The sequence below is a fragment of the Dasypus novemcinctus genome, chromosome 17 (genome assembly GCF_030445035.2).
Source record: "Dasypus novemcinctus isolate mDasNov1 chromosome 17, mDasNov1.1.hap2, whole genome shotgun sequence".
In the NCBI taxonomy this organism is placed as follows: Eukaryota; Metazoa; Chordata; class Mammalia; order Cingulata; family Dasypodidae; genus Dasypus; species Dasypus novemcinctus.
In genome coordinates this window covers 19,014,803-19,303,160 of record NC_080689.1, presented here as the reverse complement: position 1 = coordinate 19,303,160, position 288,358 = coordinate 19,014,803, and the positions used below count along the sequence as shown (strand labels likewise).

The 288,358-nt window shown below is 36.8% G+C and overlaps 3 protein-coding genes and 1 long non-coding RNA gene across 7 annotated transcripts; 2 read left to right on the top strand and 2 right to left on the bottom strand.

Annotated features, from left to right (window-relative positions):
* Nucleotides 1–6,173: 6,173 nt before the first annotated feature.
* On the bottom strand, nucleotides 6,174–89,023 carry SPAST (spastin). 4 transcript variants are annotated; one of them, XM_004480839.5, is made up of 17 exons: nucleotides 88,296–89,023; nucleotides 74,789–74,875; nucleotides 72,330–72,413; nucleotides 64,786–64,881; nucleotides 57,308–57,495; nucleotides 56,551–56,684; nucleotides 55,886–55,979; nucleotides 43,704–43,778; nucleotides 42,888–42,959; nucleotides 36,326–36,401; nucleotides 35,997–36,088; nucleotides 35,781–35,860; nucleotides 33,402–33,444; nucleotides 31,963–32,042; nucleotides 29,696–29,766; nucleotides 27,664–27,704; nucleotides 6,174–9,078 (listed from the first exon to the last, which is right to left on the bottom strand). In XM_004480839.5, exons 1-17 carry the CDS (start codon nucleotides 88,702–88,704, stop codon nucleotides 8,956–8,958), a joined length of 1,845 nt encoding a protein of 614 aa, XP_004480896.2. In that variant the 5' UTR covers nucleotides 88,705–89,023; the 3' UTR covers nucleotides 6,174–8,955. The 4 variants fall into 4 exon arrangements, with proteins under 4 accessions (XP_004480896.2, XP_004480897.2, XP_058134334.1 ...); XM_004480840.5 differs by having other exon boundaries at nucleotides 74,789–74,872; nucleotides 88,296–88,985; XM_058278351.2 differs by lacking the exon at nucleotides 64,786–64,881 and having other exon boundaries at nucleotides 88,296–89,015.
* A 16,104-nt stretch (nucleotides 89,024–105,127) lies between these two features.
* DPY30 (dpy-30 histone methyltransferase complex regulatory subunit) lies at nucleotides 105,128–115,815 on the top strand. Its single transcript, XM_004480843.5, has 5 exons — nucleotides 105,128–105,490; nucleotides 105,729–105,800; nucleotides 105,896–105,943; nucleotides 112,554–112,696; nucleotides 115,468–115,815. The coding sequence occupies exons 2-5, from the start codon at nucleotides 105,765–105,767 to the stop codon at nucleotides 115,538–115,540; spliced, it is 300 nt and encodes a 99-aa protein (XP_004480900.1). The 5' UTR covers nucleotides 105,128–105,490; nucleotides 105,729–105,764; the 3' UTR covers nucleotides 115,541–115,815.
* A 2,734-nt stretch (nucleotides 115,816–118,549) lies between these two features.
* On the bottom strand, nucleotides 118,550–125,938 carry LOC139436743 (uncharacterized). The gene is made up of 3 exons (XR_011646083.1): nucleotides 125,831–125,938; nucleotides 122,356–122,392; nucleotides 118,550–118,674 (listed from the first exon to the last, which is right to left on the bottom strand). It is a non-coding gene; the product is annotated as an uncharacterized lncRNA (long non-coding RNA).
* Nucleotides 125,939–126,532: 594 nt separating this feature from the next.
* On the top strand, nucleotides 126,533–265,135 carry MEMO1 (mediator of cell motility 1). The gene is made up of 9 exons (XM_058278350.2): nucleotides 126,533–126,989; nucleotides 187,673–187,754; nucleotides 202,807–202,875; nucleotides 211,730–211,842; nucleotides 214,331–214,442; nucleotides 235,998–236,140; nucleotides 246,236–246,312; nucleotides 261,311–261,415; nucleotides 262,731–265,135. The coding sequence occupies exons 1-9, from the start codon at nucleotides 126,929–126,931 to the stop codon at nucleotides 262,860–262,862; spliced, it is 894 nt and encodes a 297-aa protein (XP_058134333.1). The 5' UTR covers nucleotides 126,533–126,928; the 3' UTR covers nucleotides 262,863–265,135.
* Nucleotides 265,136–288,358: the final 23,223 nt, after the last annotated feature.

Here is a 288,358-nt window from a genome sequence, read left to right as displayed (position 1 = left end):
GATGATCTGAACAAAAAAGGAGGTAGTAATGGAGGAGAGATGGGACAATAAAGGGGTTGAGGTTTACAAAAAAAACCAATGATCCAAATGGCAGAATAAGACTTGCCTTACCAGTAATTAGCTTAACTATAAATGGATTAAATTACTCTCCAATAAAAAGGCAGCAATTGGCAGTATGGATATAGAAACATGTCCCAAGAATATGCTGTTTTCAAGAGATGCATCATAGATCCAAAGGTACAAAGAGATTGAAAGTAAGAGGATGGAAAAAAATATTTCATGCAAACAATAACCAAAGGATATCTGATATACTAATATCAAACAAAGAAAAAACTGTTAAAAAAAGTGAAAGGATACTGAATATCAATAAAAGGGTCAATTAAAAAAGAATGTTTGGGAAATGGACATGGCTCAACTGATAGAGTGTCCATCTACCATATGGATCCAGGGTTTGATCCCTGGGGCCTCGACCCATGTGGTAAGCTGGCCCACGTGCAGTGCTGCCGCACACAAGGAGAGCCGCCCCACGTGAAAAGAAGCACAGCCCGCCCAGGAGTGGTGCCGCACACATGGAGAGCTGACACAGTAAGATGACTCAATAAAAAAGAGATGCAGTTTCCCAGTGCTGCTGGATAATGCAAGCAGACGAAGAAGAACACACAGCGAATGGACACAGAGAGCAGACAATGGGGGGTGGGGAGAGAAATAAATAAAATAAATCATTAAATAAAAAGGTTTAACAATTATAAACATATGTGCACCAAACAACAGGGGCCCCAAAATATATGAAGTAAATACTAACAGAAATGAAGGGAGAAATAGTTCTATAATAAAAATTATAGATTTCAATATACCACTTTCAATACTGGTTAGAACATCTAGACAGATCAACAAGGAACCTGAACAACAGTGTAATCTAACTAATTCTAACAGACATACATAGAACACTTCATCCAACAACAGACTACACATTCCTTTGAGTGTACATGGATCATTCTCTAGGATAGCCATATGTTAGAACACAAGAGAAGTCTCAATAAATTTCAAAATATTGAAATCATATAAAGTTCTCTGACCACAATGGAATGAAACTAGAAATGAAGAAATCTAGTAGGAAAACCAGAAAGTTTATGAATATGTGGAAATTAAACAGCACACTCTTAAACAACCAGTGTATTAAAGAAGTACTTACAAGGGAAATTAGAAAATACTTAAGAGATTGATGAAAATGAAGATAAAACACACAAAAATTTAATGGGATGCAGAGAAGGCAATGATTAGACAGTAATTTATAGCTATAAACTTCTATATTTAAAAAGAAAGATATTAAATTAATAGCCTAAATTCACATCTTCAGGAATTAGAAAAATAAAGGCAAACAAAATTGAAAGTCAGCAGAAAGAACAAAATAAGTTTACAGCAGAGATAAATGAAACAGAGAACATAAAAATAAATCAGGGAATAAACAAAAATAAAGAAGTTGGTTCTTTAAAAAAATGAATGAAATTGATGAACATTTAAATATACTGACAAATGGAGCAGATGTGGCTCAGGCAGTTGGGTGCCCACCTCCCTCACAGGGGGTTCCCAGGTTTGGTTCCTTTTGTCTCCTAAAGAAGATGAGCAAGACTGCAAGCTGACAGGATGAGATGATGTAACAAGATGATGCAAAGAGGAGATACAACAAGAGACACAACAAGCAGGAAGCTGATGTGGTTCAAGCATTTGGGCACCTCTCTCCCACATGGGAGGTCCCAGGTTTGGTTCTCGGTGCTTCCTATAAGAAGACAGGCAGACACAGAAAGCACACAAAGAACAGACACAGAGAGAACAGACAGTAAGTACAAACAACAGGGGGATGGGAGGAGAAATAATCTTAAAAAAAAAAAGACAAAAATTGCAAATAACTAAAGTCAGAAAGGAAATTTTGTGTGATATATGTATCTTTTTAAAAAATAAATAAAATGGTGAGAAAAAAAGGGAAAGTGGTGATATTACCACTGACTCCACAAAAAATAAAAGGATTATAAGATAATATTTTGAAGAATTGTTCACAAATAAGATAACCCTTTTTCTTGGACTTTTATAGTCTTAACTCTCATATTTAGGTGTTAGGTCCATTTTGTTGATTTTTGTATATGATGATATATTTTCTCAGATAATAGCATAATATCCAATATATATAAAGAACTTTTACAATGTAACAACAGAAAGACAAAAAATCCAATTTAAAAATGGGCAAAAGACTTGGATAGACATTTATCCAAAGAAGATATACAAATGGCAATAAGCACATGAAAAGATGCTCATCATTAGCCATTATGGAAATGTAAATCAAAACCACAATGAGATACCAATTCACATCCACAAAGATGGCGATTATTAAAAACTGGAAAAATAACAAGTTTTGGAGAGGATGCAGAGATATTGGAACTCTGGTGCATTTTTGGTGGAAAGGTAAAATGGTATAACCACTGGAAAACAATATGAAATTTCCTTAGAAAGTTAAATATAGGATTATCATACAATCTGGCAATTCTACTTCTAGGCATATATCCAAAGAAAAGTAAAACAGATTTTCAAACAGATAATGTACACAGGGGAAAAGGAGGAATACTGTTTTAGAAAAATTATATTTAAATTTAAAAAATCCTTAGACGTTTAATTTCTATTGAGCTTCCCAACATTTCCCGCCTATCACATTCACTGCAGGAATTAAGCACATCCTGTTTGTCTCAATGGGAGAGGAACTTTGGAAGCTGGCACTTGGTGTCCTTCAGACTTTGTCCCATGCACCTTTTTCTTTTGATGAGTTTACTTTGTGTCTTTTCATTGTAATAAATCATAACCATATGTACAACTATTTACTGAGTTCTGTGAGTACTTCTAGTGAATGAATCAACAATCCTGGAGGTAGTTGGGGATCCTGGCACAACCAGTTAATGGGTTTAAATTGGATTTTTCAGGAAGGAGAAAGGTGAGAGCAAATAATTTGAATTTACCTTAATGACATTATTTCAGCTCTGCCTTCCATTTGATTTATTAATATATTTGTCTCTTCTGTCCTTTGTTCTTTTGTTTGAACAAATCACATAATATTTAGTCATCCTTTTAATCTCTTCTACTGATTTTCTGGTATATCTCTGTAGTGTCTGTGATTGTGCTAGAGATTATAAAATGCACCATTAAACTTATCAATCTACCTTATGTTAATACCAAACCACTTCACTTACAATGTAATAACCTTATTTCAATAAAATTCTATATACTGCCCTCTCCAACCGTTTTCCTATTTTTGTTTTTCCTTCTACATATATTTTGTTTTTTCAAAATTAATAGTTAAAAAAATATTACATTAAAAAAATGAGGTTCCCACATATCCCCCACCCCTCCTCACCCCACTCCTCCCACATCAACAACCTCTTTCATCATTGTGGCATATTCACTGCATCTGGTGAATACATTTTGGAGCACTGCTGCACCACATGGATAATAGTTTACATTGTATACATATATTTTAAATAGCACAATACTATAAATTACTTTTTGTTTTTAAAGTCAATAGATATTTAAATACATTTCTAATTTTTTTTTAGTCATCAATATACCTATCATTTACAAAGTACTTAATTCCTTCTTAGAGATATACCCATTGAGGACCATTTTCCTTTAGTCTAAATGATTTTTTACAACATTTCCTACAATGCCAGCAATAAATTCTCTTCATTTATTTATCTGAAAATACCTTTACTTTACTTGCTTTTAAAGGATGTTTTCATTGGATATAGAATTTTAAGCTACCTTTTGTTATTGCTTAATTTTACCATTTTAAAGATGTTATTCCATTATCTTCTGAATTCTAATTTCTGGTGAGAGTTTGTCACTCTTATTGGGTATTTGAGTGCAATGTCATTTTTCCTATGGCTGTTCTTAAATTTTTTGCCTTTTTTATTTTTGGCAATATAGTTTACCCAGATTTTGTTCTTGTTGTATTTATCTTGTTTGGGGTACACTAAGCTTCTTGGATCTGTAAGTTGATGTCTTTTCACAATTTTGGGAAATTTTCACGTATTATTGGTTCACATAATTATCCCATTCTCTCTTCTTCTGGATCTGTTATAGGTATATTAGACTAATGTTGCCCCATCCTTCTCAAATCCTCTGCTGCTTTTCTTCTCTCTGTGCTTCAGGTGGTAATTGTATTCTCCTGTCTTCTACTGCAGTTTTCCTCCATTGTGCCCACTTTAAAGTCCATGCAACAATTTTTAAAAAAAATTTAGATACGTATTTTCTTTTCAGATTTTTTTATTACTAGACTTTCCATCTGTTTGTTTTTAAAATTTCTTTCTCCCCGACCCCTTGTTGTTTTTCACTTGCTGTGTCTGTTTATCTTCCTTGTTTCTTTAGGAGGCTGAAGCCAAATCTGGGACTTCTGATGTGGGAGGGAGGTACCTAATCACTTGAGCCACCTCCACTCCCTGCTTTGTTGTCTCTCTCATTGTTTTTCCTCACCACGTCTCTTGTTGCATTGTCTTGTTGTGTCAGCTTGCCATGCCGTCACATTAGCTTGCTGTCTTCTTTAGGACACTGGGAACCTCTGCTTCCTGCTTTGTTGTGTCTCATTGTTTTTTCTTCTTGTGTCTTGCATCAGCTTGTCGTGCCTGCCCCTCATGCCAGCTGTCTTCTTTTAGGAGGCACCAGGATCCAAACCAGAGAACTCCCATGCGGTAGGCAGGAGCCCAGTTGCCTGAGCCACATCCACTTCCCCCATTTGGTTTTTAGTTTCTACTTCTCTGCTCACCTATTCATCTGTCTCTTTTCCTGTAACTTAACATATTTTATTTTATTTTTTATTTATTTCTCTCCCCTCCCCCCCATTGTCTGCTCTCTGTGTCCATTCGCTGTGTGTTCTTCTGCGTCTGCTTGTATTGTCAGGCAGCACCGGGAAACTGCATCTCTTTTTTTGTGTGTGTGTCATCTTGCTGCATCAGCTCTCCATGCGTGTGGTGCCACTCCTGGGTGGGCTGCACTTTTTTCACGCTTTCCTTCTGGGGTACACGCCATGCATGTGGGGCGCCCCTACGTGGGGGCACCCCTGCATGGCATGGCACTCCTTGTGCATGGCAGCATTGCGTGTGGGCCAGCTCACCACATAGGTCAGGAGGCCCTGAGTATCGAACCCTGGGCCCTCCATATGTTAGGCGGACTATCTATCAGTTGAGCTATGTCCTCTTCCCTCACATATTTTAAAACTTTAAAAAATCCTTTTCTGCTAATTCCAATATCCGAGTCATCTTTGCATTCACTTCTGTATATTTTTCTATTTGTTATAGACCACAGTTTTTCTTCACATGCTTAGTAATTTTTTTTATTGTGTACTGGATTTTGTGGATATGTTGTTAAGAGTCTGGATTATTCTAAATAATGTGCTTTGTTCTGGCTAGCTGTTAAATTATTAATAACTTTGATACTATGAAGGTTTCATTTTAAGTTTTTAACACTGAGTATATTTTCATTCTGTTCTTGGTCCTAAAACACAGCCCCTTAGTCCTAGTATGTTGTCCTTTCTCTTAAGGCATGGTCCTTTTTGGTTTCAATGGAAAAACCAAAAATGTTTACTAGACCCCTCTAACTTAGTGGAACTTGAATGCAGACTCTTTCTTCCCCCAGTAGCTGTATCTCTGCTCAGTTCTTTAGGCTTCAACTACTGCTTTCTGCTGGATTCCTCTGAATATCATATCGCCCACGTTTTGGATTCCAGCAAGGATTTGAAAGGAATTTGTAGGTAGCTTTTGGGGCTTATTTCTCTCAAAAGGTCCCTTCTAATTTATAACTATTCTGGAAGCTCCAAATGTCTTTTCAGTCTAGTAAGACTGACTGTCACATTCTGTTTGAATTCTATGCCCAAGTGCTCTATACAAGCTGGACATTCCCTTGGTAAAAACTGGTTAATATGGAACTCTTCTAGTATATTTCCTTTCTTTCAAGGATTGAATTTCATCCAGTTTTTGCCTGCTTTTGGTTGCTCCTCAGTGTCCTCTAATCATTGCTTTTTATATTTTGCTTAGAGTTTATAACTGTCATTGGCAAGAGAGTTAGTTCAAGTTATTCTGTCATTATCAGAACTGAAACCTTAAAATCTCAAGTTTTTAATAAAACAATTAAAGGCAAAATAAACTGTATCATTTATTTCCAGTCCATTAGGAAAAAAGAACCACTTTATACAGTTGCACCCTTTAATTAATTTCTTTGCACAAAAAGTACAAAAGACCTGATTAAAATTGAGACAAGCACTTAAAGGAAAATTCTTTGATTAAGAGTCCAAAAACAGACTGCAAATGGTTCATTCTACTAAAAGAATTAGTTTTTGTATAAAATATAAAGAAGTTTACACTATAAACAAAGACTGTGGTACATTGATTTAAACTAGAATTCTAGCATCTGCTTTTCCTCCGATTTCCTCCAAAACACAAAGCATATTTGCAAGTTAGAAATCTAATAACCTCAATGGGCAGATTACCATAGAATATTCTTTTACCATTAAGATATCTAGATAGTATTGATTCCTTCCCTTGGTCCAAAGTTCAGTACATCAGTGCTTCCACTTAGTTCATAAAACTCTGCCGTATTAATATGAAGGGAACAATGTTTAATGTTTAAATATCTTTTAGGAGGTACTGTGACAGAGAACTCGATGGAAAATCTAAAAGGTCACAGTCTAAGTCTCATATTCAGATAATCTCAGCAACTTCTGACTTTATTGAAAAAGACCTAACCAATCCCTCACCACCTCCTACTTTATCATTATTCTATTTTCATGGCCCATCTATGAAAAAACACAGCTTAAATCAAACTTAGTTGCAAAGAGTCATAGAAAATAGCTCTCTAACATTCACCTTCAGACTCGATCAGGAAAGGAAAGTAAATTGTATACATGGATGGGTATTCCCACAATCTAATTTTCTGACCTAACATTTATGACAACATTAACCTGATGATTACATCTTTTTAATATTTGAAATCTTTGTCACTTGAACTTTTTCCAAATAAAAATAGTAAGCTACATTAAATTACTGCGGAGGAATTATATAAAATTTTTAGGAGATTTTATTTTTTAAAGTTGATCAGGAAACACATAGTCCTTCCATATGACTGGACAGTTATCCAAGTATCTGCAGTATTACTCCTTTTTTAAATGAAAAGACAAAATGAAAAATTTTGAGCATTACTGAAAAATTTTTTATTTGGGATTTTCCCAATAATTGTCATCATGTATGTTATTACCACATTTAGTTATCAATATTTTATAATTGATCTTTTAATATTTGAGACTAAAATATGTAGAACTCTGGTTTTAAAATTTTTTTATATTTATCTTAATTCATTTTTATGATCTAGGGAATTCTAAAGTCATACTTGGAAGAGACATGATTTAAGTTATGACTACAAAGAGCATATGATCCTAAGAATTTATACATCTACACTGAGCTAAATCTTTAAAAAGAACAAAAGTACAATTTATTAGGATGTATGTCTTCATTATAAAATTCTTATCTGCGGGGCAAGGTTCTATTTTAACACATTCTTCTTGCAAAACCAAATATATTTCTCCTAAATTAAAAACTCTTTACTTCTACAAAATTATCCTTTCCATCATGACACCTTTTTTTTAACATCACTTAAGCACCGAAGAAAAATTCTGTAAACAAACTTTTAACCAGTAAACTAAGGGCAAATATCTATTTGCCTTTATTCAATATTTAAAAGGCCATGATATAAGAGTCTCTACTTCCTACAATGACATTTTTATAATAAAAATGCAGGCATACTTATACAAACAAGAAAAAGAATTATTGTACACTTTTGAGAACAAAAGCAGGTTAACAGACTGGAATTTCTTAGTTAATAAAAGTGAGCACAAGAAAACTATAAAATGTATACAATGTATAAAAATTCAGTAACTTTTTAAAGTTCCATTGAAGAGATTAATAATTATTAAGAATAAAAAGATGGTACTTCTACTGGCTTATAATTACTCCTGTAAACAGTAAGAAAATAATAAGCAATAATTTAGAAATCTTAGCTCCCAATATTTCCCTTCTCTTATACTGGAACCATTTTCACAGCAGTTAAAATTGATAATTTAAAACATTAGAGTAATTGTAGGAGAAAATAAATTCCACCAGCAATAAGTTAACAGTCTATGATAGAATTTTGACAAATAAAACAGAAGAAAAAAATACTGCAGGTCACATGAGGATTGGTCTACATATTATATGACAGAAAAACCCTCAAATCTCCTTCTCTATTTAATCAGATTTACTTTGTGGCTATCACAGTGCTTTCCATATTGTTTGGTAGCCAGGTAATAGACAAAAAATTTAAAAGAATACAACTGTTTAATATTTGTAGATTTATGAAGAAGGAAAAAACCTCTCAAAATACTTTTTGGCACTCTGGATTTGTAAAAAGAAAAGAAAAATAAAAAATACAGTGTTTGGCATTCTAATTATCTATAGTGAAGATCACAGCAGGAAAGTAAAATAGAATAAAGGACTATTTAAGAAGACAAATGACCAAAGGCTCTTGTATCTCCTACCATTCACTTGTCTCTAGAATACTTTCACCTGTGACACAATAGACAAATTATTATTTACATTATGATTATATATTGGTAGAGAAGACCATATTAGTTTTTGTTATGCTCTAACTTACAGTGCCCATTGGGATAACCATGACCATTAAGGAAAGCAGGCCTTCAACAACAGAATATTCCATTTGCTTTGTATACTTTATTTTTACTTGTTTTCTGGTTCACTTTCAAGTTTAGCACATAGACAATTTTAAGACTCTGAAAAGTCCCGTAAGCTCAGGCTGGGCTAATAACTTCACTGAAGATCAAGTGTTTCTCTCTTGGTAAGTAAAATGTTTTTGCAGTTTTACATAGATAATTTCTTAAACAGTGGTATCTCCAAAATCCTTGTTCCAACGTATGTATGCTTCTAAGGTTTGAGGGCTCACACTGCGTTTAATCTTTTTCAAGGATTCAGTGAAGTCAGATAATTGAATATTTCTCATCTAGATTTAAAAAAATATATATAATACAAATTATGAACACATACTCAGGAATTAACCCAACAATTAAAGTAACAGTACTACCTACTGTTATAAATATACAAAGATGTATTTTTAGAAAATTATTCCAGTTTAATATATCCTATACATTATTTTATATTAGGCAAGTTAGCTATATAAAGAGCTTTCAAAAGAACTATACTAATATCCTTTTATTACTTAAACTTACACTATTAGTATTACATTTTAAAGCAGAATTTTTTCCCACTATAAAAACAAAATACATTCATTATAGAAAATTTGACAAAATAAAGACAAGTAGAAAAAAAAATTACTTTTTTACCATTCAAATATATAACCACTCTTGGTTTATTTTCTCCTAATCTTTTTTCTATGAATTGTTTGGTAGAATTCTGCATTCTTAAGTCTCAATTGCCATAAGCAGACTCTAGCTAAATTCATAATAGATTAGAAAGGAAAAGGGATATTAGCAAGAAACACATGGGACTATTTAGAAACTATCACTCTTTGACCACAATATGGAGGATGAATGTATCTGAAATTTTCTAAAATTATAATGCATCTTTATTTTCATTTGGTTTTATTTTCTGACATTTTAAATTGGCTTTTGGGAATGTAGATTAAAACAATAAAATATTGAGTTAAATATCCTTATCTACCTAAGGATTTTTAAAACACAAAATGGAGCATGGTAAAAATGACGTATATTAAAAACTGTCACTAGTAAATACTCATGTATGCTTGTCACCAAAATAAGCAAAGGAGAATTTTAGACAAAACTGATATTTATCTATATTCTTCACTTTATTATTCTTATAAAACCCAATCTATGTGTCCTCTCTGATATTTCATGAGCATAGATTAAGGAAATTAACTACACTTTATAATTTGTAACCTAATCTAAGTATACATTATTAGTAGGATGGTCACAAAAGATACCACTATAATATTTTCTTGTAATTCTTTAATTTTATTGGGTTTTAATTTTATTATTTATATATATGTTATTTATACACACACACACACACACACATATATATATGGTACCAACATCTATCTCTGTGATTACTGAATCACCTTCTAATGGTCTCCCTATAATCTACCCTTGCTCCCTAATAGTTGCTCTTAGTACAGCAAACTGATCGTGTAAAAAATGAGTAAGGTAATGCCACTGCTCTCCTTAAAACCCCTTACTTGGACCCATTTCCTAGGAGTAAAAAGAAGGAGTGTCTTACATGGTCTCATGATCTGACTACAGCCCTGCTATTTTCTTACTTCTGTTCATCAGGCACCTGCCTTCTATTAATTTTTTCCCTTCTCTCTGTTCCAGACAAGCTGGTTTCCTGGCTGTCCTTTAACACATCAAGCAGTCTTCTGACTTGGGGACTTTGTACTGTTTCCACTGAGGTGCACTCTTCCACCAGATATCAATTTGGCTAACTCCTAGATCTCCTAGAAATTTTTATTCAAATAACAATTTCTCAATGCAGTTGAGATTACTCTATTTAAAACTGCAACTCATTCCCAGCATTTTCAATCTCCCCTCTGCTCGCTATTTTTCATTCTTTAGCACTACCAACATTCCGACATACTGTATAACTTATCTACTGTTTATTTTTAAAAATTAGAGCAGTTGTAGGTTTCATGCAGAAACTAGAGTTCCCTCAAACCCCCCACTCACACACAGTTTTTCTATAATTAATATTTTGCATTTGTGTGGAACATTTGCTAAAGTTGCTAAAACATTATTATAATTATCCATGAACTATAGCCCATAGTTTACAATAGGGTTAACTCTTTGTATAATATGGGTTTTTCCTTTTCTGGTCTTTACATAAAACCTAAAGTTTCCCATTGTATCCACTTCCAAATACACAATTCAGTGTTGACAATTACATGCACAGAGCTGTGCCTCCATAACAATGTTTAGACATTGCTAAAACATTTCCATAACCCTAAAAAGAAACACCATACCAATTAAACATTTATTCCTCTTCCCCATGCCCACCTGGCCACTGATAACTTGTATTCTAGTATTCTGACTTTATGGATTTGCACATTCTGTTTATTTCATATAAGTGACATGATACATTTGGCTTGTTTCACTCAACATGATGTATTCAAGGTTCATCCATGTTGTAGCAAGTATCAGGACATAATTCCTTTTTACAGCCAAATAATATTCCATTGTAAGTGCACACCACATTTTGTTTATCCATTCATCTGTTGATGGTGACTTAGGTTGCTTTAAACTTTGGCAAGTGTGAATAATGCCACCATGAACATCAGTGTGCCAAATTCTGCTCAAAACCCTTCTTTCAACACTTCTGGATGTATACAAAGAGTGGGATTGCCAGGTCTTAGGACAATTCTATGTTTAACTTTCTGAGGAATTGCCAAACTATTTTCTACAGTGGCTGCACCATTTTACATTCCTACCAACAATGAATGTTTATTTCTCCATTCACTTGCCATTTTCTGTGTTTTCAATAGTAGCCATTCTAGTGGGTGTGAAATGGTATCTCGTTGTGGTTTTCTTGTACATTTCCCTGATGACTAATGATGTTGAGCATCTTTTCATGTGCTTATTGACCATGGATATATTTTCCTTGCAGAAATGCCTTTTCAACTCTTTCGCCCATTTTAAAAATGGGATTGTTTGCCTTTTTGTTGTTGACTTGTAGGATTTCTTTATAAATGTTTTTAATTTTAATGAAGTTCCATTTATCTATGTTTTCTTTTCTTGCCCATGCTTTTGGATTTCTAAGAAATCATTATCTCACATTAAATCCTGAAGATGATTCCCTAGGTACTCTTCCAGAAGTTTTATAGTCCTGGTCTTATATTTAGGTCTTTGGTACATTTTGAGTTAATTTTGTGTAATATGGTGTAAGATAGCAGTCTTCATTCTCATGCATATGGATATCCAGTTCTCCCAGCACCATTTGTTGAAGAGACTATTCTTTCCCATCTGAGTGGTCTTGTCATCCTTATCAAAAATCAACTGGCCAGGGAAGTGGCTGTGGCTCAATCAGTTGGGCTCCCATCTACCATATGGGAGGCCCTGGGTTTGCGGCCTGGGGCCTCCTTGTGAAAGCAGGCTCACCTGCAGATGCCGTGGAATGCCGCCCGGTGCCCACAAAGAGTTGACTCAGCAAGGTGACATAACAAAAAATGGAGACAAGCAAAACACAGAAGAGTGCAGTGAATGGACAGAGAGAGCAGACAGCAAGCAAGCTGCAAGGGGGGAGGGGAAATAAAATAAATAAATACAGACACAGAAGAACACACAGCAAATGGACACAGAGAGCAGACAGTATGCAAACAGTCAAGGGGGGGGAGGTAAAAAAAAATCAATTGGCCATACATGTGAGGGTGTATTTCAGACTTCTCAGTTAACTTCATTGGTCTACAAATCTACCCTTGTGCAAGGACCATAATGTTTTGACCAGAGTAGCTTTGTGATAAGTTTAAAAGTCAAGAAGTTTAAGTCTGCCAAGTTCGTTCTTCTTTTTTCAAGATGGTTTTGGCTATTCAAGGCCCCTTACCTTTCCAAAAAATATGATGGTTGGTTTTTTCATTTCTGCAAAGTAGGCTGTTGGAATTTTGATTGGGATTGCCCTGAATCTATAAATCATTTTGGGTAGAATTGACATCTTGACAATGTATAGTCTAATCATGAGCACAGACTGACGTTCCATTTATTTAGATTATCTTTGATTTCTTTAAGTTTTGTGGTTTTCAGTGTTTAAATTCCTTATATCCTTGGTTAAATTTATTATAGGATATTTGATTCTCTTACTGGCTATTGTATATGGAATAGTTTCTTGATTTCCTCCTCAGATTGCTCATTTCTAGTGTATAGAAACACCACGGATTTTTGCATATTGATCTTGTACCCCAACCTTCGCAGAATTTATTAGTTCTAGTAATTTTGTTGTAGATTTTTGAGACTTTCTATATATAGGAGCATGTCATCTGCAAATAGTGTAAGCTTTAGTTTTCCTTTCCAACTTGGAAGCCTTTCATTTCTTTTTCTTGCCTAATTGCTCTGGCCAGAACCTCCAGTACAATGTTGAATAACAATGGTGACAGTGGGTATCCATGTCTTTTTACAGATCTCAGATGGAAGATTTCAGTCTTTCAGAATTGAGTATGCTGTTAGCAATGAGTTTTTCATATATGCCCTTTATCATGTTGAGGAAGTTTCTCTCTATTCCTATTTTTCAAAGTGCCTTTTTTAAAAAAAGATTTACTTATTTATTTATTTCTCTCCCCGCCCACCCACCTGCCTGCCTGCCCCGGTTGTCTGTTCTCTGTGTCTATTTGCTGCATTTTCTTCTTTGTCTGCTTCTGTTGTTGTCAGCGGCATGGGAATCTGTGTTTCTTTTTGTTGCGTTATCTTGTTGTGTCAGCTCTCTGTGTGTGTGGCACCATTCCTGGACTTAGCCCAGTGGTTAGGGCATCTGTCTACCACATGCGAGGCCCGCAGTACAAAGTGCTTTTTATCAAGAAAGAATGCGGGATTTTGTCAATCGCCTTTTCTGTGTCTATTGAGACAATCAAGTGTTTTTTCCCTTCGTTTTGTAAAAGTGATGTACTATGCATTACATTAATTGATTTCTTATGTTGACCCACCCTTGCAATCCTGGATAAATCCCACTTGATCATGCAGCATAATTCTTTTAATGTGCTGTTGGATTTGATTTTGTAGAGGATTTTACATCCATATTCATAAGAGAAATTGGTTTGCAATGTTCTTTTTTTTAAAAGATTTATTTATTTTATTTATTTCTACCCCCTCCCCAGTTGTCTGTTCTCTGTGTCCATTTTGCTGCGTGTTCTTCTTTGTCCGCTTCTGTTGTTGTCAGTGGCATGGGAATCTGTGTTTCTTTTTGTTGCGTCATCTTGTTGTTCTGTCAGCTCTCTGTGTGTGCGCTGCCATTCTTGGGCAAGGTGAACTTTCTTTCGCGCTGGGTGACTCTCCTTACGGGGTGCACGCCTTGCACATGGGGCTCCCCTACACAGGGGACACCCCTGCGTGGCACGGCCTTCCTTGGGCGCGTCAGCACTGCACGTGGGCCAGCTCCACACAGGTCAAGGAGGCCTAGGGTTTGAACCACGGACCTCCCATGTGGGAGGCCCATGTGGGAGATGGATGCCCTAACCACTGGGCCAAGTCTGCTTCCCTGTAATGTTCTTTTATTTGGCTTTGGTATTAGGGTGATATTGGCCTCATTGAATGATTTTGGGAATGTTTTCTTTTGCTTTTGGGCTGTAAAATATAGAAGACAGAAGAGAAAGGCTGAAGGCGAGTGTATAAGGCAAGAATAACAGAAAAGAATTAAAAAAAAGAGTAAAAAGACAGACAAAAATATATGACATATGAAAACCAGAGAAAAAATGGTGGAAGTAAATAAGGCATTTACAACAATATAATTGAATATAAATGGATTAAACTCCCCAGTCAAAAGATATAGGCTGACAGAATGGATCAAAAAACACTAGCGGGAAACGGACTTGGCTCAGTGGTTAGGGCGTCCGTCTACCACATGGGAGGTCCGCGGTTCAAACCCCGGGCCTCCTTGACCTGTGTAGAGCTGGCCCATGGGCAGTGCTGATACGCGCAAGGAGTGCCCTGCCACGCAGGGGTGTCCCCCGTGTAGGGGAGCCCCACACGCAAGGAGTGCGCCCTGCTAAGGAGAGCCGCCCTGTGCGAAAGAAAGTGCAGCCTGCCCAGGAATGGCGCTGCCCACACTTCCCGTGCTGCTGACGACAACAGAAGCGGACAAAGAAACAAGACACAGCAAACAGACACAGAGAACAGACAACCGGGGGAGGGGGGGAATTAAATAAAATAAATAAATCTTTGAAAACAAACAAACAAACAAAAAAAAAACCATTAGCCATCCACATGCTATCTACGAGAGACTCACTCTAGACCCAGGTGAGTCTAGGGTGACTCAGGTGACCTGCTGAAAGTGAAAGGTTGGAAAAATATACTCCACGCAAACAGTAACCCAAAAAGAGCAGGGGTAGCTATACTTATATTGGACAAAACAGATTTTTTAAGTGCAAAAAATTTATAAGAGATACAAAAGTCCATTATATATTAATAAAAAGGACACTCCACCAACAAGAAATAACAATCATAAATATCTGTGCACCTAATCAGAGTGCCCAAAATACATGAAGCAAACTCTGGCAAAACTGAAGTGAGAAAAAGAAACATCTACAGTAACAGTTGGAGACTTCAACACAGCACTCACATCATTACATAGAATGAATAAACAGAAAACCAACAAGGTAAGAGAGAACTTGAACAATATGATAAATGAGCTAGACTGAACAGACATATACAGAATGATGCATCCCAAATCAGTGGGTTCTACATTCTTCTCAAATGCCCATGGATCTTTCTCAAGGATAGACCATGTGTTAGGTCACAAAGTAGGTCTCAATAAAAATAAAGATTGAAATTATATAAAGCACCTGTTCGGATCATAATTGAATGAAACTGGAAATCAATAATGGACTAGAAAGGGGAAATTTTGCAAATGTGTGGAGGCTAAACAATACATTCCTAAACAATCAGTAGGTCAAAGAAGGAAGTATAAGTGATATGGGAGGAGTGGGGTTAGGGAGTGTGGGGGGTATATAGAAACCTCTCATTTTTTTTTAACGTAACATGTTTTGTGATCTATGTATCTTCAAAAAATTTCAATTAAAAAAATTGGTGGGGGTGGAAGGGTGGGGAGTGGGGTATATGGGAACCTTAAGTTTTTTAATGTAATGTTTTGTGTGATATATTACCTTTAAAAAAGATAATTAAAAAAAAAACAAAGTATAAGTGAAATTAGTAAATATATTGATCTTTTTTTTTTTTGAGGTACCAGGAATTGAACCCAGGACCTCAAGCATGGGAAGCAGGTGCTCAACCACTGAGCTCCCCAGTAAATATATTGAAAAGACAGAAAACAAGAACACAACTTATCAAAACTTATGTGGTACTGCAAAAGCAGTGGTGAGAGAGAAATTTATAGCCCTAAACTCACTTGTACATTAGAAAAAAGAGCTAAAATCAAAGATCTAACTGAACAACCGGAGAAACTAGAAAAAGAACAAACATTCCCACAGCAAGCAGAAAGAAAGAAATAATAAAGATTAAAGCAGAAATAAATGAAATTGAGAAAAAAATAGAGCAAATCAACAAAACCAAAAGTTGGTTCTTTGAGAAGATCAATAAAATTGACAAACCCTTGGCTAGACTAAAAGGAAATAAAGAGAGACAATGCAAATAAATAAAATCAGAAATGAAAGGTGAGGTAGCTACAACTGACCCCACAGAAATAAAAAATGATCCATCCCAGGGTCCACAGAATGGAGGAATAAAATATGGACTAGAGTAGATTTACTGATATTCTACTATAAAACTATTGTGACAAATAATAGAAGAAATTTTAGCATTGAGGGGGAGAAAGTGGCCATAGTACTTGCTGAGGGCAGGGAGAGGGTAGGAGAGATGTGATATGGGGGCATTTTTGGAATTCTGAGTTGTCCTAAATGACAGGGTCAGATACTGGACTTTATATATCCTGCCATAACCCACTGAATGTACTGGGGGAGAGTGCGAACTATAGGGTAAACTATTATCTGTGTATTGCAGTAGTGCCCCAAAATGTGTTCACTGAGTGTGATGAGTGTGCCACAATTATGGAGGAAGTTGTTAGTATGGGGGGGGTATACGGGAACCTCTTATACTTTTTTAAGTTAACTCTTTTTGTGATGTATATATTTTCAAAAAAATATAATTTACAAAAATGATGTGGTGGGGGGTGGGGAGTGGGTTATATGGGAAAGAAAAGAAAGGGAGAGAGGGAGGAAGGAAGGAAGAAAGGGGATCATAAGAGGATACTATAGGGTAGCAGATATAACTTAAGTGGTTAATTGCCTGCTTCCTATGTACAAGTACAAGGTCCTAGGTTCAATCCCTGGTACTTCCTAAACCAAATAAAAAAGAAGATATTATTAGAAACTTATGTATGCCAAAAAACTAGACAACCTAGATGAAATGGACAAATTCCTAGAAATGCAAAAACATATATTGATTCTACAAGAAATACAAGAACTGAACAAACCAATTAAATTTTATAAAGAGATTGAATCAGTTATCAAACATCTCCCAAAACGAAAATTTCAGGACCAGACAGCTTCATATGTGAATTCTACCAAGCATTTTGAGAAGAATTAACACCAATCCTGTTTAAACTCTTTCAAAAAATTGAAGAGGAGGGAAATTACCCAACACATTTTATGAAGCCAACAACACCCTAATACCAATGCCAGATAAAGACAGTACAAGAAAATTACAGACCTATCTCCCTAATAAACATAGATGCAAAAATATTTATTAATGTTATTTCTTCTTAAGTGCCCCTATTATTTATATAATGACCTTTTTCATCTCTTATAACAGTTCATTTAAAATCTACTACTTCTGATATTAGTGTAGCTACCCCAGCTCCTTTTTGGTTACTGTTTGTGTGGAATATCTTTTTTCCAACCTTTCACTATCATCCCATGTCCTTGCATCTAAGAAAGTAAGTCTCTTGTAAACAGCATACAGATGGCTCATATTTTTTTAATCCATTTTGTCAATTTGTGTCTTTTGATTGCAGAGTTCAATTCAGTAACATTCAATGTTATTAATGTAGAGGCTTTATTCATTGCGCCCATTTTATCCTTTGGCTTTCCATTGTCTTATCTTACTATTGTCTATCTTTTCACCCTTTTACATTCCCTTACTCTTAATCCTCATTGCTATACTCTTGTCCAAACCTCTCTCTCCTGTCTTTTCCTTTCAGGCTGCAGCACTTCCTTTAGTATTCCTTGTATGTCTAGTGTCTTGGTGACAAACTCTGTTTCTGTTTATCTGTGAAGATTTTAAACGCACCCTCATTTTTTTTTTCGAGGTACCAGGACTGGGGATTGAAGCTGGGACCTCATATGTGGGACACTGGCACTCAACCACTGAGGCACATTGACTCCCAAGTTGGGTCCCTCATCTCTTTGCTCATTGTTTTGCTTGTTTCCTTCCTTTAGGAGGCACCAGGAACCAAACCCAAGACCTCCCATGTGGGAGGCAGGTGCTCAACTGCTTAAGCCACATCTGCTCCCTCACCCTCCTTTTGGAAAGACAGTTTTACCACATAAGGAATTCTTGGAAGACAGCTTTTTTCTTTCAGTCTCTTTAATATATCATAGCGTGTCTTCTTAGCTCCATGATTTCTGATGGAAATTTCTGAGTTCTGGCACTTAGTTTTATTGAGTGTTCCTTGTATGTGATGACTTGCTTTTCTCTTGCTGCTTTCAGAATTCTCTTTTTCTCTATCATTTGACATTGTGAATCATTTGTCTTAGAGTAGAGCTATTCACATATATCGCTTGGAGTAAGCTGTCCTTCTTGAATATTGATATTTATGTCTTTTATAAGGTTTGGGAAATTTTCAGCCATTATTTCTTCAGATATTCTTTCTGCCCCTTTTCCATTATCTTTTCCCTTCTGGAATATGAATAACACATTTGTGCGTTTTGGTCTGTCATTCAATTCCGAGTTCAATTTTTTCCATTCTTATCACTTTCTGTTCTTCAATCTTTTCAAGTCCAGATGCTCTTTCTAATTCACTTATTCACTCCTCTGCCATTTCAAATCTGCTTTTAAGTGTCTCTCTAACATATTGTTTTAAGGATGAAGAGCACAAGGGCAGCGCCATGCCCACCCCCTGCACATAGCAGAGTAGCTCCTTCATTGCCATTTATTAAAATTTACTCCTCGGGAAGCGGACTTGGCCCAGTGGTTAGGGCATCCGTCTACCATATGGGAGGTCTGTGGTTCAAACCCCGGGCCTCCTTGACCTGTGTGGAGCTGGCCCATGCGCAGTGCTGATGCATACAAGGAGTGTCGTGCCATGTAGGGGTGCCCCCCGCGTAGGGGAGCCCCATGCACAAGGAGCGCGCCCCGGAAGGAGAGGCGCCCAGCGCGAAAGAAAGTTCAGCCTGCCCAGAAATGGCACCGCACACACGGAGAACTGACACAACAAGATGAGGCAACAAGAAGAAACACAGATTCCCATGCTGCTGACAACAACAGAATGGACAAAGAAGAACACACAGCAGATAGACCCAGAGAAGGGGAAAGGGGAGAGAAATAAAATAATCTTTAAAAAATAAATAAAATTTACTCCTCGACACAGGGTTTGTCTGGTCCACCACTGGCATAGCACAATGTCCAGCACGACAGCCCACCAGTGAGGGACGAGCTATCTGAGGCCAACCGAGGTTCTGAGGCACTGCCTTATTCTGCTTGTGCAGGATTCTGACTTAGCCGTGCTCAGATATAATACCACAGATGGTAGTTTTGCCCCACTGACTCCTCAGCCAAGCACATACACCAAATGTCCAAACATGCAGTTTCTCTTGTACTGAGCAGGATTCTAATGTATTTTTAATTTTGTCCATTGTGTCTTTCATTCCCTTAAGTTCTATTACTTTTCTTTGCAGCTTTCAAATTCCCCTTTATGCTCAACCAGGGTCTTCTTAACATCATTTATCTCTTTAGCCATATTTTCCTTCAACTCTTGAAGTGACAGGAAGTTTGTGTGAACATCATTGATTAGTTGTTTTAAATCCTGTGTATCATCAGAATTTTTAATTTGTTCCTTTGGGAAGGCCATATCTTCCTGTTTCTTAGTATGGTTAAGTATTTTTTTGTGATGTCTAAGCATCTGATAATGTTGGTGAATTTACTCTGATTATCAATTTCTCTCTCTTGCCTAGTGGTTTTGTTTCATGGCTCTTCTGATTTTTGGTTCGACTTATTCTAAATCTTTAAAATTGCCCTGTTTAAGTTATCATAACAGGGTCAGGGACCACCAATGGAGTGCAGACCAGATCCAAGTGGGTCTGGGAATAGGGACATGAGAGAATCCAAAAAGTCTTTTTCTTCATTCACCTTCCCAGCCTGCCAGCAGATAGTGCTCTTTGGCAAATCTTTCCACAGAGGTGGCTGTTTCAATATCCACTAGCTGGTGTTTTTAGGTCGGTTAAAGCCATGATTCAAAAAGGGACCCTGCTGTTTAAACTTGCTGAAGAGAAACCACACTCAGTCTTCCACTGCTCTCTCCCTTTTCCCTGAGAAGATGATGTTTGTTCCCCCTCTCAGTTGGCTGCTATCAGCCACATGTTTTAGTGAGGCCGTTCATCTCAAGGATGGGGGATGGGTGCCATTCCCAGCCACAGGGATAAGTAACTCATGGTTTTCATTTCTACTTTTTAATCTATTTCTCTCTACTCTCTCCTAGATGATGCTCACAGCACTCCTCTGGTCTGCAGATCCCCAAGTAGCTTCTTTTGACAGCTCCTGCCATTTCTCCACTGTTTTTGTAATAGAGTTGAGCCCTGTTGACCTACTCCCACACCATCTTTCTGGAACTCCATACTTTTAAAATCTTTTTTCCTTTATTGTAGCCTCATTTTTTGTATAGTTGATCTTTTGTGATGTATCTGTGTGATCCATTTCTCTTGCTGCATATTCCCTCCCCCTTAGATGGCTCCTTCATCTGTTTCCTTGTTGTTTTTGCTCTTGTTTGTCCTTGTTTTATTGCTCATTGTCTACTTCTTGTCTGCTCACTGTCTTTTCTTTAGGAGGCACTGGGAACTGAACATGGGAACTCCTACATGGGAGGCGGGCACTCAACTGCTTGAGCCACATCCACTTCCTGCTCGTTTGTTTTTGTCTGTCTGCTCATTGTTTTCTTTCTTGTTTTCTTAAGGAGCACTGGAAACCAAACCCGGCACCTCCCCTGTGGGAGGTGGGCGCTCAACTGCTTGAGCCACATCTGCTCCCCTCTTGCTATATATTTTTTAAATACTTTGTGGTTACCCTGGAGTTTGTACTACCCACAACCTAGATCTATAACCTACTAATTTGAAAAGATAACTTAGCTTCAATAGCGTACAAGTATGCTGTTTCTCCTCTGTATATTGGTTTTTGTCCCACATTACCTCTTTATATATTGCGTGACCATTAGTAGGAAATATGTCTTTTTCCTGTTAAACTGTATTCTGACTCTCACAGGAATTAAAGATTAGAGTTATATATTGAAGTTCTGCATTTACCCTTTTAGTTGCCATTATTGATGATCTTCATTTCTTCACAGTATTCCAAGCATGCTCTCTTCTGTCTTTTCCTTTAAACTGGAAGAACTTCTTTTAGTAGATCATATAAGGAAGGTCTTTTTTTTTGTGAACTCTCTGAGTTTTTATCTGTAAATATTATAATTCTAATTTTGAAAGGGGAGTTTTGTATGGTCAATTCGTTTTTACAAAGGTGCCATGTTCATTCACTTGGGAAAGAATAGTCTCTAAAAGAAAGGGTGCTGGGAAAACTGGATCACCATTTGCAAAAAAAAAAAAAAAAAGAATATGGACCCCTGCTTCATACCATATAAAAAACTCAACTCAAAATAGATCAAAGACTGAAATTTAAGATCCAGGACTATAAAACACCTAGAATAAAGTGTAGGGAAGCATCTTTTAGACCATGTGTTAGGCAATGGTTTTTGAGACTTTACATCCAAAGCACAGGCTCCAAAAGAAAAAACAGAAAAATAAAAGTTCATCAAAATAAAAAACTTTTGTGCATCAAAAGATTTCATCATGAATGTAAAAAGGTAAACTACAGAATGGGAGAAAAACTTGAAAACTACAAATTCAATAATGTTTGATATCTAGAATTTATAAAGAAATCCTATAATTCAACAAAAAGACAAATAACCCAATTTTTAAAATTGGCAAAAGACTTGAATAGGCATTTCTCCAAAGAAGATATAGAAATAAATGGTCAATAAGCACATGAAAAGATACTCGACATCATTAGCTCAATATCATTAGCCATCAATGATTTGCATTGGTTTTGAAATGCAAATCAAAACCATGAGACACCACTTCACACCCAGTAAAATGGATATTCTTTTAAAAAGGGAGAGGGAGAGTGTGCAGCTCAGTCGTTGAGCACCTGCTTCACACACACAAGGTCCTGGGTTTAATCCCCAGTACGTCTTTTTTTAAAAAGCCGAAAAATATGGAAAATCACAAGTATTTGAGAGGATGTGGATTAGGTCTATTAGGGTTTATCCTGTCTGGAGTCTGTTAAAACTTCTTGGACATGAATATTCATGTCTTTCGTCAGATTTGGGAAACTTTCGGCCATTATTTCCACAAATATTTTTATTGACCCTTTTTCCTTATTCTCATTTCTTGGACTCCTAAAATGTGTTATCTTGATATGCTTCATGTTGTCCCACAAGACCCTTAGGGTCTTGCAGCAATTTGATATTATTGATGAATTCCAAAAAAAATATTGGATTATGTTTGTAAACTGATCTTTTCCTTTGGGCATATTAGATTATATTGGATTCAGAGGTTTACTCGATTAAGTAACTATGTAAACTCCTTGTGCCTGTAGGGCATTGAGTCCCCAAATTTTTGTGGGTGGGGACTCACATATAAAAGGCATGGTAAAGGACAGAATAAAGGGTTTTTTAACGTTGGAGTTCTATGCTGAAGTCTTAAGCTGGCACCCCAGGGAGAGAGCCAGGGCCGTTTGCCTAATAGTCTACAGTTGACCTTGTGGAGAAAACAGAGCAGCTGAGCCCAGAGGAACCCAGGAAGCCTGAACCCTCACAGATGTTGGCAGCCATCTTGCTCCAACACGTGAAAATAGACTTTGGTGAGGGGAGTAACTTATACTTTACAGCCTGGTATCTGTAAACTCCTACCCCAAATAAATACCCTTTATAAAAACCAACCAATTTCTGGTATTTTGCATCAGCACCCCTTTGGCTGACTAATACAGACCTACTCATTTTTTTTTCATTCTTTTCTCTATCTGCTCTTCAGACTCTAGGATTCTTTGTCTTCTAATTTGCTGACTCTTTCTTTTGACTGTTCACATTTGTTGCTGAATGATTCCAGTGTGCCTTTTTTTTTATTTTTATTTTTTTAGGAGGTTCTGGATAGTGAACTTGGGACTTCATACATGGGAAGCAGGCACTCAAACACTGAGTTATACTCTCTCCTTCTAGTGTTATTTCTAATCTCCATTGTGTTTCTCATTCTCATAAGTTATTTTTCTTTTTAAGCCTTTCATCTTTTTTTTTGTTAATTTTTAAAAATTTCTCTCCCCTTCCCCCCGACCCCAGTTGTCTGTTCTCTGTGTCTACTTGCTGTGTGTTCTTCTTTTGTCCGCTTCTGTTGTCAGCATCACGGGAATCTGTGTTTCTTTTTGTTGCGTCATCGTGTTGTGTCAGCTCTCCGTGTATGTGGCACCATTCTTGGGCAGGCTGCACTTTCTTCCGTGCTGGGTGGCTCTCCTTATGGGGCGCACTCCTTGCATGTGGGGCTCCCCTACGCGGGGGCACCCCTGCGTGGCACGGCACTCTTTGTGCACATCAGCACTGCGCATGGGCCAGCTCCACATGGGTCAAGGAGGCCTGGGGTTTGAACTGCGGACCTCCCATGTGGTAGATAGACGCCCTAACCACTGGGCCAAGTCCACTTCCCTCATCTTCTTTTTTGTTCATTCCTCCTGATACCCTTATTTCTATATCCATACTTTAGCTTATTTAATTGATTTAGGAAATTTGACTCTATTGTTTGTTTGTTTTAATTATTTCTCCCTATCCTCTCATTCTTTTTGTTGTGTGCTTGTCTTCCTTTTTTAGTAGGCATCAGGAACCGAACATGGGAACTCCCATGTGGTAGGGAGGAGCTCAATCGCATGAGCCACATCCACTTCCCTGACTCTACTGTTTTAATGTGTACCCTTGAATAGGCCATGTCTCCCTTTTTCCAGATGACTTGTTATCTTCTGTTGCTGTCTGGGCATTTGATTATTTTGATGTAGTAACTCTGGAAGTCAGTTTCTTCCTCCTGCTTACTGTCCAGCCCACATTCAAGGGTATAAATATTAATACCAATAAATACACAAGGGCATAAATACCAAAAGGTTGAGATCATTAGGAAACAGGTCAGAAGCTATCTACCACATCTATAAATCAATCATGATTTATTTTTATGATTATAGTGTCACATTTAAATTAGGCTGAGTCCTTCAACACTACTTCAGAATTTTGAAAAGCACCCTTGCTTTTACAAGTTAATTATTCCAGGCACAACTTGAATTTTCCTATCCCAAAACATGGAATCAGCAACTGTAGTTAACCTGGTTCATTTTAATGGAGAATAATATTAAGACTTTTGGTGCAGAAATGCATATTACTTTGTTCATTATTAGTACTAGTGTTAAGTTAGCCCACTCCATGGACAAGAGCCTGGAAATAAGTATATATTTTTTAAAAATATTATTAGTTAATTGTGGTACATTTATTTCACTATTACTCTGTAAAATATCTACTTGAATTTATAAATCCCTCACCTAAAAATAAATGTATTCCATCATTTTCAAAGTATGTAAGTCAATCAACAGGAGTAACATCACTAAGATGGAGGTATAAGACATCCTTAGGAATGTTTCCCCTTAGGACAGAAACTGTTAGATAATAAATGCATGCTGTTTTAAGCTGCTAAATTTTGGAGTAATTTGTTATGCGGCAATAGATAATATAAAATAATTACTTTAAAAGTTATGAGTCCATAATAGTTTTTAAAGATGAAAATGTTCTTAAAATTTCTTGACTCTTCAAATAAAATGGAATTATATTTAGGTTCACTTTGTTCCGTGAAGAAAAAGGTTGTTCCAATTTGAGTGTATAGTCTCAGGATGGAAAAAACATACTTATACACAGAGTAAAAGAGCCATCATCGGTGGAAATTAGGTTTCTTTTCTCATGACCTAATGGGCAGATTCCAAAGAATTTTTACTATTTTCTAAGTGGCCACCACTTGCTTCCATAAAATCATGGTATTAATGAAAGTATATCAAAGCATTCCATTTATAGGTGCAAGTGATGTTCCCAATGGATTCTCACAGGAAATGTCACAGCCTTGGAGATTGAGATAGTGTAAATAATTCTTACTAACCTGGAATTAAATGGATTTTACCTTTTAAATAAACTGGGAATTTGCAGGCTGCTTCTTCCTAGAATTTATTTCCAACTGGTGGGTTTGGTTCTTGTAGCTGACTGTTGCCTTTACTATATCCTTTATCTTGTATGGTCTTTCTAAGGGACTTTTATCAACTTGAATTGAGGGGGCCAGAGTACATGACATATCAAGTTTATCTGGGTCCAAGGCAAGAGCAGTGATGTGTGAAAAAAGAAATAATTCATGTACAATGCTTACTTTTTGTGTATAAAAAATACTACTAGGTTCATGCTATGAGTACAAAAATATTTAAATAATGTATTTATGGGGCTTTGCTGGTTTATTGTACCTAAAGTATTAAAAAACCCACAAGATACTTTGAGAACACTTATTGTATAGTACTTGTATATAACATTTAAAAACTACAATCAGAAAAAGGAAATGTACTTCAAACACTAATTTTATCTGTATTTTATTGGTTATTTTTAATATTATATTTTCATTTTCCTTTAATTTCATTAGGTTATTTTGTTGGCTTCATTTTTGAGAGATTTTGGATCACAGAAGGGTCAAAACAGTGGCAGGGGAGGATCACTGGTCAGGGTGTGGATGGAGGGATGCATGGGAAGGGGTACACCTGGGGCATACCTCTGAGGCATATGAATACTTCAAGTGTTCATGGGGCATTGTCTCATTGGGTGGAGATCCACACAATAACTGAAAGAATACTGAATTCCCATTCTGGGGAGATCTGCTACATTCTCTAATAGGACAGCAAGAATTCCCCAAGTGCAAGGGCAGTGCCTAGTGAAGGAAGACAGATCATTATGCCAGGCCCTTGATATTGATGATTGTATCTATGAACCTTTTCTTGTGAAACTGAAACTTAGGATAGTATTATATACTGCCTAAGAGGTACCTCCTAAAAGCCTCCTTGTTGCTCAAATGTGGTCTCTCTCTAAGCAAAACTCAGGATATAAATGTACTACCTTCCCACCCTCCAGGCATGGGACATGACTGCTAGGGATGAGCCTGCCAAGCACCAAGGGATTATTACCAAGTGCCAACTAGCAACGTACCTGGAAAAAGACCTTGACCAAAGTGGGGAATGATAAATGCAAATGACTTTTTATGGCTAAGAGGTTTCAAAGTGAGTCAAGAAGTCATTCCAGAGGTCATGCTTATGCAGTCTCAGCAGGATCTCATTGACTGCCACAATAAATAGTGCCTCATATAGTGGGGCTCCTGAGGGCTCTAGAGACATCTGGAAACTATAAAACAGGGCAGAAAGCTCAGGAATTTGGTACTTTATCAGTGGGCCTTACTTTGGAATTTATGCTCCCCAGTGTAACAGAGTTAGACTCATTTATAGGTTCTCTACATATGGCTTTTCTGTGCCTTTCATTTGAACCTGAAATTAGCACTGTAATTGTGTATTTTGTCATAACCTATAATACTGTGTGGGACTATGTAAACTGTGATGTAAACTGTAATCCATGGTTAGTAGCAATGTTTCAATATGTGTTCATCAATTATAACAAATGTACCACACTAATGGGATGTTGTTGGTATGGGAAAGTGTGGAGGGGGAGGGAGTGGCACATATGGGACCCTTATTTTTTATGTAACATATAATAGTAGGTAAGCATCCAAGTAGAAATGTGGAATTCTCTATTCCTAAGTCTCATTCATGTCAAGCACACTCTAAGTAAACTAGAATTGTTAAAATAGGTTATAAGAAATATCAGGGCTCTCTAAGTAATGTAGCTGCTTAACTATAATGCACAAGATGCCTGAACTGGACAACCTAACGTTTACATGGATCCCTAAAGAAAAATGATTGCCAATTTGTATTTTAATATACTCATTTTATAGGTCTCCTCAAAATTTGATGACCCCTGGCCAATAAAAATAGATCTCTAGCATATAAGTTACAAATATAATTCAAGTCTGATTTCTTCAACTGTTTATTATCATAATTATAATCATACTGTATATCTAATCTTATGTTTTGTATGCAATTTTTTTTTCAAAAGAAATGATTCATCATTCTTGATGGTTAGGGTTTTCCATAGTAAGTAAATGTAGTAAATTACATTACAATGGTAATTGTATTACTTTTTATGGAGAAAAAATAAACAATATTGAAAAAGTAACAAAATAGAGTATAAAGGAGTTAACCTATAACCACAGGTTCTTTATATAATGTATAAAACTCACATGTTTCCTATAATTTTCTTCTACATAGTATTTACATAATGTATTAGATACAAAATAATTAAATGACCACAAGTATTTTTGTTCATTACAAAATAACTTATGATACTATAATCTTATGGAACTCTATATTTTGAAATGAAACTAATTTTTCTAGTTACCAATCAAATAATAAACTAGAAGAAATAGACAAAAGATATAATATAAAGGACCAAACAAAGAAAAGATAATCATAAAATATTATACCTCACTGGCAGACATATTCTTCACCTGCTCTGGTTTTAGTTCTGTAAAATATAAAAGTCAGACACTTATAAAAAAAGATTCTGTAGAGCAAAACCAAGTACAATAACCAAAAAGGACTGTTCAATAAAATCATTGTACTAAAAGAAAGGGATATATATTAAGAACACATACAATTTATAAATGCTTAGAAAAATTTCCTTCTTAAGATTAACTGGGAGACATTCATTTCTTTGTATACCAACCAAGCACAATAGATTTTACAAAATTTGAAAGTAAACTTAAAAGAATCTAACTTGTTCTTTACAGAAGGCATTTGTTTTTTTGTTTTGTTTTAACCCAACAACCACCATCTGCTTCAGAATAATAGCTAAAATGATCTTAAAAATACAAATGAGGCGGTGAACTTGGCCCAGTGGTTAGGGCGTCCGTCTACCACATGGGAGGTCCGCAGTTCAAACCCCAGGCCTCCTTAACCCATGTGCACCTGGCCCATGCGCAGTGCTGATGCGCGCAAGGAGTGCCATGCTATGCAGGGATGTCCCCCGTGTAGGGGAGCCCCATGCGCAGAGTGCGCCCCGTAAGGAGAGCCGCCCAGCAGCAAAAGAAAGTGCAGCCTGCCCAGGAATGGCACCACACACACGGAGAGCTGACACAAGATGATGCAACCAAAAGAAACACAGATTCCCGTGACGCTGACAACAACAGAAGCGGACAAAGAAGACACAGCAAATAGACACAGAGAACAGACAACCAGGGTGAGGGGGAGGGGAGAAAAATAAATAAATAAATAAATCTTTAAAAAAAAAATACAAATGATTTATATGTTAGCTACTATTTCTGAACCCACTATGTGACCAAGACTTCATGCCTTTGGCAGCAAGTAGTTTGACTAAAATGTTTACCCCAAATTTCAAAATATATCCTCAAGGCTACATTATTCTCCAAAGCAGTTCTTAATCATTACCTTATTTCACTGTGGGAGGAGTGCTGCAAGTAATTTTTAACAAATAGATAAAAAAATTTGTTATGGTGTAGGCTTTTAACCAAATTCCAGCAGAAAGCATGATAATACCTTTCTCATGCAATTGTACTTTTTTTTTTAAAGATTTATTTATTTATTTCTCTCCCCTCCCCCTCCACCCTGGTTGTCTTTTCTCTGTGTCTATTTGCTGCGTCTTCTTTGACCACTTCTGTTGTTGTCAGTGGCATGGAGGAGTGAAAGGGAAAGGGGAGAACTATAACCAGTTTTCTCGAAGTTGTGTATTTCCTGTTCTATTTTATTATTATATAGCCAGTAACCTGAGTGCATTTTTGAGATCACCACCTATCCCACTACTCATGCTGGCAGTGGAAAATTAGCTGAGAACATTTTTCTAAAGAGTTATCATAGTGAGTTTATCTATCCTAACCCAAAATAATCAAATGAGGTATTTCAGAATTGACAAACATAGCAATGAATGACATATTTTGCTGTAATTCCTCAAAAGATAACATACAATAATAAAGGTGAAAACTTCTCTTTATATAAGTTCCCTTGGACATATTTAATTAATTTCAAGCAGTGTTTGAATATTGAAATGGAAAGACTCAGAGAACAGGTAAGAACATTTTTCCTTTATTATTCTTTTCTGCTTGCTTAAAAAGAATTTTCTTCTCTTTTGAGCTTTCTGTTGCCTACCTATTATCAATATGTGGAACTTGTTGTCTAAAAGAGGGGTCATCATTGTGCCCTGGCCTATGGTCTCTTTGTGTATGGCCTACAAACTATGAATTAGTCTTACATTTTTAAATGGTTGTAAGAAAAGAAGAAAACAAAGAATATATAAAAGAGACCGTTTATGGCCCACAAAACCTAAAAACTTACAAAAATTTACTGACTTCTCTCTCGTCTAGATTACTTTGTACCAGTTTTCCAGTATAATAGCTTTACTACTTTTATAATAACAGTTTTTTACTCTATAATAGGGACTTCTTAAACTTCTAAAGCAGTATAATAAATAATTATGAATGTTTTAAGCTCTTGTAAACCAACCTCTGATAGGACCCAGTGCTGCATCTTTTGCCAAAGCTGTTAGATCACTTCCTGAGTATCCATCAGTCATTCTGGGATCAGGAAAGAAGAAACAACATATCATTTTCATCTTTGCAGATTTAAAATCTCTCAGCAATAAAAGGGTAAAAATTAGTTTGCCTTTGTCAGAAAGAAGATAGCTATGTGATTTGATTTTAAGGGTAGAGAATTACCCACTTGCCAAAAACAAAGCAGCTCACTGCTGGCACCTCATAATGACTCAAATTCTAATCATCAAAACCATTCCTTTAGATCAAGGCACACTGTCTGCAGAAAGCTCTGTTAAATTGTAAACATGTAACCCGAAAGGCAACAAATTAGTCTTCAATTTGGCAAAGTGCACTGCCTTATGGGAATGAGGACCAAACAAGGTAGATTTCTTTAAATGTAGGACAAGGTAAAAGAAGGGCCTAGGGTATTAGACATTGGTAAACAGAGGCAAACCTGAATAGAATGCCAGAGTGGAGAGTCCTGAGCAGCCAAAGGACTATCAAAGGGAACTAAGCACCAAGAAGGCAAATAAAACAAGAAAACAAAACCATCTACTCATGAAGTACCATGTTAAACAACTGCATAGATCAAACATCATTAGCAGAATTCTTCATTGGATAAAGGGAAGGACCACAATTTTTCCAAGTATTTCTTTTGTTCTCACAGGTATCTGGGAATTCAAAGGTTTTACTAAAATTATTAGCTAGTCATGTATTTGTAGAATATTTTAAATTGCATTATAAGATTTTTCAGTGACTAGAAGTCAAGAGTACATGTCGTATGTCTGATCAGTTTCTATTTAAGTACACCACTAAAAAAATATTAGAATGCAAAAGTTTAAAGAAATTAGATGTGCAACATCATTGGCCATTAGGAAAATAAAAATCAAAACCACAATTAAATACCACTTCACTCTCACAAGGATGGCTATTTAAATAATATGGAAAATAAGAAGTGTTGGAGAGGAGCTGAAAAATTGGAACTCTAGAGCATTGCCAGTGAGAATGTAAAATGGTGCAGCCACTGTGGAAAGCAATATGTCATTTTCTCAAAAAGTTAAGCATAGACTTACTATACAACCCAGCAATTCCACTTCTAGGTATATACGTAAAAAGAGTAGAAACAGGGTCCCAAACAAATATTTGTACATCAAAGGTTATAGCAGCATTATTCACAATAGCCACAAAGAAACAACCCAAGTGTCCATCAACAAATACGAAGATAAACAAAATGTGGTACATACACACAATGGAATATAAGTTGGCCACAAGAAAGAATGAAGTTCTGAGATATGTTGCAATATGGAAAAGCCTTATAAATATTTTGATCAGTGAAATAAGCATGACACTTAAGGACAAATATTGCTTGACTGCATGACATGATGTCACTTACAAAATGTTTAGAAATAGGAAATTTGCAGAGACAGAAAGTAGATTAGAGGTTACCAGAGAATGGGAGTAAGAGGAAAAAGGAGTATCATTTGGTGTATATGGAGTATTTAAAAATAAAATCAATTTAAAAAATGAATTAGTTATTTAAAACTGCAAAACTCCTTAAATTGTCCCTGAAGATATCAAACTCAATACCTGCTATTCTAGGTATTGATTATTCTAAGCCTGGGTAATAAAAATAAATAATGGAGTTGATGTGGCTCAAGCAGTTGAGCTCCCACATGGGAGGTCCCATATGGGAGGTCCTGGGTTCAGCTCCCAGTGCCTCCTTAAAACAAACAAACAAAAAAACCAACTTAGGGGAGTCAATGTGGCTCAGTGGTTGAGCACTGGCTTCCCACATATGAGGTCCCAGGTTCAATCCCTGGCCCTGGTTACCTTAAAAAAAAAAAAAAAAAAAAAAAAAATTAAAAACATTAAAAAAAATTATGCGTAATACAAAAAACTAGTCTATATGAAAAATCTGCATTGAGATAGGTAGATATAAGATGTTTTAAATTTTAAAAACTACTTTAATATTATTCATAAATTTTAATACATCTATAAAAAGAATACACTACCATCATTTAGGTATTAGGCCATGTTAGAGACTAAAACTTAGATGTCACATACATAGGAATAAGAGTAAAGAGACGATGAAGGAGGTAGAGGATGAGACAATAAGAAGTTCTCCAATAAAATGAACTGTTCATCTTATACTTGAACTTTAAATAAAGCAGGAAAAGAATTCTTCACACACACACACACACACAAACGTGTAAGATAAAACCAAATCAAATTACTCACCTAGCAAGTTGTGCTAGCTCTTTTTGTGTCAATGGGCTTCCTTGTTTACAAAGCAAATTTTTAAGTAAAAGTAGTCTTGTCTGAAAAGAAATTAAAGAATTAACAGTCTTAAAAATTAGCTTAACAAAATATCCATAAAAAGAATACCTTTTTCCTCAAAGGCCATCATTACCTCTTGTCAGCATTAAAGAAAACTCAAAGCAGAAGAGGCCTGGCATAAGGACTAATTTGTTGGGTGTTACGGGGAAATTCAAAGGTAAATTGGGCCTTGCTGGAGTTTTTAATTGACTGTGTCCACTGTCACCAAGAAGTAAGACTATTATGAAATGTTTCATGTGGCTTGTTTTTAATAAAAATATTGACCAATTGCACAAAGTAGCTTTAAAATCAAAAGAGGTTAAAAGAAAAATAAAGGACAACTAGCCATTAGTAAAGTAGCTCTTTTTTTTCTTCCTAGGCTATTAAGTGATATTTAAATCACTGATATTAGTTCATATGAAATGAACAAGTATAGGCATAAACAGTAATTTGAATCTTATATATGCATTCTGCACAATAATGAAATTTATTTGTTGGAGTTAGCACAACTTAATTGTTAGTATCATGGACTTTGGAATCAGGTTCAAATCCTGATTGTCACTAACTAGCTAAATGACAGCCTCAATTCCTCTGTTATATAAAGTTAAAACTACCTGTTTTTTTACAGCTCCTGAGAGACTTAAAGAAGACAATCTGAACAAAGCACTAAGGAAGTAGTTGCTATTACTATCAAGGAAGCTCAGGGTCTGAGCTAGATAACCAAAATTTTTTAAAAATCAGTTTTATAAAGGTATGAATTTACATACTATGAAATTTACCTGTTATAAGAGTCAATGATTTAATGTAATTTAAGATTTGTGCAATCATTACCATAATCCAGTGTTAGACTATTTCTATCACCCCAAAAAGTTCACACATGCCTGTTTGTAGTTAATCCCTGCTCCTATTCTTGATATTTCATATAAACGGAGTCATGAGATAAGTAATCTTTTGCATATGACTGTTTTCACTTAATGTTTTTGAGATTCATCCATGTAGCATACATAGCCTGTCCTAATTCACTGTTAAATAGTATTCCATTAAATGGATATACCAATTTGTTAACCCATTCACCAAATGATGAACATTTAGACTGTTCCCAGTTGTCTGCTATTACTAATAATCTGCTATGAAAATTCTTGTACATGCCTTTGTATGGAAATATGTTTTCATTTCTCTTGGGTAGATTCTTGGGGGAAAAATTGCTAGGTTTTATAGTAATTTTATGTTTAATTTTTTAGGAAGCTGCCAAACTGTTTTCCAAAGCAACTATACCATGGATTGCAAGATTCAATATTGTCAAGATGGTAGTTCTTATTTCTGCTTAAAAAATTTTTTTTAATTCAAACATAGATACATACCTCCTCATTTGGCAAAGACACATATACCCGTTTGATGAAACGCCTAAAAAAAACGATTCAAGCATTTTTAGAAATACAGTTTTGAATTTAAAGGTAACTAACTTAGCTCAAGTAGAAAAAGACAAGAAAAAGGCTTTAAGTAAAATATTCAAGTCCCTTGAATGCATTTTAGGAGCCATCAATGTAAGTACATATTTTAGAGTTAACTCTTTAATGAATAAAATATTGAATTCAATATTGTTAGAATTAATTATTTGTGTATGTGTGTTTTTTGTTTTTTGGAGATACCAGGGATTGAACCTGGGACCTCATACAAGGGAAGGAGGCACTCAACCACTGAGCTACATCCACTCCCTGTATGTGTGTTTTTAACAGCAATAACACTTTAAAGCAAACAAAATTTCTGATATAAGATCTGGAATAAAGGTATCACTGCTGTCTTCTTGTATCTGAAAACAACTAAGAAACAATAAGATCGGAAATCTTTATTATCAACGAATTAGGTAACATTACAGCCCAGAACTAAAATATCAAAAAAAGCAAAGCCTAGGGCAGTGACAATTACACTGATAAAGGAAGATCCACAAAGAATGTGCCACTATAGATTGTGAACAGGGCTGGTAGAGCAGAGTTTTCCACAGAAGACAGAAACAGAGCAACCTGAGGGATAAAAAGACCGAACACCCTCTACAATTAAACATATATGTGAGGCCTCTACAGCCATGTGAACCCTAGGTGATAGCATGAGAATGACAAGAAAGCTAGGTTGAACAAAGAAACTCAAAGATAATCATCATTATAAGAAGGCACAGCTCAGTCTGGTAGGACAACAAGCTGTTTGCAGTGACCAGTCTTTTTTAGGTAAAGAAGACTATATCAACCCTATCTCTTATTCACCAGACACATAGCCATGTTTACCAGGAAGGGCTACACTGTGAATTGGGGAGACTACCTATTAGTCCAAGGTAGATATGGAATACTAAAACTCAAGACACCTACTGAGATTCTTACTTTCCTAGCCCTTTCCCTATAATTTCCTTCCAAAAATAAAAATATTAGGTTTTCCAAGAAAACTGCCCTTATTCAAATATGAATAACAAGCAAAAAGGAAAAAGCAGAGGACTGATTTAAAAAAAGGAACTATGTCCCCTCCCCCAAAAAGGGAAAAAGAACATAGTAAGCATAAAGTAGATAAAATGGAGAACATGCAAAAGAAGATTTTTAAATCTTCTTTTTAGAGTAAATTAAAATTGTGACCCAATTATCTTTCCATGAAATGAAAGAATTTAATGAAAAAAATTGGCTTTCTATGAAACAAAAGCTCAATGAGATATGAAGGCTCAAAGAAATGACATAAAAAGGTTCAAGGAAATAAGACAACAGAAGAAAAAGCTTTTCACTAAGTCAGAAAAGCAACGAAAATGAAAACTAAAACCACTACAGAACCAAAGACTACAAAAGATGTAACGAAAAGAAGATTAGACATTAACCCAGTAAGAAATAAGAAGACAGGCTTAGAAAAAGAGGTAAAACAAAAAGCAAAATAAAACAGATAAACAGATCCTAGAGTTAAAAAGGATTAGAAGGGAATTCATAGATACAGAAGATAAAAAAGATGCAACATTCAACATAATGCATAATTTGAAGAGGAAAAAAAACTATAAAAATGAAGCAGGAAAAAAAAATTATAGCTAAAATTAAGCATAAATTTCCTAAAACAAAAGATTCTAAACTATCAATTTAAAGATATATCTATCCCATGAAAACAAATACAGATCAATCGTCTTCAATAACTAGACTTCAATGGTTGAAAATTCGATCTAGTATAGAGAAAAAAATTTTTTAATTAAAAAATTTAAAAAGAAACAAAAAATACTTCAAGTTATTCATAAATCTGAAAAAAAATCAGGCTGAGACATCTAATCCTAGCAACAATGGAGGAATACTATAAAAGGGAAGCTAAGAATTTTATGCTGAGTCAAACCATCCTTCCATTATAAAGGCAAAACATTTGTTCAAATATGCAAGAACAGAAAACATAGTTCCCCTGAGCTCTGATTTTATAAGCTTCTAATGAGTGCCGTAAAAAAGGGTTAACTATAAATTTTGGAATTTAAAGATGATTTAATGCAACCCAGAAGAATTGAGCAATTTGCCTAAATCACAAAGTGATGACTAATTTCTCCTGATAGCATTCTGACCCAGTCCTCGAAAAACATAGTTGGTAACAAGAGGCCAGAGGATAGTATAGGGAGGAAAACAATGATTTTAGTCTTAAAATTTAGAGTGAAAGAAATAAGAAATATATATATGAACACATGAGTAAATATATATATATATATGTAATAAATGCCTATGTGGTCACATAAATCTGCCTACCTGAGAACAGCCTCATCAAGCTCTTGTGGTCTATTAGTTGCACCCATTACAAGTACTCTGTCATCTCCAGCAGATTGTACCTAAAAGTCAAAAAGCCAAAAATTATTTTTCAGTAATTTTGGATCAAGTAATAAAGAAAATATAAAGATATTTGAATTTCTAATTTGGGTCACTTAACAGGAAACTATATATATTAAAATAATCATCAATACTTACACCATCAAATTCTATTAGAAATTCAGTTTTTAGACGTCTGCTAGCATCATGTTCTCCTTCCCTTCTTTCACATAAAAGACTATCAACTTCATCTAGAAGTACAAGGATAAGACTATTAAAAGTCAAGTTATGTGCACCATTTGAGATTAGTCTTGCTCACTACTTAAGGAGTTAATGTTGGGATCCTACTCAATTCATTAGACTGCCTTTAATCTTCCCCTTCTTTAAAACTCTTTCCTTCTGAGTAGCCTTTCCCATCATACATCTCACATTTGGAAAGGGGAATTTCATGAATATTCAAGTAATTTAGTTGGAAAAGATGTTCTTACCTATAAATATTATAGAAGGCTGCAGTTCTCGAGCCACAGCAAACAGAGCTCTCACCAATTTCTCTCCTTCTCCCACCTGAAAACAAGGCATTATACATTGTTATACACCTTACAGAGCTGGAAGTAACCTCAAGAGATCAACTCTTAAAACATCAAGATTATATAGATGAAGTTAAGGCCTAAAGTGACTGAGTTACTTTCTGAAGGCAGACTTTGTAAGTAAAAGGTTAGATTGGAATCCCTACCTCCTAACTTCTAGGGTAGTGCTTTTTGTTATACCATGTGCATAATTTGGGTAAGCCTGTTTTAGTAATAACTTTTTCAAAAATTTGAAACATGAAATGAAATGTGACCAGGATAACATACCATTTTTTTCCTTTTAAAACACACACACACACACATATATATATATTTTCCAATTATTTTTTTTTTAGGAGGTACTGGGGATCAAACCTGGGACCTTGTATGTGGGAAGCAGGCACTCAACCACTTGAGCTACATCCACTCCCCTAAAAAAATATATTTTTATTACAGAAGTTATGAGCTTACAAAACAATCTGAATAATGTGCAGAAATTCCCATACATCACCCGTCCAACAATACCTTGCATTGTTGTGGAACATTTGTTACAACGTCATACTACTACTACTAACTATGGTCTATAGTTTACATTTAGCGCCCATTAACACCATGTATTAGCATTGTACATGTTATAGTTCATGAGAGAACACCCTCATATTTGTATTGTTAACCACAGTCCATCATCTATATGGTTCGCTATGTTATACAGTTTCATGCCTTGTACATTCTATCCAAAGTGTACACTGAGTGGCTCACAGTGTTTCAAAGTGTACACTCAGTTTCATTACGGAATTGTACAGTCATCATGTCAGTGAATTTTTGAACGTTTTCCTTAGTCCAATAGAAAATATCTCAAATCCCCCTATTATTCACACTTAACTTCTATATAGTACCTTCTATGGACAGATGCAAAAATATTACAAAATTGCTTTTAACTATAGTCCGTAAGTTACATTAATTATATTTTTCCCATATATCACCATATTCTTACCATCTTGTAATAGTGATGTACATTTTTCCTACTTCATAGAATAACATTCTTGCATTGTATTATTAACCACAATCCTCATCCAACACTGGGTTTACTAGGGTATACAGTATAACATATTATACATTATTCTCTAGCTTTCTTTCAACTGACAATCACTTCCCTAGACTACCCCTTTTAGCCATAATCACATTTATAAATCAGTCATGTTATTTATACTCACTGTAATGTGTTATCATCAACTCTATTTCCACACTTTTACAGTCAAGGTAATAAAATTCTACATACGTTAAGCATCAGTACCCTTTCTCAGTCCTCCTATCTCCTAGTAACCTACACTGTAGATTTTATTTTATTTATTTATTTTTTTTAAAGATTTATTTTTTGTTTATTTAATTCCCCTCCCTTCCCCGGTTGTCTGTTTTCTGTGTCTTTTCGCTGCGTCTTGTTTCTTTGTCCGCTTCTGTTGTCGACAGCGGCACGGGAAGTGTGTGCGGCGCCATTCCTGGGCAGGCTGCTCCCTCCTTCGCGCTGGGCGGCTCTCCTTACGGGGCGCACTCCTTGCGCATGGGGCTCCCCTACGCGGGGGACACCCCTGTGTGGCACGGCACTCCTTGCGCGCATCAGCACTGCACATGGGCCAGCTGCACACGGGTCAAGGAGGCCCGGGGCTTGAACCGCGGGCCTCCCATGTGGTAGACGGACGCCCTAACCACTGGGCCAAAGTCCGTTTCCCTATACTGTAGATTTTAAATCCATGTGTTTATTCTTCATGTTTAGTTAGAACAGACAATATTTGTCCTTTGGTGTCTGGCTTGTTTCACGTAGCATAAGGTCATCAAGGTTCATTCATGTTGTCATGTGTCCCAATTTCATTTCTTCTCACAGCAGCATAGTATCCCATTGTATGTATATATCACATTTTGTTTATCCATTCAACAGCTGATGGATACTTGGGTTGTTTCCATCTTTTGGCAACTGTGAATACCGTTGCTATGAACATTGGTATGCTAATGTCTGTTCACGTCCCTGTTTTCTGTTCTGGATATATTCCTAACAGAGGGACTGCTGGATCATACGGTAGTTCTATTGTTAGCGTCCTGAGGATCTGCCAACTGTCTTCCTCAGAGGCTGCACCTCTACATTCACACCAATGGTGAAGGAATGTTCCTATTTCTTCACATCCTCTCCAACACTTGTAGTTTTCTGTTGCTGTTTTTTTTTCTTTTTTTCTTAATAATAGCTATTCTTTGAGGTGTGAGATGATATCTCATTGGAGTTCTGATTTGCATTTCCCTAATAGCTAGTGATATTGAACATTTTCTCATGTGCTTTTTGGCCATTTGTATTTCCTCTTTGGAAAAATGTCTAATGAAGTCTTTTGCCCATTTTAAAATTGGATTGCTTGTTCTTTTATTGTTGAGCTGTATGATCTCTTCAGATAGCAAAGAAATCAAATCCTTATATGGTTTCCAAAGATTTTCTCCCATTGAGTGGGCTAACTTTTCACCTTCTTGACAAAGTCTTTTAATGTATAAATGTGCTTAAGTTTGAGGAGGTCCCATTTATTCACTTTTTCTTTCATTGCTCATGCTTTGGGTATAAGGTTTTAGAAACCATCACCGACCACCAGGTCTTAGATATTTCTCCACATTTTCTTCTAGGAATTTTATGATTCTAGCTTTAATAGTTAGGTCTTTGATCCATTTGGAGTTAATTTTTGTGTAAGGGGAGAGACAGAAGTCCTCTTTCCTTTTTTTAGATATGGATATCTAGTTCTCCCAGCACCATTTATTGAATAGACTCTTCTGCCCCAGCTGGGTGGGCTTGATACTCTTGTCAGAAATCACTTGACCACATATGTGAGGGTCTGTTTCTGAATAAGCAATTTGGTTTCATTAGTCCATACCTCTATCTTTATGCCAGTACCATGCTGTTCTTACCACTATAGCTAGGTAATATGATTTAAAGTCAGGAAGTGAGAACTTTGTTCTACCTTTCTAAGATGTTTCTGGTTATTCCAGACCTCTTACTTTTCAAATAAATTTGATCATTGGCTTTCCATTTCTTTAAAAAAGGCTGTTGGAATTTTTATCAGGATTGCACTGAATCTGTAAAATCAATTAGTGTAGAACTGACATCTGATGATATTCAGTCTTCTAATCAATGAACACAGAAATAAATGTCCTTCCATTTATTTAGGTCTTCTTTGATTTCTTTAGCACTGCATTGCAGTTTTTGAAAACAGGTATCATTCTATAGTCATTTTAATTTCTTTACAAAATTGAGAACATTTTAAGCACTAAGGCTTATTAAAATATTTAAAGATACTTTTAAAAGATTCTATTCAGCAGAGATAATACAAAAAATATTATTTTATCAGCTTATCTATTGTTAGTTTTTAAATTTAGTAGAGTAATGCTGTACTTTAAACTTTATAAAATTTATGAGGATTGTGGATAACAATAATTTTTTAAAAATAATATATTATGCAGCATGGTTGTAGCTCAATGGTTGAGTGCCTGCTTCACATGTATGAGGTCCTGGGTTCAATCCCTGGTACCTCCTAAAATAATAATAATAATAATAATAATACATCATGAGGTTAATTAACAGCTTTAAAATATAATAGTTAAATATAGTTGTATAAAATACACAATTATAACTATATGCAACAATCCAAATGAATCTAACAAATATAAAACTGATAGAAGAAGCTAAATACACACAAAATATATCCTATACGATTATATTTATATAAAGTTCAAAAATGGAATAGTTATGCCTATGATATTAGTAGTCAAGTGGTTACTTTTTGGGAAAGGAGTGTTTGGTAAAGACTGGGAGAGCAATTAAAGGGATTTCAGGGGTGCAGTTTAGATTCCATTTCTTGACCTGGGTAGTGATTACAAGAATATGTTCACTCTGTGGCACTCCATTGAGCTGTATACTTATGATATATGCACTTTCTTATATGTAAATTTTTTTTTAAAAAGGAAAATGATAAAACCTATTAAGATACATATGTAACTAAAATTTATATATAAAACAAATCCATCCTTTTTTTTTAATTTATTTCTCTCCCCTTCCCCGCCCCTCCCCCAGCTGTCTGCTCTCCATGTCCATTCGCTGTGTTCTTCTGTGTCCGCTTGTATTCTTGTCAGCGGCACCGGGAATCTGTGTCTCTTTTTGTTGCATTATCTTGCTGCGTCAGCCCTCTGTGTGTGCAGTGCCACCCTGGGCAGGCTGCACTTTTTTCACGCTGGTCAGCTCTCTTTACGGGGTACACTCCTTGCACATGGAGCTCCCCTACATGGGGGACGCCCCTGAGTGGCACGGCACTTGAGAGCATCAGCGCTGTGCATGGGCCAGCTCATCACACGGGTCAGGAGGCCCTGGGTTTGAACCCTGGACCTCCCATGTGATAGGCAGATGCTCTATCCGTTGAGCCAAATCCACTTCCCCCATCTATTTTAATTTAACACAAATGTCCAAGATTATAACATTGTTCCTCTAAAAAGCTTTCTCAGGATATAGCTTATGAAACATAGTATCTAAATAATACTAATATTTTCTTTTTTTTTTTTTAAGGCAGTATCAGAGATTGAACCTGGGACCTCTTATACAGGAAGCAGGCACTCAACCACTGAGCTATACCTGCTCCACTAGTAATATTTTCTTTGATGTCTTCAAAAGTGAGATCTCATCTGAGGTAAAATATACAACTTTTTTAACACACTCTAAGAAGCACAATGACTAGAATGGGGCGATAGGAAGATGACTAGAAAAATAATCTGGAGGAAAGAAAAAGTGGTTGTATTATCAAATTCTTATATATCTAAAAGGCTGTTTCATTAAAGGAAAAAAAAAAGATTTTTGTTATATCCAGTAGGTAGAAATTAGCAAAATTCAGATGGTAAATAAGGAAAAAAAGTATATTAGAACTGTCCAAATGATTCACTAAATAGCCGAACCTTAATAAATAGTTAATTTGCTTCAAGATATTTAATGGGCAGAATTGGGTAGAGAGCTAATCTCATGAACTTTATATTGTTTCAGGAATCATTTGGATGAAAGGAAATAGTCTTAAATAGTGAAATAATCACATAAATGAATATAAATTACAATTCTAAAGAGTATTACAAAGGAGAGGTAATGAGAATAAGGTACATTAGTTTGGAGGGCAGGGTAAGTTTTAATATTTCAGTTGATAATCTGAAGAATGAGTAGAATTAACTAGGAGAAGAATGTTTCCAATAAAGGAAACTTCATGTGTAAAAGTCCTGTGAAAAGTTAAAGCATCACATATTTGAAGAACTGTCTAGAGGAGAGGGTATCTTAGCAAATGTACTTCAAAACTATGGACCCAATGTCAAGGTTATCTCCATCTTAGAGATGGAGGTAACTTTTAGCCCAATGTTAGAAAATACTCAAACTATAGTCAAAGCATCAAGTTTGTTTTTCTTTAATTCATTGCTCATTTTACAACCTCATTAAGTCAGCTTCCTATACATGTCTAACTATATGGAGAGAATATGCTGATCATACCAACTAAACAATTCTGATCTCAAGTCTGTTCCCAAGACAGAGACCCAATCTTGGTGTGTTCATAAAAGCAAACTTCTATCTCTGCAAAGCCAAGAACTGTGGTAAATTCGTATCAGTAAAGTTACTGTTTGAGCCCCTCAAGAAGAAAGACAGCCCAGCAATGTTCTCATACATTTTATTGGTAATATTAATACATTCTTTTATCAGATATTTACATTTCAGTTTATACACTTTTTGATCATAAAGATTTTAATAAGGGGCAAGAAGAAAGAAAAGGAAATGACTGCAGAACTAAGGGAAACAGAGAGAAGGGGAAAGAAAGACAAAGCAGTATCAGGTCTGACAGAAACGATATACTTCACAGTTTTGCAGTACACTAGTTCTGTTCATACCTTAGTTCTACACACCAGACATATTACTCTGTTTAAGCTCACTCCCAAAATTGGACTGTGCATTTCTGTGAACACCACTATAGGGTCAGTGTAGAGCAAAGGGAGAAAGAGTAATTCGCAATATTAAAAAAAACAAAAACAAAGAAACAGGGAAAATCTGTCATATTTTACTTCAGAAAATCAGAAAGCCTGAAACAGTCTCAGTTTGCAATAATTACTTTCTGGTAACTGTCATACCTGCAGCTCCTAGAGATAATATCCACTTTCCTTGATAATATTTAATTAAAGTGATTATATTTGACAACACAATCCTAAGTATAAAGGAGCCTAACAAAGGCACATAACCTTCTACTTTAAAGGCAGACATTTTGAATGTAATATTAAAAAAATGAATAAAGACAAAAAATTAAAAATAAAAATAAAAATACAGACATTAATCATATCTACAGAGCAGATAAAAGACTGACAGAAAATGTTTTGTATATTACCATTTATACTTAATAGTAACTTGTAGGCAGTAATTTAAAACATGATAATAAAAAAGAACACTTACATATTTTGAAGTTAAACTTGCAGCACTTATATTAAAGAAAGTTGCATTAGACTCTGCAGCTACTGCTTTAGCCTTTAAAATAATAAAAACAAAGATACTATATATTAGTTCAACATTTTGTTTCAAAAGAATAACCACATTTCCACTATTGATCTGTTTGTATAATTAGAAAGTATTCTCTAAGAATGTAAAGTATGACACAATTCTTACTAAATGGCAAACAATGTGCTTCCTTCTCGGCAATGAGGAAAGGTTCCTACAAAAGATATACTTCTTTCCTTTGAGTGGGAGAGGTTGAAAATTTTAAAAAAGAGGGTGCTATTCTATTCCCAGTTACAGAAAGATAAGTGGCCACAGAAAGATAAAGCCTTTCTACTTTCTCTGGAGAGCTATTCAGGGGAAAGAGGTGTCCAGATTCTGGAAAAATATCTTGGTAAAGAGATACCGAAAAAATATCTGTCATGCTGATTATTTAAATAAAACTGTTAAAATAGTGAGAAATCAAGTTAAAATAAATTCAAAATATAGTAGGGTAAGCTCTTAGATAAAATTTTATTATTTAGCTTAAGAAAACAATGAAAATTACACTTAAGTTTAATCAACTGAAACATACTAATGTAGATAACATAAAAGGTTTTCTACCAAGTTTATCATCTACTTGTTAATGAAAGACTAACTTTAAAATTTAAGAGAAGTAAATTATAGTACAAAGCAAGTCATAAATAATAGACTCAAAGATAACTTGAAGTTCTCTTTTTCATAGTATTACCTCTAAAATCTAAATGACTATTTTTCAAACTTAAAAAGAATTCTTACCAGCATTGTTTTCCCATTTCCAGGTGGACCAAAGAGTAACAATCCTCTGGCAGGAGCTCTAAGCCCTGTGAACAACTTAAAAATATAGATTTCAGTTAACAATTACAATTTGCCATCTAAAAATCACCATTTTCTACTGGCATCTTCCCAAACAGAGCTGCCTAGAGATTTAAAGAGAACACATACTTAGAAAATTAGAAGAAGAAAACAACATGAAATAAAGCCAAATCTCTGGGGATCAAAATGAAAGCATACTAGGTAAACAATATGTACTGAACTCAGGCATTTTTCTCTACTTCTTTAGAAGTCTCAGCAAAACAACAGTAAACGAATAAAAGATAAAAATTTTCCAAACAAAAAAAAATAGGAGAAGAGGCAAAATAGGACACATTTTTTTAAAGATTGAGAATTGATAACAGAGGTAAATAATTTAGCAGAGCTAAAGGAGCTAAAACGTAAGTGTCTGCTTGTGAAGTGATACCTATATATAAGAAGGAACCAAAACAAAACCCTAGAAAGGTTGAGGAACTGGAGGCAGCACGTAGCATAGAAAACAACAGTGACATAGTAGTAGGCAGTCAAAAACAGACCAACTGGGAAGTGGATTTGGCCCAACCGATAGGGCATCCGCCTACCACATGGGAGGTCCACGGTTCAAACCCAGGGCCTCCGGACCCGTGTGATGAGCTGGCCCACGCGCAGTGCTGATGTGTACAAGGAATGCCATGCCACGTGGGGGTGTCCCCCGTGTAGGGGAGCCCCACGCGCAAGGAGCGCGCCCCATAAGGAGAGCTGCCCAGCGCAAAAAAAGTGCAGCCTGCCCAGGAGTGGCGCCGAACACACGGAGCGCTGATGCAGCAAAATGACGCAACAAAAAAAGATACAGATTCCTGGTGCCACTGACAAAAATACAAGCAGACACAGAAGAATACACAGTGAATGAAGAGAGAGAGCAGACAAGGGGGGGGGGTGTTGGCAAGGCACGGGGAAGGGGTGAGAAATAAAAAAAAACAGAGGAACTGACTCAAACTTTGTTGAGGAGCAATTGAACTTAGGCTCCTCCTCCCCAACAGAAGCAACCAGCCTAGTAACCCTCTTCCACAACCAAGGGAGGCAAGAGTTTTGTACTCCAGAGAAATTAAACCACCTCCAGACTCAGGGATAGCAGGTACAACAGAAGTCAAGGTGAAGCACCAGATTGAAAACACTTTACTTAACACTGAAAAGTGTATATATCATAAATGACTGATATTCAACTACTTTTGACCTATAAAAACCTCAATTTCATATGGTTAAACAAATAGTAAACTACACCTCATTACCCATCCAGTTTCCAGAACAGTAGGGTGGGGGGGGGGTGAGGGATATACAGGAACCTCTTATATTTTTTAGTGTAACATTTTTTGTGAGATGTATATATCTTAAAAAAAAACAAACAAACAATTTACAAAAATGATGTGGTGGGGGTGGGGAGTGGGTTATATGGGAACTTCTTACGTTGTTGTTTTTTTTAATGTAACATTCCTTGTGATCTATTAACTTTAATGTAAAAAATTTTTTTAAGAAAGTCAATCTTCTATTCTCCAAATAAGAGACTACAAAATATTTTTCCAGAGACTCTGAATGACTGTAGAAAAGAAGACCTACACTCATTTGGGATACCCCAAATAAAAAGAGCAGAATCGCTGCCTGATCATCTTGTGGTCAACAAGCTCCCATTAGTCAACAACCTCTATATATCTCAATAGAGTTACTAGTCAACTTTTTAGTGTCTCACTCTAGTACAAATTGACAATCAAGATATATTTGAGAAAAGCTTCCAATATGAAGAGCTTGAAGCAAAGGGGGAAGAGGGAGGAAGAGAGGAATCTAGAAGAAACAGACAATGCAGTAAACAAAACAAACACAACTTCACAAAAACTATAATATTCTTACACAAAAAGATACCACATTTTTGAAACATGAATAGGAAGCTATAAAAAGGATCAATCTGATGACAAGGAACACTTGAGAGCTAAAATACATTTAACTGAAATTTTTGGAAAACAGTTGATTAAATCTACCAGCAATTATAACAAAGGCCAAAGAAATGAAGACTAAAGAGAAAAGACAAGAAAACGAGAAGACCAATTCAGAAGGGTTCAAGTTTGGGAAAGCTGGAACAAAGAAAATAAAGGTGAAGAAATTAAAGAAAGAATTGCAGAACTTTTCTTGAAACTGAAGGACTTGAGCATTCAAAAGATGCCAACAAGTTAAAAAAGAATTTTTTTTTTTGCATTAAACAAGTCACTGTAAAATATCTGAACAGCAGGGACAAAGATCCCAAAACTTTGACTAGGAAGTCCAATGGTTTTCTGAATTATCATTTGCATTTAATACAAAGAAACATGGGAATCTAAAAGACAATGAGCAATGCCTTGAAAACACTAAGAGAAAATGATTTCCAAACTAAATCTTGACAAGCTAGCCAAATTTTCAATATGGGAAGATGACAGACTTGAAATATTTTCAGATATCAAAAATCTCAAATTACCTACCAGGAACTTTTTCTCAGAAAGCTAATGGAGGATGTATTCCCCCATCAAAATGAAATAAACCATGAAAGAGGACTGTATGGAATCCAGAACTTAGATGAGGCAACATAGAAGAGAGGCAAAGGAAATTCCCAGGAAGGTGGTGAAGAGAAATTACATATAGCTTTGAAATAGGAATAGAGAACAATTATCTTGAATGGAACAGAAGGAAGTACTAGGAAATAGGGTTCTAACAGGAAAAAAATGAATAAAAGTCATTGATTGTACACTTTGGATAGGCTGTATGGTATGTGAATATAAATCAATGAAACTGCTTTAAAAAAACACATTGGACTGTACAACAGTGAATCCTAATGGAAACGATGGATTATGGCTAATTGTATAATTACAATAATATTGTTTCACCAATTGTAACTATTTCCTGCATGATTTTTCTGTAAACCTACAACAGGTTTAATAAAAAAATATTTAAAAAGAACCTAATTCCATTTTACACATAATAAAAAAAATGAAGCAAACAGATTTTTAAATTAATTGACCATGTGGAAAACTGGATTAAAATGTTTTAGGAAGAATTACCAATAGGGAAGATGAAAACTAAGTAAATTAAAAAGAAATAACATAATTATTTACTCCAGGAAAAAAACACAAAAATCTGTACAAGGAGAAAAGCAGAGTACAAAACTTCATTTGGAAGTGACTAATACTTAGAAACACTAAATACTGATTTAACTTACAGCTGTAATATAACTATACTGGAAGGGAAGGGATAGGAGATGTGTGGTGTAATGGAGGTAAGGGTTGCTCTACCATGATGATAAATTTTTAAATGAAAAAAAATCAAGAAATAGCTTTATAAAATTATTTAAAAATAAAGAGGTAAATTCTAAAATTTTCAAAAGAAAAGAAATACAAATGTTCAAGCTGATATAAGAAAGATAACAATATTTAAAATTCTTGGCAAGTCTAGTAAGCAGAGTACAAATTTTTTTAAATTGGTAAACAGTCACATTTTTTCATAAAGAAGAAAGAAAATGGACTAGAAACAAAACAAAAGCTTAAAATAACTGACAAATAAGCTGCCCAAAATATGGAAGAGGTCTATGAATTAAGAATAGAAGAATATATATTTTTCTTGTGAAACTTTTGAGAAAAACTTAGATCACTATGATGTACTTTGAAATGTAGTCTTGCTTTGAGTGAGAAGGCACATTATATTTTATTTTAATATTCTTCTGTGTAGTTTTAACTTTTTCAGGGATTAATATTTGTTATTTTTTTAAAAATCATTTTTCATATTAAATAAAATTTAAAGCATAGTCCTATTTGACAGCAGGAAGATGGACAAGAGTTTCAATATCCCTTTCAGCTCTAGGACTCCATGAAAGAAAAAGGGTTAAAGCACTTGCTTCAAGTAATTCGGAGAACAAATTTTCTCAAGAAAGGATATGTTTAGATTAATTGTATATTTTATTAATATGATTAACATATATCAATAAAATTGATTTGTTAAAAAAAAAAGGATCTATAGTAATATTTCCTTGAAACCAGTTTTAGTGTTAGATAACAGTTCTACATTTCTACAAATGAAGTAAAAGTTCTGGAATATTGGAAAATGAAGAAATTCATCATGATGCCTACAATATCCAAGTAAAAATGCACCCATTACTGTCCCTACAAGCTCCCTACTGTGGGGAATTAGGGATAAAGCTAATTTTTTGCACAATGGAGGCACTATATTTTACAAGAAAAGTCTGAATGGTTCATAGATCCATTCATTTTATGGGCAAATCGCAAAAAAAAATTGAGTAAAGACAATCAGGAATCTGAACTAGAAGGAAAAAAAAATATGCACCATGTGTCAGGTATGGAGAAAGAGACAAGTGTTTACCAGACCACCAGCCCTAAAGCTTGGCTTTACCACAGATCCTGTTCTTCCTTAGAACCCGATTTTTAAATTTACTATAGTTTCTTCCCATGCCAAGGGCAGATTATTTAACCTTATTTGAAATAGCTTTTTTAAAAATATTTATTCAATTTATCCACCCCCCCACCCCTCCCTTGCTTGCTTGCTGTCTACTCTCTGCATCCATTCGCTGCACTTCTGAGTCTGCTTGTCTCCCTTTGTTGCATCATCTTGCTACGTCAGCTCTCCGCAGGCCCAGGCTGTCAGCTCTCTGCAGGCGGGGGCTGGCTTGCCTTCACAAGGAGGCCCTGGGACACGAACCCAGGGCCTCCCATATGGTAGACGGGAGCCCAGTCGATTGAGCCACATCCGCTTCCCTATTCCAAGCTTCTTAATAAACTTTATGTCATACCACAGAAATCTGCCTAAATGCAAATTCATATATATAAATCTGCATTCAGCACTTTTCACTTTAACGTGCATAAAGCAAAAACTAAATTCCTTTTCTAGCATAGCCCAAGTATTTCCTTATTACTCTCACAATTTTAGACATATATTTTTTCCTATCCTAAAAAACAAGGCTCTTAAGTATTAAATCCAAATGTAAGATTTAGATGGCAACTACAGCATTGAGGAGGAAGTTCTAATCATAGAAATCTTTTTATTTCATTTCTTAGATTCTCCATTTATTATCTTGAACAAGTCATTTTAACTATTAGGACTAGTTTCTTAATAAATCGACTAGATGACTGCTAATATCCTTTTCAGGTCTACATCTATGAATCCTTTTTATAATAAAAATAATTATTTTTAAAGATGCTTTAGATTACATAAAAGTTACATAAAAAATATAGGGCTTAGATCCCACATGGCTGATGGATGGGATTCTCCTGCTTGCAGTTGTAGACTCTCTTGGTTCCTTGGTATGGTGGTTGACCATCCTCACCACCCTGTTAGCTGACCTGGGTAAGTCCAATGAATCGAAGAGTAGGTGTTGCAACTCTGCTGACTCTAGCAATGGAAAAAACTATATCATTGATATTGAGTCAGTGTCCATGGGAGTTGCTGAAGGCAGGGAGAGGGAAGAAGAGGTATGATATGGGGGTATTTTTGGGACTTGGAGTTGTCCTGAATGATACTGTAGGGATAAATGCAGGACATTATATATCCTGCCATAACCCACTGAATGGACTGGGAGAAGAGTGTAAACTACAATGTAAACTATAATCCATGCTGTGTAGCAGTGCTCCAAAACCAATATGTATTCATCAACTGCAATGAATGTGCCACACTGATGAAAGACGTTGTTGACATGGGAGGGGTGAGGGTTGAGGTGGGGAGTGGGGGTATATGAGAACCTCTTATATCTCTTAATGTAACATTTTGTGTCTTCTATGTATCTTTTAAAAAAAAGATATTAAAAATTAAAAAAAAATAAATATTTATATAGGGGAGAACCAGTAATATGGCTGCAGAGTAAGGAGCTCCTAGAGTCAGCTCCTGCTGACTCTATAGGGTAGTTAGTAAACACCCAGAGTTATCTGGAGTGGGCTGGAGCACCTGTTTGGGGGCTCCAGAAGACCAGAAAAGCATCCTGCAACATCTCTGAATGAATGGAAGGAGGAGACTGCTCATCTGCAGAGAAGATTCATAAGTAGAGTGCTCCACACCACGGAGGCCAGTGGCCCATCCTCCACCAGAGGTGCAAGCTGCCTCGGGAGCTGTTCTGTGGCTGGAATTGAAAGCTCTGCTTCCCAAAAACAGGGGAGGAAGAGACAGCTGGGCACCAACTTCAACAACTGATTAGTAAATTTGGCAGGCTAAAGTATAATCCTGAGAACACCTAAAGTTTTAGCCTGTCCAAGTCAGAAAGAGGCCAGAAGCCGCCATCTTTACTCCACACCTGGCACGAGAGGAAGCGGGGTGGACTGAAAATCACAGCACTGGTGGGAAGCAGCTTCTTTCCATCCACATCAGATTGCAGCTCTAGCCTAGGCCCCAACCCTGCCTCTGGTGGGGAGGAAGCTGGGGGGACCTGCACCAGCCTCTCTGGGAAACTATCAGCCAAGCTGCAGAGGCCAGTGATTATCCTACATTGGCAGCATGGGTTGCCCCAGGAGCTGCTCTGTGGCTGGAATCTGGGGCTCCATTTCCCAAGAACAGGAGGAGTAGACAGTTGGCCACTGATTTAGGTTACTTATTGGTGAGTTTGGCTGGCTAAAGTGTGGCCCTGGACACAACTAGAGTTTGAACATGTCCAAGTCAGAAAGAGCCAGTGGTCGCCATTTTGACTCCACACCCATCCTGTGGGGAAGCCTGGCTGACCGAAATCACAGTGACAGTAGGAACTGGTTTCTTTCACCCAGACTGGCTTGCAGCCCTAGCCTAGGCTTCAGCCCCCCTCTGGCAGGGAGGAGGCTGGTGAGCCCTGCACCAGGCTATCCAGGTAACCGCAGGTAACTTTGGCTGACACAGACTGAATTTCTGCAAGTCTACTGAGGTAAATATGGTCATCTTCAACCCGTACTGCATAGACTGCTGCCCACACCTGCAGCTGCATCCCCACCCGGGGCAGGGGAGAAAGGGGCATGAAGCTTCATCAGTCTCTCTGGGCAACGACAGTCTAGTTCTGCACGACTTGGCTTATCACACAAAGCTGTGACTCTGTCCCTACCACTGATAAAGAAGAAAGTTGGGAGAAAATTCATCGGTCCCTGGGGCAATGACGGCAGCTTGAGGCTCCACAGCTTACAGCACCAACTACATCCTTGGCTCCTACTGCACAATCAGCAAGGAAGAAAGGGCAGGAAGCCCTAAACTAAAGAGAAAAATTGCACCCAGAATAAATACTCTAGTAAGCCAAATGCCTAGACGCCAACAAAAATTACAATCCACACCAAGAAACAGGAAGGTATGGTTCAATTAAAGGAAGAAGCCTCCAGATGACGTAAAGGAGTTGAGACAACTAATCATAGACATTCAAACAAATCTCCTTAATAAATTCAAAGATATGGCTAAACAGATTAAGGAGATGAAGAAGACACTGGATGAGCACAAAGAAAAATTTGAAAGCATACATAGAAAAATAGCAGATCTTATGGGAATAAAAGGCGCAATAAATGAAATTTAAATTACACTGGAATAATATAATAAGAGATTTGAGGAAGCAGAAGAAAGGACTGGTGAGCTTAAGGAAATGGCCTCTGAAAGTGAACATACAAAAGAACAGATGAAGAAAAGAGTGGAAAAAATTGAACAAGGTCTCAGAGAACTAAATGACAGCAAAAGATGTGCAAACATATGTGTCATGGGTGTACCAGAAGGAGAAGAGCCAGGAAAAGGGGCAGAAGGAATATATGAAGAAATCATGGTAGAAAATTTCCCAACCCTAATGAAGGACATAGATATCCATGTCCATGAAGCACAATGTACTCCTAACCCAAAAAATTCTAATAGACCAACTCCAAAATACATACTAATCAAAATGTCAAATGCCAAAGACAAAGAGAGAATTCTGAGTACAGCAAGAGAAAAACAATGCATAACATATAAGGGATACTCAATAAGACTAAGTGCTCATTTCTCACCAGAAACCATGCAGGCAAGAAGACAGTGGTCTGATATATTTAAGATTCTATAAGAGAAAAACTTCCAGTCAAGAATCTTGTATTTTGGGAAAACGGACTTTGGCCCAGTGGTTAGGGCGTCCGTCTACCATATGGGAGGTCCGCGGTTCAAACCCCGGGCCTCCTTGACCCATGTGGAGCTGGCCCATGCGCAGTGCTGATGCGCGCAAGGAGTGCCGTGCCACGCAAGGGTGTCCCCCGCGTGGGGGAGCCCCACGCGCAAGGAGTGCGCCCATGAGGAGAGCCGCCCAGCGTGAAAAGAAAGAACAGCCTGCCCAGGAATGGCACCGCCCACACTTCCCGTGCCGCTGACGACAACAGAAGCGGACAAAGAAACAAGACACAGCAAATAGACACCAAGAACAGACAACCAGAGGGGGGGGGGGCGGGAATTAAATAAATAAATAAATCTTTAAAAAAAAAAAAAAAAAAAGAATCTTGTATTTGACAAGACTGTCCTTCAAAAATGAGGGTAGTTTAGAATATTCACAGATAAACAGAAACTGAGAGAATTTCTAACCAAGAGACCAGATGTTCAGGAAATACTAAAGGATGTGCGAGAGCCTGAAAAGAAAAGACAGGAGAGAGAGGCCTGGAAGAGAGTCTAGAAATGAATCAATAAAAGTAATTAAAAGTATCAAAAGAGTGGTGAAAATAAAATATGACCGATAACACTTAAAAGTCAGAAATAAACTAATGCAACAATGTAAAGCACTTGTATTAAAAAACTGCAACTCAGTGTTAAAAGAAATCAAAAAAGATCTAAATAACTGGAAGAACATTCCATGCTCACAGACTGGAAGACTAAATATCATTAAAATGTCAATTCTACTCAAATTGATAAACAGATTCAATGCAATCCCGAGAAAAATTCCACCAGCATTTTTAAGAATTGAAAACACAATTATCAAATTGGAAAAGTGAAGGGTCTTGAACAGCCAGAAACATCGTAAAAAAGGAAAAGTGAGTTCCCATCTCCAGACTTTAAATCATATTATCTAGCTAGAGTGGTAAAAACAGCACGGTACTGGCATAAAGACAGACACATAGACCGATGGAACCAAACTGATGGTTCAGAAACAGACCCTCACATGTATGGTCAAGTGATTTTTGACTAGCCTGTCAACCCACATAGCTCGGGCAGAACAGTCCATTCAATAAATGGTGCTGAAAGAACTGGATATCCATAGCCGAAAGAAGGAAAAAGGACCCCTATCTCACACCTTATCCAAAAATTAACTAAAAATGAGTCAATAACCTAAAAATAAAAAACAAGAACTATAAAGCTTCTAGAAGAAATTGTAGGAAAATATCTTCATGACCTAGTGGTAGGTTGTGGATTCTTAAAGGAGATAAGAGGAGGGCTGAGATGGACTACTGATGTTTAACCAGTACAAGTTTTAATTGCTTTACTGTAAAAGTGTGAAAATGTATAGAGTGGATGGTAACACATAATGAGTGGCAGCTGGTTTATGAATGGGGCTGTGGCTGAAAATGGTAGTTTAGTTATGCAGATGCCAACTGACAATGCTAGAGAATAATTTAGGAACTGAATAGCACGGTGGGCCAGGAGGTGGATGAGAGTTGTGATTGATGGTACAGATACAAGAGTGTCCTTTGTTAGCTAGAGTAAATGTGCATCACTGTTGCAGGGGGGTGGGAATGTGGAGAAGCATGGGAAAAATACAACTGGAGTGACATATGGACTGTGGTTAGCAGTAATAATATATTCTTGTATCTAAGCCAAAGATGTACTGTGTTGATAATGGGACAGTATGGAAAATATGTGCCAAATGGACAATATGGATGTGATAACAATCAGATGATATTATCTTGTCTGTAACCAATGTTCCACCACAGTGTGGTGTGTTGATAGAGGAGTATTGTTTGGGAATTCTGCACATGTGCATGACTGTTTTGTAAGGTTACAAATTCTGTCATAAAAATATATTTAAAAAATAATAATAGGGTAGGTTGGAGGAAAAATACACCAAATGTAAGATAAGGACTATAATTAGTAGTAAGATTTTGACAATATTCTTTCATAATTTGTAACGAATGTCTCATGAGAATGCAAGGTGTTGGTGGAAGGTGTATGTATGGGACCCATGTATGATGTTGTGTAAGTTTGTTTTGTAGGTTCACAACATTTACTATACACTTATTGTTTATGTATGTTCATATATAAATGATATAAAGATAATAATAATAATAGGGTGGGTCGGGGGAAAAATACTTTGGTTAGTAGTAATATTTTGACAATGCTCTTTAATCAGTAGTTAAAAACTTTTAGCAACAATGCAAGGTATTGGTCGTAGGGTAAGGTATGAGAGTCCTGTATGGTGTTATAAATGTTTGTTTTCTATTACTATACACTTGTTGGTTTTTTAATCTTTTATTATCTTTTTTTATAAAGAAACAGATCACACAAAATGTTAAATTAAAAAATATAAGAGGTTCACTTATTGTTTATGTATGAGGTTTTAAAAATGAAAAAAAAAAAATAGGGGAGCCCCATATAACCCACTCCTCCCCCTCTCCCACTTTCTCTCATTACCATTTTTCATTTGTGTAGTACATTTCTTACAATTGATAAACACATATTAAAGCACTGTTACTAACCATGGGCTATAGTTTACAGTATGGTTTACATTTTGCACTATACAATTTTAAAGGTTTTGACAAAATGTTTAATGGCCTACATCGATCATTGCAGTGTCATGCAGAACATCTCCAGTGTCCCCAAAGTGCCCCCTTTACATCTATTCTTCCCTCTTCCTCCCCCTCAAAACCTCTGGTGACCACTGTCTTTGTTTGTTTGACCCTTGACTTGAGATCAATGTTACAAGTTCTTCCATTAGTAGAATAATAATAAGTCTACTTTAGTTCATAATTGCATTCCACCCTTATGAATGTTCATTCTTCAATCTTGAGGATTTTAGGACAATGATGCCTTCTCTGCTTCCAGTTGAGAGGGGGCTTAGACCCCGTGGGGCTGATGAATGGAACTGTCTTGCCTGTAGTTGTAGATACTTGGGTTTTTGGGATGGGCATTATCCATCATTATCTTTAAGTTAGTGAATCCTCTTTCAATAAGCAGTTTTTATCAATATCCAGTCTACTGCATTAACTACTACTAAATAACTGCAGCAATAAGTCAGTTCAATATATAAGTTACAAAATGCTTCCCAAAGTGTGGCCTGAGGTGGTACATGATATAAATTTATTTGATATAGGGATAAATGTTTTCTATTTTAATAATTGTCTAGGTGTATGTTTATTAGCAAAAAATCTAACTAGCATATCAAACCAGTGATTTCATGTATATTACTGCTTACAATAAGAAGTAAAATAAAGAAAGCAGACTTGAAAAGTATTCAGTAAGCTATAGTATAGTTGATACTCAATGGCACAAACTGAATATAGTATGTGAATGACTGAAACCTTTGCACATTCATTTAAAAGCATACCCATTGCAAAACTGCGATCTACTAGGTGTTGCAATTGAGTCCATAGATTTGAATGCTTAAGGAGAAATAACTGACCGGCAAAGGGTCCACATGTTTAGTTTTTGCAACTTTATTTGAACAGCACCAACTATGCAATCTGTGAACTGTGAAAATACAAAATGGTGCTAAGTATGGAAAACCAAATATAGATGATCAATTTTGAGATTACTTAAACATTTTAGTGACTCTAGAAATATGAGATGGAATGTTAGGTCCCTACCATCATTCAGTGGTTCTCTCTTTACCTACTTTGATGACTTAAAATATTTTTTTTAAAAAACTGTTCCTCGAATTTAAAGAATTATTTTATCTTAATTTCCCTTTTCTCAAATAAGACTTGTTCTCAATTTTAAATCCCTCATATTTAAATAAAATTTCTTGTTATCCACTTTATCCATAAACATTAAAAACAGATTAATAATTCAGAGCTCATATTCATTCTCCTTTCCAATAAATTGCTAATATTTTGTTTTGTTTTTAATAATTAAATCTACTGTTATCTTATCAAAAGTAAGCATTCTAGCATAGTCCAAACATTTCCTTTCTACTACATTGGCTTCAGTAATGGATGACATTATAGGAAAATGATAACATAAAATACTTATACCTCAGGCCTCAGAGAAGGAAGAATAACAATTTCTTGCAATGCTTGTTTTGCCAACTCTTGTCCAGCTACATCTTCAAATTTAACAGCTGTTCCACTAAGAAATAGAATCTCAGTTAGCTTCACAACAGAAATGTTTCCCTTATTACACACAACATGAAGTCAGGCTCCCTCTCCCTGCTCTCCTGCCTCTGGAACCTGTTCCTTGCCCTCTTTGCGCCGCTTTTACCATTTTTTCCTTCACCACATGGTCATACAAGTAAACCCTGGGGATTTATAATCTATAATGGGGAATTGTAGCTTGTAATTACCTTAGCCCTTTTCATCCCTTTTCATCCCCTTCCTCACTACCTAGGATCCCTGCTCTGTTATTTTCTGTTGTTTTCTCCCATTACTCTTCTCTCCCAACCTGAATAAATTACTGGCCTAACTCAAAAAAAATGAAGTCAGTTTAAGTCCTATGAAATGTTATCATTTTATATTAACTACTTTAACTGTACAACTGTTACCTCAGTAAAAGCAGTGGTTTCTGGTTTTCTACATTAGTTGAAAGCCATCATAAAAATTAAGTACGTAAATTACACAATGTATTATTTATTTCACTTACATTTTATAAAAATTCAAAAATAAAAACTGTAAAATAAAACACTTCACATGGCAGAACTTACTTGTCAACAATTTCATTCATTATAAGGTTAGCAAGGTTGCTGTCCACATTCCTAAAATTTTTCATGTCTTTCTTTTTACGAGCAGTAGTTGTAGGGGTAGAAGGTTTATTTGTTCTATTTGTTTTTGAAATACCCTTGAAGAATACAAAATTTTAATGTGAAAACATAATCTGAGACTTAATTTCACAAATGAGCTAACCTCAAAAGTTTGTAAAATTTGTTTTAAAAATATGAAAAAGGATATAAAAATCCAAAATAAACATTTTACCTCTATTTCACTACAGAAATATATTCAGCATGAAGTTGGTTTATCAAGGATTTTATCCAGGAAGATTTACTTACTGCAAAATTTTAAAAATTCTATGACAAGGCAGTCATATAATTTTAATACTTGATAGAATTAAAACAAAACTCTAGGTATGTTTCATCATATAAAACATTAAAAAATAAGAAAAACTTCTAAATAAATTTAAGTGATTAAATGAGCAACAGATTTAAAATGAAATATATAGCATTATATGAAAGACTGGGTAAGCAAATTTAATAGAAAAAGCCTAATTCATTCTAAAAACAGTCAAAATAAGGTTGCTTTTTAATAGGAAATTGTCCTTTTGAACTAAAAAAAAATTACATTTAACTTTGCAGAAACTCATCTATTCTCTAAAGTACTGTAAATTACCTGTAATAAACAAGTATAAAAGTTTCAAAATATTTTATTTACAAAAGCATAGCAATTAAAGTTACTGTCCCAAAATACCTTATGAGTTGCAGTTACAGGACTAGGTCCCTGTTTCACTCCAGAAACCATGGATAATCCACTGCAACTAGGTGCTCTGTGGTAGCCTGAGAAACCTGTGGATCCAGACCTCATAACTGTTTTTGAACGAGGCAGTGAATTACTAGTGTGTGTTAAAGGATCCTTTCTTTTTGGAACAGCTCCACTTTCTAACAAAGAAAAAAAGTAAAACCATCATTGACAGAAAATTGTGGCAAAATATTATAAAAAGTAACAATGATGACCAGTACAGATTTGCAAGTACATTTAATAAAAACAAAACCAAGCTAATTATACATATATTTTTAAAATTCAGAAATATTTCAAAATGAGATTGCAATCAGAATATACACCAGATGTTTGTATATAGGGGTTGTCACTCGGTAGATAGGACAAAGTTTATTTAGGTTTTTCCTTTTCCTGGCATATGCTCTAATTTTCTTAAACATATTCTGGTGCTAAGAAAATTCAAAATAAGGGAACTTCAGAGTAGAGCAAGACTGTTCAAGGAGTTTTTCAGTGTATAAATGTAAAGTTCTGAACCATATGCTAAAGGAACAATGGATACCGACATCAGGGAAAAGCAGGAAGCATTCCAGAAAAAGGAATAACATAAGCAAAAGCCAAGATATGAAGGAAAGTAAGATCTTTTTAGGGTGAAGTTAAATAGAGGTTAAAGAGCATTCATTCTAGAGGGAAAAAATGCCCTTAGACCATAAATAGAAATTTCCACAAGGAACAACTATGAGAATAACACCAGCCTTTTCATCAAAACATCAGGAGGCAACAGAGTATTTTCAAAATGTTGAGATAGAAGGAGTGGGTGTAACTCAGTGGTTGAGCGCCTGCTTTGCATATACGAGGTCCCAGGTTCAATTCCCAGTAACCTCCTGAAAAAAAAAAAACACCAAAAACAAAATGTAGTATATCTATATAATGGATTTGTTCAGACATAAAAAGAAGTGACATGCTGCTACATACTACAACATGGATGAACCCTGAAGACATCATACTGAGTGAACTAAGCTAGACACAAATGATAAATATTATATGATTTCATATGAAATAGAATAAGCAAATTCATTGAGACAAAAAGCAGAATAGAGGTTATTAAGGGTGGCAGAAGGGAGGGATGGGGAGTTGTAGCTAAATGAGTAGGAGTTTTGATTTATGTTGATGACAATTATCTGGAAATACAAAGTGGTGAAAGTTACAAAGAATTGTCAATGTACTTATTATCAAAGAATTGTCTACTTAAAATGGTTTAAAATTATTTTACTGTTATGTATATTTTACAATTAAAAATAATTATACACAAAAAATCATGAACTAGATTCCCTAGATCAAGAATCTAATTTTCAATTTGAGTGCCTAAGAAAGAAAAAGAAAGAAAGAAAGAAAGAAAGAAAGGGCATAAAAAACTGTTAACTTCTATGAATTCTACAGCTAAGTGAATGGTCATCTAAGAATGCAGACATAAGAAAGATTAAAGAGACTATCTACAGACCTTCATTAAAAGAACTACAAAAGAAAGTCTTTTTTTTTTTTTTAAGATTTATTTGTTTATTTCTCTCCCCTTCTTCCCCCTGCCCAGTTGTCTGTTCTCTGTGTCTATTCGTTGCATGTTCTTTGTCCGCTTCTGTTGTCAGCAGCACGGGAATCTGTTTCTTTTTGATGCATCATCTTGTTGTGTCAGTTCTCCGTGTGTGTGGCGCCATTCCTGGGCAGGCTGAACTTTCTTTCATGCTGGGCGGTTCTCCTTATGGGGCGCACTCCTTGCATGTGGGGCTCCCCTACGCAGGGACACTCCTCTGTGTGGCAGGGCACTCCCTGCGCACATCAGCACTGCACATGGGCCAGATGCACATGGGTCAAGGAGGTCCGGGGTTTGAACCGCGGACCTCCCATGTGGCAGGCGGATGCCCTAACCACTGGGCCAAGTCCGCTTCCCAGAAGATCTTCCACTAATTAAGCAAATTAAACATAGAAAGGAATAAAAAGTTATAACAGGTAGTTAGCAAGAAAAATCAGAAAACCTATGGAGGAGGGAAGTGGATTTGCTCAATAGATAAAGCATCTGCCTACCACATAGGAGGTCCAGCCTTCAAACCCAGGGCTTCCGCACCCGTGTGATGAGCTGGCCCACGTGCAGTGCTGATGCATGCGAGGAGTGAGGAGTGCCATGACACCCAGGGGTGTCGCCCACACAGGGGAGCCCCAGTGCCCCATAAGGAAAGCCACTCAGCACACAAAAAAAGTGCAGCCTGCCCAGGAAGAAAGAAATAAAAATAATTAAATCTTAAAAAAAAAACAAAACTTATGGAGGAAAAACTCAAGAAAGGAAACATCATTACAGTATACTACTTGACTTTGGATAAACAATATTTATTAAGTCATGATAATGTTAACTATGATTTTGAGATATAACTATATAAATACATATAGAGAGATGAATTATATAAGAGAGATGAAGGATAATTGATTACATAAGAAAATTAAACCCTCTTCCATCTTAAGCGAATAAAATATAAAAAATAAATAAATCAGGAATAGCAATATAAGCACAATGTTTACAAATACATCAGGAAGCATGAGAAGAAATAGCAAAATGGTAAAAATTATCTGAAAAGCTGGTATTGGGGGCCAGGGTGAGGAATGCTGGAGTTCTCTGTATGGAATTTGTATTATTTTTGCAACAGTCCTGTAAATTTGAAAATATTCCAAACAAAAAGTTTTTAAAAAATTATCTTTGGGGCCAGAGTGGAGGGTGAAGATGGGGGAGAGAAAGGAGAAGTGGGTAGGGGAATATTATTTTTCATCATAAGCCTTTCAGTATTATTTTTTAATTTTTACTGAGGCATATTTTACATAAAATAAATTAATGCATTTAAAGTATACAATTTGATGAGTTTGAAAAGATATCTGTATCTGTGAAATAGCCAGTAAAATCAAGATACAAAATTTTATCATGTTTCATGTCATCATCACTCATGCTGCCCATTCATCTCACCACCCTGGGCCCTAGAATACCACTAATTTACTTTCTGACAAGGATAATATTTCATATTTCCTAGAATTATATATAAATAGAATCATACAGTATATACTCTTTTGTGCTTGACTCCTTTCACTCAGTATGATTAAATGATTTTGAGGTACATTCTCCAAATTGTGGCATGAATCAGTAATTCATTCCTTTTTATTGCTGAATTTTGTTTATCCATTCATTTGATGGCATTTGGTTGTTTCCAGTTTGGGGCCATTGTGAATAAAGTTGCCAAAAATTATATACAAGTCTTTTTGCAGACATATAGTTTCTTTTTTAAAATTTTTTAAATTTCTCTCCCCTTCCCTCCCCCACCCCCCCAGTTGTCTGTGCTCTGTATCCATTTGTTGCATGTTCTTCTGTGTCCACCTATATCCTTGTCAGGGGCAACTGGAATCCGTGTCTCTTTTCGTTGCATCATCTTGCTGTGTCAGCTCTCCATGTGTGCGGCACCACTCCTGGGCAGGCTGCACTTTTTTCGCACTAGGCAGCACTCCTTATGGGGCGAACTCCTTGCACGTGGGGCTTTCCTACACGGGGGACACCCCTGTGTGGCACGGCACTCCTTGTACACATCAGCACTGAGCGTGGGCCAGCTCCACACGGGTCAAGGAGGCCCGGTGTTTGAACCTTGGACCACCCATGTGAGAGGTGGATGCCCTATCTGTTGGGCCAAATATACTTCCCATAATTTCCATTTTTTGAGATAAAATCTCGAAGTAGAATGATTATATTGTATGGTAGGCATATTTTAAGTCTAAAATAAATTGCTAAAACGATGTAGCAAGTTTCATTCCTCCCAGCAATGTACGAGGGTTCTAGGTGCTTCACATCCTCATCCACACTTGAATTTTATTCTGTCTTTTTTATTTTAGCTATTCTGATGAGTATGTAATAATGTCTCACTTTGGATTTAATTTGTATTGCCTTAATGAGAAAGGATATTAAGGATCTTTCCACATACTAATTGGCCATTTAAATATCATCTTTGGTAAAGTGCTTGTCTCTTCTGGATCTGCTCTATGGGCCCAGCCTCCTAGGGCTTCGTGAGTAAGCGATCCTCTAGTTCACGCCTACATGGCAGGATCAAATATGGCAACTTCCTTTTCCTAAGTCTGTCTCTCTCCATGTATCCGTTTATATTAGACCCAGCAGGAGGGCAGAGACTCAACCTGAGGTTTTTTTACTTGAATTTAGACCTTCTTTATCTCAGCAATGTTTTCTAGTTTTCACTGTACAGATCTGCATATGTTTGGTTTTCTCTAAATATTTCATGTTTTTGGATATTGTTGTAAATGGAAATGAGTTTCTGATTTCATTTTTTGATTATTTCTTACTAATATACTGAAAAAAATTGGTTTTTGTATACTGAGCTTGCTAACCTCAGTTCTGGGAGTTTTGGAGTAGATTTTTGTTTTTTAAAGATTTATTTATTTATTTCTCTCCCCTTCCCCCCCTCCCCACCCCATTTGTCTGCTCTCTGTGTCTATTTGCTGCATCTTCTTTGTCCGCTTCTGCTGTTGTCAGCGGCACAGGAATCTGTGTTTCTTTTTGTTGCATCATCTTGTTGTGTCCAACTCTCCGTGTGTGCGGCACCATTCCTGGGCAGGTTGCACTTTCTTTCGCACTGGACAGCTCTCCTTATGGGGCGTGCTCCTTGTGCGTGGGGGTCCCCTATGCGGGGACACCCCTGCGTGGCACGGCACTCCTTGCATGCATCAGCACTGAGCATGGGCCACTCCACACGGGTCAAGGAGGCCTAGGGTTTGAAACGCGGACCTCCTGTGTGGTAGACGGATGCCCTACCCCTGGCCAAGTCCGCCGCCTGGAGTAGATTCTTTAGGAATTTTTAGGTCCACACATTCATACTGTCTGTGAATAAATGTATTTTTACATTTTCCTAAACTGTATGTTTGTTTCTTTTTATTGCCCTGATTAGGAAGCCCAGCGCAAGAATGAATAAAAGGACATATCCCTGTCTTAGGGGGAAGGTATTCAATTTTTTTACTACTAAATATGATGTTAGCTGCTGATTTACTGTAGATGCCCTTCCCTTCTAATCCCAGTTTACTGAGTTTTTATCATGAATGGATATTGAAATGTATTCAAATCCTTTTTCTGCACCTATTGAGATATGATTTTTCTCTTCTGTGAATCTGGTTAATTACATTCATTCATTTTCAAATGTTGAACCAACCCTACTTGGTCATGATTTTTCTTTTTATATATTGTTGTACTGAATGTATTAATATTTTGTTAAGGATGTTTGATCTATTTATTTGGTCTGTAGTTTTTTTTGTAATGGAATATCCTTGTCTTGTTTTGGTTTCAAAGTAATATAACCTTCATAAAATACATTAGGACATATTCTCTCTCTGCTTTTCAAGAAAGTCTGAGTATAACTGAGTTATACTCAGTTATAACTGAGTATATTATTTCCTTTTTAAATCTGTGATATAATTCACCAGTAAAGCAATCTATGCCTGGAATTTTCTCGGTGGGAAGATTTATAACTAATAATTAAATTCCTTTAGTAGTTAATGGATTATGAAGGTTTACTATTTTTCTTACACCAGATATAGTAATTTGTATCTTTCAAGGAATTTGCTCATTTCACCTAGGCTTTCAAATTTATTGTTATAAAGTTGTGCACAATATACCCCTATTATCACTTAAATGTCAGTAGGATCTGCAGTAGTGGTCCTTTTTTATTTCTGACACTGGTAATTTTTACCTCTAGTCTTCTTTCCTTGATTGATTTAACTAGAGTTTTATCAATTTTATTGATATTTTTATGAATGAGCTTTTACTTTCAATCATTTCCTCTACTGTTCATTTTTTTATTTTATTGATTTTAGATTTTTATTTTCTTTCTTCTACTTACTTTGAGTTTATTTTGTTCTTTTCTAGCTTCCTAAGATGGGAGCTTAGGTCATAAACTTTAGACCTTTCTTCTTTTATGACATTACATGTTTCTATTAAAAATTTCCCTAAGCACGGCTTTAATTACATTGCACAAATTTTGGTATGTTGTGTTTTTATTATCATTCCATTAAAAATACTTTCTAATCACCTTTGTGATTTCTACTTTGACCCATGGGTTGTACAGAAATCAGCTATTTAATTTCAAGATATTTAGTGCTTCCTAGATATTTTGTTGTTGATATCTATTTTAATTCTGTTGTGGTCAGAAAACAAGTACTGTAAAACTTCAATCTTTTGAAATTTATTGAGACTTGTTTAGTGACCCAGACATAGTCTTTTTTGGGGAACTTTCCATGTGTAATTGAAAAGAATAAAAGTTGTAAGGTATGATATCTTATAAATGTCAACTGGGTTAAGGTAGTCAATAGTGTCATTGCATTATATACTGTAATGATTTTTTGTCTAGTTATCAATTATTGAGAGAGGTAGGCTAAAACTTCCAATTATGATTCTAAACTTTTCCTTTCCTTTTAGTTCTGTCGAATAAGCTTCATATATTTTGAATTTCTTGTTATTATGCACACATATACATTTATAATTACTCATATATTCCTAATGTACTGAGCCTTCTAATGTTCCCTGTTTTAGTTTCCAGGCTGATTGAAATACCATACATTGATTTGGATTTCTGCCTCTGAGGCTATTAAATTTCCATTGTTTAAGCCAACCCATTGCAAGGTATTGGTATTTTCTGCTATAATTTGAACAACATAATTTACTTTTAATAAAATCTAAGCCTGGTCATTTAATTAATGCTGACAAAGTACCACTAAAACTAGCTGAGCAACCAAGGAAAGAAAGAAATGAAGATTTCCCCACCCAAACAAAACAAAACAAAACAGCATTGAATCTTCTGTTGGAGCTCATAACCAAAAGTCAAGAAAAACAGATTTAACCCATACAAAATAATATCATCCCAATTTTCTTCTCATTATCTGAACTCACCTTCAGATTTTTTCTAACAGATACTATGATAAAGGATCCACACACAGTATATATGAAAACTGATATGCAGGTACACATTATATGTAACAAAAATAATTTGTCTTAAAAATACTACTTCATAAAAAAATGGTACAGCTATCCAGGAAAGAAATACAAAAACTTCAAATAAAATCAAAACAAAAACACACTTTAACCATTTAGAAAAATGTCTCCTCATATTTTATAAGCTCAAAAAATTGGCGTTTGCAAATCATCATGCAAATAAATTATATTAGAATGGCTATCCCCTATTTGTATTTGTCATATATTTATACAATATGAATGATAGGGATAGTGTATTTTAAACATAGCCCTGTAAAGACAAAAACTGGTTAAATGTTCCATTATAAAATTAAATCAACATTAATCAGGTTAAATATAAGATTAATTGGGTCTACTCTGCATGCAAGCTTTATATATTACATGCTAGTTAACCTAAACCCACCTGACTGGAGATGTCCGTTGCGGCATGTTATGTTAGTATTGTCATTATAGACGTCCGTTTGTGACTTGGAAAATTGCAAAACGGGTTGCAGCTTCTCTAAGCAACAGAGGGTGTAAAAAGAACAAAATAAAAAAAATAAAAATAAAAATATACATAATGAACAAATAAAATGTGCATGTGAAATGAAAAATGAATTCAAGGTAAATTTTTACATGAAGTGTTTTTGCATTTATATAAAATTATTTTTTAAAAACATAATTAAATTCAGACATGAAAATAGCAACAGAAATTAACACGTGAATGGCTATGTCCAAAATATACTTTATTCAGGTTTGGTAACCAGAGATGGTTCCATTTCACTATTATCAACAGCAAATATTTATTGAATATTTAATATGTTAAAATCATTGTACTGGTTGGAATTTGAAAACATAAAAAGAAATGACATTTTGGGTAAGGAGAACAGCAATTAAAATAGCACAGTGGGAAAATGAATTTCTAGGAAATACCGTATTAACCATACTAACTAACATATGACAGGCAAAAAATAAAGGAAATAAAGAGTGGAATAAGCATGCTGCAGAACTGTATGTATAGTACCCTCCCATTTCATTTGTGTTTAACACACACATACTCGTATATATGAAGATTATCTCTGAAAAGGAACTAAAGAAACTGCTAATATCAACTGCTTCTAGAGTGGGAAAATGGTTGGCTGGCATATAGTATGGGATGCATGCAAAAAAATAACAACAACAAAAAAAGCTCTTCCAAGATCTGGGTCTCTACGTCTAGCACCAAAGCTCAAGAGAGTAACAGTCTGATACTCCTTGCCACCCTACCCCATTGCTGTACTCTCTTCCCCTATCTTTCCCCAAAGCTAGTTGACATACACCCTGCTGCTCTACCACTTATTAGTGAAACGACTTTGTCTAGCCTCATTTTTCTAAGGGTCTCAAGGATTTATTAAACTAATATATATATGGTACCTACTCTGTACCTCATCATAAAAGGGTCTCAATTTTTTACCGTATTTATTTTTGCTGAAATACTCGAGTCATCCTAACTGGTTCCTTTCTGTTGTACTAGTAAGTCAATGAACATGTGCAAAAACGTTGCATATATATTAACACTCTTAAACTTCCATTACCAAACTTAGACAAACAGGCGCCATGCTTGGCTTATGGTACAACAACACATGCCTTTGGGACAGGTTAAATAGCAGTTACCCTTTATGTACAAAGCACAAAGTACTACAGAGCGTTTGTATCCTAAGTTTGGCTGATACAAAAGACCTTGGAGCAACTTTCTTTTTGTTAGCTAACAGGTAGGGCATCTGATTTTCCTCAGTGATAATACTCTTCAATACCATACTGAGACAGAAACCATTTGTGTTGGCAAAAGATAAAAATAAGAACCAACACTAATTTGTAAATGTGGTCTTCATCAACAGTATTTTCTATGAAATGTAATAAAAACTTTGCAAAAATATTCATTAATGTTTTAAATAAAGATAAACAAAAAATAAATCTCTAGTTTGATAACTAACAACTATGGATAATAAGCTATATAGAACTCGTTTTTAGTTGTGTAGACTTTAGATCTATATGTGTGGAAACACATATATACTACAAAAAAAATCTTAACATATTACTATTATGAATTTGCTCCAATTCATTTTTGTAAACAGACTAATTGTTCCTTTAAGGATGACTAAAGGTTACATACATTAATCAATGATTTAAATTCAAACATTCACCTTACTTCTTGACTCCTTTATATCTATCTGCCACATGGTTGCCTGAGTTACTACGTAACTCTTCTCCTTAAAACTCTTCAGTAGCTTCCCATTGCCCACATATTAGCACTCAAGATCTTTTGCATGACATACAAGGTCCTCCATGATTCACCTATAACTTTTAAGCCTGAGTGTCCAAAGCTTTACATCTCTCTACCAGCATTCTTCCCTACTCACTATGTGATTTCATGCCTCTGTGTTTTTGTTTATGCTGTCACTTCTTCCTCAAATGTCTTTTTCCATGCATTCTTTAATAATATTTATCTTCTTTAATTCTCATCTCAGGTTTCACTTCTTCCAGGAAACTTTCTCAGACAACTATCCTTCTATTCCTACAAAATATTTGCATAAAATAGAAAGAAAAATTTGCGTCCTGTCTGCCCCACTATATTATGACATCCTTAAAGAGAGGAACATTTTATCCAATCTATCAATAAATCTGTTCAACCTTCATGTATAATCAGAATCCAACCACTTTTTTTCATTTCTCTTGCTACCACCTTGGTCTTCCCTCATTTTTCTCCTAGATTACTGCAATAGTGTACTAAAACCCGTGTTCCTGATTCTGCCCTTTTAGTCTACTTGCAGCATGGCAGCGAGAGTGATCCTTTTAAAATTAAGTCAGATGATGTCATTCCTTTGCTAAAAAACTCCATAACTGCTCCCCACTTCAGAGGCGTAAAAGATCAAGAATTCATGTTGGCCTATTATGTGTTATGATATACCCCTCGCCACCTCTTATTACTTCTCTGACCTCACTCTACTATACTCTCTCTCCTTTTTTTTTAAAGATTTATTTATTTATTTCTCTCCCCTTCCCCCCCCCACCCCGGTTGTCTGTTCTGTGTCTATTTGCTGCATCTTCTTTGTCCGCTTCTGTTGTCAGCGGCACAGGAATCTGTATTTCTTTTTGTTGCATCATCTTGTTGTGTCAGTTCTCCCTGTGTGCGGCGCCATTTTTGGGCAGGCTGCACTTTCTTTCACACTGGGCGGCTCTCCTTACGGCGCACTCCTTGTGTGAGGGGCTACCCTACACTCTCTTTGTTCACATTGTTGGGGCATACTGGCCTCTTTGTTGCTTCTCAAAAATATCAGGTACATATTCTTGGGGTTTTGCACCAGATCTTTTTTCTATCTGGACTGTTCTCATAGATATTGTCATGGCCAATTCATGTCAACTTCTCAAAGAATCATACCTGGACCATCCTATTTAAAATTAAACACCCAAAATACCTCCTGTCCATTCCTAATCCCATTTAGTGTTTTGCTTTTTCTTTTTCTACATATTTATCACTTTCTAACAATCTGTATGCTAATTTACTTTTGTTGTTGTTCATTGTCTATTGTCTGTCGTCCCCTTGCTGGGATATAAAGGAGGGATCCTTGTCTATATCCCAAGTGCTTAGAACAGTGCTAGCATATGGTAGTCAGTCAATAAATATCTGCTGTGTGAATAAAGTGAATTTATATCTCTTGGTGCTATACCTAGTATAGAGGAGAGATTTAGTAAATGGATATTAAATGATGGTAGATTTTTTTTAAAGTAACCTGGGAATACTGAGGTGCCAATGCAAAAATTATCTTTTTATTGATAGCATGTTTTATGGTTAAATTTTGCTCTAAGATTCACTATCAATAAACTGAAGGTACAATTATATATCAACTCTTTCAAACAAGTTTGGATAGGGAACACCTAGGATCATTCTTCCCATTTTCCATCCTGATTAGATACTTATCTAGCACCGTACTTCTTAAACAATGTCTTTCATAACCAGCATATAATACACAAAATATGCTTTACTACACATTTGTGCACAGATCTTCTGTAACTGTCTTTGATCCGTCCACTCTTGGACCTTCTGAGTTCTAAAAGAAAGGAATATGTTGATGCCCCCTTTCCTATTTCACTCTCTTTTTAAAGTAACATTTTTCATAAATGGCCACATAGTATTTTTAAGGATGACAATCGACATTAACTTTTGTGGTCTTCAAAAGCCTAAAACATTAATTATTTTTATGCCTAGTTTCATGTTATATATTCTCTCCTTGTCCTTTACTCTAATATCACAAGTAAGAAATTACAAAGCATATAATTGACAAGATGCTTCCAATGTTTTATCATATCACAACACAAATAATAGATAAAAAACAATTCTTAATTATTCAATTTGAAACATGTTGCAAAATGTTCTTCCATAATCAATTTGGTTACATATACTGAAAAGCTTACAGATTAAAAAATAACATAGAAAATATCAATCAGAATAATTAGATAATTACTAATTACTAATTAATATTATATTTGATAAAGAGCAATCTTAACTTTGGATGTAAGAAGGCAATCTTGGCTGATAGGCAGGTAAACCCTGTCAGCCATGGAAGCCAGAGGAATATAACTTTTTGAAAACAGTCAGGGCTGCCTTTTAACTATGTAGGAGATAAAAAAACTACTACGAACACAATGACCATGAAAAAAAATACATGTATGTACGTGTGTGTGTGTTTCCCCCCAAGCAACGGAGATGATTACAGGTGAAGAGATGAGGAAAACATGCAACAATTTTTTATTACTTACTATGGGATAGGTTCCTTCTGTAATTCAAAGGTCACAAAATATGATGAGATACATATAACCTATTAGTCAAATATTAAAGGAGATAAAGAAGGCTCATATATGCTAAATAACTTACCCCAAATTATAGAGCTACAAATAAGTAAGGTTAACCTACCTACCAAATATCTACCGTTTCCTTGCACTAACCTATGCTAGAATCACCCATGTGTATTGTTCATGGTAGGTTTTTTTTTTTAAACTCTCTCTTTTTTTAAAAGATTTATTTATTTATTTCTCTCCCCTTCCCCCCTCAGCCCAGTTGTCTGTTCTCTGTGTCTCTTTGCTGCGTCTTCTTCGCCCGCTTCTGTTGTTGTCAGCGGCACAGGAATCTGTGTTTCTTTTTGTTGTGTCATCTTGTTGTGTCAGCTCTCCGTGTGTGCGGCACCATTCCTAGGCAGGCTGCACTTTCTTTCGTGTTCGGCGGCTTTCCTTACAGGGCTCACTCCTTGCACATGGGGCTCCCCATGCGGCAGGGCACTCCTTGCGCGCATCAGCACTTCGCATGGGCCAGCTCCACACGGGTCAAGGAGGTCTGGGGTTTGAACCGCAGACCTCCCATGTTGTAGATGGACGCCCTAACCACTGGGCCAAGTCCACTGCCTGTGGTAGGTTTTTGATCCACTTTGTTTCTGGGATAGATTTACCTTAAGAATGTATTTTTAAAACCTATACCATCAAATAGCACATGAGGAGAAGTTTCTCTTTATAAACATATACCTGCTAATTACTTGAGAAGGAATGACATAATTAAAATGTCACTTGGCATCGGTCACTGACTACTGCTATCACAAAATGGTAGAAGTACTGATGGAAGAACACACAACCACATTTAAGTAGTCCTGCCATTAAAAACCAAAATCAATTTTGAATCTGACCAAAGCTCTAGATCCATCTATCAATTTATGGGAGATCAGAAGAATATTTTAAAAGATACCATAGCAATGGATGTAGCAAAAAATAAGACTGCAAGAAATAATACATGACAAGCACCTAGTTTTAGAACAAATAAATTGCAAAAAAAAAGAAAAACAGAAGGATATGTACATTAAAAGAGACAAATATAGTAACCGCTTAAAATGCATCAATCTTAGTTTCTGATTTAAATACTAAATTGTGAAAAAAAATAAGTTGTTAAATTATATGGCAATTAAGTATTTGGACACTGACAATGTTTTGGCCATTTTTTTAATGTTAAAAGAAGTAACATTTTTTTAGGTATTTTGGTGACTTAATTTTAAAGAGTCCATATCTTTAAAAGATAAATGATGATTGGTAAGTGAAACGAAAAGATGTCATAAATTTCCTTCAAAATAACATGGGGGAGGGAGGTGGACTTGGTCCAATGGATAGGGCATCCGCCTACCACATGGGAGGTCCACAGTTCAAACCCCAGGCCTCCTTAACCCGTGTGGAGCTGGCCCATGCCCAGTGCTGATGCGCACAAGGAGTGCCATGCCATGCAGGGGTGTCCCCCGCGTAGGGGAGCCCCTCGCGCAAGGAGTACACCCCGTAAGGAGAGCCACCCAGTGCGAAAGAAAGTGCAGCCTGCATAAGAATGTTGCCACACACACGGAGAGCTGACACAAGATGACGCAACAGAAAGAACACAGAGGGAAGCAAACTTGGCCCAGTGGTTAGGGCATACATCTACCACATGGGAGGTCCGCGGTTCAAACCCCAGGCCTCCTTGACCCATGTGGAGCTGGCCCACACACAGTACTGATGCGCGCAAGGAGTGCCATGACACACAGGGGTGTCCCCGCGTAGGGGAGCCCCATGCGCAAGGAGTGAGCCCCGTAAGGAGAGCCGCCGAGCACAAAAGAAAGTGCAGCCTGCCCAAGAATGGTGCCGCATGCACGGAGAGATGACGCAGCAAGATGACCCAACAAAGAGAAACAGATTCTCATGCTGCTGACAACAACAGAAGCAGACAAAAGAAGAACACAAAGCAAATGGACACAGAGAACAGACAACTGGGGCAGTGAGGGGGGGGGGGAAGGGGAGAGAAACAAACTAAAAAAAAAAAAGAAATAGATTCATGGTACCACTGATAAGGATAGAAGCGGTCACAGAAGAACACACAGCAAATGGACAGAGAGAGCAGACAACTGGGGGTGGGGTGGGAAGGGGAGAGAAATAAATAAAAAATAAATCGTAAAAAAAAAACATGGGGCAGGGTAGTGGGTAGAGATATAGATTAGGGTTGGTTAACTTTATTAAAGGTCAAAGAGTAAATATTTTAGGTTTTGAAGGCTGAATTGTCTCTGTAGCAACTACTCAACTCTGCCTTTATAGTGTGAAAGGAATAAGCATTGCTATGTGCCAATAAAATTATTTATAAAAGCATGTGGTGGGAAGCAGATTTGGCTCAAAGGACAGAGCGTCCGCCTACCATATGGGAGGTCCAGGGGTCAAATGCAGGACCTCCTGACCCGTGTGGTGAGCTGGCCCCTCTGCAGTGCTGATGCGTGCAAGGAGTGCCGTGCTCCCACTAGGGGAGCCCCACGCACAAGGAGTATGTCCCCCAAGGAGAGCCGCCCCACACAAAAAAAGCGCAGTCTGCCTGGGAATGGCGCCGCACACATGGAGAGCTGATACAGTAAGATGATGCAAAAAAGAGACATAGATTCCCAGTGCTGCTGACAAGACTGCAAGCAGACACAGAAGAACACACAGCAAATGGAAAGAGAAAGCAGACAACAGCCAGGCGGGGGAGAGAAATAAATAAAAAATAAACCTTTAAAAAAAAACAGCATGTGGTAAGCTGGGTTTGGTCCATGGGCTATAGTTCGCCAACCCTTTGTAGAGATAAAACATGTGTGACCATGAGTTAATAATTATTAAAGCTGAGTGATGATAAAAGGAGTCCATTATATTTTTCTACCCACTTTGGTATATGTAGGAATTTTTTATAAAACGTTTTTTTAAAAGCCTAGAAAGAAGGAGTGGGTGTAGCTCACTGGTTGAGCATGTGCTTCATATGGACAAAGTCCTGGGCTCAATACCTAGCAACTCCTTAAAAAAAAAAAAAGCCTAGAAAGATATATGATCTATTCCCATGCAAAATTACTGTCATTGAAAACATATTTCAAATACATCTCATATCCAATTACATAACACATTAATCAATACCTAGAAGTTGTAAACGGTCCTTGGCCATAACCAAATTAGTCATCATTTTAGCTTGAAGGCGTCTAGCCCTTTCACATTGTTCACCTGAAAGAAAAAAAAAAACAATTAATTAAAATATCTAAGTTTCCTTACCCATATTCTTTCAGGATAACATATCAACCCAACTCCTCTCATGAAGGAATCAAAGACTTTATAAAGAAATTAAGAAAACACTATTTTCAAATAACATCTACTAAAAATAATCAGTAACAGCTAACTACAATGGATTCATGAATATTTCATGGATTCCAGACATTATTTTTTACATTTTAAATCTTTTAATTGGGAAACATTTTACACTCAGTGCCAACTATATATCCTATCAGCCAGGGTGCAGTCATAACATAGATTGTCAGAGCTCTTGTATGCACAAGTTTGGTCATGGATATTAATACTGTTGTTATTTCCATGTCTAAATAAGGCTAAAACAGCCTCCTTATTATGATTAAAACTCAGATTCTAAATAAGAAGAAGACAGTGTGTCACAGTTTAATTGATAATTATACAAAAGGCATTTTTGATTCAATAAGTCTTATAACCAATTCAATTTCTTGTAATTCTTCCATGCAATTGGCAAAAAACAGTAAATATATTTTGTATATAATTCATAAAATCATGCTCATAAGCTCATGATAGTCTCAAAGACCCAAATTCCTATATTTATTTGTTCTTTTCTGTTCTCTTTTATATAGGAGACTAGTAGCCAGAAAACTAGTCAAAATTAAAAGGAAAGAGGACAAAAGCAATGTAAATACTGGACACATTTTTATTATTGGAGATTAGCTGATATAAGTAGAGTTAGCCAGCCAGTCAAGAAACATCCATTGGGAAGCAGATGTGGCTCAACTGATAGAGTATCCGCCTACCATATGGGACATCCAGGGTTCGGAACCCAGGGCCTTCTGACCTGTGTGGTGAGCTGGCCCATGAACAGTGCTGCTGTGCGCAAGGAGTGCCATGCTACGCAGGGGAGGGGAGCCCCATGCACAAGGAGTGTGCCCCACAAGGAAGCCGCCCCGTGTGAAGAAAGCACAGCCCACCCAGGAGTGGCAGCACACACACAGAGATGACACAGCAAGATGATGCAACAAAGAGAGACACATGGGCCGTCGGTGAAATAAAAAATAAAAAAAATTTAAAAAAAGAGAAACAGATTCCTGGTGCTGCCTACAAGAATGCAGGTGGACACAGAAGAACACACAGTGAATGGACAGAGAGCAGACAATGGGGGAAGGGGGAAGGGGGAGAGAAATAAATAAATAAATAAATCTAAAAAAAACATAGAAAAAAAGAAACATCTGTTGAATGGACTGATCTGTGTAAGGTTTAAGAATCTTAGTCTAGGGAAGCGGACGTGGCTCAGCTGAGAGCGCGTCCACGTACCATATGGGAGGGTCCAGAGTTGGATACCCAGGGCCTCCTGACCCGTGTGGTGAGCTGGCCTACGTGCAGAGTTGCCACACGCAAGGAGTGACATGCTATGCAGGGATGTCCCCCACATAGGAGTGCCCCACGTGCAAGGAGTGCACCCTGTAAGGAAAGCCGCCCCATATGAAAAAAGCGCAGCCAACCCAGGAGTGGCGCCGCACACACGGAGAGCTGACACAGCAAGATGACTCAGTTTTCCAGTGCCACCAAAGGTGCAAACAGACATAGAAGAACACACAGCGAGTTGACACAGAGCAGACAACAGGGGGGGAGGGGAGAGAAATAAAATAAATATAAAAAAAAAAAAAGAATCTTAGTCTAAATAACTATCATTTTGGCTTCTGAATTACTTTAGTTATGCTAAACTGAAGTATTATTTAATAATGGTATCCAGATACAAAATATAACATTCAGAGCATAGAACTTAACAATTCAGGCTCTGAAGTCAGACTGCCTGGGCTCAAATTCTGACTCTGCCACTTAATAGATACAAGAACTTACACAAGTTACTTAATCTCTATATACTTCAGGTTCATTTATCTCAAAAAATAAGGCTAACAATAGCAGCTTCAGAGAATGAGGTTGTGATAAAAATTAAATGAGATAATATACACAAAGCACTTATGACAATGTGTGGGCACACAGTAAGAATGCAATAAATGTTAGCTACATATTTCAAGGCTGGACTCTATTTGAGGTGATAGGAAAATAGAGATGTGAAATAACTGCTATGGTTTGAAAAAACCAAGTGTGAATCAAACACAAACAGTGTACTGGTTATTGTCTAACTGCTACAGGTTATCAAGTTTGAGCATATCTGATTATAATTTCATTTTCAGCATGGGTAATAAAACAGTAACTGTAAATCTATGAATATTAACAGTAACATAAAAAATCTGTTTAAATATCTTTATTAATATAAATGGATCTCCAATCACAGCAATCATGTAAATATAATTTTAGATGGCTATTAAATATGAAAACAACCATACCTTGTCCTGTAACTATGACTGCTATTCCTTTTTCTAGTTCTTCAATACCTTTTTTGTACCATTCCACAGCTTGCTCCTTGTGCCCTGCTTTAAAATAGAATTAATTATTTGTACATATCACATTTTCTCAAGGCATGCTATTGACAGGGGTTACATGAAAAAAAGGATTGGGATCTAGCAAGTTTAAGAAACATTACTTTATGACTTCTTAGTGATTTTTATCATCTTAATACACACTGTGAATCTCCAAGGGGGAATATAGTCTACAAAATTTTTGAACTTTAAGTCCTTCATTTGCTTATTATCTCATGATTTAATCATAGAAGCACTGAACTAAGCAAATAAATTTTATTTAGGGGGAATTTATGTTAAATGAATGGTTTTGAAAATATATATTAATTGAATATATAAACCAGATTTCAATAATAGTGAGAAAAAGCATGGCTTAACTTAATTATATTGAAATCTGTCATAATATGCTTATTGTTGGATGCCTCTTTTCTAGAGTATGCTTTTTTTAATTATTTATCTTTTTTTTTAAAGATACATAGATCACACAAAATGTTACATTAAAAAATATAAGACGTTCCCATATACCCCACTCCTCCCACATCAGAAACATCTTCATCAGTGTGACACATTCATTGCATTTGATTAGAGTATGCTTTTATTTAACAAATAATTGCATCATGAGAACTACTACATGAGATTTCGCTGGAACCAAATAACTGATCCATATTATTAGTTATTGATCCAAGTTAAATTCAGAAAAGATCCAAAAATTCACCATAATCAAAATATATGTAGGATAGCTCTTTATAGGGATAGCAATTATATGCAAATCTCATTGTTCTGAAAATTAATTTCTTAGTTCTTAAAATCTGCAAAGCTTCATAAGTGGTTATTATAGGGATAATGTAAAACAAAAATGGAAATCGCTGATTAGAACCATATTTTTGTTTCCCACGTCATTTAATTACACAAAATTCCCATGTCATTCTTTAGTATTATTTGCTATTTCAAAATCAAGAAAACATTATGACTCTCTTAATAATATAGATTGTCTTGTTATAAATAACCACGTAACATATAGCAGCTAAGAAATCCTGCCCCCTTATTTGTACATACTACTCCTTTCTACAAAAACCATCACTGAACTAGATTCAACCCCTTGGATATGGCAATTTCTTGTCTATTACAATAGCACCAGTATTTTACACAGTGATTGGTCCACAGTAAGTATTTGACAGTGACACGAAGAAATTCTTAGAAATTATTAAGGGTCGACTGTAAATCAACTCAAGCTATTTAGCTGTTCTTGTCCATTTTCCATAAAGAAAAAAATATGTCTATGTATAGTATTTTTAATTTAAAAAATATATATACAACCTAAAACATGTTTTTTCATTTGGAACAAAGAGGAAAAAGTGTGCAGAATAAAATAAAAGCAAATTATTTTCTTAATGGTGAGAATGTTGATATATTGTTATATTTGTTTAAAATTTTAAAAAATAAAGCACAACCTAAAAGATATAACAGAAGTTCCTTTTGTGCCTTTGTGTCCTCTCCATTCTTGGAAACCACGCATATGTACATATCCTTCTCGCCCATTTTTTCTATTGTTCTTTTCCATATTCATATCTAAAGATACCTAGTATTTTGTACATTGAGAGGAGAGGATTTTCCTCGTTTGTCTGTTTTTTATTATTATTGAAATAATGAAAATGCCTTAATAATGATTGAAGTGATGAATCCACAATTATGTGATTATAGCAAACACCACAGATTACACACTTTGGATAAATTGTATGCTTTATTAATATGTATCAATAAAATTGGTTAAAAAAAAAAAAGGTGGGTTGAGCAAAAAATACACCAAATGTGATATGAACTGTGGTTAGTAGTAATATTTTGAAGATGCTCTTGCATAGTTTGTAATAAATGTATCACAACAATGCAATGTTTTGGGGAAGGGGTGATGTATGGGACTCCTATATAATGTTATGCATGTTTATTTTGTAAATTCACAACTTTTACTATACACTTATTGTTTACGGATGTTCATGTATTAATGATATACTTCAATAAAAAATATATGTAAAAATACATATGCAAGCACAATTGCAAATTGATGTAGTGAGATTTAAATAAGTAACTTCAAAAATATTTTGAAATAAACCAATAATTCCCCAAAAAACAAAAAATAACCCAGTATTTCTCTATTTTTAAAATATACCTTGTTTTCGAGACCTACCCATGTTATATAGCGCTCTAGTTCATTCATTTTGACTTCTATATAGTACCCTATAACATCTCATAGTAATTTATTCAACTCTTTTTCTATTAATGGATATTTAGATTATTTACAGCTTTTAAATATTTCAAACAATGATGCAATCAATGTTCTTGTACCTGCTGCTATGCACATGTGCCAGTCTCTTAAGTAGAAGTGATGAGTGATCACATTTCTCCATTCACCAGAAATCAACCAACTGAATTTTAAGGGTGCTTATAAGAATTCGCACACCTAAAAGCAGTGTACAAATTTCTCCTTGGTGACGTCCTTACAACATTTGATTCTGTCATTCATATATTAACTAATTTATTAAATATTATCTATGCAATAAAATGTTGTAATGAAAAACTGAAGCACATAGGAGATAAAACTGCATGTTGACCTATTTGAAAAGAACAAAATATGTGAGGAACTTTAGCATGTTTTTCATAGGAAATGATTGATTAAAAAGAAATTTTACATGATCAGTAATTACTCAATTACTTCTCATTCTTTATTAGCAACTAGGTGATTTACTGTCTCATAAGTGTAAAAGTAGGAAATGCACAGATAACTCTTACCTAAAAGAAAAGTAATACTGGAGAAAGAAGGACATATAGATCTACATGGGAGGTCGAAGGTTCAAACCCAGAGCCTCCTGACCTGGCCCACAGGTCAGGAGCTCACCCTCCTGAGCTGTGAGCTGGCCCATGCGCAGTGCTGATGCACGCAAGGAGTGTCCTGCAACGCAGGGGTGTCCCCCGTGTAGGGGAGCCCCATGCACAGGGAGTGCGCCCTTCCAGGAGAGCCGCCCAGTGTGAAAAAAGTACAGCCTGCCTAGGGTGGTGCCACACACACAGAGAGCTGATGCAGTAAGGTGACACAACAAAAAAAGAAACACAGATTGCCGGTGCTGCTGACAAGAATACAAGCAGAGGGAAACAGACTTGGCCCAGTGGTTAGGGTGTCCGTCTACCTCATGGGAGGTCCGCGGTTCAAACCCCAGGCCTCCTTGTCCAGTGTGGAGCTGGCCCATGCGCAGTGCTGATGCGCCCAAGGAGTGCCTCCCCACGCAGGGGTGTCCCCCGCGTAGAAGAGCCCCACGCACAAGGAATGCGCCCATAAGGAGAGCCACCCAGCGCGAAAGAAAGTGCAGCCTGCCCAGGAATGGCGCTGCCCACACTTCCCGTGCCGCTGATGACAACAGAAGAGGACAAAGAAACAAGACGCAGCAAATAGACACAGAGAACAGACAACCAGAAGAGAGGGGGGATTTAAATAAATAAATAAATCTTTAAAAAAAAAAAAAGAATACAAGCAGACACAGAAGAACACACAGCGAATGGACACAGAGAGCAGACAACTGGGGTGGGGGCAGGGCGGGGAAGGGGAGAGAAATCTTTAAAAAAAATATCCTCTTCTTCAAAATATAGAACTAAGAAAATGAAAAGCCACAGATGAGAGAATATATTTTGCAAAATAACATGTTTAGTAAAAACTTGTAAAGAGAATATATAGAGAAGCCTTACAATCCAATGATAAACTAACAGCCCATTAAAAACTATGGCCAAAGGATCAAAACAGACCTATTACCAAAGAAGATACATTAATGGTAAATAAGCACCTGAAAAGATCATCATCATCATAAGAGAAATGCAAATTAAAACCACCTGATATCACTATACACCTAATTAGAATGGTTAAAAAAAAAGCATGATAAGACCTAATGCCATAATGCAACGTAATTCTCATGGTTGCTAATGGACATACAAACTGGCTCACTTTTCCTTCCATCAAAAGATAATTTTTTAAAATTATGGTAAAAAAATAAAATAAAATTGGGATAAAATATATATAATATAAAAATAATTTTGACCATTTTGAGTGGACAATTCTTTGCCAGCAGTTTGATATTGTTTATGAATTCCAAAAACAGATACTGGATTGTTTGTGAACTGGTCTGTTCCTCTGGGCATATTAGGTTGGATTCAGAGGTTTCATTTTTACTTGACTAAGTAATGATTAAGGCTTTGATTGTGCAGAGTCAGTAGGACATTGAGTCCCCAACCACCAAGAGGGCTGGGATTCACAGATAAAACGACAAGGCAGAGGAAAAAGTTGGAGTTTTAATGCTGGAGTCCCGGGAAGTTAACACACAAAGAAGGAGATACATGAGGAGCTCCAGGAAGAGAGCAGAGTCTTTCGCCTGATAGTTTACAGGTGGCCTTGAGTAGAGAGCAGAGTAGCTGAGCCCGAGTAGCTGAGCCCGAAGGGAAATGAGTGCTGAGAGAGACAAGTCTTACCCTGCCTACATCTGATATTGGAAGCTGGGACCATGGAGCTGTAGGAGGAAGAGGAAGTCTGAACCCTTGCAGACATCTCCAGCTATCTTGCTCCAACATGTGCCAAAAGACTTTGGTGAGGGAAGTAACTTATGCTTTATGGTCTGGTAACTGTAAGCTTCTACCCCCAAAAAATACCCTTTATAAAAGCCAACAGACTTCGGGTATTTTGCATTAGGACCCCTTTGGCTGATTAGTACAAGTACATTGACAATATTGTGTAACTTTCATCACTATCTATTCCCAGGCTATTTTTCAGCATTACAAGCCAAAATGCATACTACTTAGCAATAACTACCCAACCCCTCCCTCCCCACCATTGGTAACCACTATTCTGCTTTCTCTCTCTCTCTCATGAACTTACTTATTCTAAGTATTTCATGTAGGATAAATCATAAAATATTTGTCCTTTGTGTCTGGCTTATTTCATGCACCATGATGTCTTTAAGATTCATTCATGTTGTAGTATGTAGCAGCACTTCACTACTTTTCATGTTTGAAAAATATTCCATTGTATTGATATATCACATTGGGTTTATTCATTCATTTCTTGATGGACACGTGGACTGCTTACACTTTATGGCTACTGTGAATAATGCTGCAATGAACACTGGTGCACAAATATCTTTCCAAGTTACTAGTTTCAATTCTTTTTGTTACATACCTAGGAGTAGTATTGCTGCATCATATGTAATTCCATGTTTAACTTTCTAAGAAACCACCAAACTGTTTTCCACAAATTGCACCATCTCACATTCCTATTAACAATGTAAAAGACTTGCTATATCTCTACATCCTCAACAACTGTTAATTTATGTTTTTGTTAATAATAGCCATCTAATGGGTATGAAGTAGTATTGCACTGTAGTTTTGATTAGCATTTTTCTATGGCCATTGATGTTGAGCATCTTTTCATATACTTATTGGCCATTTCTATATCTTCTTTGGAGAAATGTCTATTGAAATCCATGGCCCATTTTTTAAAAAATAAATCAATTTTATTGATACATATTAATAAAGCATAAATCCACCTGAAGTATAAAATCAGTGGTATTTGGTGTAATCACATATTTGTACATTTATAACTTCATTCATTCTTAGAGCAATTTCATTCCAATAATAATAATAATGGTAATAAACAAAAAACAAACAAAACTCATCACCTCTTCATCTATCTATACTTCCCCTGCTGTACATGGCTGCCATTTTTTTTTCTTCTCTCTAGTATATTTGTAATTATATTTTGAAAAAGCCTTACAAATGCAATATCCCCTATATTTGTGTTTTATATGAGGTCTTACTATATGATACAGTCCCATGTTATAGTTTTTAGCTTTCCTTATAATAATATACATGACCTTAAACTTTCCCTTTCAACCACTGTCATACCCATATAATAGCTCTGCTATTTACAAACACTATGATAAGCTTTCATCATTTCTATTCATTTCCTAGATATACAACCTTTTTACCAGTTCTGCACAGATTAACCCTTAGGCTTTCCATTCTCCACCATCCTTCTATTTTCTGATGACCTATATTCTAATTATTAACTCCGTAAGTTTACACAATATATTTAGTTCTTAATAGCACAATCATAAATATTTGTTCTTTTGGGACTGGCTAGTTTCATTCTACACAATGCCTTCCAGCTTCATCCATGTTGTCATATACTTCACACCTTCATTTCTTCTTACCACTGCGTAATATTCCATGTGTGTATACAACACAATTTGTTTATCCAGTCCTCAGGTGATGGACACCTGGGTTGTTTCCAATTTTTGGCAATCGTGAATAATGCTGTGGCCCATTCAATTGGGTTGTCTATTTGTTGTTGAGTAATAAGAGTTCTTTACATATTCTGAATATTACTCTTTTCAGATATGTGGTTTCCAAATATTTTCTTCCATTTTGTAAGTTATCTTTTCACTTTCTTAATGTCCTTTGATTCACAAAAGTTTTAATTTTTGATGAAGTCCATTTTATCTATTCTTTTGTTGCTTGTGCTTTTGGTATAAAATCTAAAAATCCAATGCCTACTACAAAGACCTAAAGATATTTCTCTGTGTTTTCTTGTAAGAGTTATCTACTATTATATATAAGCTCTTACAGTTAGGTTATTGATCCATTTTAAATTAATTTATGTACATAGTTAGAGGTATGGGTCCACATTAATTCTTATGCATGTGGATTTCCAGTTGTCTCAACACCATTTCTTGACAAGAGTATTATTTCCCTGTTGAATGGACTTGACACCTGGGTGAAAAGTCATGAGAATGGATGTGGCTCAAGCAGTTGAGCACCTGTCTCCCACATGTGAGGTACTGGGTTCAGTTCCCGTGCCTCTTAAAGAAGAAAAACAAATGACAAGCAGACAATAAGCAAAAACAAGCAGATGAGAAAAGCAATGAGCAGATGAGAAAGCAATGAGCAGAAAACGCGCAAAACCAATGAGCAAACGAAAGTGAAAAAAAACAAAAACAATGAGCAAGACAACCAGCAAACAAGTAAACAAAAACAAGTGAGTGGGGAGCAGATGTGCCTCAAGCAGTTGAGTGCCCACCTCCAACAGGGGAGGTCCCAGGTTCAGTTCCCAGTGCCTCCTAAAGATAAAAACAAAAAACAGACAATGAGCAGAAAACAATGAGCAGACAACAAGCAAAAAACTAGTAAAAACGAACAGATGGAGAGCACAGATGAGGAAAAAAAAAATTGAGCAAACCAACAAGCAAACAGATGAGGGAGCCATCTGGGGGGCGGAGATATTTTTTTAAAACAAAGAAAATCAACTGGTCACATATGTATGGGCTTATCTCTGGACTCTCAATTATAGTCCACTTGCATATATGATACTCTCATGCCCGTACCATACTGTTTGGGTTTTTTTGTTTTAAAGATTTATTTTATTTATTTGCCGCCCTCCCCCCTTGTTGTTCGTGCTCACTGTGTACTCTCTGTGTTTACTTGTCTTCTCTTTAGGAGGCACTGGGAACCGAACCTGGGACCTTCCATGTGGGAGAGAGGCACTCAATCGTTTGAGTCACCTAAGCTCTCTGCTTTGTTGTATCTCATTGTCTTTCTTCTTTGTGTCTCCAAATTGTGTCATCTTGTTGCTTCAGCTCACCATGCCTGCTCACCGCACTAACTCATCTTCTCCAGGAGGCATGGGAACTGAACCTGGGACCTCTCGTTTGATAGGCGGGAGCTCAATCGCTTGAGCCACATCCACTTCCCCATACTGTTTTAATTACTGTAGCTTTGTAGTAAGTTTTGAAATTAGGAAGTTCTCCAACTTTCTCTTTTTCAAGATTGTTTTGGCTATTTGGGCACCCTTGCAATTCCATATGAATTTGAGGATGACTTTTCCATTTCTGAAAAAAAAGCTGGTGGATCTTGATAGGGATTGCACTGAATTTGTAGATCACTTTAGATAGTATTGCTATCTTAAAAATATTAAATTTTACAATCCATGAACACAGGAGATCCTTCCATTTTTCTAGGTCTTCTTTAATTTCTTTCAGCAATGTTTTGTAGTTTTCAAGGTATAAGTCTTTCACTTCCTTGGTTAAAAGTATGACCAGGTATTTTATTCTTTTAGATGCTATTATAAATGGAACTTTGTTGATTTCATTTTCAGGTTGTTCATACTGGTATACAGAAACCCAACTGACTTCTGAGTGATTATCTTGTATCCTGAAAATCTGCTGAATTCACTTATTAGAATTTTTTTTTTCCTAATGAGGCAGACCAATCACTTGAGCCACATCTGCTTCCCTGAGGCAGAATTTAAGATGCAAAAAGAAGCTGTGTGGGCTGTGACCAACTATACAACTGGTGGGAACAACTGAATAGATTGTATACCTTGTGCATTATTGCATAATAGAATTATTAATGAGCCATTTTTTAAAAGATTCATTTATTTTTATTTCTTTCTCTCCTGTTCCCCCCGCTCCCCGCATTGTCTGCTCTCTGTGTCCATTCACTATACGTTCTGTGTCCACTCGCATTCTTGTCAGGCAGCACAGGGATTTGTGTCTATTTGTTGCACCATCTTGCTGCGTCAGGTCTCCTTGTGTGTGGCGCCACTCCTGGGAGGGCTATGCTTTTTGCGTGGGGCGGCTCTCCTTGCGGGGCACATTCCTTGCACATAGGGCACCCCTACACGCATGAGGGACACCCTTGCGTAGCATGGCACTCCTTGTGTGTGGCAGCACTGTGCATGGGCCAACTCACCACACGGGGCCAGGAGGCCCTGGGTTCAAACTCTGGACCTCCTATATGGTAGGCGGATACTCTATCAGTTGAGACACATCTGTTTTCCTATTTATGAATCTTTTAACTGCAGAAGATACCAAAATTATTCTTATTATTCAGCATGCCAACTCAAATATCTTTCAGGCTGCTGAGAAACAAGGTGAAACTGAGAAACTAAGAATAACGATTGAAGAATGAGGAGGCTTGGACAAAACTGAAGCTCTACAAAACCATGAAAACGAGTCTGTATACAAGCCTTCCTGTTTGAAGTGATTGCTGATTTTGAATGCAAAATTGAGAAATCAGCAAAAATTTTAGCAGACTCATATAACTGTGTTGACAAAAAAAAAATGCAAGGAGCTGAGGCAAAGATCCCAGGACTTTGGTGCGAACCCTAAAGAGCTACACTTGTAAAGAGTTAGGAAGAAATGGGTCAGTCCACTCAAGGACTGAAGCCCATATTCAAATCACTTCAATCCCTCAGGGCAGGGGTCAGCAAACTACAGCCTAAAACCTTCACTGGTCACCTTTTTAATTAGTTTAAGGCAGAAAAATCAAACCTTTCAATGGTTGCCAATGCACAAAAGGCTTCAAGATACTTTAATATTAGTTTCCAGCAGTTCTAAGTTTCCCATATGCATTTCCCAATTACCTCTATGACCCCAAATAACACACAATTCACCGGATTACATTGACTCAAGAGAGGATTGTGGTGGTAAAATACAACCAATTGTTGCAATTTAAATTACTAGCTAATAATCTGAACCACAAGTAAACTATATTATCTAGGGCACAGATAGTCAGCAAATTAAAACCTGCCAGCCAAATCAAGCCAGCTGCCTACTTTTGTACTTAAAGTACAAAACTGGGAGGAAACAGATGTGGCTCAAGCAATTGGGCTCCTGCCTACCACATGGGACGTCCCTGGTTCAGTTCCTGGTGCCTCCTAAAGAAGAAAGTGAGCTAGCATGATAGGCAGATGCAGGAAGCTGACACAACAAGAGACACAAGAAGAAAAACATAATGAGAGACACACCAAAGTAGGGAATGGAGGTGGATGAAGGGATTAGGAGCCTCCCTCCCGTATTAGAGGTCCCAGGTTCAGTTCACAGTGCCTCCTAAAGAAACAAGGAAGACAAAGAGACACAGTAAGGGCAAACAACCAAGGGGTGGGGAGCAATAAATAAATAAATCTTAAAAAAAAAAACGCTTTACTGGGGAAGCAGACTGTAGCTCAAGCATTTGAGCCCCAGCCTACCAAATGGGTTTGGTGCCTCCTAAAGACGACGAGCAAGACAGCAAGATGATGTAACAAGATGACACATCAAAGAGACACAACGTGGAAACACAATGAGAGACAAATGGGAGCAGAGGTGCTCAAGCCATTGTACACTCCCTCTTACAAAAAGAAGACCAGCACACAATGAACAGACACAGAGAGCAGACAGCGAGTGCAAACAAGGGGTGGGGATAAATAAAAATAAATCTTAAAAAAAGAAAAGCTTTTCTGGACCTCAGCCACACACACTACAAAGGCAGAATTGAGAAGCTGTGACAGATATCTAAAAATATTTACTAAATAAAATAGCCTTTTATAGACAAAGTTTGCCAATCCCTAGTCCACAGCAATGAGAATGAAGAAACTATTGCCACATGGAACAACATAGTTAATCTCACAAGCATAATGTTGAGCAAAAGAAGCTACAGACACAAGAATACATATTGTATGATTTCACTCATAAAGCTCAAGATGAGGCAAAATTAAATCTGGGGTTAGAAGTTTAGGACTACAGAGGTGAGTGGAAGGGGGCATGAGAAAGTCAGGTTTCTGGAGTAATATTCTATTTCTTGACCTGGGTTGGTGTTACACTGCTGTGTTCAGCTTGAAAATCTATTGAGCAGTACATGAATTGTGCAGTTTACTGTATGCATATTACACTTTATATTGAAATAGAAAAATAGTCCCAATATGGTAAGTGAAAAAAATTACAGGTCAGTTTATATATTTTTTCTCTCTAATGAATATTTATGTTCACATAAATATACAAATTTAGAAACTTTTCAGCAAGCATGTCCCTAAGGGTAAGGTTACAGGGGACTTTCACGTTTTATCCCGGTGCATTATTTTAACTTGAGTATGTGTTACTTTATAAGCAACAGAAATACTGATGATATCTGTCTTTAAATAGAGATAAGTATAGAAGACTATTTTGTGAAATTATATACTGCATCTTTTCTTTCATGTATTAGTGGAGCCCAGAATGCCATAAGGGTCCAAACAAGGGTAGTTTCAGATGCAGAGAGGATGGGTGTTTCCAAATATGGGAGTTAGAAAACAACCATTGGGAAGTGGATTTGGCCCAACGGATAGGGCATCCACCTACCATATGGGAGGTCCAAGTTGAGTTCAAACCCAGGGCCTCCTGACCCATGTGATGTTGGCCCACGTGTAGTGCTGACACGCGCAAGGAGTGCTGTGCCACGCAGGGGTGTCCCCTGCATAGGGGAGCCCCACACACAAGGAGTGCCCTGTAAGGAGAACAGCCCAGTGTGAAAAAAGCATAGCCTGCCCAGGAATGGCGCCGCACACACGGAGACCTGACACAACAAGATGACACAACAAAAAAAGACAGATTCCGGGTGCTGTTGACAAGAATACAACTGGACACAGAAGAACACACTGCAAATGGACACAGAGAGCAGACAACTGGTGGGGGGGGGGGGGGAAGGGGAGAGAAATAAACTAAAAAAAAAAGAAAAAAGAAAACAACCATTTACTTAATAGCTGTATAACTTTGAGAAAGTCAGTCAATCTCTCTGGGCTTCAATTTTTTACTTAAAAACAAGATATTTCTTCTCCCTAACTCTGAGTTGTGGCAAAGATCAAATGAAATAGGGTATGTAATGATACATTAAATAATGAAGTGGTAGATAATCATTACTTTTATTGTAGATTTTTGCTTATTTTTATATAAGGCCCAATGTTTTTATAGAACCCATGCAAAATAAGTTAGATCATGTTAATTCAAAGAATTACCATTACAACTTTCTCCTTTCCTCCAGGTATTCTGCAGAGTCCATTACCAGGATTACAAAACACAGAACCTACTTAGTTAAAAATAAAATTAAATAAAAGTATGAAGTTATGAATTCTGTTCACCTACATTCATGTAGGTTCCCCTACGTGAACTCATGCTTTAAATGTCAATGTCTCCATATATAAAATGGATATCATAAGGATGTTCAACAATTAAAATAGCCACAAAATTCTTTAGCTCCTTGAAAAAATTAGATATAAAATATACATGAAAATACACATTATTCACATAACAAATGCTGTCTTAACACATTTCACTGGAGAAGTGTTTCTGATTTCTCAACCACCACTTAGAATACAGAGCTATGCAAATTAACTGGTATCAATAAATGCCTGCATTAATGATTAGACCTTGCATGTCTTTAGAATGGGTAGAGTTTCTGTTCTAGTCTTCTTAAAATATTTCGGTTTCAGACAAATTAAGGCCTTTATGAAAATTTCAGTGTTAAAGTTGAGTATATCAGAATTTTAATTCAAAATAGTTACCATAAGTCACATTTATACACTACTTTATTAAAAATATATTTAACATGGCCTTTATGATTTCAAATGTACAGTGCTGCAGTCTGAAACAGCCCATTTGACTGGATGAAATAAGACAGCTTTCAATACATTTAGAAACTAAGTAAAGTTGCTAGGAGAATGATAGGCAGTGCAAGACATTAGTAGCTCCTAACTTAAAGCCTTAAGGGTTGACTACAGAGTTAGAAAACTTTGAAGACTGCTTATCCATTTCATTTATATTTGTTCACATATATTTTAATACCGTTGGTAAGGAGGACAATTAAATTCTTTTGTAATTAAGTCCTGTGTTGTTATGGATGGCCAAGAGGCAAAAAGACCTAAAATGTGAACTTTCTCAGGTATCGGATTCATTCCAAAACATAAATCTTCGTTTTAGGTTTCATTATAAAGTATATTTATATTTATTCCATTCATTCATTTACTATTTCAACTTAGAAACTTAGAGGCCACCTTGGAATACTGACATACTTGAAACGAAACAACCACGGGCAAGTTTTATGATAAAATAGAACTCTACTGAAAAATATTTGAATCATTATATTGACAAAATGTCAAGAAACTTTAAAAAATAACGTAAAGCCAGCTGTAATCATACGCAGATCTTCCTTTTAAAATTTGGTAGTTTTTTTTCCCTAACACTACCGTATTGTTTCCCTTAAAAGCCTATAACAAGGCAAAGCTTCTTCGATATCAAAATCTTTTAGAAACCTGGCTCAGAGGAAGTCACACACTGTTTACAGTGCTAGAAAGGATCTGTGTGGTCATTCTAGGACAACTGTCACTGCCACCAGCATGTCTGGGTGAATAGTTAGGGTTTCCTGACAGGGTAGAGGGTTAATAGAGAATCGCAGAAGCTGGGGGTCTGACAGCAGTCTCCAGGGGCAGATCAATTCCGGGGGTATGTCGCCCCGCCCGCAGCAAAGGGACGCAGGTGTTGCCCTCCCTCGGCGAACCCACCGCTTTCCTCCCCTCCCCGCCGCTCCCTTCCAGCGCTCACCCGCCCCACCTCGTTACCTTTCTCGTCCTCATCGATGCGCAGGGCAATGGAGATGTACTCGAAGGCCTGCTTGTGGAAGGCTCGGACGCGCTCGGCCTCCCCGCCCAGCACAGGCGCCGGGGACGAGGCGGAGGCCGGCGCGGCCGCGGAGCTCCTCTTAGCGGCCATGAGGGCGCGGGAGAAGCGCTGGCAGAGCCACACGAAGAGGAGCCCCAGGTGGAAAGCGACCCAGCGCAGCAGCGCGAAGCCTATGAACAGCGGGTAGGAAAAGTAGTAGAGGTTTCGCTTATGAGGCGACTCCTGCGGCCGGACGGGCCGGGCGGCGGGAGGGGCGTGGGCCAGGCAAGGGGGCGGAGGCCGGGGAGGCACCGGGCTGCTCGGGCCGCCGCAGCCTTTCTTCTTCCCTCGTCCACCCGGAGAATTCATTCACAGCTCCCACTGCCGCCGTCGCCATAACCCGCCACCCGCAGACCGACGGCGACCAAGCGACGGCAGCGGCTACTGCGACAGCAAAGACCACAGACCCTCGCGCGCCCGCGGGCCCCAGGGGCTTTGCACCACCTCGCGCGGCCCGCCGGCCCCGCCCCCTTCTCTTTCCTAGGCGGGGAGCACAACCCCTTTTCCGCTGGTCTGTCCTAGACGAGTCCTGGCTTCAGCCCCTCCCTCTCCGTCCTCTCAGCGGCTCGGTAGCCCAGTACGGCGGCCGTGCGCGCGTACGTCCCGCCCCCAGGTCTTTCTCCGGCGAGCACGCGCACGCCGCTCTTTGTTGAACTTGGACTATTCCAGTGCGCGTGTGCGATGCCCGCCCGCGGGCATCTACGCCTCGGAACTGCAGTTCCCAGTGTGCAGTTCGGCACGTAGTTCTCTGCGCGGAGGCACTGTGTTGGCTACCCTGCTTCTGGGATCCTGTCGGCGGAGGGCGACGGCTAGTCTGGGTCGCTCGGCTTTTTCGCCGAACTCTTGTCTCACAATGGCATTTTTTGTTGTTTTGTTTTTTAAAATTTTCCGTCATTCTCCGCATCCTTTCCTTTGGGGAGTTACCTACTCGCTTCTGCTCCCTGGGTTCTAAGCGGCAAGCACAGGACCCCGCCTCCAGAATTACAGAGGTGGAAACGCTAGGCCAACCGGACCCATATTTTGGGCTAAGCAGATTAACTGTCACTGTCAAATAGTCCTTACTGTTTGAGTTCAACATTATGTCCATTTTTTAAAAAAATAAGGAATCTGGGGTTCTAGGAGGCTGTTGCTTTAAATCTACGCTTCCAAGCAAAGAAATTTTACATGGTCTGTTTATATTTTATTTATTAAATTAATATATCAGCCTCTGAATCAGGAGTGGTTTTTCATTTCTGGGCATCCAGGTATTGGGTTTCTGGCCTCTGGCCCCCCTAGTTGCTGAGTCTCTGCTATCCAGTTTTGCTTGATACTGTCTGTTTTTATACATTTGTCTTGGGGGAGAGGGGTGTTATGGTAAAGACAGGTTTGTATCCTGATTCCACCACGTATTGGTTGTGTGATATGGAGCAAGTTCCTTTGTTTGTCAGCCCCTCTGTAAAATAGGTGGAATAAGAACTAAATTACAAAATGAAATAATGTACCTTAAACCTCTAGCATAGTACCTGCAAATAACAGGTCTCTATAAATATTATTTCTCATTCTTTCTTTATACTTGTACTGCCATCCCAGATTTCATAATCTCCTGGGATCTCAATTTTGAATACTCATCTGCTTCTTGGAATATATCCCAGTTTCAGAACAATTTTCTGAATGAATTTCCTAAATGTGTATCAAGAAAAATAGTGCCTTGAAATCACACTGGCTTAATAATCTCTCTGATTGATGAATCTAACATTTTCAGCCATTTGCCCTCCGGGGTGACAACCTCCTCATTTTCAGATGGTAAGACTTCCAAAACACTTAATCTTGAGTAGAATCTGGGCCAGTTTCACAAGAATAAAAAGGAACTGAGTACTGTGCTAAGTAATCCAGGACGTTCAGTCATTTTATCACTTCAACCCACTATTTACCAAAATGCCTACCACCAAATATATGTGTGTGTGTGTGTGTGTGCATGTGTATATATATGTGTGTATATATGTACATATATAGATGGCAAGTAGAATGTCTTATGTCTTCTACTTGCCATCTAAGGAATTTGTCAAACCATCTTGCAAGGTGCTTGATTATTTGAGGTAGGAACCTATTTTAGTCAGAGTTCTCAGAAAAACATATAATATAGAGGGTAGGAAGGAATTTATACAATTGTCTCACACAATTATGGGGACTGACAAATTTGAAATTTGTCAGGCAGGCAGGCAGTCAGGCAGGCTGGAAACTCAGGCAGGAGTTGATGCTGCAAATGTATTCCCCAGGAAATCTGTTTTTACTTTAAAGGCCTTCAACGAACTGAATGAGCCCACCCACATTACCCTGGGTAATCTAAAAGTCACCTGACCCTAGATGTTAACCACATTTACAATATACCTTCAAAGCTACACCTAGTTTAGTGTTTGATTAAATAACCATACTATAGCCTAGCCAAGTTGCCACATAGGGCTAACCATAACAGAACAAATGACAGATATTAAGGACCTCTTTTCAATTAAAAAAAAAAAAAGTAAAATGGCACCCTTAGAGGGTGTGAATGATGGGAGGAGTAGAATAATAATTAGGAGATGATTATATTCTATTAACAAACAGAAACAATTGTGAACAACTAATAATTTTGCTGAATTGGGGCCACATTGTAGCTGCAGTGGTTTCAGAAACTCCTTTATCCTAATCAGTTCTTATTAGCTTATATTTTTTGCAATCCAGTCATTCAACATTTATTAACTTTATTTTGTACATTTAATAATAAAAAATATAAACAATTAAAAACTAAAAGGAAAACAGTTGAATAAAAATATCATTCAATTAAACGTACTGATACACATAAAATTTTTTTAAATCATACAACATGTTACACAATATATTTGGTTCATAGTAACGCAATCATACAGTATTTGTACTTTTTTTTAAATGGGTAATTTTTTTTTCATTTTTTAAATTGAATTGTCTTTTTTTTTTTAAGATTTTTAATTTTTTTATTTATTTCTCTCCCCTTCCTTTCCCTGCTGTTGTCTGTTCTCGTGTCCATTCTCTGTGTGTTCTTCTGCGTCCACTTGCATTCTCAGGCCGCACTGGGAAACTGTGTTTCTTTTTTGTTGCATCATCTTGCTGCGTCAGCTTCTCTGTGTATGTGGCACCACTACTGGGTGGGCTGTGCTTTTTTCACATAGGGCTGCTCTCCTTGTGGGACGCACTCCTTGCGCGTGGGGCACCCCTACACAGGGGCGCCCCTGCGTGTCACGGCACTCCTTGTGTGCAGCAGCACTGCGTGTAGGCCAGTCTACCACACAGGTCGGGAGGCCCTGGGTATCGAATCCTGGACCCTCCATAGGGTAGGCAGACGCTCTGTCAGTTGAGCCACATCCACTTCCCCCATTTTTTAAAAGATACATAGATCACAAAAAAATGTTACATTAAAAAATATAAGATGGGGGTGGTGGGGTTGAATGGGACCTCATATATATATATATTTTTTTAATGTAATATTATTACAAAGTCAATAAAAAAAAATAAGATAAAAATAAAAAATAAAAAATATAAGAAGTTCCCGCATACCCCACCCTCCACCCCCCAGTATTTGTCCTTTTGTGTCTGGCTTACTTTGCTCAACATAATGTCCTCCAGGTTCATCCATGTTGTCACATGCTTTCATTTCTTCTTACCACTGCATAATATTCCATCATGTGAATACACCACAGCTTGTTTATCCATTCATCTGTTGATGGACACCTGGGTTGTTTCCAACTTTTGGCAATCGTGAATAATGTTGCTATGAACATTTGTGTACAGATGTCTGTTCGTGTCACTGCTCTCAGTTCTTCTGGGTGTATACCCACTAGTGGTATTGCAGGGTCATGTGGCAAGTCTATATTCAACTTCTTTAGGAGCTGCCAAACAATCCTCCACTGTGGCTATACCATTCTACATTCATTCCCACCGACAGTGATTAAAGTTCCTATCTGTCCACATCCTCTCCAACACTTGCAGTTCTCTGTCTTTTTAATAGTGGCCATTCTGATAGTTGTGAAATGATATCTTATTGTAGTTTTGATTTGCATTTTCCTAATCATTAGTGATGTTGAGCATTTCTTCATGTGTTTTTTTGCCATTTGTATTTCTTCTTTGGACAAATGTCTATTCAAGTCTTTTGCCCATATTTTAATTGTGTTTCTTGTCTTTTTATTGTTGAGTTGTAACATCTCTATATATCCTGGATATTAAACCCTTATCTGGGAAGCAGACTTGGCCCAATGGATAGGGTATCCGCCTACCACATGGGAGGTCTGCGGTTCAAACCCCGGGCCTCCTTGACCCGTGTGGAGCTGGCCCATGCGCAGTGCTGATGCCTGCAAGGAGTGCCCTGCCCCACAGGGGTGTCCCCCACGCAAGGAGTGCGACCCGAAAAGAGAGCCACCCAGCACAAAAGAAAGTACAGCCTGCCCAAGAATGGTGCCACACACACGGAGAGCTGACAGAACAGGATGACGGAACAGAAACACAGATTCCCGGTGCTGCTGATAAGGATAGAAGCGGTCACAGAAGAACACACAGCGAATGGACACAGAGAGCAGACAACGGGGGAGGGGGGCTGGGGAAGGGGAGAGAAATAAATGGAAAAAATAAATAAAATAAGTAAATTTCAAAAAACAAACAAAAAAAACCCTTATCTGACATGTGATTTCCAAATATTTTCTCCCAAGCTTATATTGTTATTTAAATGTATCTCATGTATGTGTCTAAACTAGCTGAACTAAAAAATTTATGAGAGCAGGGATTGTAATTTACATTTATCTTAAACTCCCTGTGTCAGGGGACTCCAAGACCATACTTAGGTTTGGTGATTCATTAGGACAACACTCAAGTCTCAACATACAGACATAATCATGGCTATGATTTATTATCAGAAAAGAATAAATTGCAAAAGAGCAAGGGAAAAGGGTACAAGAGACAAAATCTGGAGGAAACCAGGTGCAAGCTCCCAAGAGTCCTCTGCCAGTAGAGTCACAAAAGACATGCTTAATTCTTCCACAACAAGTTATGACAATGTACTAGAAAAGGTGTCTATCAGGGAAGCTCATCAGAGACTCAATGCCCAATGTTTTATTGGGGCTGGTCATAGCATGTCCCAAAATTACCAATTCCCAGAAGGAAAGTAGGTGCTTAGTATAAGCCATAATGTTTACATAAATAGTGTACACACAGAGAACCACTTACTTTAACATTCAGTGTAAGTTTTATATCAGTGTAGAGAACTGTTTCCCATGCCAGCCACCACTATCCTTGCAAACAAGCATTTCTAAAGATAGCAATCACTGACCAATTTTTGTTAACTCTTTCCTGGAAACTTTGCAAGAGGCCCAAACACATAATGATCACTAAATACTTGATTGAAGAGGAAAAGACTGAACTGGAAGAAAGGTATTTCTTTTATACCATCAAGTGAAATCAATTAAAGTCATTACATAAATATTCTTTCCATTATAACAATTATTACTTAAAATAATCTGCACGTTTTTCAATTAAGAAATATTTAAATACTTTTACCCTTTGATCACAATGTTTTAAAATGAGAACTGTTGTAGGTTTACAGAATAATCATTCAGAAAGTAGGTCCCATGTACCCCCTTTAACTTTTTAATTTTAAAACTTATCATGTTTTTCATAAAAGTTCAAACAATATAGGAAGTTATAAATAAAAAGCAAAGAATTTCCCTAATTTCCCTCTCTACCAGTAACCACTGTTATTAGTTTGTTGTATATCTCTCCAAGCTTTCTCCTATATACATATGTGCAAAAAAAATCTTACTACACAAATTTTAATACAATGTGCATTTTTCACATAAAATTATGTTGTCGATACCTTTTCATGCCAGTACCTATAGATCTATCCCATTTTTTTCATTCTGCCAATTGTACACTGTATGGATATTCCATGATTTAACCAATTCCAATTTTTTTTTCATATTATAAACTACCTTACAGTAAGTATCTATCTCTGCATATTTTTCTGAGTATTTCCATGGGATAAACCTCTACAATTGGAATTACTGTGTTGTATTAGTCAGCCAAAGGGGTGCTGATGTAAAATACCAGAAATTGGTTGGTTTTTATAAAGGGTTTTTATTTGGAGTAGGAGCTCACAGATACCCCACTCTCGGTACCAAATTCTGTATTAGTCAGCCAAAGGGGTGCTGCTGCAAAACACCAGATATTGGTTGGGTTTTTAAAATTTCTTTCTTTCCCCTTCCCCGCCCCCCCCCCCCCCAGTTGTCTGCTCTCTGTGTCTGTTCACTATGTGTTCTTCTGTGTCCGCTTGTATTCTTGTCAGTGGCACTGGGAATCTGTATCTCTTTTTGTTGCATCATCTTACTGCATCAGATCTCCGTGTGTGTGGTGCCACTTCTGGGCAGGTTGCACTTTTTTTGCACTGGGCGGCTCTCCCTGTGGGGTGCACTCCTTGCATATGGGGCTCCCCTACAGGGGGGACACCCCTGCGTGGCACGGTACTCCTTGCACACATCAGCGCTGCATGTGGGCCAGCTCATCACATGGGTCAGGAAGCCCTGGGTTTGAATCCAGCATCTCCCATGTGGTAGGCAGATGCTCTATCCATTGAGCCAAATCTGTTCCCTGGTTGATTTTTATAAAGGGTATTCATTTGGGGTAGGAGCTTACAGATACCAGGCCACAAGGCATAAATTACTTCTCTCACCAAAGTCTATTTTCATGTGTTAGAGCAAGATGACTGCCAATGGCTGCGAGGATTCAGCCTTCCTGGGTTCTTCCGTTTCAGGGTCTGCTTCTTTCCAGGCTTAGAGTTCCTCTCTTCCTGCTTAAGGCTTCAGCATTAAACTCTGACATCAAAACTTCAACATTAAGAACCCACAACTGTCTTTTGCCATGCCTTTTATCTGCAAGTCCTTTGGCACAAGAGGTTTACATAATTACTTAATCAAGTAAACTTACGGATCCAATATAATCTAATATGCCCAGAGGAAAAGATCAGTTTACGAACATAACTCAATATTTCTTTTTGGAATTCATCAATAATAACATACTGTTACCCTCCACCCTCTGAATTCCAAAAAGACATTACAATATTCAAAACACCTTAAATCAGTTACAAAGCGAGTACTAAATCATATCACAGTCAATTTAAAGAAATCAGTTTGTCTTGGGGCAAAGCTCTGTCTGCTATAGACCTCTGAAATGAACAGATGAACAGATGAAGGATAAACATTTTCATTTCAGTAAGGAGAAATTGGGAGGGAAACAAGAATCATGGGTCCTCTACAGTTCAGTAAACCTACAGGGCATCCTCCATTCAATTTCAAAGTCTGAGAATCATTCTTAAGAAGATGGTTTCTTCTCCTTGGGGCCATATGAGGACCCACCCTTTTGACTAGTTTGCCCAACATCCATTTTCTTGGTTCCACCCTCATCAAAGATCTGGGTGTTGACCAACCTCCAGACCTCTTCCTCCAATAGTGTTGGGGTGATTGCCACACCTTACCCAATCTTTGGGTTACAGTCTTAACCCCCCTAGTATAGTGACATGAAGACAACATTCCCCCTAACCTTTGGCATACAGGCTCAACCCTCTCAGAGCAAGGAGTTGACCACCTGGCCTTCCCTAACCTTTGGCGGAAAGGTCTACTCCTCACTGATCTTAACCACCCTAATCCTTGGGGAATGTGCTCCACCCTCTCTCTACCCTGGGGCAGCAAAACTTTCCCAAACCATCAGGCAGGAACATCCACCCTCTTCAACTGCTGGGGCAAACTCACCCTCTGTTACACATGGATGGGGTTCCTCTCTTGGCCCAAGGTGTTCTAATTCCAGATCTCAGCTTCCATGGTCTTCCTCTTGAAGTCGTTTCCCTTCAGTTCCTCCTTTCCATGTCCCTTTTATTCCAGGCTGACAGTGGTTTTGTTTATACAGCTCTCTCAAAAAGCTTGTTGGTTTAGCATGCAGGAAACAGGGTAAGACTTTCCACAAGTCTTTCCTAGATAACTTCATCTTCAATCCTGATTTACCAGTTCCAAGTTTAGTTAAGTCCTCCAGTGAGGCAATTTTTCTGGGAGCTTGATTTCCAGAGGCTTGGAATTTCCAGAATCAGTTTCTGTTTTCTTTGTACCTGACAGTTCAGTCCTCAGCATCTCTCTTTCATCTAGTATTTTGCTATAAGCTGCAAGCAGAAGCCAAGCCACATTCTCCGGGTTTACTTTGGAAATTTCTTTGGCTAAATGCCCAGGCTCGCCATTTTCAAATTCTGCCTTCCATAAAACACTAGGAGTTAATTTTACTAAGTTCTTTGCAACTTTAAAACATGGATCACCATTCCTCCAGTTTCCAATAATAGTTTCATCATTTACTTCTAAGGCGTAATTAAAAAGTCTCTTTAGCATCATATTGTTATGAACAGTCTCTTCAAAATGATCTAGGCCTTTTCCATCAAGCATCTCACAATTCCTCCGGAAAATACCCCTTACCCATTATAAAACCATTCCAGCATTTTGTTAATTGCAAAAGCAGTACCCCACTCCTGGTACCAAATTCTGTATTAGTCAGCCAAAGGGGTGCTGATGTAAAATACCAGAAATTGGTTGGTTTTTATAAAGGGTATTTATTTGGGGTAGGAGCTTACAAATACCAGGCCATAAGCATATGTTACTTCTCTCACTATTTTCACATGTTGAAGCAAGATGGCTGCTGATGTCTGCGGGGGTTCAGGCTTTCTGGGTTCCTCTCTTCCTGGGTCTTCTGTTTCCTCTGTGAGCTTACTTCCTGGGGCTCCAGCTTAAGGCTTTAGTATCAAACTCCAACATTAAGAACCTTCAACTCTGTCTTTCGCCATGGCTTTATTTGTGAGTTCACACCCACCAAGGGGTGGGGACTGAATGCCCTACTGGCACAAGAGGTTTACATAATTACTTTTTTTGTTTTGTTTTGTTTTTTAAAGATTTTATTTCTCTCTCTCTCCCCTCCCCCCCCCCCCCCCCCCCCGGTTGTCTGTTCTCTGTGTCTGTTTGCTGCATCTTCTTTGTCTGCTTCTGTTGTTATGTCATCTTGCTGTGTCAGCTCTCCATGTGTGCAGCACCATTCCTGGGCAGGCTGCACTTTTCTTCGCGCTGGGCGGCTCTCCTTATAGGGAACACTCCTTGTGCGTGGGGCTCCCCTACGCGGGAGACATCCCTGTATGGCAGGGCACTCCTTGCACACATCAGCACTGGGCATGGGCCAGCTCCAAATGGGTCAAGGAGGCCTGGGGTTTGAACCGCAGACCTCCCATGTGGTAGACGGACGCCCTAACCACAGGGCTAAGTCCACCACCCCTACAAAATTACTTAATCAAGTAAACCTATGAATCCAATATAATCTAATATGCCCAGAGTTAAAGAGCAGTTTACAAACATAATCCAATATTTCTTTTTCGAATTCATCAATATTAAACTGCTACATGTGTCATAGCAAAAATTGTTTTGTTTAGCTCTTTTATTGTGAGCTCACATTGTGTAGAAACTCTTTACATAAAATGTGGTAGTGAACTTTTTTTTGGCTAGTTACATGGCTTCCATTACCTTTCTTTCCTCTTCCTAACCATACTCAGATTTTCCCTTGCAGGACCTATCCTTTCCATTGTGTAGCAGCCATGCAATTTAGCTGGGATTAACTCTACTACCAGGTTATCTCCTTATCATTATTCAGGAATGGGAAGTAATTCTGACCTGCACCTATCAGCAGGAGGCATTCACCTTACCAAAGTACTTGGTTCAGGCTGGACAGATCAGAACAAAGTTTAGACTTTAGGTTCTCATATTGAATGTGGAAAAATAAATATGTAACCTTGAATACTTCTGGCAATCATCTCACAGCCACAAAACAAGCAGCTTGAGGATGAAGTTGATGTATTCAGGAGTGATAAAGTGAGAAAATTGCAGAGAAACAGTTTAGGAACCATGATTGAATGCTGCCTGTTGCTTTCAGTTATATTAGCCCATTAATCTCCTTTATTGTTTAATAAATTTGAGTTGGGATTTTTTATTACTGGAAACCAAAAGCATTCTAACTGATACATTTGTCCTCAATTTATGCAGATAGGAGTTCAACCTTTAGAATTACATGAACCTGGTTAGAAATTTCAACTTGCCATATAATTAGTTATGTGACATGTAATTGACAGTTTTTCTGAATTTATCTTATCATCTTTTTTTATGGAGATAATCATATTTACTTCACAAGGGTTTTAGAGTATTATGTGGTAGAATAAGTAAACAATTTAGTAGGTACCTAAGTATAGTTGGCCTGTTTTAAAAAATCAATTTTATTGAAACATATTCACAAATCATACAGTCCAGCTAAAGTGTACAATCAATGGCTATTGGTGTAATTACAGAGTTGTGCATTCTTCACTGCAATCAACACTCAGAACATTTCCTTACTCCTGTGTAGTCCTCAGAACCCATTCTGGTTCTGATAATTGTTCAAACAAAGTTTTTCATAGCAAAAAAGAACCATTTTAGCATTATGCATCACATTAATTTGTGATGTTTCTTTTTTTTTATTCCCCCTCCCCTGCTGTTTTCTTTTTTTTTTTTTTTAAGATTTGTTTATTTCTCTCCCCCCCTCCCCACTGTCTGCTCTCTCTGTCCATTCACTGTGTATTCTTCTGTGTCTGCTTGTATTCTCATCAGGTGGCACTGAGGATCTGTATCTCTTTTTGTTGCGCCATCTTGCTTTGTCAGCTCTCCATGTGTGCAGTGCCACTCCTAGGTGGGCTGTGGTTTCATGTGGGGCAGCTCTCCTTGTGTAGAGGCCACTCCTTACATGGGGGGCACCCTTACGTGGGGCCAGCACTCCTTGTGTGCGGCAGCACTGTGCTTGGGCCAGCTTACCACACGAGCGGAAGGCCCTGTGTTTTGAACCCTTGGATCTCCTATATGGTAGGCAGACACTCTGTTGAGCCACATTCGCTTCCCTCCACTGCTGTTTTTGCTGTCTGTGTCCATTTGCTGTGTGATCTTCTGTGTCTATTCTCCTTTTGTCTTCTCTTCTCATTTTCTCCTCTAGGATTCACTGGGATTCGAACCTGGGGACCTCTGATGTGGAGAAAGGTTCCCTGTCACTTGCGCCATCTCAGTTCCTGGTTTTGTTGTGTCTCACCTTGACTCTCCCTTTCGTCTCTTTTTGTTGAGTCATCATCTTGCTGTGTGGCTCATCATGTCAGCAGGCACTTGGTTTGCCGTGCGGGCACTGGCTTGCTGCACAGGCACGCCTTTAACAGGCGGCCCCAGGGATGGAACCGGGGTCTTCCAATATGATAGGCAGAAGCCCAATCACTTGAGCCACATCCATTTCCCTGTCATGTCTTTTTAGTGTCCTTCAATCTGGATCAGTTCCTCAGTCTATCCACACTTTCTTGACTTTGCCGCTTTTGACTACTGCAGGTCAGTTATTTTTTGGATGTCCCTCAATATGGATTTGTCTGAATGGATTCAAGCAGAGATCTTTGGTAAGAATCTCACAGAAGTGATACTGTGTCCTACTAATTGCATCCTGACAGGTAGCACTAGATTTTTTCATCTTTTTTTTTATTGCAGTAAAATATACTTAACATAAAAATAATTTTAACCATTTTTAAGTAAACAATTCTGTGACATCAAGCATATTGATGATATTTGTAACTTTCACCAGTGTTTCCAGAATATAGTCATCATCTCAAAAAGAAACTCATACCCATTAAGCAATAACTCCCCATTCCTCCCTCCCCCTACATCTCTGGTAACCATATTCTATTTTCTGTCTCTATGAATTTGCTTATTCCAATTATTTTGTATCAGTGAGATCATACAATATTTTACTTTTGTGTCCCATTTATTTCTGTTACACATCTTCAAGGTTCATGCATGTTGTAGCATATATCAGCATCTCATTTATTTTTATTTCGGAATAATATTCCTTTGAATGGATATACCACATTTTGTTTATCCATTCATCTGTTGATGGCACTTGAGTTGCTTACACTCTTCTACTATTGTGAGTAATGCCACCATAAACATCCAACTAGGATGCTTTGTTATTAACAAAAAAATTCCAGCTTTCTGTTCTTTGGAGTTTATACCTAGGAGTGGAATTGTCAGGTCATATGGTAATTCTATGTTTAACTTTCTGAAGAACTGACAAATTGTTTACCACAGTGGCATCACTAGTTTACATTCCCACCCATAATATATTAGGGGCCTATTTTTCCACATCCTAGCCAGCACTTGTTATTTTTTAATTTTGTTAGTAACAAACATCTTGGCCACTGTTTTTAACTGGGTTTTTGTCTTTTCGTTCTTTGTATATTATGGATATTAAGCATTTATCAGATATATGGTTTCCAAATATTTTCTTCCTCACTGTAGGATGTCATTTTACTTTCATGATAAAGTTATTTGATGCACAAAGGTTTTTAATTTAGTCCAATTTATATATATATTTATATCTATGTTTTCTTTTGTTGTGCTTTTGGAATATAATCTAGAATCCTTTGCCTAATCTAAGGTCCTGAAGATACTTCCCTATGATTTCTTATAAGAATTTTATAGTATTAACTCTTATTAGGGTATGGATACATTTTGAATTAACTTTTGTATATGGGAGAGGTAGGGCTCCAAATTAATTTTTCTACAAAAGGATGTGCAGTTCTCTCAGCATCCACCATTTATTGAAGATTCTATTTGTTTTAGTTTGCTAAGAGCTACTGAGACGATATACCAGAAATATTTTGGCTTTTAAACTGGGAATTTATTAGGTTAAAAGCTTAAAATTCTTAGGCAGTAAAAATGTCCAAATCAAGACATCATCAGACACGCTGTCACACTGACGGTTGACTGCTGGCGATCCTGGACCTTGCCACATGGTAAGACACAATGGTGATTCTGCTGATCTGGGTCTCTGCCACCTCCCCCAGAATTAGTTCTTCCCCAAAGTCAGCTGTGGGTGATCAGGCATATGGCTCATCTCTCCCCTTTCCTCTGGGACTCCTATCTTCCAGACTTTCAGGGTTCCTCTGTCTCTGCTGCTTTTTCTCTGTGTGTCTCTGCTTTCACTCCTCTGTTTATAAAGGATTCCAGGGAAGCGGATTTGGCTCAACAGATAGAGCATCTGTCTACCACATGGGAGGTCTGTGGTTCAAACCCAAGGCCTCCTGACCCATGTGGTGAGCTGGCCCACGTGCAGTGCTGATATGCAGGGGTGTCCCCTGCGTGGGGGAGCCCCACACACAGGGAGTGCACACCGTAAGGAGAGCTGCCCAGCGTGAAAAGAGTGCAACCTGCCCAGGAGTGGCGCCGCACACACAGAGAGCTGATGCAGCAAGATGACACAACAAAAAGAGACACAGATTCACAGTGCCGCTGACAGGAATGCAAGTGGACACAGAAGAACACACAGCGAATGGGCACAGAGAGCAGACAGCTGGGGGGAGGGGGAGCGGGGAAGGGGAGAGAAATAAAAATAAATAAATAACATAAAATAAAGGACTCCAGCAAGAGGATAAGGCCACCTTGGGTTATTCCTCACTTAAACAATGAAATTGTGGTCGGTCTGACTGAATCCAATCCAATAAGAGGGTCCTACGCCCACAGGAATAGATTAGCTCCAAGAACATGATCTTTTCTGGGGTCCTCAAAAATCTTCAAACTGTCACACTATTCTTTCCCCTTTGAATGGACTTGGTGCATGCAGCATTTTGATATTGTTTATGAATTCCAAAAATGATATTTGAGTATGTCTGTAAATTGGTCTGTTTTTCTGGGCATGATACCCTTTGATTGTATTAGATTCAGCTGAGACATCTGATTAAATTATGTTAAGATTAGGGCTTTAATTCAACCATATCATCAGAGTGCAACTAAGCATTGAGTCCCAGCCCCCTTGGGCTGATAAAACAGACTCTCACATGGAAGTAGACACACAGAGGACACAGAGGAAGAGAGACAGCTCGTTAGACAAAATCTTCTGGCCTGGGAAGAGAGATGAGCCTGTTAGTTTATAGGTGACCTTGTGAAGAGAACAGAGCAGCTAAGCCTGGAAAGAAAAGGGCCAAAGAGAGACAAGCCTTATGCTAGTTTACAGCTGAGATTGGTTGAAGCTGGGACTATGGAGTCTTAAGAGGAAGAAGGAAGGCTGAACCCTCGCAGACATTGCCTGCCATCTTGCGTCAACCAGTGGCAACACACTTTGAGTGAGAAAGTACCTCTTAAGTAACCTAAGTTGGACTCCTTAGGGTAAAACAGAATGAGTTTCACTTACATTTATATAATTTCATAATTCATAAACCTGTTTCATTTAACATGTCCTTTTATCCTCCCTAACAAATAAGAATTGTTATCCTAATTTTACGTGTGGAAAAACCTGAAACTCAGAAGAGTTAAACCATTTGTTTAAGTACATGGCAAACATTTGAAGGAACTAGGTTTTAATATCTTATGATCCTAAAACAAGTTTTCCACTACTACACATCTTTTATTATACTTGAATAGGTATTGCCTGTCTAATAGGTTAAAGTTTTATCAATGGAATCTACACCAAGGCTATAAAAAGTGGGTCGAGCATAGCAGTTTTTCTTCATGATTCTAGATTCTGGAATTTTAATTCTAGAATCTCCAACTACTATTGAAGCCAGGTAAGTGTTGGATTCCTCTAGGTTATTGGCTATGTTGCACAAAAGAATTTAAGAACACACCAGTTTAGTTAGGCCAGTAAAACAAATTTATTGGGAAATGGGGGAAAAGAACAGAGCCTGCTGAGAAATGGGAAAGAAGGACGGAAATAAGCACGGAGATTTGGTGCGGGGTCCTTTAGGCAGAGAGAGCAAGGTTTGGCTAGTGCGGTCACCTTTTAAGTTATTAATTATTCCTCCCCTTGCTAATGCTAAGGGGAGGGGCCACAGCTATGATTGTTTACCCCAGCAATGGTGGGGGCCATTGGTGAGGCCTGTTTGGAATACCCAGGGCCTCCTATCAGTCCCAGAAAGAGTCCCAACAAGGACCTCAAGGTCAAGTTCAAGGTCAAAGTCTAGGCAGTGTCTGGCCATGTTGTCTGTCAGCCATGTTGTGGTTCATCTTCTCACTCCCTGTACTAATCTGCCTCACTATCTCCTCCAAACCAAAAAGACAATAAGTCCAGAGAGCAGTACTTTGGTTCAAGTGCTTGCTTTCCCTACTGATTCACTTCCAGAAATATTCTTTGAATGTAAGAAACAAATACAGGGTGGCGGAGCAGGTGCAGCTTAGTGGTGAGTGCCTGCTTCCCATAAAAGAAGGACATGTAGGAAGAAAATGTAGTTTGGTACTACAAATCCAAATAAGTGTTAAATGTTCTTCTCATTCTTTTATTTACTTTTCTCCAGACTACATATTATTGTAAATTTCTGTCATAATCATGGTTACCCAGGACCCTCTTTAAAATCTTAATTTTCATATCAAAATTCATCATTTTGCATATCTAGTTAATTAACTATATTTCCCATTACTTTCTTGCTGATTTTTGTTATTTTGACCTGTCATTTCCCAAACCCCACGTCTTTCCTGCTAGTATAAGCCTTCAATGAAGCTTTTAAAAAACGGCAGTAACACTCCTCTCTAGATTGAAAGGAAACCTGGCTAACAGATAGTAATCTGTTTATAATCTTTTTTTTTTTTTTTGCTTCGGTGTTGTCAGTTTATATATTAATATCCAATTTGAATATGAACCAACTCAGTCATCACATGTGTACTGTGCACCTATGATATACCAGGCACTCTGTGAAGTATAAATATATATGACATAATATTCTAAATTTTTCCAATTATGCTCGTCCTATTTGTTTTCATTTACCACTCCTTAAAAGCATTTAAACTTAATTTGAATTAATATATGTACTAGCCAATTTATCTATCTTGTACATATGCATCCACAATTTTGAATCAGACTTACATGAAAAATCCTCAAAATGCCGTATATGTAGCTATCTTTGCACATAACCAATCACAATACTAATAATCAAGTATATATTATAAAACTCAACTTTAAGAACCTACCCACAATTCCATCAAATCAAATTTACATTTACTGTAGCTCTATATACATTCAGTTTTTACAGAGTAGCAAAATAACGTTCTATTCTACTTTTAAAAAACAACTTGTTATAGTTTTTTTTGTATTTGCATTATTATTTTATTATTCTCCAAATATGTCATGTGAAGTCTTCAAATTCTCTTATTACAAAGTACAACGACAATCCAATTATTGAGCCAAACGTAAGAATTTTATTGGGTGTTCACTCATATTTACACTAAAAGAAATGGAATTTACTGGAATTAAAACGATTTACCACACCATGTTTGCTATTTAGAAATTGGTGTGAATAAGGCAAATTACTCTTTGTGTCTCAGTGTTTTTCCTGGCATATTTAAAGGATTATGATTCCCACCTTAAGAGTTATTAAATTTTTAAATGGTCAGTTTGGAAAGCCAGGTTGCGTGCTGCGTTTCTTGGTATAAAAGTAAGATAGCACTGAGATGACATATGTATAAAAGTCAGGTAGCACTGAGATGGCATATTCACAAATTTAAGGGCTAGAATAAAAACTTACTACGAAACCCTCAAAAACTTCTTTTTAAATCTTTGATTCTCAAGTAAAACTCGGACATTCTTTCATAGACTGTTCAGCCTCGGTCTGTGATTTTCTAGTGAGAGCACTCAAGAGAATAGGTACTGCGAAACAATGCTTAGGCAGAAGCTTTTAAGCAGCTCTAAGCGTTGGCCGGGCCGAACCCCTGCCAACTGGGCTGGTCACGAGGTTTGCAGCTGGGGTTGCACTTGTCCTGGATATGCAGTTTGAGGACAGATCCGCCCTGGCACGCTCAGCCGCCAGGCCTTAGACCGGACACGCCGCAAACTGCAGAAGGCCGCCCAGATTCAAGGTCTGCCAGGGTCCCTCCCCGCCCCAGGTCAGCCGGGGAGCTCTGCGCAGGCGCAACAGTCGTGCGACATCCGTCACTTACGGCCAAAGCGGTTAACGCTGGGAGTTGGTGCGGTGCAGTTCTCTTGAGAACCAACGGCCTGTGCGCTGGTAATGAGCTCTCTATTACTCTTTGCCTACTTATCCTAGGCACTTGGGAGTACCGCGGACCTTCGTGACTTGATTCGGGCACCCAGTCCTAGGCTATCCCACCCTGCTCTTTTACTGCTCCGGGTGCTCCCGCGCCCAGGTTGGGGTGAGGGGCGGGGTCGAGGCTGGGTCGGACTCCATCCTGGTGTCTTCGTGTTGAAATCTCCCGGGTAACTCAAGGTTCTTATTCTTTTCCAAGACTGATATCCGGGGACTGTGGCTTGCTGGGTCTGCCATGGAGCCAGAGCAGATGCTGGAGGGACAGACGCAGGTACCGGGAGGCTCTAGATTCAGGGTGGTGGCGGTGCACAGGGATGCAACGAGAAAGGGGGCTGATGTCTCTATGACCCGTGGTTTGTTTTCCAGGTTGCCGAAAATCCCCACTCTGAGTACGGTCTCACAGACAACGTCGAGGTAACTCGTCCAGTTGCTATGCCGAATTTGTGCGTCTCTTCAGAGCTGGAGAAACTTGGGATCCGTATTTACTAGGCTTGCTTTGCACAAAGAAAAACTTTACCATAATGATGTGAATAGTGCTAAATTGTGTGTGGTGTTTTACTAGCGTTACTAATTCTTCATGGTATACAGACATGCCAGTTAGTTTTGAGCCAAGAGATTGAACTTTTGAAAGTGATACTAAGAAATATATTACTAAAGGAATTGTTTTTCTATGTGGCTATTAATGCATCTGTTGGATATCGCTGCAAAAATTGCACATCTTGAAATGAAGAAATGCAGCCTTTGGTCTTTGTAGCAGAGAGTGTGCTGGAGGAGTCAACATTTAATAAGTGTTTTATTTCTTCATATAATTCAATAGTATGTGTCATTGGAAGTGATAGCATATATAGTAGACACTGTATTTGCCTTACCTGGTCAGTCTGAATGGAGAAAGTACATATGAAGAGGGTATGCTTTTTTTTCTTAGTTATTTTTTAAAAATTTATTTATTTATTCCCCCCCCCCCTTCCTCCATCGTCTTCTCTCTGTGTCCATTAGCTGTGTGTTTTCCTGTGTCTGCTTGTATTCTCATTAGGCAGCTCTGGGAACCGATTCTGGGACCTTCCAGAATGGAAGAGAGGTGGCCATTCTCTTATGCCACCTCAGCTCCCTGAACTGCTACCTCTCTTATTATCTCTCCGGTGTCTCTTTTTGTTGCTTCATCTTGCTGCGCCAGCTCTCTGTGTGGGCCAGCACTCCTGTGTGGGGCACTCCTGCGTGGGGCAATACTCCGTGCAGGCCAGGACTCCGCGTGGGCCAGCACTCTGTGTGGGCCAGCTCACCACATGGGACAGGTTGCCTTCACCAGGAGGCCCTGGGCACTGAACCCTGGACCTCCTATATGGTAGACGGAAGCCCAATTGCTTGAGCCATATCGGCTTCCCCTTAGTTACTCTTTATTTTATTTTTCATTACAGAAAAACAAATGTTTAAATAAAACAGTCCATAAAAGAATAATCTCACTGAAGTTGCCAGTAATGTAAATTTCTGTCACTCTCTGTTATAAAAAAGGGACACTGACACAAGTTTTTGAACTGTAGACCTAAAGCTAATGAGTTCTGAACTTTAGCTTGACCAAGAAATCCACCCAAGTCCTCATCTCTATTAAAACAGATATTGTACATGAAAAACATTCCCTTTTAAAGTTTTCAACTAACAATAATTGCACTTCAGATAAACCTCGTGGGCTATGGTATTGCCACTGCTGCAAAGCTAGGGAACACTCTTTATAGACCTTTTTCATATAAGTTCTAAGAGGTCTAAAAAGAAAAAGTACTTTGTAAATGGATGAATGAATGCTGGAACAAATGAATTAGCCAGAGCTTGGTGGGATTAGTTAGGAAAATAGAGGCTTCCTGGAGTATAGGCTGTGCATGTTTTATTTAAAAAAAAAAAGACATTAAAGTTGATTAAGTTTGATAAGCTTCCAAACAAAGTAATAATAGTAACAACTGTTAACATTCCTTCAGCTCTTATACTATGTGCTAGGCACAGTTCTATGTAATTTGCATGTATCTTCAGCTCTAAATGCTCAGAGAGATTGAGAAACTTGTCCAAGATACCAGAAAGTAAATGGGATTAAGTTGTGTTGCTGATCTTGACCAACTCAGAGTTCATCTAGCATTGCAGAAAATCTGTGCCTATAAAATTGCTAGGAATATTTATTGGTTTGATATAATCAGAAGATAATCTCTCTTTTCATAGTAGATTTTAAATTGAACTCCTATGCTGAATCAGATGAATATATACCACTTTTTGTTCTAGTCATTTAAGAGACTTCTTTCGAGGCATCAGCACAATCTTCTTGATGGTGCTTGCATATGAATACAGAGCGGTGATACCCAAATACTATTGCCCATACCGTCAGACCAATTTCTACTGGTCCATGGTAAAGTGAGAAAAAGTGAGATAGTGGAGTGAGATTTTGATAATGCTAAACAAACATCTTTTTTTGTTTGTTTTGAAATTTGCCTTCCTGCTTTTATAATTTTTTAAAAGTGAATTGTAGGTTTACAGAAAAATCATGCATAAAATAGAGTTCCCATAAATCACCTTTTATTAAGATCTTGCTTTAGTATGGTATATTTCCTACAGCTGGTGAAATAATTTTTATAATTGCACTGTTAACTATAGTCCATAGTTTACTTCAGGGTTCACCGTTTGTGTTGTACAGGCCAATGGATTTTTAAAATATTTATTCTAGTAGCATGCCACTTAAAATTTCCCCTTTTAACCACATTTAAATATGTCATTGTTGCTAATTATGATCACAATGTTTTACTACCATCACACCATCCATTACCACAACTTTTCCCAAATAGAAACTCTACAACTTTAGCATTAACTTATTGTAATTTTAAAATGTTCTTTCTTTTATGAATTGGGAGAGTAAAATAGCAATTATATTTTTCTTTTTTCTTTTTTAAAGAGTTATTTATTTATTTGTTTCTCTCCCCTTCCCCCCCACCCTGGTAGTCTGTTCTCTGTGTCTATTTGCTGTGTCTTCTTTGTCCACTTATGTTGTTGTCAGCGGCACGGGAATCTGTGTTTCTTTTTGCTGCATCATCTTGTGTCATTTCTCCGTGTGGGCGGTGCCATTCTTAGGCAGGCTGCACTTTCTTTGGCACTGGGCGGCTCTCCTTACAGGGTACATTCCTTGCGTGTGGGGCTCCCCTACGCAGGGACACCCCTGCGTGGCAGGGTACTCCTTGTGCGCATCAGCACTGCGCATGGGTCAGCTGCACACGGGGTATTTTTCATTTTTTTGTTTTTAAGTCTTTACTTGGCAAAACACAAAGTTAATCCTGTGTTAGTACCTTCATTGTTATTTTTAAGTCAAGTATTTTATTTAATTAAGTCTTTTATTTTTAATTTACGTCTTTAAGTTTTGTTTTGGGTGGTTGCTTTAGGGCTTATAGTAATCATTTTAACTTATCACAATTTACCTTTAATTAGTGTCATAACTTTTCATGTATAGTTTAAGAACTATACAACATTATTTTCCATATATTTTCATTTATTTTACTTCTATGTGTTGTAAATCCCACAATTCATGGTTTTAATTTTTGCTTTAAACAGTTATTTTTAAGAGAGATTTAAACAGTAAGAAAAAGGATTCTAAAATCCATATTTGCCATTTTTGTGACTATATCCTTTTGTATAAATCCAGATTTCCATATGGTATCATTTTCCTTCTGGCATAAACTCTTCCTTTAAGATTTCTTGTAGTACAGGTCTGCTGCTGATGGATACTTTCAGCATTTGAATGTCTGAAAAAGGAATTATTTGGCTTCATTTTTGAAAGATAATTTTGCTGGGTGTGGATATTGCTCCATATTGCTCCACTGTCTTCTGACTGCCTTTGTTCTTATCCTTGCTCCTTATATATAAGACTTTTCTCTTGCTGCTTTGAAGATTTTCCTTTTTTTTTTCAAAGCTTTATTTATTTCTCTTCCCACCCCTGCCCCCCAAGTTGTCTGCTCTCTGTCCATGCTGTGTGTTTTTCTGTGACCATTTCTATCCTTATCAGCGGCACTGTGAATCTGTGTTTCTTTTTGTTGCGTCATCTTGTTGTGTCAGCTCTCCGTGTGTGCGGTGCCATTCTTGGGCAGGCTGTACTTTCTTTCGCGCTGGGCAGCTCTCCTTACGGGGCGCACTCCTTGCGTGTGGGGCTCCCCTACGTGGGGGACACCCCTCCGTGGCACGGCACTCCTTGCGCGCATCAGCACTGCGCATGGGCCAGCTCCACACGGGTCAAGGAGGCCCTGGGTTTGAACCAAGGACCTCCCATGTAGTCGACGGACGTCCTATCCATTGGGCCAAGTCCGCTGCCCTGAAGATTTTCTTTTTATCATCGGTTTCAATGTTGTGTCTTGGTATAGTTTTCTTTATGTTTTTTTTTGTGCCTGAGATTCATTGAGCTTGGATCTATGGATTGAGAGTTTTCATTAAATTTGGAAAAGTTTCCAGTTATTATTTCTTCAGCTATTCTCATAAATTTTGTTAGATTTATTTATGCTTTTATCTCTTTGAACATATGGGATATAGTCATAAACAATTTTTTAATGGCTTTGTCTAGCTATCTTTATAATTTCTGGTTCTCTTTCAATGGATTGAATTTTTTCCTTATTAGGAGTAGTGTTTTCCTGCTTCTTTGCCTGCCTGGTGTTTTTTTATTGGATGCCAGGCATTGTGAATATTTACCTTTTTGGGTGCTGGATATTTTTGTATTACATCAAACATTCTTGAGCCTTGTTTTGGGACACACTTATCTTACTTGGAAACAGTTTGATCCTTTTGAGACTTGCTTTTAAAATTTGTTAGGTAAGACCAGAGAAGCCTTTAGTTTAGACCTAATTTCCTCTTTCTGAGTATTCTGCCTGATGCTCCATGTATTGCGGGGTTTTCCGATCTTAGCGATAGGGACACAAACTATTCGTGAATCCCAGGGATTGTTTGTTCTGCCTGATCCTTTCAGGTAGTTCTTTCCCTAGTCTTGGTTATTACCTCACACTCATGCACTAATAACTGTTTAGCTGAAGACTGAAAGGCAGTTCTCTTGGCTCTCTCTATGCAACTTCCTTCTCTCCATGCAGCTCTCTCCTCTTTGTACTTTTACCCAATGATTTTTGTTGTCTTGGTCTCTCTGAGTTCCCACGTCTGTCTCTTCAACTCAGGAATACTGTTGGGCTCACTGGGTTTCCTCTTCCTGTTCTGCATTGTACCAAATCTGTAGGTAGGATGCAGTAAGTTGGGACATTTGTAGGACTCACTTTTTCCCTTTTTTGTGATCTCTGTTTTATACTGTCTGTTAACCTGCCCATCCTTTTTGTTTGCAGTAGTTTGGATTTTTCTTTTTAGATTAATTTTGGATTTTGACAACTAAAATTAAGCATAACAATTAGCATGTAGTAAGTATTCAGTAAATGTTTGAATAAAATAAATCAGCATTTGGTTAAGCAGTTTATTATAAACATTGTAGGATCTGTTGGAGTTGCTTAGGTATTCTCTTTCATACTGGAGGTATTTCAACTGACTAAGTTTTGTTGTAGACAAATATAACAGGAAATTAGGACTGTTTTTAGGACATACAATCTGGGATTTTGAAGTTTGCCTCCTTTTCTTTATTGTGATCAAGATGAAGTTTTGAACACAATGGATGTTGATCTAGAGAGCTAGGGGATGAAGATATTCAAAGGATATGACAGCCTTCAGAAATATCAAATTGCATAGTCTTTTCTGCAATAGAAAGGTGGATTCAAGGTCTCAATTAGAAATTTTAAAAATGAGTATACTGTGGGTATTACCTGTTGAAATTACTGATGAATAACACATTTCTCAATCCTGGGCAAATTAAATAGCTTTGTAGATTAAGTAAGTAGATTTTAAAGAAAAATTCTTTCCTAATTAATTTCCAAAATTAGATTGAAAAATCATGGCTATAACTAGAAAAGCTACTTGACATAGTTTTGGGAAATGGTTTTGGAATCTACAGTATATATGTTTTATGTATGTGATTACAATTTTACTCACTTTTTACAAAATAAAACTGATCTTGGAAAAATTTTTTTTCTTTGTTGACTTTTATATCCAGCATGAGTATGATTGAAGCAAATGTTCAATTGAATGAAAGTGTTCTTATGAGTACTGTCTTTTATTTAGCCAATTCTTTCTAAATTTCTAAAGTGGTAGATTTTGAAAGAAGGCAAAATTTTTCATTAATGTTGTTTTTGATGCTCTGGATGAATCTCATCCCCAAATTTGGGGATGGTTAAGAAAAGAGAGTATAAATAATTTCCTAAAATTCATTCATTCAAATATCACATTAATGATCTTTCTAAGATTATTGCCTAATATTATTTATTTAATATTTTTTCCTTATATCCATTCATTTTATAAAATTATGAATGCATTTGTTTTAGAAAAGAAATGTAGATGGAAAGCCATTGTCATTGTGATAAATAGAAAGTAACCACAAAAATAATAACTCAATACAAAACAATGGTACTTTTTTTTTTAGGTTCTATTGCCAGGAAGGCTCTGAGCAGGAATCCTGCTCTTTCTGTTGAGAACAAGTGTTACAAAGGTGTTAAAGCTATTTTAGCACCAAACTGAGACTTTATCCTTGATGTTATCTGTAATGAAAGAAATGAAACAGGACTAGCTTTCTTACAAAGTTTGATTCAGAGCTGCTTAATGGCGTGCCCATTTTGTTTGGGACATAATGAAAGAAGGAATTCTCAAGGGAAAAAAGGGCAGGTATTTACTTATAAAAAGAAGCAAAGGGAGAAAGAATAGGATCTGAAGATTTTAAAAGGATGAGATGTTATGATGACTGAGGAGAGAAGAAGGAACTTTAAATTTAGAGATGGGCTTGAATTTATTATTTTGAGAAGTTTTTAGTCCAGTACCAGCTTTCTAGTCCTTGACTTGTCTTCTCAATTAGTGTCATATTTCCATAGTTTTGTTTAGCACTTAAAATAAACCAAATATGGAATATTCATGCATTGTTTTTTGAATTTATTAGAGGATAGTAGAAAATGAGAAGATTAATGCAGAAAAGTCATCAAAACAGAAAGTGGACCTCCAGTCTTTACCAACTCGTGCCTATCTGGATCAGACAGTTGTGCCTATCTTATTACAGGGACTTGCCGTGCTTGCAAAGGAGAGGTAAGATAATAATTTCTGCACATGGGCTTATTAAAAAAGCAAAAACTTTATTTGAAACTCCATTAATTATGTATAGTTATTTTTTACTGTAACAACAATTTACAGCTATTAAAGATTTTTTAAAACAAGTCAGCTATAATTTCACAACTCAGACCTTTTCATTTTATTTTAGTCTTAGATCATAGGCATATTTGTAAAGATTTTTAGTAATGGCACACATAGAATTTTATGACTTTTTACTTGGTATAAAATATTTTGTCTCTTTCCATTGTCTTTGTAATTACTTAGTCATTTTCCCTTATTGAACATTTAGGTACAGTTTCTTTTGTTATCATGGCTTCCAGGCATTTTATCTATTTGCATGTATCTCTTTTGTTTAATTACCTTTTTTTATTTTTGAGGTACTAGGGCTGGGGATTGACTCTAGGACCTTGCATGTGGGAAGCCAGCACTCAACCACTAAGCTATTCCAGCTTCTCTGAGTTGATTTTCTCGTTTGTTTTGTTTTTAGGAGGTAACAGGGATTGAACCCAGGACCTCATCCATGGGAAGCAGGCATTCAACCACTTGAGCTACATCTGCTCCTCTCATTACATTTTTTTTGACAAGAAATGCACTTTATTTTTCTTCCCCTCCTCCTCCCCTTCCTCCTCCTCCTCGCCTTCTCCTCCCTGCTGTTTTTGCTGTCTGTGTCCATTCACTGTGTGATCTTCTGTATCTATTTCTCCTTTTGTCTTGTCTTCTCATCTTTCTCCTCTAGGATTTACCGGGATTTGATTCTGGGGACCTCTGATGTGGAGAGAGGTTCCCTGTCAATTTTGCCACCTCAGTTCCTGGTCTGTGCTACACTTCACCTTGATTCTCTCCTTTGTCTGTCTTTTGTTGCATTGTCATCTTGCTGTGTGACTCACTTGTGTGGGCACTGGCTCACCATGTGGGCACTGGCTTGCTGCCTGGCACTGGCTCACCACACGGGCACCCAGGTTGGCACTTGGTTTGCCATGTGAGCACTCACACAGGCATTTGGCTCACTGTGCAGGCACTTGGCTCACCATATGGGCACTTGGCTTATCACGCGTGGCACTCAGTTTGCAATGCAGGCACTGGCTCGCTGCGCAGGCACACTTTCTCTCCTTCTTCACCGGGAGGCCCCAGGAATCGAACCAGGGTTCTTCCATATGGTAGGCAGAGGCCTTATCATTTGAGCCACATCTGCTTCCCCATAATTATATTTTCATGATAAATTTCCAAGAGTTGATTTACCAGTTTGAAGGACATGACTGTTTTTATGGTGCTGGACATATCATATTTCTGTCTATAAGTTTGTCCTTAAAAAATTTCCAGTAACAGTATAGCCTAAACAACATTGTTATAAACTTTTTTACCAAGTTAATTTAAATTAGTAAATTTCTTTAAGATTAAAGTTACTAAATTCTTTTTTATCAGCAAATCCAGTAACAAATAATGTTTTGTAAATTAGATTGTCAACATTTATTAGGTACATGTGTTATTTAAAGGGCAAATGACAATTCGATAAAAATTCTTTTCTCTAATGACATAATTTGATAAAGAACTTGTTGATGGATGTGTGTCTCATCTTAAAATAAGAATTATTGATTTAGAATTTAGGTGTACTCATAAAAATTATAAGAATAAATGTTTTTTGATTGTTACATTTATAAAATAGGATTTATTTATGACTTTTGGCTTTACTTGCTGATCATTAAAATATGGGCATCTGTTATTTTCTTGATTGTCTTTTTCTTTTTCCTATAAAAAAGATTAATATATTAGTAATAGAAATATTAGTTTAAGTACTGGAAGAAAAAATTTTGAAGACATTTTTTAGTAGAGTGCTGTTTAGCAAATGCAGTTTTTAAGTAGTAAAGAGTTCTGGAAAAATAATTCATCAGGTTAACCCTACATATTAAGTGAAAAATGTTGTCTATATGTAGGCAGCTCAAAGGGCTGTGCCTTGTGCCAAGATGATGTTTTGAGGTCATTATAAATGAATTTTCAATGTGCCTCTTCACAGTAGAGTTTAAAATAGCTCTTTCCCCTAATATTTTATCCTTGGACTGCTCTTTCAGTGAGAATAATTTATGTAAAAATGGTAAATAAGAAATAACACCTCTTAATTTTGTTAATATGCTTCACTTCTCAGGTGTACTTTATGGTAGTATTAGAAATATTTAAATTAGTTGAAGAAAGATAGAAATGACTTTTTAAAAAGAAACATAAAAATTACATGTCACCTGGTGGGCCATCTATATATCTTGGTGATACTACAACCATTGTGTTATATTGTTTTTGTACTTTTACTGAAGGATAATGTAGATACCAAAAATTGCATAAATCTTACATGTCCAGCTGGATGAATTTTTTCACAAACTAAACATATCCAAGTAACCTATACTCAGATCCAAGGAATGGAATACTGACAACACCCCAGAAGCCTCCTTTGGGACACCTTCAAGTTACTTTTTCCCCCTTTGGTAATCATTATCCCATTGTCAGTACATATCTGAAACTTGTGTCTTAGAATTGGCTTCATAACTATGTTTAAGCCATATAAAAATTTCCATTTCTTTAAATAGTATTATTGGCAACTTGCTTGCCTGTTTCATTTACCATAATATTTGCTTCAATGCCTTTGACAGTAAAATGAAAGTTAAACTTAAAAAGATGTGTGTGTTTTTTTATGTAACAATACATTTAAATTAACATCTAGAATATAAATTTCTAAACTTTGGATTTCTTTTCCTTTACAGACCACCAAATCCCATTGAATTTCTAGCATCATACCTTTTAAAAAACAAGGCACAATTTGAAGATCGAAACTGATTTATCGGGAAGAACAGAAAAGTGTTGATTGCTACTGTAGATTTACATGATTAAGAGGCAGCTTTAATTGCCATGATTTCCCCCCCTTTTTGGAAGTATAAGAACCGTGAGGACCACAGAACTTATCTCCAGAGTTGCAGAAGAGAACATATTTCCCTTATTTTGATTTAATCACCACACTTATTTAATGAGTGTATTCTTTGTGCAATTTTTTTCTCAGATTGTCTTTAACTTTGTTTTTAAAATGACCTTCAAAATAAACTGTTAAAATGTCATTATTTTAAAGTAGTTTTTTCTGTATGACAATTTCATCATTTTATATTATGAAATTGTTTTTGTTTCCCCCCTTTTCCTTCCCCTTTCCCCCATCCACCCTGCTGTTTTTTTGTTTTCTCTCTCCATTCACTGTGTGATCTTCTGTATCTATTTCTCTTTTTGTCTTCTCTTCTTGCTTTTTCTTCTAGGAATCACTGGGATTTGATCCCGGGGACCTTTGATGTGGAGAGAGGTTCCCCATCACTTGTGCCACCTCAGTTCCTGGTTTCTGCTGCACTTCACCTTGATTCTCCCCTTCGTCTCTCTTTTGTTGCGTCATCTTGCTGCGTGACTCACTTGTGTGGGCACTGGCTCACCTTGTGGGTACTTGTGCAGGCACTGGCTCACAGCTCAGGCCTGCTTTCTCTTTTTCTTTTTTACCAGGAGGACCCAGGGATTGAACTCAGGTCCTCCCATACGGTAGTTCGAAGCACTATCACTTGAGCCATATCTGCTTCCCTGAAATTGCTTTTATGAATGGCTTCTTCCTTGTGTCTTAGGATGTTGCAGTTTTACCACTGAGTGAAAATAAACAGTCAAGTATAAAATAAAAAATTTCTCGGGGAGCAGATGTAGCTCAAGTGGTTGAGTGCCTGCTTCCCACATAGAAGGTCCTGGGTTTGGTTTCTGGTGCCTCCTAAAGACAAAAACAAACAACAAGCAAACAAATGGGAAAAACCCAACTCAGGAGAGCCAGTGTGGCTCAGTGGTTGAGTGCCAGCTTCCCACATATGAAGTCCTAGGGTCAATCCCCATCCCTAGTACCTAAAAAAAAATTTCTCAGCCAGTTTTTCTCAGTGTTGTCCTGAACCTATCTGAGGTTGTGATTTGGGCATCTTTGTTAATTTTTAACATCACAAGTGATTCTAATGTGTAATAAATTTGGGGTACTGATCTAAGCATTGCAGAGCATGTACAATATCCTCCAATGCCATCAACCTTTATAGTAATATAATAGTTATCATTTATTGCAATCTTACTCTGTATCAGACATAGTACTATTTTACTTAAATTATCTCTAACATAGCAACTCTGCAAAGTAGGTGTTATTCCCATTTGCATGGAACAGTCGTGGAGAGTTTAAGTGGCTTCAAGACTGCACTGCAGGTAAGTGAATTGTGACTCACACTCAGTTGTACCAATGTGTGGCTGATAGCTAAGTGATAAATTACTTAATGTCTTTGTTTCTCTGAGCTATAAACAACAGCAGCCAGTTCTTTTTTGGTTCTGCTAGCTTTGGCCCCTGTGAAGGAATTTAGATAAATCACTGGCTCAGAAAATAAAATTGAAGAGAGCAAGGCTGGAAAAACATTCATTGGAGCAGTGGTTCTCAACTGGGAGTGATTTTGCATCCCCTGTACCTCTACACCCCTATCCCCTGGAACATTTGGTGATACGTGGAGACATTTTGGTGGTCACAACTGGGGTGGGTCTCTATTTAGTAGGTAGAGACACAGGATGCTGTTAAATGTCTTAGAATGGGTAGGACAGACCCATTCACTGTGGACAAAGCTCAAAATGTTAATGCCATGGCTGAGAAACCCTGCAATAGAAACATTAAAGACAGATTTGGGTCTCCAAACTAAAAATGTTAAGGTCTTTGAAAAGTTAGAAATTAAAATAGAATTTAATACTGATTAGTTCAGTCTTAGAGTTCTCCTTAGACAGGAAGAACTTATTTCAGTAGGAATGACACTTGGGTATGTCATACTGTGGCAGTTTGAAATTATTTTATGAATCCCAAAAGGGAAATATGTTTGTAATCTATTCCTCTGGCAGGATACCATTTGATTGCATTAAATTCAGTTGAGGGGCCTTCGATTTGATTAGTTTAGGGCTTTTGATTGGACTATGTGTGACTCAGGTTGAGTCCCTGCCCATTGCTAGGTCTGATATAAAGGGACTCACACAGATAGACACAGGAAAAAATGGAATTGCTGTGTTTGATTTTGCCATGTGAGAGGAGACTCCAGTTTTGCCCACAGCTGAGCTGCAAGGAGAGAAGCCCTAAGAGACAAGCCCAATGCCAAGTGAGAAAGGACTAGAAGATCCCTTAAGCACAGAGTCCCCAAGAGGCTAGGCCCACAGAGCAGCTCAAGAGGAGACAGTGAGCCCCGAGAGGAAGGCTGAAACCTTGGCAGATATCGGCCATGCTTGCTTCACCATGTGGCAACATGCCAGGATCAACAGTAGCTAACTTTGGTGAGAAAGCATCTGATGGTGCCTCCGTTTGGACTTTTCACAGCTTTGGAACTGTCAATATCCTTATAAAAGTCAACACATTTCTGGTACTTTGCATTGGCAGCCCTTTGGCAAACTAAAACAGACGGGTTTTTATTTACATCTTCAGGTATATATATTTGAATAGTTAAAAACCTGGAAATACTGGGTTCTTTTTCCTCTATAGTAGTTTTCACAAGTACTAATCCCAGCAAATTTGTTTTGGCTAGAGTGACTATTTCATAACTTAATCTAGAAATAATTTTAGAACAAGCTGAGATCTGGTTAATTTGTTCAAGGTTGTATACCTAGTAACTCTGGGATAGGAAAACCATCCCAACCTGGTTGTAAACCCCTTGCTTAATGCTGTATTATCTCTCAGATATGGGTAAAATTTGCCTGTGGTGGAAAATTCATTGTCTCTTTTGTGAACAGTAGAAGCCCTCTTATTTGGCTGCTAGTTGAAAAAAGTGAGTCAAAATAAAAATCATATATTGTAAAAAGGTTTTTTTAAAAAATTAACATATGGCAGTGGATGTGGAAGCAGTTGAGCACTTGCTTCCCACACGGGAGGTCCTGGGTTCAGTTCCTGGTGCCTCCTAAAAAACAGAGAAACAAACAATAAGCAAACAAAAGAAAAAACCAACTTAGGAAAGCTGATGTGGCACAGTGGTTGAGTGCTGGCTTCCCACAAACAAGGTGCCAGTTTCAATCCTGGGCCCCGGTACCTCAAAAAAAAATTAATACTAATGTATGCTAACTTGATAATATCTTTTTTTTTTTAAGATTTATTTTATTTATTTCTCTCCCCTTCCCCTCCCCCAGTTGTCTGTTCTCTGTGTCCATTTGCTGCGTATTATCTGTCTGCTTCTGTTATCAGCGGCATGGGAATCTGTGTTTCTTTTTGTTGCGTCATCTTGCCGCATCAACTCTGTGTGCGGCACCATTCCTGGACAGACTGCACCTTCCCTCACGCTAGGTGGCTCTCCCCACAGGGTGCACTCCCTGCGTGTTGGGCTCCCCTATGCAAGGGACACCCCTATGTGGGGGACACCCCCGCGTGGCACGGCAATCCCTGCGCGCATCAGCACCGCGGGTCAAGGAGGCCCGGGGTTTGAACCGCAGACCTCCCATGTGGTAGACGGACGCCCTAACCACTGGGCCAAGTCCGTTTCCCAACTTGATAATATCTTGATTTCAATCTTTTCTTTGAATATGGGTTCTTTGATTGGAATTCTACATTATCTTTTTTTTCCCTACAAATCACACATTTATCACGTGGTCTCTGAACTTCAGTTTCAGATTTTTGGAAAATAGAGCAAGATCTTAGACATTTAGGAAGTAATTTGGGGAAGTGGATGTGGCTGAAGAGATTGCGCTCCAATCTACCATATGGGAGGTCCAGTGTTTGATTCCCAGGGCCTCCTGGTGAAGGGAAGCTAGCCCATATGGAGTGCTGGCTGGCGTGGAGTGCTGACCCATGTGGTGTGCTGGCCTGCGCAGGAGTGCTGGCCTGTATAGACTGCTGGCCCATGCAGACAGCTGGCGCAGCAAGATGATGCAACAAAAAGAAAGAGGAGAGACAATAAGAGATGCAGCAGCCCAGGAAGTTGAGGTAGTGCAAGAGATTGAGTGCCTTTTTCCCACTCCAGAAGGTCCCGGGATAGATTCCCAATGCCGCCTAAGGAGAAGACAAACAGACAAAGAACACATAGCATATGGACATGGAAAGCAGACAGCAAGCACAAAAACAAGGGTGGGGGTAGAAATAAATAAATAATTCGTACCATCCTAGAGTTTTAGGGTTTTTTTGATTATTTTTTTCCCCTCCAGTCTTCAGTCATCTTGTCTAACTCTTAATTTGACAACTCTTTTTATTGTCTTTCCAAAGAATTCAACCTAATTTTTTTACAAGCCCCCTTTTCACTGTTTTTGTATTTCATTGCTTAATGTAGTATTTAAATTATATAATAGCAATACTTATTACAAATGGTATAAATAGGTTTGAGAACACAACCAACTTTTTAAGAATATCACACAGATCTGAAAAGAGAGAGCAATTGATGAGTGTTTCCTAAAACCGTATAGTATACTAGCTTCAAGACTCCAGTCTGCAGCGGGCATTATTTAGTATATTTTACTGAGAGAATGGAAAATATCAATTACTCCAGTAAGTTGGTTAAATAGAAATCAGTTAAGAAAGCTTCTGTTATATTTTGGTGAGGTGTTTTATGTGTGGCTGGCGATTATACTATATAAGCAATTCCTAATCTTTGACCATTAACTTTAATGGGGCAGATAAGAAATGCTCAATAAACACAGAAATAAAGTAAAAAGTGCTGCATCCAATAGAGTGAGTTCTTGAATTATGTTGGTGGGTGGGTTGGTGGGAACACTAGTAGGATACATGAGAAATAGAGTTTTAGAGGAACTACGGACCCTAAATTCAAAGATGAAGAGAAAAATAAGTAGGAGATAGTCTACCTAATTCTGATGAGTCTGTAGGAAGAATATTGAACCTTTGTTTAAATCTTCATATAGAAGGAATAGTGAGATTTTAGGATAGATATCTTCCTGTTAGAAATATATACTGTTGCAGGGAGAGCATAAAACACTGTAGCCAGATATTTCCTTGGACTAGATTCCAAAAAGGCATTACCAAATTGGAGGCCTAACGTATATCAAACTGTAGAAATGAGAGACAAAAGATAAAAGCTGTGAGTGGCTATAATTAAGAATCCACTTGTTTAAAAATCTTGGGATTTTAAATCAAGAAAGAAAAAAAAAATGTAGTAAAATAGTGGAAAATAGGTCACCAGAATTAAAAGGGACAGTAGGTAATAATTGTCTTAAAAAAAAAAACCCATCAGCCTTTGAAAAAAACTTATTTCTGGGAATCCTAAATAATATTAATAACATATGAAAAAAGCTTTCTGTACAAAATTTCATTCCAAATAATTGGAAATGAGGTAAATTTTCATTTTTAGAGGGATCATTAAATATGTAGAGAACTTAGTGTAGTGTCAGGTACATACTGTTTACTAAGTTTAGTTTCTAAAGAAGAAAGGGACATATTTGACTGATACTAGGTTAGAGTACCAGTTCTAATTGAAATGAAAAGAGCTGCTCTGATCTGTTCTTTCAACTTTGACTTATTCAAAACATTGTGGTATCCTTCTGGAATATTTTTTGGACATAGGGCTTTCAAGAATTAGAGGTCTGCTCAAGCTGTTAGCGTTGATAAAATCTAAAAATTTTTAATTCAATACTGCCATGTAAATTCCAAAAATGAAGCCTAAAGATATAATTTTTTGTATATGGTACAAATTTTAAAAGATATGCAAAGATATCCAATGAAAATATTACATTTTTTTGTCCACCCTTGTCCACCAACCACTGCCAGTCACACAATTACTGTTACCAATGTTTTCTTCTAAGTATTCATGTATATGAAAGTGTATGAAAAATTACTCAATTTTACACATTGGTAGCATACTCTAAACACTGCTCTTCAATTTGCCTTTTTTCATTTGATGTCTTTTGGAGCTCTTTCCATAACAGTATATAGCACCACCTCATTGTTTTTAATGGGTGCATATGTATGGATATTTCCTAATTTAATAAGACTGATATTGATGGACACTGTGTTTTCCAGTTTTGTGCTAGTACAGACTACTGCACTGAATATACTAAATGCTTTTTCAGAGGGTATATGCAATTAATGGGTTCTAAGCCTTGTGTCTTATTTCTTGAAGTCTGTGCTTCATAATGACTATTATTAATGGAGATTTCTTCCTTTCTGCCTATGAATGTTTATGGAGTGTTTATAATGGAAATTGTTAATAATAACATGGGTATTGTACATATTGCCAAACAAACTTTTCCTGGGGTACAAAGTGAGTATTTTACATTATATGGATCTGTCTTCTTTAGGGGAGGTTAGGATAGTTTGAACTTGATTTCAAGAGTCTATCCTTGAATAAGGTGGACAGAGGGAGTAATGGTAGAATTTTTTTTTTTTTTAATATTTTGAGATTGTTCTAAAGATAATAGAGATCCTCTAACCCTTCACTTCAAATGACTTTGTGATTTTTGCTGAGTTTAATGAGCCAAAAAATTCCTTTGGGGAAAGAAACATTCACCTGAGCATTTTAAATGGGAGGATGCTTAATTTTACTTAGATAACTAGTTTAGAGTATTCACTGGTTAGGATTGTTAGGAGCAGACGATAATAAGAATAAATATTTATATAGACCAGTTTATAAAGTATTTTCACATACCTTACTGAATGATTCTCACAGGCAGTCTATCAGATATCTGTAATGTTTGAATTTGACAAATGAGAAAACAATTTGAAAAGGTTCAGTTTTGAGATACCCATGGTTCTACAGCTGATGAATGACAGTTCTAGGACTCAAATCCTAATTTTCAAATATGAGGGGCCTGAAATAAGATTTTGGGGAAGCGGATGTGGCTCAACTGATAGAGCGTCCACCTACCACATAGGAGGTCCAGGGTTTGGGACCCAGGGCCTCCTGACCTGTGTGGTGAGCTGGCCAATGTGCAGTGCTGTTGTGTGCAAGGAGTGCTGTGCCATGCATGGGTGTCCCCTGCCTAGGGGAGGCCCACTTACAAGGATAGCCGCCCCGCATCCAAAAAAAAAAAATGCAGCCCACCCAATAGTGGTGCTGCACACATGGCCAGCTGACGCAGCAAGATGATGCAACAAGAAGAGACACAGATTCCTGGTGCCGCCTGACAAGAATGCAAGCAGACACAGAAGACCGCACAGAGAATGGACACAGAGAGCAGACAACAGTGGCAGGGGTGGGGGTGTTAAAGGGGAGAGAACTAAATTTAAAAAAATTAATCTTAAAAAAAATTTTTTTTGGTTCTTTGTATCCAGTCCTTTTTTTCCCCATGGAAACAAAATGAGCAATAAATAAAGGAGCTATCTCCATATCAATTCTTAGAACATCATTGCCCTCCTTTCCTTTTGTTGCACTTTACAATGGTTGAAAATTTTACTATTTCACCAATTATCACTAAGTTGGTACTCCAAGAAGAGTAACATTCCTCCTTTTTTCGGTCATCCCTAAATTGACTTTGGCTATTCACATCTTTTTCTTTCTTTTTTTTTTTTTTTTGCCACATATTACCTTAATATTATGGCAAATTTATGATGAAGGGAAAGGGTAAAGATTGGGTAAAAAAACATAGATAGGTTCAGTGGAGATTTTAGCTTAATAGCAATGAGTGTAGAAAAAAGGTGTGAAAGTCAGAAATATTCTTGTAATTGACCAGATTTAAGGTCTGGGATCTCACAGAATTTTTTTTTTTTAATGGGAAAAAGAATACATTCTACTTTATTAAAATAAAAATTAGTTTTCTGAAAAGATGAAAAGAACAATACTTAGATTAGGGCAACATATTTGAAAATCACATAATGATGAAAGTCCTGTAACCAGAACACATAAAGAACAAAATACCACAAAATAACAACATAAACGCCATTAAACATGTATAGACACTGCACCCAGAGAATAAAGGATTGCACAAAAGCACATGAAAAGACATTCAGCAGCAGTAGCCATTATGGAAATACAAATTTAAACTAACTTGAGACACCATGACTAAAATAAAATATGACAACAATACCAAAATATGCTAGGGATGTGTCACAACTGGAACTCTCCTACAATTCTGGGATGAATGTAAAATGGTACAGCCCTTTGGGAAAATTTTGTCAGTTTGGAATAATCAATACCCATCATATGACCCTAATATTCCACTGCTAGGTAATTATATAAGGGAAATGAAAATTTATGTTTGTGCAAAAACTAGTATAAATATTTATAGTTACTCTATTTAAAATCACGAAAATCTGTAAACAAGCCAGTGTCCTACAACATGAGAAAGAGTAAACTAGTAGTGGAACATCATATAATACTTGAAAATAAAAAGGAATAAGCTATTGATATATGCAAAAACTTAGGTAAATCTTAAAGGCAACAATTTGGGTGCAAACATCTTCAAATGGTCTTAAGGTCATAAAATATGTTTCTAAGTATGACCTTTTTAAAAAATATATTTATTTATTTTTAAAAGATACTTAGATTACATAAAATGCCACAGAAAAAAATACAAGGGATTCCTACATGCCCCACTCCCCACATCCTCCCCCTTTTCCCCACATTAATAACGTCTTTCTTAGTGTGGTACATTCATTGCAACTGATGAACACATTCCGGAGCATTGCCACCAAGCATGGATTATAGTTTACATTGTAGTTTACAGTCTGTAGGTTATGGCAAGATATATAATGGCCTGTATCTGTCATTGCAATGTCATTCAGGTCAACTCCAAGTCCTGAAAATGCCCCCATATTACACCTCTTTTTCCCTCTCCCTGACTTCAGCACCTTCAGTGGCCACTATCTCCACAAATGATATAATTTCTTCCACTGCCAGAATCACAACAAGTCTATTGTAGAATACCAATAAGTCCACTCTAGTCCATATTTTATTCCCCAGTCCTGAGGATACTAGGATGGTGATGCCCTCTCCACCTCTAATTGAGAGGGGGCTTGGATCCCATATGGCTGATGGATGGGACCCTCTTGCTTGCAGTGGTGGACTTCCTCTGTTCCCGGGTGTGGTAGTTGTCCATCCCTGCCTCCTTGTTGGTTGTCCTGGGTGTATCCAATGAACTGGAGAGTAGGTGTATCAACTCCACTGAGGGTCAAGGCCCAGCTGGCATATCACATAGAATCCTTGATCTCTAAGGCAAAAAACGTGGGAGAAGGGGTGGGAATAGAATCAGGAATAGTGCCTTTAAAAAATATTATTTTTAAAATTCCTTTCTCTCCCCTTCCCCCTGTTGTCTGCTCGCTGTGTCCATTTGCTGTGTGTTCTTCTGTGTCCGCTTGCATTCTTGTCAGTGGCACTGGGAATCTTTGTCTCTTTTTTTTGTTGCATCATCTTGCTGCTGCAGCTTTCCATGTGTGCACCACCACATCTGGCCACGCTGTGCTTTTTTCACGCAGGGTGGCTCTCCTTATGGGGCGTGCTCCTTGCACGTGGGGTTCCATTATGCAGGGGACACCCCTGCATGGCAGGGCACTCCTTGAGCACATCAGCACTGTGCCAACCAGCTCACCACAGGGGTCAGGAGGCCCTGGGTTTGAACCCTGGACCTCCCATGTGGTGGGTGGATGCTCTATCAGTTGAGCCAAATCTGCTTCCCAAAAAAGATATTATGGCACTATTTAACTCAAATATTAATCAGGTAGTTGTCTACTTTGGACTCTAGCAGAAGCCTGTTGGTATTTTTATGGTTTTAACTGCAAATCTTTCCTGGAAAATATGCAACTTTCTCTTATTTTCATCTCAGTTCCTCTGAGGTCCTACTTTGCTGTGATTCTTCTACAAGTGTAAAAGGAATTCTTTGTTCCTGACATTTATATGGCATATTGGGGTTTACATGATAAGGGAATGAAAGAAATAATATTTGTTGTATGCTTACCCTATCAGGCTCTTTGTGTTGGTTAAACCTTGTAACCCTAGCTACATTCCTTTAGTATTATTGCGGATCTCCATTTTACAGATGAGAATAACTGAGGCTAATTATATTCCACTTTAGTTAGGGCGTTAAGATACACACTTACACAATTATAACATGAAACAATATGTTTACAGTGCCAAAGCCACGATTAGGTGGTACTGGTGACCCTGTGAAGCAAAAACTAGCCTTTACCTTGTACCTGCCTCTGCAAAAGAACTTCCAGGCCGGGCCAGACTTGTGCTCTAGAAGCAAAACCTTGGGTCGGCGAACCCACAAAGGATTCCTGGGTATGGCGGGGGATACAAGCTTCAAATTCCTTGGGGAAAACAAGCTTAGTTACCGTCCACACCGCGTGCCCAAGGTGCTTTGCATTTAAGGAAGTTGGCGGGGGTGGGGAGTGGGGAGCAAGAGGGGGCTTGCCTTGCGGCTGCGTCCTGCTCTCCCCGCCCTCCCCACCCCAGTCTCTGCTGCTACTAAACCCCGGAGAGCGGAGCGTGCACGTTGAGATTCCTCGGCGGGCCTGGCAGTGGCTGCTGGGCATGCTCAGTGGGCAGGACCCGTTAGAGTGGCGAGTAAGGAAGCGTTGGCTCTTCTCCGGGTCTGCTTTCTCCTGTTCAGGCCCCGGCCCTGGGCTTTTGTGTGCGCTGAGCGGCAGGGGCCGCCGCCTCCTCGCGGGGCCGCCCGACCCCAAATGCCGTCTGGCCTGTCCGGTTTCCGCTGCTAGCCTCGCCGCCCGGCCGCGGGGAGGAGCGGGGCGGGGCGGGACGGGGCGGGACCCGCGGGGCGGCGGGCGGGCAGGAGGGCCCAGCCCCGGGTGGGGGTGGGGGTGGGTGCGGGAGTCCCGCGGGGGGTGGGGGGAGAGGGCGGGCGCGGAGTCACGGGGGTGGGGTCATCGGCGGTGGCTGGGGCGGCCGACGGGGAGGGGAGGGGAGGGGGCCGTGGGGGGATTGTTTGGCGGAACCAGCTCCGGCTGGGGAGCAGCGGCGACTCCGGGGGCCGGGGCCAGGGCTTTCCCGGCTCCGGTGAAGCCGCGGCGGGCCCCATCTTCCGGCGGCCGCCGGCGTTTGTGGTGATTGTTGCTGCCGTCGCCCCGGCTGCCATCTCCTCCTCCTCCTGGGCCGCCGCCTCCTCCTCTTCCTCCTCCTGCTGGGCCGGGCTGATTCCCTCCCCGCTGCCGCCTCCTCCTGGGCTGGGCCCGCGGTGTCTCGTCCCCTAGCGGAGCCGCTCCTGCAGCCGCCGCCACCGCCTCCTCATTCATCCTCGTGCACCATAGGCGGCACAGGCTCCAAGATGTCCAACCGAGTGGTCTGCCGGGAAGCCAGTCACGCCGGGAGCTGGTACACAGCCTCAGGTAGGGCCCCAGGCCGGCCGGCCCGCCCGCTGCCGCCGCCGCCTGGCCCCGCGCCCGGCCGGCCGAGGTCGGCAGGGCGGCCTCGCGGCGCCGGGCGGGGACCCGGGCGCAGAGGGGAGCCGGCTGCTGACCGCGTGGGGAGGGAGCGGGCCCGGGGACGGCCTCGCCGCCTCCGGGACCCGGGCGGCGTCCCGCGCAGACAGCCGGGGGCCCGCCGCCCTCACGCTCCCCCCGGAGTTGGGCGAGAGGGAGAGTTGCCGCCTGGGCAGTCGCCTCCTTCCCGCGGGGCCAGGTTCGAGGAGAGAATGTGCTGCCTGTGCTGCCCGACCCGAGGCTCGCCGGGATGCGGGCCGACAGATCTCCCCCGCCCCTGGAGGGACGGTTTGCCTGGCGCCCGGGTCCCGCCGTCCGCACACCGGCCTCTTGTCAAGGGAGGGCCACGCTTTCCCTTCCTCCCGGCGGGCGAGCGACAGGCGTCCCCGGCCCGCGGGAGTTCTCGCCGTCCGCACACCCCGTAGCGTGAGAGGAAGTCATCTCTCCTCTTTCCTCTGGCAGTTTAGAAAGGGAGACGGCATTTTCGCCTCATCTCTGAGGTGTTCCGTCTTCCTGAAAGATTCGGAGGGAAGGGTAATACTTTTTCACATACCTGGCCAGAGACAAGGACTCTGCTTGTGAGATCTGTAAGAAGAGGTCCTTCTCAGGGATTCGTAGCCTTGTGTGTTGGGGGTAGGGTAGAAGTCCTGCCAAGTAGAGGCTTCGGGTGGCCTCCCAGCCCTTTTGTCAGTGTTTTCATTGTTACTGTCATTCAGAAAGGGGCAGCTGGAGATGGCATCAGCACTTTTCCAGGGCAACCTCACCAGTGACCTGTCTCTCGACACCACGCAGGTGTTGGAACTATCTAACGCATTAGTTTAGGGTTTTGAGCTAATTTAGCCTCCCTCCACCGTCTAAAACCATTTTAGGGTTCTTTATGTAAGAGTGTAAGGACTTTATCTTTCATAAAGCTCTTGTTGGAACGACTGTTTTCTGGGATTATTTTCGGGAGTCACATTTCTCCTATGTTAACTAAGTTCCACTGTGATTCCTAATGGTCTAAAATCATTTGGTATTGGCTTACCAATAACTACACTTAACTTCGTAATACTGAATTGGATTATGTTTCTCTTTGCAAATAATGGGCTTGGATAGAGACATGGTTTGTGAGAATCCGAAGTTTTGGAAGAAAAGTCCTTTCCCCGAGATTGCTAAACTAGCTTATAAATACATCCACCTTCCTGATTCACTGAAGATTTGCTTTGTTAAGACACAAAAGGGTTGGCTTTGAAATCCTTACAGTAGTAGTATTTTTGTATTAAGCAAATACGATGTTTTATAGTTACAGTGGCTTCCCTTCATGATCCTAAAGTATTTCATAAACATTTGCTTGATTCTCCCAATCTGGCAATGTCAGTGAAGCTAGTGGTTCAGCATGTGGGGAAATGTAGAGAAATTCGGTGATTCAGTGTCAGAATAGGAATTGAGAAGTGGGAGTTCCTGGCTACTGGGTTTGTCCTACAGTCATCAGACTTGTGTAGTAATATTAAATTTATCAAAAAATAGTAGCTATTTTAGGGTTTTAAATAAGCTTTTTCTTCAAGGGTTTGAAGAGTGAAAAAGTCTGTTTTCACTTTTCATGGCCATCTTTTGGAATCTTTTGCTTTAGTTTTCTATACCTTTCAATAAGTGTTTTAAACTTTTTTTTTTGTAGTTTGCAGTGTGAGCAAATGATTCTGGAGGCATTTTTATAGGTTCTTGAACATTCTTTGGGAAGTAAAATAAGGCATATTTCATACTTAGGAACTGAAGTCTTCTTCAGTATGTCTTTTTGCAATATTACACAAATCTTTTAAGCTTATTTCCAGTTCAAAAAATTCTGTGCTTATAGCTAGCTACTGAACTAAAATGGACTGTTTTTTTAAAAAACTTATATATATCCTTATTTACCTAAATTGTGAATGAAATCAGTGCTACCATTTTGGTAATGGAAATTGTCATAGAGAACCTTATTTTTTAAAAACAGTTCAGACCATTTATGTGACTTTTTAAACTTAATAATTGAGTGAATTTAGCACAATTTAAGTTGTAAAAGAGCAATTTGTATTTTTTTAAAAAGTGAAGTTGAAGTAAAGATAACTAAATTTTGAATTGGTCTAGTATCTTCTGTATATAATATTATGCCAGATATACCTATATTAATAATATTGATCGTTGGAAAAATTCAACCTTTTTTCCTCTAGTAAACTGGTCCTTAAAACTTGTAAAGAATGGGCGAGAGACAGATGTAGTTGTGGATTGCCGTTCTGTGCTTCCTACAACTTTCAAGTTGTGTCCATAGAATTCAAGTGTTCAATTACTGATAAAAGTTAGGATGAAATCACATTTGCTTCAATTATCTAGCTACTTAAAAAAAAAAGTTTGTGTAAGTATGTATGTAATGTATTCACACATATGCACACGTGTATATATACACACATGTATGTATCTTCATTTTTATTTACCCCATGTTACATGCTAGGTCAGTTGTAGAGAGTAGTATAAATTATTTCCTGTCATCAAGGAATTTACAGTTTATTTGAAGTAAGTAGTTTTTCAAGGCAGCAAATATCAGGTAATTTGAGATAAGTGCTTTTAAGAGTTCTGAGGAGGGTAGAATCATTTCTAGGTAGGATTTAAAATGTGCTTTGAAGGAAGGGTATTTGGGTAGATTTAGAGCAGGAGGAAAGAACAGTGAGGAACACCATAAAGATGTAGAAGCAGTTAAGTCTAAAGTAGGTCGATTGAAAAAGAATGGAGGCTTCATATAGGGATGTAATCCATGAGTCTGGAAGGTAGGTGAAAGCTAGATTATAGGTGCCTATGAATGCTGGGCTAAGGAATTTGACTTATGCAGTGGGCAATGAAAACCACTGGAGAATTTTCTGAGCAGGGGGCTAATATGATGCAAGTAGCATTTTAAGAAAATTAATCTCATAGGAAGGCTAATCCTTACTTCTTTATGGGTGTACAACGGGAGTCAGCAAACTAACTCTGGCCCACAGGTCAAATCCAGCCTACAACCTTTTACTTTAAAGTGAAAAATTAAAAAAAGAAATGCAACAGAGACCATATGTGACCCTCAAAGCCTGCTGTTAGACCCTTTACAGAAAAAGTTTACAGACCAATAGTGTAACTTAGTGGTTCTCAAAGTGTTATTTCTAGACTAGGGGCATAATGTATCCCTAGTCTGTGTTCTTCATATTTGTTACAATTTTCATTTCCTTATTTCAGGTCCTTTTCATCTTTTGTCAGGACAGTTAAACTGTCTCCTGACAGGCCTATTTGCTCCCACTCTTACCCCTCTCAAGTCCATCCTCTACACTGCTTTCTGAATATTCTTATCAAACCACACCATTCCTTTGCTTAAAACCTCCCTGACCTGTCTTGCCTGTTGGATAAGGTCTAAGTCCCTTCTAGTCTTGGACTCTTCCTATCTCCTTAGTGCCACTTTCCCCCACCCCACCCAGGATCGTTCTTCTTGCCATCCTCAAGCCATATCTAACAGCTGTTCCTTGTTTCTTTAAATACATTATGCTGTTTCTTATCACTGTGTTTTTGTCCAAGCTGTTCCCTTTGGTGGAATGTTCTTTGCCGGGATAACTCCTACTCATCTTTTTTAAGACTCAATTGTTCCCGCTTCCAAGAAGTCTACCCTGATACCTTGTTCCCACAGGCTGTTTGATGTTCCTTTGTGCTCTCAAAATATCTTGTTCATATCTCTATACATTTACCTTGTTATTTGCATGTATGTTCTATAAGTTTATGAACTCCTTGAAGTCAGGGGCTATATCTTAATTGATTTCTTCTCCAGATACTTTTATGTTTGCTTTTTTTAAACTTTTTGTTTTGAAATAATTTCAAACTTAAACAGGGCGGTTGCAAAAGTAATATAAACCCTATACAGAAAGAAAGATATCCAGTAAAGATAATGACATGGGTAAATATAAATACCAATACTATTGTAATTTTGATTTGTATTATTTTTTACTTCCTTCTGGATCTAAAAGGCATATGCATATGTAATGTAATTGTTTTGGGCTCGTAATTTATAAAATACCCCCAACCCACCCCAGATACCCAGGTTCACCAATTTTTACCTTTTGCCACCTTTGGTATTGGCTTACCCCTCCACTCCTCTCCCCTTTCCTTCTCCTTCTACTCCATCTCCCTATTTTTAAGTAATTGCTGTCACAAAATGCATATTTATGCGTACCATTTATTTATCATTAATATAAACCATTGATTTGCCATTAATGATAAACCATTGCTTTATCAATGTATTTTCTGTATTTGCCTTATAGATTCTTTTAAAGTAAAAAGTGGAGTTACAAATCAAAATTACAATAGTATTGGTATTTATTTTTACCAATGTCATTATCTTTACTGGAGAGCTTTATTTCTTCATGTGACCTCAATTTATTATCTATTCCTTTCCAACTACAGAAATCCCTTTGGTATTTCTTGTAGGGCTGGTCTAGTTGTGACAGAGTCCCTCAGCTCTTATTTTTCTGGGAGTGTCTTAGACCCTCCCTTATATTTGAAAGAGTGTTGCTGGATATAGACTTCTTGGTTGGCAGTTTTTTGCTTCCAGCACTTTAAAAATGTCTTCCCACTGCCTCCATGTTATTGATGTACTGATGAGACATTGGCACTTAAACTTATTGAGGCTCCCATATATATGACACCTCATTTTTCTCCTGTGGATTTCAAAATTCTATCTTTAACATTTATCGGTTTGATTTTATCGGTGAGGTGTGGGTCTGTTTGGGTTTAACCTGTCTGGAGTTCATTGAACATCTTGGATGTGTATATTCATTCATGTTTTAGCTTGCTGAAGGCTGCGGATGCAAAATACCAGAAATGGGTAGGTTTTTACAATAGGGATTTATTAGAGTAAGAGCTTACAGTTTTGAGGCCATAAAACATCCAATCAAGGCATCAGCAGAGATGCTGTGGGCTACTTCCTTGTGGCAAGGCACATGGAGACATCTGCTACTTATTGGGTCTCATCACCTCAGCCTCTGACTGCTGGGACTGTGGCTGATTTTCTCCCCAAGCTCAGTTGTGGATGATCAGGCACATGGCCGACTTCCCCTCTCCTCCTGGTGGCTCCTCTCTTTGAGCCTCTTGGGGTTTCTCTTTCGTTCTGTGGCTGCAGGCGATCCTGGAGGCCTCTCTCACATGGCAAGGTAAAATGGCTCTTTTTCTCAGTGTCTCTCTGCATATTTCTCTCTTTTATAAAAGTCCCCAGCAAGAGGGCCAAGATCCACCCTGGGTCACACCTTACTGAAGTACTCCAATCAAAGGGTCCTACACTTACAGGTCCTAGAATATGATCTTTTCTGGGATTCACAAAGGCTTCAAACTGTCCCATGTCTATTGTTAAATTTGGGAGGTTTTCAGCCGTTATTTTTTTGAATATTCTCTCTGCCCCTTTCGCAATTTCTTCTCCTTTGACTCCCATAATGTGTGTATAGGTATGCTTGCTGGTGTCCTACAGGTTCCTCAGGCTCTGTTCAATTTTCTTCATGCGTTCCTCTTTCTGCTCCTCAGACTAGATGGCTTCAACTGTCTTAGCTTCAGGTTCTCTGATTGTTCTTACAGTTTCAATTTGCAGTTGAACTCCTCTAGGAAATTTCAAATTTCTATTGCCCTGACCTTTAACTCTGTTTGGTTCCTTTTCATAATGTCCATCTCTCTATTGATATTCTCTTTGTGTTCATCTTTTGTTTTCCTGATTTCCTTTAGTTCTTTTTCCATGTCTTCCTTTAGCTCTTTGAGCTGATGTAGAGTCAATTGTTGACAGTCCTTTTCTGGTAGGTTCCAGGTCTGGTTCTCATTGATGGTTTTATGGCTTTAATCTTCTCCTTTGCTTGGGCCATCACCTACTGTTTCTGTGTATGTTTTGTAATCTCTTATCGAAACCTGGATATTTTGATATTTTTATGTGTTATTGATGGAATTTAGACTTGAAGCATCTGTTCCTTAAGCTTGTATTCAGTTATGACAGAAATTTTCTTGAATGCCAGGAGCTAACAACAATAACAAAAGTTGGAAGGGGAAAAAGAAAGCATCTGTCCCAGTCTTTACAGATTGACCTGTTCAGTTGCTGTCCTTGAGCCCTTATCCATATGAGTTTGGAGACTAGCTCCAGACCAAAGTGTTGCAGCTTCCCTGATACTTTCTGTTCATACCTTGTCATCTTGGGTATTTGTGGGTGGCCTTAGGAGTTCCCTGATTTACATAGATACAAATATCCCCTCTTCCCTAGGAAATAGTTTCTTCATGGTCCTGACCACTGTGCTATATATCCTACAGCCAGCAATCCCTTGTCCCAGGAGCACAACTTGACTGCTTTCTGTAGGAGTGCTTGGTGAGGTGCTGTCTACATGCAGGGCAGGTTCTGGGAAGATGAGTACCTCAGGCCACCAAGAGACAGATTGGGCCAAACATACATGCTCCCGTTATATGCACATGGGTTTCTCTGAAATTGCAACCAGGGATCCACACTGGAAATGTCGGCCAGTGCTGAGCTGGTGGGGAGTTGGGGCATGAGAAGATACTACCATTTTTTAGTCTTTTTCTTGATTCAGCACTTGCCCTGTTACTGCAGTCCTTTATCTGTTTTCTGGAACTTTGAAAAGGACTTTTCTGCCTGTTCTTGCTGGGTGTTCAAAGCTTCTTTGGGGGTATGGAGCCCTGAAGCATCTTACTCTGCCATCTTGGTGGGGGTAGGGCCTCTTTTCATGTTTTTTGAAAAAATTTTTTTGTTGTACATTAACCATTTCAAAATGAAGAATTTAGTACATTCATAATATTGTGCAACCACCACTTTTTTCTTTTAGGAGGTACTGGAGATTGAATCCAGGACCTTGTACATGGGAATCAGGCACTCAATCACTAACCTACATCTACTCCCCAAGTGTTGGTTTTATCATTTGTTTTTCTGTTTTTAGGAGGTTCTGGGGATCGAATCTGGGACCTCGTACATGGAAAGCAGGCACTCAACCACTTGAGCTACATCTGCTTCCTAACACCACTTCTATCTAGTTCTAAGACACTTTTATCGCACTGGAAGGAAGCCTCATACCTATTAAGCAGTTGTACCCCATTCCCTCCTTCTCTAGACCCTGGCAACCACCAATCAGTTTTCTGTATCTATAGATTTACCTATTCTAAATAGTTTATTTAAATAGAATCATGTAACATGTGGTTTTTTCTATCTAGCTTCTTTCACTTAGCATGTTTTCAATATCCATTCACATTGTAGTTTGATCAGTGCTCTTTTTCTTTGTTTTTTTTTTTTTTGTGTTGTGGTAACATATATATAGTATAATAAAATTTTCCATTTTAACCACTTTCAAATATACAATTCAGTGGCATTAAATGCAGTAATAGTGTTTTACTACCTTCAGCACCATCCATTACCAAAACTTTTTCATCATCTGAAATAGAAACTCTACCTTAGCAATCATTTTCCTTTCTCCTAGCCCGTGGTAGCCTTTAATCTACTTTCTGTCTTTATGAATTCTTTTATTTTTGTTATTTCATATGAGTGGAATCTTACAAAATTTGTCTTTTTCTGCCTAGCTTATTTTACTTAACATAGTGTTTTGAGGGTTCATGCATGTTGTAGCATGTATTAGAGCTCTATTCCTTTTTTTTTTTTTCATTTATCTCCCCCTTGCAGCTTGCTTGCTGTCTGTTCTCTGTGTCCATTTGCTGTGCATTCTTCTGTGTCTGCTTGTCTCCCTTTTGCTGCGTCATCTTGCTGCGCCAGCTCTTGGTGGGCATGGGCCAGCCTGCCTTCACAAGGCAGGCAGATGGGAGCCCAATCGATTGAGCCACAGCTGCTTCCCATTCCTTTTTATTGCTGAATAATATTCCATTTTATGTATTTACCACAGTTTCCTTATCCAGTTATGTGTTGGTGGACCCTTTAGATGTTTCCACCTTTTGGCTATTCCTTGGAATAAAGCTGCTATGAATATTTGTATACAAATATGTTTTGGTCCTTGCTTTTAATTCTTTGGGGTATATACTGAAGAGTGGAATTACCAGGTCATATGGAAATTCTATGTTTAACTTTTTGAGAAACTGCTGAAGTGTTTTTCATGGCAGATGCACCATTTTACATTCCTACCAACAGTGTATGGGGGTTCCAAATTTTCACATTCTGGCCAACACTTAGTATTTTTTGTTCTTTTAATGATAGCCTTTCTAATGGATATGAAGTGATGTCTTATATTGTTATTTTGATTTGTATTTCCCTAATGACTAATGATATTGAGCATCTTTTCATGTACTTATTGGCCAATTGTATTTCTTTGGAGAATTGTCTATTCAGATACTTTGTCCACTTAAAAATTGGGTTGTTATTGTTTTTGTGTTGAGTTATAAGAGTTCTTTTTATATTCTGGATGCTATGCACTTACCAGATACATGATTTACAAATATTTTCTCCCATTCTGCAGGTTGTCTTTTCCCTTTCTTGATAATATCCATTGATGTACACACGTTTTTAATTTTTGTGATTCTGATTTATCTATTTTTACTTTCATTGCTTGTGCTTTTAGTGCCATATCTAAGAATCCATTGCCATACCCAACTTCATGAAAATAGAGCCCCCTATGTTTTCTGCTAAGAGTTATGGTTTTAGTGCTTATATTTAGGTCTTTGATCCATTTTTAGTTAATTTTTGTATATGGTGGGGGGTAAGGGTCCAGCTTCATTCTTTTGCGTGTGGATATCCAGCTGTCTCAGCACCATTTGTTGAAGAGATGATTCTTTCACCAGTAAATGGTATTGGCACCCTTTCTAAAAATTGAGTGGATTTAGATGTATGGTTTTATTTCTGGACTCTCAGTTCTATTCCATTGATCTAAATATCCTTATGGCATTACCACACTATTTTGATTACTGTAGCTTTGTTCTTTTCATATTTTGTACCCTCAGTAGTTAAGCCAGGTTTTGTAGGTAGTAGATACTCCATAAGTATTTGAATAAATGAATGTTAAAAATACTTGACTTGTAGTTAGGTATTAGCAAGTGGCAGTTATTGTTAACATACAGAGAGAGATACTGATGCAGATATATATCTGGAAGAACAGTGGGGGTCATATAGTACTGCTATCAGTGAAGTCTTTGAACTTAGAATGAGTGAAGAATCTTTATAGTAGGAAAAGAATAGAAATTCTGATCCAGAGACGTATTACTACTGGAATTCCTAGTTCCCCTTGCGATCCTTGTATTCTAACACCATAGAAAAGTTTTGACTGTTTTTGCACTTAATGTATGTGAAAACATATAATATGTATCCTCTGAGTCTAGCTTCTCTCCCTCAACATTACTTTTGTGAGATTAAATCCATGTTGTTTGTTTTAGTTTATTTTCATTGCTGTATTGTATTCTGTTGTGGGAATATACCAGGGTTTATTTATCTTTTCTCCCGTTGATGGATGTTTTGGTTCTTTATAGTTTTGCTTCTTACTTTGTGTGTGTGTGAATATATATGTGCATTTCTGTTACAGTAGCATTATTAGGTCATGGTTTATGTGTATGTTTATGGTGACTGGTTGTAGTTCAGTGGTTGAGTGCCAACTTCCTATGTATGAGGTTCAGTGTCCAGTACCTCCTAAAGAAAAAAATATTTAGTAGGTTCTGGTATAGTTTTCCAAAGTGGTTTTACAAATTTACATTCCCATTAACGGTGTATGGGAGTTCCAGGTGCTCCACATCCTTACAAATAGTTGGTAAGGCCAGTCTTTTTAGTTTTCTGGAAGGATATGTAGTTTTTTTTTTTTTTTTGAAGATTTATTTATTTATTTATTTATTTCTCTCCTCTTCTCCCCCACCCCGGTTGTCTGTTCTTTGTGTCTATTTGCTGCTGCTTCTTTGTCTGCTTCTGTTGTTGTCAGCGACACCGGAATCTGTGTTTCTTTTTGCTGTGTCATCTTGTGTCATTTCTCCATGTGGGCGGTGGCATTCTTAGTCAGGCTGTGCTTTCTTTCGCGCTGGGTGGCTCTCCTTGTGGGGCGCACTCCTTGTGCTTGGCGCTCCCCTACGCAGGGGACACCCCTGCGTGGCACGGCACTCCTTACGTACATCAGCACTGCGCATGGGCCAGCTCCACACGGGTCAAGGAGGTCCGGGGTTTTAACCATGGACCTCCCATGTGGTAGGCGGATGCTCTATCTGTTGAGCATCTGCTTCCCTCCTATGTCTTCTGCTTCCCTCCTATGTTTTCTTCAAAACACTTTATCATCCAACCTTTCATACTTAGCTCTGTAATTGATTTGGTTGACTTCTATTTATGTGTGTAATAGCAGTACATTACATTAATTTTTGTTGTTGAAGTAAACATGCATATAGAAAAAGTATACACTTAAGTGTACCCCTGATGAATAGTCACAGATTTAACATAACTATATATACCAGCACACAGATCAAGAAATGGAATGCTTTTTGCATCCCAAAAGGATACAGTGCATCTTAGTGTTTTCTAAAATTGGAATGTTTAACATCTGTATATTTGATGTGGGAGGTTTGTTTTTTCCCTGAAAAATGGTTGTCATATTGATGTTGTGTTTTATAATCTGTGGTGTCAAAGGAATGAAGAAACATGATATACCAAAGTCTAGTGGTTTCAGAGCATTGTTAAATTGTTTTTATAATATATATATCTTAATTGCAGTGTTACTTTTTAGTTGTTTTCATTCATTCTATATTTCTAAGCATAATTCATAAAATTACATTAGGGCTCTGAAAACCACAGCTGTTATTTTTTGTGGATATAGCTTGAGTTCTGGAGTGTTGAAATAAAGTATTTTAGCTTGTGAGAAGTTGAAAAAACTGACTAATAAAAGTATTTTTTTGAAGAGAAAAGGCTTTATAATAATAATTTTAAAATGAACTCATTGAGGCTAGTAAGTATGGTTTTCTATCTGCTGGTTTTTCTTTGCATCTCGTCCTATTAATTTTACCTTGGAAAAGGCAAGAAGGAAAGAACAAATTTAATAGACAAACTGTTGAGGTTATTATTGCTTGATTACCTCTAATATTTTTCTCCCTTTCCTTGATCTTCTCTCAGTGAAGTTTCCATGTAAAAATTATCTCCTTCTCTACCACCACAGGGAAGGTAATAAAAATTACAAAAACCAAAAATGTTAAGTGTATTCTATATGTATATTGCACATATATTATCTCTAATCCTCAAAAGGACGCTACAAGGTTGGTATTATCTTCATTTATGGATGAGGAAATCATGATTCAGTGAGGTTGAGTAACTTATATAAGGTACAGCAATTAAGTGGAAGAGCCAGCCTGACTCCAACACCAGTGGTTAGTGTTAGGAACAGAGAGGTAGGGCGAGATATGCTGCCCCAAACACTGGATTTTTTCTCTAACTTCAAGTGTTTTCCAAACTACCGAATGGACATTTAACTTATACTTGTATATCCTTTATGGTTTATAAACCATTTTCTCATACATTTATGTTGGATTTTTACAAAAGTCCTAAGATTAAATGTAGGATAGGTAAAGCAGACAAGGCTGTATGCCACCCATACCTTGCCATTTTGTAGATGAGAAACTAAGACTTGGATGAGGCTAAATTGCCTGAGTCATACAACTAGTAAATGGTGGCACTAGGATATGAATCTAGGACTTCTGACTCAAACCTGCTGTTCTTTCTATTGTAAAGTAATGCCAGAATAACTAAGGAATTAACTGTTTGGAATAAGTAAACATCCTTATATTTGTCAGGTAAGTACCTTAGATTACAAAATAACAAAAGTATAATTAAAAACAACTATGAATATTGAATATTATTAATATAACAACAAAGGAATTGGTTTAATTAGGCTGCGTCCAGAATCTGAAGTTGGCCTAACAAAATCTGACACTGCTGTGGGCTCTCTTTAACATTCAGTGATTTAATATGGAACAAACTTGAGTTCTGCGATGTGAAGAGTCCTGTTCTAGGGATTAGGTGTATTGTAGGGTGTGAAAGAGACAAAAAATTCCCTAGAGTTTAACATTCTGGTTGGGGGAGCCAGACAATAAATGAGAGACAGAAGTAAAATATATAGTATGTTAGAAAGAAGTAAATGCTATGAAGAAAAATAAAGCAGAGCAGGCGCATATGGAATTTTAAAGACTGAGAGTGGGGGCATTGCAGTTTTAAATAGGATGGAAAAGAAGTCTTCATTGGAAAAATAATATTTAACTAAAGACTTGAAGTAGGTGAAAGAACAAGTCTTGCATATTATCTGAGGAAAGATAATTTTAGGCAGAGAGTACAGCAAATTCAAAGGCCTTGAGCTTGGAGCAGCCCTGGAGTATTTGAGGAACAATAAAGAAGCCATTGTGGGTGTAATAAAGTGAACTAGGGGAGAATAGTATGAGATGAGGTCAAGGAGGAAGTGACTGGAGCAGGGACTTGAAGGAATAGTGGTCTTCAGGGCCTTTATAAGAAGTTTGGTTCTTACTCTTAATGAATAGCCATTGAAAATTTTGGGCAGTTGATGACATGATTTAATAAAATCACTTGGCTGCTATGTTGAGACTAGACTAACATGGGGGTAGTGGCAAGGGCAGAACCAGGGAGACTAGTCAGGAGAAGAGCAGTAATCCAAGTGAGAGATGTTGGTGGCTTGGACTGAGTAATAGCAGTGGAGGTGGTGAGAAATGTTGGTTCTGGATGTATTTTGAAGATAGAGCTAAGAGGATTTGCTGACATTTGAAGTGGGGTGTGAAAGGAAGAGGAGTCAAGGATATTTCTTAAGGTTTAGCCTTGAGCAATTGAAGTGATGGAGTTGCTATTATCTGAGGTAGGGTTAGACTGTAAGAGGAACAACTTCTGAGAGGGGAGGCCAGCAGCTTAGTTTTGGTTTGAAATTTGAGTTGTCTATTTTGCAGTCAAGTGGATGTTTATGAGTCTGGAGTTTAGGGGAAGTTCTACATAGGATATGTAAATTTGGGAATTGTCATCCTATAGATGATATTTAAAGTCAAGTGTCTGGATGAAATCACCTTGAAAATGAAAGTAGCTAGGGAAAAGAGGTCCAATGACTGAACCTTAGAACATGAAGAGGTAGGGGAGATGAAGGGAGAATCCTTCAAGGAGACTGAGTAAGCATCTTATTAGTAAGAGAATTAGATGTCATGTGAGCAAAATAAAGAAAATGCATCTCAACACAATTTCTAAAGATTTGCCTGGGTGTTTTCCTTTGAAAAATACAACTTGTAAGTATGATCTAAGCTACATTGGCATTAACCATTTCTTATACCAGTGCCAGAGCTTCCTACACTGGTTGTTCAGTTTTTATTTTGTTCTCTACACAGCAACCAGAGAGGGCTTTTAAAAATGTAAAGCAGATCATACTATCCTTTTCTTAAAACCCAACTATCATTCTTAGAATCACATTCAAACTTTTTACCAAGGTTACGAGGTCTTACATTCTCTGGCCCTGATTAATGTTCTGATTTCATCTTCTACCACTCTCCCTTTCACTCATGAATTTCCAGCTATTCTGGCCTCCTTGCTGTTTCCCAAATATGTCAAGCTTATTCCAACTTCAGGGCTTTTATATGTACTCCTTAGGATTGACTAATCCTGGCTGTGTGACCAAGAAGGGAACTTTTTATTAATTCTCTTATTTTGTTAGTCACAGTTAAAAGGACAGATATGAAAAGGTGTTGAAAATGAGTTTGGTAGCTTTTCCCAAAGTGTATTCTGAGAAACAATAGTTCCTGGAGCTCTGTTTTGCAGAAGTTTTATGGTCAAATAAGCTTAGGAAATGTTGCATCTTTTTTTTCCCCCCGATGGGTCCTGACAACTCACATTAGACTTATAGTTCTCTGTCTTGGTGAGTATTCCATTTTCATTTGAAAATAATATATGATTTCTGTATTCGTGGGGTGGAATGCTTTATAAATATCAGTTAGATTAAGTTGGGTTTTTGTATTTAAATCTATATTCCTATTGATTTTTTATTTTACTATCAATTCTTGGGGGAACAGTGTTGAAATTTCCAACTGTAATTGTGGATTTGTCTATTTTTCTTTTTAGTTTTTTTGATGTGTTGTTACATGTATTTTGAGTCTTTATTATTACATATGTGTATTTAGGATTATATCTTCTTGATGATTTAACCCATTATCATTTTGTACATTCCTCTTTATATCTGGTAGTATTTCTTATTTGGAAGTGTTCATTGTCTTATATAGCCAGTCCAGCTTTCTCATGATAAATATTTACATGGTATATGTTTTTCCACTTGTATTTTGTGTTCCCCCCATATCACCCTCAGGTTTGATGATTCATTGATTACTTAGAATTCAGAAAAACTGTTGTATTCATGGATACAGTTTATTACAGCAAAAGGATACAGAGCTAAAAGGACAGAGTTCAGAAACCAGGCAAGAGTGTCCAATTGTATTGTCCTCTTCCAGTTGAGTCACATGGATAGCACTTGATTCTCTACCAAGTGTACTTGTGTGGCAATAGTATGAAGTATTGCCAACCAGGGAAGCTCACCTGAGTCTTGCTATTCAGGGTTTTTCTTGGGATTCAGTTGCATAGGCATGGAGTGCTAACATAGTTGACCTTAGCTACTGAGGTCAAACTGACAAATGTCCCAGGACCCCAGGTGAACAAAAGCATGCATTCACCCATAAATCACATTGTTAGCATAAACTATGGGGCAAGGCCCCAGGTATACAAAGACATTTTTTTTTGTTTTTGTGGTAAAATACACATAACATTTATATTACCGTTTTAACCATTTTATTTATTATTTTTAAAATATTTATTTATTTATTTCTCTCCCCTCCCCACCCCCAGTTGTCTGCTATGTCCATTCGCTGTGTGTTCTTTTGTGACCACTTCTGTCTTTATCAGCGGCACCAGGAATCTGTGTTTCTTTTTGTTGCGTCGTCTTGTTTTGTCAGCTCTCCGTATGTGTTGCGCCATTCTTGGGCAGGCTGCACTTTCTTTCGCGCTGGGTGGCTCTCCTTATGGGGTGCACTCCTTGTGCGTGGGGCTCCCCCACGCGGGGGACACCCTTGCGTGGCAGGGCACTCCTTGCACACATCAGCACTGTGCATAGGCCAGCTCCACACGGGTCAAGGAGGCCTGGGGTTTGAATCGTGGACCTCCCATGTGGTAGGCAGATGCCCTATCCATTGGACCAAGTCCGCTTCCCAATTTTAACCATTTTAAAGTGTATAATCCTTTGGCATACTATGTGTATCAGTCAGCCAAAGGGGTGCTGATGCAAAATATCAGAAATTGGTTGGTTTTTATAAAGGATATTTATTTGGGGTAGGAGCTTACAGATACCAGGCCATAAAGCATAAGTTACTTCCCTCACCAAGTCTATTTTCATGTGTCGGAGCAAGATGGCTGTTGAAGGCTGCAGCTTTTCAGGGTCCAGAGTCTTGCTTCTCTCTGGGTTCAAGTTTCCTTTCTTCCCAAGGCTTGCGTTTTCCTGGGCTCAGGGTTCCTCTCCTCCAGGGGCTCCAGTTTAAGGCTTCAGCACCAAACTCCAACATTAAGAACCCTTAAGGAAGTGGATGTGGCTCAACTGGTAGAGCGTCTGTCTACTACATTGAGGGTTCAGGGTTTGATCCCCAGGGCCTCCTGACCTGTGTGGTGAGCTGGCCCACGTGCAGTGCTGCCGTGCAAGGAGTGCTGTGCCATGCAGGGGCACCCTCACATAGGGGTTCCCCACGTGCAAGGAGAGCCACCCCACGTGAAAAAAGCACAGCCCGCCCAGGACTGGAGCTGCACACATGGAGAGCTGATGCAGCAAGATGATGCAACAAAAAAGAGACGCAGTTTCCCAGTGCAGCCAGATAATGGGAGCAGACGCAGAAGAACACACAGCAAACGAATGGACACAGAGACCAGACCATGGGGGAGGGGGAGAGAAATAAATAAAATAAAATAAATCTTAAAAAAAAAAAAAGGAACCCTTAACTCTGTCCTTTGTCATGCCTTTTATCTGTGAGTCCTCATCCACTAAAGGGTGAGGACTCAGCCCCCTACTGGCACAAGTGGTTTACATGATTACTTAATCAAGGAAACCTGTGAATCCAATATAATCTAATATGCCCAGAGGAAAAGATCAGTTTACAAACATAATCCAATATTTCTTTTTGGAATTCATCCATAATATCAAACTGCTACACTACACATTCAGAGTGTGCAGCCATCACCACTGTCTAGTTCCAGAACATTTTCATCACCCCAAAAGGAAACCCTGTACTCATTAGTCACTTACCATTTCCCCCTTGCCAGCAGGCCCTGGCAACTGCTAATCTGTGTATTGTCTCTAATGGATTTGCCTGTTCTGCATATGTCATATAAATGGAATCATACAATATTTGTCCTTTTGTGTCCAGCTTCATTCACATAGCATAGTGTTTTCAAGGTTCATCATGCTATAGCTTTTAGGTTATTTTATTCCTTTTTATGGTTGAATAATATTGTATATATATTTTATTTTGTTTTTACATTCCTCACTGATGCACATTTGGGCTTTTTCTACTTTTTGGTTTTTGTGAATAAACGTGATGCATTCATGTCCAAGTATTTGAGTACTGGTTTTTAGTTCTCTTGAGTATATAGCTAAGAGTTGAATTGCTGGGTCACATGATAATCCTATGTTTAACTCTTTGAAAAACTACCAAACTGTTTTCCACAGTTTGTCCACAATTTTCATTTCCACCAACAATGCATGGAGGTTCCAGTTCCTCCACATCTTCACAAGCATTTGTTATTTTCAGGTTTTTTTTTGATAATGGCCATCCTAGTGGGGTGAAATGGTATCTTATTGTGGTTTTTATTGAGCATCTTTTCATGTCCTTATTGGCCATTTTTATATCTTCTTTGGAGAAATATTTATTTAACAAATCCTTTGCCCATATTTTAATTAGGTTATTTGTGCTTTTGTTGATGACTTGTAAGAGTTCTTTATTCTGGATACTAGATTCTTATCAAATATACTATTTGCACATCTTTTTCTTTTATTTTGTGGTTTTCTTTCCACTTTGAGAGTGGCCACTGAAAAAGAATTTTTAATCTTGGAGAAGCCCAACTTACCTATTTTTTGTTTCGTTGCAGTGCTTTTCATATTATATCTAAGAAACCATTGCCAAATCCAAGATCATGAGGTTTGTACTTATGTTTGCTTTGAAGAGTTTTATGTTTTATGGTTTTAGTTCTTATATTTAGGCCTTTGATCCATCTTGAGTTAATTTTTGTAAATGTGAGGTAAGGGTCACACTTCATTCTTTGTGTGTGGCTATCTAATTGTCTCTGCACCCACCATTTGTTGAAGAGACTGTTCTTTCCCCATTGAATTTTCTCGACATCCTTGTCAAAACCAGTTGACCATGGATTTATGGTTTTATTGCTGGACTCTCAATTCTGTTCCATTAATGTGGATATTATGCTAGTAGCACAATGTTTTGTGCACTTGTAGCTTTATAGTAAATTTATAGTAAGGAACTGTGTGCCCTCCAAATTTGTTCTTCTGTTTCAAGAAGGTTTGGCCATTCTGGGTTCTTTAACATTCCTTATGAATTTTATGGTGGATTATTCCATTTCTGTAAAAAACACCTTTGGGATTTTGCTAGGGATAGGTATTACATTGAATCTGTAGTTTGATTTGGGAAGTCTAGACATCTTAGTAATATTAAGTCTTCCAAACCATGAGCACAGGATGTTTTTCCATTTATTTAGATCTTCTTTAATTCCTTTCAACAATGTTTTATCGTTTTCAGTTTACAGATCTTGGACCCCTTGGTTAAATTTATCCCTAACTACTTTGTTTTTGATGCAAAGATAAATGGAATTGTTTTCTTAATTTCCTTTTTCAGATTGTTCATTGCTATTAGATAGAAATACATTTGATTTTTGGATGTTGATCTTGTACCCTAAGTCCTTGCTGAAGTAGTTTTTTTAGCTTCAATTTTTTAATATGGATTCTTAGAAATTTTAAAATGTTAGATCATGTTGTTTGTGAATAGAGATACTTTTACTTCTTTTCCAATTTTGATGCTCTTTCTTTCTTTTTCTTGCTTAATTTTTCTGGCTAGAACTTCCATTATAATGTTGAATAGATGTGGCAAAAGTAGACATCCTTTTCTTATTCCTGATCTTAGGGGAAAAGCTTTCAGTTTTTCACAGTTGAGTATGATGTTAGCCATGGGTTTTTAAAATAATTGCCCTTCGTCATGTTGTGAAAATTCTTCCCTTTTTCCCCCAAAGATTTGTTTTATTTATTTCTTCCTACTCCCTTGTTGTTTTTCACTTGCTGTGTCTGTTCTGTGTTCATCTTCCTTGTTTCTTTAGGAGGCAAACCTAGGATCTCTGATGTGGGAGGGAGGTCCCTAATTGCTTGAGCAATCTCTGCTCCCTACTTAATTGTGTCTCTTATTATGTTTTTTCTTCTTGTGTCTCTTGTTGAGTCAGCTTGCAGTGCCTGCTGGTCATGCCAGGTCGCTGTCTTCTTTAGGAGGCACCAGGATCCCCCATGTGGTAGGTGAGAGCCCAGTTGTCTGAGCCACATCCCTGTCCTGGAAAATTCCTTTCTAATCTTAATTTGTTGAGTGTTTTTATTTTGAATAAAAAGACCCTGACTTTGGTGATATTAACCTTGATCATTTGGTTAAAGTTGTGTTTGTCAGGTTTCTCCAGTGTAAAGTTACTACTTTCCCCTTTCCATATTCTATTCTATGACTCTAAGTCACTGAAGTCCTACCCACACTTGGGGACAGGGTATGGGGAGATAGGGATTTAATCTCTATCTATTGGAAGGAGAATTATATTACTGGAAGTTCTTCTTCAAGGAAAATTTGTCCCTATTCAGCCCTTATTTACTTAATCATTTATTTATATTGATATGGATTCATGTTTATTTATTTTATATTATGGGAGGTAATTCAGTACCACATTATTTATTTTGTTGCTCAAATTTTCCCAGTTTTAGTCATTGGAAGTTCTTTCATCTGTGGCTCCTGAATCCTTTCGACATGCCCCATACTTTTGATTTTTGAGTACTCTGGGTTTATAATATGCTTCAGGCTCATCTTATATTTTCCCTGCCCCAGCCAATTCTCCAAGGACTCCTGCTTCCTTTTATTGGGAAATGGTGGTTAGAAACTGAGATTTGGGCGTTGTGTATTCATTGCTACTGGTGAAGCAGACTAGATAGGGAATCAGTAGACGGATCTGGAACCTGGCAGAAAAATCGTCCGCATTAACATGTGTGCTTCAGTATCCCCAGGATGGCTGCTGGAAGACCCCACAAGATTCTCCCATTCAGAACTAATTTCCACCAGAAGCCAAGAAAAGCCCTGGATATTCCCCAAGGACCTTATCATTGGACCCTCCTGGTGGGTAGATGGGTCGGGTACTCAGTCAAAACAGCAAACAGCTGGGACTCCTCCCATGCCATTAGCACAGGGGCAATAATTAATGGTTTAAAAAGCAAGCACAGAGGCCTTTTGCTCTCTCCTATTACCTTTTGACCCCTATTCATGCCTTCTTCACCCCTGCCTGGATCAATATGCAAGTAAACCTGGGCATTTTTTATCTATAATTGGCAATTGTAGTCTGTAAGTCGGACCACTTTATCACTTTTCAGCCCTTCCTCTACCTGGGACCTATGATCTATTATTTTCTCCCATTTCTCTTCTCACCTTTCCTTAATAAATTACTGTCCTAATAAACCTTGATGTGCTCTTGAAATTCATTTCTTATAGCTTATTCAAGAATCTAAACAAAATCCGGTAACACTGGGAGTCATTGCTTTTAGGCCCTATAGTGGTTGGAAACAGGAGATAGGTTAGATGTTTATACTAACCCATGTACTTACATATCTTACTTTCCTAGGGTTGCTGTGACAAGATGGCACAAACTAGGTGGCTTAAAACAACAGAAATTTATCATCTCGGTTCTGGAGGCTAGATATCTGAAATGAAGGTGTTGGCAGGGCCATACTTTGTTTTCTGTAGGGGAGAATCTATCCATGCCTCTTTCCTAGCTTCTGGTGGTAACTTGCCTGCCTCATTTGTTACATGGCATTCTCCTCTCTGTCTCTTTGTGTCCAAGTCAACTCTTACAAAGATACCAGTCATATTGGATTTAGGGCTGACCCTATTCCAATATGACCTCATTTTAATTGTCCTAACTCCATCTGTAATGACCTGTTTCCAAATAAGGTCACCTTTTGAGATGTTGGGGATTAGGACTTCAACATATCATTGCTGGGGTGGGGGAGCAGGCACTATTCAATCCATAATAACACTACCTATAATTATTTCTGTATCCATTTGTTTATATATTAAGCTAAACATGATTTTATAATCATTTTTCCAAATCTAGTCTAGTACCACAGGGCTCATTCTAGCCTTTCCCATTTGCTTATCTGTAAATTCCCTCTCCAGTAGTGAAAAACATGGCTCCTGCCACCATCCACTATCCATTTACATACTTGTTCAATCTCAGTATACATGTAAAGCAGGTTTAGAATTGTTAACCCGTACCTATGTGTGAAATAAATTTACAAACTAGAATATAGATTTATGTACATTTCCTTGTGTCTTTAACCTTCCAATTTCTAATCAAAATATTGTTTTCCAAAGCCCCCCCCCCACACCCCACCCCTTCAGTGAAGTTGCATAATGCATGCAGTTAGATTCATCAGTCTGTATTCCTTCCTGGGATATCCTGACATATTAGCTAATTTTCTTCCTCTCTCCCTCCCTTCTTCATTCTTTATGAATTCAGTTCTGTGGGCTTTGACAAATATTTAAAGTTAAAAAATTTTTTTTTTTGTATGTATATGTTTTTTCTTGTAGATGTCATTGTACCTAATTGTAGCAACCAGTCTTTTCCCCATTTCTGAGTTATTGCTTCTCATCTTTTGGATGTTTGGAGAGTAAATTTAATAGTACCAATTGAAATAAGTCTTGAATTTAATTCTAGAGAACTTTCCTGAGAGTAAAATATACTAGTTTTGCATGTGGACTTGGACATCGATTTTGTCAACACAGATTCTTTTCTCCCTTTATTATTTTATTTTCTTTTAAAAAAATGTTTTTCTGGTAACATATATATAAAACATTTTCCAGTTTAACTATGCTTAAGGAAAAAATTCAGTTGTATTAATTACATTCACAGTGTTATGCAGCCATCACCACCATCCATTACCAAAACTTTTTTTATCACCCAAACAGAAACTCATTAAGCAATAACTCCCTATTTCCTGCTGCCCTTGGACCCTGGTAACTTCTAATCTATTCTCTGTCTCTTTGAATTTGCTTATTCTAGATATTTCATGTAAGTGGAATCAAATAATCTTTGTACTTCTTTGTCTGGTTTATTTCATTTAGCATTATATTTTTAAGTTCATCTATGTTGTAGCATGTATCAGAACTTCATTCTTTTTTATGGTTGTCTAATATTCCACTGTATGTATGTTCCATATTTTGTTTATCCATTCATCTGTTGATGGACATTTAGGTTGTTTCCACCTTTGGCAATTGTGACTAATATGAACATTGGTGTACAGGTTTCTGTTTGAATTCCTGCTTTCATTTCTTAGGGTCATATACCTAGAAGTGGAAGTGCTGAATCATATGGTAATTCTGTTGAATTTTTTGAGGATCTTCTCCCTTGGTTATTCATTGTGGTTTCAGATGGTAAAAATATTTGAAGCTTGAGTTCAAGATTGATAAGGTATCATACTATTTTTGAAAACTAGGTCACATGTGTCAAGGAACAACTTCTGATTATTCTTTTTTTTTTTTTTAAAGATTTATTTATTTAAATTCCCCCCCTCCCGCGGTTGTCTGTTCTCTGTGTCAATTTGTTGCGTCTTGTTTCTTTGTCCGCCGCTTCTGTTGTCGTCAGCTGCACGGGAAGTGTGGGTGGCGCCATTCCTGGGCAGGCTGCACTTTTCTTTAGCGCTGGGCGGCTCTCCTTACGGGTGCACTCCTTGTGTGCAGGGCTCCCCTACCCGGGGGACACCCCTGCGTGTGCGGCACTCCTTGCACGCATCAGCGCTGCACATGGGCCAGCTCCACACGGATCAAGGAGGCCCAGGGTTTGAACCGCGGACCTCCTATGTGGTAGACGGACGCCCTAACCACTGGGCCAAGGCCGTTTCCCTCTGATTATTCTTAATATCCAGATATGTGACTTTCACAGGGCAAGTGAGATTATATGTTGTTTAGGCTTATAAGGAAAAGAGATAGATTGAGGTTACCTTAAGTAATGGAGTGTTATTATAGAAAAGTAAGGGACACAAATCTCAACTGCTGCATAAAAATAATTCGTGTGGATCCTATAGCAGATCTTTTGAATCATTACTCCTTTAGTAATGGGGATATGGACCTGTGTGTGTTTTTTTACCGCACACTTCTGCTGTAGTGTTTTTTGTAGAGTTGGATACTGATCAGTTAGTCTATCTCATTTCCATCTTGGCTTTGTGGTAGAATTAGTTTACTACTGGGGCCACATTATTGGATGCTAGTTAGCCTAAAATTGGCTGTGCTTGGGTTCAGTCTCCCATTCTTGATCTAGTCAGTAGTGACCAGATTGTCAGGGTCATGTGGTATTATGCCTTTTATTACCATGCTTGGCTCTACTTGCCCTGTGCATTTGACTGTAGTGGACAAGGTAATACAGAAGTGACTAGATAGATAAGACTCAGTGTCGGCCTTTCTATGGAGGTAAAAAATTAACTGACAGACAAGCAGACAGTGGTGTCCAAGTTCAAAACACAGACTTTTTCAACTCACTTATTTAAAACAGCACTTTATTTAACAAGAATTGAAAATGAATAATTAATTATATTAACATTAAAATTCACTTTAGCAGTGAAATTATTAAAAATTTTTTAAAACATTTTGACTTTTAAATCACTGTTCTTAATGATGTATTATAAACATTTTTGATGACTAAATCAACTTTTTTTTCCTTTTTTAAAGTGTCTCTGCCATTTTACATTGCTTTCCATTGTAATTAGAATAAAACCCAAACCACTTTGCCTGGCTTACAAGACTCCATATGATATAGCCGCAGCCTACCTCTTGAAACTATTTCACAATATTTCAGCCACATGTTCCCTCTAACTAGAAAACGCTCTCTCTGAGAACTTCACAGCATTTGGATTCTGAACTTTTAGGGACAGCATAGAAAAATAAAATGAGAGTAAATGACAATTCTTGCATTCAATGTTAAGATTCTTATATATGATTATTGTTATATCTCAGTATCAAGACTTTTTAAAAAAATAGGTAATCATTTCACAGAAATTCTTTGTCTCCTCTGAAGTTTTAATTTGTTCCCTTGACTGAGACATATCTTCCTATTTCTTACTATGGCTTATAAATTTTTGCTAATGTTTGGGCATCTGATTATTTTGATGTGTTAACTCTGAAGGTCTGTTTTTCCTCTTAACTAAGGTTTTATTGTTGGTTGGCTTTATATTAAGTTTCCAGGAGAAAACTTCCTTTACTCTGTTCCTTTTCTGGGAATCTTGATTTGTTCTGTTTGTTATTGTGCAGTATTTTCTCCCTCGCTCCTATAATTTGTTTACATATTCTCCCTCACTCACTTTTCCTTTCTGTCATCTCCAAAGTTCCAAGAAAGTACTATTTGTCCTTTTATTAGTTGATTCTGAGGGAAGACTTTTCCAGGGGATATCCTACATTGCAATGTTGTTGACTTGACTCTCTGATTTTTAAAAAATAATAGTTATCCTAATGGGTGTGCAGTGGTATCTTATTTCGGTTTGACGTGCATTTCCATGATGACTAATAATGCTGAGCACCTTTTCATGTACTTAGGGGCTGTATATATATCTTTGGAGAAATATCTATTCAAATTCTTGGCCCTTTTAAAATTGGGTTGTTTGTGTTTTTCGTATTGTTATAGGAGTTCTTTGTTTGTTCTTGATATTATATACTTACCAGATATATGATTTGTAAATACTTTCTCCCATCTTGTAAGTTGTGCTTTTACTTTCTTGTCAGTGTCCATTAATTCACAAAAGTTTTCAATTTTGGTGAAGTCTGTTTTTCCTTTGGTGCTTATGCTTTTGGTGCCATATCTAAAAATCCTTGGCCAAAATGAAGGTTTGAAGATGTACCCCTATGGTTTCTTCTAAGAGTTTTATACTTTTAGTTCCTACATTTAAGATGTTGATCCATTTTAAGTTAATTTTGTGTATTTTTATATGAAATAAGGATCCAGCTTCATTATTTTGCATGTGGTAATTTCACCACTGAAATGTTATATCACATCAAATGGTCTTGACTTCTTGTTGAAAATCAGTTGGCCTTGGTTATGCAGTTTATTTCAGGACCTCATTTCTATTCCACTGGGCCAGTGCATTCCATTAGTCTACATTGTTTTGACGACTGTAGCTTTGTAGGAAGTTTTGTCACCATGATTGTGAGTTCTCTTGAAACCATAGGTGAGTTAACTCGGAGTCCTAACTAAAAATCAAGATTCAGGCCCAAACTGCAGCTTGTCAGAATTTCTTCATCTCCCATTACTGGAATTCTTTCCTGAACTTGTTTTACAGGCAGTGAAACTTAGCCGTAGTCATATTCAGTCACAAGTGGGAAACTGGAGCATGTCTAGACAGACAAAGACACATTGCTCTTGTGCCCCTGGATCAACCCTGAGACACCAGAAGCAAAAATCACCTTCCTTGGAAACAAGATTCCAGGGACAAAAAGTCATCAAAAACAAATGAAATGTAAGGGATCCCTCAACAGGAGAGATAAGATTCAGCCCACTGACATATTTCTACTGTATTTAGATAGTCCTATAAACAGCCAGTCAGAATATGCCAACCAGAATCTCTGTTACTATCCTTACCTCTGTTTTGATTTCATAAATCTCCCTTGATCTTGGATTGGGGAGATGGATTTGAGCTTGTCTCCTGTCTCTTTGTTGGTTTACCTTGCAATAAAACTCTTTTCTCAAAATCTGGTTTACACTATTGTGCACAGTAACACTCCCACTTTCTTCTTTTTCAATGTTGTTTTGGTTAATATGGATCCCTTGCAATTCCATATAAATTTGAGGTTGGCTTTTCCATTTCTGCAGAAAAGGTCATTGGAATTTTAATAGGGATTGCATCATTTGCATATAGTGCTTGGAGTGGTATTCCCATCTTGATATTAAGTCTTCCAATCCATGAACATGGAATGTCTTTCCATTTAACTAGTTTTTCTTTAATTTCTTCTAGCAATGCTTTGGAGTTCCAGTATATAAATATTGCATGTCTTGTTTTAATTTCTTACCAAGTATTTTATTCTTTTATATTGTAAAGTAAATGTAATTATTTTAATTTCTTTTTGGATTTTTCATTGCTGTTGTATAAAAATGACACTTTTTTCCTCACTTTTTTATTTTTTAAAAAATATTTCAATTATATAAACGTTACAGAGAATATGTAGGGCATTCTCATATACCCCACTCCCCACACCTCCCACATTAGCAACATCTTTCATCAGTGTGGTACATTCATTGCAATTGATAAACACATTTTAGAGCATCACCACTAAGCATGGATTATAGTTTACTTTGCAGTTTACACTCTCTCCCATCAAAACAGATTTTTTTTTTTTTTTTTTTGGGTACAGATCTTATATCTTGGACCTTTGCTGAATTTGTTTATTGGTGATTAGTTTTATGGATTCTTAGGACTTTTTTATGTATGAGATCATGACATCTCCAAATAGATTTACTTCTTTTACAATTTGGATACATTTATTTCTTTTTCTTGCCTAATTGTTCTGGCCAGAACTTCCAATTCAGTGTTGAATAAATAAGAAGGGGCGAAAGTTGGCATCCTTGTCTTGTTCCTGATGTTTTGGAGAAGGCTTTTTGTCTCTCAGTATTGACTATAATGCTTAATTTGAGTTTTTCATAAAATGTCTTTAGCAGGTTGGCAAAGTTCCCTTCTGTTCCTAGTTTTCTTAGTGCTTTTATCAAGAAGGGGTGTGGCATTGTCAAATACCTTTCTGTATTAAGATGTTCCTATGATTTCCCTCTTCATTCCATTAATGTGGTGTATTGTATTAGTTTTCTTCATTCTATTAATCTGTATTCTATTAATTGATTTCCTTTTGTTGAACCATCCTTACATACCTGGGCTAAATCTTACTTGATTGTGGTTGTATACTTTCTTTAATGTGCTGTTGGATTCAATTTGCTATTAATTTGTTGCATTTTATATCTGTATTTATGAGGGATATTGGACTGTAGTTTCCTTGTGATATTTTTATTGGGCTTTGGTATTGGTGATGCTGATCTCAGAAGGCGTCAGGAAGGTTACTTTGTCTTCAGTTTTTGGAAGGGGTTGAGCATGGTTGGTGTTCACTCTTTTGAAACGTTTTATAAAATTCATTGAAGTCTGGGCTTTCCTTTGTTTGGAGGATTTTGATTACTGAATCAGTCTCTTTACTTATTATTGGTCTGTTGAGATCTTCTGTTTCTTCTTGAGTCAGTGTAGGTACTTTGTGTGCTTCTAGGATTTTGTCCATTTAATCTAGGTTATCTAACTTGTTGACATACAATTTTTCATAGTATCCTTTTTCAGTCCTTTTTATTTTTGAGGCTTGGTAGTAATGTCCCCCCTTTCATTTCTGAGTTCAGTAATTTGCATCTTTTGTTATGTGTGTGTGTGTGTAGTGGAAACTGTTGATTTTATTGATTTTTTTCAAAGAAACAACTTATTGTTTCATTGACCTCTGTTGTTTTATTTTTCTCGAATTAATTTATTTCTGCTCTAATTTTTATTTCCTCCCATCTGCTCACTTTGGGTTTAGTTTGCTCTTCTTTTTCTAGTTCCTCTAAGCGTGAGATTAGTTCTCTGGTTTGAGATCTTTCTTCTTTTTAATGTTCTTATTTTTAAATGTAAGCTTTAGAGCTGTAAATTTCCCTCTCAGCACTGCCTTTTATATATCCCATAAATTTTTTAAGTACTGGGACTGGGGATTAAACCCTGGACCTTGTATGTGGGAAGCCGATGCTCAACCACTGAGCCACAATGGCTCCTCTGAGTTTTTTTTTGTTTGTTTCTTTGCTTGTTGTTGTTGTTGTTTTTAACAAGGCACTAGGGACCAAACTGGAGACCTCCCATGTGGGAAGCAGGTGCTCAACCACTTGAGCCACATCCACTCCCAGCACCCCATAAGTTTATTTTATTTTATTTTATTTTTTATGGTACTGGGGGCCAGAGATTGAACCCAGGACCTTGTATGTGGGAAGCCAGTGCTCAGCCACTGAGCCTCATCAGCTCCCCTGAGTTGGTTTTGTTTGTTTTTATTTTTGTTTTAGGAAGCACTGGGAACCAAACCTGGGGCTTTCCATGTGGGAAACAGGTGCTAGACTTCTTTTGTGAGTAATGGGTCTATCCTGATGATGACCCATATACACCCAAGAAGAACATGTATTCTCCTGTTGGTGGGTGAAGTACTATGACTAGTTGGGTTATACTGTCATTCAAGTTTTTTATTTTCTTATTTGTCTTCTATCTAGATCTTCTATCCACTATTGAAAGTGGTATGTTGATGTCTACTAGTATTAATGTGGAACCATGTATTTCTTCCTTCAGATCTGTCAGTATTTGCTTCATATATTATGGACCTCTGCTGTTAGGTGCATATATATTTATAATTGTTATATCTTCTTTTTGAATTGACCCCCTTATCAATATATATTGTTCTTCTTTATCTTGTAACTTTTTTTGTCATAAAGTCTGTTTTATCTGATTATCAATGTAGTCATCCCAGCTCTTTATTGGTTTTTATTTGCATGGAATATTTTTTTCCCCATCCTTTTATTTTCAACCTAATTGTGTCTTTGAATTTAAGGTGAGTTTCTTATAAACAACACATAATTGGGTCATGCTTTTTTAATCCATTTTGCCAATCTCTGCCTTTTGACTGGAGAGTTAATAAGCTGTTTACATTAAATATACCTGCTGATAATGCAAGTCTTTTTTCTGCCATTTTATTTTGTATTTGTCTTTTATCTTTTTCCCTCTCAATTCTTCTATTAATGATTACTTTCATATTTATTCGATTTTTTTTTTTTTGTAACGTACCAACCTGAGTCCCTTCTCATTTTCTTCTGATACATTTTTCAGATATATTCTTTAGGGCTACCATGGGACTTAACTTTAACATCCTAAATCTGTAATGATCATGTTTAATTTGATACCAGCATCACTTTAGTAGCCTGTATATACACTGTGCTATACCCCTCTCTCCCTATCCTTTGGTTGTAGTTGTTACAAATTTTGTCTTTATACATTGTGCCTCAAACCATGGATTTATCACTACTTTTTATGCATTTGCATTTTAGAACCTGAAAGAGATAAAAAGTGGAGTTGCAAAGTGGAAGTACCATACAATATTACTGGTATTTGTAATCAGCCATATGGTTTTCTTTTTTGGAGGTCTTTATTTCTTTATGCTGCTTTGATCTACTATCTGATGTTCTTTCCTTTCAGTCTGAAGACCTCCCTTTATCACTGCTTGTAGGGCAAGTCTAGTAGTGATAAACTCCCTCAGCTTTTGTTTTCTAGGAATATTTTATTCTCTCCCTCATTTTTGAAAGGCAGGCTTGCTGTATATAAAATTTTGGTTGGTGATTTTTTTCTTCCAGCACTTTAAATATTTTATCCCACTGCCTCTTTGCCTCCATGATTTCGGATGAGAAATTGGCTTTTAATTTTTTTTTGGTTCCTTGTGTGTAACTTGTTGCTTTTCTCTTATAGCTGTCAGAGTGCTCTGCTTATCCTTGGCATTTAATAGTTTGACTAGTGTGTCTGGATATAGTTTTCTTCAAGTTTATCCTGTTTGGGGGTTTGAGGGGCTTATTGAATATGCATATTCATGTTTTTCATTAAATTTTGGCAGTTTTCTGCCATTATTTCTTTGAATATTTCTCCTGTCCTTTTCTGTGTGTCTTCTCCTTCTGGTTGGACTCCCATAATGTGTCTTTTAGACTCTGTTCACTTTTTTCTTTTCTTTTGTCTTTCTCTTCCTCAGCCTGTATCATTTCAATTGTTTTATCTTTAAGTTAACTGGCTTTTTTCTTCTGCAATCTCAAACTTTTTGTTGAAATCCTGTAGAGAAGTTTTTATTCCAGTTACTGTGTTCTTCAACCCTAATATTTGTGTTTTGTTCCTTTATTTATTTATCCATTTTATTAAAGTCTTATTATTTATTTATCTCCCCCTCTCCACCACTGCTTGTACTCACTGTCTCTTCTCTGTGTCCACTTGCTGCACATTCTTCTGTGTCTGCTTCTCTTCTCTACTCTTCTCTTTAGGAGGCACCAGGAACTGATCCCAGGACCTTCTGACACTGGAGAGAGGCACTCAATCGCTTGAGCCACCGTAGCTCCCTGTTTTGTTGGGTCTCTCACCGTCTCTACTCTCTGTCTCTTTTTGTTGTGTCATCTTATTACGCCAGCTCTCTGAGTGGTCCAGCTCTCTACATCGACCAGCTCGCTTTCGCAAAGAGGCCCCGGGAAACAAACCTGGGACCCTCCATATGGTAGATGGGAGCCCAATTGTTTGATTCACCTCTGCTTCCCATATTTGGTTCCTTTAAAATATTTTCTTCTCTTCATTGAAATTCTCTTATTGTTCATTATTGTTGTCCTGATATCCTTTAGTTCTTCCTTCTTTTTTCCTTTATATCTTTAAGTATATTGAAAATCATTTTTTCAAAGTCTTTGATTGGCTTGTGCCAGGTTGGGTCTTCATCGTTGATGGTTTCTGAAGTTTTATTTTGTAGCTTTGGATGAACTAATCTGTAGACTCTTCTCGTGTATTTCTATGATGCAATTTTCTATCATTAAAACCTCTTAATACTTGATTTTACCTGTTCTTCTCCTTCAATATAAATATAACTATGCCTTTCTTAGGTTTATTCTCAAGAAAGAAGAATCTGCAGTCCTTACAATTTAACAAAATATTCTGACCCTGTGCCGGATATGTTATCAGCATCCATATGAATATACTAATGAGTAAATATGTTAAAAGGCAAAATTTTAAGGTGGGGTTTGGAGAGTGTATTAGTTAGCCAAAGGGGTGCTGGTGGAAAATACCAGAAATTGGTTGGCTTTTATAAAGGGTATTTATTTGGCATAGAAGCCATAAAGCGTAAGTTACTTTCCCCCCTATCATCTATTGCCACGTGTTGGAGCAAGATGGCTGCTGACATCTGCCAGGGTTCAGTCTTCCTGGCTTCCTTTCTTCCCAGAACTCATTTCTCTTCGGGCTCAGCATCTCTGTTTCCTCCACAAGGTCAGCTGTAGACTATGAGGCTCTCTAGGCCTTGCCTTTCTCCACAAGGTCAGCTGTGGACTATCAGATGACCTGCTCTGCTTCTCTCCCTGAGGCTTGTTTCTCTCTGGGCTCAGCTGTTCTGCTTCTCTGTGTGCTTACTCTCCAGTCTCCAGCATCAAAGCTCCAACAACTCCTGCTCTGCTGTGTAGTTTTATCTGAGTCCCTGCCCACCGAGGGAGTGGGGACTCAATGTCCTACTGCCCAATCAAACCCTAATCGTAATTTATTTATTTATTTTTTAAAAAGATTTATTTATTTATTTCTCCCCCTCTTCCCCCCCCACACGTTGTCTGCTCTCTGTGTCCATTCGCTATGTGTTCTTCTGTGACTGCTTCTATCCTTTTTGTTGATTCTTTTTGTTGCATCATTTTGTTGTGTCAGCTCTCTATGTGTGCGACACCATTATTGGGCAGGCTGCACTTTCCTTCGCGTTGGGTGGCTCTCCTTACGGGGCGCACTCCTTGCGCGTGGGGCTCCCCTGCACAGGGGACACCCCTGCATGGCATGGCACGGCACTCCTTGCGCGCATCAGCACTGCGCATGGGCCAGCTCCACACGGGTCAAGGAGGCCTGGGGTTTGAACCGCGGACCTCCCATGTGGTAGGCGGATGCCCTAACCACTGGGCCAAGTCCGCTTCCCCCTAATCATAATTTAATCACACCCATGTACAGACCAGTTTACAAACATTCAATATCTACTTTTGGAATTCATAAACCATATCAAACTGCTACAGAGGGAGTTAAATTTTTCAGATCTTGTTAGTAGGTAACTATTTGAAATAATTTTCAACCTACTTCTCTAAAGGGATGTTTCCAAATCTAAACCATGTGGTTACCTGAAGGAACAGTTCGTGTAGAAAAGGCAAGATAAATAATGTGTGATCCTTTTCCTTTATTTACCAGTTTTTGTAGCTTTCTCCAGAGGCACCTGGAGAATTTTTTTCAAGTGTCATTGTAAACTCCTAGATATAGAAGATGCTCAACTTGTCCCACCTCCAGCTAGTGAGAACCTCTAGGTTGGTTCATGAGTCCCTCTGACATACCCCTACAAGTCTTTGATAGCTTTTCTGCTTTCTGGTATAAGATTCTAGGCTCATCTTATTTATTTCCTGTCCCAGACCTCGAGTCAGCCTTTTCTCTCAGGCGCCCTCATCTTTATGCTCTTAAAAAAAAAAAAAAATCAGTCATATAAATGGTGTCAATTTATAAATGTCCTCTGATGATTCCATTGATTAAAAAAATACACTGTGATTCAAAATTTTCAAAGCTTTATTTTGAAGTTTCATTTTTTCCAGGGTTTTTATTTGAAAAAGTGTAATTTCTTGAATCAAAAAATTGTTTTATATAGTAATTTAATTTCCTTATTTTTTCCCCACTTTTGGGAAAGAAGTTCTTGCTGTCTGTTCTGTCACCCTCCCATTGATGTTCCTTATTCTGATACAACAATTGAGGGAAGCAAAGAATGAAAGCTGTTAACAGTCACACCTAGTAAAAACAAAATGCATACGAATGATTTATAATCTTTAACCACCAAAACATTTCTAACCCCTGAGTATATTGCATTAACTTAGAATTATATGTACAATTGAGTTCAACCTTTTTATTTTACAGAAAAGGAGCCCTAGTTGTGGTTAATGGGAAAGCTAGGACTGGGATCTGGATTAACCTGCCTCCTAGAGTAGGCAGCATGCTGTGATGGAAGAACCCTGTAATTCACAGTCACCCCTAAAATCTTGGTATTGCCTTTACCAGCTATATGTCCTTGAGGAAACTGTGGTTTTTTGTTGTTTATTTAGGTAGAGATAATAATACTTGTGTTGTAGAATTCCTGTGACAATTAACCAAGGTAGCATATTTTAAAGGACCTAACACTGTGCCTAGAACATTGTAGATACTCAGTACATTGTAGTTTCTCTTGTTTTCCTATTTTGCAATTCTTTCTATCATAATTATTGCTTCCTTTTTGAATTAAATATCAAGTTTATCCAAAGTAACTAAAAATAGAATGTTCTTACTGCATTTGTTACCTTGTTCTTAGTATTTGTTAATCACAGATTTTTCAGTTATATTTTGTGTGTCATCAGGGTAGAACTGGCATCATGTTCATGCTTGTATTCTGCTACAGTAAACAGGATAGTTTTGAAAGACCCTAATAATAGATTTTAAAAGTTGCTTTGATGTCATTAGATGAAAGCTATGTTAGCAATACCAATGCTAATATTTTTAAGTATTATATTTTCTCTCTTTTTCTCAAACATACACATGAAATATTGGCTTGAGTTTTGAAGTGGTAGCTATAGGTAATATATGTTTAATGTGAATGTGTAGAGAAAATCTTAGAATCTGCTTCTCTTCTAAAAATTGTACTTTCTTATTGAGGTTGTTTACTATTTGGATAAAGCCCCAGAAGCATGTTATTAAACATAGACTTTTCTCTGACATTAATAAATGGCTTTCTCAGTCATGAGTTATAAAAATATAATTGCTAATGCCTAAGGTTATATTTTATAAGGTGAATATCCAAAATCAAATGCTTCATCTTAGAACAAATTTCATGGTTTTTCTTAATTCCGTTATTGGTACTGTAATTCATCTACTCCCCATTTTAGTTATCTTTGACTCTTTCACTCACTTCCCTCCAATTTATTTAGTCACAGTCTTATTAATTCAAACTTTGCTAACCACAGTTTGGGAAGTGCAGGCTTATAGAATTAAGGTTGATTGTTTATGGCCTAAGTACAGAAGTGTTTTGGGAGGGAGTTCTTATTTATTTAATAAAAGTTTTGTGGTATCTGTGGTTTAAAAGAAGGTCCAGTGGCACTAAGACCTCCTAAAGGCGCTAGTGCTTGAGAATGGCTGAGACTCTTAAAACTCTTCTGATATAATCTCCTGGGAATGGGAGAGGTACCATTTGGGATTAAACCTAAGTATTCTTCAACTTGGGTAGCTTTTACTTTAACACTTTTGCTTCAGTGGTCAGGCATTTCAATCAAAATAGTCCAGAGATACATGGAAAGGGTTTAGCAGGGTAGATGCACACATACTGTTGAATTCTATGTTTAATTGTGTTCCTTAGTTTTGAAATTTAGCTTTCTCCCTAAATTATCAGTCTCAGAACTTCTACTCCACTGCCATCATCACCAAAAGAAGACTTTCCTTGTAAAAAAAAAACAAGAAAACCCTGAATCTGCACAAGTTTCTAAGTCTGCTATTCAATACAGGAGTCACTAACGATATGTGGCTTTTGAGCACTGGAAATGTGGCTAATACCAGCGCATATGTGTTGTGTGAAATACACAGCAGCCTTTTATCATGATGGCTATTTTGCCTGATTACCTTTTTCTTTCCATTGTATCTGATACCAGGCTTGCCCATTTCCCATTATGCATATTTTCTGGGCCAATCATCAAGTCAGAACTTACTGGAATTCATTTTGTCAGCCTCTTATGGTTACAAATCAGAAACATAGTTCTTTAGATGGATAAGCTGGCACATGCAGTATTAGTGCTTAGTGAAAGAAGGAAACAGGTTCAAACTTGCCACAACAAATGCACAAACATAGTTACTTACTTCAAAAGGCAGTCTGACTTCTCCAAAATATCTGGTAAATGGTTGCTGTAGAAATCAGAGTGGAGAATACCTTGTTAGGGGAAAAAAACCCAAAAAACAAATAGCAAACAAACAAACACCCAAAACTGTTGAAACTATTACATTTTGTTTCAAGGAGAAGAATTACAAAGAAATATTAAGAAGGTGTTTAACGTTCTGATTCTTTTCTAGGTCATACTCTTGTATACTGTTTCCTTATTCTCTAATTCTGTCTACCAGAAATTTGGTGATGGACATCACACTTAGCAAAGTGAAGAAAAAAGGAAAAATTCCTTTTTGCTAATAGGAAAATCTTGTTAGTTGGCCCTTTTATGCTCTAATGACTATAAAGTATCGATATAATAGATATTTTATTGGTCAAATAGCAGTTTTTGAGAGTTTGGTCACCCCCACCCATCCCGAGATGGTTCTTTCATCTGTCTGTTCATTGTCTGTTTGTTGTGTCTGCTCGTCTTCTTTAGGAGGCATTGTGAACTGAACCCAGGACCTCCCATGTGGAAGACGGGTGCCCAACAGCTTGAGCCACATCCACTCCCCTGACAGTTTGGTTTTAATAGATTTAACCTAGATTATTCAAGTAGGTATTATCTTAGGCCTCACAGTGATTTGTTGTTAACTAGGTTTAACATGTAAAGCTCTTTTCCATATCAGTAAACATTTTTCCAGCATCATTGCATCATTATTGACTTCATAGTATTAGTTGTGTGACTGTACCATACTTTTTTTAAAAAATATTTATTTATTATTATTATTTTTAATTACATTAAAAAAAATATATGAGGTCCCATTCAACCCCACTGCCCCCGCCCCCCACTCCCCCCACAGCAACACTCTCTCCCATCATCGTGATACATCCATTGCACCTGGTAAGTTCATCTCTGAGCATCACTGCACCCCATAGTCAATGGTCCACATCATAGCCCAGACTCTCTCACGTTCCATCCAGTGGGCCCTGGGGGGATCTACAGTGTCCCGTAATTGTCCGTGAAGCACTATCCAGGACAACTCCACGTCCCGAAAACGCCTCCACATCTCATCTCTTCCTCCCGTTCCCCACACCCAGCAGCCCCCATGGCTACCGTTCCCACACCCATTCCACATTTTCTCTGTGGACATTGGATTGGTTGTGTCTATTGCACACCTATGTCAAGTGAGGGCTTAGATTCCACATGGGTACTGGATGCACTCTTCCCGCTTCTAGTTGTAGACACTCTAGGCTCCATGTTGTGGTGGTTGACCTTCTTCAACTCCATGTTAGCTGAGTGGAGTAAGTCCAATAAGTCAAAGTGTAGGAGCTGAAGTCTGTTGAGGCTTTGGGCCTGGGTGTCATATTATCAGTCCAGAGATTCAAATCCCCTACATATATCTTAAACCCAGCACCAACTACAATTCCAATAAAGTAGCATGCAAGTCTTGTGAAAAGAGATCCCCTCTGAGTCCATTTCCATCACGCAGAGACACCAGCTCCAAAGAAGGGCCATCTGTCATGGCAGTGAACCCCTTCTGCCATGACCATAGAACCCGTGGGTCTCTTTATCCCTCAAAAGAACCAATACCTGGGGTTGTATCTACCTTATCTGTCTCTTAGACTCTGTTCAGTTGTACATAGGGGTATTCCTTCTGACAACCTCCAGACTCTTTTTTAGAGACTCACAGCCTTATAATCTCATTTCTCCTTTCCATTTCCCCCTTACATTAGGTCAAACTGCTTCCCGAAGTCATGTTATTATATGTAGACAGGTATATTCTGCTGTTCCGCATTGAATCTTTAATTCAAGGTCATTTTCTAGTTGCTTCTTCAGCTGGTATGTTGTACCATACTTTTTTACTTCATAATGTACACAATGCCAAAAATAAACTAGATAAAAGGGTATACAGTGAAAAGTAGTAACCCTCTACTCTTAGTTCCCCTTCCAGGACATAATCATTGTTACCCATTTCTTTTTTTGTACCCATCTTACAAATTACCCAATTACCACAACCTATTTCTTTTGTGTTCAGCCAGAGATAATCTACTTAAATACAAGCCAATATACAACCATATATGCATATATATTCATATACACATGGCAACATACTGTACTTTCTGTTCTGTACCATGCTTTCTTTTATTTCTTCAACTAAAAGGTCTTTACATAGAGGTACAGAAAATTTGCCTCATTGCTTTTTTTTCCACTTGGTAAATATTCTGCTTTTTGTGGATATACCAGTTTATTTGACCAGTTCCTTTTTTTGATTGATATTTAGATTATTTGGGATCAGATTTTCAATTAGTTTATGCACATGCAATCATAGTATAGCCTCTCTTACAATGTTTCATTTGGCATTGTCTTTGGGTTTGATATATTTTTTCTGTTCAAACTCTGTGAATAAAAATTCTCAGAAGGAAATCTCTAATAGAACATCATGAGAATGTGGTAATATCTATAGATCTATTTTGTGGTGGAAATACATGAAAAAATGAAGCAACTTTTCCTTTTATTTTTTATTTTTCTAAGATTTATTTTATTTATTTATTTCTCCCTACCCCCTCATTATTTGCACTTGCTCTGTACTCTGTCGTTAGGAGGCACTGGGAACTGAACCTGGGACCTCCAATGTGGTAGGGAGGAGCCTAATTGCTTGAACCACCTCTGTCCCCTGCTTTGTTGTGCCTCATTATCTTTTTCTTCATTTCTCTTGTTGTATCATCTTGTTGTGCCTGCCATGTGGCATCAGCTCACTATCTTGCTTGTTTTCTTTAGGAGGCACCAGGAACCTCTGTTCCCTGCTTTATGTGTCTCTCGTTATGTTTTTTTCTTCTTGTGTCTCTTGTTGGGTCATCTTGTTGTGTCAGCTTGCCATGCCTACCTGTCACGCCACCTAACTTTCTTCTTTCGAAGGCACCAGGAACCAAATCACGGACCTCCAATGTGGTAGGTGGGAGCTCAGTTGCCTGAGCCACATGCGCTTCCCTTCCTTTTATTTTAAGAAACTTTTATTTTTTAGCAATTGCATGAGAAGTTGCCTTATGTGGGAAATGCTGTCTTAGTCCTGATTTTTCCAGTATGGCAGATTTGTTTTATATTTCTGTTGATCATGTTTTAGGGTTTGGTAACAATCTAGATTTTCTAGAATCAACTAGCTCATTGTTACTCCAAGACACATAGAGAATAGAGAAAAGTACTACTTGTAGTTGGAAGAAAAAAATTATTACAGTTAGATTCGTCTTAAGATAGTATTATGGACCCACCTTGTAGCATTTGTGTCGCTTTAGCTGGTTGGCTTTTATGATTCAGGTTTACATTTTCCTTACTAGAGTACTTGACCCTGTATCAGAGGATAAGTGATGGTGCATCTCCTTAGAGCCTCCATTTAAATTGCATGTTGGATTGTGGAAGAAGATTGGGGTTTGAAATAAACATATAATAATGAAACTGAGCCTAATGTCTCTTCTAACTGCTTCAGGCTGAGGAGGGACATAGATATTATGGGCAGAGGAATTCTCATGAATTTTTGGACTAAGAATATTTAAAAGAGAATATGAGCTTGAATACTTTGTTGCTAAGAGTATGAGCTCGTTTCTTCTAACATCAGGGTTATTTAGATAGAAAAACTTGGAGAAGCATTGAGAGACATGAGAGGATAGAAATAGTCCATTAAAAACAAACCTGGGAGAAGTGGATTTGGCTCAACTGATAGAGCATTTGCCTACCATATGGGAGGTCCAGGGTTCAAACCCAGGCCTCCTGACCCATGTGGTGAGCTGGCCCATGCCCAGTGCTGAGGTGCACAAGGAGAGCTGTGCCACACAGGGGTGCCCCGGGCATAGGGGAGCCCCACGTGCAAGGAGTGTGCTCCGTGCGAAAAAGTGCAGCCTCCCCAGGAGTGGCGCTGCACACACGGAGAGCTGATGGAGCAAGATGATGCAACAAAAAGAGACACAGATTCCTGGCACCACTGACAGCATGCAAGCGGACACAGAACACACAGTGAATGGACACAGAGCAGACTACGGGGTGGGATGGGGGTGGGTAAGGGGAGATAAATAAATTTAAAAAAAAATCTTAAAAAAAAAATACACAAACCTGGGAAGCAGATGTGGCTCAAGTGATAAGGCCTCTGCCTACTAAATGGAGGACCGGGATTCGATTCTTGGGGCCTTCTGGTGAAAAAGAAGGGAAAGCTTGCCTGCATAGTGAGCCTGCCCGGGTGGCGATCCAAGTGCACATGCAGTGAACCAAGTGCCCAAAAAAGAAGGGAAAGCTTGCCTGCATAGTGAGCCTGCCCGGGTGGCGATCCAAGTGCACATGCAGTGAACCAAGTGCCCAAACAGTGAGCCGAGTACCTATGTGGTGAGCCAGGTATCCATGCAAGTACCTGCGTGGTGAGCCAGTGTCCATGCAAGTGAGTCATGCAACAAGATGATGATGCAACAAAAGAGAGAAGAAGGGGAGGTCAAGGTGAAGTGCAGCAGAAACCTGGAACTGAGGTAGCACAATTGGCAGGGAACCGCTCTCCACATCAGAGGTCCCCAGGATCGAATCCCAGGAAATCCTAGAGGAGAAAAACAAGAAGAGAAGACAAAAAGAGAAATAGATACAGAAGATCACACAGCAAAGGGACACAGACAGTGAAAACAGCTGGGTGGGGCAGGGGGAGGGGAAGAAAAAAATCCTAAAAAAAACCCCAATTTATGTAGGTTTTAACAAACATTAGAGCTTACTTATGGCTTCAGAGTAGTTCAGAGGCAAAATTCATGCTTTCATTTATTGCTAATTTAATCTTAGAAGTTAGGTGATTTATTAATTTAATGAAATGTCTCAGTTACAAACTTTCTCATACTGATGAATGGATAAACAAAAGATAGTATATACGTACAGTGGAATATTTTTCAGCTGTAAATAGGAAGAAGTTCTGATACATGCTACAATATGGATCAACCTTGAAGTCGTCATGTTGAACGAAATAAGCCAGACACAAAAGGACAAATATTATATGATCTCACTGATATGAAATAATTAGAATAAGCAGACCGTTAGAATCAGAATCTAGAATACAGGTAACCAGGGATGGGTTACCAGTAGAGTTTAGGGAGTTAAGGCTTAAAATGTAGAGTTTCCTCCTATTTGGGATGATGGAAAAGTTTTGGTAATGGATGGTGGTGATGGTAGCACAATACTGTAAAGGTAATTAACAGCACTGAATTATATATTTGAATGTGTTTAAAAGGGTGAAACTTTAGGTTGTTTATATGTTACTAAAATAAACATTTTTTCAATCCTTGGGGACTGTATAACATAAGCAGGGAGCCTTAAGATAAACAGACTATAGTTAATAGTACAATTTTAAAAATGTGTTTTCATCAGTTATAACAAAGGACTACACTAATACAAGTTGTTAATAATAGTTGGTATATGGGTACCCTGTATTTGTATGTTTCTGTAAACTCACAAGTATTCTAATAAGAAAATTTAATGGCAGGAGCATATAAAAATCTTTAGGATTGTGCTTAATTTAAAACTGCAGTATAATGCAGCATAATAGTCTTGGTGTTGAAATTCACTTGTCTTTTGTAAAAACTGATAGTAGTTGTCCCCTAAATATTAGCAATAGGTAACTTGTGGCTGGCAAGAAGATTTGATATGGATGTTGCTATTGTATTGTCCAAGTAGACAATAAATACCTTAGAAGTCAAAGTACATTTTCTCAGAAATTAAAATTGTTTTGATTTTTAAAAAATTACAGTATTTAATTTATTTTGAAGTGTCAGTTATCATTGCAGTAGGACATTAGATTTTAATTTTTATTAAGTGGGGACATGGGTTAAATGATTTCAATTTTTAAAATTTTTTTAAGGAGATTGGTAAGGTTATGGTGAAACAGGCAGTGTCATGCATGGTGTATAATTATGAATGAACATAATTTCGGATAACATTTTGAATATATGTTTCTATTTTGGATATTAAAAACTTTGATCACTTCTTCCAACAGCTTCTAATACCTACTTCAAATACAGTAGTAACCGAATCTAATTCATTTCTGACTCTTGACTACCTTGAGTTAGGCCAGATGCCACAGGTTAAGGACAATCATCTACAAGATTCCCCTTCAGGGACATTCTCAGGTTTGGGGGCCACCTGCACTTTTGACATCTGCCTACAAATTCAGGGGTTCCCAGCATCCCCTTGGGTTCTACAATTCTCTAGAATGCCTCACAGAAATCACTGAAAAGAACTCACTGAAAATGCTGTGCTGTACTTATGTTTATAGTATTATTATAGTAAAAAAGAAACAAATAAGCTAAAAGAAGACATACACAAGATGAGGACCGGAAGGATCTGTGTCCTTTCCACGTGGAGTCTGAACGCATCATCCTCCTGGCATTGAGATGTATTTTATGAATACATCTCTATTCATAAGGAAGCTCTGCTGAGGTATCTTGAGTTTATGTGGGGTCTCATTATGTAGGCATGATTGATAAAGTCATTGTTCATGTGGTTGAACTCAAATCTGCAGCCCTCCTCTCCTAGAAGTAGATGGGCTGATAAAAGGAAATTCAAAGCCCCAACACCCTAATCACAGGGTTGGTTTTTCTGATGTGGGCAGCCTCTACCCTAAGGCTGCAGGTGTGACTGACCCTACCCTATAATTCACAGGTTGTTCCTGGGTTCACCAAGAAGAAAAGGCATTCCTGTCATAGGAAATTTCAAAAATTCAGTGGTTGCTAGCCAATTTTTTTTCATTGTTTTACAGTAATTTTTAAGGAAACAGTGATCCATTCACAACAATGCAAAATTATTTAGCCATAAAATGTCTATGAAAGGTTTATAATATAAGGGAATGATCTTACATATTACATAAATAAAAACAGGTTATAGGATTGTATATCATATTAAAGATTAGAAGGAAACTTGAAAAATGTTCATTTTGGTGATTTTTTAAATTGCAGGATTGTTTTTTCCAACTTATTCCTAATCGGTATTCCAATTTTTTTTTTAAAGATTTATTTATTTATTCCCCCCCTTGCGGCTTGTTCCTTTTCTTTTGCTGTCTCTTCTCTGTGTCCATTCACTGCATATTTTTTCTGTATCTGCTTGTCTCCCTTTTGTTGCGTCATCTTACTGTGCCAGCTCTCCACGGCGCTACGGGTCAGCTTTGCCTTCACAAGGTGGTCCTGGGATGCAAACCCAGAGCCTCCCATATGGTAGATGGGAGCTCAACTGATTGAGCCACAGCTGCTTCCCTGTATTCCCCCAATTTTATATATTGAACATGCATGTTTATAATGATAAAATAGCAAATAAAAATCAGTATCTTGATCTTAAAAATGAGTTTAGATAAGATACTATAACTGAGCATTGTGATTGGGAAGTGGCATCACATGGCAGGGATAGGGAATTCATTTATAAATGGTGAGTAGAGGGTAGGTATAAAGAATCTGAATTACCTGTGTGGAGCTGGCCCACGCGTAGTGCTGATGCGTGCACTGTGTCACGCAGGGGTGTCCCCCATGTAGGCAGCCCCATGCGCAAGGAGTGTGCCCCCTAAGGAGAGCTGCCCAGCGGGAAAGAAGGTGCGCCCTGCCCAGGAATGGCAACGCACATTCCTCACACAGCAGGATGATACAACAAAAAGAGACACAGATTCTTGTGCTGCTGACAACAACAGAAGCGGACAAAGAAGAACACAGCAGCAAATGGACACAGAGAACAGACAGCTGGGGGCGGGGAGGGGAGAGAAATAAAATAAAATAAATCTTTAAAAAAAAAAAGAATCTGAATTAGTGGACAATTATCAGTGCTCACCCGTTTTTACATTACATTTATAGATGATTTGAAGGGGGAGATGCATAGTAATTTTCAAATTTGTAACCCCATGAGGTATGAAATGCCAGTGGAATTTGTGTTAAGTATAATACATGAAAATTTTGAGACACATTCTAAGTAAGTGGACAGAAGCATGGTAAGTGATTTCCAGTTGGCCAAATTTAAGTGTTGGTACACATTAAAAATTCTTATTTGTATGGTTAATTGCCCCTATGCAATTGCAAAGTTTAGGAAAAAATGTAAATAAATTCTTAATATATTTTGGTAGATTAGTGGGTAATAAAGAATTCCAGATATCTGGATTGGGTCCAACCTTGGAGATTTATACTGGGGAGAAAAATCAGTGTTCCTTCATAGCATATGTTTGTCATTATTTTTTGGTGCTACAATGCTGTTCTGGATGGATTTTAGATCTCAGTGTGGCCATTCTTGTTTTCTTTTTTTTAAAAAAAGATTTATTTATTTATTTATTTTTCTCCCCTCCCCCCCCCCCACCCCGGTTGTCTGTTCTCTGTGTCTATTTGCTGCATCTTCTTTGTCCGCTTCTGTTGTTGTCAGCGGCACAGGAATCTGTGTTTCTTTTTGTTGTGTCATTTTGCGTCAGCTCTCCGTGTGTATGTGGCACCATTCCTGGGCAGGCTGCACTTTCTTTCGTGCTGGGTGGCTCTCCTTACAGGGTGCACTCCTTGTGCGTGGGGCTCCCCTACGCGGGGGACACCCCTGCGTGGCAGGGCGCTCCTTGCGTGCATCAGCACTGTGCATGGGCCAGCTCCACACGGGTCATGGAGGCCTGGGGTTTGAACTGCCGACCTCCCGTGTTGTAGACGGACGCCCTAACCACTGGGCCAAGTCCACTGCCCCATTCTTGTTTTCTTGTATTCCCTAGGGTATGGTATTAAGAACATAGAGTTTTCTGTGTGAGGAGCCCTATCATGACAGAAAAAATAGTGTCTCCTGAGATGTGTCTAAAAATAAGATAATAGTTTTGTAAATAGCATAGCAATAAAGTCTAGTATGTGGTCACAGAAGGGTATCAGTAATGAGAGAAAGGATTTTGGGTAGAAACAACTTTATTCATTTTTCTATTTAAAAAATTAGATGAGAATTTTATAGTTGGTAGGCTCCTCAAAAATACTTTTTAGTATAGTGAGAAGCAGTGGTTCCCAAATGCTGGTTTTAGTGACGTTTTCACTATTCTGCATTAAAGTGAAAATCAGAACATTATAGTAAGTGAGGTTTTCATAGAGCTACTATATTTTCTTCATTTTATGTTGTACATTTTCTCCACATTTTGACATCTATTGAAGTTCAGGTATGTTTTATGATCATCTTAAGTCTTTTTTAAAGAATAGAAATTGTACTGTTCCTTTACTAACTTTTAAAAAATTTACTGAAGTATATCACTCATACATAAACAAAAAGTATATAGTAATAGTTGTGAACTTACAAAACTGGCATACATAACGTCATGCATGGCTCTTATACCTCACCCTCCCTCCAGTGCCTTGCAATGTTGTGAAACATTTTAACTAATGATGAAAGAGCATCCTCAAAATACTACTACTAAACAAAGTATCTTTCATTTGGTATATTTTTACCCCAACCCGTCTTATTATTATTTTTATATCATTTATACATGAACATACATAAACAATAAGTGTACAGTAAAAGTTGTGAACTTACAAAGCAAACATGCAGGACATCATAAAGGGGCCCCATACATCAACCCACCACCAACACCTGGTATTGTTGTGAGACATTTGTTACAAATTATGAAAGAATATCATCAAATTTTACTAACTGTAGTCCATATCTTACATTTGGTATGTTTTCCCTCCGAGTCACCCTATTATTATTATTTTTTAATATATTTTTGTTACAGAAGTTGTAAACTTACAAAACAATCATTTATATGTGCAGAATTCCCATACAACAGCCCTCTATCAACATACCACACCACACTGTGGTAGAACATTTGTTACAGATTATGGGCTAATATCATCAGGCTATTACCATAAACCGTGGTCCATAATGTTTATTTGGCACACTCTTTCCATACTCCTGCATTATCATCACAGTACATCTTTGGCATAGATGCATGAATATTACAGTATTGCTGTTAAACACATTTTATTGTGTTAAACACAGTCTGTAGGTCATTCCAGTTGTATTTTTTCCATGCTTCTCCAACTTCCCACCACCCTACAATAGTGATGTACATCTGCCCTAGCTCACAAAGGACACTTTTGCATCTGTACCATCAACCACAATTTCATCTACCTCTGAGTTTACTGTGTTACTTAGTCCCTAGATTATTCTCTAGCTTTCTTTCCAATTGACATTTACATCCCATGACTACCCTTTCCAGCCACATTCACATTTATAAACCAGCCATTACTCACTATAATGTGCTACCATCAGCTCTATCCATTTCAACACTTTTACAGTAAAGTTAATTAAAACTTCTACATACATTAAGCATCAGTAGTCCATCTCAGTCCTCTTACCTCCTTTAAGAATCCACCACCTACTACCAGGTCTTGAAGATGTTTGCCTACATTTTCTTCTAGAAGCTTTATGGTTCTTGCTTTTATATTTAGGTTACTGATCCATTTTGAGTTAATTTTTTATAAGGTATGAGATTGGAGTTCTCTTTCTTTCTCTTGGCTATGGATATCCAGTTCTCTCAGCACTATTTGTTGAATGGTCTGTTCTGCTCAAGCTGGGTGGGTTTGAAGGCTTGTCAAAAATCACTTGACCTTAGATATAAGGGTCTGTTTCTGAACTATCAGTTTGATTCCATTGGTCTATTTGTCTGTCTTTATGCCAGTACCATGCTGTTTTTTACCACTATAGCTAGGTAATATGATTTATAAAGTCCAGAAGTGAGTGTCTTCCAACTTTGCTTTTCCTTTTAAAGATGTTTCTGGCTATTCAGGACCTTATACCCTTTCACATATTTAATAATTGTGTTTTCCATTTATTTAAAAAAATGCTGGTAAATTTTTATTGGGATTGCATTGAATCTATATATCAATTTGAATAGACTTGACATCTTAATGATATTTAGTCTTCCAATCTGTGAGCATGGAGTATTCTTCCAATTACTAGTTCTTTTTTTTAACAATGCATTGTAGTTTTCTGAATACAAGTGCTTTATATCCTTGGTTAAGTTTAAATATTTGATTCTTTTAGTTGCTATTATAAATGGAATTTTTCCCCTGACTTCCTCCTCAGTTTGTGTATTACTAGTGTCTTTTAAAGTCTGTTTCATCTAATATAAGTATAGCTACTCCCGCTTTTTAAATTTTTTTTGGTTTACTGCATGCATGGAATATCTTTTTCCAGCTGTTCACTTACAATCTCTTGGTATCCTTGAGTCTAAGGCAAGTCTCTTGCAGACAGCATATAGATCGCTAATATTTTCTTATCCATGCCACCAGTCTGTGTCTTTTTTTTCTTTAACGAGATAATCTTTTCATTCATTCATTCATTTATTTATTTCTCCTTACCCCCTTGTTTTTTGTACTTGCTGCGTCTGTTCGTCTTCCTTGTTTCTTTAGGAGGCACTGGAACTGAACCTAGGACCTCTGATGTGGGAGGAAGGTGCCTAATTGCTTAAGCCACCTCCATTCCCTTCTTTTGTTGTGTCTCTACTTGTTTTTCTTTTTGTGTCTCTTGTTGTGTCAGCTTGCCATTCCTGCCTGTCATGTCAACTCGCCGTCTTGTTTGTCTTCTTTAGGAGGCACTCCATTCCCTGCTTTGTTGTGTCTCTTGTTATGTTTTTTTTTCTTCTTGTGTCTTTTGTTGCATCATCTTGTTTCAGCTTGCTGCACCTGCCTGTCGTGCCATCTTGCTGTCTTACAGAGGTTCTGGCCTGAACCATGGACATCCCGTGTGGTAGGCGGAGTCCAATCAGTTGAGCCACATCTGCTTCCCCAGTCTGTATCTTTTGTTTGGGAATTTAATCCATTAACATTCAATGTTTTTACTGTAAAGGCAGTTCTTATTTTACCCATTTTGACCTTTGGGATTTATCTGTCATTTTATTTTCACCATTCTTCTGAGACTTTTAGTTACTTTTACTGATATAATCTTCATTTCTTGACTCTCTTCCAAGCTTCTCTTTCCTGTCTTTTATTTTTAGACTGTAGCACATCCTTTAGTATTTCCTGCAAGGCCAGTCTCTTTCTTATAATCTCTCTCAGTTTCTGCTTATCTGTGGATATTCTAAACTCTTCCTGATTTTTGAAAGACAGTCTTGCCAGATATAAGATTCTTGGCTGGAAGGTTTTCTCTTGTAGTATCTTAAATATATCATACCACCATCTTCTTGCCTTCTTTCTCTTGATGAGAAATTGGCACTTAACCTTATTGGGTATGCCTTCTATGTTATGTGTCCCTTTTCTCTTGCTGCTCTCAGAATTCTCTCTTTATCTTTGGCATTTGACCTTCTGATTAGTATATGTCTCAGAGTTGGTTTATTTGGATTTTTTCAAATGGTAGTATGTTGTGCTTCTTGGACATGGATATCTATGTCCTTCAATAGGGTTGGGAAATTTTCTACCATGTTTTCTTCAAATATTCCTTCTGCCCCTTTTCTCTTCTTTTCTCCTTCTGGAATTCCCATGACATGTATGTTTGCATTTCTCTTGCTGTCTTTACATGTTCAATTTTTTCCATTCTTTTCTTCATCTGTTCTTTCATATATTCACTTTCAGAGGCCATGTCTTCAGGGTCACTGGTCCTTTTTTCTGCTTCCTCAAATCTGCTGTTATATGATTCCAGTGTATTTTAAATTTCATTTATTGTGCCTTTCATTCACATAAGATCCGCTAAGTTTCTATATATGCTTTCAAACTCTTTGTGCTCATCCAGTGTCTTCCTAATATTCTTAATCTCTTTAGCCATCTCATTTAATTTATTAGGTTTGTTTAAACATCTATGATTAGTTGTCTCAACTCTTTTATGTCATCTAGAGACTTATCTTTCTTCTTTAGTTTACGACTTTCTTGCCTTTCTCCCTTCCTGATTGTGTAGTAGTTGCTGAGGATGCTGTAAGCTGTAAGCTGTGGAGGCTCAAGCTGCCTCTTAGTGCTGTAAGCTGTGGAGGCTCAAGCTGCCTCTTTGGCCCCAGGGACGGATAAAGATTTTCCTGCCTTACTCCTTTGCCAGGTGTAGGGACAGAGCCACAGTTGTGTGTAGTTATCCAAGTCATACAGGCCTAGACTATAATTGCCTGGAGAGACTGTTGAAGCTTCATACCCCTTCCTCCTCTGCTTACAGATGTGGGCAGCAATCTGTGCTGTGCGAGTCCAAAATGACTTCACTTTATCTGGTAGACTTCCAACTATTCAGTCTGTGCCAGCTGAATGTACCTGCAATTACCCGGAGAGGCTAGTGCAGGTCCCCCCCAGCTTCTTCCCTGCTGGAGGTAAGGCTTAGGCTAGAGCTGCAGTCTGATCTGGATGGAAAGAAACTGGTTCCTGCTAGCACTGTGATTTTCAATCTGCCCTGTTTACCCTCATGCCAGGGGCAGAGTTAAAATGGCGGTACTGGCTACTTTCTGACTTGGACAGGTTCAAACTTTAGCTATTCTTAGGATTATCCTTTAGCTCATGGAATTACTGTTCAGTAGATGAAGTTGTTGCCCAACCATCTCTTCCTCTGCCATTTTTGGGAGGTGGAACTTCCAATTCCAGCCATGGAATAACTCCTGAGGCGGCCTGTGCAACAGTGGAGGATGGCCACCAGCCTCTGTGGCGTGGAGTGCTCTTTTCGTGATTCTTCTCTGTAGATGGGCAGTCTCCTTCTTTCATTCTTTCAAGGATGTTGTCAGATGCTCTTCTGGTCTTCTGGAGCCCCCAAATAGGTGCTTTAGATGACCCTGGTGATAACTAGCTGCCTTATATCACGAGGTGATTTCTAGGAGCTCCTTTCTCTGCCGCCATCTTGCTGGTTGTCCCATCTTAATACATCTTTACAATGGCATCTTAAAATTGTTGTCAGTTGTGAAATAGTTTTCACTGCCTGAACATAGTGAACTTGGTAGTTAATCCTGCTGGTGTAACTAGACTATTATAATCCCTTGATGTTTCAGTCAACATGCCATTAAGGGCCATTTATAGAAGAGATACTAGTTGTGGTTGTCTTCTGAAACAGTCTGTTCTGTCTTCTGGTGGTATCTTTTGATAAGATTAAGAAAGGGATGGCATGAAGACTTTGAGATTATGTTAGTGGTTTGGAACAGAGTCCCAGAGGCAAGAGAGGAAAAATTTTTAAAAGGAATGTTGTATTACTAATGCTTAATGCACAGAGGATGATCTTATGGAAAACCAAGGATTATTAATGACTGAGTTCAAAAGCAATTTAAATACCATAAATTTGAAAAAAAAATTAAAAGCTTAAATTTATTTTGCCTTTTTAAAAAATGTTATGAGTGTTATGATTTATTTCTAAAAGAGCTTTTCTAATAAGTATTGAATAAAAATAAAAATTCTAAGTGATAAGAAACCATTCATCATAGTTTGGGGAGGTTTTTTATTTCTTTTTTTGTGATACAGAAAATGATGGTGCACCTTCATATAGATGATACCTTGGGTTGATGAAATGTGGTTAATAAGTTTAAAGAACTTAGATTATTCTAAGATCGTGTTCTTCTTGGTGTTACTTTTTTTTAAATGAAATGATGGTGATTGTAAATAGGTGGTTGCTGTGTTTTAAATGCCCTTTCTTGTCAAAATAAAATACTGGGGAAGTGGATTTGGCTCAATGGATAGAGCATCTGCCTACCACATGGGAGGTCTAAGGTTCAAACTCAGGGTCTGATGTGTGCAAGTAATGCATGTATACAGGGGTCTCCCCCATGTAGGGGAGCCCCATGTGCAAGGAGTGCACCCCATAAGGAGAGCTGCCCTGTGTGAAAAAAGTGCAGCCTGCCCAAGGGTGGGGCCGCACACATGGAGAGCTGAGGCAGCAAGATGATGCAACAAAAAGAGACACAGGGAAACGGACTTTGGCCCAGTGGTTAGGGCGTCTGTCTACCACATGGGAGGCCCGCGGTTCAAGCCCAGGGCCTCCTTGACCCTTGTGGAGCTGGCCCATGCGCAGTGCTGATGCGCGCAAGGAGTGCTGTGCCACACAGGGGTGTCCCCCGCGTAGGGGAGCCCCACGCGCAAGGAGTGCACCCATAAGGAGAGCCGCCCAGCGTGAAGGAGGGAGCAGCCTGCCGAGGAATGGTGCCGCCCACACTTTCCGTGCCGCTCACGACAACAGAAGCGGACAAAGAAAAAAGAAACAAGACGCAGCAAAAAGACACAGAAAACAGACAACCGGGGGAGGGGAGGGGAATTAAATAAATAAAAATAAATCTTTAAAAAAAAAAAAGAGACACAGATTCCCGGTGCCACTGACAAGAATCCAAGCAGACACAAAAGAACACACAGCGAATGGACGCAGAGAGCAGACAACTGGGGCGGGGGGTGGACGAAGGGGAGAGAAATAAATAAAAAATCTTAAGAAAAAATAAATAAATAAAATACTGACTGCTCTAAGTTTGTCCCCCAAATTTCTTTTAAAGTTTCTTTGGAATGTGAAATTCAGAGGTCTGGGAGTCACTGTTATAAAGTGTCTGAATTATTAGTCTTATTATTTGAAGATTTTCTCAGGTCAGAGTTTATTTCTTAGGTTGGTTTTAACATTATTCACTGAAGGTTTAATATTGAAATACTAGATGTGTTGGCAGTCCGTTTTTGTTTGGTTTTGCATTTTTTACTTCTGCTTTGTCTCTTTTTACTTTACCTTACCCAATCCTGTGCAGTTGAGTTTACTGTGTTTGATAGGCAGCCCTAAAAGAATGAAGAAAAGTTGTAGCATTGGACCAATATGTATGTGAGTGTGTGTGTGATCATGTGTGATCATTATATACTTGGAGTTAAAAAAAAAAACGCAATGGTTTGAACAACACTGGAAAGCTCCTCAACCAAAAAATGTCTTTTCTACCAGCTTGTCTTCATGTCTGAAATTTTCATAGTTTAGCCATTCTTTTGATTTAATACATTGAAGATTATAAGCTCCATGAAGGCAGGGTTCACATCTGTGTTTTTAAAAATTTTTTAATTTTTATTCCTCCCTGCCCTGAGATGGTTCCCTGGTCTGTCTGCTCAATGTCTTCTTGTCTTCCTTAGGAAGCACTGGGAACCAAACCCGAGACCTCCCATGTGGGAGACAAGTACTCAACCGCTTGAGCTACTTCTGCTAGCAGCTCCTTGTGGCATCTTGTGGCACTGGTAATCTGGGACTTCTCATGTGGGAGGCAGGCATCCAATTGCTGGAGCCACATCTGCTCCCATGTCTGTCTTTCTTAACTGCTCTAAATCTGACATCTGGCCCAGTTCCTGGTACATAAATAGCTGTAGAATAGATATTTATTCAGTTAATGAGTGCAGGCAAATGTTAATTATAATTAAAAAATGTTATTGACCAAGTTAACTTAAATATGTAATGGTTTTTAAATAGCTGGTAGAGGGTTCCCATTCCTCCACATCCTCTCCAGCACTTGTATTCCTCTGTTTTTTTGTTTTTTAAATTATGTAAGACACTGAGGAAGAAATGGAAGAGATTGCCTTGTCACTGTACATACAGGGCAAAACCTAGTACAGTGATGAAAGGCAAAATGTCAAAAAATTTTGTTATGATATTTTTCATATTTTTAATACCCCAATTTTTTACTTTATTTTAGTTTTTCTAAATTGTTATGTATTTTATTTCTAATCTTTAAACCTATCATAACTTTCATTTTCTTATTAATTGAATTTGGCAATATATTAGCCTTCATTTTTGAAGAAGTTTTAGATCACAGAGGGATTCAATTATGGCAGGGGAGGAGCATTGGTATGGGGTGTCATTGATGGGGGTTGCATGAGTGGGAGGGAGTTCTCCAGGTCACACATATAGGGTATATAGATATATTCGGATGTTTGTTGGATATTGACATGTGGGTAGTTTCACGTGACAACTGAGGGAGTGTTGAGTTCCCATCCTGGGGAGCTCTGTTGCATTCCGCAATGGGACAGCAACAGTCCCCCAAGTACAAGGGCAAAGACCAGTGAAGAAGGACGGTCCAATGATGGGCCTTTGATAACTGATAACTATGCTTATGAGCCTGTGTACTTGAAATTTCAACTAGGCCTAGAGCTGTAGGGTGCCTAAGAGTTACCTCCTGAGAACCTCTCAATTTAGAGGTGGATTGGACATCACCATCCTAGGGTCCTCAGGATGGAAGAATAAAATATAGATTAGAGTGGACTTACTGGTATTCTACTATAGACTTACCGTGACTCTAGCAATGGAAGACATTATATTATTGATGTGGCTGTGGGATTTGCTGAAGGCAGGGAGAAGGCGGGAGAGACCAAAAGAGGGGTGATATGGGGGCATTTTCAGGACTTGGCGTTGTCCTGAATGATATTGCAGGGACAGATGCAGGACATTATATATCCTGTCATAACCCACTGAATGTACTGGGAGAGAGTGTAAAGTAGAACATAAACTAAATCCGTGCTGTGTAGCAGTGCTCCTTAATGTATTCATCAAATGCAGTGAATGTATCACACTAATGAAAGAAGTTGTTGATGTGGGAGGAGTGGGGGTTATGGGTAGTGAGGTACATGGGAACCTCCTATATTTTTTAATGTAACATTTTGTGTGATTTATGTATCTTTAAAAAATGTAATAAAAAAGAAAGGTATGCATAAAAAGGTAGCTGGTAGAAAATAAGGTAATTGAAACAGTTGAGATAAATTCTAGTAAAGGTAAGGGATAGGTCTAGAATACTTATAATTCTTTTTAAGCCACTATGCCCCTCTTTAGAAACCTTCTTCATGTCAGAAAGTTTTGGGTCTTCCTATTTGACTGTAGTTGCTCTTTATTATCTGTTGGTTGAGAAAATATATAATGACAAAAAGCTAAAAGAAATTTCAATAACACTTAAATTAATTTTTATTTTTAATCCCTTATGTATATTTGATTTTATTTATATATTTATTTTACCTTATAAATAAAGCTTGATAGCATATATATTTGTGGAGACTTTGCGGTCCAAGACCCTCTTTTGGTTGGCAACCATTAATCTACACTTGGTAGTGAAGGACAGCAGCTTTGCCATCACCAAGGGCACTTGTTAGAAATATAGAATCTCAGGCCCTATTCTAGTCCTTTGTAATCAGAATTTGCATTTTAACATGTGGTTCACTTCCACATTCAATTTTTTGTTTTTTTTAAATTAAGTTTTATATAAATGTTATATGTTACTCATTAACACAAGACAACTACAGTAACAATAATTCTGCTTTAGTCAGCAGTTATACTTCCCCATTATTTTTGTTCTTTGCTCAGTCTTGTGGGATTTAGGACTTTGTTTGCTCTGACTGCTTTAGGCTGAGATGGGATATAAATATATGGGGCAGAGGAATGGAATTGTTTTGCTTGCAGTTGAAGATACTTCTTACTTTTGGGCTGGGGTTGGTCCATCATCACTCTTTTGTTAGTTGTCCAGGGAAGTCCTGAAGAACTGGAGAGTAGGAACTGGCCATATATCTGCTGTGTTTCATTGCTCTACCGGTATAGAAACAATCTGAAGAATTAAGTCTCTGAGAAATATATTTAACAAGTCAACTGAAAATTATAGGTTCGAATAAAAGAAGTAGAGATTCATGATTTATACCCAAGTATAACTATGTTATATCAGTGAAATAACTTTTCATGTATTCCTAGATAGCGCCTCCAGAGGGAGTGTTTTCATGTAGCTGTGTGGCTTGCCTATGAGCACTCAGGAGCACTTTTGTTTGTGGTTTTGTTTACTGTGGCATTGGGCTGAGACCTGTATAAGTGGAACCTCTGGAATGACCTCCCAATTCACTTTGAAACCCCTTAGTTAGAAAAACTCTATTTAATATTACCCCCGTTTGATAAAGGTCTTTCTTCAAATGCATTGCTGATTAATGCCTGTCCCACATAGGTGGCAGGGAACGTAGTGAGTTTATTTGTAGTATTTGGCTTAGAGAGGCCACATTTGAGTAGCAAGGAGGTTTTCAGAGTCAGCTCTTGGCATTAATTATTATTAGGCTTAGTTTTCGTTTTCCAGGAATAAGGTTCCTAAGTACAATCATTAAGATTGAGGTCTTGGCTTATTAGCTTTGGAAAAAAAAAAAAAGATTTATTTATTTATTTATCTCCCTGTCCCCGCCCCCACCCCCCTGTTGTTTTGTGCTCACTGTTTGCTTTCTGTGTCCATTTGCTCTGTGTTCGTCTGTGTCTGGTTCTCTTCTCTTTAGGGTGTACCGGGAACCGATCCTGGGACCTTCCAGAGTGGGACACAGGCACTTAATTTTTTGTGCCACCTCACCTCCCTGGTCTGCTATGTCTCTTATTGTCTCTGCTCTGTGTCTCTTTTGTAGTGTCATCTTGCCAGCACTCTGCATGGCCAGCTTGCCTTCACCAGGAGGCCCTGGGAATTGAACCCTGGACTTCCTATATGGTAGACAGGAGCCCAATTGCTTTAGTCTCATAGGCTTCCCTTGTTAGCTTATTTTACTTTATTAAGCAAGGCTTACATATTCCAGAGTTTCTGATCATCTTATTTGAGAAAGTATTAGGACTTCCCCAGGAGGAAAGTTTAATATTTTGTTTACCATGTGGGTCTCTATCCAAAAAACATATCTGTGTCAACAAGGCTACATTTATATCCCATAAAAGTATGTAGTTATTTAACATTCAAGCTGTTTAAATGATCCTGTCTAGACACCTGACTATGTAAAACATATAACTTGCAGGGAAGTTTGGTTGTTTCTGTGAAATACTACATTTTTCTAATAATAAAATATGCAATATTCCCTACTCCCCACATTATTGACACTTTTTGGTGTGGTACCTCTGTTACATTTGATGTCGGAATGTTAAAATACTGTTAACGATGGTCCATATTTTGCTTTAGGTGCATTTTTCTCCCATATACCATCCTATTTTTTTTTCTTTACTTCTTAAAGAAGTTTTACATTACATAAAAGTTACATAGAAAATGTAGGAGATTCCCATATACCTCCCCCCCTTCTCAAACTTTTCCCCATTAACAACATCTTTCATTAGTATGGTACATTTGTTGTGATTGATGAACAAATATTGAAGCATTGCTACTATTTTTTGAAGCATAACATTCTATTATTAACACTCCGTACTAGTGACATGCTTTTTAGATCCTGAAAAAACATTCTTATTTATACTATTAACCTCAGTCCTCACCCTCCACAGGGTTCACTGTATTATGCAATCGGATGTTTTATCCTCTAGCTTTCCTTCCAGTAATATAAACGGCAAAAACCTCCCCCTTCAACCATGTTCACACACATACCTCTGCGCTGTCATCTACATTCACATTATTGCACTGCCATCACCTCTGTCCACCCCCTAAACTATTACAATCAAGCTAATTATAAATTCTGCACAGATAAAGCCTCAGCTCCCTTTTCTCTACCCCTATTCTATCTCTTCATAACCTATCTTCTAGATTTTACCTCTATGAGTTGCTTATTTTAATTAGTTCATATTAGTGAGATCATACAATATTTGACCTTTTGTGCCTGGCTTATCTAACTCAACATTAGGTTCTTGACAATCATCCATATTGTCTCATGAGTCAGTATTTCATTCCTTCTTGCAGCTGAATAATATTCCATTGTATCTATATACCACATTTTGTTTGTACATTTATCTGTTGATGGGAGGTGTGTTGCTTCCATCTCTTAGCAATTGTGAATAGTGCCACTGTGAACATTGATTTGAATATACCTGTTTGTGTCCCTGCTTTCAGTTCTTCTGGATATATACCTACTAGCAGTATTGCTGCCTCAAATTGCAATTCTATATTTAGTTTCCCAAGGAACCGCCATACACTCTTTCACATTGGCTACACCATCTACATTCCCACCAGCAGTGAATGAATGTACCTATTTCTGTATCCTCTCCAATGCTTGTGGTTTTCTTTTTCTTTTCTTTTTTTTTTAAGGTGGCCAGTCTACAGGGTGTGAAATATCTCATTGTGGTGTTTTTTTTTTTAAAGATTTATTTTTTATTTCTTTCTCTCCCCTTCCCACCTGCCCCCTGTGTCCATTTGCTGTGTGTTCTTCTGTGTCCTCTTGCATTCTTGTCAGCAGCACTGGGTATCTGTGTCTTTTTCTGTTGGGTCATCTTGCTGCGTCAACTCTCCGTGTGTGTGGCGCCACTCCTAGGCAGGCTGTGCTTTTTTTGTGCGGGGCGGCTCTCCTTGCACAGGGGACACCCCTGTGTGGCATGGCACTCCCTGCGAGCATCAGCACTGTGTATGGGCCAGCTCACCACACAGGTCAGGAGGCCCTGGGTTTGAACCCTGGACCTCATATGGTAGACGGATGCTCTATCGGTTAGCCAAATCTGCTTCCCTCATTATGGTTTTGATTTGCATTTCCCTTAAAGCTGTGTTGAACATCTTTCCCTGGGCTTTTTAGCTATCTGCATTTCTTCTTTGGGAAAATGTCTATTCAAATCCTTTTCCCATTTTTAAAAATTGTCTTTTTATTGGTGAATTACAGGATCTCTGTTACTTATGCTGGATATTAGATCTTCATCACATACATGCTTTCCAAATATTTTCTCCCTTTGAGAAGGCTGCCTTTTCATTTTCTTGACAAACTCCTTTGAAGAACAAAAGTTTTAAATTTCGAGTAGGTCCCATTTATCTAAATTTTCTTTTGTTGCTCATGCTTTGCTGCAAAGTTATGAAACCTTTGCCTACCACAAGATCTCTAGGAATTTCATGGTCCTGGTTCTTATATTTAGGTCTTTGATGCATCTTGAGTTGGTTTTTGTATAGCACCATTTGTTGAAGGGGCTTTTCTGTCCCACTTGTTTGGACTTGGCAGCATTGTCAAATACCAATTGACTGTAGATGTGTGGATCTATTTTGAAATTCTCAATTTGACTCCATTGGTCAGTATGTCTATCCTTGTGCCAGTATCAAGCTGTTTTGACCACTTTGGCTTTGTAATATGCTTTAATGTCAGGTAGTAGGAATCTTCTACCTTGTTTTTTTTTTTAATTTCAAGAATTATTAGGCTATTAGGGACCCCTTCATCTTTCCAAATAAATGTGATAATTGGCTTTTCTGTTTCTGCAAAAAAGGCTGATAGAATTTTTATTGGGATTGTGTTGAATATGTAAATCAATTAGGGTGGAATTGACATCTTAACAATATTTAATTTTCCAGTTCATGGGCACAGAATGTCCTTCCATTCATTTAAATTTGCCTGTCTTCTTGCTATTTCTGGAGGATGAGTCCACTCTGCCACTCTCCACTTCATCTTCTGCACATTTAGTTTCAGAAGAACTTATGTTTTTTGTCCAGAGAGGAATGATCACAGTGGAATTCTGTAGTGGAATATCCATAGAACCTAGGAATAGTCTCAAGCCAATGAAATTTTTAGTTTGCAAAGAGGGATAGGTAGAGCAGGCCAAAGGCAAACAGAGATAGAAAGTATAGAAAAACAATTTGGCTTAATTGAAAACCAAACCGTGTATTAGAATGGTTCTGTTTGTTAGTTGCATAGGAATTCCTGAAAGGTAGGTGTATTAGTCAGGGTTCCCTAGGGAAACAGAATTAACAAAGGATGTCTGTCAATAGTAAGAGATTTATCAGAGTCTCTCACGTAGCCGTGGGGATGCACAAGTCCAGATTCCGCAGGCAGCCTGCAACCAGGAGCTCCAGTGAAAGTCCAGTGAAGGTTCTTGATGAGTTCTGGGAGATGTTGGCTGTCTAAAGATGAGCTGGGAAATTCCCTCTCAATGCTGGAATCACTTCCCCTTTTAAAGGGATTCAACTGATTGGGTGAAGTCTTACTCATTGCTGATGGCAGTCTCCCTGATGGATGTAATTATAACCAGCTATCTATGATTTACCACTGCTGTAAAGTCAATGGTGACTAAAGTCCATAAATGCTCTTGTATTACAGTTAGCCCAGTGCTTGCTTAACCAAACAACTGGGCACAATTACCTGGCCGAGTTGACACAGTAGCCTAACCATCACACTGAGGGTTTGTGTGTGTGTATGTGTTTAGTATCTCTGTGATTTTCGCTTCCATGCGAATATACTTACTTGTTAAATACTGTTTGATTCAGTCACTATTCATTGTGAGATTCTCACAGAAGTGTCATTGGGTGGCTACCCATTTGTCTTTTTTTTTTTAAGGAAATACCTCAGTTTTGGTCTTTTGGAAACCTACTTTTACCATTTTTCCTAAAGAAGTAAATGCCCATTCATCCCAAGGGTAGGGGAAGGTCATACGACCATTGAGTAGTTTTGTTAGGATTTAAGCAAAGTTTTCATTTTTTTCTTATATCATTGTGACTTCAAATCCAGTGGTATTTTAAATAAGGCTCATGTTCTATATAGTCTTCATGTATCAGAGATACCATATTGCCAACTATCAACTAGGTCTTGTGGAAGAATAACTCAATTTCATTTTCCTCCTGGTTCTTTATAGGTCAATAGTTAAGCAATCATATGTACTAAACATGTATGCTCATTTACCTTATTCAAGGTAAGTGAGAAACTTGGAGTTCAGTTTTAATCTTAAGAGCCATGTGAAGAAATTGGTCCTTTTGCAGAAGGACTAAAAATTAGATTATAAGAAGGAATTAAATGCAAAAGCAGTTAGAGTGGCTAAATTGGAAGGTATTATTTTCTTTGCTTTTATCTGCTTTTATAATTTCTGGTTTGTAAACTTGCTGTCATGGAAAAGTTTAGAATAATACTTATTTTTAAAAGTTAATAAGAGACTTATGCAGCTAAGATTTACTTTATAAACAGGAACTATTTTTCTTTTAGTTATAAGATTATTATATAAATTTTTTGGTAATGGTTCTTATATTTAAATTTTTAAAATAGACTTTATTTTTTAATTGCTAATCAGACTTTTTAAATTTACTTTGGCAGTTTCAGACGGAACTGTCATAAGCTTATTTATGTATATAAATCTAAACATATGTAGAAGGAGTTCCAACTCAGTAGGTGCTTAATATCACTGAAAATTAGGAGAATATAAATTAAAACAATAAAGTAATACTATTTCAAATATAAAAAAATCTGAGAATATTAAGTGGTAGTAAGGATGTAGGGAAATGGAACTTTTAAGCATTGCTGATGGAAGTATAAATTGATCCAGCTACTTTCCTTGGCAGTTTAGAGTGTTCTCACAGAGTTGCCTAGCCTATGAGCCAGTAGTTTTAATTTCTAGATAAATACCAGGTGTGGAAACATGTGTGCATAAGAGATTTGTAGTGTTATGTTAACAGTTAAGTGTTGGAAACAACCAAAATATCCTTGAAACAGGAGAATGAATTTATAAATTTTGGTATATTCATACAGTATAACAATATACAGCATTGAAAAGAGATGAATTAGAGCTACATATATCAACACAAGTGATTTTTATAAACATCATAGAATGACACAACTTGCAGGACATGTACAGTATGTATAACTTTTAAAAACATACAGAATAATTCCATATATTTTTAATTGGTACATGTTTTCTAGGTTGCTACAAGCAAAGACCATGAAATAGGTTGGTTTAAACAATAGTAATTTATTAGCTTATAGTTTTGAGGCTGTGAAAATGTCCATATCAAGGCATTATTGCTGTGATGCTTTCTTCCTGAAGACCAGCTGCTGGAGATACTGAACTCCTCTGCCACATGACAAGGCACATGGCGGCATCTGCTGCTCTTTTCCTTCTCTTCCAGGTTTCATTGTTCATCTTCTTGCTTTTGTAGCTTTCTCTCTCTGCCTCAATTTCATTCGGTTATAAAGGACTCCAGTAATAGAATTAAGACTTAATCCTGAGTGAGGTGGGTTATACCTTAGCTGAAGTAGCCTCATCAAAAGGTCTCCTTAAAATGGGTCTACACACATAAGAATGAATTAATTTTAAGAACATGCTTTTCTGGGGTAAATACAGCTCCAAACCACCACAGTACATGTATAGTAAAAGTATAATGGATGATAAAACACCAAAATCCCTCCTAAGGAGGGAGATATATAATAGGATTGTCAAGAGTTTCAAATCTATCTGTAATATTTTATTTCTTATTAAGGGAAGTATATTAGGTCAAATGTTAAGATTTAATTTAGTTGGACTGTAGATACATGGGTTTTTAAATTATCTAGATTCTTTAAAATATTTAAATATTTCATGATTAAAAGTTTAAAACAAAGAGAATGGATGGTAAGGAAGAAGGGAATAACAAGTATAATCTCTTCAAAGAGCTCTCCTTTAGGGGACCAGAGAAATGGGGTATAGTTGGGAAATCCATCAGTGTTAGTACAGCATATTTATATGCTAATAGTCAAGTAAAAAGAGACATAATTGGAGGAGCAGTTCCTGAGGAGTCCTTGAATAAGAAAAAAAGGTGAGATCCAGTGCAGAAGTAGAGCGTTTGACTTTTGATAGGAGAAAAGACAGTTTGTTGAAACAGGAGGGACATCAGAATAAGTAACAGAATGAAGTAGTTATCTTGAATTTAAGGGGGCTTTCCCAGGATACAAGGCTTCAGTGCCAAAACTGGCAGAGTCCTAGGCTAATTGTTGGTCACTCTACTCTGAGTCTTTTTTCTTGATGAAATAAAAATCATGATCATTTAGTGGGAGTAAGAAAGGGGTGAAGGCGATATCTGACTTTTAAGGTCAGAGGAGAAGCTACGAGATAATTCTCTATCTTAAAGATGGAAGACAATATCTAGCAGCTTTTCCATTTAAACTATATCATTAAAATTGTACTACCTTTCAAAAAAAAAGATACAGGAGCAGATTGGATAGGGTAATATGGTAGGATTACTGAGCATTGCTAGGGCTCTGCTGAAATTTATGATTATATTTTCAAAGAGAGACCAGCTTATATGACTATATTCATTATGTTTCTTTTCAGTCCCAGATGGAGGTGCTGAGTTAAGTGGAAAGTTGGTTTTAACTAGGATTTGACTGTGATGGAAAGAGAGAGGAACAAAGGAGTATGAGGCCATAGACAAGGGAATGATTATAGAGTTGGATCATCCAGTCCCAGCCTGGGTAAGAAGTGAAGAAAAGAGAGGATGAAATAGAGTGGAAAGATGAAATACAGTAGAAAAAGTAGTGAGGTCTTTTGGGGTCAGCAAATTTCTGGAAATAAACTGGAAAGATAGGCAGTAAAGAGAGTGGTATGTTTGATATTGAGGGTTTTTTTTTTTTAGGTGATATTATTGGTAATTGATATGATCATGGGAATAGAGGGCTGAAGTGGGTTGGAGAAAAAGATCTTTAGGTGTGTGAGTGATCACCTTCATGGTTGTGATTTCAGTGATTAAGGTAGGTTTTGGTACTCTAAAAAATATTTACTCAGTTATTTTCTCTTCATATGCTTGTAGTTGTCTTTCTGTTTTGTTTAACACTACCTTAAATTGTAGATGATGATGTTCTGGAATGAAGACTGTTGTAAACAATTGAGTAAATAGATAGAAGCAAAGTCTAAAAAAGTCAGTATTAAGTCTTTTATATGGCCTGCTAGAAACCTTGTAGTTAGTTAGTTCAAATATTAACATCTAAACTGATGATCCCACTGCTGATTAAGCTATTTTGATCCCAGATTGGTTCAGTGAGGGCTTTGTGTCATGTTTGGTTATCTGTAGTACATTGCTTTGCTAACTCTATTTTCTTCTTTTATCTTTTTAAAGGACCTCAGCTGAATGCACAGCTGGAAGGTTGGCTTTCTCAAGTACAGTCTACAAAAAGACCCGCTAGAGCCATTATTGCACCGTAAGTTATAAGGTTCTTTACTTTGTTATTAGTGATGATTGAATATCTACAGGTTGAACTAAACATTAATACTATGTTCACTGTGTTGATCTGATTAAATTATATTTAGTAATTTTTGTAATTCCTTTGGCTTTCATGAAACTCAAGGATAAGGAATTAGTTATTTTTTTCCACGAGATTCATTAATTTCCGCCTATTTTTAGTAATATAAATTTTTTTTAGAGCAGTGGACTATTTAGGTAAATTTGATGATTTTAGTAGCAATTATTATAAATGTACAAGTTCTTAAACATTTAAAAGCTCTACCTTGATCCAGCTAATTTTTAATGTATAATTAAGAAGATGTATTAAGCATACATGGTACAAAATGGAGGAACAGAAATCATATTTTTTTGGGAAGGATAAATTTATTATTATTTTTTTAACTGAGAAAATCTGTGATTATTTTTTTTTTTTCTTTTTAGAACACAGTTGATATATGTGTGTCTGTTGTATATGATAATGAGTGCAGTTAATTTTTATTTGGTTTCTAGTGCTAACCTTTAGAACACATTGTTATAAGCATATGTTAACATTTTTCTGAGAAGAGTAAAGATTGGAATTTATGCCATTTCTTTCATAGCAGCATCTTTTTTGTGACTTCTATGAGTTAAATTTGATGCCCTGATAAATAATAGTTAAAATAATAACAATCACTTATTAAACAATTACTATAAGGATTAGATTAATGTTTGGCACATAATAAATATTTCATAAATGTTAGCTATTTTATGTGCCAAGCATTTTGTTAAATACTTCATTCGTATGCTTTCACTTAATAGATGCAGGAGCCTAACTCCATCACTTAAAGGTTTTTGACATATAAGTTATTTAATCTCTTCTGCCTTCATTTCCTCACTGGTAAGGTTGGAATAATAATAGTAACTCCTTACAGGTTTGTTTTTTTTATTTTTTATTTTTTTTTGAGGGTTAAATGAGCTAACCTGTATAAAACATTTAGCACAATGCCTTGCTATTATTTATTTAGTCATTCAGCAAATATATATCAGGCTAAATGCCAGGTGCCCTTCTTAGTGCTGCTTTTTGAATAAATCAAAGTTTGTACTGTCATGGTACTTGCATTTTACTACTTGGGGAAGACAGACAGTAAACATTTAAGTAATTGTATTTTTTGTTAGATTCTAATGGGTGCCAGGAAGAAAAATAAAGCAGATAAGAAGATAGAATGACAGTATTGATAGGTAGTTGCTATTTTATAAAGGATAGGAAGGAAACGTCTTTCTGCTAGGGTAACAACTGAGCCTGAATGAAGTGAAAGAGATTTTCAGGTTGAGGAAGAGCAAGCACAGAGTCTCAGGGGAAAGGAGTATGTTTACTGTGTTTGAGGTAAAGTAAGGAAACCAGTGCTTCTAGAGTGTTGTGTGCGACAGGAAAGTGATAAATGGATTGGCAGCAGGGGATAGATCATAAGGAGGTCTGTAAGCTTTCATTAGGACTTTGGTTTTTATGTTTTATTGTTTTCTTTTTCTTTTTTTTGTTATTTTTTTTGTTATTTTTGTTGTTGCTAGTGGTAGTTTTTGAGTGACATGATAAATCGAGAAATTTTGAACAAAAGACCTGTTCTGATTTAGATTTTTGTTTTTTTTTTAATCATCACAAGAATCATTAATATATATGGAGAGCTTATGTATTTTACATTATTTCACAGACAAGTACTTCTCCTATATCATACATTTTTTTTAACAAATCAATTTTTTTGATAAATACTAATAAAGCATAAATCCATCCAAAGTGTATAATCAGTTTTATTTGGTATAATCACATAGTAGTGCATTCATCACTTCAATCATTATCAGAGCATTTTCATTTTCATTATTCCAATAATAATAATAAACAAAAAACAGAAAAAACCTTATCACCTCAGTCTCTCTGTTCTTCCCCTGCCATATATAACTGCTATTCTGTTTCCGTTTCTCTGGTTTATTTGTATTTATATTTTGTAAAAGCTATGATTTATATGCAGTATTACCTATATTTGTATTTCACGTGAGGTTTCACTATGTTATACAGTCCCATGTTAAATTTTTTACTTTTCCTTCTAGTAACAATCATGATCTTAGACTTTACCTTTCAACCACTGTCATATGCATATAATAGCTCTGCTTGTAACAAACATTATGATGTGCTCTCACTATTTCTATTTATTTCCAAAGATGTACAACCTTTTACCAATTCTGCACAGATTAACCCTCAGCTTTCCATTCTTTATCTTTCTATTTCCTGGTAACCTATGTTCTAATTACTAGCCTCATGAATTTACACAATATATTTAGTTCGTAACAGCACGGTCATACAGTATTTGTCCTTTTGTGTCTGGCTCCTTCACTCAACATGATGTCCTCCAGGTTCATCCATGTTATCATATGCTTCACTACTTCATTTTTTCTTACTGCTGCATAATATTCCATTGTGTATATACACCACAATTTGTTTATATGTTGATCAGTTGATGGACACCTGGGTTATTTCCATCTTTTGGCAATTGTGAATAACTGCTATGAACATCAGTGTGCAGATGTCTGTCTGAGTAAGGTTTTAAAAGGATTACTCTTGCTGTGGTGTGCACATTCTATTATATGTATTGTTTAGGAGTCTTATTAGAATAGTGCAGAAAAGAAATGGCATCGTGACTTGACTGGGGGGTGCAGGTAGAAGTGATAAGGAGCATTGAATTCTAGCTATATTTTTAAGGCATAATTAAGATAGAAGAGTCCAGGATAACTCTTAAGTTTTGGTCTGAGGGACTGGTAGGATGGAATTGCCTTTATACTGATAAGTGGAAGATGGGACGGAGGTAGGGAGTAGCTTTAGAGGTGTTTGTTTGGAATTTAGGAGTGGTTTTGACCATGTTAATATTGAGATCTCTCTTAGATATCCAATAGAGGTGTCATATAGGCCACTGAATATATAAGTCTGGGGTACAAGGAAAGGGACCAGGTCTAAGAGAGAAATATGGGTTTTATTGGTGTATATATCACACTTCAAGACTAATAAGGATGTGGTTGCTTAGGGAGTAAAATAAAGATAGATAGAAGAGGTTCAAGAACTAAGCCAGCATTTTAGAGGTTAGAATGAAGATGAGCATTTGTGAAGGAGGAACAGTGAGGAAGGAGGAAAACCAAGAGTGTATGGTGTCTCTGGGAGGCCAAGGGATGAAAGTGTGTCAGGGAGGAGAAAATGATCACTCTGCCAATGCTGCCAGTAGTTTGAATAAGATGAGGACTGAGAAGTGATAATTAGATTTGGCAGTGGAACTAGTGACCTTGATAAGAACAATTTCTATAGTGTCAGTTATGAAGGCACTATTGAAGTGGGTTCAAGAAAGAGTGGGAAGAGAGGGAAATGAAGACAGAATAAAGATGGGTTTTCGTTTTGTTTTGTCTTGAGGAATTTTGCTGTAAATCTAAGAAATAGGGCATTACTTACTGGGGATGTGGTAACGGTAGGGGGAAGGGCTTTTATTTAAGATGGAGATGTTAAAGTGTTTGCATACTGATGAAATGATCCAGCAGAGAAAGAAAAATTGATGCAGCGATAAGGGGGGGGGGTGGTGTTTGCAAAGAAAGGTCCTTGATTATGTGAGAGATAATGAGTCATCTTTACATTAACTCATGAGATAGGCACTACTGTCATTCCCATTAATTTGTTGATATTTGACTATTATGTTCTGCTACCTTCTTACTTAAAATGTGAGAGTGGAGTTGAAGCAACATGTAATTAAGTTGTGGTTAGCTTTTCATGGAAAAGTAGCCAGGCTTGATCCTTCTTCTAGTTAGTTTTAAATGGAAATAATTGGCAGCGAATTGAGAAATGTTTGAGCCTAAGTTACAAATTTGTTGGCCTCTAAAAGATGATTCAGGTTTCAAAATGGTTATTTAAAAATAGTCTTGGGGGGAGTGGATGTAGCTCAGTGGTTGAGTGCCTGCTTCCCATGTATGAGGTCCTGGATTCAAACCCTGGTACCTCCTGAAAAAGAAAGTCTTGGCTTTGATATGCATATTTCTGCTATAAATCACTTTGCAGTTACATTTGTATATATATAGGTAATTTCCATTTTGTAACTTGTGAAAACTTAACATACAACCAAATTTTATCTTACCAGTTTTCTAGAGGTAATTATTTTCCTTTCCAGAGTTACTTTTTTTTTGAGGTAGAAAAGCAACAACAAATATTTCATTGTTATATAGTGTGTAAAGGTTTTTATAAGAGCTTGCTCAGATAATACTTGTAATTAGAGAACTTATTTTAAGATTTCTACTTTTATTTCAAATCAAGTCTATGAAAAACATACTGTAAATTTTATAAACTCTAACTTTCTAATACGGTTTTTCTTAGACCTTACTTTCATCGACAGACAATATCAGGGGAACTTTTGAAAAACAAATTCAGAACCTAGATATATTTGTAAACAAACAGACTGTGATGATGACATACTTTTGAAAGTGCTTAAACAGATTGCTCATTTGCTCATTTTTAAATTGATACAGTTTGAGCCATAAATTAGGTATCGATCAATCCCAGTGAATTCTGTTGTATATGACATTTGGAGGATTCAAAAGAATTCCATTTGTTTAAAAAATATCCCATGGTTGTAGGTAGAACTGCTTTGCTTATCTTGAAGCTTAGAAGATAGTATGTGGCCCAGAATATATCCTGAAAATATCTCATGAACTAAGAGTTCCAAGACCTTCCTACTATGACTGCCATACAAATCTTCATGCCAGTCATCTTGCTTGTTTTATGGTATGCAAGAATATCTCAGCAACTCTTAGATTGGGCCTGTACAGGCATGTATCACTTAAGAAACTTTTTATAGCATATAAAAACATAATCAGATTATTTGGGAGAGGGCTTATTTACATGAGGAAATTATTTTTTACTATAAAACAGATGCTATGAATATTGAATCCCCTTTCATACATATAAAATGTATTGATTTGAAAATGGAATTTGAGTTAGTAGTTAAACTATTAGGAATAATTTATTAGTCTGCCAAAGGGATGCTGAGGCAAAGTACCAGAAATCTGTTGACTTTTATAGAAGGGTAAAAGCTTGCAGTTACAAGGCTGTAAAGAGTCCAGCTCAAGGTTGCTTTCTCACCAAAGTCAGTTGCCATGTTTTGAAGCAGGATGCTCATGGATCTTTAGGGCTTGTCTCTGAGGGCTTCCTATATCTCAGCTGCAGGCTGCATAGGACTTGTCTCTCAGAGCTTCCTCCCTCTCCTGGCAGAGGGCTCTTTCTTTCCAGACTTTCTATACCAGTCCTGGCTCTTTTCCCAGCAGTTTCTGTAAGCTATCAGGCAAATGGCTTATCTCTCCCTGCGGCCGCAGGATCAAAAATGACAAAGTTCTCTTCTGTGTGTCTTCTTAAGTGAGTGTCTGTTTATATAGGCCCACCAAGGGATTGGGGACTCAAACTGAGTCGTGCCTTACTGATGTGGTCGAATCAAAGCCCTAATCTTAACAGGTAATTTAATCAAAGGCATCTCAGCTGAACCTAATGGAATCAGAGGTATCACACCCAGAGGAACAGATTAGTTTACAAACATAGTCTTTCTCTTTTTGGGTTTCATAAGTAATCTCAAACTGCCACAGATAGTGTAGGGGGGAAAGGATACTTTCTCATTTCATTACATACCTTTATTGTTGGAAGTTTTTTTATGATGTGCATGAACTACTTTTTTTCAACAAATCAATTTTGATACATATTAATAAAGCATGAAAATGCTCTAAAAATGATTGAGGCTGCGAATATACCACTGTGTGATTATACCGAATTCCACTGATTGTATACTTTGCATGTATTACTTTTAAAATTAGTAGAAAAATTTTAAAGCTAAATGACATTTATATAGGAGACTAATATGTAATATGTATGTTTATACGCATATGCATATGTATATTAGGGAATAAAATAGAGAGAGAAGTTCAAGGACTAAGTCAGCATTGTAGAGGGTAGGATGAAAATGAGCATTTGTGAAAGGAAGAACAGTGAGGAAGGAGGAAAACCAAGAGTGTGTAGTGTCTCTGGGAGGCCAAGGGATGGTATGTAGAATATATATATTCTTCAGAAATTATTATTTAGATTACTGGGGATGTGCAACTTCTTTATGTCTAATCCTTGTTTATAATAAGCAGTAAGGTATGCTTGGTAATATCTCAAATGCTATATATTCTAGCTTTGAAAAATAATCTTGCTATGCAGTTTATGGTTAGTTTATTCGCATTTGACTTGAGTAACTTTATTTATTTATTTTTCTTTATTTTCTTTTAAATGTTACATTAAAAAAATATGAGGTCCCCATATACCCCCCACCTCACCCATCCCACCCCTCCCACATCAACAACCTCTTCCATCATCATGTCACATCCATTGCACCTGGTGAACACATTCTGGAGCACCACTGCACCACATGGGCAGTGGTCCACACTGTAGTCCACACTCTCCCCCAGTCCACTCAGTGGGCCATGGCAGGACACACAGTGTCCAGCATCCCCCCCTGCAGCACCATCCAGGACAACTCCAAAACCTGCAAATGCCCCCACACCATATCTCTTCTTCCATCTCTCTACCATCAGCAGCCACCGTGGGCACCCTCTCCATATCACTACTACAATTTCTTCCCTTACTAATCACAATAGTTCCCCAGGAGAACACCAGTAAGTCCACTCTAATCCATACTCTATTCATCCATCCTGTGATCCCTGGAATGGTATGTCCAGTCCCCCTCTTCATCAAGAGGGGCCTTAGATTCCTCATGGATGATGGATGCAATTCTCCTGCTTACAGTAGGCACTCTTGACTCCCTTGTGTGGTGGTTGACCCTCTACACCTCCTCCCTGTCAGCTGGCCAGGGTAAATCCAACAAACCAGAGGGTAGGAGCCACAAGTCTGCTGAGGCCCAGGGCCTGGCCGTCACTTGGATAGTCCAGAGATTCAGGTCTCCTGAGTATACACCAACCCAAACACCATCCTTTAATAGCTTATAGTATTGTTGTTATTGTTTTTTTAAAGATTTATTTATTTATTTCTCTCCCCCCTCCCCCCACCCTGGTTGTTTGCTCTCTGTGTCCATTTGCTGCATATTCTTCTTTGTCCACTTCTGTTGTCGGTGGCAAGGGAATCTGTGTTTCTTTTTTTGTTGCGTCATCTTGTTGTGTCAGCTCTCCATGTGTGCGGCGCCATTCCTGGGTAGGCTGAACTCCTTGAGCGTGGGGCTCCCCTACGTGGGGACACCCCTGCGTGGCAGGGCACTCCTTGTGCACATCAGCACTGCGCTTGGGCCAGCTGCACATGGGTCAAGGAGGCCCGGGGTTTGAACTGCGGACCTCCCATGTGGTAGACGGATGCCCTAACCACTGGGCCAAGTCTGCCGCCTCATAGTATTGTTTATGTAATATTTGTGAGGTGTGGGGTATATGGGAACATCATATTTTTTAATGTAACATTTTTTGTGATCTGTATATCTTAAAAAAAAAAAAAAGGACAATAAATAAATAAATAACCACACCAAAAAAAAAGTTCTGAAGAGTGACTGCTAACTTGGACATTTCTTGGCATATAATCATCTACAATTATTTTTTTTGATTCAGTATTTGAGTGGGCCGCTGAGCAGGTCTTATGAAAGAAAAGAATAAAAGGCTAGGTACAGCAAAATGAATTTGAGAAAGGCAGTGTTGAGGCTGCAGTGTGAGGCCTGACAATCCAAGTTTATTTGTTGATGAGTGTTTTGTTTCTTGTTTTTGATTTATTTTTTATTTCTCTCCCCTTCTCCCCACCCCCCCGGTTGTCTGCTCTTTGTGTCCTTTCGTTGTGTGCTCTTCTGTGTCCGCTTGTATTCTTGTCAGCAGCACCAAGAATCTGCCTCTTTTTGTCGTGTTATCTTGCTGCGTAAGCTCTCCATGTTTGTGGCGGGCTGTGGTTTCATGGGGGGCGGCTCTTCTTGCACAGGGGCCACTCCTTGCACATGGAGGGCACCCTTACATGGGGGCATCCCTGCGTGGACCAGCACTCCTTGCGCACAGCAGCACTGTGCATAGGCCAGCTCACCACATGGGTCAGGAGGACCTGGGTTTGAACCCTGGACCTTCCATGTGGTAGGCAGACGCTCTATCAGTTGAGCCAAATCCGCTTCCTAGACAAGTGTTTTTTATAACTTAGTTTCTAGCTGTCTAGATCTCTTTTCTTAGCTCAAGCAGCTCATAAATTGTAGACTTTTATTACTGGAGGAGATGTCATTTCATATATTCCCATCTTTTTGTTTTGCATTTTTGCTACTATTTTTTAAGTGGAACTGGAACTACTAGAATACGACCTTTCTGAATCCCAGTTGAGTATTTTCATTATTCCCAATATCCTCTTTGATGAAAAGCCTTACACATTATTCCCTATGTCCTCATTGATGAAAGGTCTCACATAGAATCTGTGTTAGACTTAACATTCACTGTTGATACTATGCACTTATGACCTTGAAGATCTTAGAATTAACAATTGAAAGTCCATGCCATGTAGTCATCGGTACTTTTTCTAAGGTAGGAATTTGAACTATACACACCCTACAAGGTTGCCATGGAAAACTATCACTTAACCAGTGAATGATTATGGACAGAATAGTTGTGTGTCTTTTTTTTTAATAATAAAATTTTATTGAATTGTATCATTCATACGTGAACCATACATAAAGAATAAGTGTATAACAAAATTTGTGAAATCCAAAAAAAAAAAGCATATTATATAAGACTCCCGTACAACACCCCACCACCAACACCTTGCATAGTTGTGAATCATTTGTTACAAACTATGAAAGAGCATCAACAAAATACTAGTACTAACTATAGTCCATATCTTATATTTGATATGTTTTCCTCCGACCTATCCATTATTAACACCCTGTATTAGTATTATATATTTGTTATAGTTCATGAGAGAATGTTCTTATTTGTTCTGTTAACCACATTCCATCCACTGGATTCCCTGTGCTATATGGTCCCATACTTTGTGCAGTCCATTCAAAGTGTATACTCAGTGGCTCTCATTTTCATCACAGAGTTGTGCTGTCATCACCTCAGGCAATTTTAGAACTTTTTCATTACTCTGAAAAGAAAAATTCCCTATCCCCTTATTTTCCCGTATCGTTGTCTGCTAGAATTGGTATAATATCTTCTTTGCCATTGCTGCAAAAATATTGTGTTTCTTACTGTTAACTATATCCATATATTACATTAGTTGTAATTTTCCCATGTATCACCATATTCATAACACTTTGTAAAATAAGAACATTCTTATATTTGTGCTATAAACTACAACCTTCATCCACTACCAAAATCACTGTTATACAGTCCCTGGATTATTCTCTAGCTCTGTTCAATTGACATTTATATCTGCAGAACCCCCACCCCCTTTCAGCCATAATCACATTTATAAATCAGCAGTGTTAGTTGTAATCCTTATAATGTGTTATCATCAACTCTGTTCATTTCCATACTTTTATAATAAATCTTATTAAATATTCTACATTTAGGGTGATGTTGGCTTCACAGAATGAGTTTAGTAGCATTCCTCCCCATTCAATTTTTTGGAAGAGGTTTATCAAGATTGGTATTATTATTTTGAATGATTGGTTGAATTTACCTGTGAAGCCATCTAGTCCTAGGCTTTTCATTTTGGGGAAATTTTTTGATGACTGTTTCAATCTCTTTACTCATGATTGATATGTTGAGGTCTTCTGTTTCTTCTGGGGTCAGTGTAGGTTATTCCTGTGTTTCTGGGAATTTGTCCATTTCATTTGCATTGTTTGGTTTGTTGGCTTACAGTTGTGCATTGTATCCTCTTATGATCTCTTTTATTTCTGTGGGGTCTGTGGTAATGTCCCCCTCTCATTTCTGATTTTATTTTTTTGCATCTTTTTTTGCTGATCCTCATTTTTCATTTTGTTGATTCTCTCTGTTGTTTTTCGTTCTCTTTTTCATTTGTTTCTGCTCAAATCTTTAGTTCTTTCTTAATAAAAGAATTGAAGTCTATAAAGTTCCTTCTCAGCACTGCCTTTGCTCTGTTCCGTAAGTTTTGATATGTTGTGTTCTTGTTTTCATTTGCATTGAGATATTTACTGACTTCTCTTGTAATTTCTTCTTTGACCCACTGATTATTTGAGTGTGTTGTTTAATGTCCATATATCTGTGAATTTTCCCTTTCTTTGTCCATTATTGATTTCCAGCTTCATTCCACTATGCTTTGTATAATTTCAGTCTTTCTAAATTTATTGAGATCTATCTTTTGACCCAGTATATGGTCTATCCTGGAGAAAGATCCATGAGCACTTGAAAATAATGTATATCTGCCTGTTTTGGGGTATAATGCTCTATAAATCTCTGTTAGGTCTATTTCATTTATCATATTACTTAAGCTTTTTGTTTCCTTACTTTTCCTCTGTTCAGGTGTTTTATCCAATGCTAGAGTGGTGTGTTGACGTCTCATCTCTTATATTGTCTTGCATTTAAAATCTGTTTTGTGCAATATTAATATTGCTACTCCAGCCCTGTTTTGGTTGCTATTGGTATGGAATATCTTTTTTCAGCCTCTAAGTTTCACTGTGATTGTGTCTTTACACCTGAGGTGAATCTCTTGTAGTCAGCATTTAGATGGCTCATTTTTTTTATTCATTCATTCAGTCTGTGTTTTTTGGGGGAGAGTTCAATCCATTAATGTTCAGTATAATTCCTGTAAAATCATTACTTTGTCCATTTTGCCCTTTGGCTTTCCTTTGTCATATTTTAGTATCATCTGTCTTTTTACCCTTTAAGTTACCTTTACTAATAATCTTCATTTCTACACTCTTCTCCAAGTCTCTCACTCTTGTTTTCTCCTTTCAGGCTGTAGCACTCTCTTTAGTATCTCTTATAAATCTGGTCTTTGAGTAACATACTCACTCAGATTTTATTTGTCTATGAAGACTTTAAACTCACCCTCATTTAAAAGAAAAAAAATTATTAGAGAAGTTGTGACCTTAAGAAACAATTACGGGGAAACGGACTTTGGCCCAGTGGTTAGGGCGTCCGTCTACCATATGGGAGGTCCGCGGTTCAAACCCCGGGCCTCCTTGACCCGTGTGGAGCTGGCCATGCGCAGTGCTGATGCGCGCAAGGAGTGCCGTGCCACGCAAGGGTGCCCCCGCGTAGGGGAGCCCCACGCGCAAGGAGTGCGCCCGTGAGGAGAGCCGCCCAGCGTGAAAAGAAAGAGCAGCCTGCCCAGGAATGGCGCCGCCCACACTTCCCGTGCTGCTGACGACAACAGAAGCGGGTGCCGCTGATGACAACAGAAGCGGACAAAGAAACAAGACGCAGCAAACAGACACCAAGAACAGACAACCAGGGGAGGGGGGGAAATTAAATAAAATAAATCTAAAAAAAAAAAAAAAAAAAAAAAAAAAGAAACAATTACGCATACTGTGCAGAATTCCCACACATTACCCCTCCACCAACACCTTACATTGTTGTTGGATATTTGTTACAGATTATAAAAGAACATCATCAGACTATTACTACTCGCTATGGTCCCATAGCTTATATTTGGTGTATTTTTTCCATATACCTCCCCATTATTAACACCATGTATTAATATTGTACCTTTGTTATAGTTTATGGAGAACACTCTCTAATTGTACTGTTTACTACATTCTGTCATCTACCACATGGTTCACTGTGTTATACAGTCTCATGCCTTGTAGAATTTATCCAAAGTATACACGCAGTGGTTCTCACTTTCATTACAGAGTTGTGGTCATTGCTTCAAAAATTTTTCAGTGTTTTCCTTAGTCCAAAGGAAAAAAATCCCATACCTCCTACTATTGACCATTAGCATTGATGTGCTATCTTCTTTGACATTGATGCAAGACTATTACAATGTTGCTGTTAACTTTAGTTATAAGTTACATTAATTGAATTTTCCCCATGCATCACTATATTCTTACTACCTTGTAATAATGAGGTACATTTGTTTTAGTTCATAGAAGAACGTTCTTATATTTGTAGTTATCCACAGTCTTCATCCACCACCAGGTTTACTTTGTTATTCAGTCCCTAGATTATTCCCTAGCTTTTTTTCAATTGACATTTGTGTTCCTAAACTACCCATTTTAGCCACAATCCCATTTATAAACCAGCCATGTTAGTTATACTCACTATAATGTGTTACCATCAGTTCTACCTATTTCCATACTTCTACAGTCAAGCTAATTAAAAATTCTGGGGAAGCGGACATGGCTCAACTGATAGAGCATCCAGCTATGATATAGGAGGTCCAGGGTTCGATACTCAGGGCCTCCTGGCCCGGGTGGTGAGCTGGCCCATGCGCAGTGCTGCCACGTGCAAGGAGTGCTGTTCCATGCAGGGGTGTCCCCTAAGTAGGGGTGTCCCCTGCATGCGGGTACCCCATGTGCAAGGACTGTGCCTTGCAAGGAGAGCCACCCCACATGAAAAATGCAGCCTACCCAGGAGTGGCACTGCACACATGGAGAGCTGCCGCAGCAAGATACACAGATTCCTGGTGCCGTCTGACAAGAATTCAAGTGGACACAGAAGAACACACAGCGAATAGACACAGCAGACATCGGGATGGGGAAGGGGAGAGAAATAAAGAAAATAAATCTTAAAAAAAAAATCTGCACCCATTAAGCATCAATACCCCTTCTCAGCCCTCATCCTACCTCCTTATATCCTACACTCTAAGTTTTAACTGCATGTGTTCATTTTTCATATTTAGTTCATATTAATGAAACCATGTAATATTTGTCCTTTTTTGTCTGACTTAGTTCACTTAGCATAATGTCTTCAAGACTCATCCATTTTATTATATGTGTTCTGATTTTATTTCTTCTTAAAACAGCATAGTATTTCATTGTATAAATATATGACATTTTGTTTATCCATTCATCAGTTGATTGACGCTTGAGTAGTTTTCATCTTTTGACAATTGTGAATAATGCTGCTGTGAACATTGATGTGCAGATGTCTGTTCGCATCCCTGTTTTCAGTTCTTCTAGATATATTCCTAGTAGAACATTGCCAGGTATAAGCATTCTTTTTTATTTTTATGTTTTTGAGGTACCAGGGGCCAGGGATTGAATCCAGGACCTCACATGTGGGAAACAGGCACTTAACCATGGAGCCACATTGACTTCCCTGAATTGGTTTTTCAATTGTTTTGCTTGTTGTTTGTTTTTTCACGGGGCTTCAGGAACCGAACCTGGGACCTCCTGTCTGCAAAGCAGACGCTCAACTGCTTGAGCCACATCCACTGCCAGCACTCTTTTTAATATTAACTTTTCTAGTGATTCTGTGAAGGTAACTCATTGGAGTTTTAATTTGCATTTCCCTAATGATTGATGATGTTGAGCATCTCTACATGTGCTTATTGGCCATCCCAGTGTATTCTTTTATGAAGTGCCCTCACCTCATTCGCCTGTTTTTAAAATACTGGGTGGTTTATTTTCTTATTTAGTTTTAAGAGTGCTTTATATATACAGATGTAAATTCTTTATCATATTTTCTCCCAATCTGTTTTTTCATCTTTTCAATTTACTTCACATTTCTTCCAAACTACATTCAGTAACATAATGATGTAGCTTGAACTTGGCTGTGGTGGGAATGTTTTATTCTATAGAAACTGGCAAATCTTGTAAATCAGAGTTTGATATACAGGACTTGATTTCTTATTTGTTGCCTATCTATACTTAATAATGGAGAAAGTGTTAATGCATATTAAACTTAAAATTGCCTTGTGTCTGTAGCCTGTAAATTGTGATTAGCACTGAAAAAGTGTAGGAAATATTCTTTCTAGTATTTAAAAAATGTTATTCCATGAGCAAAGAAGTCATTCAAGTCGTTGACGAATGACTTGCAGGCATATGTCTTGATTGTTCCAGTTGTTTGTTAGTTGTAATCATAGGTTGGCAATGGATATAAGAATTCAGCAAAAATCAGTGAAAAAATTCCATGACAATCAATAATATGGAATTTACAATAAAGAGTACTATATTTTATCATAATTTTAAGTTGTGTAATACATACCTTTTTTTTTTTTCTCCCCTAGGAGGTACTAGGGATTGAACCTAGGACCTCATGAGAAACAGGTGCTCAACCACTGAGCTATAGCCATTTTTCAATGAGAGTTGGTTTTTCTTGTTTGTTTGTTTTTAGGAGGTACCAGAGATTGTACCCAGGACCTCATACTTGGGAAGTAGGCGCCCAACCTCTTGAGCTACATCTGCTTCCCTACATATATTTTTTATTTCAATAAAATTTATAAGCTAATGTATATAAGCATACTTTTTTCTTTCTTTTTTTTTTTTAAGAACCAGTTGTTAAACATTTACCCATATACCATTGGCCACACACTAATAAGTAATTACCAAGGGACATGTGTCTAGACTGATGTAAGTAGAATGAGTCAAGAAAGAAAAATGAGGCCAGGAAAACAGTCATTTTACAGGTAAGACCAAAAAATAAAAGGAAAGAATAGGAGGAAAATAAAATGAAAAGAATAAGACACATAAGGCCATGTCAGTTCCCATATCACTAAAGACGCAGGGGGAAGTGAGGTGTTAGTTGTAGGGTATTTGGTTTGTTCTGATTTGACTCCCTCTGGGTCTCACTATGCTTTGGTAATAGGCTGCTAATACTATTGAAGAGTCATGTCAAAAACATTTTATTAGTGCTATACATTAGCAAGTTCAAGTAAGCTTTGAATTCTAAATTCTATTATCTTTCAGACCAAAATTTTAGAAAAAATTTTTAAGGTTTAAAATTGGAACATGGTATAGAACACAGTGTATTCCCTATAATCTTTTAGAAGTTACATCATGGACTATATTGCTTTTTATGTGTACTTTCAGTTCTGCTATGTTTACCATAATTGTATTCCTTTCAAAAGTTTTTTTCCCAGAATATCTTGAATTTGAACATGGTTATTAAGTTTACAAAAATATTTTGTTTTGTAGCCATGCAGGATATACGTACTGTGGATCTTGTGCTGCTCATGCTTATAAACAAGTGGATCCATCTATTACGTAAGTAATATAGTTAGATAAAGTTTTATTTTAAGTGGGAGAAGTTTGGGGATACTGTAATAGATATTTGGCTATAGAAGTAATTTGGTTTCCATTCTTCATATTGTTATTATGCACTCAATTTCATTAGGAATTTGACTTTTTATAAATTGTTTATACTTTATAAGACATAAAATACTATTTTGAAACTTTAATACCATTTTACATTGTCTGAAAATGTAGTTTTTAACCTTCCTTTTGTTGGTAAAATGTTTAGTTCTGGAAATATTAGAAGGTTAAATATTTTGATTTTTGTTTTTCTTTGAAAACCTGGAGATGAGCAATTTAAAGAAGAATGCAAAGGCCTCCTTTGTTATATTTTAATCATCTTGAAGTTTAAAATTCCTTATAGTACTTGTTAAGTTGTGATTAATAAAAGAAAGAATAATTTCTCATTGACTAGATAACTAACCTGAAATATTTTTGAATTAGCAGTGAATTTAATATGGTGTTTGAAGCATATTAATGCTAATAATTCAATGATAGTTCTAAAATTAGCTTCTTTTCAAATTTAAACTTCTTGGCAAATTGAAGCTGATTAAGTAGTATACCATTCTCTAAATTAAGAAGCTGATGAACTTTCAAAACTTCTGCTGAAAATAGCTATCTAGACCATTTAGTTTACTGACCAGCATTTTATTTATATAGTTAATTTACATTTTATGGATCAATATCAGAATCCAGTCTCTATTGCCAGATATAACTCACTGTGTGAATTCTATCTTAATTCTGTGAAACGCTGATTGTTAGGTAAACGCATAGTAGTAGAGAGATAGCATCATTCTTCAAAAGAAGTAACTCATAGCAGTCATGAGTTTGAAAAGAAAATTCTACCCCACATCCCACTCTTTTGCCTTTGAGCTATTTGACAAAAGAGTAAAAGGAAAAACTGCTATTTTTAAATTTTAGGTAGTGCTTCATATTTTATCATACTTTTGTTAAAAAAAATTAATTTTAGTAAGGTTTTGATAATGAACAAAATTATATTGCTAAATAAATGGGGTTTAGTAACTTTGCCTTGTTTATAATATTGTCAGGGGAATCTAATATTTTTTGTTACATACGTAATATACAATCTTAACTAATTTATTTCATGAATAAAAGTAAATAGAAATTAGATTGTAAAAATTTTCAGAAACTCTCGTCATTTGACCCTGGCCTTGTAGATCAGCTATAATTAAGGTTAGTTTTTAGAACAGATTTTTCCAAATGTTTCTATATTTTGCAGAATTTTTATTGATGATGTTGTTTGCTGGAAGTATACTCGAGTTAATTTTGGTCTAGCTATATATTTCATAGAGTCTATATTAGTAGAAGTGGAAAGCATGTATTAAACAAATTGATGCAAACTGAGAATGGAAAGGAAAAAAGAAAAGGGGAAAAAAGGAGAAGAGAACAGAGGGTGAAGAGGAAGTAGATAAAGTAGACCAGTGGAAAGAGAAGTAAAATGATGGGTGATAATCTGATCAGCTTATTTTTGTAATTAGTATAGAATAATTCAGTTCTGAGTAAATAAATAGTCTAAATATAAAAATAGTAATAGACAGTCATAGTGGGATTTTCTTAAAAGTGCCCCAGCCCCTGGGCATTCCATTTTTTTTTTCCGATTTCTTTGAGAAAATAGAGAAAGAAACCCCTTTTGGGAACTCTGAGAAGTATATAGAAAAATAATAATAACATTTGGTCTGAGAGAAGAGGTGAACTATACCACCAGTTTCTATTCTTACCTTCCACTATGATTCATTTTCTATGTCAGCCAGGATCAAGTTTTTAAAAATATAAATATCGTGTTACTTCTCAGTACTTAAAAGTGATTTGGTACAGATACAGTTTTTAAAAGGTATTGCAAATAACAAGTGAAAAATTTTTCTGGAAATGATATTGTAATGTGACTGGCAGTGTGAGAAAATAAATTAATTTAGGCTCTCTACTGATACCATACGTCAAAGTAACTACCAGCTGTATAAGGGAGTTAAAAACTAAGTGGAGGTGCATTTCAGTTCACAGTAATTTGGAATAAAATATGTCTAAATGCTTATGAAACATTATTTGAGAGATTATTAAAGTAATAAAAGAAAATTTAAATAGAAAGATTAGACTATTAAAAACATGTCCTATTAATAATGTAACCAAAACAATGAACAGAATGGGAAAAGTATTTATAAAAATAATTACAAAAAAGGATTAACATTATCAAGAACAATAAGAAAATTCTTAGGACTCAATTGATAAATGACCAAGAATATTAACTGAAATTGTTAAAAATATGACTAATAAAAGAGAAGTGGAATATGTTCTACTTGTCTAATAAAGAAATGGAAATAAAAACAGTATTGCGATGCCAATTTAAATTAAGAATTTAAAGAACAACTGGTAATCTCCAAAATCCAGATTGGCTACATTGTGGTGAAATTAGTGTTTGCTTTTAAAGTATACACTTCTATTCTCAATATATATCACTTTAACACTTTAGAAAACCAATTTGTTAATATATGTTAAGAGTCATAATAATGTATATAGTTATTGACCTAGAAATTCAAGCTGCTCAGAATCTTATCCATTAAGATTTTTACAGCAGCCTTGTTTCTAAAAATGCCTACATTTTTAAGAGTGAGTTGATTAGATAAATAGTTTATAGTCAATGAAATGTTGTGTAGCCATTAAAATTTATGATTAAGAAGGCTTTGTAATAATTTAGAAAGTGTTAATAATATATATATTTTAAAGTAGGGTATAAAATTTGCAAAATTGAAAAAGGCTTATATTAGGTAAAATAAATATAAAGACTGGAAAGAAATAAAAAGAATTCTAACAGTGGTTATTTATAGATATGAGATTTTATGTGTTTTCTCTTATGAAGAATGGATATATTTTATGTTAAGAAAAGTATAAAACTTAAAAGTGTATGTATAAAAATGATTATGAATTGAGGGAACTAAACAGTCTTGAACTGACAGAAGGATTGTTTGATTTTCAATATGAAGGAGCAGGGTCTAACAATATTTTCATTTTCATAGTAACCATTGGGGCCTATAGTTTGATGGAGAATGTGAGAGGGCTTACAATGTACTAACCATGTTTGTTTGCAAACAACTGTGCCTTATTAATTCTACAATTAGTTAGTAACAATAGAACTCAAGTGCCGAACTCAGAAGGAAATGGTTGAATAAATTAAAACATGTACATTAAAGAATGTTTTCAGGTGCCTACTATGAGCCAAATAGTGTGGTAGTCCTAGAGCACAGCGATTAATAAAACAGACTTGATTCTAGTCTGTGGCAATTATAAGCTTATGGGTAAGCTGGACATTAAGTACATGATAATAAAAATAGATTTGTAATTAAAAATTTTGATAAACTCTGTGGAAGTAAAATACAGCAGTCCCAAACCTCTTGGCCTCAGGAACCCTTTAAATTCTTAAATTATTTAGGGTACCACAGAGTTTTATTTTTTTAAGATGTACTTACTTTTTGTTTATTTATTTACTCTCCCCCGCCAAATGGGTGTCTCTGTCTGTCTGTCCATTGTTTGCTCACCTTCTACAGGAGGCACTGAGAACCAAACCTGGGACCTCCCACATTGGAGGCAGGTGCTTAACGGCTTGAGTCACATCCGTTCCCCACAGACTGTGGTTTCTGCTGGCTTGTGGCATCTGCTCTTTGTGGAGGTGTGGCATCTAGCTCATTGTGGTGGTGTGGCGTCTAGCTCATTGCGGCGGGTGCAGCATCTCTAGCTTGTCTTCTTTAGGAGGCACTGGGACCCCAGACCTCCCCTGTGGTAGCAGGCGCCCAACTGTTGAGCCACATCCACATTCCCATAGAGTTTTTATTTATGTGGGTTTCATCTACTACTGTTTATTTAATTAGAAATTAAAATGAGGGGAATGGGTGAAGCTCAAGTGGTCCCACATAGGAGGTCCTGGGTTTGGTTCCCAGTGCCTCCTAAAACCAAAAATATGAACTACAAGCAAACAAATGAAAAAAAACACAACTCGGGAGCTGATGTGGCTCAGTGGCTGAGGGCTGGCTTTCCACATATGAGGTCCAGGATTCCATCCCTGGCCCTGTACCTCAAAAAAAAGGGAGAGAGAGAGAAACATAAACATCATTTATTTATTTAAAAATAATGATAATAAACTCATTACAGGTTAGCATAAATAACATTTTTTAAAAAATGAAAAATAGCTACATTTTCCTAAAAAATTACAAGGTAGTGGCAAGAGTGACATTGTTCTACATTTTTACAGATCTCTTTTTAATGTTTGACTTCATAGAAGACAACTGTATTCTCATATGCTTCTTTATTCAATCTGTTGTTTTAGTTGAAATACGTGAAGAAAATCCAGCCTCACCCGGATAAGTGGTTGGGAAAAGGAATATTTTAAAAGTCTTTTCACATAATTATGGACATTCTTATTTGATAGTACATCAGAAGTCAAATAATAGTTTTTTAAATGTTAGTTACGATGTAAAATCTTAAATTATAATAATATTTGTACTTCGTTAAAATCTTTTTATTGTCTTTCTTGCTCTTTGAATCTTCTACCCTTGCATTGAACATTTGGAAAATATTTGTTCACTGAATTATAGATTTTTCCAATATTAGAATTTTATCATGGAATATAAAAAAATTATATTTGTTAGTATCACCACCGATTTCGTCAGAAAAATTCTTAATTATTGGGGAGCTGTCAAGCTCATAAATGACACAAATTTTGCAGACTTCTAATTTTCACTTCAAAGCTTGAATTTTGTCATTGATAACAAATATATCTGTTTTCTTTGAAATGGCAGGCTTATCTTTTATCTTGTTCATTTTCAAGAAATGTTCTCTCAGATACCCAAGTTGGAATAACAATTTGTCTGTCAGTCATTCTTTGAAGTAAAAATTATATTCCATGAAGAAACTGGCTCATTCAGCTCTCACCTTGCAATTGCACAAGTGCTTTTCATTGGGATATAACCATCATATTTTGGTGTGCAGTGGAAGTGCTGTATGTACTTATCATGAGAGATTGAATGCATTTTATCATATAGAGTATTAAAAGGAAGTGTATCAAGTGTTAAGATTTAATGAAATTAAATGAAACTGGCTTTCTATTATTAAAAAAAAAGGCAGAAATCTTGGTGTGGGTGAAGGTGAAGAATACAATGACTAATAGTATATTTTGGTTCTACTGCCTTGATCATTTTTCTAATGTGCCAGCAGTTTTACCTTCTATCACTTTTCCACCATAAGTGCAAATGTCAACACTGTGAAAAACGAAAATAACTTTCTTGTATTATTATGAAAATAGTTTGATTTCATGGTCTCCTTGAACATGTCTTAGGGAATCCTCCAGTTCTACTTTGAGAACCACTGTTAGAACATGAGGGTGATTTGATTTAGATTGTGGGAAGAAGTGTTGGGGAAGGCATCTCTGAGGAAGTGACTTTATTTTATTTTATTTATTTAATTTATTTAATTTCCCCCTCTTCCCCCACTGCCTGTGCTCGCTGTCTACTCTGTGTCCATTCACTGTGTGTTCTTCTCTGTCTGCTTGTCTTCTCTTCTAGTCACAGGGAACTGGTCCTGGGACCTCCGACATGAGAGAGAGGCACACAGTCTCTTGAGCCACCTCAGCTCCCTAGTCTGCTGTGTCTCTCCTCTCTGTCTCCGTTTGTTGTGTCATTTTGCTGTTCTAGCTCTCCGTGGCACAGGCCATCAGCTCTCTGCGGCACGGGCAAGCTTGCTTTCATCAGGAGGCCCCAGGAATTGAACCTGGGACCTCCCATATGGCAGACGGGAGCCCTAGCGCTTGAGCCACATCCACTTCCCTGAGGAAGTGACTCTTAATCCAAGCCAACCAAATAAAGGGAACACTAGCACATGTGGAAAACTTTGAAGTAGGCATAGTTGTTGGTGTCATCTAGGAACTATAAGAAGACCAATGTATATAAAATGTAGTGATCAAGGGAGGGCAGAATAGTACAAGAAGGGGCCAGTTCATTTGAGACTTTAGAAGCCATGTTAATGATTTTGGGTTTTATACTATGACCAGGAAAGCCATTGAAGGGCATTAAGTGGGGAAGTAAAAAGACCTAATTTATGTTTCACAAAGATCATCTGGCTGTTTAGGTAATTTTAAAAGTACTAAATTTAATTAATTAGTGTCTGCAGTTTGGAAAGTTCTTCTGCATATAGACGTTGCATAGACTTATCTTGACTGTTACTAAAACTTTATCTGCAAACCCAGAATTCAGGATGTACCTAGGTAGTTATTTAGGATTTGATCCATCTTTCGGAAAGCTATGCAGGGATAGAAAAAGAGCTAAAAGGCATCTTCTTTAGGGTCATATGACATTTTATCATTAGTTAAAATTTCTCCACGTCTATGAAACACCTTTTAAAAAGTACTTGTTTTCCATTATTTGGAATAAGTAGTTGAAGAAATATTTATGAGGGCTGATATCCAGGCAGCTTATATATTGGGTACAGAGATTTTACTCATCATTGCTAGTAACTCCATACATGTGAAATCCCTGGAGGTATTGTATGTGAGTTACATTTATTTCTAAGAAAATGCCTACTGATTTTTTTATCTGTTTTTCACAAAAATGTTTCTTTTACATGTGTGGCAATGAAGATACACTAATATTGAAAAGTTGTTCCTTTAAATACAAAGCACCTTGTAATTAATTAAAGGGAGAAAAAGTGACATTGCTTCCAAGACCTATATTACTCATTTCCCTCTCTCCAAAATAATCCTTTGGCCTTAATGTTTTTTTGAGTCTGTAAATACATTATCTTTTCTGTACACTGTTAACTTTTATTAGCATTTAGCGAACAGAGGAGTCCATTCTGAGATTACTACTGATTTAATACACACTCTTTTCTTTCTTTTCAGTGATATCTACCCTTTTCTGGTTTGTTCTTGGTGTATTGCTTCTAAGGGTTTTATACTGATGGGACCTAAACCTCTTTTTTTCCCTGTTACGTATGTTGATGTATAGAAGAGTTTCTCCCAAATTTAAAAGAATCTGTTGTGTACACAGGTGGTTAATTCAGACGTGTGGTTACCTTTTCCCATCATCTACATTGGATCTTACAAAATCAGGCAAGGAACGTATTAGGGTAGATAATTAGGCTTTCCAACAGACTAGGGTGCTTATTTCTGGAACAGTGTTTGTCTTTTGAACAGTTAGAAGCCTTGTTATACTTACCTGTCAAATTTATTTATGCCTTGAGTTTAGTCTGATATTTAAGAAATCATTTTGTATTTTGACTATATGTCCTAGGTTTTCTAGAAGTGTTCTGACTTTATTCTGCTTTTTCTTTTCAGATACAGTCCTCAAACAAAAAAGTGTTCTTTTTAGTACTTGATTCTTTATAATACTTGGCCTTAGGCAAGTCACCTATGTTCAGAGTTACTGTTGATTGTTTCCTATATTAGACTTTAATTAAAAATAATTGTCATGATATTTCTGTGCTGTTAAGATAGAAGAACAGAATAGTATCTTCTAGTTTTGTTAATTTAGGAAACTATAGAATTGGTCTTTTTTTCTGAGGTGGTTATTGACTTGATGGTAAAAGAATGTCACAAGAAGTGAGGATTAGCAGTGTTCATAATAACATGGGGGACGAGGGGCTATTGAAGAAATAAAAAGAGATTATGTGTCTGACCAGAAAGGGTTTGTGGGTGAAGTTCTGATGTATTCAGTATGTGTGACATCTTGAGAAGGTCTTGGAACTTTAAACCTGAGAATCACTTGTTCCTTATCCATACCTCTTCTACTCCCCTTTTCTACCTCTCCTCTTCCTGCAGACATGACGTAACAGATATCAAGCAATTGATTTTCTTAATTGTAATAGAATTTTTTCAAGATAAATACACTGCTAAAGCATACATTTCTTGGCTTACAAAATTTTGAGATGAAGAAACCAGCTTATATCTCAGTCTTTGTCTAATAATTGAACAATGAGAACAATGGGTTGTACCTCATTTTCTAGGTACCTAGACTATCATATATTTATTCCTTTTTATAGCTTTGACTGTGTGTGTCTGTTCTTGTAAGGTTTTTGTTCCTTCTTGTGGTGGGAGAAGACTGGTTTAGATAAATCTGGGAGAATATAGAAGATAGGTAGTTTTAGAATTTAGATTTTAGGGTTGGCTGTTTGTACTACAGTGAAGGGAAGTTAATTTTGCTCTTGCTGTCATGACAAAGGACTTGTAAAGATTTAAGCTACTTTTTAGCAGTTCTTTTTTTTTGGACTACAGTGCAAATAGCACATAATCAAGTTTCTTTGTTTTTGAGGATGACTTCTGCTTGAATGGGAAGAGAGAAAGCTTATTACATAGAGCTCTTCTCAACAAGATGCTTTTTTTCTCTGCCTTGTCAGGAAGGTAGAAATAACTTAGTTATACAGAATGACTCTTCTAATGATGTATTACACGAGTCTCTAGAATATTAGCTATTTTTATTAAAGTGTATCCTAGAAGGTAAGTTCAGAGTGTTAGAATCTTGAAATTTTATTTAGTAGTCCGAATGTTTAAAATTCAACTAATAAATAAAATATGATAGCTTTCTGTATCCTAAGTCTTTTGAATTCAGAGATGATTTATGCATAGCAAGTTGGTTTAGTGTAGGTAATTAATAGCTGGTATTTCCAGGAATTGAATATGAACCTTTTAAAGGCCTTTCAACATAAAGACATAGAGACAGAACTTAATTAATTGAGAAACAAATCATTAGGTAGAAATGAAATCAATGAGGAAGGGAAACAAAATTTGTCTAGAATGCAATTTGTTCTATGTTTTTTGTTGTATTTCTCCTAGCCGGAGAATTTTCATCCTTGGGCCTTCCCATCATGTGCCCCTCTCTCGATGTGCACTTTCCAGTGTGGAAATTTATAGGACACCTTTGTATGACCTTCGTATTGACCAAAAGAGTAAGTATAAAGAAAGCTTATAGCTTTTAAATAGCTAAAGTTTCTTAGTAGGAATTATACGGTCATTAAAAAAATTTAAAAAATATGGATATCGTAAGAGCTCAAGTTTTCAATAAAATTTGTTGGAACTAACCTGCAAAACAAAACAAAGAAAATCTCCAGTACCACCCGATTACAATAAGAGTTTTTTCCTGCCAGATCCAGTAGTCTCCAGACTTCAGTGATTGCATTTATATTCAAGGAAGTAATAGAAGAACCTTGTACCATGAGACAAGAGAGTTGTACCCACACCAACTTAACGAAAGTTTCTGGGCATGTTAGTTTACTTCTCTGTATATACCCATTTCCTCACTGTAAGTAGATAATGGTGATAATGCCTTATTTCCTCTCAAATGATTTTTATGGGGGAAAAATAAGAGTGTAGTTTCAAAACTCTGAAAGGTGTGACATAAATCATAAGTATATTTTATTTTGAAAAACACATTTATTACTTTGATTTATTTTAATTTTTTGACCATAGGACTCCAGAGGTAAAAATTTTGGACTTTTTGAAAAAAAAGCATTTTGAGGGGAATGGGAGAGCATTTTTTTTTTTTAAGGAGCAAAAGTAATTTATTCAGAAGACAAAAGTAGTGATGTCATTTTACAAGGTCAAGACACTTTACAGAGTGAACATCCCAAGACAAAGATGAGCAAAGGGAATAAAGCAGCAATTTGCAAAAGAAAATATGCAAAGTACACCAAGAGTTGGGAATTATTTATATGAAACAACAAAAGACCTCTAAAGATAATATTAAATGAAAAGCTTTAGGAATCAACAGCCCTGGATTGGAATCTCAGAATAACACATATTAGCCGTTTAAACTTGGATAGGACCTGAATCATTCTAAATCTTAGTATCTTCACCTTTTTGTGGTATTCATCCCTCTAAGAAGGTTGATAGACTAAATGACTATATGTTAAAAGCTTATCATAGTGTCTATCAGTAAATGATTGAGAACCAATAACAATGAGATGAGGGTCTAAAATTTCTGTATCTCAATGCACTACCTCTCAATTTCACCACTTTTTCTGAATCTTCATGTCAAAATTCCACTGATAATGTCAGTTCCTTATAATCCTCCCTGGAAATTGCAGGCTAGGACCCCTCTGATATCCACATTGATTCCTTTAAAATATAATTAAAAAAAAAATTCACACACCATATAATCCATCCAAAGTGTACAGTCAATGGCGGGAGAGCCAAATTCACAAAATACAGAACAGTACAGACAATAATGTAACATACTCATGTACTCATCATCCATGTTGACTCAGAATTTTTCCCTCATCCTGAACTCCATTTACCTTCTCAGACATAATCACCTTCATGATCTTGGTGTGTGGCTTTTCAGCTCATCAAATTATGTTTTAAGTATATTAGGGGTAGTTACTGTTTCAAGAAATTCTGCAACAAATACTTGTGTAGATTAAAAGAATCCGTTTGCAAAGGGAGTTATGACCTCTTTTCCCATATTTTTTAGGCCTAAATTTTCATAATTTGGGGCTTTAAGTATCATAGAATATTGACAGTATGTTATTTGACGACTCTTGTTAATGAAGCTGGAATTTTACTGGCCTTACTCCCTCGGGTCATTTTAGGGGCACACTTTATTTTTAAAGCTTTGTTGCAGGATTCAAATAATTTTAGTTTTGAATAGCCTGCTAGTGAAGGAATGGAAGATATTTAAAAAGGTACAGTTTTGTAGGAAAGAGGTCATACTGTTTTTTTCTTTCTTCGATATTGCCAAACCCATTTAAAAATCTAATTATATTGGTTTCGTTCTATGATGAAACAAAAATATACTTAAATCATGTTTATTTACATATTAAATTTTATCCTTTTCTTGCTATCCAATATCTAGGGTAAAGTATAATTCATCAAAAGGGCATTTAAAGCTGACGTAGTACTATAGTGAATTGATCTTTCCCAGGAGAGGAGGATAATAATGTTCTTAGTGGCAGTTTTCTGTTCTTGGTATAGGGAGAACCTGAGGTGTGATATAATCCATACATTTTATTAAAACCAAACAAAATTTAAAAACAAATTATTAACCTCATGAATAAATAGACCAGGGGTTTTTCCATATCTCAGTTAGCATTCATGTAATCACTGTGTTCTTGCTAGCATGTACTGATTAAAATCAAGGAAAAGCCTTAGACCCAGAGGTAATTTTAGAAATAATAAAAGTAACTGGTGAAAATATAAATTATTATTTTTTAAAATAGCTATATAACATGAAAATGCTGAGTAAGTAACTACATGTATTATTCTTTTCTCTTATACATAAAAAGCTACTTTTTTCCTTTTTCAAGAAAAATAGAGGAGAATACTATGTGGTGCTGTGTCTCTTGACAAGACATGTAGTTTTGTATTACTGGGTAGAGTCTCAGAGGATGAGGATTTACTTTAATATATTTGTTTTAATATATTTTGAAATCTCTTTAGTTTACGGAGAACTATGGAAGACAGGAATGTTTGAACGCATGTCTCTGCAGACAGATGAAGATGAACACAGTATTGAAATGCATTTGCCTTACACAGCTAAAGCCATGGAAAGGTATATTGATTATTATATGAAATCCCAGGGAAATCATATATATTAATTTCTTTGGAATTATTTTAACTAGGGTAAGATCATCGTTAGGGTAAGGAGATTTAAAAATTTTTGTTAATTGAAATGATATAAAAATTTGTTATTGGAATTTCTTAATGTGGATTGAAGTTGATTTTAAGTAGTTTGCCTATGAAAGATGAATACATGGTGGTTTTATTAGGCAGAAATAGAAGAAACCTGCATGTGTGTCTGTGCGTGTCTCTGTATATCTTGTTTTGTCTTGGTTCTGTAGACTTTTCTTTATCTGAATAATAATTACATTCTTTTATGGTATAGTGATAATGATAAAATCTTACATTTGGAGGTAACTTTGGAGGTCATTTATTTCACCCTTAACCAAAGTACTTAAATCTCTTTTATAGTATGCTTCACAGATTATTTGATAACTGCCAAAGGTCCTCCAGTGATACAGTGCTCACTAGACTGCAAATAGAGTAAGGATAGAAATAGTATCTTTTCTCTCTCTACTATATCCCCCATTGCCTAGCACTACGCCCAACACATAGCAGTCAGTAATTTATTTTGGTAGAATGAATTGTTTAAAAAACGTTTTTCTTTTAGAGCGGCATTCAAAATTCAAAAAAGTTCTTTTCTTTAGGTCACATTTCTCTGTTTCAGCTATTTTTTTAATATAACTTAATATTCCATATATAGTCTGACTGGTTCTAAATATGGTGGGATTATTTCTTCTCTGGATCTGGATTTTATATTCTCTTAATAAAGTACCCTGTATATGCATTGTAGGTTCTCAGTAAATATTTGTTGATTTACATCCAACATTATATCAACATTCTTTTATGTTGCTATGGCTTACTGTTTGTTAGTGTTATACTTGTGATCAACTAAAACCCAACAATTTTTCATACTGTTAAACTGATTATTCTCTCCTTTTGTAAAGCTTTTATATTTTGATTTCTTTTTAATGCTAAATGTGTGCATCCCCTCAGTTATTTCTGTTTAATTTTTATTGTTGGTTCTAGTCCATTATTGCAGTCTTTTGGGTAATTTCCACTCTTAATTCTTCATTCAAAGTTTCCTTTTCTCAGTCTTGTATTTTCTACATCTGTTCACAATGATAACCATGAGGAATTACATGAACCTGCAGAAATTTCCAAAAATCAGAGTAATATTAAACTATGAACACAATAATTTTAGGTTGTGTTTTAATACATTCAGTTTCTTCTGAAATTGTTAAAACATGTATATTACTTATTTCCTGACATGTTGGGTAATCAGAATATCCCATTCTTCAACTATACAAGATAGTAGAATATTTTTATTTGCTGAGATATTTATACATTTAATCATGAGTTAATACATGCTAGACTTAATAAATTACAATAAAATAGCACCAATAAGCTACCAACAATTTCCTCAAGGAGGTTTTTTTAAAAAATAGTCTTTTTGTTATTTCAAAAGTATATGATGTGGGAAATTTAGGAATATAGGAGCTAAAAACCAGCAAACAGAATTCTCACTCATAATTCTATCTGTATTAAATGACAACTACTGTTAAATATATCACTTTTTTGGGAAGATTTATTTATTTACTTTATCCCCCATCCCACAGATGGTTCTCTCATCTGTCTGCTCATTGTTTGCTTGCCTTCTCCAGGAGGCACTGGGAACTGAACCTGGGACCTCCCATGTGAGAGACAAGTGCCCAACGGCTTGAGCCACACCTGTGGCTCTTATATCACTTCTTATTCTTAGATAGTACCCAATACTTTTCCTTTGTAGCATTTGTTGCACTCACTACCTTTATCGGTTTCTAATACTAAGTGAAAAATTACACCAAAATTTAGTAGCTTACAATCACAACTCTTCTCTTACTCACAAGTTTTAGGTCAGGATTTGGGCAGGGAACATCATTCTCTGGTCCACAAGATGCTGACTGAGTTGGCTCAAGTGAGTTGGCTCAAGCTATCCCTCTCACACTTCTTGGGCCTAAGTGCTGGCTTTCAGTTGAAATAACTCAGTTCTCCAGGCGGCCTAATTTTTCATCAACCAGGGTATTTCTTTCTTCTTGGTCTTTCTCCATAAGGATGGCCTGGACTTTTTTTACATGGCCAACTCCAGGTAGCAAGAGCACACAAATGGAAGTTTCCAGGCCTCTTAAGGCCTAAGTCAGAAACTATGCAGCATCAGTTTCATTGTATTATTTTTACTAAAGGCAGGCAAGATTTGAGATGAAGAGAAATAGATTTCATCTTTTATTGCAGGGGTTCTTAACCAGGGATCTGTGAGCTTAAACTGAAATTCAAAAAAACATTATTCTTGTGGGGATGTGTTGGATTGGGTGTGATATATTTATTAAATAATGCACAGTATAATGTGGACTTAGTAAGGGAGCCGTAGTTTTCACCTGACTGGCAAAGAGGTCTGTGGAACAAAAAAGGTTAAGAACCCCTATTTTAATGGGAGGACTAGTATTTTTGTAATAGTAATAGGAGAAATTGTTGGCCTCTACCTGTGTAACAAGAGTAGAGGAATTGTTGCCATCTATCTTTACAAGCAGTCTACCACAGTCTTCCTTCTGAAGAACAGTTCATGTCTCTCTGACATATAGTACACACCCAGATATTCTAAGATGCCCAGAAACCTCATCCATTTATGACCTCAGGCTCAATATCCATGATCTCAAGATCTATTTGCAGCAGATTAGAATGTGGATGAGGCTCCTTGGGTGTGGCTCCCCTTGATCTCTAGACCTGTGAACTAAGAAGACAAGTTAAATGCTATACTATCTCTCCTTCCCCATACATAATTTTGAGACAAGGACTCTTAACTATACTAGACATTCTCATTCAAGAATGAAAGAATGGGAAGCATATAGCAGTCTCTGATCCAAAAGAATTCTGAAATTTAACCAGGAACAGAGAATGTTGCTTGGTTTAGGCTTGGTGCTGCCTTTCTGGAAGTGGTTTCATTATTCATTGTTTTTCTCAGCTCTTGACTGGGTTCTCTGTGCTCTTGGCTTCCACTCTCTGAGTTATCCTTCCATTTCCACAGGAAATGGGCCTTGCTAGGGACCTGAATTGCATTCTTAGCCTGCTTCATATATGTAACAATTTGGAAGCCTAAAGGCCACTTTTAATTTGGAACAGTGTTTCTTTTAGTCTAAACATTCAGACTTCCTTAAAAAACATTGTGGGTTTTCTATGTACCAGATTATAAGTAGAATCATTAGACAAAAGCCACATCCATAATTCTTTCTGAGACAGACATCTTTCTGTCTTGGATCCAAGTTAGGGTACTGTAAATTTCTTGGAAATCCTTTCGCATACCTGAGATGGTGTACAAGCACTGCCTTAAATCCATATGAGGTCTTAACAGAGGTCTTACATATATACTCTTGATTTGATGATCGTTAGGCCATATTTTATTGGCACTGCTCTGGATTTGCTTTTTGTCCTCATACTATTTGTTTGACAATCTTTTGTTAGCTAGAGAGGCTGGTGATAAGTTATTTCCCAGTCCAGCAGTTCCTGGTTAGAAATATTTCCTTTTAAATTGCACTTGCAAGCTAGTTTATTCTCTGGTCAATCTTTTTCTTTTTTTATCTTCTCATTTGTGACCATGAAGAAGCCTTTGACACTGGACATACTGCTTGCAGATCTCCTTAGTCAGATCCACAAGTTCATTAGGTTTATTTTCCAAGTTACTTCATGTGATAGTTTTGCTAATTGTTCTGTTAGTATATAATATGGGTCACCCTTCCCTGGCCTCCCATAGTAGTTTCCTCAGTGATCTAGTTTCCACAGTCTCCTTTTTGCCCTTTTTCCTTTGGCCTGCATCCAAGTCCCCAAAGCCAATGTCACCCATTTAGGTTTCTATTACAGAAGTACCCTACTCAAGGTACCATTTTTTGTGTGTGCCATTAAGTTATTGCAGCAAAAAAAGTCATCCCCAAATGCCTATTTTTTTCTCTTATGAGTTTTGGGTTAGAAATTTGGTGAGGGGTCAGTGGAGACAACTTGTCTCTGTTTCACTTGCTGCCAGTTGGGCAAGACGGCTTAGTCTGAAGTCTCCAAAATGGCCTCACATTTCAGGGACTGATGTGCTTGTTGTCTACTGGGTCACCTTGGTTTTCATCTTGGTGCTCTCTGTCTCCACGTATTCTTCAGGACCTCTAACAGGATAACCTGGACTACTTTACATGGAGCTTAGGGTAGTAAGAAGGCAAAAATAGAAATTTCTTATATAAATAAATACATAGATGAGTTCGTGATGAAAACTTTGAACCACAAAAACCTAACAGTTCCTTGTCTCTAAAGGAAATTCATCTTCCTTATATTAGGGAAATAATGTTACCCTGGGTTTTAGTTTTCCAGGCTGCTCAAGCAAATACCATGTAAAGGGATGGCTTAAACAACAGGAAATATTTAGCTCATGGTTTTAAGGCTAAGATAGAGTCCAAATCACAGCATCATCAAGATGATGCTTTCTCGCAAAAGACTGTGGCATTCTGGGGCTGTCTGCCAGTGATCTTTCGTCCTGAAAAGGGACAAAATAGGTTCTACATTTTACCATGGTCTTACCCTTTTTGAACCCCATGATCTACAGTCTGAGGAAAAAAAGGTGTGAAAGAAGATTTGAATAACCTCTTCAGGTTAACACACTGTGAAGTCTTAATTGACATAATTTATTTTTTGAATTACTGTTAAATGATACTGGACAACACTTCAGGGAAGGGTTAGGGATATAGAATTTGAAAACTTATTTATATTAAAATAAATTGAGTGATAATGAAAAAATATATGTATATAAATTTCTAGACCTCTTAAAATCTAAGCCTGGGGCAATGAATGTGGTTCAAGCAATTGAGTGCTGCTTCTCAGATGAGAGGTCCTGGGTTCAATCTTTGGTGCCTCCTAAAAACAAAAGCAAACAACAAGCAAACAAATGAAACAGACTAACTCAGGGGAACTGATGTGGTTCAGTGGTTAAGCACTGGCTTCCCACAAAAGAGGTCCTGGCTTCAATCCCCACCCCTGGTACCCCCCCCAAAAAAGAAAAAAAAAAATCTAAGCCTGGAACTGGCATGCTATCACTCTGCCACATTCTCTTCTATTGGTCAAAGCAAGTCATGAGGCTAGATTCAAAAGGAGGGATAAATAAAGACTACATTTGATGGGAGGTATGGTGGCATGAGAATTCAGAGGTGGGAGAAATTTTTTTTGGTACATATATGCAGACGATCCATCACTACAACTGCAACTAAGTTGCTATGTGTGATTGTGTATGATTCTCTCCCTTCCCATATAGTTCTCTGAGGGCTAGCCTACTGAGTATCTCCTGTGCCCTGCACAGTACCTGGTACATAAAAGGAAGTCAATAAATAATTGTTGCATGAACTAAAAATTTTGTTTCCATTTTCAATACGTAAAATATTTTTACAAATATAGGATCAAATGTTCTTTTTTGTTAACTGCTTTTCATATCATGAACATATTTCCATGTCATTTTTTTAAACTCCACTTTATTGGTTATCAGTGGACTTTCTAATATATAACTTCCTTTAGTTTTTGAACAGTTTTTAACTTTTTCCCTAATTTTTCACTACTACAAACAATCATTACAAGGCTTTGTTAGACTTTAAAAATTAAATATCTGAAGTAGTAATATAATTCTAAAATCTTAAACAGATTTTTAAAAATTATATTAGGTTTAAAAATAATGAATAGTATAAAAGAGAAAACATCAAATGGCGCATAATCCTATTGCCTAGGCAACCTTATTTACATTGAAAAAAAAATACATGCACATGGTTTGAAAATGTAAACAGTATCAGAAAGTACAAAATGAGCAGTGAAAACCTCTCTATTTCCCCTTAACCTGTGTTTGATTACTGCCAGTAAAAATGGTTATGCATGTATTAGCATATATATGTATGCATATATATGTATGTGTATGTACACATAAACTTATAATGCATATACATGTTTGTCAATGTAAATTAAAACCTGTAAAGAGATATGTTATGCACTTTTCTCTGTACCCCTTTTTTCATGATTATCTTTAATATTGAAATTCATAATAATTTTCTACTGTTACATATAATTGTATTTGACTGAGGTTAACTTAAGTTAGAATATTCAGGAACCATCTATCTTGAAAAAATTAATTAACTCTTAAGATTATGGAATCACCGATCTTTTTCTTTGCTATTTACTCTTTTCAGTTACTATATATTCCTTTTACTCCTTGTCTCTGTCACATGTATTCATTTTTTCTTACAGTTAAAATTTTTTGTTTATATTTTTTGTGGTTAACATACAGTAGAATTCACTTTTTATGTTGTATAATTTTATGACTCTTGACAAATATGTAGTCTTATATCCACTATCAGAGTCTAGATACAAAATAATACCTTTGCCGAACTTTTAACAGCTTTTTGTTCGGAAAAATGTGCAGAATTATTAGGATGTTTTAGTAACTTTGAAAATGTTTTGTTGAGAAATATGGCACTTTAAAACTGTTTATGTTCACTGTAAAAATAGTATAGCCTGTCTTCTTAGCCATATAATAAATACTGTTTGGTACTACCAATATTTTGGAACATGAACAACTTGAAAGCACAGTATGGTACATTTAAATCTGGTCCCTCTTCTGCTTTGAGTACTAGCCTATCTTATAAATTCCTTTTAACCAGACTTTAATTAATTCTTGCAAAGTTACATAAGATTGCTATCATTAATGGCAAACATTATACTCATTTGTGGGTTTCCTAGAGAGCTGTTAAGAAAATATTGCTTTTGTAGTTTACCCAGACAGCTAAGTTTAATACAGTCTTGTTATTCTTCTGTTTATCCATATTGACTGTATTTCTGGGTTCCCTGAGAATGCTACAATCATATGCTTTTATGTGATATTAAAATATTACTCTTAAATTCCAGGGGAGATTTAAAGGGTTAGTTTTTAGTTTTATTTCCCAAAGTCTTATTTAAATGATAATGTTCCTTCTGTTAGTTACTCTTTTTATTTGCCTGTTGTCATTATCTTACTGGTTTGTTTTTTTTTTTTTATAGAATTAAGGGTTTGCATAGGAATATTTAACCTTTAAAAAATCTCTGCAGATTAATTTAAACTACAAATCTTCTGAAGTTAATAAATTGGTTTCATGTATTTCTGAGAAATTTTAGAAGTAATCACAGTTTTTTGTAATGCCTTTTCAGTAATGATAAGGTATCTTTTCATTGGTGATAGATTCTAGGAATCCCAGACAATAGAAGAAGCCATGAATATTCCTAACAGAATCCACATACTACCTACTTTGTCTTCAGGATATTTCCTTTTATTTTATTTTATTTTTTTAAAATTTTTAACTCCCACATCATGAGAAATCACAAGTTTGCTGAAATCTTAACTAGCACTCTTAAATCTTAACTAGCACTGTTCTACCACGGGTTTTATTTTTAAATAGGAAGATTTAATGTATTCTGTAAAAAGTTACTTCAAACATTTTGGGGGATGTCAAGGATGGAGAAGAAGTCACAAAAAAATGTTGCACATTTCCAAGTCAGTAGAGCTTCTTGCATTTTCTTACAGAAGACTGCTTCATCTTAAGTGAATTATTGAATGACCCAAGCATTATATAAGATCATTTTTTAGTCAGTTGATTTCACTATTTAAAACTTGCTGTTTTCAAGTGGTTGGAAAAAGGATTTCTCTTCCTTTTCCTTTCTTTCTTTCACCTGAATACAAAAAATAAGAAACTCCTTATATCTCTTTTAATTAGGAATAATGTATTTTATATATGGGAAGTAATTAAGTAGGCTGATAAACAAAACTTATTTTGGCTTCCAAATGTTAACTTTTACCCTTTACATTTTACTACTTATGTTATGGGAAGAATAATTTTTTTTTGTTTTTTGTTTTTTTGTTTTTTTACACACCCTATTATTATAATTATATCATTTTAAAGTAAACATACATAAACAATAAGTGTATAGTAAAAGTTGTGAACTTACAAAGCAAACATGCATAACATCATACATCAGCCCACCACCAACACCTTGCATTGTGAGACATTTGTTATAAATTATGAAAAAATATTGTCAAAATCTTACTACTAACTATAGTCCATATCTTATATTTGGTGTATTTCCCCCACCCACCCTATTTTTTTTTTAAATACATTTTTACGGCAGAAGTTGTAAACTTAGAAAACAATTGTGCACATGTGTAGAATTCCCAACAGCACGCTTTTATCAATGTACCACACTGTGGTAGAACATTTGTTACAGATTATGAGATAATATTCTAAGATTATTACCAGGTCCACAGCGTACATTTGACACACTTTTTCTATACTCCCCTCATTGTCAACACAGTACATCTTAGGCATAGATAGATGCATGAATATTACATTATTACTGTTAACCGCGGTCCATAGGCCACTCTGTATTTTTTCCATGCTTCTCCATGTTCCCACCACCAAGCAGTAGTGATGTACATCTGCTCTAGCTCACAAAGGACACTCTTGCATCTGTATTATCTGCTACAATTCTCATCCACTTCTGGATTTAATGTGCTATTCAGTCTCAAGATTATTCTCTAGCTTTTTGTCAATTGATATTTATATCCTTAGACTATCATTTTCAGCCACATTCCTATTTATAAACCAGCCATTACTCACTATAATATGTTACCATCAACTCTGTATTTCTGCACTTTTACAGTAAAATTAATTAAAACTTCTACATACATTAAACTTCAAAAGTCCATTTCAGTCCACCTTGAAGAATCCACCACCTACCACCAGATCTTGAAGGTATTTTCCTACATTTTCTTCTCGAAGCTTTTTGGTTCTTGCTTTTGTATTTAGGTTTTTGATGCATTTTGAGTAAATTTTTTAATAATCTGCGAGATAGGGGTCCACTTTCCTTCTTTTGGCTATGGATATGCAGTTCTCTCAGCATCATTTTTTCAATGGACTGTTCTGCCTGAGCTGTATGGGTTTGACAGGGTAGTCAAAAATCACTTGACCATACATGTGAGGGTCTGTTTCTGAACCATCGGTCTATGTGTCTGTCTTTTTGCCAGTACCATAATGTTTTTACCACTGTAGCTAGGTAATATGATTAAAGTCCAGAAATGAGTGTCCTCCAACTTTGCTTTTCCTTTTTAAAATATTTCTGGCTATTCAGGACCCTTTACCCTTCCAAATAAGTTTGATAATAATGTTTTCTTTTTATTTAAAATGATGCTGGTGGAATTTTTATTGGGATTGCATTGAATCTGTATATCAAATTGGGTAGAATTGACATCTTAATGATACTTAGTCTTCCAGTCCGTGAGCATGAAATGTTCTTCCAATTATTTGTCTTTTTTCATTTCTTTTAACAATGAATTATAGTTTTCTGAATACAAGTGCTTTACATCATTGATTAAGTTTATTCCTGAATATTTGGGCTTTATCTGCCATATTTTATTTTTACCACTCTTTTGATACTTTTAGTTTTATTGATAGAATCTTCATTTCTAGACTCTCTTGCATGCCTCTCTGTCCTGTCTTTTCAGCCTGTAGCACAGCCTTAAGTATTTCCTGTAAATCCGGTCTTTTGATTACAAACTGTTTCTGTTTATCTGTGAATATTCTAAACTCAGCCTCAATTTTGAAAGGCAATCTTGCCAGATATAAGATTCTTGGTTGGAAGTTTTCCTCTTGCAGTATCTTAAATATATCATACCACTGTCTTCTTGCCTCCATGATTTCTGATGAGAAATCGGCACTTAATCTTACTGGGTATCCCTTATATGTTATGCACCTATTTTCTCTTCCTGCTCTCAGAATTCCTTGTCTTTGGCATTTGACATTCTGATAAGTATGTGTCTCGGAGTTGTTCTATTTGGATTTATTCAGGTTCAATCATGGTGTGCTCACTGGACATGGATATCTATGTCCTTCAATAGGGATGGGAAATTTTCTACCATTATTTCTTCATATATTCCTTCTGCCCCTTTTCCCTTCTCTTCTCCTTCTTGGACACCCATGTCACATATGTTTACATGTCTCTTGCTGTCATTTAGTTCCCTGAGACCCTGTTCAATTTTTTCCATTCTATTTTTTGTCTGTTCTTTTTGTTTGTTCACTTTCAGAGGCCATTTCTTCAAGCTCACCAGTCCTTTCTTCTGTCTCCTCAAATCTGCTATATGATTCTAATTTATTTTTAATTTTATTTATTGCACCTTTCATTCCCAGTAAGATCTACTAATTTTCTATGAATGTTTTCAAAATCTTTGTGCTTATCCAGTGTCTTCTTAATATCCTTTATCTCTGTGGCCATCTCATTGAATTTACTAAGGAAATTTGTTTGAACATCTATGATTAGTTGTCTCAACTTCTTTATGTCATCTGGAGGCTTATCTTCTTCCTTTAAATGGGCCATATCTTCCTGGTTCTTGGTGTAGATTGTAATTTTTTGTTGGTGTCTTGGCATCTGGCTTACTAGAGTATTTAATTCTTGGTACAGTTTCTCTCTTTAGTTTTGGGTTTCCTGCCCTTTCTACCTTGTTGATTGTGTAGTACGAGCCAAGGATGTAGTTGGTGCTGTATGGTGTATGGTGTAGTGTGGAGGATCAAATTGTCCTCATTGTCCCAGGGACCGATAAAGCTTCTCCCAGCTTTCTCCTTTGCCAGGGGTGGGGACAGAGCTACAGCCATGTGTAATATTCCAAATCATGCAGGCCTGGATTGTAGTTGCCCAGAGGAACTGATGAAGTTTCACACCCCTTTTCCCCCTGCCTGGGGCAGGGATGGAACTGCAGGTTTGAGCTGCAATCTATGCTTTGCAGGTCCAAAATGACCTCAGTTGCCCCAGTAGACTTCTAACTACTCAGTATGTGCCAGCTGAATGTACCTGCAGTTACCTGAAGAGGGTAATGCAGAGCCCACCAGCTTCCACCCTGCTAGAGGTGGGGCTGAAGCCTAGGCTAGAGCTGCAGTCTGATCTGGGTGAAAGAAACCTGTCTCTACTGTCACTGCGATTTTCACTCAGCCCGGCTTCCCCTCATGCGGGGGTGGAGTCAAAATGGCAGCTACCGGCTATTTTCTGACCTGGACAGGTTCAACCTTTAGCTGTTCTTAGGGTTATACTTCAGCCTGCTGAATTTACTAGTCAGTAGCTGAAGTTGCTAGCCAACTGACTCTTCCTCCCCTTTTTTCGGGAAGTGTAGCTTCCAGTTCTAGCCACAGAATAGTTCCTGAGGCTGTTTGTACCACCAGAGAAGGATGACAGGCCTCTGTGGCCTGTCCTGTATTTTCCCTGAGAATTGGTGCAGGTCCCCCTAGCTACCTCCCTGCTGGAGGTGGGGCTGGGACTTAGGCTAGAGCTATAATTTGATCTGGATGGGAAGAAGCTGGTCCCCACCAGCATTGGGATTTTCAGTCTGCCCCACTTCCCCTCATGCCAGGGCATTTTTAAAATGGCAGCTAATGGCCTCTTTTTGACTTGGATAGTTTCAAACTTTAGCTGTTCTTAGTATTATACTTTAGATCGTTGAATGTACTAATCAGTTGCTGAAGTTGGTGCCCAACCATCTCATCCTCTCCCTGTTTTTGGGAAGTGGAGCTTCCAATTCTGGCCATGGAATACCTCCCGAGGAAGTTTGTGCCTCCAGTGGAGGATCGGTACCGGCCTCAATAGCATGAACTGTTCTACTTATGGATCTTTTCTGCAGTTGAGCAGTCTCCTCCTTCCACTCTTCCAGGGATGTTGCAGGATGCTCTTGGTGGCCTGGAGCCTCCAAACAGGTGCTTTAAATAGCTCTGGCTGATTACTAACTGCCCTCTAACAGGAACTGACTCTAGGAGCTCCTTACTCTGCCACCATCTTGCTGGTTGTCCTCAAGGGTGATTGTTTTTGAGATGACATTTACTCTCAATTTTAATGTGATGGTTAAACTGGAAATTTGAAATGTTAAAGAGCCACCTAATTGTAGTGATTGAGCAAGGAATTTTGGGGAATAAAAAAATAAGCAAACATAGTTTTCTCAGACAACTCCTGGTATGAGAAATAAGAAAATACTTATAAATAACTTTAAGGCAAAATGTAATAATAAGTGTGATAGAAGAGTTTATGGGGGTAGAAAAAGGGAACATGGGAAGAAAGAGATAATAATTGAGTTAGTGAAACACAAGGAAGTCTTCATAAAGGAGATGGCATTTGATGGGTTTTGAAGATGCTGTGATTTTCACAGAATGAGGGATAAAGTTTTTGTGGGAAAGGGAGTACTGTAGATTCAAAGTAGTGGGGTAGGAAAGCCCAGAGCTTATTTTTTTTTATCACCTCCTCCCTCTGAGATGGCTCCCTCATTTGTTTGCTTGTTTTTGCTTGTTGTTTGCATTTGTTGTTTGTGCTCGTTGTCTGATTTTTGTTTTTGCTCAATGTTTTTAATTGTGTATTGGTCCTAACACTCCTTTATCCATCTTTTTACACATTTATGGTAATCTCCTGGGGACTAGAGGCATTGGAGTAGGTGACCTTTAGAGACTAGAGTGAAAAAGACAGAATTAGGACCAGATTATGGAGGGCATTTAATGTCATTTTAAGATATTTGCATTTTATTCAATGACCATGAAAGACTAGTAGAAATGCCTGAGCAAAGGGGTGACGTGATTAGAACTGGGCTATAAAAATATGATTCCTTGATTGTATGATGGTAGTAAGGAGGATGGATTAGAGTTGCAAGAGATTGGCAGAAATAGCTTTTAAAGAAATCATATGGATTTGCACTAAGGTAGTAGCAGATGATGTAGCAAACTACAGATATGGGAAATATTTAAGGATTAGAACCAACAGGATTTGGTAAATGTTTCTCTGTGGGTATATAAGGTGATTTGCCATTTTCAGAGATAGTAAAGATAGAAATATTTGTAAGTTTAAGGTAACATAGAGTGTAGAGGTGTTTATTTCTTTTTAACAAGATAAATCTGAATCCAAACCTGGCCAGTTTATGAATGATAGGGTTGTTTTACTTAAAAACAGCTTCAAATGATCGCGTTTCCAATAGAGTTTAGTATGGTTCTCTAGTACCTGAAACATATCTTTTCTTGGAAAATATTTCTTATCAATATACCTACTTGAATAGAAATTTAAAAAGCTATAACCTTTCGGATTAATTTTAGGAATCTCATTAGGTTTACTTAACTAATTTTGGCTAAGTCATTGATAACTAATGTTTCCTCTCCAGTTCTTCGGCTTTGCTTGGTGTTTTTTGGATCTTTGTAGTTTGTTCTTTCTCACAGTAGGCCAAGTGTATTTTGCATAAATTCTGTATATATGTCCCTATGGCCTAAAGATGAATTTGATAGAGAAAGAACCACCATCACAGTTCATTGTCTCACTAGAGTAGGGGTTCTTAACCTTTTTTGTTCCATGGACCCCTTGCTAAGTCCACAGTATACTGGGTTATATAATAAATAGGTCACACCTGTACCAACATGTCCCTACAAGAGTAGTGTCTTTTTAAATTTTGGTTCAAGCTCACAGACCATTGGTTAGAACCCCTGTACTATAAGGACTCACAGGGTGTAGAAATAGTTGCACTCATGGCTGTGAATTATTAGAAAGTAGTATTAAAAACAGGATGTCCTCGACAGGGCCAGCAAGGAAAATAGACACATCAGGCCGACTCTGGAGGAATTTAGGTGCTGGCTTCCAATGTTTCCCTGTCTGGAGGGGTGGGCTAAATAGAATGTGCTTCTCCCTGCAGCAGTGTAACACATCTGCAATATTTCTTCTCAAAGAAACCCACTAATGTGGGTTCAAAATCCCTGATTTTTATAGGGGGCGCATCATGTAGGCGTCCTCTGCCTATGCAGCTAGCCACTGCTATTAACATTCTAGACTCCTGGAAGGAAAGCAGGTGTTCATCATAAAACCCATTGTTTATAAACAGTGTAGGCAGATAGGTACAGCAGGATTCAGTGCTCCAAGTGGATAAAACTGTCTTATCAACATAAAGAACATTCTAAAAGCCAATTTCCCAAATGCTAGCCAAGGGCCAGTCCTGTGAGCAGGCCCTTCTTAAAGACAGCAGCATCAGGCTACCTGCACAACACCTGTTACTGTTTTTCTAGGCTACATATTGCCATTCCAGCTCTCTGGATCTTTGAACTCAGTTAAATACCACCCTGGCTCTTACCTTAGGTTTACACTAGAATTTAAAATTTTACATTTCTTTTTAATTATGGCCTCATTCAAAAACTAAATACAAGAAATGGTTAGAGAAAAATAAGGTCTACTCTTGTATAATTAGTCATTAACAGAGTGATATTGCTTGTCTCCTTGGACATGAAAAGAAGCCTGAGAATCTCAGCCTCTTCCCAGCTTAAATGTAAACTATGTGAGCAGTGTCATTTTCAAATATGTTCTTGTATGACATTTATACACATAGTTATTTGTGCAATTCTCCATATGTCTTACAGTTAAATCTTGTTTGTTGAGGTTTTTAGAGCAAACATGGTTTTTCTTATATATTTCTTTATCCAGTTCTTTTTGAATTTTTCTTTTTTCCTATATTTTGATCCCTTTGAATATTACCTGTATTCTAGCAGGAAGGTGTTTTTCAGAAATTATAGAATAAAGAAGAGCTCTGGAATAATAAGTGAAAATTCTTTTGTTGTTAGTAATGGAGCAATTTCTGTTTCTATGACCATGAAAATAATGAACAAGAGATAAAATTTGAAACAATTAAAATTATTTTATTTTTATCAGAGTAAAGCTTTTTTTTTTTCCTTCTATTTATCTACATATGTTTTATCCCTCTTTTTTCTTTGAATGTTTTCTAAAAGGGGAGGGGAGGAAAAAAATCACATAGTGGCAACAACCTGGGCATTTTAGGAATAAGGTTAATTTCCCTGGCTACTGTCTTTGCTATGATTTAATTCTTACCAGATCTTGAGAAGGTCAGGACTGCTTCTAAAATCTTTGAGAAGTTGAAAGAATTTATATATAAAAGAAAATTCTCATATTCATCATGGTTGTTAAGGGGAGAAATAGTCAAATTAATGCCCAGGGAAGTATAAGCAAGTAATTCTTTGTATACAGTATTTTATCTAATTTTAAGAGTAATCAGTATTAAAACTTCAGTATTTATATACCACTAATAAAGAACACACTTTTGATTAAATATAATGTTTTCTTATCACTTAGAATATTCCTATTAGAATTGGAATTATTATATTAAAATTGGAATTTTTTCATTAGGATTTATAATTTTTATACTCTGTGCCATTAATAGCACTGGTGATACAGTGGTATTGTTTGTTTTTAAGAGAATGCTCCACTATTGATTCTGGGACTTAACACTTTTTAGTTTATTATACATTTTGGATATATAAATTTTTTGCGTCATGGTTTAAGCAATAGGACAGAAAAGGAAGGGATAAAATTTTGCTTTACATTGCTGAAATGCTGACAAGAACCCTGTATGGTAATTATTATTACCTTTATTTTTGTAGATAAGGAAATTGAAACTTAGTTCTGTGTAACCTGCTACAGGTGGCACAGCTTGTAAATGGCAAAGGTCAATTTTCTTTTTTTAAAAATAGCTTTATTGAGATGTTATTTACATACTATTAAATTTATCCGTTGTGTAAGAGTACAACTCAATGATTTTTAGTAAATTTATAGAATTTATACAACATATTGTCCCAATTCAGTTGTAGAATATTTTCATTGCCCCCCAAAAAAACCTTGTGCTCATTTGAGGTCAGTCCCTGCTCTCACTCTCAACCTTGGGAGACCACTGATCTGCTTTCTGTCTCTATAGATTTGCATTTTCTGGAAATATATAAATGTGGTCTTTTGTGACTTTCCTTTTCATCACTTAATGTTTTTGAGGTTCATCTATATTGTGGCATGTATCAATGGTTCATTTCCTTTTATTACCAAATAGTATTCTTTTGTATGAATATACACATTTTATTTATTTATCAGCTGATGGACATTTGGATCATTTCCAGTTTTTGACTTATGAAGAATGTTGCTATGAATATTCTCACAGGTGTCTTTGTGTAAATGCATGTTTTCATTCTCTGAGATAGGAATTTAGGAGTAGAGTTGCTGAGTCATAAGGTGTCTATATTTTAACTTTTTCACAGACTACCAAACTGATTTAAAATTACTGGACCATTTTACATTCCATGGGCAGTACATGAGGACTCCAGTTTCTCTGCATCCTGGCCAAAACCTGATATTGTGTTACTGTCAGTCTTTTTGGTTACAGCCATTCTGATGGATCTCATTATGTTATTAGTTTGCAACACCCTAATGACTAATGTTGTTGAGCATCTGTTTTAGTCTACTAGGTTGTCAAAGGCAATATACCAGAAATGACCTAGCTTTTACAATGGGGATTTATTAGTTTACAAGTTTACAGTTCTTAGACTGAAAAAAAGGTCCAAATCTCCCCTGAAGATTGGGTGCTTGTGATTCTGGACTCCTTTTGTCATGTGGCAAGGCACACAATGGCATCTGCTGGTCTCTCACTTCTCTTCTAGGTTTTGTTGCTTCAGCTTCTTCTGTGGCTTCTCTCCTTCTCTCTCTGAATTACATTCTCTCATAAAGGATTTCAGTAAGAGGATTAAGACCCACCCTGGACCATGCCTTAACTGAAGTGGCCTAATCAAAAGGCCCTTCTTAAAATAGGTTTATACCCACAGGAAAGGATTGCCTTTTCTGGGGTCCATTTCCTTCAAACCATCACAGCATCTTTCATGTGTTTATTAGTCATTAGTGTATCTGCTTTTGTGAAATATCTATTCATATATTTCGCCCAATTTTTAATTGGATAATTTGTCATAGTATTGAGTTGTAAGAGATTTTTATGTATTTTGGACATAATTTCTCAATCAGATAAATGATTACCAAAGATTTTCTCCCATTCTATGACTTATTTCATTTTCTTAATAGTGTCTGTTGAAGAGCAAAAGTTTTAAATTCTGATGAAGTTTAATCTATCAGTTGTTTTCTTGTATGGATCTTGTTTTTTTTTTTGTTTTGTTTTTTTTAAGATTTATTTATTTATTTATTTCTCTCCCCTTCGCCCCCACCCCGGTTGCCTGTTCTCTGTGTCCATTTGCTGTGCCTTCTTTTGTCCGCTTCTGTTGTTGTCAGTTGCACGGGAATCTGTGTCTCTTTTTGTTGCGTCATCTTGCTGTGTCAGCTCTCCGTGTGGGTGGTGCCATTCCTGGGTAGGCTGCACTTTCTTTCGCGCTGGGTGGCTCTCCTTATGGGGCACACTCCTTGCGCGTGGGGCTCCCCTATGTGGGGACACCCTGCATGGCACAGCACTCCGTGCGTGCATCAGCACGGCACTCCATGCGTGCATCAGCACTGCGCAAGGGCCAGCTCCACATGGGTCAAGGTGGCCCAGGGTTTGAACCACGGACCTCCCATGTGGTCGACGGACACCCTAACCACTGGGCCAAGTCCGCCGCCAGATCCTGTTTTTGATGTCATATTTAAGAGATCTTTATCTAGTCCAAATTCACAAAGATTTTCTCCTTTGTTTTCTTATTGAACAGGAATAGCCTGTGAAGCATATCTGGCCAACTGCCTGTGTTTGTAAATAAAGTTTTATTGGAACACATCCAGCCCAATTTATTTGCATATTACTTATAGTTGCTTTCCTTCTACAATGACACAGATGAGTAAAGATGGTAGAGACTATGGATCACAAAACCTAAAATATTTACTTTATGCCCCTCTTTAAAAGATGTTTGCTGCCTTTCTAGAAGTATTGAAGTTTTAGCTCTCATTAAGTCTGTGATCCAGTAAATTAGTTTTTGTATATGTTTTAAGGCAAATATCTCAGTTCACTTTTTTTGCATATGGGTATGCAGTTGTCCCAGTGCCATTTGTTGAAAAGGCTGTTCTATAGATAATGAATCATTTTTCTCTTGCTTCTTTGAAGATTTAGTTTTCAACAGTTTCATTATCGTGTATTAGATGCAGATCTTTTTGTGTTTACCATACTTGGGATTTGTTGAGTTTCTTAGATCTGCAGGTATTTTTCATCAACTTTTGGTACATTTTCAGTCATTATTTCTTTTATTATTTTTGCTGTAGCTTTTCTCTTTTTCTTCTTCCTAGTACACATACGTTGGTATGTTTGATATTCTCTGTAAGACTCCAATGCTCTTTCTTTTTCTTCAATTTTTCCCTCTTTTCTTCAGATTAGATAATTTCTACCATTCTGTCTTCAACTTCACTGATTCTTTTTTATGCAGTATCAAATCTGCTCTTCAGACCATCTATGAATTTTTCATTTTTGTTATTGTACTTCTGAACTATTAAATTTTCATTTGGTTCTTTTTAATACTTTCTCTTTCTTTATAGATATTTTCTTATTTCTTTAGTCATTGCCATTATATTTTCTTTAATTCTTTAAGCTTAGTTTTCTTTAATTCTTCAAATATGGTAACTTTTACGAAGTTTTTGTCTGTAAAATTCAATATCAGGTCCTACTTGGTTACAACTTCTAGTTACTGCTTTTTTTTTTTTTTTTTTTACTTCCGTGTGAGTCACAAGTTTTCTGTTTCTTTGAATGGTTCCTACTTTTTTTTCCTTGAAATTAGACATATACAATATAACAACTCTGGATTCTGACTTTATTCATCTTTCCCTGCTGGTTGGTTGTTTATTAACATGCGTGGACGTAATCTGTGGCTGCTCATGTGTCTCCTCAACTCTTCATATTTTTATTTTTTAACTTGGCTTCTTAGGGTTTACCTCTATATCTGCATGGCTTACTGCTTAACTAATGATTGGTTGGAGGTTGTCCTTAAACACCTTAAGCCCTTAAGGCTTTCACTCTCTGCCAGTGGATTGTGTGTACATTAAGGTGCACATTCAAAGTTCAGGCATATTTCAGGTTTTACTCTTTAAATTTCTATTGAGGCCTGTTCCCTTGTGCATGTACTCAGATCCCAGTCAGTCAAAGATGTGCTGGCTTGGTCTCTGTGAGGGCTCCCCTGTGCATGCTCTCAGCCCTCTCAGCCTCATAATTAACTGGTGTTTATGGAGGATGCACCTTTATGAGTCTCCCTTGCATGTGTGTGCACCTTCCCAGTCAGCTAGGGGTTGTGTGGAAGAATATTCCTCTCCTCAGGAATGTGTGGAGAATTTATCAAGTCCCTCTATGGCATTCTCATTTCTAGGATCTCACTTTTAAATTTCTAGCTAGTCCTCAAGTTTGTGACTTGTCCTAACCAGTATAGCAACCCTAGGCTAAGAAACTGCAGGCTTTTCTATTCTCCATTAGGTGTGGGTTTTCTGCCCTCTTCTCCAAATCAAGGTCAATGGCTCATTTTCACAGCCAATCTTATCCTGGTAATAGAACTGAGGAAGGGAATGGAGGCAGCTCCTACAAGACCCCAGACTTCCACTGTTTTTACCAGAAGTTCTGCTGTTTTTAAAAAATAAACTCTACTTACTTTGTTTTTTGCCTTTTGTTGATTTTCAGGACCCAGAAATTGTTATTTTCCACTGTTTTAACCAATTTTAGAATTGGTTTTTAGGAAGAGATTTTTTTATTGCTTCATTGAGGGATATCTTACTTCAAAACTCAGATTTTAAAACAAAGGAATATTAGACTTAAAAACCAAATACCCTTTTCCCTAAAGCATGCTACTTTGTGGAGCTAGAGACATTTTTTAAAAGGAGAGATAAAGTGGAGAGTATGAATGAACTTTGATTCAAGTCTTAGATTTCTAAGGCAGTGTGAAGCTTTACCTTGTATAGCTAGATTTGCAAGTTCAAACTGAGGTTAACTGAAGATTTTTGTGGCTCTCCTAGAGAGCAGACATGTCGTTTCTTTAGAATGAGCCAACTATTATTGACATAGAACTTTTCCCTATAGTAATCCTTGCTTCATAACAGTTTTATGAAATAAGTATTATAAATTATCGTATGGCATATGATATGCGTATATATATATATTTTTATGATTTTACACATAAGGAAGCAAATTCTGAGTTTAGGGACTTATCTATGCTTTCAACATTTGTATGTGGTAGAGATGGGACTTGAGCCTATTTCATCTGACTTTTCTTTGTTCTTTATGTTCTATATAACTGCTTCCCTACCATGTTAAAACTACTTGCATACTTCTTGATGATCTTAGTGTATTTATTTATGTAGGTAGTACTTGAGGTTAGAACAGGTCATAACAATCTTCCTAAATTTTTCATAGGAACTCAAATTCTTTTCTTTGAAATGACAGTCACTCTTAACTCATTGTAGAGTCCCTACTCTTTCAGACAGTTTTAAGAGAACTGTTAAGAGTCAGAGTTAGAAATATCCCATGGCAGCTTCCTCTGCCAGCTTCCTCTTTTTTTCTTACTCCCTAGATGCAGATTCTGCCCAAGAAGCCCCTGCATTGCAGAGGGACTGGAGATCTGTATGATCTGTTTATTTCGCAATTGACAAGGGTAAGGGGGCCTTTGTGGGGGAGGCGCTTGGGTGCCCTGAATTTAGCTTTATGTAGCTGGGCTGTTTATTTTGGAATTACTTAAGCTTAGTGTTCTTAAACACTTTTTTTATGATTGTTTGTTCTACATCAGTTAAGTGTCAGATTCTCTCATATTAAAAAGCATTATAATGGTTTTTTTTTTTAAGTCCTGTTCAGAACAAGTCAAACAAATATGATTCATACTTCTAAATTTCCAACTCTGGGATCATTTATAGTATAAATAATATTGAATATATGTAAGTAACATTTCACTACAATTAAAATTTTAAAAAGGTTTTCTATAGCCCATCATACTTATACTTTATTAATCCATTCTATTACAGAGTGAAAAAGGGACTTGGGGATATGCCATAAACATTGTGGGTGGGTGTGGTGTCTTTTTCTTGTTGTTAGAAATTAATACCTGCTTCCTTGAATTCTACGTTTACTATAGATGCAAATGAAATTTGAGTTATATCTGTAACTATATCATTAGGATAGTTACAAAAGTGTAGTTCGTGAATCTTATGGGAACCAAATTTAAGTTTTTTAGGTCTCACTTGGCAGGTTTACAGAATAAGTGCCAGAAATGGTGATGATTATAGTCAGATAGAATTAAAATAGGAGAAGAGGAGTTCTATGTACTTTTAGAGTTGCAGAAGGATTGGGCAGACAATTGTAGGCTTGATGGGTAGACGAGAAGATTTGAATTGCTGATGGTCTGATGGGCTTATTTTTATTTTTGAGAGTATTATTATACCTGGTAGTAAAATAGTTTTGTTTACCTAAAGAAATAGTATACATTTCTCTAGTTTAAATGAATATTTTTAGTGTTTTGTGCTTCTTATTTTAAACATTTCTCATATTTTATACATTTTATTTATGGATTAAAAAAATTCAACAATAAAGTTATGTATGTTTTCCTTACCACTATTAATAAACGTTCCACTTTCTAATGCTAACTCATTTAGAAAACTATTTTTTCCTTAACCATCTTAAATGACTTTTTTTTTTTTTCTTTCTGTTTTCTTTAAGCCATAAGGATGAGTTTACCATTATTCCTGTACTGGTTGGAGCTCTGAGTGAGTCAAAAGAACAGGAATTCGGAAAACTCTTCAGTAAATATCTAGCGGATCCTAGTAATCTCTTTGTGGTTTCCTCTGATTTCTGCCATTGGGGTAAGTTTTAGATTTTAACATACCATGGTAGATATTGTACACTTGTGGTTAAAGGTATTTTTTCACTCTAAACTCTGTTTTTCAGTTCTTTCTCATTTTCCTTGGAAAGTTTTACTTTTAGCAACTGGGTTTAAAAGTGAATTAAAAAGTCTTTTAAAAAGATTATAATAGTGAATTATGGGTACATTTCCAAAGGCGACTGGTTTAATTGGATTCACACTGTGAGGGCATCCTTGCTTAGACCATCTTTTAATACTATTTCCAGGTAGAGTATGTATTGTAGATTCTCTGAAGTTAGGTTTTAGTAGATAAAACAAATATTCTTGAGACCATAGACAAGCACTTTGTGTCATGCCAGTTCTTTTCTATATTCCTTCTTTTGTAATTAGTCTTTTTTTCTTTCTTTTTTCCCCTTGGTGCTTACTTTTTTGCCCACAGTTGTTATCAGTTTAGAGCTAACTTCCAAAGATTGTAATATATTGGCTATTAGCAGTATGGTTTTCACTGGTAGTGATTTATAAGGTAAGGAGTCTTAAGTGATTTTTGTGATTACTGTGAATTGAAAGAGTAAGTACATTTTACAGTGAATAGGTCATAAGGTTATAAAGGAAGTGAAACATCTTTGGATACCTCTTTTAGTAAACCTTGGTTTTTGGATCTTTAATTACAATTTGCTCCAAGTTTTCCAATACTGTTCCAGCATATTTCTAAGTTCTGTTCCTTTTAGGACATCTCTTTGACTCACTAAATTCATTTATTTAAGGATATCAATATATGTTCATTCACCAATTATTTCTTTGATTATAGAGAAAACATCAATGCAGAAGGCTATAATTTTAAGATAGAGTGCCAGAATGGCCAGAAAAACATCTTAAATGAGAGATAGAGAGACCTGGTTTTTACGTCTTCCCTGTTGATTACCAGAGTTGCTTCCAAATAACTGGCCTGGTTAGGCTGGTGTCATCTTCTCCTACCTCCCACTCTGAGTGGCATTCTTAAACTTGAGATCTCAATTGAAGAGAACCATTGTCTCTCATGGTACAGATAGGTTTTTGTCAGTGATTCTCAACTGGGAATGATTTTTGCCACCCTGGGGCACTTGGTAATGTTTTAGGTACATTTTTGGTCATCACAGCCCTGGAGGAGGGATGTGCTGCTGGTGTCTTGTAGGTAGAGGTCGGGGATGCTGCTAAACATCTCAGAATGCACAAGACTGTCCCCACATCAAAGAATTATATGGCTGAAAATTTCAGTAGTACTGAGACACTAACTCTGCTCTCGGGATGCAGGAAGCTATACTTCCTTGCCAGATCCCCCAAAAAGTTCTCAAGGTTCTTTAATATCTAACTCTATGGCTAGTTGGTATAGTACCTTTGGTGTTAACTTTTGGGGATGCAAAAATATCACTTCGATCTTAGGGCTAGATAAATGGTTAAAAGGTATTCCTTTTTTTTTCCTCAGAATGCTGAAGTTTAGTAATAGTTGATTTTAAAAACTAAGGAGTATCTACCATTACTGAAAATTAGCATTGAAAATTTGCCTTGGTAACAAAGCATGTCCATATGTTTTGGAGATTAAAAATTCTTGAAACCATGTCTCCTCACCCTTCACTTTTAAGGTTTTTATGAATCCTTGATTTAATTGGTTTCCCTGATGTTGTTCTTCAGCTTCTGAGCTCTCCCTCTAGCTTGACACTATGTGCAACCATGATGTAAATCCACGTAAAACATTACTTGTTGCTTTATATTGCTCTTTCTGTGAAGTCATCTTTTCTACCTTATTAATGAAGAGTCTGTCCTTTTCACAATTCTAAATCAAACCAACTCCAAACATTGTTGAGAAAAAAGAATGAATTTTGTTTTACACTGTGCCTAGATTCTCAGAAAATTGGTTAAGCCTGTATTCCCTCCTCATTTCCTGAAAATGTTGGTATTTAAATGGTAAGATAGGATGTTTGGATGCTAATTACAAAAAGTGACTCAAAGTTCCAAAGGTTGATAAATGTTAGCTGTAGATATTATCCAGAGACTGAAATATATTTATGTTAAGTAACAGTACTTTTCCAAGTGTTCATTTTTCAGTATCACCATCTCTTGGCAGTACTCATTAGGTGCTTATTTTATGCTTGTGGAAGGCACAGTGCTAGTTTTTGCTAAGAAATTTAATGGGGGGAGGTGAAAGGGAAGGTGGCACATGTATACTATTGCTAAATTGGTTGTCTCCTTACTGCCATAATAATAATTGTCATTATTGTAAAGTAAAATTATTTTTCTATATTATATACCTTTTGAAGTAATATGGAGCATTGACTAATTATGGATTAAGCTGTCTTAGTTTCAAGTTTCTTGAATCATATGTTAGTTGCACTGGGACATCTTTCCTGTATGTTCCCATCTTAAAAAAAAACCCTTCTCATGGAGATATTATATAGTGGCTTTTTTTCTTTATTTTTATGATGATATACAGATTGATTTTACCATACCAAATTGATAAACACTGAATTCTAAATCAATACACAGGAAGGACTCAGAGACCTTAAACAGTTCATTGAATTCGGCTCTTAATACACTCTAGATTTCTAAGTAGCTGATTTTTGAAGAACAATCACTTAATTGATTATGGCATCTGTGTTAGTCAGCCAAAAGGGGTGCTAATGCAAAATACCAGATATCTGTTGGTTTTTATAAAGGGTATTTATTTGGGATAGAAGCTTACAGTTACCAGGCCATAAAGCATAAGTCACTTCCCTCACCAAAGTCTGTTGCCACATGTTGGCGAAAGATGGCTGCCGACTTATGCCAAGAGTTCAGGCTTCCTGGGTTCCTCTCTCCCAGGGCTCGATTCTCTTTGGGCTCAGCTACTCTACTTCTCTGTGTGCTTACTTTCCAGGCTATAGCTCAAAACTCTAACCTCTTTTCTCTGTGTTACAGTTTCTCTGTGAGTCCCCACCCCCAAAGGGGCGGGGATGCAATGTCCTACTGATGAGGCCCAATCAAAGCCTTAGTCGTTATTTAATCAAGTAAAAGTGAAACCTCTGAATCCAATATAATATAATTTACAAACAGGCCAGATTACAAACATAATCTAATATCTATTTTTGGAATTCATAAATAATACCAAACTGCTATACTCTACCCTCTGAATTCCAAGCCTTATTTCAGTAACAATAATAAGTACAAAATCATATCATAATCAGTTTAAAGAAATATAGTTTGTCTTGGGCAGTGTCCCATCTTCTGTTGACCTCTGAAACTTACAAAACAATTTACCTGCTTCCAATATACAAATGGACAAAGGATACATTTTCATTACAATAAGGAGAAATTGGGAGGGAAGCATGAGTCATGGGTCCTCTGCAGGACATACTTCATTAGATGTTAAAGTCTGAGGATCATTCCTAAGAGGATGGTTTCTTCTCCTTGGTGTCTCCTAGGGATGCACCTTTTCCATAGGCTTGCCCAAGGGCCATTTTCTTAGTTCCACCCTCATCAAGCATCCGGGTGTTGACCAAGCTCTAGACCTCACCTTCCAAGAGCACTGGGGTGATAGCCAAGCTTTACCCAATCTTTGGGTAGAATCTTAACCCCACCTAGTACAGTGAAGTGAAGACAACATCCTCCCTAACCTTTGTTATTTAGGCTCAACCCTCTCAGAACAGGTTGACCACCTGGCCTTTCCTAATCCATGCGGGACAGGCCTACCCATCTCAGACCTATGAGGCAATGACCTCCAACCTCCCTAATCCTTGAGAAATGTGCACCACCCTCTTCAACTGCTGGGGCAAATTTACCTTCTCTGTACACGTGGGTGGGTTCCTCTCTTGGCCCAAGGTGATGGATATCTTAATTCCAGATCTCAGCTTCCATGGTTTTCCTCTTAAAGCTGTTTCTCCTTCAATCTCTCCTTTCCATGTCCCTTTTAGTCCAAACTGACTGGTTTTGTTCATGCAGCTTTCAAAAAGCTTGTTGGTTTAGCATGCAGGAAGCAGGGGTCCAAGCCATCAGACATTAAGACTTTCCATAAGTTTTTCCTAGATAATTATTGCATCTTCAATCCTGATTTACAAGTTCAATACTGTCCTCAAATGGGGCATATCATCTGGGGGCTTAATTTCCAGAGACTTGGTATTGGCAAAAGCAGTTTATGTTTTCTTTGTGCCTAGCAATTCAGTCCTCAGCTTATGTCTCTCAACTAGTATTTTACTATAAGCTGCAAGGGGAAGCCAAGGAACATTCTCCAAGTTTACTTTGGAAAGTTCTTCAGCTAGATGCCCAGGCCCGTTGTTTTCAAACTCTGCCCTCCATAAAACATCAGGAGTTAATCTTGTTAAGCTCACTGCGACTTTAAAACAGGGATTGCCTTTTCTCCAGTTTCCAATAATAGTTTCATAATTTATTTCTATGCCCTCATAAAAAGTCTCTTTAGAGTCCATATAACTATCACCAGTCTCTTTAAAGCACTGTAGGTCTTTTCTACCAAGCATCTCACAGTTCCTCCAAAAAACACTCCTTACCCATTTATAAAACTGTTCCAGCATTTGGTTATAAAACCACTTCCTCACTCTCTAGTACTAAATTCTGTATTAGTCAGCCAAAAGGCGTGCTGATGCAAAATACCAGAAATCTGTTGGTTTTTATAAAGGGTATTTATTTTGGGGTAGAAACTTACAATTACCAGGCCATAAAGCATAAGTTACTTCCCTCACCAAAGTCTGTTGCTATGTGTTGGAGCAAGATGGCTGCCGATATCTGCCAAGAGTTCAAACTTCGTGGGTTCCTCTCTTTCCAGTGCTTGGTTCTTTCCCGACTCAGCTGCCCTGCTCTCTCCACAAGGCCAGCTGTAGACAAACAGAATCCAATATCTATTTTTGGAATTCATAAATAATACCAAACTGCTGCAACATCTTTGACAAATTACTCAAATCTTGCAGTGAAAATTCTTTTGATTTTGTTGACTAATATATTGGTTTACCAGCAGTGATTGAATTTTTCATTTCTGATGATTGGTTCTCCTCATATTTAGTTTTAATTTCTCTGAAAAATAAAGTGGGAGACTTAATAGAAACAGTTGGGAGAGAGAAAAATGAATTTTGTTTCATATTCTGCCTTGTTGACCTTATTTGTTAGCCAATGTTCATTACAAGACTTTTTATTTATTTATTTAAAGACATTCATCTTTTAGATCCCATTTAGCTTTAATTTAAACTTGAAAAGAGACAGATAAAAGTAGAGAAACTGACATACTCAAGTTTTCTTTTGGCGTGAGAAGTTGAAAAGAGATACAGGAACCTGTATTTTATTATTCTACCTTCTTTCTAACCCCTCATTTTCCTTAAAGGAAACCCTGCATTTCAATTCCTGCCTTCTGTCTTAGCAGTCTTATACTTAGGAAAATGCATTAGTCAGCCCAATAGGATGTTTCCTAGGTAACACATATAATGATTCCACCTCATTTCACCCTTCTTGCTGTGAGCAGGAAGTGGAATAAGTGAAAGGACTTCTGATGCTAGAATTTGTTTTTTTTTCATGGTTAAATAATGTCCATATGCTTTGAGTACTTATCAAGTTCTACATCCTATCAAATGGTTTCATGTAAGAGAATTTTGTCTGGACCTATTTTAATTGTTTCTAATTAGTAAAATTTTCCCAAGTTTTATTTTTGACCTCTCCATATATACCATTAATATCTGTATTTTCCTGACCTCCCTGGAATTTATGTTTCCACATTTAGTTTATAGGCAGCTTTATCAACATAATTTTCAGTTAATTTCTAAGAAGTTTCTAAATGAAACTGCCTCCAACAGCAAAATTGATTCTTAAAAGTAGATTCATGGTTCTATTTGATTTGCCTTTTATGGTAGTTTTAAGTACAGATCAATGTCAATAAATTTACTTGGTAAATACTTAAGACATTATATTATTTTGTTAAAGGATAGATAATGTTTGCTATATAGTTCCTTTAGCAATTCTGAATTTTTATCCATAAACTGACATTTATTTCAGTTTACATGTTTTAAAATAAATATATGCCAGTGTTTAAAACTGACATTGTGCCCTGAATATATATAAAATTTATATCTTTATTCATATTTTAAAAATATATGTTAACAAGTAATTATTCACACATAGTCTTTTTTTGTTAGTCTCTTGAGTATGAGGATATAATTTTCTAAATACTTCTTAATTAGTTTGAGTGTAAGTTAGCTAATTCCTAAAATATATCTTATCCAGGTCTTCATATATTTGCCTTAAATATTTGTACATCCTGATTTTACTTATTCAGGTTTTTGATCCTTTCCAAATTTAAGAGAAGGTTAATACTTTTACATTATAACTAAGACTCTAGAATGGAATAACTATAGTATTTTGCTTATGAAAGTGATTACCTTATTTGATGCACTTAGAAAATAGTTCCTTTATGAAATGCATTTTTCCTTTGCTAGTGATTTCAGTTATGAATGACCCCAGTTTCGGTCCTTCGTTTGGGTTTAGAATTGCCTAATGCTCTATCTCACAGGTTTTTGTAAGGTTTAACTGAAATATTTGAAAATGCTTTAACATATAAATATAACATAATAAAATAAGCATTTAACTGCGATTTTATTGGACTTATGTTTGAAAGTCTGTCTGAGTGATCTTTTGGGACCTATAGCTCATTATTTCTGTAATCTAGTGCATAGCTTAATGTGAAGGTATTTGATTTTTTTTTTTTTTTTACTTTTTGTTTTGACGTACTTAAAAAGTAGTGTTGGTTCTTGTACCATTCATTGTTATGTTTGTCCTCATTAGTTGATTGTTGTGTGTTAAAAAGACATCCCTGGAGCTTATTCTCCACACTCTGTGAATCCACTCATTAATCACCAGTCACCTTTGGAGATGGGAAAATTACTTACCTGTATTTCTTTTTCTCAGAAAGCGTGCTCTGGAATGGATTCACAATGAGCTACCCTCCTTCCCTCAAAGAGTAAGGTTTCTGCTTTACAGGATTTTTTCTTGGGTTATTTTTCCTCTCATCTTTTGAATTTGAAAAGAACTGAGGGAAGGCACCTGAAGAAACTACTGACATACTCACTAGGGGAGTTCCAAAGCTTGTGCTGCCCCTAGGGGCAGTGTCAATGGCTCTTAAAGCTAGAAAGCTCATACTTGGAGTTGAAACAGGGGCTCAAAGAATCCATTTTCCCAGTGTACCTTCTGAAAGGATAAATTTCAGGTAAGTAATTTTCTCTTACTATACGATATGCTTTATTCATGCTTATGAAAGTACACACAAGTCCATTTCTCCAGGTACAGAGGCAACTGTACTTGTCCACTGTTTTGATTCGTAAGCTTTGCTGAATTTAGAAATAAAACATACCTGCTCATGAGTTATATGGCGTCATAATTTATTTTAAATCAACAATAATATTTAATAACATTGTATTTATGATCAGTACATTGTGCTAGTGCTGTCATTTATCTTATTTCTTATTAAATAAAATCTTGATAAACTTGTTTCAATAATAAGAAACAAAGTTCTTTTGAATTTAAATTCCAAGTGGTTTTTAACCTAAGTTATATGTGTGTGTATGTGTATATAGTATATATTCAGTATTTGTAAGTATTTCAGACATCCCATGTACTTTATTTCTTCGGAACAATTTTTATGTAAGTTACATTGAAATAGACTATATGAACAAAATAGCATTAAATATAGTTATACTTTCCAGTTACTATTACTATTAAGGCAGGCTTAACCAGCTTCAATCATTTGAAGCACCAATTCTGAACTTCAGAAATATGCAGAAAAGACTTTTGAATAGTAAATGGGTATCACTATAGTTGTACTTTTCTTTGCACCTGGGAGTAGCAAGCTTTAGATAAGACAGTTGTGTCACAGGGCTTATTGGCAATAGCTAAAACTAACAGCTATTTTCAGTAGCAGGGAAAAGAAAATATATTAGTTATCAATCCAAAGCAGTTCAGGTTCAAAGAATTTACATCTTTATTTCCTTCAAAGATAATATTATTACTATAATGACAGCCAGTCAGATTTTTCTTGTCTAGATCATCCATTTAAATTGTTCATTCACAGGAGTGGATGTGGCTCAAACAATGAGTGCCTGCTTCCCACATGGGAGGTCCTAAAAAACCCAAAAACAAACAACAAGCAAACAAATGAAAAAGACCAACTCAGGGGAGCTAATGTGGTTCAGTGGTTGAGCACCGGCTTCCCACATACAAGGTCCCAGTTTCAATCCCTGGTCCCAGGGCCTAAAAAAAGATATAAAAATAAAAAATAAAATAAATTATTTTATTTATTTTTTGTTCATTCACTTCACGTAAGATTTTGGACAGCTTTTGTCAAAAGAATTTTGAAATAGAAGTAGAATATCAGTACCAATGAACTGAATCCATAAGTTGCTGAATTAGAACATAGATTTGGGTTTGAACTTCCTGGCAGCCATGGTACACAGGAAAAATGAAGTAATTTATATAGTTCTCATTCTTAGGTAGGAAGAAGTATATACAATCTTAAGGAAAAACAAAGCTATATCTAACTCTAAATATTGAGAGAAATGGCTCATGAATTTAATAAAGAGACACTGAGTGATGTCTTTTTAGTCATCTTTAGCAATTCTTTAAGTGCAGGGAGATTAGTGAAACTAATAGCTATGCCACCATGTAGTAATCTTCAGTGTTTACGAAACACATTTAAATTATATTCAGAAAGCAGAAACAGTCTTGAAATCAGATTGCTTAATTCTAGGATACCATCAACTCTTGAGATGCAGTATTGATTTAATAATGGCTTTGGGGGGAGGGAATAAGAATCACCACATTGAGTAATTGTATATGAAAAGTAGAAATGTCAATGTCAAGGAAATACAGTATGTATTAGAAAGGTGACCATCAAAGACGATCATCATCAAAAAATGAAGTATTAAGTTCTGTGATGCATGATTTTTTTTCCCGAAAAAGGAAATCAAAAAAGATTTTATAATTTAGCACTGCCCATTATTTATAAGATAATAGTTTTAGTAAAATGAACAGAAAACTTAAAAATCCTACTTTTCCAGCCTAAGAAATCCATCCCCTTAGGTGTGAGGATACTAATTTGGATATTAGAACATTGCTTTAAACATGAAACACAGGACACATATTGTGCATACAAGATTGGTATACTATAATACCTTTAGAAATGTATTTTGGTGACTCTTTAAAAACTAGGAAATATAAAAATGAGTTCTTGAAAAAAGACATTACTGAAAGATAGGTTTAGGTGTGTCTGTAGTAAATCTTAGTTGAATAACAGCCCATAATTAATTATAAATATGTTTAACTTTTTTCATATGACTATAGTAGGAAACATGATTTATTTTCTGGGCCTTTTGTTTTTTTATCATTCTTCCTTTTAAGCTCCTTCTGCTGTTCCCTCTCTGTTCTGTGGAGAACTGCTAATCATTGAATGTTCTGTGCTTGTACCTTAGAGAATTTTTATGTCAGGGTAGGACTATTTATTATATTTATCAGTGTGTGTATCCTATTCACTTCACGTAAGGCACTTGTATGGATCTTTTCCAAAGGAAGGTTTTGCAAATATGAGATTAATTTTTTTATTAAGGTCATAAAGATTATACAAGTCATATATATCCTTGACCTACACATTTTTTTGCAATAGATATTAGATCTTTGCATTTATACAGCAAAAACTAAACTTTGTATGATTTATTAAATTGAGAGAGAGTTGTTAAACCAAGTTTTCTTGAATCGTAATCTTTGAGTTTACTTTCTATTATAGACTGATAAAATATGTTTAACAATCCTAACTTTTGAAGCAGTTTTGTTTTCTTAATCTTTTGCGTTGCTGCTGATGTTAAGATTCTGTAATTTGAAATAGGTTTTAACATCATAAAATTCTGTGGTGATATATCATTTCTTTATTACCTTCCCAATATGCCTTTTTATTTTAATGTACAAGGGCTCCTGGGAATGATTCTCTCAAAGGCTTAAGCTAAGCTTTGCCTTCCTTGAGAATTGAAATTATTGGTAAGCACTTGGTTTCTTCTTAGCTTCTAATTTTTCCCTATTTTATTTTGTACATGATATTTGTTTCAAGGTCAAAGGTTCCGTTACAGTTACTATGATGAATCCCAGGGGGAGATTTATAGATCCATTGAACATCTAGATAAAATGGTAAGTCTTTCAGGTGTGGGGTTTTAATGCTCTAAGATTTCTTTAATTTTAGATTAGTGATTCAAGACTTAATATGTTGAAATACATAATGGTCTGATAATTCTTTCCCTACTTTTGATTAAGTGTGCAAAGTACAATCTGCAATCATATGACTTGATTATAAGACTAATTCCTGTTCTAATAGTAGACATTTCCTTCATCTTAATTTTGATTATTGAGAATATTGAAGAATAATTAGATATGGATTTTAAGTACTTTTTTTTTTTTTGGGAGAATCTTAAATTTAGGAGCAATAGGATACTAATGCCATTATATACTATTGAGCAAAACCAACCATGGAATACCTTGACTCTAATTCCTGTTTGTTGGTTACTTAAAATACATGTTTTGGCTCTTTCTGAACTGTGCTATTGTTCCTTACAACTTAATAAAAAAACTTAGTATGTATTTAGGTTTGATAGCAGGCCAAACTACTCTTTTGTAGTGATACTGAAGACTTTATGAATTAGATCCTAGTAAAAGGCTATGTTCTTTGGGAGAAAATGTATGTGGACTTGAAGTCTAAAGAACTTAAAGCTTTAAAACATTTGATTGAAAGTCTTTGTTTTTCAGTTATCAGTTTTTTCCTTCTGGAAATAATGACATCATAGCCTTAGGATGACATGATGCAGCAATTCTAGTATATATGTAATTCACTAACTTAAATCTTGTCTGCTCTGCTAAAGGGATTAATACAAATATCTAATTTTATTTTAAATTTTAAAATTTTAGGCATGTTTATTTTGAAGTTCCTTTTGACTTTTTTCTTCACATTTCTTTAGAATATCTGAGAATTAACTTAAATTTAATGAGATTAGCAGTTTTAAACACAATAAATTTGTACCATTAATGCATTTCTTAAATCTTCTGTAAATCAGATTGCTATATATTTAATTGTAATTTTGTGTTGATTTTCATTTCTAATTAATTTGAAACTTGTTAAGATTTGAGGTTTAAGTTTCTGTGGTCTGACTCCTTTAATTGTCTCTTTAAGAAAAGCTATAAAAAAGCTCAAGAAAACCAAATTACTTTGGTGAATGAAATAATTTGCTTTACTCTTTACTCTTATCCTTTGATCTTTTTTTTTTGCTATACGAATTTTTCTTAAATGAAATTTCAATTTGTTTTAAATATAGGCTTTTAAAATATGATTGTGTTTTTAATACTACTGGCATTTTCTTTGAAGTAATATGATAGTCATAGTGTTTGTTTTAAGCTTTGAAAAGCCATTGCAATCATGCTGGTATCTACTCAGATATAGAATATTTACTATAACAGATCTATCACTGGCTTGTTCTGTGACCTTTTGTGACCTTTGACAAATTGCTTCAATTCTTCTGTCCTCATTTCTTCATATGTAAGATGAGAGAATTGGGCCAGGTGATCTCTACATTGTCTTTAAACTATATCAGCTTGTAAGCCTGTCGTCTGTGACCATCAGCTTTACTAATGTGTGAACCTTTATCCATATGTTTTAGTACAAGTTTATTTCAACTAAAGTAGGCAAAAAATTTAACTAAAATTTTTTAAAATTAAAAAATACTAAAATTTTATTAAGTAATCTGGATCTGAATTTATAGGGAGGATGTATCATATAGTATATTCTATTAAAAGCCAAATGGAATGAATTCAAATTTAGCTACTTTTGAGATTTTATATTTGTCTTGATTTTTACTTTAAATCCAATTGTTGCCTGGTATTTTTTATCTTTAGGGTTTTGTTTGGATTTTAATTTACTGACCTTTCTTTTGGCTTTATGATATTTTCATTTCAGAGGTTTAATTGCTTTGATTTCCAGTTCTACGCTTCTTTTTCTGAGATGTAGTTCTCAGTTGCCTCAGAAAACTTTTCTAGTTCTGTCATTTATTTTCCTCACATAACAGATGTTTAATGGGTATCTACTATGTGTCTACTACTGTGTAAAATATTGAAAATGCCAAGAAAAAAAACATGGCATATCGTTGAACAGATTTTCAAACAAGCCATTGTATAGAGATGTAAGAGATATTTAGGAGGTAGAATGAATAGGGCGTTAGAAATTGATTAGCCAAGGGAGTGAAGGAATCTGTGATATTTGTGTTCCATGCTTACATGGATGTTACTATTCACCAATATAGGCAATATATGAAAGGAAGGTTTAAAAAGAAAGAGGATGTGTTCAGAGTTAGACAGGGCATTTGTGGTATGTTTAGAACTGCACTGTCCAGTACTGTAGCCACTGTACACATTTTAATTTATTGACCTTTCTTTTACTTTATTATATTGTTATTTCAGAAGTTTATTTGTTTTTGACTTCTGGTTCTACTCTTATTTTTCTGAGCACTTGAAATGTGGTTAATCTGAATTGAGAGATTCTGTAAGTGTAAAATACACATTGGATTTTAAATACTTATTATGAATAAAATATAAAATATTTCATAATTGTATTGATTATGTGATGAAATGATACTATCTTGGATTGGCTTAAATAATACATTAAAATTAATTTTACATCTTTCATTTTTCTTTTTTTAATGTGGCTACTAAAAAATTTAAAATTACATATATGGTTTGCATTATATTTTTATTGGGCTGTGTTGGTTTAGAACATGAAGTTAGGTCTAGATGGAGATAAATGTTTTGAAGTCATTGATGTATGAGTGGTAGATGGAAAAAATGATTGTTAATGTCATTGTCCAGAGAGAGAGTACAGAGAGTACGAAGAAAAGAGGAGTTAGGTCACAACCTTGAGACATAGCTGCATTAAGCCAGTGAACATATGAACGAACAAAAAATTCTGCTTAGGGAAAAATTGAGTGTGAATGACAACACAGAGAGGAGAGATCTTTAACAAAGAGAGAGGGAAAATATCATTTGCTACAGAGAGATTAATTTAAAGAATTTTAAGAGGAAGTTTCAAAAGAGTAATTTAAGATTAGAAGGTAAATTGGAGTGAGGATATGAAGACCTAGTGATAAAAAAATATTTCTACAAGTTTGATGGTGAAAGTCAGGATTAGTATTGAGTGTTAATTTGTTTGGGGGATGAGAAGATGCAGGAAAGCATAGTCAAAGGAAGACTTTTTTAAAAAATGGAACCTGAGATCAGCTTCAAAATTCTCAATAACATTAGTAAGTGAATTTAAGGTACTGGAGAGATTTTCCTCTCAAAATTTTATCAGCTGAATTATCACATGATCTTAAAGATTGAGATTTCTGCTGTAGTTCACTTTCTCAACTTTCTGGTTTTTCATTTAGGAAAGAATCTCTATAAGGAGGTAAGGCTTGTATATATGTGAAATATAAATAATTAGTGGTATGTGTATAAAATTTACCTTCTCATTAAAATTATTTTCTGTATGGTTAATCAAAATAAAGTCACAAAGTAAATAAAGCCTTCCTAGACAGTGTATTTTGGAAAGTTGGCTCTGTTTTATGTAAAAGCAACACTATTTCCACCAAAAACAGCAAGAATTCTTCCAGGAGGGGCTACTCTCTCAAATTCCACATATACCCAGCTACTTGCTTGGTATCTTCACTTGGATGTCTAATAAACAGCTCAAACTAAACACATCCAAAATTGAATTCCTAATTTTCTCCCCACAAAAACCTGCTCTACTAATCATCTTTCCCATTTCAGTTGATAGCAGCTCTATCCTTCCTGTTTCCTGTCTACACTTGTCTTCTTCAGTCTCAAGTGCTTAAAGTAGGAACTAGAGCAATCCTTTTAAAACCTAAATCAGATCATGTTACTCTTTTTCCCTACTCAGAATACAAGTCATTCTCTTGTGGACACACTGGTCTCTCCACTGTTACTTGAAAATGCCTTGTATGTACTCAGCTTGGGACTTTTGTTCTTTGTTGCACTTGACTGTCTCACTCAATTCCCTTAAGTCTCTGCTAAGTCTCACCCTTCCAATGGGACGTACTGACTACCCTATTTAATTTTATATCCCACACACCCCTTCCTCCAGCACTCTAAATCCCCCTTACCCAACCCCCCTCCACTTTTTGGTAACAAGTTAAATTATTTATATATTTATTGTGCTTTAGTCAGTATATTTGGTTTATTTACTGATGTAGACAAAATGTGTAGAGTAGTGAGTAGAACATATATTTATGGAATGAATTAATGAATATCTTCATATTCATATAATTTTAAAAATGAATTCCATAATTGTAATAAGGGAAATGACAGAAAGTAATTTATAATAAAGCAATATATATATTTAAGGATATAAATGCCCAGACACAACTATATGAGAAGACATAATGAAATCATTAGATGTTTATGCATAGTATCATTTAATGCAACAGCTATCAATACATGCTTATATAAGTATCTAAAATTTGTGACTCAAATTACTAAGTGGCATTGCTGGGTGACTTGATTTTCCAAAATGATAAATTCTTAGTAAGTTATGAGCAGAACAAAGTACGTTCTTCCCTCAATTTTCTTGATAGTTCCATTCCTGAAAATCAACTGTATATTAAAATGCAAACATTATTTGTGTGGTTTTTTAATAAAATTGAATTAAGTTGTAGATAGTTATAAATAGATTTTTCACTTACATGGACATGTGAAAAGTCCTATCGAACAGAGAATAATTCTCTGTGTGTGGGATTGCAGATCTCAGATTCTTCTTTCCAGACAGACAATATCCTTTGACCCTTTCCACTGAATCCCAACAAAAAAAATGTGCCCATGATCTTCCATTATGCCCCTATGTGAACATTTGTTCTATGACCTTACCCTGCTTTATTTTCTTTACAGTATTTATTATTATGTGACTTATCTCTTTGTTGGTCGGTTTGGTGACTGCTTCCAATATTAAAATGTAAACTTCTTGAGGGGCAAGTATTTTGTCTATTTTGAATTCCATTGCCTTTCAGTGGACACTTAATATATATTTGTCGGATGGATGGATGGATGGATGGTGGATGGAGATAGAGGTGAGAGATAAAGCTAGAGAATTTAGAACAGGCTGTTTAAAGGATTTTTTTTAGGTACCTGGGATTGAGCCCAGGACCTCTTATATGGGATGCAGGCACACCCTCTCCCCTGTTTAATGGATTTTAATTAGGAAAGTGATAAGATTAGGTTATATTTGAATACAAGATCATATGGCTACAATGTAATAAATGGATTGGAAATAGGCGGGAGGAGTTATGTAAGACCAGTTAGGTAGTCCAGGTAAGAAACGATGGTAATTTAGACAGAGGGTGGTGTGGTGACAGTAGAGGAGAGGGCTACAAGTGGATGTATTTACTTGTGTAGCAAGTAAATTGATGATGGAACTTAGAGCTAGATTGAATTTGGGGGGTGAAGGAAGTGTCACTATTCACTTAGGTAGGAAGCACAAGAAAAGAAGACCAGTGTTTTGTTTTGTTTTGTTTTGTTTTGTTTTGTTTTGTTTGTGAGGGGAAGATCATAAAGTCTATTTAGGATATATGTTATATTTGCTGTTGACTTTGAAACATCCAAGTGTAGATATCAAGTCATTAGGTAGGCATTTGGATTTTCATTTCGCCAGTTATTTTTGAGTGCCTCTGCCATCCTGGACACTGGTGGAGATAAGGCAATGAACAAGTAGACATGGCCTCTGCTCTCACAGCAGCATTTATTCTAATGGGAGGAGAGATACGTTAAGGAAATGTGTAAATCAGTTTTGAGTAGTGATGTGTGCCATGCAAAAAATATTAAAAGGATTTTGAGGTGGTAAATGATTTGAGACTACTTTGGATTGAGTGGTAGGAGAAAGACTTCCTTGAAGAGGAGCGTCTAAACTATGATCTGAATGATAAGAGGTAAGCCAAGTGAAGATCAGAGGGAAGAGCATTCTAGGCAGAATGAATCGCCAGTATAAAGACTTTAAGATGGGAAAGATGCTGGTGTCTCCGAAGAAAAGAAAAAAGGCCAGTATTGCAGGAATATAGTGGATAAAGGAAAGAGTGGTGCAAGTTTGTGGTAAAAGAGGTAGGTGGGGATCAGATAATGCAGGGGTTTATAATCCAGAAATTTAGATGTCAGATACTTTTAAAGATCTCTCTGGTCATTGTGTGGAGAATGGGAGCAATAGAAGCAAGACAGGCTTTTGCAGTGGTTCCAGGCAAAGATAATAGTGGCAGTGATAGTGGAGATGGAAAGAAAGTATATAGATTTGAGATTTCTTCTGAAATTGAATCACCAGGTCTGTGTTTCTGGGTTTGCTGTATTGATTTAGAGATAGAGAAATGGTCTGGTCTGGAAATACGTTTGAGAGCTCTGAACATGTAGATGTAATTAAACCAGGGCACAGATGATGTTGCCTGCTCTAGCAATTCTCAATATTGTCTTTACAACTGAAATGTGTCTGTGGAGTGTTTTCAAAATAAGAATTGCCCATACCATCCACCCCTTCAGATCCCCATTCAGATGTATATAAGGAATCCCAACATCTTTATTCCTAAAATAGCTTTGTAGGCAAACTTGAACTGATAACTGCTAGCCTACTATGGCTCCTGATCTGTTGAAGTGGAACAAAAACTTTTATCCATCTTCTCTTGTTTTCCATTCAGCTCTTTAAATAACATTAATCAGGCAAGCCACGCCTTTTTCAAATGTCCGAATTTATAAATCAGTGAATTGGTGCAGTTAGCACAGGGGAGATGTTTTCCTCAAAGCACTGGTTTATCTGGTGCTTTGGTCACTGAAGATAGCATACTTTGGAACTCTGGAATCGTGATCATGTTTAAACACTTAATTTACTCTTCCTTGTTATTCTGTTGTATAAACATCCAAATTTTACAATTTTTAAGACTTTTTTCTATCTGTTTTGATTGTTAGCTATGAAGAAGACTGGCTTTGTCTTCCTTGGCTTATCTAAGATTGACCCTGGTTTCTTACCTTGAGGCAGAGCAGAAGGAGTCACAGTTACCCATTAGCATAGTTTTCAAAACTTCTCCTGAAATTGTTGTCTTCTCTGCTAGCTTTCTAAGTCTGTGAAGCTATAAGTTTTTAATTAAAAGAACAATAAGGTGTATACATCAAAGATTATTCTCTTGTCAGTAGAAACAATGAGCTTCAAGTTGACTTCTAAATCTGCAATACCTAACTTGAGATGTCCAGAATCATTAAATATAAAGTATTTGCTTCCTATTAATGTGCTTGAATTTAACATTTGGTATAAATTTTGACTTGGAGTCGATTTTTTAGTCCATTTATTGAAACATTTCTATATACAGAATTTTTAAGTGGCTCACTATTATTTTATTATGCTGTTCATTTAATTTACATCCCAGTTTCAGGAGTTAGAATAATTGGACCAAAATAATAAGAATGATTGACTCTACCTACACATATACTCATGAATGTGTAGGTATATATACATATATCTGAATATATACACACTTACTTAGGCAGACTATTATAATGTGCTGTTTTAATTGATTTATATAATCAGATCATGACTATCCTTTTGCATATTCCTTTTCTAATTATTGATGTTATAAATAATTTATTCACTTGAGAATCAATATCTTAGTTTTTATCTGCAGTCTTCCCAGAGCAAATAGAGTCGAATGGTTTTCTTTATAAATATTGCAAAAATGTTAGCAATGCTGAATTGCAATACGTATATATTTTGAAATTATGATAAATGTAAAGATTATTTTAAAATATAAAAAGTTTTGGATTTTATCTTCAGAATTTGTATGTTGGTTGTTTGGCCCTTTATTTTTGTTATCAGAAAAGTCTTATTAAAAATGTATTTATTTAGACAGTAGAAAATAAAATTGCTTCTGAGTTCCAAAAGTAAAAGTAAAATAGTAATCTCTCTTGTTGCAAAATGTTTATATCTTTTTTTCAAAAGATTTTATTTTTTATTTATTTCTCTCCTCTTCCCTTACCCCCCAGTTGTATGCTCTGTGTCCATTCACTGTGTGTTCTTCTGTGTCTGCTACTATCTTATCAGCGGACCGGGAATCTGTGTTTCTTTTTGTTGCATCATCTTGTTGTGTCAGCTCTCTGTGTGTGTGGCGCCATTCTTGGGCAGGCTGCACTTTCCTTCACGCTGGGCAGCTCTCCTGATGGGGTGCACTCCTTGTGTGTTGGGCTCCTGTACGCGGGGGACACCCCTGCATGGCATGGCACTCCTTGCGTGCATCAGCACTGCGCATGGGCCAACTCCACACGGGTCAAGGAGGCCTGGGGTTTGAACCATGGACCTCCCATGTGCTAGGTGGATGCCCTATCCATTGGGCCAAGTCCACTTCCCTGTTTATATCTTTAGCATTTGAAAATTTTGGAAATTAATTGTGAGAAAAAGGAACACATACATAAAGAAAAAAATATATGTAAAGGCAAACTGAAAAGTCATCTTGGGATTATTGACTATGGACCACTTTTTCTCTTGTAATTAGTGCTCTGCAATTTCAGTACTTGAGTCAGAATAGAAAGTATTTTAAGTCATCGATTTTTTGTTTTTTAAACATACTCGTTTATAAATTTTGACAAAGTTTAACATGCCCTGTATCCATCATTGCAAGATCATATAGAACAGTTCCAATGCCCCAAAATGCCCCATTTTCCATCTATTCTATTCCCCCCTTCCCTTTCCCTCAGGACTCATGGCAATCACCAAGTTTCACTCCTTGAAGAATTAGATTCATAGTTACTTGCAACAACATTGAGGGCTTCACATACTGACCTGTCCTCCCCTATTAGGCACTGCCTGTGCTCTCAAGAGACTCCTGCTCCTCTATTTGAGAACATAGCAGGACTCCCCAGGAGTCCAACACCTTTCTATTCATTGTGTGGGTCTGCACACGTTGATACAACACACTGACAGGATGAACAGTCACATACTTCCTAGAAGCCAGCCCCAGGTGCACTCTGTCCCACATGCCACCCACATCCAACATTGTAAACTAGTAACCCTCCCCTTCCCAGGCTGTGCTAACCAAAAACAAAACAAAACCAAAACATTCCCAGCATTGTGGTTTCAACCACATACCCACAAATCCCTGGAGTTCATCTGCTCCCTCTGCTGACCCTCCCCCCAGTTACATGGACAGTGCAAGACCCCCCTGCCTACCCTCCTCACAGGCCAGCCCTGTACATCCCAATAGCATCACTGCACCACTGTCATGCCCATCCACTGTACAACTACACCCTTCCACCTTAAAGATTTTGCCCATATGGGCACTGGCTCACAACTCTCTACTCCCTTTCAGTCTCCTGTAAATTTGTCTTCCAGACTCTAGCTCTGTGAATCTGCTCAGTTTGCTTAATTCATATCAGTGAGGTGATGTAATATTTGTCCTTCAATGCCTAGCTTGCTTCACTCAACACAAGGTCTTCAAGGTTCATCCATGTTACCCCATGTGTTAATACTATATTCCTTCTTACAGCTGAGTAATATTCCATTGTATGTGTACACCAGAGTTTGCTTATCAGTTTATCTGTTGATGGACATTTGGATTGTTTCCAACTTTTGGCAATAGTGAATAGTGCTGCTATGAACATCGGTGTGCATATATCTGTTCATGTCCCTGCTTTCAATTCTGCAGGGTAATATACCCAGTAGTGGGATTGCTGGATCATACGGCGATCATATGGCAAATCTATAGTTAGTTTTTTGAGGAACCACCAGACTGTCCTCCACAATGGTTGCACCATTTTGCATTCCCACCAGCAGTGGATGAGGGTTCCCATTCTTCCACATCCTCTCCAGCACTTGCAGTCCTCTGTTTTTTTAATAGATGCCAGTCTAATAGGTATAAGATGGTATCTCATTGTACTTTTGATTTGCATTTCCCTAATAGCTAGTGATGTTCAGCATCTTTTCATGTACTTTTTAGCCATTTGAATTTCTTCTTTGAAGAAGTGTCTATTCAAATCATTTGTCCATTTCTTAAATGGGTTGTTTGTCTTTATTTTTGGGGTATAGGATTTCTTTATATATGCTGGATGTTAGGCTCCTATCACATGCATGGTTACCAAATATTTTCTCCTATTGGGTAGGCTGTCTTTTCACTTTCTTGGCAAACTCTTTTGAGATGCAAAAGTTTTTAATTTTGAGGAGGTCCTATTTATTTTTTCTTTTGTTGCTCATGCTTTGGGTATGAAGTTCATGAAACCATTTCCTAATACAATATCTTATAAATGCTTCCCTTCATTGTCTTCCAAGATCTTTATGGTCTTGGCTTTTACATTTAGAAGCACATTGATATTTTGAGCTTTAGATTACTTACTTGAAATAGTAGGCATACATATAAATAAATATTTTACAAATATTTCAGGATATCATTTGCTATCATTTTTTTTCTGCACCCCTGTTTTGGGTATAGAACAGCAATTTCATTAAGTACATTGACAAGTTATTTATGATTTGACAGAAAGAAACTGAAAATACCATTGTCATCATCCATTATAACTTTGATTCCCTCTAAACTTACTAGTAGTCATTTCATTTTATTTGAGTTTCAGCTACTCTTCTTTTTTCTTTCTTACTCTTTTGAAAGTAGAAATTATTCATATTTGTCAACTCATACTTCTATCTCTTCAGCTTGGGCCAATAGCTTCTTTAGTAGTCTTTATTAGGTTTTATATCATTCTCTATAAGCTAAACCTTGATTAGTACATTACTTCTTTTTTTTTTTTTAAAGATTTATTTATTTATTCCCCCCCCCATTGTCTGTTCTCTGTGTCTATTTGCTGTGTGTTCTTTGTCCGCTTCTGTTGTCAGTGGCATGGGAATCTGTGTTTCTTTTTGTTGCGTCATCTTGTGTCAGCTCTCTGTGTGGGTGGCGCCATTCTTAGACAGGCTGCACTTTCTTTAGCACCGGGTGGCTCTCCTTACAGGGTGCACTTCTTGCGCGTGGGGCTCCCCTACACGGGGGACACCCCTGCGTGGCACAGCACTCCTTGGGCGTATCAGCACTGCGCATGGGCCAGCTCCACACAGGTCAAGGAGGCCCGGGGTTTGAACTGCGGACCTCCCATGTTGTAGACAGACGCCCTAACCACTGGGCCAAGTCCGCTTCCCAGTACATTACTTCTTAGCACTGTTATCTTTAGGGTGATTTTTTCCAAAAATTTCTTCATTACAGGATTTTATCTTAACACCTCAAGGAGAAACCAGAAAATTTCCTTTTCCCACCCTGCTTCCCTAAATGTATACTCACCCCTCCAGCATAAATATTTAGCCAGACTTTAAAAAGCAAGGCCAAACACAGTTCTAATGATTTGATAATAGTGTGATTAACTATGTGCTCATCATTAAAAGACATGTATCTAATTCTTAATTCTTAGAGGCCTCTAAAAATGTTTTTGTTGCTCCTTTCTGTTTGATACTTTTGGGAAAGATTTATTTCTGGGGGTAATAGAAAAATGACTGTTTTATTATATGTAGTAGATGAGCTTCTTTTTCAAAGAGAAGATATTCACTCATCTTTGTTGTCTTACATGAGTCTTGAGTTTGCAAGTCTGTTAGTTAAAACTGCATCTTCAGTTTAGTATTGCCACTGGGGATTTAATATCATAAGCCTTCTCCCATTACTTGTGTGTCAGTATGATGCTGAAAGATTTCTTCTCTAAAGATAGGAGAGGTTAACTTTCAGTCTGAGGATTTCCTCCTGAAGCTGCCAAATTCTCAGTAACCCATACTGTGATGGATTGGCTTTTGGTGCTTATAGTGTCTGCTTTATGTCTTAAGGCTCTTTCATCTTAGGTTAAATTCATGTGAGTAATCAAATTCTCATTATACTAGGCCCTAAGTAAGTTTTTTCATTTCCTGAATTTTAGACTCAGTCATCATATCTTCCAGGATTTCTAAGTAATAGAAAAGGTTTTTTGTTTGTTTTTTCTCCTTCCCCTCCCCTTCCCCTGCCCTGCTGTTTTTGATGTTTGTGTCCATTCACTGTGTGATCTTCTGTCTGTTTCTTTCTCTCTCTCTTTTTTTGGTCTTCTCATCTTTCTCTTCTATGATTCAGAGGGATTCAGTCCTGGGGACCTCTGATGTGGAGAGAGGTTCCCTGTCAATTGTACCACCTCAGATCCTGGTCTCTGCTGTGCTTCACCTTGACTCTCCCCCTTCATCTCTCTCTCTTTTTTTTTTTTAAATCCCGCCCCCCCTTGTCTGCTCTCTGTGTCCATTTGCTGTGTGTTCTTCTGTGACTGCTTCTATCCTTATCAGTGGCGCTGGGAATCTGTGTTTCTTTTTGTTGCATCATCTTGTTGTGTCAGCTCTCCATGTGTACGGCGCCATTCTTGGGCAGGCTGCACTTTCTTTCGTGCTGGGCAGCTCTCCTTACGGGGCACACTACTTGCGCGTGGGGCTCCCCTACGCAGGGACACCCCTGCATGGCAGGGCACTCCTTGTGTGCATCAGCACTGCGCATGGGTCAAGGAGGCCTGGGGTTTGAACCTTAGACCTCCCATGTGGTATGCAGATGCCCTATCCATTGGGCCAAGTCCGCTTCCCCCACTTCGTCTCTCTGGTTGCATCATCATCTTGCTGCATGACTCACTTGCGTGGGCACTTGGCTCACTACGCGGGTACCCACATGGGCACTTGGCTTGCCACACGAGCACTGGCATGCTTTCTCTTCTTTTTCACCTGGAGGTCCCAGGGATTGAACCCAGGTCCTCCCATATGGTAGGTAGAGGCCCTATCACTTGAGCCACATCCACGTCCCAGAAAAGTTAATTAGGCATATTTGGGGAAGAATTTTCTTTTGTATCTTATGGAAATTTTGGTAATAGCACGTAGAAAATTCCTTCTTCTTGGAATTTTGATACTAGTAATTTTATAATTAGCACCAAACCGTAAGTATATATAAGCATATTTTCAGTGTTCTATATTAGCAAATGGATGTTCAGTTCTCCAGTTTTATAATTACTGTTTTTGCTTGCATACTTAATGAATTTTATAATTGGAGAGCTACATCCTTGAGAAAAGCCTTAATTTCTCCCTCTTTCTGTTCTTAATTATAAAGCATACCTCTCAGCCACCACATTTATTATAGAATTGAACGTTATGGATGTGATTCTTGCTCTACTAGGTAAATAGCACACGTTAGGGAACTAAAGTTTTAAAAAATTAATCTTTTAATTTCTGTCATCTCAATTTTTTTACTTCCCCAGTTGTAATTTAACCAATATGTCTTTATTTTGAACTCTTTATTTAGTATGTCTTATTTACATTTATATATTTAGATCTTTCTATATAAAAATTTTTGGCCAGTTACTTTGCTTTAATTTGTCTTCAACAAATGTAATCATCAGAATTCTTCTCTTTGAATTATTCATCATTTGTCAGTATTTAAATATGATATTTGCTCAGAATGTGCTTTGAGATTTTAATAGTAGAAAGCACATTGGAACCTCAATGTTGCATAACTTATTAATGAGTAAAATTCTCTTTAAGCTGTCCTGGACTTCATTCAGAATCATTAAAACGTTCTCTTAAATAATGTATACCTGTGTTAATTTGTAGGTATGTGAGGGTGTTCAAAGAATTGTTAGTATAATTTTTATTGTACTATAATGAACCATAGTAGTTAATGAATTTATGATTGAAAAATTAGAAGCAAGTTTTTTTACCCTTTTCATGCCTCTATTTATTTATCCTAGGGAGTTAGATCTTGATTTATCCATATTTACAGAAGATTTATAATCCCATCTCTGCATTTTTCTTGGTTTAGAAATATATTATTATTTCTTTGCATTAAAATTTTGTTTATCTTAGGTTTAACTTTTTTTTTCCCTTTGAAGACCCTACTGGAAGACATTTAACTTTTAAGTTAGTTTGTATTTTATGCGTGTCTACCAAATGTCAGTGGAGAGCGCTGACCCGAAAGCCCCCTAATGGCTGAGGAAAACAATTTTAGCATTAAAAATTGGTTGTGTCTAAATCTGAGAATGGCTAATTGATGTGCAAGCAATTGGAGGTTGATTATACATGCAGATACCTATCACTGAGGTATATTTTGTGGTGAAATGTGATGGCGTTTATGAATGAGTTGACTATTCTGAAAAAAGAGACTCTTAAAATTAAATTTTTATGCTACCACTGCAAAATTTGTATGCCCCTTAATGATTACTATCATTTTTGCAGATCACTTTTTTATTATGGGTGCTCACCTGATTATAAGTGCTTTTACACTGTGCTTGTTTTGTTAAAGCACATTAAATATAATAAATAACACAGAGAATATACCAGTTAAGCCCCTAGTTAAACTACCATTTACGTGTCTCCCAGGGGATGATAATCCAAATTATTGAAAACAACTGTAAATGGTTTTATCTGTATAAGAAAATAAGTTAGTTGATGAATGAATTAGTTAGAATCAATGATTATTTGCCTAACTCAGATGAGTTAAAGTTCCTATGTACTAATGAATTATGAATACATTATTTACAAACATTTGAGAGTACAGAACTTATTGTAAACAAATGTTCAAGATATAGTGGTCATTTTAACAGTTATCTAAAATAATTGATTCTGAATTAAAATCTTGAAAATAATGTATTTTAATTTCAAGTATAAAAGAAATAAAAAGCTTTTTGTTTTTAAAATTCATAAAAGACCTTTGTTTCCTATGCTTTTATCAATCTTTCATAAGCTTTAAATTAATTTAAAATATATTAACTATATTCTTAGCTGGTGGTATTTTCTTTTTATTACGTACATAGGTAATTGCTAATAATTTAAAATTCCTTGCACTGTTGTTATTTAAGTATATATAATGGGAATAGTTAAATTACAGTCAACTCTTGATAATTAATAACAGTGGTGGAGAGAAAGTTGACTTTAATGAGATTACCTTTGACAAGTGAGTTTGATATTTCACAGGGCTTATTTAATGCATTTTCTTTTGCTTCTTAATTGAAAAATTATGTTTATTTCTAAGTAACATTTAAAAATGTAATTAGGGAATGATATATCCTTTTTCCTTTTTTTTTTTCATTTTCTTCTTCTCTTGTCTTTTTTTTTTAGGGTATGAGTATTATAGAACAATTAGATCCTGTATCTTTTAGCAATTACTTGAAGAAATACCATAATACAATATGTGGAAGACATCCCATTGGGGTGTTATTAAACGTGAGTATTCTTATGAACCCTGATTTTAACATTGATCTGGTGATGTTTCATAGTATCTTAAATATTTTCATCTGTGATACCTTATTATTTTTAATTTTATGTATATATAGTCAGTTTTCTTTCTAATCTATCTAATTAAGATAATATGGATTTCCATTGTTCTGGTTATTTGAATAAAGTTATTATTGATATATAGGTCAGTACCTTTTGTTAAATACCGAAAGTTATTTAGAATAGAGACTCATAATTTCACTTGACTCTCAGCCAGTTCCAATGTGTTCTTAACAAATATAAATCAAAGTGACCTTTCAAGAAATATGATTTTATTAAATTTTGTTTTATTTAGTTTTAGTCTATATAAAAACAAATGGAGGATTCTGACCTTGAACTTTAGAAGTTCATAATTTAATAAAGCAAGACAAATGATGTATATTTTCTCTATACAACAAAAATGATAATTATTTTATTTGAATTTGGAAAAAGGTAGAAGTTTCAGTCAGCTGGATTTTAGAAAGGGATTTAACATTAGTTTTTCGCCTAATGAATAAAACCATATGGACTTCTTGAAAGAATATGTGGGACTCTTTAAGAAAGAAGAGAGAACGTTTATACTTAGGAAAGGGAGGAGGAGATAACAACGGACTCATATGATTGAAGAGGCAGAGAAATAATGGAGAAGGTAATATAGTCCAGAATAATCTAGGGTAGGATTTTGAAGTCCGATGTTATTTTAATATGATTTGAAAAATATTAAGTTGTGTATTTTTAGGATGAGTTTTGTCTTTAATTTCCTAAAAGTCTGAATTGAGTCAAATAAATTTTTCTGGAATTAGTGATGAGCCAGTTCACAATTAAACATTCTAGTATGCCTCTTAGTTCAGGAACTTATTTTATATACATTTCAAATTTAAATGAAGTCAGACAAAAGACTTCTACGTATCAAGATAGAAGAGGCCAAGATTTGATTTCAAGAATAGAGAGGAAGATTATAGTTGTTTTTGGTTTGTTTGTTTGTTTTTGAAGAGTGGCCTTATTTAAAAATGCAAGGAGAGGTAAGGGGAAAGATGACTAATATTTAATTATCAAGATGCTAGATTAGGAGAAGTTCTTTGAGAGAATGAAATGAGAATTCTCTCTCCTCTCTCCTATTTAATATGAATGACAAGAGAAATTGAAGAAACAAATGAAGAGAGTGAAAGGTGGTAGGAGATATCTAGACTTCAGCTATGAAGTGCTAAAGTTAAACCCAACACGTTCAGAGAATGCTCACTTTTACATCTGATGTGTCTTGTAACCAATTTTTTTCTTTTTCTAGGCTATTACAGAGCTCCAGAAGAATGGAATGAATATGAGCTTTTCTTTTTTGAATTATGCCCAGTCAAGCCAGTGTAGAAACTGGCAAGACAGTTCAGTGAGTTATGCAGCTGGAGCACTCACAGTCCACTGAAGTTCTGAATCCTCAGGGATGCCACCTGCACATACTCATACTCTGTCTGGGTCCCAGCCTACCCCTTACAAAGATACTGTTCCTGGTTTTGGGGGATTCTGAAACCTCAAACTAATAGAACTTTCTTCTGTTCTTTTCTAGTAGGTGTAGTCCTTCCTTAATTTCAACTCATTAAAAAAATGCTTTATTGTTTAGGGCAGTGGAAGGAAGGCCGGCATCAAAATATTTGATCAAAAAAGACGACAATGTAAAGGCCCAATTGTGGCAGACAGATTTTTGACAGTAACCTGTAAAGCATTTACCATATCCTAAATTTGCACTCTTTGCAGACTTGTGCACATATATTCCGCTTTCAGAATAGTTTTGCAAATTGTACACAAAGAAGGGTGGAAGCTTTTTAATAAAGAAATTGCATTTATAAATTACCTGTATTAGATTCTAATAAATCTCCACTTATAGACAATTACTACCCATGTTGTACAACAGATACCTTCTATTTTAGTTGCTAATAAAGGGCTACACAACTCAATATAGTCTGATTTAAACTTATTGCTCTCTGGTATATATGAAAATTGTTTTTTTATTAATTCCATCTCAGAATTTTTATGTTAAAATGGTAAACCTCAGATCTTATGTAAAAATATTTTAGGATATATTTTATATTTTGCATATTTGTGATTTTTTTAATCACAGAAATTAGAATCATATAATTTTAAAGTTAGCTTTTAAAATTACATAGTTTTTTTTTTTTTTTTGCATGTGACATCCCTTTATGTCAAATACCATATCGTAATATAGATTTAAGATTGGAGATTTGTGAAAGAATGTAGATGTAGTTCTTTACTGTCGAAGATTCTGTTAATAGACAGTAGTCTGCAAATGAGGAAACACTGAAGAGTGATTTTAGTGTTTCTCAAATTATTGCAGACCATGCATTGCTCTTCTTTTCCATTGCTTTACTCAATTTACCCTTTTACATGAATTTTTAGCAAGAAATTAACCACCCAAGGGAAAAAACCACTTATACTTCTAAGAATTATTTTGTCATGATTTTTGGTGAGGCTCTTCCAACTAAAATAATGGTATGGTGTTGTATTACTTTCTTTCTTAAGCATAGATCAATTCTAATCAGTTTGGCAAAAAAAGTGTGTTTTATGAATTATTGGCCATAATGCATGTACTACATTATACTTATTATAACCTGGGTATCTTTATTACATTGGAGAGGATTTATATCTTCAGTGTTATACAAGAATAGCACAACTTTTAGATGCCTTGTACCAATTTTATTTAAAGATTTGCACTTCTTATTTATTATCAATTTTCTATACTTAAGAATTGAGATAAAATAATATTACTTTTCAAATTAAAAATTACCCACCTATGTTTATATAGAAATTACTTACATATTAGTAATTTATTTCACATTACTTAGATATACTTTTGAGTACTATAGATATTTATTCCTTTTTTGTAGACTAAAAATTTCAAAATCGACTCAAAGTAAATTGAATTTTGAAAATGTTTTCTGATTATAAAGCTAATACATGATTCTTATAAAAAATTTGGAAAATACTAAAAAGTATAAAGAGAAAAAAGTATCTGCATTCTCACTACCCAGATATAACATTGTTAATATTTTGCTGTATTTCCTTTCAGTCTTTGTCTATGCTGTTTATATGTATGAGTGTGTGTATATGTTTGTGTGTGAGTGCTTAGTAACAAAACTGAGATTATCCTGACCATACAGTTGTGTACCCTCCATTTTATAACTTCACATTATCTTAGAAACACTTCCCAATAACTTTGAAAATGTGTTTTTAAATGGCTGCCTAATACTCCATTGTGTGAATATACCATAATTTATCCAATTCTTTCTTTGGATATTAGGTTGTTTCTAATTTTTCACAAATATAAATAATGGTGGGATGGACATCCTTGTATGTAAATTTTAAACTATATTTGAATAGTCTTTAAATTATGTTCATGGGAATGGGATTATTGATTTAATGGAGAGAACTTTTTAGGGCATTCAAAATATTGTCAAATTACCCTTCAGAAATAGTGTACCAAACTGGCAATATATGAGTAGCCATCATACTGAACCTTCACCAGTAATGATTATTATTTTTTGTAATCTTTAACAATTTGTTAAGCAATTTAATTGGTTGTTCATTTCATCATCCTTTAAGAATTGCTTTACAAAATGAGTTATTTTTTTCCTTTTGTATTATACAGTTGATTAAAAAAAAAGATGAGATGTTGCTTAAGTTGAATGGATTGTAGCCCTGGGATTATGTTTACGGTACTTTTAAAACTCGAGAATATTTCAGCATCACCCCACTCTTTCTTAGAATATGGGAATATCTTTCATATTTGGTATGAAGTAGAAAGAGTTCTGAAATGGTAGTTGAGTTGTTGGGTTTTAGTTCTGTTCCTCCCATTAATTAGCTCTCTGTCCTTTGTTATTTCTTGTCATATGGAAACTTTCTCATCTCTTAAATGTAAGATCTGTAAAATATTGTAAGCACCTTCCAGTTTCCAAGTACTTTGACATTGTGTCTTTGCTTTTTAGAGATTCTGGTGTTACTTATGTTAGAAAGCTATTTTCTTTAGATTTCAGCTCTATGTATATAAAAATGAAAATGTTGTTTTTAACACAAAAGGGAAATTAACTTGCATTGTTTAATTCAATTAATATTACCTAAGTCATTGAACTTAAGCTTTTCTACTTTAAGTGCCTTTATAAGTGTTTTGTATTTGGAATCTAAAATGTGAAGGATATTATATGTAGTTCTGTAGAGTTGCTTCATTATTATATACAATTTAAGTTATTTGCAGCAACTTTTTTACCTTATATTGCACAGAACAGCATATTTATGCATTCTTTGCTCTTCTACTGAGTGAGTTTTTGAGCTAAAGATTAGCTCAGTTAGCAGGTAAGTAAATACTCTATTTTGGGTGGGCAAATGGTCTCATACAGAAGTAGGATAAGGGAATATTCAGATGTTCCAATATTTATATTTAGATATTCCAATTGGGATGGGTGGTCAGTGTCCTGAGCTAGTTAATGGACAGATCTCAAGTTTTACTTTGATAGCAAGTAGTTTATTCCCCTTGTTAGGGAGTTTTCTGAAAAGGGCCAGATACTAAATCTTTTAAGCTTTGCAGGCCCAGTGGTCTTTATCACAATTATTTAATTGTGCCATGGTAGCATGAAAGCAGCATTGTGGAAATTTGTGAGTATGGCTGTGTTCCAATAAAATTTTATGTACACAGATAGGACAGTGAGCTGAATTTAACCACATGCAGTTTGTTGTCCCCTGCCCTAGATCAGGGATTCTTAACCAGGGGTCCATGAGCTTGAATTGAAATTTAAAAAAACAACAACATTATTCTTGTGGGGATATGTTAGTGCAGGTGTGATTGATATATTAAATACTACACAGTACAGTGTGGACTTAGTAAGGGGTCTGTGGTTTTCACCTGACTTACAAAAGGTTAAGAACTCCTGCCCTAGATAATGTATTTCTCTTGTAGTTCAAAACTTTGGCTAATAATTTAAACTACAGCAAGTGATTGTGAATTTTTGCCACCCCAGCCCTCTTCAATTTGATGTAGTCTGATTGGCTGGGTTTGAGTGTTACTTAGGTTCATAAAGGTAAGTGGGTTGTGGAGATGGGAAACTAGGAACTGTTGGGAACTAGTGTTAAGACGTCTTGAAGGCCTTTTATGTGAAGGAGACCATTGGAAGTTTTACTTTGCTGCCATAAATTAATCACATGAGTGATCAGTGGCAGTTTTGAACAATTGTTGCAAATTCTATACATTATTCTAAGTGCTTGGCTACCTGGATGATAGTAAATGATGGGTTGAATGACTCTTTTGCAAGTTTACCTGACTATTCTAGGATACTAGACCAATTTTTTTAAAAAAATATTTTTTTATTAGATAAGTAAACTTAAAAAACAATTATGTACATGTGTGGAATTCCCATACAACACCCCTCCACTAATGCTACATTGTTGTGGAACATTTGTTATAGATACCAAATGTATGCTGTAGACCATAGTTAGTAATAGTCTGAAGACACTAGACCAATTTTTTATAAAAATATTATGAAATGTGAGTCTTTATTTTGCCACATAAGGACTTTTGAAAAAGTAATTACCATCTTCCATCATCATTACTTTATTTAAAAAATGACAACCATTTCCCCCAATATTTAGGAAGGACATCAATAAACTCTGAATGAGTCACTTAACTTGAATAACTGTAATTTGATTTTTTAAAATTCCTACACTGTTCTTTTCTCATTTACTATGAATCACTGAAAACTTCATCAAAGAATAGTGTCAGTCCACAAACTGGTCTTTGGGAAGTGCTATGATCCAGTTGTGAAAGAACTAATATACTTATAAAACTTATTGATTAGGAGATGTTTTAAGCCACATGCACTCTGCTATTCAGACTAAAACTTTTATATTGTTAAATTTTAAGTACCATATTAAGAGAAACATTATGAATTATAGTTTGCATAGGCAAGCAACCAGAATGTTGGAAGGCTAGTTATTTCGGGGAATGGGAAACAGTTGAAGAGATTGGGATATTTATTTTGGAGATAAGAGATTTCAAGAGAGAATTTTCTTGAGATATTTGAGTGCCTGCCTTGTGTAAAAAGGAATAGAATTGTGCTGTGTTCTAGGTAGAAAAGTTAAGAGTAAGGAATGGACATTTCTAATTCCACATTTAATGTTCCATAAGAAAATCTCTAATGAAAATCAGCTTTGTCCTCATTAAGTCATTGGCAATATTTAAACAAAAGCTAGATCAGTGTTCTTAAGATAGGGTCCCTATACTTTCAGCATCAGAATTACCTTGGAGTATTGTTTGTTTAGATCTAACTTTATAGATCACCAAGTTGTAAAAAAAAAAAAAAAAAAAAAGCTAGTGAAATTAATATTGGAACTTATTTCATTTGTATAAGACTCTTAGGGGAAATCATTTTAAAATAAAAACTGATTTTGATCATTTACTTTAAACAGATTATAAATTGATAAGTTGACTATTACTGTTGGAACAGTGGATCCTTAGAATAATTATTTTCTTTTGTTTTAATTAATACACTTACATATAACAGTTCTGTTTCCTAAGATAAATTTAAGTTAGTCTTTAAATAAGTGGATTAACTTACTTATACAGCGGTGCTTCTTGAATCTACAATAGAGCCATATCAGTACTAGAAAAGGGTATTGGGGAGCTTACAAAAGCTCTCACATTATGCTGATAACTATGAGCGTGGCCTCTTTAAAATTACTGTGGTGGAGGAATTTTGTTTGCCTACCCTTTATTTATGAGTTTATTGGTGCATTCTGTTTTTTGGGTACTATGTGAAGAACTTTAGCATTTTGGACTTGTCATTTATTCAGGGGTTCTCAGGTGGTCCCAGAGTGCGTTGTTTATACCCAGGATATATCACATTTACTCCCTTTGTGTGTATGTGTGTGTGAGTGTGTTTAATTCTAATGCAAAGTTTTGACCCATCACACTATAAAAATAATGGAGAGAATTTTAAAAGCCAGTTCCTCTGATTTTGAAAGCCATAAATATGCAATTAGCTTTTCATTATAAAGTGTAATTATGTTCAAATGTACACGTCATACTGCAAAATGGGGTTTATAACTTTGTTAGATGTAGACATTTTTTCTGTCATCCTAATAATGACCAAAGAGAATATAAATATCATTATTAAGAAGCTTTTGAAGGCCGAGTGTATTTGGCTATGAGCAGGGGCTGAGTTACAGTCTTAAAAAATGCCAGTGTAAACTTTTGGAAAATATTCTAATTTTTCTGACCACAATATTCTAAATTACTTATTGAATGTGATATTACATACATAAAAGTAAAAAGGATTAAAACAAGGTGAAAACACAAATATTAAGTGATCATGTGGAATGACAGACTGAATTTTATATTTTTAATTAAATACTTAGACTGTTGAAATTGGATTTAATAAAAGTGTTTTTACACTTTCATAAATGGGAATTTTTTTGGAAGATTTTTTTCCCTCATTTAAAATTAGTCCATTTGAATCTGGCATATAGTTGGCATTCACTCAGTGTGTGTAGAATTTCAATGAATTGAATTTTAAAACAAGGAGAACAATGACAATCTTCATGTGAATTGTTTTCTGAAGGCCAAGAAAGCATAACTTTTTAATCAGAAGAAATTTTAATTGACTTTTTTCCAATTTCAGTTTTTATTTGTGAAAACTAGTACCCTCATTAATTATAAAGGAGAGTAGACTTTAATATTCCTAGGTCAAATATGTAATGCCAAATGAAATAAATGATAATGTAAGTGATCTGATAAATTTGAAAATATTGGCCTTTGATTTGTAGCTCATGTTTTGCCATATCCTGTTGTGTTTACAGTTATTTCAAGGGTGTTGTGAAGTTTTTAAAAGAATTAATTAAAATGTTCTTTAGCTGCTTGCCCAATGACATGTTCAGCCAACTTTCACTTAGAAAAGACATTATGGAGTGCTAGAAGAACTGGACCAGAATCCTTTTTCATCTGTGCCAATGAGTAGCTACTGATTTGCTGAAGCAAATCACTGCTCCTTTCTAAGACAATGTATTTTTTTTTAATTAATGTGAGTTAAAGTTGAATAATATAATTTCTAAGGGTCTTTATTTTTATGAGAATTAATATTAGAAATACCTTATTATTTAATATATGGTACTTTTAAATTTTATAGTGGTTCACAACTTTTTTTCCCTCTCTTAATCTCAATAATAAGTAGGCCAGGCATCATTATCTTAATTTTACCAATAGAGAAGCTGAAGCACATACAAAATCCATGATCTACCTAAGCTTGCTAGTTAGTATCAAAGCTGGGACCAGAATTCAGTTTCTATGTGTTTTAAATACTATATACCATGTTATTCTACGTTTTGCTTTTGGTGCTGGCTGTTTGAGATACCATGTTGTTGTCAATTAGTATGGAGTTTTACATTTCAATAAAAATGGGAGTCATTCATGTAAATGTCTTCTTTTCGTGAATTCACATACTCTTAATAACTCTGAAGACTTCTGTTTTCTTTGCTGGGAGGTTTATTTTAAGACCCTGAAATTCTGCTCTGTTGCTTACAACATTAAAATGCACTGCTTCTTTGTAATGGGACAATGGCAAATGAAAGTGAAATTATTTCGTATATGAGTTTTACTGAGATTTTATAGCAGGCATGTGACTCTTACCATCTGAGTTACATGCATAAAGTGTCCTGGAAGTACCTGCTTCCTGAAGGATTTTCTCCGCTGCTCACACGGGTAGGCTCAAAGTACTGGGAGTAAGCCTCAGCCAGTAATGGATAGAAGGTGAAGGATAATCATTCTAGCCTCCTTGCTCTTCTGGTGGTACTCTGAGGCATGTTCCATACTGTCCTAGAATTCCCAGTGGGCCTGGACCTCATTGCCCATAGTGGAAAACTGTTAAATAGTTAAATATATATTTATTTTTTTCCTTTTCTGTTTCACTTCCCATTTTCTTATTAGTGTTTCCTGAGATCACTTCCCAGATAAGCCTCTCTTCTTTGAATCCTCCTTGAATCCCTTCTCTTAGAGACTGTTTTTGGGGCAAACTAGAACAGACTTCATTTAGGAAATGTCATTAATAGTGTTCTTGTCTTTTGTGAAACAGTTTAATTTTTTTTATTTTTAGGAGGGACTGGGAATTCAACCCAGGACCTCATACATGTGAAACATACTCTCAGCCATTGAGCTACACCCATTCCACAATATGAAAGATTTTTAATAGAAAATTATTTTGTACAAAATCTAAAAAAATATTTTAATCTTCCGGCCATTTCAGTTTGTCTTATGTCTCATAATCACATCATGTTCAATTTAATTTCCATAGCTTCCTTTTATAATAAGGAAAAGGTTCTTCAAGGTAAAACTCCTAGGTAGTAATCCAAGGTGAAGATCTTAGATGAAATCTTATTACCAGATCTATTTGTTATTCTAAAGAGTTATAGGGTAAGTTATCTATTTCAGTAGAATTGAATTAAAACATGGAGTTTGGTTCAACCAAATTTAGAGATCGTTTGCTACTTGGACCCAGCTTTCTCATTTCTTACTAGGATCTGCTTATTCACTACCAGGGACTAGAATTAGACTTGCCTAATGTTGATCATAAGGATCATTTCCCCAAAGATTATTTTGTGATCTTTGGTAAGGCAGAAAACTTTTTGTGATCTTATTAAGGATTAAGGAATTTATAAATTAAAGTCCATAAAAAAATTTAGTGCATTGTGAGTTAAAAAAAAAAAGAAATGCAGTCAATTCTGAATTGACTTGGGTGGAATATTGTTTAGATTTTGTTGCATCTTTTGTTTCTGTTAATTGTGTCTTTCATAGTTCTTTGATATTACCTTTTTTGAATTAGAATTACTTTTTTATATGCTTTTCAAAAAACAATGTAGGGAATATGTATTCATTTTATTTTTTTTAATTTAAAAAAATTCTTTTTATTCCCGCCCCCCCAATTGTCTGCTCTCTGTGTCCCCTTGCTGTGTGTTCTTCTGTGACCGCTTCTAATCCTTATCAGTGGCACCAGGAGTCTGTGTTTTATTTTTAGTGCATCATCTTGTGTCAGCTTTCTGTGTGTGTGGTGCACTCCTTGCATGCATCAGCACTGTGCATGGCCCAGCTCCACACAGGTCAAGGAGGCCCGGGGTTTGAACTGCAGACCTCCCATGTGGTAGGCGGATGCCCTATCCATTGGGCCAAGTCCGCTTCCCTGTATTCATTTTAGGCACATGTTAATTATCAGTCTCCTCCTTTCTTTCCCTTTTAAAAAATGTGACTTATATGTCTGAAATATATACTTTTTGATTTGGTTTATGAGATGGAACATAGATGAAATTTAAGCAGGTTTATAGTTATAGAGCCATACTAAGATTAGCATGCACAAGTATTTTTCCGTAGGAACAACCAACAAAACATTTAAATAATACATTTTTAAAATTTATCCTGAGTTTAAGTTAACATACTTAGAAAAACAGCTCTATGTTTTTTTAACAAAAATACCAGAAAAATAGTCTGTTTTCCTCTCAAATATAGTTACCTTGTTTTACCTTCAGATTCTGCCTTTCCTTGTTCTTTTGAGTTTATGGCAGGACTCTTCTTGACCTTTAATATTGTATTTGTCTTTTAGAAGTGGCTAAAAGTAAGCTGGGCGATTAGACTGGGTAATACAGTTTAGGGGGGAAACTTTGTGATTCTAAAGGACTAAGTCTACCTTTGTCCTGGCATACAATCAACCTGCTCTGAAGTTGAGGCTCAAAAATATTCTCCATATGTAGTCCCCAAAAGTAAATTTGTAAATATAGGTTGTTATTTTTTTTAATTAGTTGTGTTTTAGACATGTTGCATCCAAACAACTGCCTAATTTATTACTACATCCATAGTCATGGGTTTTGGCATTTCAAATATCTAAGTTTGGTTGAAAATCTGGTAAAAGAACCAGGGATGTTTTTAAAATGTGTCCAGAAAGCTGGCTCATTTCTTGAACACTAAATACTTTTTTATAAGAAATGCTAGATAAAAATGATTAAAAATGGGAAATCGCCTTTAAAAGTCTTAGCTGGAACCTGAATTCTTGTCTTAAATGTGAGCAATCACCTGATAACTTAATGTGAAACAAGCCTGAAAAATAAGTCTCTCTTCAAAAGTTTACATGTTTTTAATCTAATACCTCTGTATTAAGTATTGAAATGCAACCTGGCCTTCACTAGGTTTAAAAAGTGCTCTTTCTGCCCTATGACAATCTTGTGTCTGTTGATGTTTGCTATTTTGAGGAATCTTACAGGGTTAGTCTGTTCCTGAAAGTTCTGCTTGGTTCAATTGTCAGAGAAAAACAGCTTGGATGAAACAATGATACATGTTATAACAGTAAAGCTACCTTAAAAATTTGTATTTAAAAAAGCAGATCTCTCTAATTGCCACAGATAGTTTTGTAATTTCTTATTCTCATAATTGTTTTTGTGTTAGGAAAATATTGTACCTTATGCAGCGGTCTAGTCTCTGACTTGCATTTTTTTGCCTTTTAAAAAAATCTTCACGTTTATCATCTCAAAAGCAATTTTTAACTAAATGTTTACATTATTAAATGGGGAAGTCGAACCAATCATTAGTACTAAAACAGACTGAAATTTATATCTGGTATTTTGTGGAGTTGATGACTCAGTGTCTAAAGAATATTCCTTTTCACTCAGGTATTTACAGTAGATTCAAAATTACTTGACTGTAATAAGTGTAATTTAGAGATTGTTTTGCATTATTAAGCTATTTATTACCACACTATCATTTATGTTTATTTTTTAAAATGGAGATTTAAATAATTTTTCAGAAAACAGAAATATGGCAAATATGGAGTATTTGTCATTACTGATTTATTACTGGAAAGCCACTTTGGTTGAGTGTGTGAAATCAGCTTTTATATGGTACTGACATGTTTCTTTTTTTTCCTTGTAATTTTACCACTTTAACTGAAGAGATATCTGTCCATTAAAGATTAAGTTATCTGTGCCCAACTCGTGTGACAGAAATTACTCTGCTGTAAAATTACTCAGAAAAATATTTTTAGCAGAAATTTTATAGCAACTTCAATACACTTTTTAACAAAAAGCTTTTCTTTTAAGAATCTAACTTTTCGCACCAATTTCTACCCTGTCCCTTCTTTGGCCCCACTTTTAAAAATGGTAAATACTGCTACCACCTTCTCTAAAATTTTAAGACAACCAAACATTTGAAAATGGAGTTATTTTTAGTGAATTTTAGCCTTCCTGCCAAGGACAAAGGAGTACTTGTGATAAGGAGATGGGCTTTTATCCCTTCCCTTATAACAAGTTTTGCCATACACCTATTTTTTTTTTAAAGGTACCTGGGGATTGAACCCGGGACCTTGTACATGCCAAGCAGGTGCTCAACCACTGAGCCACACCTACTCCCGTCCCAATTTTCTTAAAGACTGAAATGAAGAACCCTTACCACATTTTGTACTCATTTGCAGATCAGTCTAGGAACATGCTCAAGAACACAGCAGATGGATTGTGTACAAAATACAGATATTAAGATTTTTGAGTATGGGAATTTTGTCACTCAATGAAGAATATTCTGTCAAGTGAAGATAATGAGGCTTATACGTTAATATAAGTACAAAAATTAAAATTAATAGTTGAAAAAAATTTTAAATTCTAAATTTTATTATGTGTTAAATTGGTTGTCCCTAGGAGAAGAATACTGTATATGTTAATCTTTGATAAATTTCTTCTATGGAATTGGGAACTGAAGTTGTAAATGCCAAGATGAGTTGTCGTCCCCTCCCTCCCCTTTTAGTTAATTGATAGAGATAATTTAATAGTAGTAGTACTGGTTAGATTCTGTAATGTTTATCTCCTAACATTTTAAACATTTCCTCTGAGATAAAAAACACTGATCTGAAAATAAAAGATGCTGATCTATTTCCATTCTCCTTTTCTCTCTTTGTTGTACTTTCCCCCTAATTATTTAAACCATACACATACTACCTGCTTTTATAGTCTTGAAGAGCCTGCTGTTACCTGGGAGGAACTTAAGTTTTCACTTTTCAAGCTAATTCTAAGCCCATAGCTTTTGATGGTAGGTGATCTATCTGTCGATTCTCTAGTATTCTTTCCCTTCCCCTCCCCCAAGTGCTCTAGTATTCTTAACCATGTCGTTTTTTTTTTAAATGGAGACTGGAGCTCAGGGAATTTAATACCCTTTACAATAGCCCTGTGTTTGAGTGCAGGAATGATAGTGAGCACATTCACCCTTTGAGATGGTATTCTTGGATACTTTATTCACCAAAAAACAAACACCGCAGTCATCTTGCCCTTTCACCCTTTCACTGAATTCTCCTTTTCTGTTCCTCTTCCTTCCTCGAATGCATCAGGGAGACTTAAAACCCTATAAGTATGCAATTACTGTATTTCACGTTTTCAGTTAGCATTCAAAACTTAAATATCTCCTAACATCTTCTACAACAAGTTAGTTCATCTTCATAAATGACAGTGTCTATTTAGGTAGCCTGTAAATGCATTGAATTTAAGAAAAGAGTAAAGGGAAGAAAGCCCATTTATAGGATCCATTGCTTATGGTAAATAATGTTTTACGCTTTTGCCAAATGAAAATATTTTATAAGAAAAGGGAAAAATCATTTTATACAAATGTTTGTAAATATGTATGTAAATACGTTGTTTACTTCCAAAAATCATTTTAATAAAAGTGGTTTTTTAATTTCTTCTTGAATGGGGTTCCTTTATGTGTAGTAGGGTAAATTCTGCAAGCCCAAAACAATACTTCCATCTGAGTTCCTTTTATCATATATTAGAATGATGCAGCCTTTTCCATTTTGTTGCCATTTTTCAACCAGTGTCCTTTTTTTCCCTCCCCTCTTTAAGAAAGAATGTGATTTTTTCATGTTAATTTTGGGTGAATGAGGTCTCTAGAGTGGTTGACCAGCAGCATTGGCAAAAAGTAATGATTGTTTGGCCATCTCTGTCCATGACATACTGTTATTCTTGAAAACCAATGCATTCCCAAAAAGAGGAATGAAAAATAAAGAATTCTTGGAAATAAGAACTTTGCCTATTGCCATTTGCTTACTGAGCTCATACATACATTGGGGAAAAAATGGCTGTCCTTCCACCGTGTTTTTGAATCCTCACACATTATTCTCAACACTGTAAATCTTTATCTTGGTTTTGAACTTCACACATGAGAAGAGGTGGGAACAGATTCAGAGGTAAGTGTCACAGGAATGAGGGTTCAAGAAAATAGGATTTGTAGGAACAATTAAGAAATTATACTTGATTAGCTAAGGGGGGAGATCAGGACTGAATATACTTTCTGGTATAAGAAGGGACATTTTCTGCATAATGTGTGGAGCTATTTTTTGTTTTGGTTTATAATTAGGTTTAAACAGGCATAGATGATACTGGGTCCTGAGAGGAAACTTAACTCCTGCAGCTTGAGGAGCATAACAGAGCACATAATCATGAAAACCTTCGTTAAAGAAAGAGAGAAATGAGTAGGTGTGGCTAAGGTGAGGTTTTGCTCAAGGGGAAGTTTCAGAGATCAGCTGACCTTCAGAAATTTCTTTCAGCTCAGGTTAAATTGTAGAATTGATTTATTAAGGGTAGTTGCTGCAAGCCCTTTTGTGCTGTGTGTTATGGGGAGAGAAGAATATGCCTCATAACAAAGGTTTTAAGATCATTGCTTTATCTTAAATTCAAATCTATATGCAGGATAGTCAAGATTTTAAATTCTTGGATGGCCTTTAGGCCATGTAACAGTTAAAATTGTGGTTAGTTACAGATTATGGATGTGAAACTCCTGGATATTTTGGCGAAAATTGATAAATTGAAAGTGCAAAGTTTGAGTTTAAAAACTTTTTTGGTTTATTGGACTTACCACACTCAGCTAAGATGGAGTTGAAGAAGGACAATCACCACACCATGGAGCCTAGAGTGATTACAACTGAAAATGGGAGGATGGCAGCCAGCATCCATGTGGAATCTGAGCCTCCTCTTGACATAGAGGTGCAATGGACACAACCAATCCAATGTCCACATAGAAGAGGTGGCACTGGATTGGGAAAAGTGGACATGGTGGACGATGGGTATGGGGAAGGGCAGGAAGAGATGAGAGGTGGGGGCGTATTTGGGACGTGGAGCTGCCCTGGATGGCGCCTCGGGGGTGATCACCGGACATCGTGGATCCTCACAGGGCCCACTGGATGGAATGGAGGAGAGTATGGGCCATGATGTGGACCATTGTCTATGAGGTGCAGAGGTGCCCAAAGATGTACTTACCAAATCCAATGGATGTGTCCTGATGATGGGAACGAGTGTTGTTGGGGGGGGAGAGGGGGGGAGGGGGGGTGGGGTTGAATGGGACCTCACATATATATTTTTAATGTAATATTATTACAAAGTCAATAAAAAATAAATAAATAAAAAATAAAAACTTTTTTGGTAACAATTAGAATCCCCATTTCAATCACTAATTTGGGGAAATCTGAATTAGTGATTTTGATACAGGAAAGACAATTTTCCCTTCATGTAAATTTAAAAGAGCTGATTGAATTGACATCCTCCAGTTTTACTTCCTTTGGTAATGAATAGTAAGGCCTTACTTGATCTGGCACAGAAATCTAGGCATCTGCTGCTCAGATTCTTAGGGAGACACTGTCATTTTAAAAATGTTGGTTATATTTTTAAATAGAAGTGTAACCAGTTTTTTTTTGGCGATACTCTTAGACAGTTCCTTTTAAAATGTCATTGAACATTTTAAGGTAGCTTTTTTTTTTAACATTTAATGAGCATATGAGTATACTATAGATCTAGTAATTTTAAAATATCATTTTAATAATTTTTTGCCAATATGTAGGCTGTAATACAGGTCAAATTTTACCATAGGAAGTACTATTAAAAGTAAAATCTGCAGAACAGTGCAAACAATACACAAACAACTTTCAGAAAAACCTTGGTTAGTCTGTTCTGTCATGATCCCTTTCAATAAAATATGTCTACCATGTAGCAAGACCTTTTGTCTTCTACCAGTTTATCAGAATTCATTTACACAGATGACTGCTGCCCCTGTGGCAGTAACTTTGGGTAATTGCCCACCTATTCAGAGGATACTGAGCTTGAGCACTGTGGCACTTTCTGTAACTGTCTTCACATCTTGCAGCACATTATTTTGGTTATTCTCAACGATCACAAATCTTAAGGATAAGTAATATGTTGGGATTGTTAAGAACTTAGATTAGGCTTCCGTCTGATCACCTGTACTTATGAAGTCTTTTTAATAAGATAATTAGCTGTCTTAAGGAAATAGATTTAGATTGAGGACATAATCAACCAAAGGAATAACTAACTATCTAAAAAACTGGAAAGGTGAGGGAACTCTTGGAAAGTTAATTTCATTGTTTATGTCCTTAGACCTCTAAAGAGTTAAGGTCCGTTGTGTAGGACATACCTAAATGAAACTTTGTTCTCTGGAATGAAGCTATGTTTAAAAAAAAAAAGTAAAGATCTTCAGTATAGTATTTGTTTCCATGTCCCCTATTTCTATTCATAAGGTATTTCCTACTCCTGATCAAAAAGCGAAGCAAGATATTTCTAGTTTCCATACCAAACTGGTTGCAGTGGTTTTATTTGAGAAAAACCCAGTCCTTTAAAGTTCCCTGGGTATGATCCTGTGCACTCATGTGATAATATGGCAGTCGGTGTCATAGCACAGTATAGTCTGTGCCACTTCGAAGTGATAATATTAAAGGGTTTGTCCTAGTTTTCTAGTGCTGCTATGACAAATACCACACAACGGGTTTGGCTCAAACAACAGGACTTTACTATCTCTTGGTTTCAGAGACTAGAAGGAAAAGACTTGCTTCCTCCCAGGGTTGGTAGAATTTTGATTGACTGGCAGTCCTTAGGGCCTTTTTGTCCCATGTCGATGTCTGCTCCTTTCTCTTTCAGGCTATGATGACTTCTGGCTACTGCTTCTCCTCGTTACTTTCTTAAACTATTTCTGAATTTCTTCTGCTTATAAGGGACTCTGGTAATCCAGTTTAAGACTCAACCTCATTCAGTTGGGCCACACTTTAACTAAAAATAACATCTTCAAGGGAAGTGGATGTGGCTCAGGTGTGGCTCCCACCTACCACATGGGAGGTCCCTGGTTTGGATCATGGGGTCTCCTAAAGAAGACAGCGATCTGGCACGACAGGCAGGCACGGCAAGCTGACACAATGAGACACAAGAAGAAAAAATGAGTGCAGAATAAAGCAGGTAGTATAGGTTCTGGTGCCTCCTAAAAAGGAAGATAGTGAGCTGATGTGATAGGCAGGTGTGGCGAGCTGACACAACAAGATAATGCAACAAGCGACACAGGGAGGAATAACAATGAGAGATCCAACAAAGCAGAGAGCGGAGGTGGTTCAAATGATTAGGTACCTCCCTCCCACATCGAGGCCCTGGATTCAGTTCCCAGTACTTCCTAAAGAGACAAGGAAGTCTAACAGACACAGCAAATGCAGACAACAAGGGGGTGGGGAGAAATTTTAAAAAAAATCTTCAAGAGGTTCTATTTTCTAATGGGGTCACACTCATAGGTATGTGGTCTAAGACCAAGAACATGTCTAAGTTAGGGTGCATAACAAACTACTACAGGGTTGGGTGGTGACCGTTTATTTAGTCACACGCTTCCCTTATCTTACAGAGTTTAACTTGAGGATACAAAGGAAGAGTTTTATTTTGATGCCTAAATCTATGTGCATTATTTGTGGAGTTTTATCAAGATACTTGTAGCTCTCTAGACAACCAACCATTGTAGCAGCAGCAGCAGCAATAATAGTTGTTGCTTGTTCTTTGGGTAGGGATGACTCTATTTGCTCACCCATAATTTTTACTCTTCTACATTAGCAGGTTTTCTTTTTTAGACATGTAACGGTACTTCTTCAGTGCTGTTTCCCCTATTTTTTCCATACAAGAAGATTCAAACTTGTGACATCATTGCTTTTAGGGTTTTGAAGTGAGGCATAGATTTTGAAGCAGAGAGCTTCCCTGGGTTATGGAGAATATTATTCAGAAGTACTTCAACTATGTTCTAATACATTAGGGAAATAGTAAAATATTGAAAAAGTTGCCATGATCTGGTCATTTTCTTGATATGACTATGTCTTTTTTTTTTTTTTTCAGACAAGTAGTTTATTTATTACACATATAGGAAAAGGACGCTGCCTGTCATGAAGGGCTACACAAGAATTGTATTTGGAAATGTGATGAACAACCAGGGCTATGGGAGGTAGGCTTTGTAGTTCCAAGAGGGTACACTGCCCGCTGGTCCCTGAAGGAATATATAATGGGAGTAGGAAGGGGAAATTGCAGTTAGGCAACTGCTGCTGACTTGCTGACTTGTTTACTATTGACTTGTTTGTTGATTTGTTTACTATTTATCTTCCAGCTAGGGAAGCCATTTATGAATCAAACATTTGTTGAATCTGAATGAAAGAAAACTCTACTGAGCACCTTACACTATCCATTCCCTTGATTTTCTTAACATCACAATTATTCCTATTTTAGAGAATTTAGGTTTGAGAAGAAACTGCATCAATTGTTTATTGGTCAAGAAAGTGGGAATACTAAAGCAAAATGAATGGAAATTGTGTAAAACAGAAGACAACTGCTTAGAGATCTTGTCTTCTTATCCCTTGTTAGAACAATACTTTCACACTAGATTTTTAACTACTGCCTGTGGATTTCATGAATAGTTGGGCTCCAGCTATATCCAGCAATAATGGTGTTTTGAATTAGTTAAGTTGGGTTTTAAATTTGACCTGGGTGAAGGTTAGTTGTGACACAAGGGGAAACTGAGACATAATGCCTGAGAAAAGATACTATGTTACAGGTTCTAGCAAGAGGGGTGTTATGAGGGGTTGATGGGAAGTACGATCCACTCGGGTGGCTCAACCAGCAAGTGAGAAGCACACAGAGCAAGAGGGACTGTGGGTTTGTACCTTTATTGTGGTCCAGGGGTAGAAGTTAGATTTCTGGCAGGAGTCAAGGATTGGTTAAAGTAAATGTGCATGAAAAGGTGAAGAGACTGGGGGTCCAGAGGTAATGGAGATGGTTAGCTTACCATTTGTTTCTAGCTCTGGGTTTTGGGTGAGTTGTGGATGGTAGCCACAGATGTGGATTTGGACTTAGGGGGAGTTTATGACCTAGGGCTGGAAAGCTGTTTATTAACTAGGCCAAATATCAGTGGTGAGATAAGTACCAGAGTAAGATGGATGCCAACACAGCACAAAAAATTTTTTGATAGTTATCACAAGTGTCCACTATTAGATTTTCTGCTTTGGTGTTTGTTTTGATAGTATTCTTTGAACTGTATTATCAACTTAGGAAACTCATTGCCACAGCTCTATTGCCCTCTGCTGCTATTCTTCTCCATCAGATCTGCTATGCCTTTTCATAAATTAGTCTATATAGGAAGGATTAGTCACTTTTGTGTCATTTTGCAACTTCTTTTGTAACTGAATGCCTGGGCAAGTTCCATACTATAGAGGCTCCCCCACCTGTATTTATCTTAAGTATACAACATATCCAGCAGGGACAGGGTGCTCTACCTTCTCCTCCTTCACTTCTGCATAGTGCTCAAGTACATTCCTGGTGCCTGATGTGGAGATGTCACCAAAGACAAAGGGAGCATAGGTAGAAGCAGCTGCATGGAGCAAGCAGGAGGGTTTTGAATTGGGATTCTTCCAAGCTACAGTTTCTCACATTCAGGTCTGCACGGTGCCTGATACCTTACCCAGCAGAATACTTAAAAGTCCCAGACAACATTTTGGAAATGTTATTTTTACTTGGTACTAATTCCTACATATGGGTGGCATGAAACTTGGGAACAAGTAGCTGGTATCTTTAGCAATAAGTCTATATCCACTGGCCACCAGGATCTCAAATGGTTTCTGCGGGATGCTGAACACCTAATGTAGCTGGACTGAGAGATAGTTGAAGGTCAGATGGGACTTTCTGAGGAGGCTTCTGAACTCAGCAGGCAGAAGTATTCAACAGAGGGACCCCAGGGAATGTGGTCATGTGCTGAAACTGGGTGAAGAACTGAATTAGGTGTGATCGGTGGTTGATCCTATCCATGGTGAACCACACTCACTGTTCAAGTGGAATTTAGCTCCAGCTCTCCTAGAACCCCCTATTAGAATGTAGAATGTACTTTTGTAATTGATGTCCTATGCCTGACAACGGAGGCGGATTCAGCTACAGCATCTCTCAACACTGCAATGTGTGAGAGTAGAACCTAGACAGATGAAAAAAAAATTGAAAAAAACCACATAAGTCAAGTTCTGTATGCATAAAGGTCCTCTTTCACATGGAGTCTCTGGAATTGGGTGTCTCTAGCTGTTCCAATGTGAGTGCTGACAAAGTAGAAAGGCAAAGTCTCCATGCATTCCTCTAAGTAGGCACACTCAGAGACAAAGGTAAAAGCCCAGCACCTTCAGCTTTGAACACCTGGGACAAGCAGTGTTGACAGGAACAAATATGGGCCATCTAGCATAACTTCAAACACTTTTTCGATTGCTCCTTTATTGACCCCAGATGAAGGCAAGGGGAGGGCCAGGCTTGCACCAGTGTAATAATCTTTCATGTCCTCCAGAGAAGGCCACAGTGAAAAGTGTTGGAAAGAGACCCATAAGAAGTTCTTACAGGGCACATATGGCTGAGTCCTTATCACTCCACAGGCTCTGCACTCTACGATCCAAGAGAGTCTATCTGCTCACCTCCACTGCTTGCCCACCAGCCAGTTGAGAGATGAGGCACTAGATGCAGATCGATGGAGGTCCCATGTGCTCAAACTATGGCCAAACTGAGAATTTGGCCAGAGATCCCTTTCTCATCCTGGAAATCCTTTTTTTTGTTGTTGTTTAAGGTTTATTTTATTTACTTTATTTTTCTTTAGTTATATTCCTCCACATCCCCATGGTTCTCTTGTTTGTCTGCTCATTGTTTTCTTGCCTTCTCCAGGAGGTACCAGGAACCGAATCCAGGACCTCCCACATGAGAGGTGAATACCCAACAGCCTGAGCCACATCTGTTCCCTGCAGGCTGTATCATCTGCTTGTTGTGGTGGGGGCAGAGTCTAGACTGTTGCAGCAGGTGGTGGCATCTAAGCTCGTTGTGGTGGGAAGTGGCGTTTGCTTATCTTTTAGGAGGCACCAGGACCTCCCATCTGGTAGGTGGGCATCCAAGGGGTTGAGACACATCCGCTTCCCCTGGAAATCCTTTTTTGATAATATCTTTAAATGTGTGTTTTTACCTCAATTCCAAGGTCTAAGAAATAGATGAAATTTTAATATTCCTTATTAATTCTACTTCTTTTAGAGGTCTTTTGATCCCATACTATCTGCTGTGGAGAATTATTGAGAATAAACACTGATGTCTCTCTAAAATTTCCTCAGAGACAGGAAAGTAATAGTATCTTTCAAGTGATGATATATAAATTGTTTTATAAACATGGATTGACTGTTGAAATCAACTGAGGTATATACAATCTCCCTCTACTGACCATCACAACATTTCTAGGTAGCCTCATGTAGCAGTTTCATATCATTTATGAGTTCCAAAAATAGATACTGGATTATGTTTGTGAACTGGTCTGTTCCTCTGGGCATATTAGATTGTACTGGATTCAGAGGTTTCACTTTTATTTGATTAAATAATGATTAAGGCTTTGATTGGGCCAGTAGGACCAAAGCGGTAGAGACTCACAGAGAAAATTACACAGCAGAGGAAAGAGTTTGAGTTTTGATCCTGAAGCCTGGAAAGTAAGCGCACAGAGAAGCAGATATGTGAGGAAATAGAGAAGGCTCCATTAGACATGGCAGAGGCTCCAGGAAGAGAGCCAAGTCTTTCACCTGGTTCTTTACAGCTGGTCTTGTGGCAAGAGTAGAGCAGCTGAGCCCAGAGAGAAACAATCCCTGGGAGAGAGACAAGACTTGTCCCGGCCTGTGGCTGAGATTGAAAGAAGCTGGGACCACGGAGTCTTGAGAGGAGGAGGAAGACTGAACCCTGGTAGACATAGCCTGCCATTTTGTGTCAACACATAACAATTGACTTTAGTGAGGGAAGTAACTTATGTTTTATGTCCTGGTAACTGTAAGCTTCTACCCTAAATAAATACTCTTTATAAACCCAACAGAGTTCTGGTACTTTGCATCAGCACTCCTTTTGGCTAACACACCTCATAAAAGACGTTTCAAAGTCACCTTGTTTATTGCATTGCCTTTAAGGCAGGAATGATCTCAGACCCACTGTTCTTAAAATCTCAGAGGAAACCCCATAACTTAGCAAATGCTATTCATGTATTTGTCTCTCCCTTGTGTACTTGCAAACATATTCAGCTTTCTTACCTAACAACTCCAAACTACCCTTCCCTGGCTAATTCATCTTTCTCCTTGAATCTTTCTTCAGTGCCTACCATTTAATGTTCTTCTCTGGATTGTTTCTTTATCATCTTTTGATAATGGGAATATAGCATTATGATGAAGTCCTGAACTTATCTGCTTTTTCCTTCTACCTCCTAAAATAAAACAACTTTGGTTGTCATGACAATGTAGTAACACCTGTCTTCCCAAGGAATGCTGGAGTATTGTTATCACTTGCTGTTTGCTAGAAAAGTGTTAGCTCAGTGGGACCGTCTACAGCCATTGGATTTATACCAGGTAATCCTATTAGCATATATTGTTATCTATTGCTGCATAACTTAATGGCATAAAACAACACATGTATATTATCTCACTGTTTCTGTCAGGAAGCTGGGTACAGCTAACCGGTTCTTTGCTTTTGGATCTCTAGAGCGCAAGGCTTCAAAGTTTCAACCAGGGCTTGGTTCTCATCTGAAGACTTGGCTGAAGAAGGGTCTGCTTCTGTGTTGCTGTTGGCAGATCTAAGGTCTTTTTGGGTTGTTGGACAGAGGACCTCAGTTCCTCTGAGGTTGACTGAAAGCTATCCTCAGTTCCTTGCCACATGGGCTTCCCCCAACATGAAATTTGCTTCATCAAAGCCAGAAAGCGAATCTGCTAACAAGACAGAAGTCAGAATATTTTGTAATTTAAACGTTTCAGTTTCCTGAATTGATAAATGATATTGATAAATCAAATACCATGATATGGGTTGGCTTAAACAATGGGAATTTATTGGCTTATAGTTTGAGACTAGCAGAAGTTCAAAATCGAGGCGTCATCAAGGTGATACTTTTCTCCTAAAAGACTGGTATTCTGGGGCTGGCTGTTAGTGATGCTTGGTTCTTGGCTTTTCTGTCACATAGATGCACATGGTATCCTATCTTGGCCTCTGCTTTCTTTTCCAGCTTCTGTTGTCATTCAGTATCTGACTGCTCCCTGTGGCTCTCTCTGTGGCCTTCCCTATAAGGCCTCTAGCAATGGAATTAAGACCCATCCTGAGCCAGTTGGACTACAACCTAACTGAAGTAACCTCTTCATAAGGTCCTATTTATAATTGTGGCATAAGGGAACCTGAACTATCCCGTGAATTCTGTGGGCTAAGGGAAACTAGACTGTCCTCAGTAGGCTAAGGAAACCTGGATCATCTCGTTATAATCTCAAATTATAAAATATAGGGATGATCGTTGGTAGGAGGGGAGCTTGAGGTCAGCTTTACCAGTCTTAAGTTTCTGGAAACTTTCTGCTTTTGAAAAATTGAAGTATATTTACCAATTTCTGGTCTTTTCTCATCTCTTCTGCTTTCTATGATTGTTTAAAAATAGTAGCAACTCTCAGATCATATATGCAATTGTTCCAGCTTCTCTTGATAATAACTACTTGTTTAATACTTTAGTATTTTCAAAATACTTTCACATATATTCTCATTTGGTCATCTCACAATAACCCAAGTGAAACAGAGAAGGCAGATATTGTGCCCACATTTTGTAGATATGGCCTTTTCACTAGTCTTCCTGCTTCTAGTTTCTTCCTATCTCTAATCTCATCTTCAACTAGCACCAGTTACCTAACATGAAAATATGGTTGTGCTACACCTCTTTTTAAAACTCTTTAACTCTTTAATGCCTTTACATTTTCAGTAGGAGAAAAACAAATTCCTTTGCAATGCTTACCAAGAGCTTGCCTGTTTGGCCTTATCTCCAACCTCTCCCATCCTCTTCTCTAAGCCATCCCAAATTATTCTTCAACACTTCTGTAAGTTTACATTTGCTCTCTGATGCCTAGAAAATAATTTTGGCTTTCTTCTACATGGAAACTGTTGCTTGTGTTTTCAGTTTCAGCTCAAAGGCATTCCAGAGATGCGGTGTTTTATATATGTTTGTTAGGTCTAGTTGGTTTAGAATATAATTCAAGTCTTCTATTTCCTTATTGATACCTGTCTAGATGTCCTATCCATTATTGAAGTCTCCTACAATTAATCAACTATTTCTCCCTTCAAATATGTCAAAATTTGCTTCATATATTTTGGGACTTTGCCATGAGGGGTATGTGTGTGTAGTGGCTGTCTTTGTCCTTCAAAACAGTTTTTTACATCAAGTCTATTTTATCTGATATTATTATAGCTATCCCAGCTCTTTTATGGTTCACTACTTGCATGGTATATAAATCTTTCCATCCTTTTATTTTCAACCTACTTACATTTTTTAATTTAAGGTGAGTCTCTTAAATACAGCATATAGTTAGGTCATGCTTTTTTATCCATTCTGCCAATTTCTGCCTTTTGACTGGAGAGTTTAATCCATTTATATTTAAAGTAACTACTTATAATGCAGGGCTTTCCTCTGCCATTTTGCTCTTTGGCCTTTGTAGACCTTAAGCCATTTTTGTCCCTTGATTGGGCCCTTCTCATTTCCGTCTGTATATATTTGTCAGTTTTCTGAGGTTACCATGGGCTAAAATTGAATACCCTGAATCTGTAATAATCACTTTTGTTATGTGTATTAGCCAGCCAAAGGGGTGCTAATGCAAAATATCAGAAATTGGTTGGTTTTTATAAAGGGTATATATTTTGGGTAGGAGCTTACAGTTACCAGGCCATAAAGCATAAGTTACTTCCCTCACCAAAGTCTATTTGGAGCAAGATGGCTGCCAACGTCTGCAAGGGTTCAGGCTTCCTGGGTTCCTACGTTCCTGGGGCTTTCTTTACTCTGTCTTCAAGGTTCCTTCCTTCCTGGGGCTGGCTTCTCTTTCCTATGGGTGCTGACTTCCCAGGGCTCCAGCTTAATTAAGTCTTCATTATCAAACTCCAACATCAGAAAACCCTCAACTCTGTTCTTTGCCGTGCCTTTTATCTGTGAGTCCCTACCCACCAACTCAATCATGCCCAGGTACAGATCAGATTGCAAATATAATCCAATATTTCTTTTTGGAATTCATCAATAATATCAAACTTCTACAATATGATACTAACTTAAATTCAATAGCATACATATACACTGTTCCTAAACCCCTTTGTTTCTCCACCTTTTTGTTGTACTGTTTTACATTGTATGTCCAAAACCATGGATTTTATCATTCCTTTTTATGCATTTGCATTTTAAAATGTGTAAGAAGTAAAAACTGGAGTTACATATCAAAAATACAATAGTACTGGCATTTGTAATTGCCAATGTTTACCTTTACTAAAGGTCTTCATTTTTTTTTTTTTTAAGATTTATTTATCCTCCCTACCCTATTGATGTTTTTTTTTTTTTTGCATTTGCTATCTGCTTTCTATGTCCATTTGCTTTGTGTTCTTCTGTGTCTGTTTGTCTTTTAGGTGGCACTGGGAACCTTCTGGAGTGGGAGAGAGACGTTCAATGCCTTGTGCCACCTCGGCTCCTGAAGATCTTTATTTATTGACACTTTGACCCTTTGACCTATTGTCTAGCGTCCTTTCTTTTCAATCTGAAGAACTCCCCTTAGTGGTGACAAACACCTTAAACTTTTGTGTATGCAGAAATGTCTTAATTTCTCCCCCATACTTTTAATCAGAAAAACTTTATAGATAATATATATTTATCAAATATCAATTGCCATCAGTTTCAGAATTATTAAAGTGACATAAAATATGATTGATGACAGTTTACATTTTTTCTTACTATACTAAGTAACCTTGCAAAATGTTCTTTTGGCCTTTAATTTGTCACAAAATTACTTCAATCCATAGGAAGACTGTCTTGACTTTAATTGATCTTACATCAAATTAAAAAAGCTATGTGATTCATAATTCTAAATATTGAGAGTGGGAATATGTTCAGATATACTATTTCTACTTCTTTTAAAAATTAATTAATTTTTTTTTTTTTTTTATTTATTTCTCTCCCCTTCCCACCCCCTGTCTGCTCTCTGTGTCCATTTGCTGTGTCCATTCGCTGTGTGTTCTTCTGCGTCCACTTGCATTCTTGTCAACAGGACCAGGAATCTTCCTTGTTGTGTCATCTTGCTGTGTCAGCTCTCCATGTGTGCAGTGCAACTCCCAGGCAGGCTATGCTTTTTTCACATGGGGCAGTTCTCCTTACGGGGCACACTCCTTACACATGGGGCTCCTTACGCAGGGGATGCCCCTGCGTGGCATGGCACTCCTTGCGTTATCAGCACTGAGTGTGGGCCAGCTCACCACACAGGTCAGGAGGCCCTGGGTTTGAACCCTGAAACTCCCATATGGTAGGCATATGCTCTATCAGTTGAGCCAAATCTACTTCCCTTATTGCCTTTTTTAAAAGGTACATAGATCACACAAAATGTTACATTAAAAAATATAAGTGGTTCCCATATACCCCACTCCCCACTGCCCCTATTTCTACTTCTAATTGCAAATGATAAAATTGATGCTGATATATGTTCAGCTATTTCAAAGAGCTACCTTTAAAGGCATTATTTTTGTTAA

Excerpts from the sequence above, each read along its gene's own strand:
- MEMO1 (XM_058278350.2), top strand. The coding sequence starts at position 126,929 with ATGTCCAACCGAGTGGTCTGCCGGGAAGCCAGTCACGCCGGGAGCTGG. Across the intron at positions 202,876-211,729 it reads CAAGTGGATCCATCTATTAC|CCGGAGAATTTTCATCCTTG; the intron begins GTAAGTAATATA and ends TATTTCTCCTAG. Across the intron at positions 214,443-235,997 it reads ACAGCTAAAGCCATGGAAAG|CCATAAGGATGAGTTTACCA; the intron begins GTATATTGATTA and ends GTTTTCTTTAAG.
- SPAST (XM_004480839.5), bottom strand. The coding sequence starts at position 88,704 with ATGAATTCTCCGGGTGGACGAGGGAAGAAGAAAGGCTGCGGCGGCCCG. Across the intron at positions 55,980-56,550 it reads ATGAATGAAATTGTTGACAA|TGGAACAGCTGTTAAATTTG; the intron begins GTAAGTTCTGCC and ends TCTATTTCTTAG. Across the intron at positions 33,445-35,780 it reads CTTGATGAGGCTGTTCTCAG|GCGTTTCATCAAACGGGTAT; the intron begins GTAGGCAGATTT and ends CGTTTTTTTTAG.
- DPY30 (XM_004480843.5), top strand. The coding sequence starts at position 105,765 with ATGGAGCCAGAGCAGATGCTGGAGGGACAGACGCAG. Across the intron at positions 105,801-105,895 it reads TGCTGGAGGGACAGACGCAG|GTTGCCGAAAATCCCCACTC; the intron begins GTACCGGGAGGC and ends TTTGTTTTCCAG. Across the intron at positions 105,944-112,553 it reads GTCTCACAGACAACGTCGAG|AGGATAGTAGAAAATGAGAA; the intron begins GTAACTCGTCCA and ends TGAATTTATTAG.